Source organism: Hippocampus bargibanti, linkage group LG02 (genome assembly GCF_051943395.1).
Source record: "Hippocampus bargibanti isolate YZ-2025 linkage group LG02, ASM5194339v1, whole genome shotgun sequence".
NCBI lineage: Eukaryota > Metazoa > Chordata > Actinopteri > Syngnathiformes > Syngnathidae > Hippocampus > Hippocampus bargibanti.
The window spans coordinates 28,165,001-28,446,850 of record NC_142735.1 but is presented as its reverse complement, the minus strand read 5'-3'; the positions used below and the strand labels follow the sequence as shown (position 1 = coordinate 28,446,850).

The 281,850-nt window shown below is 43.4% G+C and overlaps 21 protein-coding genes and 1 long non-coding RNA gene across 50 annotated transcripts in view; 12 read left to right on the top strand and 10 right to left on the bottom strand.

The window, feature by feature from the left end:
- Positions 1-20,417, top strand: part of mta2 (metastasis associated 1 family, member 2) — a 22,443-nt gene extending 2,026 nt beyond the window's left edge. Inside the window, exons 2-18 of the mRNA XM_088990747.1 lie at positions 2,843-2,910; positions 5,587-5,680; positions 6,858-6,975; positions 7,107-7,170; positions 14,553-14,670; positions 14,738-14,840; positions 14,961-15,060; positions 15,140-15,328; positions 16,069-16,143; positions 16,263-16,321; positions 16,414-16,514; positions 17,376-17,515; positions 17,592-17,820; positions 17,892-17,981; positions 18,838-18,956; positions 19,029-19,171; positions 19,255-20,417. Coding sequence (XP_088846873.1) covers positions 2,843-2,910; positions 5,587-5,680; positions 6,858-6,975; positions 7,107-7,170; positions 14,553-14,670; positions 14,738-14,840; positions 14,961-15,060; positions 15,140-15,328; positions 16,069-16,143; positions 16,263-16,321; positions 16,414-16,514; positions 17,376-17,515; positions 17,592-17,820; positions 17,892-17,981; positions 18,838-18,956; positions 19,029-19,171; positions 19,255-19,408 — 1,964 coding nt within the window. The 3' untranslated portion in view covers positions 19,409-20,417. The remainder of the gene's footprint in view (positions 1-2,842; positions 2,911-5,586; positions 5,681-6,857; positions 6,976-7,106; positions 7,171-14,552; positions 14,671-14,737; positions 14,841-14,960; positions 15,061-15,139; positions 15,329-16,068; positions 16,144-16,262; positions 16,322-16,413; positions 16,515-17,375; positions 17,516-17,591; positions 17,821-17,891; positions 17,982-18,837; positions 18,957-19,028; positions 19,172-19,254) is intronic.
- A 551-nt stretch (positions 20,418-20,968) lies between these two features.
- Positions 20,969-23,338, top strand: cth1 (cysteine three histidine 1). Its single transcript, XM_089018278.1, has 2 exons — positions 20,969-21,099; positions 22,317-23,338. Exons 1-2 carry the CDS (start codon positions 21,091-21,093, stop codon positions 23,133-23,135), a joined length of 828 nt encoding a protein of 275 aa, XP_088874404.1. The 5' UTR covers positions 20,969-21,090; the 3' UTR covers positions 23,136-23,338.
- Positions 21,819-22,509, bottom strand: LOC148902314 (uncharacterized). Its single transcript, XR_016118010.1, has 2 exons — positions 22,371-22,509; positions 21,819-22,050 (listed from the first exon to the last, which is right to left on the bottom strand). It is a non-coding gene; the product is annotated as an uncharacterized LOC148902314 (long non-coding RNA).
- Positions 23,339-25,442: 2,104 nt separating the features above from the next.
- Positions 25,443-34,393, top strand: taf6l (TAF6-like RNA polymerase II, p300/CBP-associated factor (PCAF)-associated factor). Its single transcript, XM_088990745.1, has 12 exons — positions 25,443-25,573; positions 27,964-28,140; positions 28,251-28,337; positions 28,411-28,561; positions 28,638-28,688; positions 28,753-28,847; positions 28,917-28,991; positions 29,066-29,286; positions 29,797-29,929; positions 30,271-30,399; positions 31,490-31,977; positions 33,243-34,393. The coding sequence occupies exons 2-12, from the start codon at positions 27,994-27,996 to the stop codon at positions 33,580-33,582; spliced, it is 1,917 nt and encodes a 638-aa protein (XP_088846871.1). The 5' UTR covers positions 25,443-25,573; positions 27,964-27,993; the 3' UTR covers positions 33,583-34,393.
- A 1,711-nt stretch (positions 34,394-36,104) lies between these two features.
- On the top strand, positions 36,105-39,022 carry fis1 (fission, mitochondrial 1). Its single transcript, XM_088990746.1, has 5 exons — positions 36,105-36,242; positions 36,728-36,860; positions 36,937-37,013; positions 37,112-37,217; positions 38,638-39,022. Exons 1-5 carry the CDS (start codon positions 36,198-36,200, stop codon positions 38,739-38,741), a joined length of 465 nt encoding a protein of 154 aa, XP_088846872.1. The 5' UTR covers positions 36,105-36,197; the 3' UTR covers positions 38,742-39,022.
- Positions 39,023-42,381: 3,359 nt separating this feature from the next.
- Positions 42,382-46,601, top strand: cldn15a (claudin 15a). Its single transcript, XM_088990744.1, has 5 exons — positions 42,382-42,710; positions 42,783-42,947; positions 45,984-46,065; positions 46,123-46,230; positions 46,307-46,601. The coding sequence occupies exons 1-5, from the start codon at positions 42,494-42,496 to the stop codon at positions 46,401-46,403; spliced, it is 669 nt and encodes a 222-aa protein (XP_088846870.1). The 5' UTR covers positions 42,382-42,493; the 3' UTR covers positions 46,404-46,601.
- A 3,104-nt stretch (positions 46,602-49,705) lies between these two features.
- On the top strand, positions 49,706-57,277 carry dnajc3b (DnaJ heat shock protein family (Hsp40) member C3b). 2 transcript variants are annotated; one of them, XM_088990740.1, is made up of 12 exons: positions 49,714-50,090; positions 50,175-50,285; positions 50,467-50,591; positions 50,665-50,739; positions 50,818-50,961; positions 51,022-51,203; positions 52,284-52,403; positions 52,485-52,590; positions 54,464-54,584; positions 54,680-54,812; positions 55,828-55,976; positions 56,539-57,277. In XM_088990740.1, the coding sequence occupies exons 1-12, from the start codon at positions 50,006-50,008 to the stop codon at positions 56,682-56,684; spliced, it is 1,497 nt and encodes a 498-aa protein (XP_088846866.1). In that variant the 5' UTR covers positions 49,714-50,005; the 3' UTR covers positions 56,685-57,277. The 2 variants fall into 2 exon arrangements, with proteins under 2 accessions (XP_088846865.1, XP_088846866.1); XM_088990739.1 differs by having other exon boundaries at positions 49,706-50,090; positions 50,665-50,961.
- On the bottom strand, positions 56,839-58,325 carry naa38 (N-alpha-acetyltransferase 38, NatC auxiliary subunit). Its single transcript, XM_088990743.1, has 3 exons — positions 58,284-58,325; positions 57,652-57,796; positions 56,839-57,574 (listed from the first exon to the last, which is right to left on the bottom strand). Exons 1-3 carry the CDS (start codon positions 58,317-58,319, stop codon positions 57,450-57,452), a joined length of 306 nt encoding a protein of 101 aa, XP_088846869.1. The 5' UTR covers positions 58,320-58,325; the 3' UTR covers positions 56,839-57,449.
- A 6,734-nt stretch (positions 58,326-65,059) lies between these two features.
- On the top strand, positions 65,060-119,661 carry chd3 (chromodomain helicase DNA binding protein 3). 19 transcript variants are annotated; one of them, XR_016114282.1, is made up of 42 exons: positions 65,060-65,332; positions 67,296-67,420; positions 67,496-67,684; positions 67,840-67,967; positions 68,340-68,587; positions 68,662-69,000; positions 69,059-69,234; positions 72,092-72,361; positions 72,782-73,006; positions 73,121-73,344; positions 74,065-74,196; positions 74,253-74,352; positions 74,451-74,642; positions 76,481-76,681; positions 76,764-76,901; positions 78,014-78,135; positions 78,943-79,116; positions 79,936-80,077; positions 80,163-80,294; positions 80,354-80,471; positions 81,619-81,743; positions 81,818-82,049; positions 82,947-83,131; positions 84,095-84,272; positions 84,356-84,442; positions 86,826-86,911; positions 87,112-87,245; positions 87,315-87,459; positions 87,637-87,799; positions 87,884-88,008; positions 88,339-88,549; positions 88,678-88,779; positions 88,872-89,003; positions 89,463-89,571; positions 89,928-90,060; positions 91,321-91,516; positions 94,841-95,004; positions 95,291-95,417; positions 115,842-116,024; positions 116,720-116,777; positions 116,875-118,018; positions 119,133-119,661. XR_016114282.1 is itself a non-coding variant. In XM_088990729.1 (40 exons), the coding sequence occupies exons 1-40, from the start codon at positions 65,170-65,172 to the stop codon at positions 98,294-98,296; spliced, it is 6,363 nt and encodes a 2,120-aa protein (XP_088846855.1). In that variant the 5' UTR covers positions 65,060-65,169; the 3' UTR covers positions 98,297-104,842. The 19 variants fall into 19 exon arrangements, 13 of the variants coding, with proteins under 13 accessions (XP_088846855.1, XP_088846856.1, XP_088846863.1 ...); XR_016114283.1 differs by having other exon boundaries at positions 116,679-116,777; XR_016114280.1 differs by having other exon boundaries at positions 115,842-116,777.
- Positions 106,079-114,868, bottom strand: tnfsf12 (TNF superfamily member 12). Its single transcript, XM_088990741.1, has 6 exons — positions 114,225-114,868; positions 113,165-113,246; positions 111,349-111,405; positions 111,244-111,267; positions 111,030-111,157; positions 106,079-109,731 (listed from the first exon to the last, which is right to left on the bottom strand). The coding sequence occupies exons 1-6, from the start codon at positions 114,390-114,392 to the stop codon at positions 109,456-109,458; spliced, it is 735 nt and encodes a 244-aa protein (XP_088846867.1). The 5' UTR covers positions 114,393-114,868; the 3' UTR covers positions 106,079-109,455.
- A 2,066-nt stretch (positions 119,662-121,727) lies between the features above and the next one.
- Positions 121,728-125,696, top strand: LOC148902305 (low density lipoprotein receptor adapter protein 1). Its single transcript, XM_088990722.1, has 3 exons — positions 121,728-122,000; positions 123,377-124,043; positions 125,161-125,696. Exons 2-3 carry the CDS (start codon positions 123,464-123,466, stop codon positions 125,244-125,246), a joined length of 666 nt encoding a protein of 221 aa, XP_088846848.1. The 5' UTR covers positions 121,728-122,000; positions 123,377-123,463; the 3' UTR covers positions 125,247-125,696.
- A 162-nt stretch (positions 125,697-125,858) lies between these two features.
- On the bottom strand, positions 125,859-130,771 carry LOC148902304 (uncharacterized). Of its 2 annotated transcripts, XM_088990721.1 has the most exons (9): positions 130,637-130,771; positions 130,050-130,121; positions 129,912-129,983; positions 128,342-128,511; positions 128,216-128,279; positions 126,783-126,948; positions 126,683-126,714; positions 126,517-126,617; positions 125,859-126,445 (listed from the first exon to the last, which is right to left on the bottom strand). In XM_088990721.1, exons 1-9 carry the CDS (start codon positions 130,727-130,729, stop codon positions 126,379-126,381), a joined length of 837 nt encoding a protein of 278 aa, XP_088846847.1. In that variant the 5' UTR covers positions 130,730-130,771; the 3' UTR covers positions 125,859-126,378. The 2 variants fall into 2 exon arrangements, with proteins under 2 accessions (XP_088846847.1, XP_088846846.1); XM_088990720.1 differs by having other exon boundaries at positions 125,865-126,445; positions 126,517-126,714.
- Positions 130,772-130,820: 49 nt separating this feature from the next.
- On the bottom strand, positions 130,821-141,918 carry man2b2 (mannosidase, alpha, class 2B, member 2). Of its 2 annotated transcripts, none has more exons than XM_088990718.1 (19): positions 141,684-141,918; positions 141,464-141,610; positions 140,471-140,576; positions 140,236-140,408; positions 140,035-140,150; positions 139,435-139,612; positions 139,153-139,351; positions 138,873-139,063; positions 137,483-137,648; positions 137,278-137,417; positions 135,004-135,281; positions 134,742-134,933; positions 134,434-134,680; positions 133,601-133,711; positions 133,333-133,525; positions 131,603-131,722; positions 131,417-131,529; positions 131,219-131,336; positions 130,821-131,148 (listed from the first exon to the last, which is right to left on the bottom strand). In XM_088990718.1, exons 1-19 carry the CDS (start codon positions 141,810-141,812, stop codon positions 131,045-131,047), a joined length of 3,021 nt encoding a protein of 1,006 aa, XP_088846844.1. In that variant the 5' UTR covers positions 141,813-141,918; the 3' UTR covers positions 130,821-131,044. The 2 variants fall into 2 exon arrangements, with proteins under 2 accessions (XP_088846844.1, XP_088846845.1); XM_088990719.1 differs by having other exon boundaries at positions 137,278-137,414.
- A 43-nt stretch (positions 141,919-141,961) lies between these two features.
- Positions 141,962-144,256, top strand: smim20 (small integral membrane protein 20). The gene is made up of 4 exons (XM_088990723.1): positions 141,962-142,158; positions 142,297-142,353; positions 142,809-142,871; positions 144,062-144,256. The coding sequence occupies exons 1-3, from the start codon at positions 142,047-142,049 to the stop codon at positions 142,841-142,843; spliced, it is 204 nt and encodes a 67-aa protein (XP_088846849.1). The 5' UTR covers positions 141,962-142,046; the 3' UTR covers positions 142,844-142,871; positions 144,062-144,256.
- Positions 144,257-165,406: 21,150 nt separating this feature from the next.
- LOC148902301 (suppressor of hairless protein homolog) lies at positions 165,407-199,505 on the top strand. 2 transcript variants are annotated; one of them, XR_016114277.1, is made up of 12 exons: positions 165,407-165,656; positions 187,170-187,208; positions 191,226-191,321; positions 192,487-192,652; positions 192,746-192,920; positions 194,515-194,652; positions 194,747-194,859; positions 195,829-195,969; positions 196,044-196,199; positions 196,291-196,394; positions 196,865-198,079; positions 198,323-199,505. XR_016114277.1 is itself a non-coding variant. In XM_088990713.1 (11 exons), exons 1-11 carry the CDS (start codon positions 165,637-165,639, stop codon positions 197,181-197,183), a joined length of 1,467 nt encoding a protein of 488 aa, XP_088846839.1. In that variant the 5' UTR covers positions 165,407-165,636; the 3' UTR covers positions 197,184-199,505. The 2 variants fall into 2 exon arrangements, 1 of the variants encoding a protein (XP_088846839.1); XM_088990713.1 differs by having other exon boundaries at positions 196,865-199,505.
- Positions 199,506-199,692: 187 nt separating this feature from the next.
- On the bottom strand, positions 199,693-203,710 carry LOC148902300 (cholecystokinin receptor type A-like). Of its 2 annotated transcripts, none has more exons than XM_088990707.1 (5): positions 203,105-203,710; positions 202,218-202,472; positions 201,654-201,915; positions 201,455-201,582; positions 199,693-201,126 (listed from the first exon to the last, which is right to left on the bottom strand). In XM_088990707.1, the coding sequence occupies exons 1-5, from the start codon at positions 203,235-203,237 to the stop codon at positions 200,249-200,251; spliced, it is 1,656 nt and encodes a 551-aa protein (XP_088846833.1). In that variant the 5' UTR covers positions 203,238-203,710; the 3' UTR covers positions 199,693-200,248. The 2 variants fall into 2 exon arrangements, with proteins under 2 accessions (XP_088846833.1, XP_088846832.1); XM_088990706.1 differs by having other exon boundaries at positions 202,218-202,469; positions 203,105-203,306.
- A 326-nt stretch (positions 203,711-204,036) lies between these two features.
- On the top strand, positions 204,037-216,630 carry tbc1d19 (TBC1 domain family, member 19). 4 transcript variants are annotated; one of them, XM_088990709.1, is made up of 22 exons: positions 204,037-204,260; positions 204,335-204,407; positions 204,881-204,926; positions 205,438-205,516; positions 205,587-205,661; positions 206,018-206,081; positions 206,727-206,773; positions 206,849-206,959; positions 207,035-207,107; positions 208,572-208,610; positions 208,678-208,790; positions 210,846-210,920; positions 210,984-211,046; positions 211,116-211,200; positions 211,282-211,326; positions 211,468-211,500; positions 211,573-211,682; positions 211,767-211,858; positions 213,360-213,475; positions 213,548-213,618; positions 214,054-214,150; positions 216,494-216,630. In XM_088990709.1, exons 1-21 carry the CDS (start codon positions 204,165-204,167, stop codon positions 214,120-214,122), a joined length of 1,575 nt encoding a protein of 524 aa, XP_088846835.1. In that variant the 5' UTR covers positions 204,037-204,164; the 3' UTR covers positions 214,123-214,150; positions 216,494-216,630. The 4 variants fall into 4 exon arrangements, with proteins under 4 accessions (XP_088846835.1, XP_088846836.1, XP_088846834.1 ...); XM_088990710.1 differs by lacking the exon at positions 216,494-216,630 and adding an exon at positions 214,414-214,455; XM_088990708.1 differs by lacking the exon at positions 216,494-216,630 and having other exon boundaries at positions 214,054-214,193.
- On the bottom strand, positions 214,823-220,275 carry LOC148902298 (palmitoyltransferase ZDHHC3). Of its 3 annotated transcripts, none has more exons than XM_088990717.1 (9): positions 220,141-220,275; positions 219,551-219,639; positions 219,408-219,481; positions 219,221-219,333; positions 218,243-218,304; positions 217,997-218,114; positions 217,856-217,928; positions 217,565-217,774; positions 214,823-215,016 (listed from the first exon to the last, which is right to left on the bottom strand). In XM_088990717.1, exons 1-9 carry the CDS (start codon positions 220,263-220,265, stop codon positions 214,891-214,893), a joined length of 990 nt encoding a protein of 329 aa, XP_088846843.1. In that variant the 5' UTR covers positions 220,266-220,275; the 3' UTR covers positions 214,823-214,890. The 3 variants fall into 3 exon arrangements, with proteins under 3 accessions (XP_088846843.1, XP_088846841.1, XP_088846840.1); XM_088990715.1 differs by having other exon boundaries at positions 214,823-214,982; positions 217,609-217,774; XM_088990714.1 differs by lacking the exon at positions 214,823-215,016 and adding an exon at positions 216,808-216,980 and having other exon boundaries at positions 217,609-217,774.
- Positions 220,276-223,035: 2,760 nt separating this feature from the next.
- LOC148902297 (serine/threonine-protein kinase 26-like) lies at positions 223,036-234,500 on the top strand. The gene is made up of 11 exons (XM_088990704.1): positions 223,036-223,383; positions 227,545-227,613; positions 228,786-228,947; positions 229,036-229,092; positions 229,882-229,990; positions 230,073-230,230; positions 231,391-231,576; positions 232,182-232,324; positions 232,395-232,566; positions 232,639-232,766; positions 233,965-234,500. The coding sequence occupies exons 1-11, from the start codon at positions 223,363-223,365 to the stop codon at positions 233,978-233,980; spliced, it is 1,221 nt and encodes a 406-aa protein (XP_088846830.1). The 5' UTR covers positions 223,036-223,362; the 3' UTR covers positions 233,981-234,500.
- A 117-nt stretch (positions 234,501-234,617) lies between these two features.
- On the bottom strand, positions 234,618-239,390 carry LOC148902296 (FERM domain-containing protein 7-like). Its single transcript, XM_088990705.1, has 11 exons — positions 239,261-239,390; positions 238,960-239,107; positions 238,798-238,876; positions 238,625-238,722; positions 238,428-238,542; positions 237,430-237,577; positions 237,263-237,358; positions 237,017-237,183; positions 236,843-236,911; positions 235,599-235,674; positions 234,618-235,434 (listed from the first exon to the last, which is right to left on the bottom strand). The coding sequence occupies exons 1-11, from the start codon at positions 239,369-239,371 to the stop codon at positions 234,625-234,627; spliced, it is 1,917 nt and encodes a 638-aa protein (XP_088846831.1). The 5' UTR covers positions 239,372-239,390; the 3' UTR covers positions 234,618-234,624.
- A 482-nt stretch (positions 239,391-239,872) lies between these two features.
- Positions 239,873-242,295, bottom strand: LOC148902295 (FERM domain-containing protein 7-like). The gene is made up of 8 exons (XM_088991268.1): positions 242,185-242,295; positions 241,880-242,027; positions 241,718-241,796; positions 241,545-241,642; positions 241,348-241,462; positions 240,305-240,452; positions 240,138-240,233; positions 239,873-240,058 (listed from the first exon to the last, which is right to left on the bottom strand). The coding sequence occupies exons 1-8, from the start codon at positions 242,293-242,295 to the stop codon at positions 239,873-239,875; spliced, it is 981 nt and encodes a 326-aa protein (XP_088847394.1).
- Positions 242,296-244,843: 2,548 nt separating this feature from the next.
- LOC148902294 (mitogen-activated protein kinase kinase kinase 11) lies at positions 244,844-279,779 on the bottom strand. Its single transcript, XM_088990702.1, has 10 exons — positions 277,714-279,779; positions 257,522-257,702; positions 256,210-256,358; positions 253,764-253,939; positions 252,705-252,945; positions 250,515-250,631; positions 249,930-250,101; positions 249,734-249,846; positions 247,917-248,444; positions 244,844-247,733 (listed from the first exon to the last, which is right to left on the bottom strand). The coding sequence occupies exons 1-10, from the start codon at positions 278,471-278,473 to the stop codon at positions 247,138-247,140; spliced, it is 3,033 nt and encodes a 1,010-aa protein (XP_088846828.1). The 5' UTR covers positions 278,474-279,779; the 3' UTR covers positions 244,844-247,137.
- Positions 279,780-281,850: the final 2,071 nt, after the last annotated feature.

Sequence of the window (281,850 nt, the reverse complement as noted above, 5' to 3'; positions counted from 1 at the left end):
AATTAGGTGTAGAAAATTTTCCTTTTCTGGAAATGTTTGGGAAATTTTTAGAATATTAAAAATAATATATTTGATTTTTCAACAGCCCAGAGTAGGAAAGGTACACCATGCTCAGTTAAGATCATTGTTGGTTGACGTTTAATTCATCCGAACATGTCCCTTAACTGGTGGGTTATTTTTAGAACTGATGTGTGGCCTCCTCGTGTCGTCTTGGGGACTTACTAGTACCCACTGCACCCCATTATTTATTTGTTTGTTTGTTTATTTGTTTATGTATTTCTTAGACCATGTGTTCATGTTTCCCTTCCCTTTCTCTTTTCATAAAAACAGTGAGGGGAAAAAAAAGTGCCTGACTCCAATTAACTTCAATGAAGCTGTTTACTCAACTTTGCGAGTTGCCAATCGTATCGGGGCTTATTTGAGTGTTGACTTTATAAAACCACAGGAAAGCGTCAAACCGGTAATCGGGACGACGACAAAGTACATCTAAGATTATACAAGAAAAAATATGCTTGAAGCAAGTCAAATGCTCGTCAACAAAAACTGCCTGCTCATAAGAAGAAATCTCTTGACATGGTAGGAACAAGCATCTTTCTGTCCTGATTTGAGTTTTTCTTTTTTTTTTATTATCTTGATGAATTTTTAGATTATTGGGGCCGGCCTCACATGGATTCTTCGAGGTTGATCCCGGTTTCAATAGATGTCAATAAAATTCTGTCAACCGATCAAGAGCCAGATTAAGTGAGAAAATATGTCGTGCGTAAAAGACTTTATTTTTCACTCTCTTGAAGCAAACAATAATAGATAAAGAACATCCATCCATCCATTTTCCGTACCGCTTATTCCTCATTAGGGTCACGGGGGGTGCTGGAGCTTATCTCAGCTGTCTTCGGGCACAAGGCGGGGGACACCCTGAATTGGTTGCCAGCCAATCGCAGGGCACACAAAGACGCACTACAGTCACACCTAGGGACAATTTGGAGTGGTCAATCTGTCTGCCATGCATGTTTTTGGAGTGTGGGAGGAAACCGGAGGACCCAGAGAAAACCCACGCTGGCCCGGGGAGAACATGCAAACTCCACACAGGGAGGCCGGACCGGGACGCGAACCGGCGACCTCTGCACTGTGAAGCCGGTGTGCTAACCACTCGACTACCGGGCCGCCGATAAAGAACATTTGACTTGAAATAATGTGTCACTTTGCCTTTACCATAAATCTGGGGTACGTCTGTGTAAGCTCTTAGTCGTACAGGAGTGGTCCATCGATGAGAAGGTTTCTTCAGCCGTCATCTGTACTTTTTGAAGGTGTCGGACGTTTCGCCTCCTATCCAAGAGGCTTCATTAGCGAGCTAAAGTGTGACTGGTCGTATCGGCCCTATTTCTTCTTCTTTTCCTTTCGGCTTTTCCCTTCAAGGGGTCGCCACAGCGAATCAGTAATCTCCATTTTCAGAAGTATGATACGCATGTAAATTTCTCCACTGTCAGACTAATAAAGGCAAATCCAATCCAATGTTTGTTTTGGCCCAGCTTTTACGTCGGATACCCTTCCTGGCACAACCCTCTGTATTTATCCGGGCTTGGGACCGGCACAAGAACACTTATGTCCCTTTGTGGCTACAGAACAAGCAACTCTATTACAGAGAAGTTTTCACTACTTTCTTGTTATCGCAAACAGCATATCTATAATAATAATAATAATAATAATTCTCATTCAATAATTCCAAATTGTCTTTCAGCTTCCTTTCATTGCTTTTCCCCTGTTGCGCTGCTTACATATGTGTTTTCATATTGAAGCATTTATATATCCCTAATGTCCAGACATGGCGGCGCCGGCCACAGCTATGATAGGTCCCTACTCTCAGGTTAGGGGGAGCAGAGGACCACTCCCTGTGGCCCCACTGATTGTTCCTACATTCCTGACTAACGACTGGCCTATTTGCCCCACTCCCACCGGTATCACCTTATCAGCATTACGAATGTTGCCTAAACTGTGTTGCTTAAGCAGGCTATTGTATGAACGATCCAAATTGAACCTCAGCCCACCAGACCGGTTTAATGAAGGATTTAGTTGTTTTATGAGAATCGCTTCTTTTACCCCCCTCCCCCCAGAGGACCACTCCACAGGGAGTGGTCCTCTGCTCCCCCTAAACTTGGCCCCCGAGCCTTGACTTTGACACCATTGCCATATATTTCCCATGAAAGAAAGAGTAGCAAAAATGGGATGGTGGTGTTTGTCATCATTGACAAACCTTAATGCAAATTTCAGTCATGTAAGAAACTGTAAATACCCATATTAGTACAGTCACAAGGCTTATTATTTTTAATTTTTTTTACTGTATTTGGTTGTTTATTGTTTTATTGTGAAAGTCATCATTTGTCATTCAGGCGTAATATATGAGGAACTTGTCCAAATCTATCCTTGAGAGTTTTGAAAGGTGCTTAGAAATTAAATGTATTATTATTATTATTATTATTATTATTATTACAAATCTACTTATCGTTTGTGTAAATGTCTGTTAGATATCCATTTTTTATTTTTATTAGGTATGCCAATCTCATGCAAATGAGTGTGTGCGCCTTGTGGGTTTCTCAGAACTGTGGGGGTGGGGACATAATTTTCCCACTGCTTCAGACGTCTCGACACAGCGCCCATCTCAATGAATCTGCCCTTGTCATTATGCAAACACAACGTTGAGCGTGTTGGAAAGCGTCCCACGCCCCCCACCTGGTTTGCGGTGCTGTTGAATATTGTTGCCACTTGCCAGTTCGCCATAGCAATGCCGGCGATATGATTCTTCTGACGCCCGCCGATTTCACCTGGTGGCGACTTTTTCTGCTTCCAGATTACGTGTACTTCGAGAACTCCTCCAGCAACCCGTACCTGATACGCAGAATAGAAGAACTCAACAAGGTGCGGCCTTCTCACCCTTCCCCATCCCGGTTTGACCTTAGGCCGACGCGACCTGCTTTCCCGTGTGCCGTAGTGCGCCGGCGCGGGAGCTTCCTTATGTAACACCCCAGCGGCGGTGGCAGCGACAGATTTTTTATTTTTTTTAGCCAGCCAAAGATGAAGGCGCATCCTTTCTGTAACATTCTTACACGAGAGTGCTAATGGAGGCTGTTAGCATGGCCGGAGTGCAATATTGGTGGCAGGCTGAATGAAACCAAGAAACACGTTTTACACACCGCCAAACAAAACTCACAAAATGTATAAACAGTGAAATAATAACAGTCAATTCACTCACAAATGTACTCGGTGCAAAATGTGGGCCTTTTTTGCCTGTTTTAATGGCACCATCTGGAGGCGCACATTAATTCTTCTTTTTGCCATTGGAAGAAGAATGACTGTCCCGTGTTGTTGGCATAGATCAAGGGTGTCAAACTCATTTTTTGCTGCGAGCCACGTTGTAGTTTCGGTTTCCTCTCGGGGGGCCGTTATGAATTTGGGGAAGCCGTTAGAATGTTTTATCCCCTCCACATATTGCATAAACAGCGCACAACAAATTAATGGATAACTAGTTTTTTAATCTGACGTAAAATATTATGACTATTATTGTGGTTAACATATTTTCGAACTTTAGCAAGCATCATAGCACTTGACATACTAGATTTGTCTGTGTAAGCTCTCAGTCGTACAGGAGTGATCCATCGACATACTAGATTTGCTTTTGCCAGCCGAATAAAATTATGTGGCTGGCCAGATTTGGCCCTGAGCCTTGACTTTGACACCACTGGTAGCATAGATAGGTCAACATGATTTGTTTTAGACATATGTAATTTTTGCTAAAAATACAGCTTTTATGGTGCGTTTTTTTTTTTTTTTTTTTTAACTATCGTATTTTCCGCACTAAAAGCGCACCTAAAACCCTTCCATTTTCTTAAACGCCCACAGCATGCTAATGGGCCTTGTGTAATCGTTATTGCGGTCATATTTCAACTCCGGAAATGGCACACACTAGAGACATGTTGACAACGCAGAGTTTAAATTTAAGGCGGTTACGCCGTTGAAAACGGAAACGGGGTAGTGGCAAGAGAGTTCAACGTTAAGTCGAAGTTATAACTTGCAAAAAAATGTCTTACTGACATCCGATCATTCTGTTAGCATTTTCTGGAGCGTAGCTCCATCTAGTGATTGGATTGGATTAGCCTTTATTAGTCTCACAGTGGAGAAATTTACATTTCACAGCAGCAAAGTGATGAATGAGAGAAAAGGAAGCTATAGAAACAAAATACAGGACCTGCTGGGAGCCACTCTTGCTGCGCCATCTTGAAGCCAAAACAACAACAAAAGCTAAATAACAAACACATGTGTCACAACAAAAAAGACACAGACAGTCATTCAATCTTTAGCGCTTTCTAAACTCTTTGCTGTATGAAGCAGTTCGAGATGAAAGAGGAGATGATCAAAGCATATTTTTCACCAGTGGATAAGGGACATCATGTTGAAATGTGCATTTCTGCTACAAGCTAAATGTTGAAAGCATCACATCTCATGTCCCACGTAAATATGCTTCAATTTCAAGTCGCGACAGTTCCATATACGCATCGGATGCTCCTTCCTTCTCAGTCCGGGTTCCTCAAGCCATGCATCCATCTTTTCGCAGACAGTCCAACAGCACCGACCTTTTCGCTGAACAAAGTGGGGCTGTGAAAATGCGATGACTGTCAAATGGCACCACCGACATTCCTCCCAATCAAAAACAGTGCTGGCCTATTCGTGCTGCCGAAAAGACGCAACCATTCAGCAGAGTCTCCTCCTTGATGGTAGTCGTGACCAAAAATGCTGAAAACATTCTGTATCTCTTCCACACGACGCAGAACAATACAAAGTGACAAAAGAAAACACAAAAACAACGAACAAAAGCAAGGCTCATGAGAGCACTTGCTGACGGCTGCCTACTCGGGCGCCATCTTGGACTTCTTGCAATGTAGATTGCGTCCTATAATGCAGTGCGCCCAATGTTTGAAACAGGTTTTTGTTAAATAGTCCATTCATCGAAGGTGCGCCTCAATAATCCAGTGCACCTTTTAATGTGGAAAATGCGGTCTTGAGCATAAGTACTTGGGGAATGAATGTTCATGTCATTTGAAAATATACATAACGCATCATCTATAATCAGAAGTCAACACGCTTATGAAAAAAAACATTACAAACGGGTCAATATTCAGATTCAATAAACTTCTTTTTAAATCATAGAGGCTCTCATGGCTGAAAAGACTTTTGCAATGTTACTGGTATTCGTTTGTTATGGATACTTTTTATCCATCAACAATGATTAATTTTCTTTAACCGGTTAAACATAAATTAGCAGTTTGTGTAAAGTGCAAAACCTGCTCCTCCACCAGCCCGTCTTCAAAGTTATTTTGCATTCCTGTTAATTCTTGGCCATGATCGCTTTGATATACTCCCGTTACATGAATTACTACTTTCCTATTAGTCACTGCTTATGAAACAACCAAACATAAATATAACGGATTTTATGGAAATTACTTTCTGTAAATAATTTTCCCATGTGTTTGAGTCCCCTTAAAATAAAACATTTTTGTGTGATGGCTGAGAGACAATTTTGTGTGTGTTTTGGTGCAGACAGCCAATGGCAACGTGGAGGCCAAGGTGGTGTGTCTCTTCAGGAGACGAGACATCTCGGGGAACCTCAATACTCTCGCCGACAGCAACGCAAGTAAGTGACACCCATTACTAAGTCCACGTGCTTTGGTCCTCGGACCGAATATACATTTATAACTTCCTATATTAAAATGTAAAACCTTAATTGTACCCCAAACTATGATGCCCCACAAACGTCTTCAAAATAGAGTAAAACAATATAACTCTCTCATTTCGTATACGTCCTCGAGCCTTTTGCCTGTTTTGCTTCTTGCGGTAGCGCTTCTTTTGTCTCATTTTATGACGTGCAGCCCACCGGTGTCCAATGCCATTCATTTATGAGCAAGTACCCCCCCCCCCCTTCTCCTGGATGCGCTACCTCCAACAAAGACATGCCCAACGCCTCTAAAATAGCAGCGTTACAGTTGGCCTGCCATACTGTCGAATCGGTCACGTGAGGACACAATCGGTCTAAAAATTCCAAATTTGGATACTCAGTGACTTCCGTCAAGCTGTTTCTTCCCAATGTGACCCCCCCGAGGCCCCCTTAAACGTACCCACAGTCATATTGGAGAACAAAAGGCCCTTCATGTGTAACTCGGCACTGTGACACTTAATGTGTTAATCGTGGAGAGCGTTTTTTTTTTCTCGTTGTGTTTGTGTTTGTGTCCCCCCAAGATGGACGTATGTGGATCTGCATGTGTGTGTTGCTAATCAGTGGGGGGATGGGCATCTCAGGTTTGGCGCACAGGGTTTCCGACATTGTCTGGCAGGGACTTGCCGGACAGGGGAGGTGGGGGCGGGAGGTGAGAGGTTAACAGAAAAGGGGTGTAGCCCAAGGTTGCGTCCCTCCCCCAATGCGTGCGCGCGGCCTCGCAGGCTCACTTGCCCCTCACTGACAGGGTTTCCTGTGGCAGAGCACAGGGGCAGAGTCCTTCCAGAGATGGAGCGATAATGGTGCCGCCCCATCCGGCTCGCCCGCCGGAAAATTGCGAATGCGCCGAATGAACGTCCCTCGCAAACATCGTTTGTAGACATCGCTCAAAGCAGGGGTGGCAAGCGTACAGAGTACAGACACTTGAGTCAAAAAGATGCAGACAGGTTGCGAGAATTACTGAGTGTATGCCTGCAGCAGTAATAATAAAAAATAGGTGTAGACATGGCGGCATCCCCAAACAGAAATGTATTTTGACAGTCACCGTTACCGGAATTTATTTCACACATTAATTTTGCAGTCCTCTCGAACCTTGCAGGGGAATTCGAGGAGGAGTCCAAGCAGCCGGCAATGCCCGAGCAACAGAAGCATCAACTCAAACACCGAGAACTCTTCCTCTCGAGGCAGTTTGAATCATTGCCCGCCACTCACATAAGGTAACACACGCTTACTGCCTTTTTCGGTGAAATCGCATTTCCGGTGAACCACGCTTGACCCGCAGCCAAACGGCAGAAGTTGGACAATGGCTTCCATGTGTTCAATCGTGCTACTCGCCGTCTCTCTCTAGGGGGAAATGTAATGTCACCCTCCTCAACGAAACAGATGTCTTGGCGGGATACTTGGAGAAAGAGGTAAGAAGTTGTGCTTTCTTGAACGGCGTATTGCACTGTATGTCAGTGTTTTGGTCTCACGCATTAAACTTCCACAAAAACTGCAAAAAATTGATTAACGGTGTCCTGAATTAATATGCCAAAAAAATTATTCAATGGTAAAAAGTAAATTCAATTTCAATGGATTATTCCCATTTTAATGGCTTCCTATGGGAAATTAATGTTTGGAATAATATTTGGTTTTATATACAGTAAAGTCTCGTTATATCGATATCGGATATATCGATAGTCCCGGTTTTATCGATACTATTTCTATGCGCGCACGGAGAAAATTACATGCAAACAGGGTCGGATATATCGATAGTCCCGGTTATATCGATATTTTTTCGGACTCCCTTGAATATCGATATAACGAGACTTTACTATATATATATATATATATATATATATATATATATATATATATATATATATATATATATATATATAGCATACGACCTTAATTTATGTATAATAAATGTGCTATTGCATTGGAATTAAAGAAACGGACAGTACTTTATAATAAAGTCGTTTTTTTTACTTTTGTGATGGTTGTTGATAGCTTGATGGAATGGAATGGGAGGAGGTGGGAGGGAGGGAATTACTGTTTGGAAGGAGAGTCACATTCCATAAGGACTGTAGGAAGTTAGCCTATCTTTCATAGGCTTATGCCCAGGGGCGGACCTCTATTCCTGTGTAATGAAAGTCCGTTTAGGCATCGTTTTCCAGAAAAGGCCGGTTTCATCAGCATTAAACACTTGATGAGAAACGTAGCCTTCTTCTTCCACCATCTTGAGGAATGATTCCTTGTAAGCTTTTATTGCCTCAGACTGTTGCCTAGACCAGTGATTTTTCAACCACTGTGCCGCGGCACACTAGTGTGAGAGATTGTCAGGTGTGACGTGAGAAACTATCCAATGCCCCCTTTTCAAATTTAAAATTTTACAAACATTTATTCATCATTTTCTGCTAATCTTATGTCATTGTCCTGTGTCCGTGCTGAAAAGACTGGGAGGGTATTTTTTTGTAACTTGCATCTTTATTATTTTTATAACATTTACAACCATTTGAAATTGAACATTTGAATACAGAATGCCTTGTGGCCAAATTGTATAACAACATCCTTTTGTAACTGCAAATTATTCAACAATGACAACAACCAATCAACAAAATTAAAACACAGCAATAACAATACAGCAAAAAAAAGTGATCGATAATGACAAGTTTCCCCTATTTTGGATTTATATTCGTGAGCTATCTTGACTGTATGGTTTGTGGTGTCAGTCCATTCATTTGTTTGACTGTTTTTTTATATTCATCCCATTTTTCCCATCTTGTTTTAAACTTCCCCGCTTGGACCCGCAACATGTGTGTGAACCGATCCAACTCAAATATCTCTTCCACTATTCCGATTCATTGGTTCTTTGTTGGTGGGTCAGTTTTAAACCATATTCTTGTTATGGCTTTCTTGCTGGCTATCAGCAACACTTTTGTCAAATACTCATCTCTTGTTTGCACGTTTTCTTGATTTAGGTCAGCTCGATACATCACGTATCAAGTCGGTCTTTGGTATTTCGTAGCCAATTATCTTTTTCAGTTCCCTCCAAACTTCTTCCCAATAAGCTTTCAACTTTTGACATTTCCAAAATAGATGTGCGTGATCTTTCCTGTCCACATAGCCGCCAACACCCGATTTATATTTCCCGGTTGTTGGGGTAATTCGCTATACGAACATCTTTGAACATCGTTTTGCATTGTTTGTTTACGTTTTGGACTTCCTGATACGTCATATCCTGTCTTCCTTTAAATGATGTCACATCCTATTATGTCCGTCTTATAAATGCTCACCCAGCGGTCTTTCCGGCTTCTTACTCCTTCCTCTTGCCTCTTTTCGTTCTGTCCCTCCTCGGCCGACACCCTACGATGCCCCTGCTGTCTACAAGATTAAACTAACTTATTCTGTTCAACACCTGGCTTCCTGCTGATTTAGCCATCCTCTGCTATCAACACCCTGAGCAGCCATGAACCAGGAACGAACGATCACTTTCAACCCATTACCAGTCATCTCCGGGATCGTAAAAAAATCTTATGATATTCTTCCAACCAAATTCTCTCCAAGGTCTCAAAGTGGTTGTTGATTGTTGTATTTCGCACATATTTGACCATTCTACCTCTGTTATGTTGGTTTGAAGGTCCTTTTCCCATTTCTTTTTTATGTATAGAGTTGAGTTCCCTCTGTTCATCAGGAGCCCTTTGTAAAGGGATGAGATTACTTTATTTTTCCCTCCTTTATACGCATCCATCATTATCTGTATTATGTCGTTTCTTTTAGTTGACGTATCCATTTTTATTGCTTTTGTATAGTAATCCCTTACTTGTAGATATCGGAAGTGGTCGCTCCTTTCTAAGTGAAACCTCTGTTTTATTTTTTGGAAGGTCGGTATTTCCCCTTTTTCTATGATCGTACTCATTGCTGTGGTACCTCTCCTTTCCCATCTCTTGAAGCCCACGTTTTTTCCTGGTTGAAATTCCTCGTCATATGATAGCCACCTCAGAATTTCTGTCTCCTTTTCTAGTTTATTTTCTTTTATTATGGAATACCAGATATTCAAGGTGAATTTTGTTGATGGGTCCATCAAGTCCTCCATTTTCCGGAACAGTCGTCTGTCTCCCAGCAGTGTTTGAATTGGGTAACCCTCTTTTGTTTTTTCAATTTATTTCCATTTGGCTTGATACTCGCCATTACACCACCATGTCACTGCTCTGAGCTGTGCTGCCCGGTAGTAGTCTTTAAAATTGTGTAACCCCAATCCACCCTTTTCCTTTGGTAACTAGTGTCGTCAGTCTAATCCTTGGTCGCTTACCTCCCCAGATAAATCTTGTGATCAGTTTGTCCCATTCCACAAATTGTTTTTGTGGTATGGTTATTGGTAGCGACTGGTAGAGGTATAGCAACCTCGGAAGAATATTCATTTTCACTATTTCAATCATGGATCCTAAATCTAGGATGGGTGTTGACCAACTCCCCATGTCTGCTTTGATGGCTTGGTTAATCTTTGTATAGTTTGGTTCAAACAGTTAGTCTATGTGATTTGTGATGTATACGCCGAGATATTTACCCTTTCAGCATCCCACCTTAATTTGTATCTTCCCTTAATTGACTTTGATGGAGTCTAATTTAGTACTAAGATTTGTGTTTTTGTCACATTAAGTCTATATCCTGAGTAATGTTCATATTCCTCTAGTTCAGGGGTCCCCAAACCTTTTCCTGTGAGGGCCACATAACTTTTCCCTTCTGTGATGGGGGGGCGGTGTCAGTTTGTAACACAAAAAGTGTGACGATCGTAGAGAGCTTAAAAAAATTGTATTCCAGAAATCCACACATAACTAAATAACCCTTTCAAGGTTCTTTACAGAAAAAAAGTCAGGAAACATGTAACACTATTAATGAAATAAACAATAACTAAATAACCCTCTCTAAGTTCTTCCCATGAAAAATTAGGAAATAAATAACACTATTATGAAATAAATAATAACTAAATAACTCTCTCTGGGTTCTTCATTGAAAAAAGCCATGGAACATTAACTATCTGTTGTGCCATGAACAATCTTAACAGATAAAAGTTCAGCTCAGTTGTCAGAGAAGAATCTCTTTGACACATATGAGCAGTCTCTTAAAGGACAACCGACGTCTCCGGACAAGGTGTGTCCATAATTTGTAAAATGGCTTCAAATGACTTCTACTGAGTGTATTTTACAAAGATTCCACCGCATATAGCTATATTTTACGTTTTAAGACTCGCGCTGAATGTTCCGGAAGTCTTGTTTTTGAGTTGGTGACGAGTCCGTACGTGACGTCACTGAAGGAACGCCCCTGACCGAAAAAAAAGGACACATTGTAGCAGTCCTTCCATCACGTCAATATATTTTGGTGTACTTGTTTGGTCTGAAAACGTCATGTTGCCCCAAAAAGAGCCAGAAGAAGGCGACCAAGCTCCATGTAAGGAATTTGTCAGCCTGTGGAAACGGGCTGATTAATTCCACACACTTCTTTTTTGGTGATACATTTCCCCCCAATGTTGCCTCAAAATGGCACGGAATAAATTCTGTAATCGATTACAAACATGTATTTAATAATAGTAATAGTAATCGATTATAAACATGTATTTTAGATGCTATAAAACGTTTTTCTGATGTCAGTTAGGAAACAAAAAAGTGATGTCGGTTGTCCTTTAAAGTTCTTGTGTTCCTTCCCTATAATCCTTTTGTAGGTTCCAGTAGGCTTGTAGACACCGCTGTTTGCTCTCTCTCATCAACTTCCCTGTGAAAACCACAAAGGAAGCAGGTTGAGAAAGTGAACTAAGTGATACAGCACCTACACAGCACAATACATTTCACTACCAGTATTGCTGTAAAGATGGATTTTATCCCAGTAGATTTTATTATGATTATATTTGTTTATGCTCAGAATGACACATTCAAGTCAGAAAAGTGAGCTTACCTATGTATGTTCATCAGTGTGAACTGTGGGTCTGCATCTGGCTGGTGAGAAGTTGAATATCAGATTCCATTCTAGTTACAGCCAGTCTCAAGCACTGATGCAAATGTTCATCTGTCAATCTTGATCTCATCTGATATTTCAGCAGTGTCATGCGAGAAAAGCTTTTGCTTTTCTCTTTTACGTGCTGCCAAAAACTGTGGACATTTTGATTGCGTGTTTTTTGATGTTTGGATATGTGTCGTTTGGGAGGGCGGCGTAGAAGTCAATGAGACTGTTGGGCTTGAATGCGTCTTTCAGGCCATCACAGTTCTGTAACTCAGGTCCAACTTCTTCATGGTTTGGTACACTTGATCAAAAATATCCTCTCCCGTGGTAGTCCCTTTGAGACTTTGGAGGGCTGGCAGCTCTTCGCATATCTCAAAGTTTGCGCTAGCTCCAATAAAAATGAGCAGTTGCGCTGTGTGTTGCACGTCTGTGCTCTCATCCCGCGCTAATGAAAAAAAGTCAAATTCTTTTGTCTTCTGCTGCAGCCGGGCATATACATTAATCCCAATTTCTTCACCGCGTCTGATGATTGTACTCGCCGACAGACTTACGCTATATGACTCTTTGTTCTCTGGACACAACTCCTCCGCGACAGCATCCATACATTTCTTAACAAACTCTCCGTCCGTGAATGGCTTACCGCTGCCGTTTTGCAACCCGAAAGCTGGCCCGAATGGATGCCTTCTTCAGTTGAGCTTTGCGTACAAATGTATTCTGCTGAGATAGTAGTCCACTTTTGTCGCTTTGAGAGTTTGTCTGCTCGTATTTGGCCTTGCAAGCTATCGTACTTGTCGATTCATAGTGTCGGCGAAGATTGTATTCTTTGAATGCTGCCACCGCCTCTTGACAGATGAGACAAACAGCCTTTTCTTTGCATTGAACATAAAAATAATCGTTTATTCACTGCAGGTTAAATACCCTGCATTCTGAATCAATTTTTCTCTTACCTAACCTTTTCACCATGATTCCGTTCTCTCTTTGACTGGAAGGTTTAGAAAAAAGAACGGGTCTGGGACCAAATAGAGCGCCAAACTGAGCGCATCTGAATGTACCACCGGACTCCCCTCCACTTCATCACACATCACTTTCTTGTGTCGCTTCGCATTGTGACCGACTCCTTTAGCGTTCTATTGTAGCAGGCGTTTTTGTATTGTTCAATCACGATTATAAACAACATACATTGATTACATTGATTAAAATAGGAACAGATAATGGTCGAAAACCGACCTTTGACTTGTAAAAGGATTTTTTATTGTTCTGGAGGCCAAATAGGAAAAACATCTGATAGCACTTCTGGTATTGTTCAGGGGGCCGGGCGAAATGTGCTGCGGGCCGGATACGGCCAGCGGGCCGTAGTTTGGTGACCGCTGCTCTAGTTGTTGCATCAGTATCGGGAGGCTATCTTCCGGTTGTATCAAATATGCTATCAGATCATCAGCAAACAGGCTGAGTTTATGTTCCGAGTCTCTCATCTCCACGCCCTTGATGTTGTAGTTCTGTCTGATTGCTTGGGCGAGGGGTTCAATGAAGATATTGAATAATGTTGGTGAGAGGCAACATCCTTGTCTTGTCGATCTTTCTAGTATTATTCGGTCTGTCAAGCTGCCATTCTCTTTCACTCTTGTAGTTAGCCTATTATATAGTGTTTGTATATTTCTAATTGAATCCTTGTTAAAGATGAATTTTCCCTTGAATTTATATAGTTGGCCCCAGCGGACACTATCAATTACCTTTTCTGCATCCATGCTCACCAACATTGCACTTCACTTGTTCCCGCCTTATGGATCGCCTCCACTGGGACGGCAATTTAATATTCGTCCGTGTGGCAACACGTCACTGATTGCCTCTTTCCTGCGAGATGGTTCATGGTGTGTCGCAAAAAAATTCCAGTGTAAAAAAACGTGCCCTGGTTCAAAAAAGGTTGAAAAAAAACACTGGCTTAGACAACACGGAAACACCCTTCGCAACACATGCACCTTTAATAGATTCCTTGTTCCGAAGGAACAAGGAACTGGGACGCTAAGTCACACAAACACACACCTTGTTCGTGTTTCTCAATGATCTCCTCCTGCTAGACCGTAATTTTGTTGTCCTCTTCGGCTGAATACTAGCCTGTGGTGGGGTCTTTTTCAGTCCCATAATAGCAAAAGTATCCTTGATAACAAACCACCTATGCCAGGTATGCACTCAGAGAAAGAGTGTGTGTGTAAAAGTATTCTGGCAGCTACCGGGGCGCTCCGTGTGTTTCCCGAAAACTCGTTCGTATGCCAAGATTATATTCTCGTGAATTTAATGTTCGTACGGCGAAAAGTTTGTTAGCTAAAGCGTTCGTAAGCCGAGGTATCACTGTATGTATATACATGAAATTGTTTAACAGTTATAAGTTGACAACGAGGCGACCTACATTTTCCATTGCCCTGATTGGACAAACAATGTCATGTGATCGTGTGCAGCCAATTATGGCCACGTGGGCAGCTCATAACTAATGTGTGTCTTGCCCTCCATGGCAGAAGGTCCGTTAATCGAATCGGTTCAGAACCGCTGAGGTTGAGTGACTTGCTGTCTTTGAAGCGCTCATGGCGACAATTTTGATCAAATTCGCCCAAACAAGTGACGTGTAAACATATCAAATGACGTCGACATGTGAAAATGTAGACTACACATCTTCAGAAACAAGAGAAGAGGATGCACAAAACCGGGATAGATGGAGGACATTGATTCGCTGTGGCGACCCCTGAAGGGAAAAGCCGAAAGGAAAAGAAGACACTTGAAATATGAAACTGACAAAATCACTTAATCCTTTTGTTGTTCTTCATAGGACTGTTTCTTCTATTCATTGGTGTTTGACCCGGTCCAAAAGACCCTGTTGGCTGACCAGGGTGAAATCCGGGTGGGCTCCAAATACCAGGCCGACGTCCCCGACAAGCTCCCAGAGGGTGAGGAGCCAAATGGCTCGAGTCTCCTCTGCCCTCAACTGACAGCGATGCCTCTTTTTTACATCAGGAGACCCGGACTGCCGGATGCAGGAGAAGCTGGAGACCAAGGTGTGGGACCCCGACAACCAGCTCAAGGACCCCCAGATTGACCAGTTCTTGGTGGTAGCAAGGTAACAACCGCCCAGTCCGCTTGTCGCATCCACCAAAATCTCAAGGGCAAGAAAAGCTCAATGAAGTGAGTGATTTACTCCCTTGCATGGAGACTTAGCCTGAGAACATTCTCCTCACAGAGCTGTCGGGACGTTCGCTCGGGCCCTGGACTGCAGCAGCTCCATCCGCCAACCCAGCCTGCACATGAGTGCGGCGGCGGCCTCGCGAGACATCACGCTGGTCAGTTGTGCCCGCGCGCATTCCCGAAAATAACCCAAGCGGATGCTCCCGCTCAATCATGTCCGTCGTCTGTGTGCAGTTTCATGCCATGGACACGCTACAAAAGAACAATTACGACCTGGCCAAAGCCATGTCCACCCTGGTGCCCCAGGGTGGTCCCGTGCTCTGTCGGGATGAGATGGAGGAGTGGAGCGCCTCAGAGGCCATGTTGTTCGAGGAGGCGCTGGAGAAATACGGCAAAGACTTCAATGATATCCGTCAGGACTTTGTAAGCGGTGGGGGGGTTACAGCAGAATAATTTTGAACCAAAAATTGTAATTGTGATTTTTTTTTTCTATTTAATATGCCGTTATATTTTAATTTAGTTACCCAGTTGATTATTATATTTGATTAGAGTGTATTTTATTTTACAGTGACTTAAACTTCCCCACATATTGTCACGTTCTGACTATATTAAAAAAATGTAAAAGTCATGTATAATTTTTCATCTACATCACAATAGTGAACCGCTATGTGTTGGTCTTTCACGTAAAATACAAATAAAATATATTAGTTTATGGTCCAAACGTGACAAATTGTGGGAAAGTTCTAGGGTCTGAATACTTTTTCAAGCCACTGTATTTTATTTTAGTCCAGCCCGGTATTCGAGTGGTTAGCATGTCAACTTCACATTGCAGGGGTACCGGGTTTGATTCCCCCTCCAGGCTTCCTGTGTGGAGTTTGCATGTTCTCCAACAGGCCTGGTGCGTGTTCTCCGGGTTCTCGGGTTTCCTTCCCCACATTCCAAAAACACACATGGCAGGCAAAATTGAACAGACTAAAAAATTGGCCCTGGGTGGGCGGATGAGCACTGATTGTTGTTTGTCTCTGTGTACCCTGCGATTGGCTGGCAATCAATTCAGAGTGTCCCCCGCCTACTGCTAAAGACTGCTGCGATAGACTCTCATGAGGAAAAAGTGGTTCGAAGAAGAATAACTGAATTTCTTATATTTCTCTTGCCATTTGCAGCTTCCATGGAAGTCTTTAGCCAGCGTGGTCCAGTTCTACTACATGTGGAAGACTACGGACCGCTACATCCAGCAGGTCGGCACACTGTCACAATGTTGTCCTCACGTTAAACCCACATGGAGGCCCCCAAGTGTTCATTCCTGTATTTATTTTATCCCGGATGTCACTTTTGGGGCTGATCTCTCTCCTCCCAGAAACGACTCAAGGCGGCAGAAGCCGACAGCAAATTGAAGCAGGTCTACATACCCACCTAGTGAGTATCACAAGACCTTGCACCTTCATCAGAGAACTTCTCTACGTGCTGTAACTTTTGTGCGCCCCCCCACCCCCACTGCCACCTCCCAGCACCAAACCCAACCCCAATCAGATCATGGTTCCGGGCAGCAAGCCCGGCATCAACGGAGCTGCGGGCCTCCAGAAAGGACTCAACTGCGAGAGTTGTCACAGTAAGTAGCTAAGTAAGCGCGTAGCTTTAACCCCCCCACCACCACCATCGCGTCCACTTCTGTCATCCGTGTATTTTTCCCACTTTCATTTGGGAACAGACAAACGGCTTTTACATGTTCAAATATTGACATTCTTCGTTTATGATTTACAATGTGTAATTCTTTGTGTACTATTTATTTTGTTATGTATTTGTTTTCCGAAACAAGTTGTAGGCAAGGTAGGTGGATGAGTGGTGAGCGTGTCGGCCTCACGGTGCAGAGGTACCGCGTTTGATTCCAGCTCCCTGTGTGGCGTTTGCATGTTCTACCCGGACCCGTGTGGGGTTTCTCCGGGTACTCTGGTTTCCTCCCACATTCCAGAAACATGCATTTGAGGCTGATTGAACACTCCAAATTGTCTCGTGTTGAGAGTGTGAGCGTGAATGTTTGCGTCTATGTGCCCTGCGATTGGCTGGCAACCAATTCAGGGTGTCCCCCCGCCTCGTGCCCCAAGACCTTTGGTGACCTTTATGGATAAACCGGATCAGAAAATGGATGGAAATAAGTTGTAAGATGATAATAGCTGTCTTTTCTGACAGCTAATTTCCATGAGAGTTTTGAAAGGTGCTTATAAATAACATTTATTATTGTTGTTGTTGGTATTATTATTATTATTAAGTTCTGTGGCCAATTTTCCATTTTATTTCCAAGCACAAAATTTGTTGGTCCAGTTTTTGGTGCTAGATTAAAAATAATCAGCCCTTTTCTTTCCCCCTTTGAATCTTTTTATGCAAATTTCTCACGGAAACAACAAATGTCACATGGACAAAGTAGGCTTGAATTCTTTGTTTCTGAGTTATTGAGTGTGTGGTCTCATCCCAGCGGCCCAGTCACCTCAGTGGTACGCCTGGGGTCCCCCCAACATGCAATGTCGACTGTGCGCCTCCTGCTGGATCTACTGGAAAAAATATGGCGGCTTGAAGACCCCCACGCAACTTGAAGGCGCTGCGAGAACCGGCTCTGTACGTCCCTTCTTCACGGTTTCTTCCGACGTCAATCCGCAAATCACCCGATTTTCACTGTCCACCTCGATTTCAGGAATCGGGGCCACGCAGTCACATGACCCGCCAGGAGGTCCAGGGCCTGTCGCCGTTCACCCGCAACGAGGGCCGCGCCAAATTGCTCGCCAAGAACCGCCAGACCTTCATCCTGCAGACCACCAAGTTGACTCGCGTGGCTCGGCGGGTCTGCCAGGACATCCTGCAGCCTCGACGGGCGGCGCGCCGGCCCTACGCCTCCATCAACGCCAACGCCGTCAAAGCAGAGTGTATGTCGACTCACCGCAGCCTCTCGTCAATCTTGGGGTGTCTGGCCCACATTTGTCTCCACTCTTCTCAGGTATAATCCGGTTGCCCCGAGTGACAAAAGCTCCTCTGAAGAGCAAGCTGGTCCCGCGACCGTCACTGGCCAACATTGTGAAGGACTTAGGTAAAAGCTCGTAATGTCCTGGAAAATTGGGTAGGATTTCATCAAGTGCTGGTGGTCCTACTTTTTTTCCCCACACAAATCTGATTGTTTAAAAAGTCACCCAACTTTGCCTGTTCATTGTTGTTGGTTCGTGGTTGAGTTTGACTGACGTCCTGTTCCTTTAGCGCACAGGTGTCAAAAAGTGAAGGCCAAATCTGGCTGGCCACATCATTTTATTTGGTCCGCAAAATCAAATCAAACTTGCGAAATTCCATGATGCTTGCTAAAGTCCGAACCGAAATTTCAATTTGTCGTATGTAAACCACAATAACAGTCATTATTTTTGACTTACAAATTGAAAACAACGTATTCATTAATTTGGTGTGTGTTCTGTATGTCATATGTGGAGGAGATTGAACATATCCCAAATTGACAACGGCCACTTGTCAAGCCGCTCGTACACACTTTTTTCCAATAGTGCTTTATTGCAATACAGGCGCTCCCCAACTTACAAACGAGATACGTTCCAAACGGTCGTTCGTAAGGTGAATTTGTTCATAAGTTGCATAAGTTCATAATTTTGTATTGAATGTATGTTTAAGGCTTATATAAGTATGTTTAATTTTTACATAAGTATGTTTAAGGCTTGTATAAGTAACCTGTATTGCTTTGTACTGAAAAATAAACATTTAATAAATTATATGCTCTATAAAGGTATGTACATGTACAACGGGAGAGAATAATACATCCGTTACTACAAAAATGTTTTGTATGTACCGTTGCCAGTGACTTGAATGTTCGTAAGTAGGGGAGTGTCTAGATTGTGTTCATAACCTCCACTGAATCGCCCTCACCTCAACCCCTATGTACTCGTCAGCCATCTCAGCTCCTCTCAAGCTCAAGGCATCCAGGGGACCCCCGACACCCATCAACAGGAACCAGGCCATCCAACCACGGGTGGGCCAAGGCCTCCTGGGAAAGAGGGGCTTTGATAGCGTGAGTGTCCTGATGCCATCGCTTTCCGATGCGGGTTGAATTCCACTGAAATGCTGGTTCGCTTCTGGACAGGCCACGGGAATGCCCTACTCGGCCAACGGCAGGTCGTACACTTCGGGGATGAGGACCACCTCCCAATCTGTCATTAAGCGTCAGAAGGTCAGCCAGGGAGAAGCCCCCAACCCAGTTGTCTTCGTAGCCACAAAGGACACCAGGTATGATGGATCGGTGAAATATTTACACCGCTTCACTTGTTCAAAATTTGATGTGCCATGAATGCTTGACAAAACCCATCCAGGGCTCTACGGAAACATCTGACTCAATCGGAGATGCGCCGGGCAGCTCGCAAACCTCACCTTCCAGTTCGGATCAAGTTGCCACCGCCCCCTCGTCCTCTGGCCATGCCCTTGCTCCCTTCTAGCACCAGCGAGCCCATCGTCCTTGAAGATTGATTGATCGAATGGTTATGGTGGGAGTGTGTATGGGGGAGGGTTCTTTTAACAGAATAGGGGTTTGTGACCATACCTTTATGTCTTTTTATTTCCCAATTTCTCTTTAGTTCCCCCACCAATAATTTCCCCCACCCCACAACATTCATACAACAGCTCAGGCATTGTAGGATTTTATTCCAGGTCCTGAATTATTTTTTAACGTGCCAGTTTTTAAATGTGTAATTTAAGTATGAGATACTTTCTGCCCCCCACTCCCTACCTAAAAACATTTTAGGACACCAAAGCATTGCGCGTGTCAAATGTGTCCGTCGTCGATGGATGTGCCCAAAACGGAGGGGTGAAGCTTTAAAACTTTTAGTCAAATACTACACCTCCATTTTTTATTAGCGTCACAAATGCAAGCAAGCACAAAGCAACTTGCATGCTGTAAAAAAATGATCCTCCATATCTTTCAGTACAAATGTTTCACCCGATAGCCAAATATCCCCAAAGATCCGGACTGCAGAACACCGCTATCTTGTCCAACACCTGCAGCCCCTTTTCACACCTCCTCCACATTGCTACCCCCCTCAAATGGAATTTTTAGCAAAAAAATGGCAACTCAGAATTCTAAAGTTCCGCAGCTCTTTGAATTAAAAAACGAAAATCTAACTAAAAACAGAAGAAGAAATAGGAGTGTTTGTCGCTAATGTGACTCTGTGTGACAACGGAAAGCAAATTGCTGCATTAATGAAAATGGTTTATTTAATTTTTTCCCACAAACTGAAGCGCATCTCTGAGCTATGTTATTATAGCAAATTGGTGGGAGGTGTGATATGGCTATCTTGAAATGGGTTAGGGGAGGTGGGGCTGAACATTCAAAAAAAGTGGAGGCTTTTTCTACGGGGAGCAAATGAAATATGCGACTGTTTTTTTTCTCCCTTTTTTGTTTCATTGTTTTTTCCCCAGCATCTCTGTATCCTATGTCTCTTGATAAGAAAATAAATAAAGTTTTTTTCCTTGTGGTCAAGCAGTCTCTCGTCTGTTCTTGATTTGCCTTGACGTGGCGAATACCCTAAAAATCGTCGTGGATGCCCTTATCTTTTCCTCTCTTTCATTTTTTTTTATTGATTCTGTTTCCTCATTCTTCAACCCATTCTTATTTCGATCCTTGATTCCTTTGGAACAAAACCTGTATCCCTTTCTTTCATTCACGGCTTGAATTAGTTAATTTAAATAGTGGACTGTACGAGTAACCGCTGTTGGCCAGGCTTCGGTATTTTGGAACCATCACGTGACATTCACGCGAGACTTCAATTTGAGTTAGGGGCCTAAGAATTATATTAAAGCGTGACCGTCCATGATTAAATGAAAAAAAAGTGATTTGTGTAGTATGTAGGAGTTATTGGTAAAAACATTAAAATAGAAATAAAAATCGAATCAACAATTAAAAACAACGCATTTGGTTGGTCCACCACCACGTGACCGCTCGCGCACACCAGATCCCAATTCGTACAATGGCGGGACTTCCGCTTTTGTTTTCAAAAACGACCGCACTTAACTTTTCCCCCTCTTCAGTCCGCGTCAATCCACACCATGTAAACTATCCCATTTTGTCCTTTTGTTTTATTTTTTTTTATTCAGGCGCCTCTGTTGAATTTCGAGGTCTCACCAGTCAACACTAACAGCGAATAGCCGCGGCGATGATTGAGGTAAATCAGATCCACCCCCCTCCCCTACACACACACACACATTCATTAACTTGAGATCGATGACACTGCAATATTTTAATAAATTGTATATGTGGATATTACTCAAACGCTCTCGTGAATTTATATTATTGAACCAATAAAGGGGTAATGAGGTCTCCCACTAAATCAAAAACGACGATCGGGCCTAACAAGAAATCAGTTGAGATGTTGAGGCTACACACTTGTTTTTCAATACAAATTAACGTTTGTCACAAGATCGTTGTTTGTAAAATATCATACAATAGGCTTCCATTTTTCTTTAAACTTAAAAAAAAGTTTAATATCAGTTTTTAAATAAGTCTTAAAATAGTTTTGCATTCTTTTGTTTTAATTGAATGATGTGCTCATCTTGTCCACCGGAGTGCACTATAAATCAGTCCTGCAAGATTTCAAAACTCACAATTTGTGTTCAAAGTTTTGTATCTACTGTTAGGTTAGAATATTACAGGCTAATGTTGGCATTAACAGTTAATTTCAGAATTGTCAATACGTATTATGAACGGAATTAAATATTTACCTTATTGTGCAACAATTCGTTGTGAGGGAGATCACCAAAGAAGCCGGTAAGTTACTCACAGATGATTTAGTCCTAATAATTTTATCTAATGCAGAATTCTGGGTCTCAGCTCTTTGCCACAGAAAATATTCGTGTGCCCTCAAAATCAGGTGAGACTGGCAGGTATAGACGGGGTCCCTTTTTAATAGGGTACTACATGCATATTCAAATTTGGCTCAAACAAAGAAATCAGCAGTTGATTGTTTCCCGCTCCTTCACTGGTCGGTGATGTCATCTTCCGCTTTGGCGGGGTAAGCGAATATCTCAAGTTGAGTTCCCATCAAACAGCGTTGGCTTTTGTTGTCGCATTCACCTCCTCCATACATCCTTGGCCATGTTGTATTCCTTTGCTTCCCCTGTGTGATAAGAACCAGGTGACCCCTTGAACCTCTAGCACCTGCAAAAACACAACTCCCAACGAACACTCTGTTCGCTCGTTCATTCATTGAAAACAAAGCACCATTTCTACTGAACAAATCACGACTTTAATGTTGATTCTGCAATGTTTAAAATGGCGAACTAAATGTACTTATTTCCTTCACTACGATATATAATGGCAGTTTTGTTTGGCCATCAATTGCATTTTGCATTTGGTTAGCATGAAACTAGTTTTCTGTCGCAGGCGAGCAGTGACTCGATCCTTCCAGTTTACCACGACGAGGAATTGGTCGCCAACCTGCTCTCCAGCGAAGAGACGAGCGGTGAGGACAGCGCCCTTTCCCTTGTCGATGCCCTCATCCCGGTGTTGGACCCCCCCTTTCCCCAACTCCCGTGGGTGTGCTCCACCCGCTACAAGACAGAGCTGTGCGTCCGCTACGCTTCCACGGGCTCTTGCCAGTATGCCGAGCGCTGCAGTTTTGCCCACGGCCTGCGTGACCTCCACGTACCTTTCCGCCACCCCAAATACAAGACGCAGTTGTGCCGCAGATACCACATGGCGGGCCACTGCTACTACGGCAGCCGCTGCCTCTTCGTCCACGGCGCCGCCGAGCAGCGGCCCGTGCCGCAGCGCCCCCGCCGCAGCGTGCCCTGCCGCACCTACAGCAACTTTGGGATTTGCCCCTATGGCACCCGCTGCAACTTCCTGCACGCGGAGGACGCCAGAAGCAACAAAAGCACGACGAAACTCCCGAAGGCGCGGAAGCCCCGGGAAGCCTTCTGCCACACCTTTAGCACTTTTGGCTTCTGCGTTTACGGCACGCGATGCCACTTCCGACACGTCGTCCCCTGCACAGTGAAAAGTTCTGAGCCCAGTCCGGGCAGCGCGGGCCCGGCGTCACCTGCTTTGGAGTCCTCCTCGCCGTGCTCCTCTCAGCAGACCCAGAACGCCTTCGCCTTCTCCGGGCAGCAACTCGGCGACCTGCTGCTACCTCTGGCTTTGCATCTGCAGCAGATGGAGAACAACAAGCACCGTGACATTTTCAAACAATATCAGTCTTGAACTCACAATGGAATTTTTTTATCATTTTTTTTAGCTGTGTATTTTTTTTATTTTTTTTAAACCTATATACGTTGCTTTCTCTCTTTTTTTTTTTATAAGCAAGGTCGGTCATGTGTTTTTCAACAAATAGTAATTGGACTGTCCGACTGAAACGCAACTGTAATATAAGTTTTAACTGTTGTACATACTGGGAGGAATGACAAACATGGTGTGAATAAAATTATTTTAACTCATTCACTGCCATCCCCAAATGTATTCCGGAAATTAATTTGTCTCTGGTAGAACACGCTGCACTAGTATCATTATTACCCTACATTCACTATCTAGCTTGCTATCTATTAGCTATCTGGCTGGCTAGCTGGTTATCTATTAGCTATCTAGCTGGCTTGCTAGCTAACTATCCCGTGACTGTAAGGTGTCCTTGAGAGTTTTGAAAGGCGCTTATCAATGAAATGTATTATTACTAGCTGGATAGCTCGCTATGTATTGGCTTTTTAGCTGGGTAGCTGGCTAGCTATCAGCAAAATAGCTCGCTTTCTGTCTATTTGAGTAACTTCCGGGTTGAGTGAACGCTGGCGCGTGTGGCTGCCACTGCTCACCCTGAGAGAAAAACTAATCCTGTGATTGTAAAGTGACCATGAGAGTTTTGAAAGGCACTTATAAATGAAATGAATTAATATAAAATATGACATGGAGTGTCATTCCCGAATTTGTTCGAGTATTGTTTTTTCTTGCAGGGGGTGCTGATAAAGCGCTGATCAGACCTATGGTAATGTTTTTACCTTCCACGAGGGGGAGGGCATTTGCCTTTTGTGCAGCCCCCCCCCCCTTGCACCTAATGTTACTCCAGACCCATATTACTATTACTTTTTTTATGAAAATATGAAATAAGAGTCTAAGGTTTCTTACGCTGCATTGAATGTTTAGTCCTATAAACCTCAATATTCTGTGGGTCATGGAATTTGAGTGAGAATGACAAAAACCCTGTCACTGGAGTGGACACATTTTTGCACATTGTCTGGCAGTGTATGAGTAAAAACTATTTTTTCAATGGATAGCTCCCCCCTGCCCTTAAAAGGCTTTAAAAATATTTTCTAAATACTGTATAGTTTTAGAGTATCAAATACAAATGTGGGTCTTGCACAGACTCTTGACTAGAATTTAGCAATGGTGTAGAATTCAGAGCAGAAAGAATCACATAATTTGCAAGAATTTGAAACAAAAATTAAAAAACGGAAAACTTAAAGGACAACTGACGCCTTGTTGTGTCCATAATTTGTAAAATCGCTTCAAGTGACTTCTACTGAGCGTATTTTACAAAGATTCCACCGCATGTAGCTATATTTTACTTCTTAAGACTTGCGTTGAATATTCCGGAAGTCTTGTTTTTGAGTTTGTGACGAGTCCTGACGTCACGTCACGGAAGGAACACCCCAGACCGAGAAAGGACATACTGTGCAGTCCTTTCATCACCTCAATGCATTTTGCGGTACTTTGTTTTGTCTGAAAACTTTGTGTTGATCCGTGTCGATGGTGAAATTAGAAGGAAAACATAACGCGATGGTGAATCGTTGTGTGTTACACCTAACAACTATTCGCTATCCCCTGACAATATGCCAAGGAGAAAAATCAGCCCCTTTCCACAGAGCTTTGTCGCCATCTTGTGGGTGCTACATTTCCCTCCAGATGCCTCAAAATGACACTAAATTAATTCTTTAATCGATTGCAAACATGTATGCTTTCCTCTTCGGAACTATTTGAATCATATTCATAACTGGATGAGTAACAAGAAAGCATTTTCTCCGAATCTGAAGCCATTGTTTTGATTCTCGAGCAAGGCAAGACGTCTTGGCGTGACGCCACGAACAAGGGGGCGGGACCTTCTGAAACTGGCCACTTCTGGGTTCAATTTGAAGTGGTTTTTGGACACTTTTAGTCATTTTTATTGGTGTTTTGCATTTGACTAAAAATATCAGCCTGCGTGTTTTGGGTATTTTAGATGCTATAAAACGTTTTTCTGATGTCAGCTAGGAAACAAAAAAGTGATTGTCCTTTAGGATGCCTAAATGAATGAATAGCTCTTTGTTTTTCTCAACATCGGTTTGTGTGAACTCGCACGGCCTGCAGTTTTGAGGTAACCACATGTTGTGCATTTTACTTTGAGATTGACACAAAACTCTTTCATTCGAATTTTATTTCCACGGGTGTTTTTTTATGGTTTAATCTGGAGGGAAAAAAACGAGTAGAAAAAGTGGAAGAACACAAGACTTCTGTCCCCAACTGTAGAATTGTTGTTTTATATTGAAGCCGAATTATATCTACTTCCTTCCTGTTCAAATGCGATCTTGACAATATGTCGGAGACTATTTTGTTCTCGCAACATTCAAGAAACCATTTCACGTGAAATATTCCGCCCTGATTTGCCTCGGAATTATCAAGTAAGTAGAGATTTGAAGTTGGGACTAATTTCCATTTTCTAAATGTGTGAAAACAGGCGGTTATCGTCTTGTGTTGTCGTTTGTTTTTAAGCTAGCTTTCGGGTATTAGCATAATACAGTCCGCCAAACTTCCTTGGCAAAATGCGACAATTCATTAAAAAAGGATCGTAACGTGAACGCGGTGGAGCAACTGCACGATTTTTAGTTTTAGTCATATCTGATGTGTTTTAGGGTTAATTCTGGGTGGGCTTCGTCACGTTTCCCCCTTTCACAGGTAAACTGTTGGCTTTTAAAATTTATAACCTGACGTGTGTTCATCTCGGGAAGCAGGAGTAAAAAATGATTTCAGTTTTAAAATCAGGCCCTTTAACTCATTGGAATATAAAGTCATTCATTTGGCCTGGCATAAAGAACACTCAAATCATGTACATTAAAGGACAACCGACGTCTCCGGACAAATTGTGTCCATAATTTGTAAAATGGCTTCAAATGATTTCTACTGAGCATATTTTACAAAGATTCCACCGCATATAGCTATATTTTCCGTTTTAAGACTCGCGCTGAATATTGAGGAAGTCTTGTTTTTGAGTTTGTGACGAGACCGTATGTGACGTCACTAAAGGACCGCCCCATGACCATAAAAAAGACGCATAGTAGCGGTCCTTCCATCACGTCAATGTCTTTTGCTGTACTTGTTTGGTCTGGGGACCTCGTGTTGCACCCAAAAGCCGCGAGAAGGCCAGAAGAGGGCGTCCAAGCGCCATATAAGGAATTTATCAGCCTGTGGAAACGGAGGTGGACACAGGAGGTCGCCATTTTGTGCCTCTTTTTCCCCCCAAATCTTGCCTCAAAATGGCACAAATAAATTCTTTAATCGATTGCAAACATGTATGATTTCCTCTTCAGAACTATTTGAATCATATTCATAACTGGATGTGGAACAAGAAAGCATATTCTCCGAATCTGAAGCCATTGTTTTGATTCACTAGCAATGCAAGACGTCTTGGCGTGACGTCACGAACTGGGGGCGGGACTTTCTGAAAATGCCCAATTCGCAGCTCAATTTTTTCCAGATTTTGGACACTTTCAGTGATTTTTATTGGTGTTTTGCATTCGACTAAAAATATCATACTGCGTGTTTTGGGTATTTTAGATGATATAAAACGGTTTTCTGATGTCAGTTTAAAAAACAAAAACGTGACGTCGGTTGTCCTTTAAATCTATTTAAAAAATCACATTGGTGTGAAGTAAATGTAAGTGGTTAGTCTCCACTGAGAAACTCAAATCTTCATATAGTGCAGAAGGATACGTGTTTAGTCAGTTTTGTTAGTGCAAATTCAGAAGAGAACTTTCAGATCATCTGACTGTCTTTTAATTAGAATTATCCTTCAACTATGTATAATGTTATCCACTGAAAAAAACAGAAATGGACCTCGTTCATGCCCACCCTCTGGAAAATATTATGTGTATATTTGTCTTATATACAGAATTACACAAAACATTAATTTGGATTTAAATACATAGTTTTTCCTTGCTAGTTTTGAACCCCCACCCTTTAATCACCTCGCTTAAAGGACAACCGACTCCTCCGGACAAGTTGTGTCCATAATTTGTAAAATGGCTTGAAATGACTTCTACTGAGCGCATTTGACTAAGATTCCACCGCATATAGCTATATTTTACGTTTTATGACTCGCGCTGAATATTCCGGGAGTCTTGTTTTTGAGTTTGTGACGAGTCCTGACGTCACGTCACGGAAGGAACACCCCTGACCGAGAAAGAACATACTGTCGCAGTCCTTTCATCACCTCAATACATTTTGCGGTACTCTGTTTGGTCTGAAAACTTCGTGTTGATCCGTGTTGATGGCGAAATTAGAAGGAAAACACATAAATAACGCGATGGTGAAGTATTTAATATTCGCTGACAAAAATGCCAAGGAGAAAAATCATCCCCTTTCCAGGGAGCTTTGTCGCCATCTTGTGGGTGCTACATTTCTCTCCTGATGCCTCAAAATGACACGAAATAAATTCTTTAATCAATTGCAAACATGTACGCTTTCCTCTTCAGAACTATTTGAATCATATTCATAACGATGAGTAACAAGAAAGCATTTTCTCTGAATCTGAAGCCATTGTTTTGATTCTCGAGCAAGGCAAGACGTCTTGGTGTGACACCACGAACAAGGGGGCGGGACCTTCTGAAACTGGCCACTTCCTGTTTCAAATTGAAGTATTTTTAGACACTTAAAGTCATTTTTATTGGTGTTTTGCATTTGACTAAAAATATCATCCTGCGTGTTTTGGGTATTTTAGACGCTATAAAACGTTTTTTTCTGATGTCAGCTAGGAAACAAAAAAGTGATGTCGGTTGTCCTTTAAATCACTCAGCTGCTGCATGTCAAGCAATAGGTGAAGCAAATGGCGGAGCGAGAGGAGCGACGCTTCGCCGAAGTGTCACGGGAGTCCATCAAGCTCATGGCAGAGAGCACCGGCGTGGAGCTCAATGACGACGTGGCTGCTCTCCTAGCTGAGGATGTCTGCTACCGACTGAGGGAAGCAACACAGGTGACAGTAGACTGTATACATGCGGGTATCTTGTGATGATAATAACAAGAATGATGATGAACATAATAAACATTGGATGCACAATGATGTTTTTTTTTTTAACATAACAGGGCAGCTCTCATTTCATGAGGCATGCCAAGAGAAGGAAGCTGACAGTGGAAGACTTCAACAGAGCTCTGCGCTGGAGCAATGTGGAGGTATGTATACGTTGTGTGTATGTACAATATATGCGTATCAGTCCCATTAACCCTCGAATGAACCTTTCACAAGGTAATTTGTGGTTACGGCTCGCAAGATGCGCTCCCTTTCCGCTCGGTGAAAGAAGGCGAGCTTTTCTTCACAGAGGAGCGTGAGGTCAACCTGGTCGAGTTGGCCTTGGCCACCAACATTCCTAAGGGCTGCGCCGAAACCATGGTTCGAGGTACATTGTTCCCCTATGATTGATTGATTCATTTTGGAAAACCTGTTTTAATGTCTCTTAATATTTACTTTTCCAGTCAGCGTTTCCTACCTGGACGGGAAAGGGAACGTGGAACCCCAAGGAACAGGTAAAGGCTCCTTGTGGATTGAAACGATGGCAGCTCACCGTGACTGACCGGCATCTTTTCAAAGTTCCCTCAGCCGTCCAATCGCTGTCAGAGGACTTGTTGAAGTACTACCAGCAGATCACGCGGGCCATCCTGGGAGACGACCCCCACCTTATGAAGGTGTGAAGCGTGACTTGCTCGAACTTGGTTGCAACCAGCAGCTCCAGCTCACCTCTGAACTTTTTCCAGGTGGCTCTGACGGACCTGCAGTCCAACTCCAAAATTGCTGCCTTGCTTCCATATTTTGTCTATGTCATCAGTGGGGTAAGCGTGCCCAAAAAAACATGCAAACCCTGCTTCTAGTTTAAACCAAGATGGTCTTTTTTGGGTCTTTGGAGGTGAAATCGGTGAGCCATGACCTGGAGCAGCTCAACAGGCTTCTGCACATGGTAAAGAGCCTGGTCCAGAATCGCTACCTGTACCTTGGCTCATACGTGCGCAGCCTGGTGTCCAGCGTCATGTATTGTATCCTGGAGCCTTTGGCAGCCTCCATCAACCCGTTGAACGACCATTGGACCCTGAGGGACTACGCCGCCCTGCTCCTCAGCCACATCCTCTGGTAGGTGAACACCCACAGAGGAGTTGTCGTTTTAAGCACCCCTACTTTGCTCTCAAAGGGTAATACCTGGAAAATAGGTTAGATTGAGTTGAGGAACTTCATCTTGACAAATAATACTGCCATACGATGACTTCCTGATGCCAAGGAACTATGTTGGAGTGATTTGAGGAGCTTCGTTTCGACAAAAGTTGAGCTTTTCTGCCATTTTTGTCCACTTGAAATGATGGAGTTCAGGAGAAAAGCTAAACTTTTGTCAAAATGACGCTTCTCAACTTACTTCAACATAGTTCGTTCATGCAAAAGTAGAGATTTGCTTCCACTTTTTCCTTTTGGCGATAGGAAACTATGTTTATGTGAGTTGAGGAGTTTTGTGAAGACTCTCAGAAGCACTTTTAAATTATCATGAGAATGAAGTTATACATATATGTTTCCCTCTAAACCTCCAGATTTAGGAGCACAGATTTTGTCTAACTGTTGTCAAAACCTGGCGTCACGGTTTCTTGGTTCCAGGACTCATGGAGATCTGGTTAGTGGGCTGTACCACCAAATTCTGCTGTCTCTTCAGAAGGTTCTGTCGGATCCCGTCCGACCGTTGTGCTCCCACTACGGCGCCGTCGTGGGCCTCCACGCGCTCGGATGGAAGGTAAATTAGACCCCGGGTTGCATTTTTAATGCAAGCATTAACAATACAGCATTTGTTTCATTCATTTAACTTTTTCTTGTGAGGCGGGAGGTGTTGTAAAATTGATTCAATAAAATATATTTATTCATTTATGTTGTTAAAGAATGATTTATTGTCAAGAGCAACATAAAAAATCTGTCCATTCATTTCTATCCCATATACCCCAGTCATTGCACTCATTTGTTCACCTTGTCTCTGAATGGGTAAAAATTGGATTTTAAAGAAATGTTTTTATTCTACAAAGTAATTGCTTCATTTACTCCCACTTGAATAAATAAACACCTGATTAACTTTTTCTGCAGGCGGTCGAACGAGTTCTTTTTCCGCATCTTCCTGCCTACTGGGCCAACCTGCAGGCTGTGCTGGACGACTATTCGGTTTCTAACGCTCAGGTCAAAGCAGATGGACACAAAGTCTACGGCGCCATCCTGGTTAGTCCGAAATAATTAACAATCAATTCGAAAATGGCATTTATTTAACACAGTTTTGTGTTGTGTTGTTATTATTTTTATTGTTGTTATTGTTTCTTTTTTTGTTTTTAACTTTAAGGACAACCAACACCACCGGACAAGTTGTGTCCATAATTTGTAAAATGTCTTCAAATGACTTCTACTGAGCGCATTTTACAAAGATTCCAGCGCATATAGCTATATTTTACGTTTTAAGACTCTCACTGAATATTCCGGAAGTCTTGTTTTTGAGTTGGTGACGATCCCCACGTGACGTCACGGAGGGAACGCCCGTGATCGAGAAAGCGACACACAATGCATTTTGGGTACTTTGTTTGGTCTGAAAACATCGTATTGATCCGTGTTGATGGTGAAATTAGATAGAAAACTACATAAATAATGCGATGGTGAATCGTGTGTCGCAGCCAATTGCACGCATAAAGATGTACGTTTACCCAAATTCCCAGCGGTCAAATCAGCCCATTTCCAACGGAGCTTGTGCGGCATCTTGTGCATTTTCTGGGCGCTACATTGGAGTCCAGATGGCTCGAATTGATACGGAAGGACTTCTTTAATCGATTACAAACATTTATGCTTCAGAACTATTGTAATCATATTCATAACTGCATGAGTAACAAGAAAGAATCTTCTCAGAATCTGAACTCCGTGAGCCCATTGTTTTGTTTCTTGAGCAAGGCATTGTGTGGCCAATCGTGACGTCATGTACAAGGGGGCGAGACTTTCTGAATATCCCCAGTTCTGAGCTCATTTTGTGGCAGTTTTGGGACACTTTAACTTATTGCATTTGACTAAAAATATCAGCCTGCGTGTTTTGGGTACTTTAGATGCTATAAAACGTTTTTCTGATGCCAGGAGACAAAAAATTGTGTCGTTTGTCCTTTAAAGATGGCGCTGCGAGAGTGGCTGCCTTTACAGCAGCTCCTATATTTTGTTTTTGCTGCTGTGAAATGTAAATTTCTCCACAAATAAAAGCTAATCTAATCTAATCTAATCGAATAAAGATGTTAAAGTCCAAAAGTGCCACATTTAATGTCACTGTGTTGTCCTGTAGGTGGCAGTAGAGCGCTTGCTGAAGATGAAGGCGCTCTCCCTGTCCCAGCCAGCCGCCGACTCAGGCCCCGGCGGCCATTCGGGGTCGGTGGCGGGCATTTTTGGGTATAGGGTGAGCTCTCCCGGTCTCAGCCCGCCGCCAGAACCTTTGTCCGAGGCCGCCCTGGGCATCGCAAGCCACCTTCAGACGGGCGGCGCCGGCTGCCCGTGGGAGGACTGGACGCCCGTCCCGCTTCCCGCCATGTACTGCGAGCTCTACTCCTTCTTTGGCGACAGCCTGGCCATGCGCTTCAGTACCGGGCCCGGGTTCGGCGGTGACCCGACTCAGCCCGGCGACGCCAGGAAAGACCCCCCGGGGCCGACCTCCAATCACGACACCGCTCGGAAGATGCCCCAGCTCACGGCCAACCTCAACATCAGTCCCAGGCAAGATGGAAGTCCTCGGACCGACCCGCCACCGCCGAGCCTGGCCGCCACTGGATCTGCAAGGTGCAACAAAAAATCCCCAAGAGTGAAGGCGTGGTCATATTTGCGTTTTTGGGGATAACTGGGAGGTCGCTCCATCGTCCTCAGGGAAATTAAGCACGAACCCGCTAGAAAAGAAAGGTGAATTAAAAAAAAATAAAATGAAAGCAACGCAAATCAAAATTTATCACAAAAATGTTTTGTTCAAAAATATGCAATTCAATTCAAAGCTTAATTACAAGAAATATTTACACACATTTGATTAGAAATTTCAATTGTCTGTCTCTTAACTCATTCACTGCCATTTTCACGGGAATTGAAAATATGACGTAGAGTGCCATTCCAGAATTAGGTCGTGTTTTGTTTTTTTATTGCTTGGGTGGCGATAAATTGTTGGCCAGACCTCCAACCAATGTTTTTCCCTTCCGCAAGAGGGCAGCATTTCCATTTTTTCCAGCTTCAGCTGTTGGTAAAGCGCTATATAAACCAATATGTATGTATTGCATTGCATTTTGGACAGCCGCCCTCATTTCAAGCTCATATAACTACAGACCCAAATAATTTAGGAATGAACTTTTTTTTTCCTGATAAAAGAACAGAGTAAGGTTTCTTACGCTGCATTCAATGTTTATGTTGTCCTAAAAGTCAATAACAACAAACCTGGCTCTGGTGTGGACACATTTTTGCACGTCTGGCAGTGAATGAGTTAAAAGAAGTGAATTATGTCCAAAATGTCACATTCGATTTTTTTTTTTTTCAATAGCTCCCATCTTTCTGAATAAAATTAGGAAATCCCCAAAATGCAAATGACAACAATTTTTAATATTACGTTTACCAAATTTTATACTTGATCATCTTAAGATGTGTTTATATTTTCATCAAAAAAAATGAACAATTAAATCGTGTCCACTTTTTTTACATTTAGAATTATGTATTCATCAAAGCATTCCATATTGTGAATCAAATTCTTAAATGTAAAAAAAAAACTGTTTTTCTTTACATTTGTGTTTTAATTTTGTAAATGATATTACAGTTGTTAAAATGTTTTTTTTTTGTCATGTAAAATGTTAAAAGCCATTTTTAGATGTTAAAAAACGTTTGGCTTAATTATATCAATTTTAATGTGATCAGGTATCACACTTGATCAGAATCAGAATCATCTTTATTGCCAAGTATGTAGAACACACAAGGAATTTGTTTAAATAGTTTCAAACAAAAGCTTGGTTTATTTTATTTTTTGGTTGTTGTTTTTGGTGGGGGCTTAATATTCTTTCTCATCCTTCTAATAGGGTCGTGGCGAGGTCCTCCTCTTCCTCCGTCCAGCGGTCGCGGTCGTCCACGTCGCGCCAGAGCCAGCGGCAGGCGGGTCCGTCTCGCGACGTTTTCCCCAAAGCTCGCTTCACGTCGCCACAGGCAGGGGCCCTCGTCTTCTCCTTCCTCATCGGCGGCAGGCAAATGGGCCGCAGTTGCCGGGGCCGCCGCCCCTTCCAGACCACTTTTGCCCTCACGCCAGCCCCGGCCGCTGTCCCCCCTCGCGCCTACGCCCATAAACTGCCCGTTATCGGTCGGGTGGGGAAACCCGTTCGCCGTTGGGCGCCCTCCCACTATTCCCTTCATCTTCCCCTTTAAAGGACAACCGACACCATTTTTTTGTTTCCTAACTGACATCAGAAAAACGCTTTATAGCATCTGAAATACCCAAAACACGCAGGCTGATATTTTTTGTCAAATGCAAAACACCAATAAAAATAACTTAGTGTCCCAAAACTACTTCAAAATGACCTCGGAGATGCCGAGTTTCAGAAGGTCCCGCCCCTTGTTCGTGACGTCACGCCAAGACGTCTTGCCTTGCTCCAGAATCAAAACAATGGCTTCAGATTTGGAGAAGATACTTTCTTGTTACACATGCAGTTATGAATATGATTCAAATAGTTCTGAAGAGCAAAGCATAAATGTTTGCAATCGATTAAAGAAGTCCTTCCGTGTCATTTTGAGGCATCTGGACTGAAAAGTAGCGTCCCAGAAAATGCACAAGATGGCGCCCAAGCTCCGTTGGAAATGGGCTGATTTGTCTGCTGGGAATTTGTGTCAGCGAATATCAAATAGTAGTCTTGGTGCAACACACAACGATTCACCATCGCGTTATTTGTGTGTTTTCCTTTTAATTTCGCCATCAACACGGATCAACACAAAGTTTTCAGACCAAACAAAGTACCCAAAATGCATTGTGTGTCGCTTTCTCGGTCTGGGGCGTTCTCTGACCGAGTCACTTGCTTTCCCAAAGCAGCTCCATTCGTTTTCTTCTATTTGTTTTTTGCAATCTTAATTGTGTCCTTCTTGAGAGAATAGTACATGTTCAATAACACAGATTTTACATACAGTAATTCAAACATAAACGATGTGAGTTTGTGGATGTTTCTAAGATATTTATTGTCATTCCTATTTGGCCTCAGAGTGCAGTTCTTGCTCCGGCCTTCCTTTTTGGAGTTGACATGTTCTCCCTGTACCCGCGTGGCTTTTCTGTGGATACTCCAATTTCCTCTCACATTCCAAAAACATGCAAGGCACACTCTAAATTGTCGCGAGGCGTTCGTGTGAGTGCGATGATTGGTCCTGGGTGACCAGTTCAAGATGTATCGAGGGATAATCACTGGTACACCCGTAACCCTCACAAGGGTTAGATTGGATTGGATTTGCCTTTATTAGTCTCGCAGTGGTTTTTTTCAAAGTTGTGAAAGGAAGGAAGATGAAAGGAGTTAAAAAACATCTGTGTCAGCTCGCAGTCGTACAGGAGTGTTCCATCGATGAAAACAAAATACCGGAGCTGCTGGAAAGGCAAAAATACCGAAGCTGCTGGAAAGGCAGCCACTCTTGTGGCACGATCTTGAAATCAAAATAACAAAAAAACCTAAATAACAATGTTTTTCTACTTTCATTCCTTTCATCTTCCTTACATAACTTTGCTGCTGTGAAATGTAAATTTCTCAACTGCGAGACTAATAAAGGAAAATCCAATCCAATATGCTTTGCTTTCAACATTAAGCTTGTAGAAGACGTGCACATTCCACCATGACGTCCCTGATCCACTGCTGAAAAGAGGGTACAGCAAATGCTGAAGAATGAATGACTCTCTCTCTTTGTTTTTGTGTTGTCATATTATTTGTTATTAGTTTTTTGGTTCTTTTGACTTCAAGATGGCGCCCCGAGAGTTGCTGCTTTTCCAGCAGCTCCTGTATTTTGTTTTTCTACTTTCATTCCTTTCATAACTTTGCTGCGGTGAAATGTAAATTTCTCCACTGCAAGACAAATGAAGGTACATCCAATCCAATAATATGACAAGAAAGACACAGAGAGTCACTCATTCTTAATCACTTTCTGTACATTCTGTTACATGAAGCCGTTTTAGATGAAAGAGGAGAGGATCAAGGCGTCATTTTCACCAGTGGATCACGGACGTCATGGTGAAATGTGCACGTCTCCGACGAGCTAAATGTTGAAAGCAAACACGAAGCTGTAGCATCCATTGACGAAAAGATGATGGTGTAGCCGTTGAGGAAGGTGCACACACGACTGAATGCTTAGACGTGTTTATTTCAACGGCTAACAAGTGGATCTCACTTGAACATATAAAAATACAATAAGATATTATCAACCTAAACACGTCCCGCTGTGCACCTGCTCGGTGCGATGCCTGGTCCTAGTGCCCGCCACCAGGTTGGATTTAATTTATAGACATAATCTGTTTTTGGTCTGATAAAATACAAAAGAATACCCCAAAAATGCATTTATATATATTTTTTTTATTTTCAATTTCTATTTGTTGATATCAAATGCAATTGTATTTCAATATTATTACACTAGACTAGATAGACTTAATAATAGATGTATTTATTTTGTTCAAATTTAACTCTATTTCTAAGAATTGTTTTATATGCCGTTGTTTTGCTAAAGTATACAGTACAAATGTACGCCATCATTTTTCTGTTTTTTATATTTTGCCGTTTCGCATTCGCTTTGATCTCACCGGAAACGTGACAAAGTGATGGGCGTGGTCAAATGTTCCATACAAGCGAACATTGAAGCCGTTGGACCGACATATTTAATTATTCAAGAAATATTAAAATAAATTCGACAATCCTGTAAAAATTAATATTTTTATTTTTTCCTTTGGTTTTCCCATCCTCTGTGACGTCATGATGACGTTTTAAAAGAGAGGCGTATGTTTGCGTCCCACTTCCGCAAACATGGAGGCCGTGTTGAGCGACGTTGTGGCTCCCGAAGACCTTCTAGTGAGTTTCCCTTTTTGTTTTTTAAACACTTTGTCCCACCATGTCGTCGTTTGAAAGCTCGCAATACAATCTGTAGACGTGCCTGGAAGCCCATTTCAACCCAGTCGTGTGTGAATACTTTAAATTCACGGCAAAGCATTTGTCGCGTCATATAAGTAGCTAATGCTAATGTTCCTTTGAAAACTTTGACTGGCATGTTAACGCAATGCCTTTGGAGGACATTTTCACCCGAAGAACTTTATAATTACCTCGATATACATATATGTTTCAAATCGAGTGTCCTCATTTTGCAACACAATCTTTTAAAATGAATGTCTTGGAGATTATTGGATTGCCCTAAAATGACTAAAAATACAAATTACTGCTTTCCTGACTGCATATTTTTTGCTGGCCCATTGTGAGGCAACTGGGGATAGCGTTTTGGTCGTGTGTAAATTAAGCCTGAAACTAGTGTGTCACTCATTCATTTTGTCTTTTATTTTCAGAAATTTGAGAAGAAATACAACAATGAGCTGGCGAAAGGAGCAGTTTCCAAAGAGACAAAATTTGAATATGCCTGGTGTTTGATCAGGAGCAAATACACAGATGACATCAAGAAAGGAATTGCCTTGTTGGAGGGTAAGTGTTGCCAAACACATGTCCTGTGTCGTTTCTGTCGCCTTCTATTCACATTACGTGCATTGTTTTGCTGAAGAACTTGTCCAGAAAGCCTCAAAGGATGACACACGCGACTTCTTCTTCTACCTCGCCGTGGCCAACTACAGACTGAAGGTGAAAACCTCCACTACAACGTCAATGTTCTATTGGACCATGTAAATGCTCAAATAAAGGGAAAAAAAGTCATGGACATTGTGCATCTCTGCGTGTAGGAATACGAAGAAGCCCTGAAATACATCCGCATCCTACTGCAGAATGAGCCCGGCAACAAACAAGCCCTGGAGTTGCAGGCGCTCATCGACAAGGCTTTGAAAAAAGGTGACATTTACATTTTTAAGAGGATTGAGTGTGGTTTTAGGTGAGCAAGAAAGATAGGAACTATGTTCTAACACACAGGTGTCAAAGTCAGAGCCCGGGGGCCAAATCTGGCCCGCAACCGCAAATCAAACATGTCAAGTGCCGTGATGCTTTCTGAAATTGTCCCATGGAAACCACAATAACAGTCATTATTCTTGACTTTAGATTAGAAAACTACTTATTCATCAATTTGTTGTGCACGGTATATATATAATATGTGAAGGGGTTTAAACATTCTAATGGCTTCCCCAAATTCTTAACTGCCCTCGAGAAGAAACTGTAATAATAATACATTTCATTTATAAGTGCCTTTCAAAACTCTCAACGTCACATTACAGTCACAGGATAAAGATTTTCTGTGGGTGAGCAGCGGCAGCCACACGCGCCAGCGTTCACTCAACCCGGAATAACTCTTAGAAAGCTAGCTAACTAGCATTGAACAATACTAAGACGCTTGCTCACAATGAGACGTGACACGAGGAACTGACGTCTAGTCCCTTCCGGAAACCTGTTCAAAAGCCGAAACAGCACTTCCCATTGTAATCGATGTAAAAAATGTTAATCTGTTCCAAGCCTTGATAACAAGTTTTTAAAGCAATTTTTAACTATTTCACAGAACTTTAGAACGTACTCCATTGCAGAAACCTGTTTGAAAACTAATTTGGTTGAAAACCAAAACATTTCCCATTTTAATCAATGTCTGCTTTTTTATTGATATTGAACAATACTAAGACGCCTGCTCACAATGAGACGTGATACGAGGAACTGATGTCTCGTCCCTTCCAGACACCTGTTCAAAAACCGAAACAGCACTTCCCATTATAATCAATGTAAAAAATGTTAATCCGTTCCAAGCGTAATGACAATGTGGCCCTCTATAAAAAATGACTTTGACACCCTTGTTCTCAGAAGACAGAGTATGAAAGTTACTGCGTGTGAGTGAGCATAAAGGTGAATTTTAATGGCTGTGAGTGAGATTGTGACACTGGAAGACAGTATGAGTTGGTGACTGAGTGGGAATGTTTGCGATTTTACATCTGGTGTTCGCTTGACAGTTAGGGTGTGTGAGTTTGAGCAGCTGACGGCGTCTGAATTTTAGGTTGTGTCTGAGTGAGTGTGTGTATGTGAGTTTGAGTAGCATTTGTGTAAGTGCTATACGTGAAGGAAAATGGGGGATTTCTTTGTTTATGTATTATGTCAATTGTTTATTTTTTATTTAGTCGGTCGATTGTTTATTTGTGTATCTATTGTATTGTTTATTTTATTTGTTTATTCGATCAATTGTTGATTTATTTATTTTTATTTTGTGTGTTTGGGGGTAATGTTGGTGTAAACATAAGTCTGTGCACAGCCGCTCGCTGACCCCATCCTGTTTTCCTAGATGGCTTGGTCGGCATGGCGATTGTAGGGGGAATCGGTCTCGGCGTGGCCGGTTTAGCCGGCCTCATCGGCCTCGCTGTAGCCAAGCGAGGGCCCAAGTTTTAAGCGCAACCTTTTGTTGCTCGCCCCCCCAACCCCCTTTTTTAAAATGCTGGACTGCCACTGATTTATGTATTTTCATTTCTATTGATCAACATTGACCATTGATCGGCAACTGCCGCCTGTGTACATAACAAAGCAAACGTCAAACAAACCACGCCTTTTATTTATCACCCCAATTTATTTTACTGCTAATCCACTGAAAAGGGAATGTTCTGTCAAATGTCCTGACTTTAACAAGCTTGTTTTCCCCATATCGTCAATAAAGAGTGGAAAAAAAGGAAAAATGTTGACTTGAGTCACCTGTTCTCATCAAACAATTCCGTCCTTATCGGTAGAGTCGCACGTCGTTCCCACCGAGGACATTGCGATCGTAATGTGCTGCTGTTGACAGCAACGGAAAAAAACATGTCCAAATGAAAAATACAACCAACTTGGCCTACTTGGCTGACCTTGTAATCGTTTTGACTCCAAGATGAAATCAAAGTTGTCAACCTCGTTTTACAACGCGTTTTGTGTGTGTGGTTATCAGCCTTGTGGTGTGTTACTCATTAACTCCGCTGACAGCGACACAGAAACTCCCAACGGACAAACGAATAATTTGCCATCGTAAAAATATTTTGTGTGTGTCTCGTAAATCACACTTGTGAAAATTGATGTGATAAACTTCACAGGGGGGGAAACATATCTGCTGTATTTGACAAGGATTATTTTCCAGGTGATTTAAAGGACAACCGACGCCTCTGGACAAATTGTGTCCATAATTTGTAAAATCACTTCAAATGACTTCTACTGAGCGCATTCCACCGCATATAGCGATATTTTACGTTTTAAGACTCGCGCTGAATATTCAGTGAGTCTTGTTTTTGAGTTGGTGACGATTCCGTACGTGACGTCACTAAAGGAACGCCCCTGACCGAGAAAGGGACAATGCATTTTGGGTACTTTGTTTGGTCTGAAAACTTCATGTTGATCTGTGTTGATGGCAAAACTAGAAGGAAAAACACATTAATAATGCAATGGTGAATTTTCTGGGACGCTACATTTTTGTCCAGATGCCTCAAAATGACACGGAAGGACTTCTTTAATCGATTGAAAACATTTATGCTTTCCTCTTCAGAACTATTTGAATCCTATTCATAACTGGATGAGTAACAAGAATGCATCTCCGAATCTGAAGCCATTGTTTTGATTCGAGAGGCAAGACGTCTTGGCGTGATGTCACGAATAAGGGGGCGGGACCTTCTGAAATTGGCCATTTCCGGTTTCATTTTGAAGTAGTTTTTGGACACTTTAAGTCATTTTTATTGGTGTTTTTCAGTTGACTAAAAATATCAGCCTGCATGTTTTGGGTATTTTAGATGCTATAAAACCTTTTTCTGATGTCAGTTAGGAAACAAAAAAATGGTGTCGGTTGTCCTTTAAAAACATATACAAATGATATTACATTGCGTCTTTGCAGAAGGCACGGTTGGTCATTGGTTTGCATGTTTGCCTCGCTGTACAGAGGTGTTGAGTTCGTTTGCAGGTCCAATTCCAGCTCCCTGTGTGGAGTTTGCATGTTCTCCCCAGGCCTATGTGGGTTTTCTCTGGGTCCTCCGGTTTTCTCCCACGTTCCAAAAACATCCGTAGCAGGCTGATTGAACGCTCTTATATTGTCCCTTTGTGTGATTGGTTAGAACAGATGATTGTTCGTCTCTGTGTGCTCTGCGATTGGTGAGCATGCAGTTTTCTATGTGCACCCCAAACTGCTTGAAGATGGCTGGGATGAGCTCCAGTACGTGTGGCTCAGATAATTAACGGAGGATTTGTTTGGATTTGAGATTTGTGTTACTATTTCCTTTCAAGAGCCACACTGAAGTCTCTTGTTTCATTTTTTTTTTCAAAATTGACCTTTGGTGTGAGTTTCCGCTCCCCTGCACGTTTGCTGAAATTGAGGAGTGGGAAAGAATGCCGTCACAAAGGTCTCCGCTTGCCTCCTGTGTTTGTATGTCACGATTAATGAGCTCTCTGATAGCGTGAGGGAGGCCACCGATAGTTCACTGAGGTGACACCTTTGCAACCAAAGCAAATCATCCAAAAATGACTTGCCGATGCGTCCTGCCCTGTCATAAATATTTATGTACTGAACTGTTTGCAAAGCATGCGCGCGCATATATATATATATATATATATATATATATATATATATATATATATATATATATATATATATATATATATATATAGTAGTCTCGTTATATTGATATCGGTTATATCGATAGTCCTGCTTATTACGATACTATTTCTACCAACGCATGCCGCAGGATCGGATATATCGATATTTTTTCCGACTCCCGAGAATATCGATATAATGAGACTTTACTATGTATGTGTGTGTGTGTATTTATATATATATATATATATATATATATATATATATATATATATATACAGTAGTCTCGTTATATTGATATCGGTTATATCAATAGTCCTGCTTATTACGATACTATTTCTACCAACGCATGCCGCAGGATCGGATATATCGATATTTTTTCGGACTCCCTTGAATATCGATATAATGACACTTTACTATGTATGTGTGTGTGTGTGTGTGTGTGTGTGTATTTATTTATATATATATATATATATACAGTAAAGTCTCGTTATATCGATATTCAAGGGAGTCCGAAAAAATATCGATAGAACCGGGACTATCGATATATCGATATAACGAGACTTTACTGTGTATATGTATATATATATATATATATGTGTGTATGTGTATATATATGTATGTATGTGTGTGTGTGTGTGTGTGTGTGTGTGTGTGTGTGTGTGTGTGTGTGTGTGTGTGTGTGTGTGTGTGTGTGTGTGTGTATATATATATGTATATGTGTGTGTATATATAGGGGGAGAAATGGAGAGGGGGGACAGGGTGGGAGGAAGAAGGAGAGAGTGGGGGGAAAAAGGGGATAAAAAGAGGAAAAAAGGAGAGATGAAAAGAGAGGAGGAAGAAGGGGGGAGGGAGACAGAGGGAGAAATGGAGAGACAGATGGGAGAGTAGGGGAAAGGGGAGCAAGGAGAAGGAGAAAGGGAGAGGGTGGGTGAGATATACAGAGGGGGAAAGGGGGCGAGAGAGAGAGGAATGGGGAGAAGGGGGGAGAGATGGAGATTACATTCCATATAGGTATGTTTTTTTTAATGAAGTCATCGTTTAAAAACTAGCGGTCCATTTTTTATATTTAAATCAATGGAATTGTTTCCCATAAAGTACAAATCAGCGAGACACAATAAATAAATCATTGACATGATACTTATAATTTTTTTTCTCACAATTTTACTAGGCGGATGATTTGTTGTTTTTTTCTCATTATTGTAATAATAATACATCTGATTTCTAAGCGCCTATCAAAACTCTCAAGGACACTTTACAGTCACAGGATATTTCCCATCTGACCCCAGTCCTCTTCCCCCAAAAAAGTGTGTGTGGGGGGGGGGGGGGCATCGTTTATGTTCTCGTTCGTGTGACCATTGGACTCTGTGTAAACTGATAACCACCTGCTTCGTTTCAGGGTGTTAAGTGCTCGCGGATTTGCGTGTGTGCACGTGTGGGGCGTGGGTGGAGAGAGAGCAGCTGATATAAATCCACGTCTCCGGCGAGCGTTCATATTTCTCCTCCGAGCCATCGCAGCCGATGCTCGGATTGGTCCACGTCGGGACGTCGCTCGCTGCTCGTCACTTTTGGGGTTTGAGGGCGGGGCCAGAGGCGTTCAATCATGGATCCCATTGTGGAGGTGGTGGCGTTGTTTTTGGGATTTCTGGGCTGGGTGATGGTCGGGGTGGCGCTCCCTAACCGCTACTGGAAGACATCCACGGTGGACGGCAACGTCATCACCACGTCCACCATCTACGAGAACCTCTGGATGTCCTGCGCCACTGACTCCACCGGCGTCCACAACTGCCGGGAATTCCCCTCGCTGCTCGCTTTGAATGGTCAGTCCAATATTCATCAAATGATTCTTTTTATTTTGCAAAAAATGATGTCACCCCCCTCCCCCCCCCCAGGTTACATCCAGGCATCCCGCGCCCTCATGATTACATCAGTGGTGATGGGTGCCTTCGGCCTGGTGGCGGCGTTGGTGGGCGTGCAGTGCTCCAAGGCGGCGGGCGACAACTACGTGCTCAAGGGTCGCATCGCGGGCGCCGCCGGCGTGCTTTTCCTCCTTCAAGGTGGGGGGAGGTGCCTTTCCAAACGCGCACCAACTACTATCTCAAAATCACCTGCGTTCGATTGTCATGATGCCATGGGAAGTTCGTACGCACTTTTGTTTTTAGCCACTAGAGGGAGTTCACTAACTTCATAATAATGATAATAATAATACATTTGATTTCTAAGCGCCTTTAAAAATTCTCAAGGTCACTTTACAGTCACAGGATAAAGTTTTTCTCAGGGTGAGCAGCGGCAGCCACACGCGCTAGCGTTCACTCAACCCGTAAGAAAACTAGCTAGCTATATAGCTAGTAGATAGCTAGCTAGCCAGCTAGATAGCTAAAACTGTAGATAGTGAGCTAGATATATAACTATATAGCAAATAGATAGCTAGCTAGGTAGCCAGCTAAGTACTTAAATTGCAAATAGATAGCTAGCTAGGTAGCCAGCCTTTCAAAACAAGGTCACTTTACAGTCACAGGATACATTTTTTTCTGTGGGTGAGCAGCGGCAGCGGTCACTCAGCCCGGAAATAACTCAAATAGATTGAAAGCTAACTAGCTACCTAGCTAGCTAAAAGATAGCTAAATATCTTCTTTTTTATGGGCTTTTCCCTTCAAGGGGTCGCCACAGCAAATCAGTGTCCGCCATCTTTTGAGGTTTGATCCGCATGTTTGTTTTGGCCGAGCTTTTACGTAATATAGCTAATATAATTGTAATAATAATAATAATACGTTTCATTTATAAGCGTCATTCAAAACTCTCAAGGTCACTTCACAGTCACAGGATAAGTTTTACTGTGGGTGAGCAGCGGCAGACTCAACACAGAATAACTCAAATCGATAGAAAATCAGCTAGCTAGCTAGCTAATAGTTTGCTAGCTGTACATTTCATTTACAAGTGTCTTTCAAAACTCTCAAGGACACTTAATAAGATCATATTTCCTCAGTGTTGCTGGACCTCTCGTATATATCTCGTATATATTGACATAGCAAAAATATTTTGGGCGGGAATGAGGGTGTATGGAGTACTAGCGAAGGCCGCCCATCCCAGCCATCGATACTTGGGACAAAGAATCTGACATTGAGTCATCCGTGCCAGTAGTTATCGCAACTCTTTGATAATTTGACAATTTCACAAGTTATGTGTCGTTTGCAATTATCTTAACTTGTGTTGAATTACATGTTGGGTATTAAAAGTGCTAGCGCTCTCAGTACTCGAGTAAATACATGTAGAGTACTGGTACTGTACCTATATTCATGACTTGTTGTTTCATTTCTGAACTTTGCTACCAAATATATGCATCTGTTTGCAAGACTGCCGTAATTGACATTTTGGAAACCATTGCCATAAACTCCTGCTGCCATCAACGAACCCAGTTAAAGTGAGTTGATGAGCTTCCTTTAGATGGAACTAATTCTTCGCTGGCATCCATAGACAATTAGTCTTTTTTTTTAAAATAGGTATTTATTTCTAATTTGTTTATTTGCGGGCCAATTGGTGAAATTGGACGCAATGATCCGTGACTGGTTCGAAGGTGTGCGGGTGTGGGGGGGGGAGCATCAGTCGGACACAGCTGCTATAAAGCGCCCGAAGGATAATAAAAGAGGCGCTTTACAACTTATAAAAATCAATTCCTCCTGTCAAACTTTGGACCTGTTTGAGCACCCGCTGCCTCCTTAATGATTAATTTGGGGGGGGAAAAAATTAAATTTGTGCACAGTGAGGTCATTGTCATACTCACTGAAATACTAAAAAGCTGCACTGATATTCGATAAGGTACACTAGTCAACTTCTCTAAACACATTTCAATTGTGTTTAGAATTTTTGCTCGAGTGGCTGCATTCCATCCTTTGGCACAGGGATGTCAAAGTAATTTTTTTGCCGCGGGCCACATTGTCGTTATGGTTTCCTCTCGAGGGCCGTTATGAATTTGGGGAAGCCATTAGAATGTTTAAATCCCTTCAAATATTACATATAGAGCACACAGCAAATTAACGAATAATTCGTTTTCAAATCTGAAGTCAAGAATAATGACTTTTATTGTGGTTGACATCCAAAAATATGACATTTTGGCTCAGATTTTAGCAATCATCATGGAATTTAACAAGTTTGATTTGCTTTCGCGGGCCGAAAAAAAATGATGTGGCGGGCCGGATTTGGCCCGCGGGCCTTGACTTTGACACCGGTGCTTTAGCATGTTTCATTAATTGTATTCTTTTTTTTTAATGGGGAATGGGCTTTTATTAAATTGTTGAATCTGAGGTGACATTTCTTCAAATATGCCATTAACTCATTCACTGCCAGACATGCAAAAATGTGTCCACTGAAGTGCCAGGGTTTTTGTCATCGTCACTCGAATTCCAGGACCCACAGAATATTGAGTTTTAGAACTACATAAACATTCAATGCCGGGTAAGAAACCTTAAACACTCTCTTTCATCAGAAAAAAAGAGTTAACTCCTAAGTTATATGGGTCTGGAGTTATATGAGCTTGAAATGAGGGCGGCTGTATGAAATACAATGCAATACAAACATATTGGTTTATATAACCCTATAACAGCTGAAGCTGGAACAAAGCACTAACATGGAAAAAAAGGGAAAGGCTGCCCCATTGTGGAAGAGAAAAAAAAACCTTGCCAAAGACCATGGCCAGCGCTTTATCGGCACCCAAACAAGAAAAAACAAAAGCCGAACACATTTAGGAATGACACTCATATTTTCAATTCCCATATGAATTTGTGAATGGCAGTGAATGAGTTAACATAAATTCTCTGGAATATTTTTACAGGCGAACATTTTGAATCAGTTGAGAAACATGAAATTTGAGGTACAACTGTAAGTTTTCATGATTAATTGAAATTAATGCTCTTCGTGTCATATCAGTAAGAATTCTGGGACAGTTTGGAACAAATAGCCCCCCAAAACAGGTGTTATTTTTGTACACATTCCATGTCAGGTTGGGACTTTTTCCATCTTAGGTTTCGTCAATAATCATGTACATTGAATATCTTCATGGATTTTTAATATATTGTTATTTATTTAATTTTTAATAGGTTTGTGCACAATGGTGGCAGTGTCCTGGTACGCCTTCAACATCACCCAGGAATTCTTTGACCCCTTTTTCCCCGGTACAAGGTAAGGATGGGGTGACAACGTTATTGAGCACCCTGACTTTATTTTCTGCCGTCGCAGGTACGAAATTGGCGAAGGGCTTTACATCGGGTGGTGCTCAGCCGTTCTCGCCATCGCCGGGGGGGCGTGCCTGACGTGCTCCTGCAAGATGGGCTCGCGAGAAAAATAGTAAGTGATGCCATCCCAGAAACTAATTTGATTTCAACCGGGTGTCTTTAATGTATTTATTTTTTCGATTCCATAGCCCCGTGACTCATCAAAGCAGAGGTACAGTTTATTCTGGCCCGGCCCGGACCAGAAGTGTGGCTGCCAGCACATATGGACGCAATGCCTACGTTTGAATGGAATGTTGTGTTTATATTCATGATTGTGTTTTCTAGTCGAATATATGCATTGTTTTGTCACATTTTGTACTCAATTTTCTGCAAAGTTATTTATGTCAAACGTTACTATGCAATGGATTTCTGTTGATTTGACTCGATTTTTTTGTACATTTTTTTATTTGCTACAATTATGCGCAATAAATGTTTTTCACTGTGGGTTTGGATTTTGAGTCATTTTATCATTTGAGTCATCCAAAAGCAAATCCAAATATATCATCGATAAATGAACACGTCCAAGGGGTTTTTTGTCACGTTGAACATTTTAATCGCATTTGACATTTCTCTGTTGAGTTTACTTTCTGGAAGACAAAAGCTTTTTTCTTGTATATTTTTTTTAACCTTTACCCTGTTGCGCTCGACATTCTGGCAGCAGTCCGGGCGTTTTACACAGTAACCAAGATCGTAGTTTTTCGTAGCGATTGCAAATACTCAAAAGAATAATGATGCACATCCGTGTAAATCATTGGTCTGGGAACTCGACACACATTTATTCTCTTGCTCTTAAAAAGGCTTTACAACTTCCGGGTATCACATGATTAGCTCGTTTCGCAGGGCACATAAAGACAAACAACAGTCACTCTCACACTCACACCTAGGGACAATTTGGAGTCTTCAATCTGCCTGCCATGCATGTTTTTGAAGTGTGGGAGGAAACCGTAGGACCCGGAGAAAACCCACACAGACCCGGGGAGAACATGCAAACTCCACACAGGGAGGCCGGACCGGGACGCGAACCGGCGACCTCTGCACTGTGAAGCTGGTGTGCTAACCACTCGACTACCGGGCCGCCCTAGCTGAAATGTGTTTGGTTAAAATGCTTAAATACGAAAACACATATCCGGATGCGGTGCAACAGGTGAAAAGTAATGAAAGGAAGCTGAAAGACAATTTGGAATTATCTAATAAGAATCCATTTACGGAATATAATTAACATCAGTCCGTGATTCAGATATTTCTAGGCCAGCAGAGATGGCTTTGCAGGCCTTGAAGGTCCGTCACTGCAATTTACTATATCGTAAACCAAGCATGCTTTGTCGAACCTATTGGCAACCTATTGGGGTTGTTGGAGTTGGAATAGCAAGCTGATAGAATGTGTTAATTTTAGCCATAGACATGGCAGGAGTGGTGCACTACCGGGCCGCCCACAAGAAATACATTGTTGTAAAAATAAAAACATCCTACATATTTGCAACACTGCAATCTTCAAAATATTCACATTTCTCCATACAAATCTCTTCAATCTTTCAAGTTTCACTTTTGTCACCGCCTTAGTAAAAACATTTGCAACCATGTTTTCTGTCTGACAATATTTCACAGATATTTTCCCCCCAGTGTGCGCTGACCGTACAAAATGATACTTAATATCGTATTAATATCTACGTGTTTGCGTATTAATATCTACGTGTTTGCTTCTCTCCCTACACGCTGGGTTTTTGGACAAAGCTATTGCCCCCTGATTGTCCTCATATAGTTTTACTGGTACATGACGGTTACTGCTGTCTATCCCTTTTAATAATTGGAAAAGGTACATACTTTCTTGAGTTGTGGCCGCCAGTGCCATCTACTCAGCTTCACAGGTTGATAAGGCCAAATTCAGCATGGAAGAATTTGTGGCCCGCATGCATCCTTGAGAGGGACTTTGAAGGATTTGATCCTCATGACTGTTGTTTTGGACGACATTGTTTCCATTGGACAGAACATGGGACTCAAAGTGGATGCAGGTTGACATCGAGGAGCTTGTTGCAGACCATAATGAGGTCCTCAACACACAGGATTTGATTTGCTCTGACTGTGGCTATGAGAATCATCAACATGATAAATGATAATGTGAGACCTCAGTTTCGTAAGACCTTACGAGTCAGAAAGCAACAGGTGTCAATTAAGAGCCATCAACGACCATCACACATGTCAATAAAGTGACTTTATTATACAGTGCAGTGTATTTCTTTCATTACAATAGCACATTTATTATACATAGAATAACATATATTGTGTGTAGTTTTAAGGCTTGTTTAGTTGAAAATTATATTTTATGGAGACCTGGGAACGGATTATTCTCATTTTAATGGTTTCTTATGAAGAATTATTTTTTGGGATACACACTTTTCGCCTTACACACTGTCTGGGAATCAATTAAGTTCGGAAGCCAAGGCCCCACTGCTTTTCGTTGTGATTGCAAATACAAGAAAATACAGTGAGACCTCAACTTACAAACACCTTATCTTACAAACTTTTCGTCTTACAAATGTCAAATTTATGAAAATTAAACCTTATAATAAGCACTATTTCCATAATACACACCCACCACGGCTGGCGGAGTGATCTTCGGCGGAAGCACACGACCGAACAGCACCAGAGGTTAAGTTACCAACAGTCCTTATGGAAGGTGACTCTCCTTCCATAAGCCATCAACGACCAACAAAAAGGCAAATAAAACTTTATTTTACAGCACAGTTTATTTTTTTAATTACAGTCCTCATGTAATGCGCCTCTCTTTCCAAACAGCAATTCCCTTTGACCTTCGACCTCCAACACCATTGCATCAAGCCATAAATGACCATCACAAATGTAAATAAAGTGACTTTATGATACAATGCAGTGTATTTCTTTCATTACAATACATTAGCACATTTATTATACATAGAATAAGGTATGTTGTGTGTAGTTTTAAGGCTTATTTAGTTGAAAAGTATATTTTATGGAAGCCTGGGAACAGATTATTCCCATTTTAATGGTTTTTTTTTATGGGAAATTTATTTTTGAGATACACACTTTTCGCCTTACACACTCTGTCTGGGAACCAATTAAGTTCGTAAATTGAGGTCTAACTGTAATGATGCACGGCCGTGTCAATCATTGGTCTGGGAACACGGCAAACATTTTATTCTGCGCATGCTCTTAAAAAGGCTTTACAATTTCCGGGTATCACATGATTAGCTCGTTTCGCAGGTGACATCAATCAGTGAAATAACCCCAATCATGTCTTTGCCTCACACACACATATGCACACGCACAGTCAACAACGTCCAAGGGTTTTTTTCTTTGTCACGTTGAACATTTTGATCGCATTTGACATTTCTCTGTTCAGTTTACTTTCTGGAAGAGAGAAGCTTTTTTCTTGTATATATTTTTTTAGCTTTACCCCAACGTCCAATGAGAAGAAGCCGCGTCCCGAACCGGATGCGGATAATCCGGCGCCTGGACCAATCATTTGCGGTTGCGTGGAGTGCGAGGGTCGACAAAATGTCACATGATGAGCGAAATGAAATATTTTTTTCCTGGGATTTATGAGTTATATGAATTATTTGTGAGAGTGAAACATTATTACGAACTGGATGCATTTTTTCGTTTTAATTTTTATCCACAATTGCGTAAAATAGGCTGTTTCTTGGGGGGGCCTATGGAACCCTCGTGGTGTTTTCAGTACGGAATTTAAACATAGACGGACCGTAAATGTACTGTTCTCGGCTTGTTTTCTCATATGAGGAGACGTAGTTTCAACCGCAGAATGACGTCTTAAAAAAATCCACTTCGAGTTTTGTTACTAAACCATCGCCAGTATGGATTGGGGACGTCTGACTGGACTCAGCGGGGTCTTGTGTTCCTTGTCTCTTCTCTCTGTCATCTTGGACCTGCAGTTGGACGGTAAGGGGGCGCAGGTCGCTCTGTAAACTAGTTCGATTGTTTTGTTTTGTCCCGATTTTTAAAGTCGACCTTGTTGGCTTCCAGGCGTCTTTGGGGCAACTCGGGGAGAGATTGAGCATCACTTGGAAATGGGCCGTAAACTTTTGGCAGCTGGTCAGCTGGCCGAAGCCTTGTCCCATTACCACTCTGCTGTGGGTAAGATCAACATAATCACTCATTGAAGTCCAAAGCAAGAGTATTCTAAAACATATATATATATATATATATATATATATATATATATATATATATATATATATATATATATATATATATATATATATATATATATGTTTCAAACGTGAGAGTTGAAGTTGGCTTGTCTTGATGTGTCCAGAGGCGGATTCGAAAAACTACCTGACGTACTACAAACGAGCCGCCGTGTTCTTGGCCATGGGCAAGTCTCGATCTGCCCTCCCCGACCTGACCAAGGCCATCCAACTCAAGCCCGACTTCCTTGCCGTGAGAAATAATGAAGTCCGCTCACCTCATGTCGCACGAATTCCTTCACGATTGTCTTTTTGTGCCTTTCTAGGCCCGGATGCAGAGGGGGAACATCCTCCTGAAACAAGGCAATGCGCAGGAGGCCCACGATGACTTTGAAGCTGTGGTGAGTACAGCACCAGGTTCTTCTATTGGCTTCAATCGAGGCAGCTTTTGTACCTTTGTTGCTTTTGTTGCTCCACAGCTGCATCCATCTTCGGATCACGCCGACGCTCTTGAGCAATTGGCGAAAGCTGAAGACCTGGAGGAGCTGCAAGAGGACGCACGGGCCGCATACCACCATGGCAACTACGGCGGTGCCATTATGGCGTTGGAGCGAGTCATTGAGGTACTGCAAAAACAAGTTTGACCGTTGATTTGTTTAGATAAATTTCAATCTTCTCGCTAGATCTCGCCCTGGGATCCTGAGATGCGGGAGCTCCGCGCAGACTGCTACCTCCGCACCGGAGAACCGCAGAAGGCCATCCAGGACCTGGCGCCTGCCACACGGCTACGTAGCGACAACCGCGCTGCTTTCCTCAAGCTTAGCATGCTGCATTACAAACTGGGGGAGCACCAAGAATCTCTCAAGTGAGCCCTTACACTGTGTTTGTGTTTGGGCCGGATATACTAAAGCATTAAATGTAGTGTGTGCAAACCTCATAGCACAGTAAGAACACTACAACCCAATTTATTAACTGTCTTTCAAATGTGAAAAACAGCCCTTATCAGTGAATACATTTGTCTCAAGGAATATGCAAGAGATGGCATTTACATACTATTTCGCAGATACTGGGAGGAGGAAATGTAAATAGATTAAAATAACATACGCACTGTGATTTATCAAGATTGCGTCTCTTTTTAATAAGTTTCAATCGAAGGTGCAAAGTTAAAGACAGCAACATTTATTGAAAAAATTTAATCACTTTCAACATTCAAAACATATTATTACACAACGAAATACACGTGTATCGTTGCCAAGCACACAGGCATAGGCTACCTGCAGTTGAAATTTGCATATTCGGCACGGCAGCCAATCAGAAGCCTGCTTCGGACTTTCCAGAGCATTATAAGGTCGTGCATTTGCCTATCATTTTCCAAAGTAGATGCACAGAACCTCAGCCCCAGAAGAAAGATGCAAAAGAAGCTAACAAAATCTGTGATGCTACAAAACGTAAACGTACATTATACCGTGACTGTAAAGTGTACTTGAGAGTTATGAAAGGCGCTTAGCATCGTTGAAAGAGGAGTTCTCATGGCTTGTAGAAGCCAGTGCAATGGAGCAAAATCTTCAGCAAGGGATATTTACCATAAATTAAGCAACGCAGCATTTTTGGTAGGTACATCCTTAATAAAAAAAAAGAAAAATAATTGATATCCTTTGTACTTTAACAATGTTTTTTTTGCGATTAGTCGTCTTGTGTTTCAAGTTGTGAAAACTGGGGCAGGCAACTTTTCCAGAGTTGTCTGCCCTGGTGTCCGCTAACTTTTTGTCATGAGTTTCAGACACTGTTTTTCCTATAATTTGGACAATTTCGGCAGGCCGGATTAAAAAGCCTAACCGGCCATATGTGGCCCGCGGGCCGTATTTTGCCCACGCCTGCCTTACACCCACACCGATCTTCGTATCCCATCCACCTCACACGTGCTCATTTTAAAATTTATCCGCAGCCAAGTCCGAGAGTGTCTAAAGCTGGACCAGGACGACAAGGATTGCCTGGGCCATTACAAGCAAGTAAAGAAGCTCAGCAAGCAGTTGGACTCGGCCGAGGTGCTCATCCAGGCGGAAAGGTGGGGGTATAAAAGACTGGGTGCTTCTCCGACACCCCCATCCGAGGCCTTGCTTCATTCGGATCCTGCGCTCACCCTTAGGTACCGGGATGCCATTGAGAAATACGAGGCCGTGATGAAGGCTGAGCCACACGTGACACACTACACCAACCTCGCCAAAGAACGAATCTGCTTCTGTCTCCTCAAGGTGAGACGGCGTCTTGCACTACAGCAGGGGTGTCCAAAAAGGAGGCCAGATTTGGTGTGTTAAAAATGTAGTGGGGGGGGGGGGGGGCCTTGGCGGGCGTTCTCATATAACAGCAATTAATTTAAAGGACAACCGACGCATCAGACAAGTTGTGTCCATAATTTATAAAATCATTTCAAATGACTTCTACTGGGTGTATTTTACAAGGATTCCACCTCATATAGCTGTATTTTAGGTTTTAAGACTTGCGCTGAATATTCAGGAAGTCTTGTTTTTGAGTTGGTGACGATTCCTCACGTGACGTCACTATAGGAACGCCCCTGACCGAGAAAGCGACACACAATGCATTTTGGGTACTTTGTTTGGTCTGAAAACTTCGTGTTGATGGCGAAATTAGAAGGAAAACACCTTGTGTGTTGCACCAAGACAACTATTTGATATTCGCTGACACAAATTCCCAGCAGACAAATCAGCCCTTTTCCAACGGAGCTTGGGCGCCATCTTCTGCATGTTCTGGGTGCTACACCCGTCCTGACGCCTCAAAATGACCCGGAAGAACTTCTTTAATCGATTGCCAACATTTCCTCTTCAGAACTAATTGAATCATATTCATAACTGGATGAGTCACAAGAAAGCATCTTCTCCGAATCTGAAGCCATTGTTTTGATTCTCGAGCAAGGCAAGACGCCTTGGTGTGACGTCACGAACAAGGGGGCGGGACCTACGGAAACTGAAACTTTCTCAGATCATTTTGAAGTAGTTTTGGGAGACTTTAAGTCATTTTTATTGGTGTTTTTCCATTTGACTAAAAATATCAGCCTGCGTGTTTTGGGTATTTTAGATGCTATAAAACGTTTTTCTGATGTCAGTTAGGAAACAAAAAAATGGTGTCGGTTGTCCTTTAAATGAATTTCAGCGAGCCATTCTGTATTTCAGTGAAGAAATCATCCAATTTTCATCCATCCTGTTGATTGTCGCCATTTTAGAAAATTGGAAGTCTCATTCATTTTCTAATTTGCTGTTCCTAATTGAGCCTCTAAATGGCAGCACTTAGCACACACAAGCAACAAACAGCGCGACTGCGCAATGGATTCAATCTACATGCAGGCCAGGCGTGATTGATTTTTATCACAGAGGCTGCGGGCCGGTTCAAAATTGACCACGGGGCGCATTTGGCCCCCGTGCCGGACATTAGATATGATTCACTACAGGGAGGGTCTTTGACGACCCTGCATTTTTTTGCGAGTGCTCCCGCATAGAACGTATGGGGAAGTCCACTTTGAGAAAAAAAAATCCACTTATTTTTTATGAAATTTGTGACTAAGATAATATTTGAGCGCGGCAGATAATAAATGTCAATATTTGGTATGGTCAAAGCTCGCCTGCGGATCTTGACCAGCAGGAACTGTGCCGTGAATGGAATGAACATTTTTTTTTTATTTTATTAGTAGTCGTATTTAATTTGCATTCCTATGATTCTATTTCACATTGATTTTGGGTGAGCTAGTTATGAAATGGCCAAAAATGTTCTGCTGTTATGGACAAGAAAAATCTGAAAATATTTACTGTCCGAGAGCCTTCATTTTAAGTTAGACGTTTTGAAATAATTAGTCCATGATCAAATCAATACATTTCGTGATCAATTTAACAATTACTTGTCCCACCGTTTTATCGAATACGTTGAAAATCCAGTGACTGTAAAGTGTCCTTGAGAGTTTTACAAGGCGCTTAGAAATGAAATGTATTATTATTATTATTGTTAATGTTGTTGTTATTATTAGCAGCGGTGTGGCGGCTCGACAGTATGAAACGAAACCTTTTCACGTTTGACCGATCGCGGAGTGTCATAAATATGCTTCTGGCCATTTTCTAGGACAAATCAGCCACAGAGGCCATCGACGTGTGCTCCGAGGCGCACCAGAGAGACCCCCGAAATGCCAAAATCCTGCGCGACCGCGCCGAGGCCTTCATCCTCAATCAGGACTACGAGAAAGGTCGGGGGCAGCCGCCTACGGCTGACACTGACGCATCGGGGCTGTCTTGGACTTGGATTGTGTTTTTTTTTTCTTCCTCTTCCACATACCCGCAGCTGTGGAGGACTACCAGGAGGCGCAGGAGTTTGACGGTGACAGCAACGACATCCGAGAAGGCCTGGAGCGAGCTCGGAAGTTGCTCAAACTCTCCCGCAAAAGAGACTACTACAAGATCCTTGGAGTGAGACGGTAATGCGTCACATAACCGTTTGTATTGTTTGTATCTCATTTTATTTTATGTTTCTGTCCTCAACATTGCAATTGTAATTTTATTATTTATTATTTTTTTACAAGCCCAAGGAATAATATAATCATTTATTTATTGATGTATTTGTGCGTTTATTTATTTATTTATTCATTTATTTATTTGCAGGCACAGGGGACAATTTAATCATTTATTTCGTTATTTATTTGTTTGGGTTATGTATTTATTTGTTCGATCATTCATTTATTTATGTCTTTATTTGCTCATTCATTTTTATTTATTTACCAGCACAGGGGCCAATTTAATCGTTTCCTTTTTTTACAAGCACAAGGAATAATGTCATAATTTATTTTTTGTGCATTCATTTATTTATCTTTTTTTGTATTTATTTACAGGCACAAGGGATAATGTAATCATTTATTTATTTTTTGGGGATTATGTATTTATTTGTTTGATCATTCATTTATTTGCTCGTTCATTTGTATGCATTTATTTTCAGGCACAGGGGCAAATTTAATCTTTTCCTTTTTTACAAGCACAAGGAATAATGTAATAATTTATTTGGATTATGTGTTTATTTGTTCATTCATTTATTTGTTGTTTATTTCTGTGTTTTTGTAGTTATTTATTTACAGGCACGGGAGATAATTTAATCATTTATTTATTAGGGTTATGTATTTGTTCATTCATTTATTTTTAGTTATTTATTTCCAGGCACAGGATAATTTCATCTTTTCATTTTTTACAAGCACAAGGAATAATGTAATTATTTATTTGGGTTGTGTATTTATTCAACTATTCATTTGTTCATTATTTCTGTCTTTATTTATGTAGTTAATTATTTACAGGCACAGGGAATAATTTAATCTTTTTTTTTTTACAAGCACAAGGAATAATTGAATCAGTCAACGATATCAGATTTATAGCTGCATTTATAATGTTGTGTTGCTCTTTGGCCTCCGGTTGACTTGCTGGGCACTTATTTTTTTTTTTTTTCAGGTCAGCCAACAAGCAGGAGATCATCAAGGCGTACAGGAAACTGGCGCAGCAGTGGCACCCTGACAACTTCCAATCGGAGGTCGAGAAGAAAGAGGCGGAGAAGAAGTTCATCGATATTGCGTCGGCCAAAGAGGTCCTCACCGACCCAGGTCAGGAAACCTCATACGAGGTCACATCCATTTGTTTTTACAAATTATTTCGACTTGTGCACTAATATTGGCCGACTGGTCAAAACGATGCAGCGTAGGTGAGACATTCAGGTACATTCAGTTTCGTGGTTCAATTCAGTTTGACATGAGTAAGAGAAGATCATTTGAGCTCATCATAGTTGACTTGAAGTTAATTTGAGTTGGTTCATTTTGGGTTGAGTTCCTTTAAATTTGGGTTGCATTCTGCATCAGTATAAGTTCATCGGACGGTGGCCGTACAAGTACGAATCTCGAGTGGGAGCGATTTGTTTGCATTCTCAATTATTCTCTGGGTTGTTCCAGGTCACGAGTAATAAATCAGTAGAAGCTAAGTACCATTTTTCAGTGCTGCGCCACCATTTTGTCGCATCACTTTATGGGGACGTGTGAATTCGCATTGTCAATAATTCACGGCAGAGTGCGGTACTGAATATTTAATTGAACGCTTGTCGGATAAGAAGCCGGTCCAGACTTGTTTGGATCAGCAACTTAAATATTCCCCCTTGCCTCCTCACGTTTTTAGAAATGAGGCAAAAGTTTGACGCAGGCGAGGATCCACTGGATCCGGAGAACCAACAGCAGCAGGGCGGCAAACACAACAGCCACACTTGGCCTTTTCCCTTTGACCCCTTCGAGTCAGGAGGCAGCTTCCACTTCAAGTTCCAGTAAAAGACGAGTCCGTGGGTTGCCACGGTGAGGACTTTTTGGTTCAAACAAAAATGGCTGACAGACTTAAAAACGGCAAAGTTCACTCTAGCGTTTTTGTTTTGTAACAAATTTGCTCAAAAGACTGACATCATCAAACGGAGAACCGAATGACAAGTCATTTCAAAATGTGCACTTTTATTTTGAAAAGCACTCTTTTTACCATCAAAGGCCGCGTGATTGCCAACCAATGCCAAGCTCAAAGTGTCTTAGGAATATGACTGACTCTTCAAAGTACAGCGAGAGGTGGGAATGCCGGGTCCGATTTACTTGGAAAACGTCCAAGTTACGGTAGCGCTGTACTTATTTCTTAAAGAACACATTATTTACAATGTAATTTATGAAAGCGAACATAAGTTATTTATTGAGTTTGTTTTTTTGCATTTTCTGTTGCCGATCTCATGCAGGGGTTCAACTGTATGAAAATGATCCTCAAAACAAAAATGTTACTGATGACTGTCGTATGTAAAAAGCAAGTTGGTGCCGATTCCAGGTGGACTGGCCCTGGAATGGTTGCCAACCAATTGAAGTGCAGTATAAAATATTTTTTAATTTCCCCCATGACTCTCTTCCTTCTATCCGGATAACTGCAGTTTTTGACTGCAACAATAAAGTTCCATCTTCTCAAATCCTGCGTTTTCTTCTGAGCTTTGAGACTCCACCGAAAAAACATCATGTATTCTGTTGAATTCAAAAGCACGAGTCCGTTCTTCATAGTGCTTTCATTTCCTAGTGGTTCAGGCCGAAAGCTTGATTGTCATCAAGAATGTCAGTCTCAGCCTCAATGGACACAACATGGTGACCCGGGATCATGGCCAAGCCCAGTACTCGGGGTTCCCCCTGGGACAAAGTGTCTGAAGAGAAGGAAAAGTATGAAAAAAAATCAATCAGCTGCCAGGCAACCTTGCTTTAAGTGTGGCTCCGTGGTCACCTTTGGATTTGAGGAACTCCTGAGCCGACCCGAGGATTATGTTACAGTCCCGGTCCGTGCAGAGGAAAAGGCCCACCAAGGTCCGGCCGTCAGTCATCCGGATCCTCATGTTCTTGTTCAAGAGACGCTGGAGTTTCTCCCGAGCCTGGAATGATGACACATCTCGTTCCAGCGGTAAAGTACAATTTACGTTTTATTTTGCTTGAACATGCGTTTGTTTCTAAAATGTTACAAATGTTTACAAGGGTCATTATGGCGGCACGCCAAGAGTTGATTTATTTAGTTACTTTTAGGTGACACTTGGTTGAAAACATGAGAATCACTCAGGTGTCCACCCACATGATTTTCTGATGAGCTCAAATCCACTTGGTGACAAGTACTCATGTTTAGTTGCTTCTGTTTTATGAAACCACCTTGACAATTGGCTCTTAAAAATGACAATGACGACATACGAACCCTAATGCTAAAATGTTCATTTGTCTTCATTTGAATAACCTGGCCGCAAATACGTGAGCGAGAAAATTGCTGGACGCTTAAGTGTCATTTTTAGGGAAACAGATGGGTTTGAACGCAAAATTATAAACTTAAAAAGAATGACCGTTAAGAGGAGTAAAAAGGCAAAATAAGCATACATGAGTCGACGGACCGTTTTCCTCGATTGTTGCCATTTGCGCATTCTTCTTCTGTGGTTTGTCGCCGGAAGTATTTGTTACAGAGACATTTTCTACGCAATATTTGGTCAACACTGCCCTTTCGTGGTCGTAATAAGTACTGCAAAGCGACTGGAGAATGAATCTGCCTTTCCGAAGCACGCGTGTTATCCTTTTTACCTGCTTTCTTTAAAACCATCTTTCACGATTCCACTCCTTACTTTATCCTTCCCTCTTACACTCATTCTTCCCATCTTTCTTTCAACGCCCACTTTCATATATCCTTGTTGCAATTGTACCTTCTCCATTCTTTCTATTCATTCTTCCGTCCTTTGGATAATGTTGACTGTTATTTCTTTCCATGGTTCTTCTCCTACCCATTCCTTGCCTTAACCCAGGGGTCGGGAACCTTTTTGACTAAGAGAGCCATAGAAGTCAAATATTTAGAAATGTTTTTCAGTGAGAGGCGCACACACACACACACACACGCATGCAAACGCGCACGTGATTCCAACAAAATGTCAGAATGTATTATTTAAAATAACTTTGTGGTAATACTCATCATTAATATGAATAGTTTTCCGTTCCTCAGGATTGGTTAAAAAAATCCAGCCAAACCATCGCAATGAAACGATGAGAAGGTTTCTTCAGCCGTCATCTGTACAAAAGTGAAGGTTTCGGACGTTTCGCCTCCTATCCAAGAGGCTTCGTCAGCGAACTAAAGTCTGACTGGTCGTATCGGCCCCATTTATATATCCCTATAGGAGGCGAAACGTCCGAAACCTTCACTTTTGTACAGATGACGGCTGAAGAAACCTTCTTATCGATGGACCACTCCTGTACGACTGAGAGTTTACACAGACGCATCGCAATGAAAGTCAACTTGCTGGATACATATGCACAGTTACTGCTACCTAGCCTGCACACTTGCTTTCTGCTGTCTCTCACATAAGTATATTGATGCTAAAATTAGCATGGGGCTTGTCAAAGTGCCACTGCTATTCAACTGTTTTATTCATGGTATTGTTTCATTGCAAATTAGAATCACGGCAGAACCTTTTCTCTCCACAAAGGCGAATCCTTTGGTCCATTCAACCTGAAGTGTACTGGTCCTTTTTTTACTCATCAGGCTTATTTAAAAGGAGGTGCTTGCCTGTTTCGACTTCAAAGGCCACCTATGTCAGTATCATCCAATCAAAATTGTTCTTTGAACATCAACGGCCACCTTAGGTGAGTATCATCCAATCAAAATTGCGTTTTCCGCCAACTGCTGCCGAAACAGAAAATGAACAGCAAAAAAAGCACGAATATGTAAAATATTTAGTTTTATCGGCGAGCTATATATATATATATATATACTAAATACTGTACATATTCTCGCTTTTTTTGCTGTTCATTTTTTTTTTTGGGCGGCAGTTGGCGGAAAACGCAATTTTGATTGGATGATACTCACCTAAGGTGGCTGTTGATGTTCACCTAGCCATATATGACTCGCGAGCCATAGGGTCCCCACCCCTGCCTTAATCCATTCATGTTCGACATTACTTATTCTGTGTGTGCGTGGCGTGGGGGGGAATTCTTGTCTATTCCAGCTGACTTTGGGTGAAAGGTGAACAACACTCTGAACTGGATTGCAAGTCAGTCACTGAGAGGTCCCTGAAACTATCCATCCTTCATCTCATCCCTCACAGCTCTCCTTTCTTCTTTCATTATTTCACCCCCCATTACTTCATTACACCATCACCCTCTGACTCCATCCATCCATCCATCCATCCTTCTGTCTTCCTCTTTGAAACATCCTCCACTGTTCTCTTGCTTCCTTCCTTTTTGATCCAATTTAATCATAACATTTTGTTTTTCCCCCCAGCATGATAGATTTGCATCCCTCTTTTCTTTCTTTCCACACAGTTCCTCACACCGGGCTGTTTTCTTCTCAATCAATTGCAGCAGCACGTAATCCAGCACTTTAGCACTTAATCAATTGTCATTTCATCTGACATACTTCCATCCTCACCACAAGCAGTTATTTTTTAAGCAATGTAATCTGGTGTAAATCTGTACGGAGCCCCTAAGGGGACATCGAAGAAAAAAAAAAAAAAACTTTGCGAGATCTCGCAAAACTTTGCGTTCCCTCGCAAAACTTTGCGTTCCCTCGCAAAAGTTTGCGTTCCCTCGCAAAAGTTTGCGTTCCCTCGCAAAACTTTGCGTTCCCTCGCAATACTTTGCGTTCCCTCGCAATACTTTGCATTCTCTCGCAAAGATTGCGAGATCTCGCAATCTTTTTTAAAAAAATGTGCGTTCCTGTACTTCCGGGTCAGCTTGGCTCAGGTAGACGGTCGCGCGCGCTGCTTATTGAGAGAAGGCAACAACTCGGCGCATCATGGAGGAAGACTTGGAACACTTCTTGCAGTCAAGAAACGTCCCTCACGTGGACATTGCACGTATGAAAAGCGACAAGGTGGGCATACAGCTACAAAGTCTGATGTAATAAGCAAAACAAGAGAAACATGGACATTTTTTTTCGAAGTAGTATTGGTAGTAGGTCAATAAAGTGAAAGTGAAGCTAACATTTCTATCTACTCTACCTGTACTGTTAATTCTATTTTAATAATGAGGTTATTAACACAATTTAAAATCGATATTACAGTTAGTAATTGGGCTGCCGCTACCTAATATACTATTCTCGTGTAATACTGAATACAAATAATGATGACTGTAGTGTCCCATCACTCATGTGAATATGTTAAATGTATTAAAAGTTATTGATAATTAAATAAACATGTCAAGTATTTATTCTCACAATTTATCTTTGCAGGTTGACATGGCAGTAATTGCTATGATGACCGAAGAGCAAATGGGCAAATATATCACTTCTTATGGTGATCGAATAGCTGTCCTTTGCTTTTGTCATCAGAAAATGTCCAGTGGTGATAATGAACTGCTCCTACAAAAATTAAGAGGCAAAATAAGATCAAGGAAAAAAGGTGTAATGGCTGAGACTTCGGGAGTACTCCAAAACCATGTTGATGGGATGGCAAGACATAACAATGTTTCTGCAGAAAAGACTCAAAGGAAGATTTATGGCAACGATTACCATCAAGTGAGGACAAGCAAAGGTGGAGGAACAAGGTATGCCATCCTGGAAAAAAACAGCAACTGTCGCTCAAATTTTGGAGCTGGGAAAAGGGCTATTTTTCCCAGGTGGAAGCTCAACCAAAGGACCTGTTGAAGACTTTACTTTTGAGGTCTGTGATTTCAAAAGAAACCACATTGCTTTAGATGAAACAATTGGCAGACTCTATGAAAAAAAAACAAATTGAAACTGTTAAGATTTTACATTGGCACAAAAGAAAATACTCCAACATCTCATTTGGATGAATGCAGTGAAGCTCATTCATCTGTCACCAACATGGTGGGAGAAAGTGCGCAATTGATTGATTGACTCTCTTATGTCTACACACACATGCACACACATCAGTTTAGGAGCATTTCATTATTTGTACTTTGAGATGTAAAACATATGTCATGGTCAACCTTGCGTAGGGCAGTCTACAGTTGTATTTTCCTTTTGTGTCTACAATTGATTTCATGGTTATTATTCATTCATTCAATTTTCCATATCACTTATTCTCCTAATGGTTTCGGATATGGTGCCACTTTCAGTTTGACCTAAAGGTTTGAAGTTGATATGTCATGTAATGTTGCAAATATTTGCACTGTTCAAACAAAAGCAATTATTTTTGTACTTGATATTGTATTCCATTTATATGTTTGTGATTGCTGTTCATACCAATTTGTCAATGTTAATAAAATTTGTTCCAAATAATTCATGTTTTTTTTTTAAACACAAGACACCACCTGCTGACGAAATTGAAGAGTGACAATTATGTTATCATTTACAGGCAAGTGATTGTGTACTGGGGTGCAGGAATACTATTCAGATCCACATTGGTTAAGTATTTGTGGTTAAAATCAGCAACCAAGACAGTATATTTATTGACACCCAGAATGATTTGACAAATGAACATTTCATATTGATCAAATATGCTTTCCTTATACAGTAACAAAAACAGCAGACAAAAAATTATTTAAATTGTGATTGCTATATATTATTCGTCCTCAAATGTATCCCAATAATCCATTTAAAGTGAAGTGATAAAAGAAATGATGAACAAAGGGTTGAAGAAATGGCAATGGTCGTCGGATTCAGCCTTCATTAAATGTTACTTCGAACCAGTTGAGGAGCCATAAAATGGTTTCACCCAAACACACACCAAAAAATATATGGTTATTGCTTTGAGTAATTCATGTTTAAATTTTAATGTAATATAATTCCAGTATGACTGGTATACGGAAACAAAAATGCTTTCACCAAAGGTTAATGTCTCTGACCCCTGAAAACATCATGCTTCTAATTTAGAATTGCAGTAAGGGCCTCTCTGAGGTGCAAGTACAAGTTCACAGCCTGATACGGCTCTTTTGGTGGCATCAGACCAGACTGGGCCATTAAGGAAGCACACAATACAAATACATCCGGATCACAAGGCATAGTTAAACGGAAGACACACTGGCTTTTGCATAGTTGAACTTGTTCATTGTCAACTGTGGAGAGGAAGTCCCTTGTGCCATAAAGTTCAGGTAAAGAATACATCACGTTGGGCCGACCACTGGGGACATTTATGTTCTTTGAGGGCCTGATGAGATGGCTGTTCCAAACACGGGCAGTATCATCCAACTCATCCTGTTGAGAATAATATCAGAATCAGAATCATCTTTTTTTGCCAAGTATGTAGTACACACAAGGAAATTGTCTCCTGTAGCTGCACTAGTCTCATCAAAAAATGGAGGCACTATACAGTTCTATTGGGGTTACTTTTTAGAGAGTTAATTGCTTGAGGGAAGAAGTTGTTTAAATGCCTGCTGGATTTGGTGTGATATACAGACAGATTTAGGAAGAGTTGCACAGTCATAGCAGCTCTTATGAGCAAGAAATTATAGAATTAGACTGCTTTTCTCTCCCTGCTCCCTCCTTTCTACCTTAAACTCGTCACTCATGTTTACTACTCTGCCCATCCCCACTTTTCCTTCATCTTTTCCTTGATCATTTCACCTTCACCCTATGTCCCCACACACACAGACCACTATCTTCTTTCCACTATCCGATTATTTACCTTCTTTTGTGTCCCATCAACACCCTCTCAAATACAAAAATACATATTTCATAAATGGAGCTACAGAATATATGAACTCACCTGAATAAGTCCCATGCAACAAAATTGCAGGATGCTTTTGTCCAGAAATCCACCATCAAAGAAGCCATTGTCTCTGAGGTCTTTGAAGAGTGATAACCAGAATTCCATGCATTGGCTGCGAAGAAACCCCCACCAATATTCAATTCTTTGATTGGCGGTGCTGGCTCCATCCAAGTAACTGTCAAGGGTGCTGCCTGGCGGTATGGGCACCAGGAAACGCTGGAAGCCTTTAACATGACCATTTTCAGTCCCCAAATCAGCTCGAACGATTCGAGGACAACCTCCCAAACGGTGCACAACTTCAATGTAGTAACCTCCAATTAACTTCGGGTCACTACTTGTTGTGTAGGCATTGAGCCACATTATTTTCCTTGAAAAGCCATCAATAGCCCCATTGATGCAAATTCCAAACGGTTTCAGTTTGTCATGAATCCATATGCCAAATAAAATTCGGCCCTTTCGAGAAGTAGTTTCGTCGTCTCAGACGTCTTGCTTGCATTAAAGACACTCCTCTCGGATCCAACTCTTTCAGGACCAGACGAACATCCTCTTCCCTGACAAGAAGCCCATGTTCTCTGCACTTACTGTACATCCACCTGTAACCGTGTAGTTGTCCGGAATTCTGCAACTGGTTGTGAATAAAGTCAACCAAGACGCCCAAGTCATCGAACGTTTTTCGGCGAAATAGTCCACTTTTGTTCACCACTCGCTTCAAATGTCTTTCACTTATTAGTAAGCCGTGTTTAATCTCAAGAACGGATTTTATATCTTTGTATTTCAAGCCAATTTTAAAGTAAAACTGGATTAAAGGAACGAAAGGGTGAAAAGGCTCCATGTTTGTTGTTTTCGGTTACACTGACGATGAACCGGAAGTACATGTACGCGTATTTTTAAAAAAAAGATTGCGAGATCTCGCAAAAGTATTGCGAGGGAACGCAAAGTTTTGCGAGGGAACGCAAAGTTTTGCGAGATCTCGCAAAGTTTTTTTTTTTTTTCTTCGATGTCCCCTTAGGGGCTCCGTAAATCTGAGCATGGCTGCGGCAGATTTTATTTTTGTTTGCCAGGATCCCCCCCCCCCCCCCACTTTTTTCTTTCTTGTTTCCAGCTCGAGCGCACTCACACTCACACATATATATATTTTTTTTTTTCAATCCAATGGTGGGGGCCATGTTTGATAAATTTGCTCTGCAATGCAGAAAGTGACACCACACGTCTGAGGATAAGAGGGGTGCACGGACAGCCTGAGTATGAGAAGGCTGGGGGGAACAAACAAGTAATATCAATATGAGTCGTATGCACAGCCCCCTTTTCTTGTAACAATGTAGAGCATTTCGAAGAGGGGAGGGGGCGCGCGGGTGAAGGGAGGGGGGGTGAAATAATATAGTCAGCCATTTTTTATGTAAGGGGATTTTTTTCTTATTGGGGGGATGTGGTGGGGGGTTGTTAAAAAATAAATATAAGAGGGCGGCCATCTTTGTTGCTCTCTGCCTAGTGTAAAATGCCCCCCCTCACTTTCCCCCCCGATTTGAATATTTAATAAACAGCACGATACATTTTTTTGTTTTTTTTCCTGTTTGTTTTGCCCACACGGACGGGATCCCGATGAGAGGACTATCATGTCCTATCCTCCGCGGGCATGTGAGGAAGACGAGGGCACGGTGCTTCATTCCGAGGGAGGAGATTTTGAGGAAGAAGACGACGGCGACGGTGGAGATTTTTTAGACGCGAGAAGCGACATCAACTCGCCCGCGGCGCTTCGGCAAACTGCAGCCGCCCTAGGTATGTGAAGGCGTCCCGGATGAAAAACAACACTTTGAAAACGACGTTTGGACGCCCGGTCCTGGCAGCTGCATTGCAAATCGTCTCCAGATGGGGTGGAGGAAATACGTTCTCAGCACCGTGATGCGCACTCAAACCGCTCGGGCAGCTTGGGAAGTTTTGTGTCCACGGCCAAAGTGTCATCTTCCTCACCCCCACCCCTACTCCGCGACACGCGTGTCACAGGAATGACAGCATTCCAGGACATATTTCGTGATGCGTTCAAACGCATTCGGGTGAAATCCACACAAATATCTCCCATGACGGAGTTGTCGCCATTTCACCGGTGATTCTCTAACGTGTTTATTTCACTCTTATTTTCCACATTTGTCCCATTCTGACGAGTTCGAGAAGTTTCCAGCGGCCCAAATGAAATGTGTACAAAGTCGCGCCTTTTTAATGTTTATAAACAACAAAAATTCATTCGACTGGGCCAAACTCGAAACAGTCGCCGTGCCAGGGTGATGAATGAGCTCTCAAAGCGAGATCCTTAACCTCCTCGCGACCTCCACGGCCCGAGTTCGATACCCCCTGATGGGTCGCGGTGCTCCACCGGCGGGGCCTACCTATCCCCGAGCTCGAGTGACCCCAGCGGCCGCTCCTCGACGCGCCGTTCTCAATCGGTTATCCGGGGCGCTGGAAGAGGTGGAGGTAGACACAACCAGACGCTAGTTGTCAGACTCGAGTTTATGTTATGTATTAATTTATTTATCATATTTCGCGTCACTACGTTACTACTGTCCCCTTGTAGAAGATTTAAAATTCTTTGTTATAGGCTATCATTTTGCCTCCTTGAAGAATACTTTTCTTATCAAGCATTTTGTCCAGAGGTCACCCAAAAATCGGTATAAAAATCAGTGTAAATCAGTGAAATAATAACAGTACCGAGTCAGACCTAACTGTTGTTCATACTGGGATGTATTCAAATGTGTTTCCTGGTAGCACTGTGAACTTATGACAACCAGTCAGACTTTAGTTCGCTGACGAAGCCTCTTGGATAGGAGGCGAAACGTCAGACACCTTCAAAAAGTACAGATGACGGCTGAAGAAACCTTCTCGTCACTGTGAACTTATGGTTAGCATGTAAGGTGGTTCAGGGTTCGAATTATTGCCACTGGTCTCCTGAGTGGAGCAGATGTTTTCCTCCTGTTTGTGTGAAATTTCTTTTTGTTCACAATCATAAAAAAAAAGATTGAGTTTTTAGTTGACATAAGAAGTTGTATTTTTTAATGCTGCCATCAACAAGCTCTGTGTAGAAACCCACAACATGGAAAAACACTATCCGGTCCTCTTTCTGTTTTGTCCGTGTTCGGCGAAGCAGTTGCGTTTTCGCCGCTGTTTCACATTTGTCCATACCGCTGTCTTGGTTTTTAGCTAAACGTTTTACAGTATCGGGCTTTATTTGGGCTAATCTATTGGTTGTAGTTTGGGTCATGTCGCCACCGAGATTGAAAGACATGCAATAATATTGAACACATTGTATGTTGATATTATTGCAAGACTGATCTGAATTAGTTGGGTTTACCAATTTCTATGAAATAATGAAGACACCCTTAGCATGTTGTGTCTCTCCCAATCAATTTCCTCTTTTAGTATTAGGTTCATTGGCAACTTAAAATTCTCCAAAGATGTCTCCCGCAATAGGCCAGAAACCAGTCTTGGGTGTACCCCATGGCTCACCCCAAAAGCTTGATAGTAAATGGCTGACCATTAAAGATGTTGCTACAAAAATCTGTTTGGATTGGATTGGATTTGCCTTTATTAGTCTCGCAGTGGAGAAATTTACATTTCACAGCAGCAACGTGAGGAAAGGAAGAAGTAGAAAAACAAAATACAGGCGCTGCTGGAAATTGTGGTGACTTATTTATTTCGCGTAGATCCATGATAGTCTGTTACTTTCTCACCAGTGTCTTTTCCCCCTTAGAAGAAGAGGCGGACACGTCCGACAGGGAGGTCCCGTGTAGGAAGAAAGGACGCCCAAAGAAGAAGAAGGACACTAAACAAGATAAAGAGGGGAAACCCGTGAGGGTGAAAAAGCGCAAAAAGATCGTACGTCGGACGCCGCATCCGCTGACTGCTCCGTGATCTTATGAGCCTCTCCTTACGGTTTTATCGTCTGCTCAGGACAGCGATGTAGAGCGGGATTCGGCGCGGGACAGAGACTTCGGTGATCTCTCGGACAGCGTCGCCGGTGGCTATGGCTCTAGCGAGAACAAAAAGAGAAAGAAGCACAAAGAGAAGAAGGAGAAGAAAACCAAGAGGAACAAAAAAAATGACGAGGAACGAGACAGCAGCCAAGAGGCAACCACAAGGGTAATGTCAAAAATAAAAATGGATGCTAACTTTTAGACTATGGAATCCGAACAGGTTCCCAAATTGTGTTACATCACCTTTTCTTTTCAAAGCGTTCAATCCGTGTTTGGGAATTGATTTGGATTGGGTTTGTAATTGTGGTTCTTGCTCTTTAGCAGCCCGTGGAGCAGAAGACCTCAGCCCAGCTTGCAAAGGAATGGGGTCTGGAGGATGTTGATCATACCTTCACAGAGGAAGACTACAGGGAGCTCACCAACTACAAGGCCTTCAGTCAGTATATGAGGTACAACTCTGACTTTCTTTACTCATTCACTGCCAGACGATGTGTAAAAATGTGTCCACTCCAGTGCCAGGGTTTTTGGCATTTTCACTCAAATTGCAGGACCCACAGAATATTGAAGTCTTAGGACTACATCAACATTCAATGCAGCGTAAGAAACCTTAGACTCGCTTGTTTCATTAAAAAAAAGAGTTAATTCCCAAGTCATACCTTTCCGGAGTTATCTGAGCTTGAAATTGGGGCGGCTGTACAAAAGCCAAATGCTGCCCCCTCGTGGGAGGGAAAAACATTGCCAGAGGTCTGACCAGCACATTAGTGAATGAGTTAATTCCTCCGCACCAGTTAGCCAATTCAAATTGTGATTCCCTCTTCCAGGCCCATGATCGCCAAGAAGAACCCCAAGATTCCCATGTCCAAGATGATGACCATCCTGGGGGCCAAGTGGCGGGAATTTAGTTTCAACAACCCCTTCAAAGGCAACGCCGCCGCTGTGGCGGCCGCTGCGGCCGCGGCCGCCATCGCCGTCGCTGAGCAGGTCTCCGCGGCGGCCGCCTCGCCCGCGCCACCCCCTACCCTCCCGCAACCGCCACCCATCCGGAAAGCCAAGACGAAAGAAGGGAAAGGTCAGTATTGGGTCCTGGTTGACGTCGAGAGAAAATCAGCGGGTTTTTTTTTTTTAAGTGTTTGGGTTGTGCAGGGCCAGGTTACAAGAAGCGCGGTAAAAGTTCTCGAGTCTCTGACAAGAAAAAGGCTTTGGCTGCAGCCAAAGCGAAAAAAATGGCACCCGTTCGTCTCAAACTTTCCCCAATGTGCGCCAAGAGGAAGAAGAGCTGCTCCGTGAGTACGGGCACGGCTTTTGCGCGGGTGTCGCTGGCGGTCGGGCTTAACCTGGCGTGTCTCCACCAGAGCGACGACCTTGACGAAGACCAGTCGGAGCAGGAGGACTCCAGCGTCCATAGCTCCTCAGTTCGCTTCGACAGCTCGGCCCGCGTCAAGAAGAACAAGCGCGGGCGACCGGCCAAGAAGAAGAAGAAGAGTAAGCGCGGCCCGCGGGGGCGCACTTGAAACGCCTTTCATTTGCCTCACTTTTCCAGTCGCGGGTGAGGAGGAGGGCGACGGCTACGAGACGGATCACCAGGACTACTGCGAGGTGTGCCAGCAGGGCGGCGAGATCATCCTCTGTGACACGTGCCCGCGAGCGTACCACCTGGTGTGTTTGGAGCCCGAGCTGGAAAAGGCTCCCGAGGGCAAGTGGAGCTGCCCTCACTGCGTGAGTCTCGCGACTTTGCACAAGGACCTGATCCTAGGGGGACAAAAAAAATTGCTGGGAAGCAACGAATTTGTCGGAGCATGCATATTCGGTTCATCAACCTGTGTGCGGCGTACGTGTGTATGTGTATTTGTGTCTTCTTCTTCTTTTCCTTTCGGCTTTTCCCTTCAGAGGTCGCCACAGTGAATCATTGTCCTCCATCTTTCCCGGTTTTGTGCATCCTCTTCTCTCACACCAGCTACCTTCATGTCCTCTTTGACCAAATCCATAAACCTCCTCTTCGGTCTCCTGCCTGGCAGTTCAAGATTCAGCATCCTTCTCCCGATATAGTCACTCTCTCTCCTGTGGACATGTCCAAACCATCTCAGTCTGGCTTCTCTGACATTCTCTCCAAAGCCTCTAATATGAGTTGTCCCTCTAATGTACTCATTCCTGATCCTATCCAACCTGGTCACTCCCAAAAAAAAAAACCCTCAACATCTTCAGCTCTGCTACCTCCAGCTCTGCTTCCTGTCTTTTCTTCAGTGGCACTGTCTCCAGTCCAAACATCATGGCTGGTCCCACCACTGTTTTATACACTTTTCCTTTCATCCTTCACACACATATATTCCGTCTTGCTGCGACTGATCTTCATTCCTTTCCTTTCATATCTCCACATCTCTAGTTTCTCCGCCACCTGTTCCCTGTTCTCGCTACAGATCACAATGTCATCTGCAAACATCATGGTCCAAGGAGATTCTTGTCTAACATCGTCTGTCAGCCTGTCCATCACCATAGCAAATAAGAAGGGGCTCAGAGCTGACCCCTGGTGGAGTCCCACCTCCACCTTGAATTCCTCAGTCACACCGACAGCACACCTCACAACTGTCTTACAGTCATGATACATGTCTTGCACCGCTCTGACATACTTTTCTGCCACCCCAGTCTTCCTCATGCAATACCACAGCTCTTCTTTGGGCACCCTGTCATACGCTTTCTCCAGATCTACAAAGACACAATGCAATTCCTTCTGACCTTCTCTGTACTTCTCTATCAGCATTCTTAAAGTAAACACTGCATCTGTCGTACTCTTTTTTGGCATGAAGCCATACTGCTGCTCACAAATGTTCACTTCTGCTGTTAGTTTAGCTTCAACTACTCTTTCCCAGAGTTTCATTGTATGGCTCATCAACTTGATTCCTCTGTAGTTAGTACAACTCTGCACATCTCCTTTGTTCTTAAAAATGGGCACGAGTACACTTTGTCTCCATTCTTCAGGCATCTGTTCACCATCTACGATCTTGTTGAATAACCCAGTCAGGAACACCACCGCCACCTCTCCAAGACATTTCCATACCTCGATTGGTAAATCATCAGGCCCGAGTGCCTTTCCCCCCTTCATCCTCTTCAGCGCCCTCCTCACTTCATCCTTGCTAATGTTTGCTACGTCTTGGTCCACAACAGTCACATCTTCTACTCTTTGTTCCTTCTCATTTTCCTCATTCATCAATTCTTCAAAGTACTCTTTCCATCTTGCCATCACACTACTGGCACCCCTTAATACATTGCCATCTCTATCCTTAATCCTTAATAAAGATCAGTCTCGCCTTCATTGCTGTCCAGCCGAGCATACAAGTCATCATAGACCTCTTGTTTGGTCTTTGCCACCTTTACTTTTACCGTACGCTGCATCTCCTTGTACTGCTGTCTACTCTCGTCCGTCCTCTCAGTGTCCCACTTCTTCTTTGCTAACCTCTTTCTCTGTATACACTCCTGCACTCCCCATTCCACCACCAAGTCTCCTTATCTACCTTTCTCCCACTCGACACACCAAGTACTTTCCGACCCGTGTCTCTGATTATGTTCGCTGTAGTTCGCCAGTCATCTGGAAGGACCTCTTGCCCACCCAGTGCTTGTCTTACCTCCTTCCTAAATGTCATGCAACACTCTTCCTTTTTCAACTTCCACCATTTTGTCCTCACTTCAGCCTTTGGTTTCTTCATCTTCCTCACTGCCAGCGTCATCCTACACACCACCAACCTATGCTGTCTGGCTACACTCTCACCAACCACTACTTTGCAGTCACTGATTTCCTTTAGATGGCGCCGTTGACACAAAATGTAGTCTACCTGTGTACTTCTGCCTCCATTCTTATAGATCACCCTATGTTCCTGTCTCTTCTGAAAGAAAGTATTCACAATAGCCATTTCCATTCTCTGTCACCATCTGTCCTTCAGCGTTCCTCATCTGGAGTCCAAACCTGCCCATCACCTCCTCATCATCTTTGTTTCCTGCGCCAACATGTCCATTGAAGTCTCCACCAATTACAACCCTCTCACTTCTCGGGATGTTCTGTATGACTTCATCAAAGTCCTACCAAAATTTCTCCTCTCCGCCAGCTCACATCCTCCTTGTGGGGCATACCCACAAACAACATTGAACATCACGCCTTCAATTTCTAGCTTCAGACTCATCGTTCTATCTGATACTCTTTTTATTTCTAAGACATTCCTAACAAACTCCTCTTTTAAGATAACCCCAACTCCATTTCTCTTTCTGTCTTCACTTCATTCCCTGCATTATGTCAACCAGCTCTTTATTTATTTATTTATTTATTTATTTATTTATTTATTTATTTTTACAGTATGTACACGTCTATGTGTGTGTGTGTGTGTGTGTGTGTGTGTGTGTGTGTGTGTGTGTGTGTGTGTGTGTGTGTGTGTGTGTGTGTGTGTGTGTGTGTGTGTGTGTGTGTGTCGATTTAAAAAAAAGAGCTGGTTTTGGAATAAGGTAAATATTGTATGTTGGATGAATCGCCCGCTAATTTTGAGACTTTAATGTTGACCACCTTCTCCTTCTGTCCCCCTTCCCAAAAAAGGAAAAAGAAGGAATCCAGTGGGAAGCAAAAGAGGAATATTTTGAGGACTTTGAGGAGGATGTGGAAGAGAGGACCATGTCGCAGGTCAGGGTGGGGGTCGAGGAGGAGGAGGACGACGACGATGACGACCACATGGAGTTCTGTCGGGTGTGTAAAGACGGAGGTGAACTGTTGTGCTGTGACACCTGCACCTCGTCCTACCACATCCACTGTCTAAACCCTCCACTGCCAGAGATCCCCAACGGAGAATGGTTGTGTCCACGATGCACGGTTAGTTCCTCTGACACGCTGCCCACTTCGCCCGCTTACTGTGATGGCGCCAAAATAACGCCTGGCAGGCATTTGTTACCCTTCCACTTTCAGATAAAACCATTTTTCAGTTTTTACGACTTCTCACAAGCAACATTTTTTGTGTGTGTGTGCTTGACTTTGCAGCCTCTTTCATCGAAATACGTTTTCCCTTTTGTCTTTCTTCTTTTCCGTCCTCCCGCTTGAAATGTCTTAAGTGTCAAAAGATTGCACACCAATTACCTCTACGTCCACATCGGCAAGATGTCTTTTGGACTTCAGGAGCAGAGAAAAACAAATCAAAACAAAAAACATTTAGCATGAAATTCAAATAAATTGTCCCTTCTTGTCTTTTCCGTCTCCACATTTTTCCTTCATCCCCTCTCGTTGTTTCACCTTTAGTGCCCGCCCATTAAAGGACGCGTGCAAAAGATTCTCCACTGGCGGTGGGGCGAGCCTCCTCCTCCGGTTCCCGCCCCACAAACGGACGCGCCGCCCGCTACGGATGTGACGACCGACCAGCCGCCCCCACCGCCACCCCCCATGAAAGGCCGGGCCGAGCGTGAGTTCTTCGTCAAGCTGGTGGGACAGTCCTACTGGCACTGCACTTGGATCACTGAGCTTCAGGTGAAACCCCCCAAAAATAATTACCCGTTGTGATTCTTTTTGCCACAAATCCAAAATCGAGAAACCCCAAAAGCAACACAAAGATTGGCATAAAAAATGTGGCCACCTTTCCAGTTGGAGATTTTCCACTCGGTGATGTACCGGAACTACCAGAGGAAGACGGACATGGACGAGCCGCCCGCTTTGGACTATGGCTCCAGCGGCGAGGACGAGAGCGCGGCCAGTAAAAGTGACAAGCGGCGCGCCAAAGACCCGGAATACGCCCTCATGGAAGACAAGTACTACAAGTACGGCATCAAAGCCGAGTGGATGATGATCCATCGCATCATCAACCACAGGTAAAGTGTATAAAGATATTTTTTTCCATCCTTCCCGCCTTCCCTTGGTCCCATTTCCTTTGTTCCTTTCCTACGTTCTTCCCTTCTTGTTTCTGTGTCCCCCATCCCTCCATTCATTCCTTCCTTCCTTCCTTCCTTCCTTCCTTCCTTCCTTCCTTCCTTCCTTCCTTCCTTCCTTCCTTCCTTCCTTCCTTCCTTCCTTCCTTCCCTACTTACTTACTTACTTACTTACTTACTTCCCTACTTACTTACTTACTGCCTGCCTTCGTTCCTTCCTTCCTCGCTTCCTTTTCTCCTCTTTAACCCACGCCTTCCTTCCTTCATGTTTTCTTTCCTTCCTTGCTCCTTTCCCTACTTTCTTTCTTCTTCTTTTCCTCTTCCAACTCTCCCCTTTTCTCATTTTTGTCTTCTCTTCCCTTCATACATCCGCATTTCACTGCTTCTACTGTCGCGTCTTTCTTTTAGCGATACATCGGTCCTACCGTTTTTCAAAATGAGCACCAGTGTTCAAATATGAGTATTCCCCGAGTCCCAAGAACTGGACTTTGGCTTCAAAAGGTTTCAAGCGGAGTTCATCATCCATTTTGCGGGGCATAATTTGTCGGCTAGGAGTGTTGTCAACCATGTGCATGTCAGGCCGGTAAAATAGTATACATGTTATATAGTATTGTCTCCAAGTTGCGCTTTGCATACCTTATTTTATGTTGCGCTGCGTACCAGTGTGGACAAAAAGGGGATGTACCATTACCTGGTCAAGTGGAGAGACCTGACCTATGATCAGTGCACCTGGGAACAAGACCAAATGGATATCCCCGACTTTGTCATCTACAAGGCCAACTACTGGAGACACAGGTACGCCCTTCGACTCCTTTCGCTAATGCGGTCCAGCTCACGGAAGCATTTTCTAGGGACGCCACCACAAAGGAAGACCCCGATAAACCCCGGCGGATACGAAGCAAGAGTCAGGATGGCGACGACGAGCCTTCTCCCGCTTCACCCGTCACTGACGTGAGCTCGCCGCGCCGTCTCAGTGTGTGTGTGTGTGTGTGGGGGGGGGGGTAACCGTCATTGTGCCTGCTTTTAAAATCTCGTCATCCTTTTCATAGCCGACGATAAAATACGAGGATCAGCCCGACTTTGTGACGTCGACGGGGGGCACGTTGCACTTGTACCAGATGGAGGGTCTCAACTGGCTTCGCTTTTCCTGGGCTCAAGGCACCGACACCATTCTGGCGGACGAGATGGGTCTGGGCAAGACCATCCAGACCATCGTCTTTCTCTACTCGCTCTTTAAAGAGGTACTGGGCTTTTTTATTTTTTTGAGCGTATCAAAATTTAGCCCAGGGCTAGTTGGCCATCGCCAACAAAAAAACAAAAAAAAAAATCCTCATAGAGGGGAAGGGTAACATACCTGTCAACTTATATGTTTTCCCCGTATTTTACAAGTTTTTTTAGCATTCCAAATAATGTGTGGAGTACTACAACTTTTATACGGAAAAAAAAATTGTGAACCGATCTTCCAAAGACAATTTTGGATCAAATCCAGTTGGTCTCAACTGCTGGTCACCAATGACAATACTGCCGCTTATCGCTACTATTGTCACAGCAAACTAGCAAAAGTCATCCTCAATCGTATATATTTTTTATCGCTGCGTACGGTAGGATTGCTTAAAGCATAACGTGCGCATGCGCAGTAAGCTGTCTGCATTTCCTCTTGTCAGTAATGTTTTTTTCATCATTTCAAATAATGTGCGGCATACTACAACTTTTATACGGGAATTGTAATCATTTATAAGGGGCTTTATAATATTAGCCAAGGTTGACTGGTATGGGGTAAGGGTGTGATTGGTGGTGGTGATTAAAGGACAACCGACGTCACTTTTTTGTTTTTTAACTGACATCAGAAAAACGTTTTATAGCATCTAAAATACCCAAAACACGCAGTAGGATATTTTTAGTCAAATGCAAAACACCAATAAAAATGACTTCAAGTGTCCAAAATCTACCCCAAAAAAATTGAGCTGCGAATTGGGCATTTTCAGAAAGTCCCGCCCCCAGTTCGTGACGTCACACCAAGACGTCTTGCATCGCTTGTGAATCAAAACAATGGCTTCAGATTCGGAGAATATGATTTCTTGTTACACATCCAGTTATGAATATGATTCAAATAGTTCTGAAGAGGAAAGCATACATGTTTGCAATCGATTAACGAATTATATGTGCTATTTTGAGGCAACATTGGGGGAAAATCTCTCACCCAAAAAAACAGAGGCACAAAATGGCGACCTCCAGTGGCCACCTCCGCTTCCACAGGCTGATAAATTCCTTATATGGAGCTTGGATGCCCTCTTCTGGCGGCTTTTGGGTGCAACACGGTTCTCAGACCAAACATGTACAGCAAAATACATTGACGTGATGGAAGGACTGCCACAATGTGTCTTTTTTTCGGTCAGGGGGCGGTCCTTTCGTGACGTCACGTACATACTCGTCACCAACTCAAAAACAAGACTTCCTGAATATTCAGAGCGAGCCTTAAAACGTAAAATATAGCTATATGCGGTGGAATCTTTGTAAAATACGCTCAGTCGAAATCATTTGAAGCCATTTTACAAATTATGGACACAACTTGTCCGGAGACGTCAGTTGTCCTTTAAGGGGGTGGTAGGACCAGACCGGAAATACCACCCTGTTCATTTCATTTTTTATTGTTTGTTGTTGCATGGATTATTTTTGCTCCATGTACAGCACAGGTGTCAAAATCAAGGCCCGGAGGCCAAATCTGGCCCGCCACATCATTTTATTCAGCCCGCAACAACAAATAAAACGTGAAATTCCATGTTGCTTGCTGAAGTCCAAACCAAAATTTCAAATTGTCTCAAGTAAAACACAATAACAGTCATTTGTTTGTTGTGCGTTCAGTATGTAACAATGTTCCCCGCAGCAAAAAAATGAATTTGACACCCTTGATGGACAGCATTTTGGTGACACAGGTTGTTCCAAAGTGCTTTCAGGATACAAGACTGACATTTTTCCATGATTATCTTTTTCCATGTGCAAACATTTTAAAATACAAAGTTATCTTTTGTTTCAGAAAAAAATGGAATTATGAAGGTTTTTTTTTCTCTGTATGTTCCAGGGTCACACCAAGGGTCCCTTCCTGGTCAGCGCCCCGCTGTCCACCATCATCAACTGGGAGCGTGAGTTTGAGATGTGGGCGCCCGACTTCTACGTGGTCACGTACACGGGCGACAAGGACAGCCGAGCCATCATCCGCGAAAACGAGTTCTCCTTCGATGACTCGCTCGCCAAGGCTGGGAAGAAGCCTTTTAAGATGAGGGTGAGATGCAGCGTCGCGGATACGCGCCAATCGCATGCGCAAATGTTGATGTTTTTTTGTTTTTGTTTTTTTTCCGGCTCAGAGAGACGCGCCGATAAAGTTCCACGTACTTCTAACCTCTTACGAGCTGGTGACCATCGACCAGACGGCGCTCAAGTCCATCGACTGGGCCTGCCTGGTGGTGGACGAGGCTCACCGCCTTAAAAATAATCAGTCCAAGGTACGCGCGCCCCCGGCAACGCCAATTCTACGTAACCGTCATGTGTCCCTTGTATTTTTGAGGAGAAAAAGAAACGCAGTTGAACTCCATCGTGAATAGAAAATGACCCCACAAGAATAAAAAGGTTTATATTACTAGTGTATGCCACAAGATGACTGCAATTTGAGCTAAATGAAGGCCCTCAACACAACTCGACATAGTTCATTTTTTCCAAGAAGGTGGAAATATTTTTATTTTATTAATTTTTTTATGATTATTGTTTTGGCTTGAAGACTAACCAAATGATGAATTTGCACTCCCCCAAATTAAATGAATAAATAAATAAATAATTCCATCATGACATCATTACAGTATTACATAAATTCATAAATAAATAGATGAATAAATGAATGAATAGATGAATACATGGATAAAAATTGGTAAATAAATAAAGAAACAAATAAAACAAATAAATAAATAAACATGAAAAAAGTTGTAACAGTCCGACTGCTAAGTCCTTTTTTTGACATATTGTGACATTGAAATTGCTTTTTTTTTTTTTGAAGAAAGAAGAAAGAAAAAAAAAAATTCACTTCTATTTTCTGGTAGATTTTTTTCCCCAGATTTTTATGAAAAGTAATATTTATACAAAAATAAAAGTATTTCCCTGTCAGAAACTCACAATATTCATTTGTGATAGAAGTCTGAGAGAAAAAGCTTCAGTCAGATGAAAATGAATTGCTTCTTTGACATCCATTTGTTTTAGGACCATCATTCAGAACAAAAATCAACTGCTACTATGATTTTAATGTAAGGTTTTGGTGGCTAAATTCTGTAATGTTATGCGAATAGTCATATTTTTCCTTCTCAGATAAAACTATTGTATTATGATAATGAAGTCCCAATTCAAAGTGAAAACCCCATAAAAAACAACACCATTTGTTGTTGCAAAAATTGAACTTTCTTTCTGTTGAATATGCCATTAGTTCTTTCAAACAACACGTTCACGATTTATTTGACGATGGTAACCTCACTTTTTGGTGGACGGAGCTGGCGCATCATGATGGTCCTGAGCTCTTCTTGTGCACCCTCCGGTGGCCGAGATTTCTTTAAAAAACGCAATTGTTTTGCAGTTTTTTCGGCGTCTGAACGACTACAAGATTGACCACAAGCTGCTACTGACGGGAACGCCGCTACAGAACAACCTGGAAGAGCTTTTCCATCTGCTCAATTTCCTCACGCCCAACCGCTTCAAGTAGGACGCATGCATGCACACGTACAGAATGACTTGCGTTGTTCTATTTCATGTTGTCTACGTATTGTAGGTTAAGAATAAATCGTTGAGAATAAATGGGATTATTTTGAAAAATAAATCTCACTATTCGAAGAGTAAAATCTCAATTGAGAGTTGAGTTAACTTTTTCTGCAACACTGAGTTAATTTGTATTTTTAGATTTTTTATGTTATCCCGTTAATTTTTTTTCTATAATTTTTATTTTTATTTTTTTGCCCAAAATCCCCCGAGCGTGTTCTGAAAATTAAGTTGTAATTTGCATTTTTGGCGAATACATTGCTATATTTTTACAACATGAGTGAAATGAATTAATAACATAGATTTTTTTCCCCAAAAAATATTAAAATTCTATAAAAAGAATTAAGTGTGAATACTCTGAATTAAAAACAAGTAGTATTATTATGAGGATTTTTTTCAGATAATATTTTGTAGTATTATTTTTAAGTGTTGATACAAAGTTGTCTTATTTTGTTGAAGAAAAAATGAAATGACGTCATAATATTCAGGGAAAATAAACATACACAATATAATATAATAATATATATATAATATAAACATACACACAAACATATATAATTTCTGTATTTATTTTAGAAAAGATCCATTCTGACCAAAATAAGATATTTCACAGAAAAAGTGGCCGTGTATAATGACGAGAATTACATCGGATTTTATCTAGAAATTTGTTTTCCTTGACTCCCAAATTGTATTCCCTTGAGTAAAAATAAGCGATGGACACGTGAATGAAGTCCTCTTCTGTGAATGCAGCAACTTGGACGGCTTCCTGGAGGAGTTTGCCGACATCTCTAAAGAGGATCAGATCAAGAAACTGCACGACCTGCTGGGGCCTCACATGTTGCGGCGCCTCAAGGCTGACGTCTTCAAGAACATGCCCTCCAAGACCGAGCTCATCGTGCGGGTGGAACTCAGCCCCATGCAGAAGTAACAAACTCTTAAGAAATCTCATCTAACCTACCCCCCATCTATATGTTTATTTATTTATGCATGTATTTATGTGTTCTCTCATGTGTTCATTTATTTATTTGTCTGTTGATTTAGTTTCCTATTTATGTTCTTTGTTCATCCATTTTGTTTATTCAGGTTATTTATTTATTTATTTATTTATCTATTTATTTACTTATTTATTTATGTTGTGTTTGTTGAATCGCCAATAACCAATAATCTGATCCAGCATTTAAAAAAATATTCTAATTGCTTTTTTAGAACATAATTCACTCATAACATAATTAAACAACATCAGGAATTGAACAGTTTGTCCGCCATGATGCCGTTCAATAGACATTGTGCTGCTCCTAATTCTCTTGGAGGAGCAAAGTCCAATGCTTGAAGTTGTGTTTTTCCAAAAAGAAAGTCACCGTAAATATGCGTTCACTATTATCCTTTCGAGAATTATTTGCCGTTACCCGTTCCCGAGATAAATGTCTCAAATCTTCGGAAAATGATTTTTTTAGTATGTCAGTACATACTGAGAATTGTTTGTTTGTTTGTTTTCAATTTGTTTGTTATTTATCTATTTGTGTTTATTTATGTATTTACTTGTTTGTTTATTTTTTCTACATTTATTTTGTTTGTTTATTCATTTGTGTGTTTATTTATTTATTTATTTGTTTGTGTGTGTGTGTGTGTGTGTGTGTGTGTGTGTGTGTGTGTGTGTGCGTGTGCGTGCGTGTGTGTGTGTGTGTGTGTGTGTGTGTGTGTGTGTGTGTGTGTGTGTGTGTGTGTGTGTGTGTTCAAACACAGAAAGTACTACAAGCTGATTTTAACCAAGAACTTTGAGGCTCTGAACTCCAAAGGCGGCGGAAATCAAGTCTCCCTGCTGAACATCATGATGGACCTGAAGAAGTGCTGCAATCATCCCTACCTCTTCCCCGTCGCTTCCATGGTGGGAAAAGTCCTCTTGTTTTTGTGACCGCCGCCTAAAAAAAGAAAAAAAAAACATTTAGTGTCAAATGCTCCTTTCATTGCAGGAGGCCCAGAAAACGCCCAATGGCGCTTACGAAGGCTCTGCCCTCGCAAAGGCGTCTGGGAAACTGACCCTGCTGCAAAAGATGCTGCGGAAACTCAAGCAGCAGGGACACCGGGTGCTGGTTTTCTCACAGGTAAATCGTCATGACTCTTTCCATCTGAGGAGGTTTTGGTGACGCTTGCCTCTTTGCAGATGACCAAAATGTTGGACTTGCTGGAAGACTTCCTGGATTACGAAGGTTATAAGTATGAAAGGATCGACGGCGGGATCACCGGAGCGCTTCGGCAAGAAGCCATCGACCGCTTCAACGGTGAGTTTATATTTTTTGTGTTAGGAGAATTCCATGAGGTGTTTTTCTGTCGAATAAAAGCAATTAAAAGAAACATTTAGTTCAATTAAAATCATAGAATGTATTTATTTATTTATATGTCTTTCTTTCTTTATTTTTTTTAATTAATGTATTTATTTTCATTAATTTATCAAACCTCTGAAAATGGGTGACATTGATTCGCTGTGGCAACCCCGAGAAGGGAAAAACCGAAAGGAAAAGAAGATTTTCATGAATGTATTTACAGTAAAGTCTCGTTATATCGATATTCAAGGGAGTCCGAACAAATATCGATATAACCGGGACTATCGATATATCCGACCCTGTTTGCATGTAATTTTCTCCGTGCGCGCACAGAAATAAATATCGATATAACAAGGACTATCGATATATCCGATATCGATATAACGAGACTTTACTGTATTTAGTTTATTTTAAAAAAAATGAAGTCTTATTTTTGTAATATCCTCATGTTTAGGGCCCAAGCCATTCAAAAAAAAAAAAATCGGACAATATTTGACTCATTCAAAATTGATAAAAATCTGCAATTAATAAAAAAAGAATTCCTGTTGAAGTCTTACTGGGAGAAAAAAAAGAGTCAAGTTTTTTTTAAAGATAAAAATCACTGAATAACAGACATTTCTTGGTGTGAAAAATCTTATGAGAGCGAATTTCATTGTTTCCGGATAAAATCGTCATCATACAAAAACTTTTTTTTTTCATACAATCATCAGGTTGGAGATTTTCAACATTATACAACTGTTAATCTCAGTAATAAACAAAAAAAATTGTAGAAAATTCGTTAAAAAAAAAAAGAATAAACTCTTAGTGGCGCCTCTGTTAATTTTACGAGAGTTAAATTGCATTTTTCCCATGAAAAGTAGCCACAAAACGGTGTTTTAGATCTCTAGGAATCTGATGAAAAAAAATGTGTTCTTTCAATAAAACTAAGGTCTAATTGTCCAAGTGTAATTTTACTGGGCTACTTTTCTCTCACCCTTAAAAAAATCCTATTGGATAATTGCTTATTTTTCACAGAATTAAAACCACAATTTTTTTGTCTTTACAAAATATCCTTTTTTTCAGTACATTGCTAATGTTCTTTGGAACTATGCTTTTCTATGGGAAGCTCCCGGCGCTTGTCAGTTTTGTTTCCTGCTCTCCACTCGGGCGGGTGGTTTGGGCATTAACTTGGCCACGGCCGACACCGTTGTCATCTTCGATTCCGACTGGAACCCCCACAATGACATTCAGGTAAGCCGCACCCCTGCAAACCATTCGACAACACCTTCGAGATGATCTCAGAAGCATTTTGCTCCGTCCTTCAGGCCTTCAGTCGGGCTCACCGCATCGGGCAAGCCAACAAGGTGATGATCTACCGCTTTGTGACGCGAGCCAGTGTGGAGGAGCGCATCACCCAAGTGGCCAAGAGGAAGATGATGCTGACCCACCTGGTGGTCCGGCCCGGCCTGGGCTCCAAAGCCGGCTCCATGACCAAGCAGGAACTGGACGACATCCTCAAGTTTGGAACCGAGGAGCTTTTCAAAGATGAAGGAGAAGGTGACCAAACAGAGCATGAGTCAGTGATGTGAGGGTGATTAGGCAGGAGGTCGCAGGTTGACTCACCATGGCTTTTATTTTATTTATTTGTCTTTATTTGTTTCTTTTTATTTATTTATTTGTGTTTTTATTTATTTTCTAAAGCGAAATTGTCAAAATATTACAGAAACTTGCAAAATGTTGCAAAGTTACTTTAACTCTACTATAGGGTACTATATTGTTTTAAGTTAGGATTTCTAGAAAAAATTGCAGTGTTACAAAATTTAATTTGTGAAAAAGGCATTTTATTATTTTATTATTATTATTATTATTATTTTTTATTATTATTATTATCACATTTTTGTTTTGTGTTTTTAAGAGAAATAATAATAATACATTTAATTTCTAAGCGCCTTTCAAAACTCTCAAGGAAACGTTAAATACTCAATTTTCACAGAATGATATTGCAAAAAAAGTAGTCCGAATTTTCGGGAACTAGGTGGGGACACCCTGAATTGGTTGCCAGAAGGGCACACAGAGACAAACAACCCTTCGCTCTCACACTCACACCAAGGGCCAATTTTGAGTGTTCAATCAGCCTGTAATGGATGTTTTGGAATATGGGAGGAAACCAGAAAAAAACTGAGAAACTGGAGAAACCCCATGCGGGCCTGGAGAGAACATGCAAACTCCACAGGGGGAAGCCGGACCGGGTCTAGAACTCACAACCAGCTCCTTGGTCGGCAACCACTCGACTACTGGGCCGCCTTATTTTACCACTATTGAGGTTCATTTCATTTCCAAAATCAAAGATACATTGCAATTCTTTTTTGGGGAAAAGGAAAAAAAGTTTCTGCATCCACAGAATGAAAATGCCCTTATGTGTCGAACTTTGACCCTTTCCCTGGTCCCTGACAGGAATGAAGAATTCCTCGTTGGATAAAACTGAGGACGAGGGCAACGTGATCCACTACGACAGCAGGGCCATTGAGAGGCTGCTTGACCGAAGTCAGGACGCCACAGACGATTCGGATGTCCAGAACATGAATGAGTACCTCAGCTCCTTCAAAGTGGCCCAGTACATGGTCCGAGAGGAGGACAAGGTACAGTTTTTCAGGGGTTCGGGTTTTCTTTCTTTTGTTTGTTCTCTATTTCATTTCCACCTTACCTTTTTTGGACTCCTGCTGGAAAAAAAAGGGGGGGGGGAGATTTGGCAGCTCTGCGACATTCATCTTGGTTTATGCCAAAAAGCAGTGAAATAATGAGTCGAGAGGAGCGAAATAGCGCTGCAGATAACCGCGGCGATAACTCACGTTCCCATTTCTCATTGGAGCTGTATAAATATATTGACGGCCGCTGCTTTCATCCGCTCCTTGTGAGGAAACATCTGTAGTTCAGCATGGAACTTGGACCCATTAGCCAGATGGGGAGGTCAAAAAGCTTGTTAATGGAGCACACATATTCCTTCTGTAGCCTCCTTTGTACTCCCTATAACTGTGGATCTGAAAATGTATTGACCCAAATCACATCATTTTGCAAATAACAAAATACATCAAATCTCACAGTGCCATCCTTCAACAACACACGATATGGAAGAACGCACCTGGTAAGATAACCTCGCTGGAATATATTCTTTATCATCTGCAGAACAGCTATAATGACTGGAGTTGTGAGCATCTCCTTGTGTAGCCATATATGTATTTTATCACCAAAAATTTGACAGTTTTTTTTGTGTATTGCGGTTTATCGATTCTGTCTGTGTGTGTGCGCATGCGAGCATAACATTGTTAACATTTTGTTATTTTGTCGTCTCATCAGTATTTACCTCACAATCCTCATAGTGACCTTTTCCGTTCGACAGATAACTCAAATTTTAAACAAATCCAAAGCTAACATTACAGAACTGAATGAAATCAAAGCAGTTTCAAACATTTCAAACGAAAGGAAAAATTGGTTGCCAGCTGAAAACTTGAGTTTAAAAAACATCAAAAAGTTGAGAACCTAATCAGATCCAATGGAGAATTCCCAACATGCTCTGTAATTTAAACCGACTTTTGGTGCTCCAGATCGACGAGATCGAGCGAGAGATCATCAAGCAGGAGGAGAACGTGGATCCCGACTACTGGGAGAAGCTGTTGCGCCACCACTATGAGCAGCAGCAGGAGGATCTGGCCAGCAAACTGGGCAAAGGCAAGAGGAATCGCAAGCCGGTCAACTACAATGACGCTGCGCAGGAAGATCAAGGTAAGTGCATATTTCTGCTGGGGGGGTGATTACTCGTTTTTTTACATCTCCTGTAGCCTTGCGCATCACATTTGCCATTTCAGAGTGGCATGCCGACATTTCCGACAACCAGTCTGAGTACTCCGTGGGGTCTGAGGAGGAGGACGAGGACTTTGACGACCGTCCGGAAGGCAAGTCACAAATTGACCTACAATTAAAAATTCACTTATGGTATCTTTCAGTCCCATATTTAATATGCTTTAAATGCTTTGAACATAATTCATTCTATTAAAACGCTCATATCATGGGTAGTCCCTACAAATCAAGGTTCAAAGTCATTTGTTTGTCGCGGGCCACCTTGTTACGGTTTCCTCTCAGGGGCCGTTATGAATTTGGGGAAGCCATTCGGATGTTTAATTCACTCCACATATTACACATAGAGTGCACAACAAATTAATGAATAACTAGTTTTCAAATTTGAAGTCAAAAACAAAGACTGTTATTGTGGTTTACATGGGACAATTTGAAATTTTGGTTGGGACTTTAGCAAGCATCATGGAATTTCACAAGGTGGATTTGCTTTCGCGGGCCAAATAAAATGATGCGGTGGGCCAGATTTGGCCCCGGGGCCTTGACTTTGAAACCTGTGCTTTCCCAAATAATATCCAAAGTATGCGTTGTGTATATGTCCAAATTGAATTCAAGTACGATAGCTTAATGCTAGCATAGCTATTGTTGACTGTCTGGGTGGGTTGTATGTTCTTATCATATCAAAATATGAACATTCAAGAGATTAAACATTGAAATTACGCCCATATTTCTCACGCCAACTTCCCACCAATGACAATTATCTTTCGGAGGGGAGGCACCCTTAGACACAAGCAGCCATTGGCGGACAGCAGACAGGCAGGCACACGCATGCACATATGCACAGACGCAAGAAATCCACTTCCACGACAGCGACAGCCATAAAAATCAAGCCATAAAAATAGTGTTTTCTGTGCACATAGACATGACCGTGTTTATATTTCACACACAGGTTTTAATTTCCTCGAGAGAGTGGTCTCAGTGTCCTTTTTTGATCGGCAAGACATGCTAATATATCATGCAAAGGTACACCCATGGGCTAAGTCTTAGCTCATGGATGTACCAGGGGTGTTTTTTAGTGCACACAATTTTTGTTTCACCTGGAGGGTCATTATGAATGAAATTAAATATACATGTCAAGAATAACAGTTAATTCAACTTTCCTTTAAGTTGCTGTAGCAAGGTGTTTGGAAAATGCGAACAATGTCTCTTTTGTTTGATACATACAGTATGTGAATTTGACATTTTTGTAACATATTTTATCAAACATAATTTGAAGTTGCCGTGTTTGATTTGCTTTCGCGGAACACATATAAATGATATAGTGGACCAAATGACTCCCACAGGTTAAAAGAGCATTTCATTTTATCGGATTTATGATTGTAGGAAAAGCTACTGCATCAATGTTGCAAGCTGACCTACCAACTATTCTACATTAATTGAAGCTTAACTCAAGTGAAAACAACCACCAAAAAAGCTAGCTAACAAATAGCAAATTAAACGTTTTTTCCCAAAGGCGTTTTTTGAAAACCTCATTCAGTTAAAACTATTTAATTTTTTTTTGTTTTGTGGATATTTTAATTCTCTCGTATTCCACAAGATGGCATCAAAACCTTGAAAGTAGTTCTGATATCGTGGAAGGCGTCTCGATCGCAATTTGTTCCCTTGACATTGTAAATGTGGTGATGGAACGTGTCTGTTGTGGGAATTGCTGCTATCTCACGAAAATAGGGTGCAGGGGGGATGTTAAGAACATTTTGAATTGGTTTTGTACTTAATGTGACACACATAGTTTAAAATAAATAAAATATTTCAATTCAATCAATCAGTGTTTTTTTTGTTGAGGAGGGGGTGGGCTGTCAATGCACTATTCATGGAGGAGATTGCTCCCTATTGGCTGCAAATAGCTTCACAATATACCAGGTTTTTATTTTGCAGATCAAGTTGCCTGGCACACTTACGCAAATCCCTTTGCCAAAAAACACAAAGCGCGCTCGAGACGGCCATCTCCGAGTGAAAAGGGGGTGGGGGGAGTAAAAAAAATCACATTCTCCTTTCCTTCTCTCGCCAAGGAGCTCAACGTTTTCATCATCGCGTGAAAATCATTTTGAAAGGCGAGCATGCAATACCAGATTGAAACCGTGCCTTTGCGAAGAGTAGTTTTGTTACTGCGGTCTTACGTCTGTGTAAGCTCTCAGTTGTCCAGGAGTGGTCCATCGATGAGAAGGTTTCTTCAGCCGTCATCTGTACTTTTTGAAGGTGTCGGACGTTTCGCCTCCTATCCAAATATCCTATTTATATATCCCTAATAAGGGATAAGGGTTATATAAATAGGGCCGATACGACCAGTCAGACTTTAGTTCGCTGACGAAGGCTCTTGGATAGGAGGTGAAACGTCCGACACCTTCAAAAAGTACAGATGACGGCTGAAGAAACCTTCTCATCGTTACTGCGGTCTTGTTTTTTAACCCCGTCGGTTCCCTGCAGGCCGAAGACATTCCCGTCGCCACTTGAGGAACGAGAAGGACAAACCGCTCCCTCCTCTTCTGGCCAGGGTGGGAGGCAACCTCGAGGTCTGTCCACCTGCTTTGCTTCTAAATGTCTAAAAATACTACCTGAATGTATCATGAGATACAGGTATACGCGCAATCAAATGTGCACAGCCAAAATGAATAAATGATATTTATCAACAGAATGCTTTCTATATTTGTGAACAAAAGCGGCACGAGAAGACACCAGGGTTCACGTGTGGCAATTTTTTTCCTGTGGCTAGGTTCTTGGCTTCAATACACGGCAGCGGAAGGCTTTCCTGAATGCTGTGATGCGCTGGGGGATGCCGTCTCAAGATGCCTTCTCCTCTCAGTGGCTGGTCAGAGACCTCAGAGGCAAGACTGAGAAGGAATTCAAGTAAGTCCAATGAGGGACGCAAAAAAAAGACAGAGACGTCAATGTCAACCTCGGCCTTGTCTCCTCCAGAGCGTACGTGTCGCTCTTCATGCGTCACTTGTGCGAGCCGGTGGCCGACGGTGCGGAGACATTCGCCGACGGCGTCCCCAGGGAGGGCCTTTGTCGCCAGCCGGTTCTCACGCGCATCGGCGTCATGTCGCTCGTCAAGAAGAAGGTGGCTGGCTTTCATGCGCTCGTTCAAGATTTACATTATAATGAATCCAATGGAAATGCTAGTTCCATTAGCCCATCAATGGCATTTCACATTCCATGTTAGCATTAAGCTAACAAATGTTGAGAATCCCCCGATTTTTTTTTTTTTGGACATAACTGTGATGTGTTTTACTATCAGATCCAGGAATTTGAGCACATCAACGGGCGCTGGAGTATCCCGGAACTCAAGCCCGATGTCACCTTGGACAAATCCTCCTCCAGGGCGTCATCCCCTACTCCCAAGACCGCAACGCCCACACCCGATGCCAGCTACAACAACACGCCGTGCACCTCCAAGCCAGGTAAGCGGCATTCATGAATATACACGGACTCTCCAGATGACCAGTGATCTCACGACATTTCGTTACTGTAAAAAAAAAAAAAAGCGACGCCCGCGCCAACAGAGAAGCCCGAAAAGAACAAGAAGGAGGAGGGTGAGCTGGAGAACAAGGAGAATGGCGAAGCCCAGTCTGAGAAGGAGAAAAATGACAGCAAAGAGGGAAACAAAGAGGTGGGCCCTGAAGGAAATTTTAAAGATAAACGGCTTTGACACACTCTTTAAATTGTGTTGAAACTTCTGTAAGGTTTTTTTTGCCTCTTTCATTTTTTATTTTTATTTTTGAAATCCTTTACAGTTTAGTTGTATATCAATTTTAGGTATATTAAATGTGCAGATTTTAATGCATTATTTTATTAATTTCTTTTAAACAACGGATTTTAGTTTAAATTATTTTCCGATGTATTCGTGTGATCTTAATTTTTTATTTTGTTTTACTTGAGTATGATGTCTTACAAGCTGGTCCTTGATTACAAAAGTTCATTAAGGCTTCCATCGTTTCAGCCTCACCTTGCACTGAACATGTCTCCTCCCCGTTTGAAAACGGAGGGAAAAGACGGCGAAGGCAAAGACGCTGATGGCAAAGATGGTGGCAGCAATCGATCGCGTGAGGAGGAGGGGGAGGATGAACCAATCACCCCCTCACCACAGGAGAGGGATTTGCCAGACAAAGTAACAACCAATCAGGATGGACAGATGCAAGAAGAAAAAGAAGGTGTGGCAATATCTCACTTAGTCCAGGTTCATTATCCATGAATTAACCTCTTGGCATTTATTTATTTAGTGGGATGGAACTAATCCCCACTTGTTCACATTTTTGTGCTTCTTCCAAAAAAACTTAAGCTCCTCCTCTCTTGGGTGGTGAAAAATCAGCTGAGGAGCAGCAAAAAGAAACAGAGCAGACAGAAGTAGCAGACTCCAAGGAGGCCGTTGAAACCAAGAAAGGTCAATCAAACATCTGTCAATCAAATCTTCCGGGACAGGGATTTTGCCCTGCCCCCAAACATTACCTGACGTCTACCGGTTGTCATGAACAGAGGAGACGAAAGTTGAAATGGAGCCTGGAAGAGAAGTCCGAGAAGCGAAGGCGGAGCTGCCCAAAGGGAATGGCAAACTGCCCGCTGAGCGGCCTCGCTTCATGTTTAACATTGCTGACGGCGGTTTCACTGGTCAGTCACTGTGTGTTAATTTGAAACAAGAAAAATATATGTGTATATAGAGAGAGGGAGCGAGAGAGAGAGAGATATGGAGAGACAGACGAAGAGACAGACGGAGATAGATGAGAGAGAGACAAACAGAAAGACGGAGAGACAGACAGATAGACAGACAGACAGATACTTTAACAATGTTAGATGGAGACCATGTTTATATTGTCGCCCTAAATAAGATTAATCCTTGTGGTACACCCATTTTTACTTGCTAGCAAAGTTGCAGTACAACTATCTGTTGCAATGCATTAAGTGCATACTCCCACTCGGGTAATTCTTATAAAGGAAAGTTAGCCAGGATGAATCCAAGGAAAGTAGCAAAGGGATTACCTTGGTCGGCAGGCTGGATTTAGATAAAATATAAATAATACATGAACTAAATAAAACAGGAGAGCTGATATATTTCCCTCTCCCCCGCAGAGCTGCACACTCTTTGGCAGAATGAGGAGCGGGCGGCTATCTCCTCCGGGAAGATGAGCGAAATCTGGCACCGACGGCACGATTTCTGGCTGCTGGCGGGAATCGTCATGTATCCTTAACAGTGGAGTGAGCCAGCTCCCATCAAGTCCCCCTCGACCCCCAGCCGTGCTTGTTTTTAACAGCAAAATAAAACATTAAGCACATGTTGTCCTTGCTGTTTTGCGAGTCAGGATTGCATATTCATGACATAAATATTCCCTTTATAACACCGCCCACGCTTGTGTTTCATAAACTCCATTACCCAGAAGCCAGCGATATCCGCCATAAATTTGGCGCATTGGAAAATTCCAGATCGGCACAAAGTGATTTTTGTTTTGTGTGTGTGTGTTTGAAGAAAGAAAAATTTATTTTCTCCATCATTTTTGACTGATCTTTTGAGCAACCGTCCTTGACCTCGACACCAAGCCACGGCTACGCTCGGTGGCAGGACATCCAGAATGATCTGCCGTTCGCCATCATCAACGAGCCCTTCAAGTCGCAGGCTAACAAAGGCAACTTCCTGGAGATGAAGAACAAGTTCCTGGCTCGGCGCTTCAAGGTAAGACAACATCAAATAATTATTCTATAACGGTTCAAAAGCGGGAATCATTTATATTACCGCATTATGACATAATCTACATATTAATAACATAACTATACATGGTGGAAATGTTTTAGAGTAATATTCTCAATGTGTTTCAACTTTAAATATGTTTTAAACTTCAAAGCATTTCTGTTATGAGTGTAACGAACAAAAAAATATGATTGTCCCTAGATATGGTGGATTTCACCTGTAGCGGGCAGGCCTGGAACATATCCACGGCAATAAAACGGGGCTTCGCTGTCTGTAAAATACAAAAAGACAGATCTAGTTCTTGGCAACGCCCTCCACTCCATGCTGAGCACTTTGTCTGTCATCAATCACCTGACAAAATGCCCCAACGCCCACATCTTGGCCCCGGCAGAGTGCTTACTGCAGCATTTCTCATCCTGTTTTTGACTGCCTCACATGTTTCAGATCGTCAAACATCCTCATTTAACCGCAACTATCGCCCATTTACTCATCACTCAAAATAATGCCTGAAAAATAAAAGGTCACATTTTCCAGGATTTTCAGCATATTTCGATCCAAAACATATTCGAGCAATTTCATTTATCTTTAAAAAGCCACACAATTTTCTTCTCTGACAATGTAAATACTAAACCTAGCTTGAGAAAATTTAGACTTCCTTTTTTCGCCCCAAAATATTTTTGATGCCCTTCTGATCAGACGTAATCAGCATTAGAACATGTCTTGGGTTCAACAAAAGCAACAGTTTTGGACCAAAAAGTAGGGAAAACATTCTTTTTCCCCTGCTTTTATTGTATTTTATTTTTGATTATAATTGTTCTTGTTATAATTGGTTTATTTTTATTTTATTAATTATTCATTGTTTATGTTTTTATTGTTTTTGTTTTTATATATTTTATATTTATTTATTTGTTTGCTTATTTGTGTATTGTTTATGTATTTATTTGTTTAGTTATTTTAACAAACACATCAAGCGTCTGTGTAAGCTCACAGTCGTACAGGATTGTTCCATCGATGAAAAGGTTTCTTCAGCCGTCATCTGTACTTCTTTCAAGGTGTCCGACGTTTCGCTTCTTATCCAAGAAACTTGTTCAAGAGTATCAAAGAGTTTGCTGACGAAGTTTCTTGGATAAGAAGCGAAACGTCCGACACCTTCGAAGAAGTACAGGTGACGGCAGAAGAAACCTTTTCATCAAAACACATCAAGCAGAACTTTAGATTTAAAGACTGACACACGTTCACCCCCAGCTGCTGGAGCAGGCTCTGGTCATCGAGGAGCAGCTGCGGCGCGCCGCCTACCTGAATATGACGCAGGACCCCAGCCACCCCGCCATGGCACTTAACGCCCGCTTTGCCGAGGTAGAATGCTTGGCTGAGGCACACCAGCACCTCAGCAAGGAGTCCCTGGCGGGCAACAAGCCGGCTAACGCCGTCCTGCACAAAGGTCAGTGGCTAGGAACTATTAGGAAAGTTCCCTCCCGCAAAAATCAACCCCCCCCCAAAAAAATAATAATAAAAAAATACAATTCTGTCACTTCACTTGGACTGAAAGCGGTACCCTGATATTTTAATAGGTATAGATACTCCCCAACTTAAGAACGAGATGCGTTCCGAACGTGCGTTCGTAAGGTGAATTCGTTCAGTTCTATATTTTGTATGGAATGTATATTTCAGGCTTGTATATATATATATATATATATATATATATATATATATATATATATATATATATATATATATATATATATATATTTAAGTATATTTAAAGGACAACCGACGTCTCCGGACAAGTTGTGTCCATAATTTGTAAAATGGCTTCAAATGACTTCTACTGAGCGTATTTTTATTTAAGATTCCACCGCATATAGCTATATTTTACGTTTTATGACTCGCTCTGAATATTCAGGAAGTCTTGTTTTTGAGTTGGTGACGAGTATGTACGTGACGTTACGAAAGGACCGCCCCCTGACCGAAAAAAAGACACATTGCAGCAGTCCTTCCATCACGTCAATGTATTTTGCTGTGCTTGTTTGGTCTGAAAACCTCATGTTGCACCAAAAAGAGCCAGAAGAGGGCGACCAAGCTCCATATAAGGAATTTATCAGCCTGTGGAGCTTAGTCGCCATTTTCTGCCTCTTTTCTGGGACTCTACATTGCAGTCCAGATGCCTCAAAATGACACGGAAGGACTACTTTAATCAATTGCAAACATGTGTGCTTTACTCTTCAGAACTATTTGAATCATATTCATAACTGGATGGGTAACAAAAAAGCATATTCTCTGAATCTGAAGCCATTGTTTTGATTCTCGAGCAAGGCAAGACGTCTTGGCATGACGTCACGAACTGGGGGCGGGACTTTCTGAAAATGCCCATTTCGCAGCTCAATTTTTTGCAGAACTTGGACATTTTAAGTCATTTTTATTGGTGTTTTGCATTTGACTAAAAATATCATACTGCGTGTTTTGGGTATTTTAGATGCTATAAAACATTTTTCTGATGTCAGTTAGGAAACAAAAAAGTGATGTCGGTTGTCCTTTAAGGATATAAGAACAGTGGGGCCTTGGCTTACGAACTTAAATGGTTCCCAGACAGAGTGTGTATGGCGAAAATCAGAATCAGAATCATCTTTATTGCCAAGTATGTTGAACACACAAGGAATTGCTTTCCGGTCAAACACGCTGCACTAGTATCATCAAGAGGCAGCTGTTTAAAAGTGTGTATCTCAAAAATTAATTTCCCATCGGAAACCATTAAAATGAGAATAATCAGTTCCCAGGCCTCCATAAAATAGAATTTTCAACTAAATAAACCTTAAAACTACACACAATATACCTTATTGTATGTATAATAAATGTGCTATTTTATTGTATTGAAAGAAATACACTTCACTCAATAATAAAGTCACTTTATTTACATGTGTGATGGTCGTTGATGGCTCTTAACTGACACCTGTTGCTTTTTGACTTGTAAGGTCTTACAAAACTGAGGCATCGCATTATCATTCATCATGTTGATGATTCTCATAGCCACAGTCTTTTCTGGATGGAACTGTTCAATAAAAGCCTGCACATCATTCCACTTAGCCAATATTGCCTTGATGCTCACACTTGATGCTGCAGCCATCTTCTCCTCCTCGCCCTCAGATGAGAAATCCTGAATGGCTTGCTTCTGCTTGTCCTCTTGAAGGCAAATCAAATCCTATGTGTTGAGGACCTCATTATGGTCAGCAACAAGCTCCTCGATGTCATCTGCATCCACTTTGAGTCCCATGTTCTGTCCAATGGAAACAATGTCGTCCAAAACAACAGAGTCATGAGGATCAAATCATCAATCAAGTCCCTCTCAAGGATGCATGCGGGCCACAAATCCTTCCATGCTGCTTTCAAGGATTGAATGGTAACATCATGCCAAGCCTTTAGTCACGTGAAAGCATCGAGTAAATAAAGCCTTTGTGAAAGCTTTGTTGTGAAGTATGGTAGCAATGGTGGACTTAGCATATCCGCTAAGCCGCTGAATCAAACAAACGCACAGCTCGTTCGTGTTTCTCAATGATCTCCTTCTTCTTCTCGACTGTAATTTTGTTTTGTGTCTTCTTCGGCTGAACACGAGCCTGTGGTGGGGTCTTTTTCGGTCCGATAACAGCAAAAGTATTGTTGAAGACGATCGACGTGTGCATTCAGATAAAGGGGGTGTGGAAAGGTAGGCCGGCTGGGGCGCTGTTCGGTCGTGTGCTTTGGTGTTCTTCCGCCGTAGATTACTCCGCCAGCCGCGGTGGGGTGGCGCTCCATGTGTATCCCGAAAAGTAGTGGTTATGCCAAGGTTTAATTTTCCTAAAATTAATGTAAACCGAAAATTTCGTAAGGCAAGGTGTTCGTAAACCGAGGCCCCACTGTACTGTATGTTTCAGGCTTGTATAAGTAACCTGTATTGGTTTGTACTGAAAAATAAACATTTAATAAAATATATGCTCTATAAAGATATGTACATGTACAACTGGAGATAATACTACATATGTTACTACAAAAATGTTCATATGTACCGTTGTTCATAACTCGAATGTTCGTAAGTAGGGGAACGTCTGGAACTAAAATAGGAGCTACCTGCGTATGCTAGCTAGAAAACAGTCATTTGTTGCCTGCTCCTGTTAGTGGAAGTTGGTTAGTAGCTGAGTAATATTCACTTGTGCCCTACAGGTATTCAGTTAAGACATTTATATTTCCCCCCTCCCTCCCAGACCTTCTCAAAAAGACGCGAATCACTCCGTATTTGTAGTCTTTGTATCAAATGGTATCATTACACAGCAGGGGTGTCAGTCATTTTTTGCCGCGGGCCACATTTGAGCTCTCAGGGGCCGTTGTGAATTTGGGGAAGCCATTAGAATGTTTCATCCCCTGACGTATTACAAATATAGTGCACAGAAAATTAACGAATAACTATTTTTCAATTTTTCACTCAAAAATAATAACTGTTATTAAGGTTTACATACAACAATTTGAAATTTTGGTTTGGACTTTAACAAGCAAAATGGCACTTCACAAGCTTGATTTGCTTTCACGGGCCGAATAAAATGATGTGGCGAGCCATATTTGGCCCCCGGGCCTTGACTTTGACACATGTTTTCCACAGGATCCAAATATGGTTGAATGGAAAATGATCCAAATTGTATGATTGTAGTCCAAGCAAAACAACAAGCAGATAATCCCTCCGGGAGCTCATCCCACCAGTCAGACGTTAATAGCGGGAGTCACATCTTGTTTTCCTTTGCAGTGCTCAACCAGCTGGAGGAACTGCTGAGCGACATGAAGGCCGACGTGACCCGGCTGCCGGCCACCTTGTCCCGAGTGCCGCCCATCGCCGCCCGGTTGCAGATGTCCGAGAGGAGCATCCTGAGCCGGCTGGCCAGCAAGGGCACCGAGACTCACGCCCCCCCGGTCAGTCTTTTGCATTTTACTCCCGAGAGCAAAACGCTCCAACTCGCGCGAGCTGCCAGTGGAAAAACCGATGGAGGGCGGCCAGTAAAAACACTGAGCCCATCAACCTGCGCTATTTCAATCCGCGAGCCCTTATTCAGCAGATTCTCCTTACCATCTTTAAGCACTTTATAAAGTTCTTCCCATCCCCCCCATTACTGCTGCTGTTTTTCTTTTAACACCCGCCCCCCCTCTTCCATAAATGCCATCTTGCTAACCTAATTCCTCCTTTTCCTTCTCATCGCAGCCCATCCCTCCCGGACCGTACGCCACCCCTCAGAATTACGGCACCCCTTTCACCCCGGCCACCCCTGGTGCACTCCTCATGGGCGGGGCCAACTACAGTCAGATGCCGCCCGGATCTTTCATATCAGGTCAGTGAAGCTTCAGTTCCTTTCCCGAACCGACACCAGCAAATTAAATCCAGAAGAGCTTCGTTCTTCAACTTTCGGACGTGTGGGCGGAATTGCTGTACAGCCAAATATTTGTGCCGGAATTTTCTGAAAACTCTCTCGCATTCCAAATGAAGGCGTCAAAAGACCTTCCAAGGAATAGAAATTAGTCCTAGCCAGCTACCGAACGTGGGTACCTATGTCGTTGCGAAAGGTCAACTTTCCCTACTTTCCGATTAGATACGACATTGGCGCCACCTTGTGGAATCTCTGTGCTACTGCCGGCTTTCCAGGCAGCATTTAATCAATTTTCAAATCATTTCTCAGCCGTTTAGTTTGCGTGTGATTATGCAATTGAAAGTGATATCAAAATATATATTTTTATTGATGTATGATGACAGTTTTCAACTAGGCGCATGGCAGCTTCGGTTTTCGAAGGCCCAAGTGGCTCTCCCAGAGCTTAAGCGAATAGTCAACTTAATTTGTACCTTTTCCATCATTTGCTTGGATCGGCGTTCAGTTGCCATATCTGTGCCAGCTTTGGTGTACCAACAAAAGACTGCCACATCCCAAATACGCTCGGTGATTGATGATTTTCTGGCGAATGCTTTGGTTTATCCGACCATCTGTCGTTGGATTCAAATAGGACAAGTCAAATAAATCCGCCACCGCCGTCTGCGCTTTGCAATCCGCGACCGAGATTGTTGTGGTTATAACAAAAACAAATAAAAGCTCAAAATTAAAATACAAAAACATTTGGTAAAATAAAACAAAGACTGACTTGAAAAAAATTGTTTTTTTGCAAAAACAAACCACAATCACACCAAAAAAATGTATTTCATTCAATTCTGTGGTTGTCGCTTAATTGAATCAATGAGATTTTTATTTATGTCTGGACTACTCGGCGGCAGTTGGATGGTCGTTTGGGAATTGTAATTGGCGTTCCTGTGTTGATTTTATACACACGCACACACACACACAATCATGAAAACTAACAAACCTACCAAAAAAAAAAGAAGACTCAAAATTCACTGCATGCCGAATAACAAAAGACAAAACTAACTTTGAGCAAAGAGCCAAGTCTATTCTGATTCCGTTCTGGACTTGATTAGTCGGCGGTGGCGGCGTTGCGATATTGCGGGCAAAAAGCCATGCGGAGCGAGCGTGGCTCCTATTTAAAGATATCATCTGAAGAATTTCCATCGCTGTTGTTGTGGGAGATGGAAAAAAAATTGAATGCGCTGTCAACGCTGTACTTGAACGTGTTCATCTGAGACCCTCCAAAGTCCACAATGGAGTCTATCTGGGGGGGCTACGAGGGGGTGTTTTGGGTCTCGGGCCAAACGGCCACCTGAAATAGACATTATCCCAAACTGCGCGTCTATATTAAGGTTCTTTTCACGAAACGTCAGACCCTGTCTGACAACTCATTTGGGAGCGGGGAATGTGCACATTGCCTTTTGGCCGCCGCGTCCTCCCCGCTGCCGCCTGCGAATTGATATTCACCGTGGCATGTGCTCGCCAGACGCGCTCTGCGGCTGGCCAAGCGTGCGTGCGTGTGAGAAGATGTTGTGCGAGCGGAGATGTGGCAGAGATAACTGCAAAAACCTGCTCTCTCTTTCCCCAAACGGCTGCTGGTGCGCAGCGCCGGCTGGGGTGTAATCGGAGACCCAAACATCTGTCAAAGGCATTGCACGTTCCATCGGCGAAAATGTCATTATCCCTGAGCCGCGCCAAGAAAACACGCGGGGAGGTATTTTGAGAAAGGGACGCCAACCGCAGAGGCGCTCTGCTCGCGTTAAAGGCGTGACGGAAATAGCCGCGAGTTGCCCTGCCTGATCCTACGTCCCAGTGCACTTTGGTCTACCAGCCCGCATCCCCCCACCCCTGATTGGGGTCCCGACCAAAGTGGGAGAAAACGAGCCCGGCTGGAGATGTGGACAGAGTTAAAAACAACAAAATCCCCAGAAAGTTGGCCACCATCAAGCTCCTATAATAGCCCTGTCCTGAGAGACGTTCCCTAAACTGGATCAAACTCAAATGCGAGGGTCTGCTTTTCATGGGGACGGACGGGGTAGAGCGCCCCTGAACCTCATCAACACCTCACATCCAAGGTCTCATCCAGACTTGGGAGGCCGACAGTTTGGGAGATCCACTCCCCCTTCAAATTGCAGTGAAACCAAAGAATGATCAGGCTGTTCCAGTATATGGAGGAGGATATGGGGAGGGGGAGGAAGAAGAGGAGGGACAGTTGGGACACTGAAAAAAAAGTGCCTCCCACTGAGCATGGTGTCCTCAGAATGGATCCAGAAAGACTGGAAGAGGCACAGAAGCGGCCATCCTTGCCTCGCCGTGACCTCTCACATCATGCCCCCTCTGATTAAATGCCACTCAAAACCCCAAACATTTCCCTTCAGGGCCACCACGTGGCTTCGTTCAAGCACCTGCAAGGAGGACCGAGCCCCTCCCCCACCCGCTCCAGTAGCCGTCTTCTGAGCGACTCAATCCCCCTCGCGGGGGGGGACCCTTAAAGTGTCACATAATCGCGCTCCCCTCTGCGAGCCTCCACTACAGTCTGCCGCTTGTCTGCCCCCACAGAAGCCGCCGGCGGAGCCAATTGGGGAGCCGGCGGGGGGCCAGTCGGCGGCGGCGGCGACGCCGCAGTATGCCAGAAGACCAAGGAACACGATGTGGTGCAGCGGCAGCGGGTGGTGGACCTGTGGAAGGACGGCAAGTCGGAGGGGGCCATCGGCCTTGAGCTGCGGATGCCCAAGTCGACGGTGCACAGCATCATTGTCAAGTATCGGCTCAGTAACACGGTGGAAAACCTGCCACGTAACGGTCGCCCCAAAAAACCCTGACGAGGCCCCGGGATCGCGCCCTGGGGAACACCCAAGCGAGGGATGTCGCAGGTCGGAAAGTGGCACCGATCACGCGCGTGTTGGGAGTGGAAAACAAAATGCGGCCCTCGGGGAAGACTGGATGTGAATGCAATCGCAGGTTGTGAGGAATACATTTCCTGAAGTTTTTAATCCCCCCTTTGAAAAAAAAAGAGTTCCCCTTGGATCAATTCTTCATCCGCTAGCAGACTAAAGGAGTCTTTCTCCTCGCTTTGACCCGCTACTCCCTCATTCCTTCCACTCCTCCGTCTCGACACTCGCGCAGGCGCGGACTGTGCGGGACCCCACATGCAATCCTGCAAAAGACTTGGATGGATGTGCAGACTGCAAGCAGATGAACGCCACTGACCAAAAGTCATCCGGGAACACCAAGCTCCGTGGACACAAAGAGGCTGGGGGATGGTTGGAGCCAAGACTTCAGTGTCTCTCTTCCCAAACAGATTAAATGGTTGAGGGTGGGAGGGGGGGGGGGGGCATCGGTATGGCATTTGGTTTGGATCAGGCATGTGGATGCTTCTGCTTCGACGCTTTATTAAAAGAAAGCAAAGGCGAGGAATGAGCTTACGTCCTGTCGTCGATTAATTCGCGCTAGCTTAAGCTAGCCGTTGCTCCGAGTTGACGTCAAAGTACTTGACCGCTCAATTTTGGACCGGATTCATTGTATGTCGCCGTTTTCTGTCTAACAACCTGGTGCAGGCAATCCAATCCCCTTCCGGTGGTATCCGCTAGCGCTTATCCTTACTCCAAATCACAACGGGGTGCGTACCTGGGCGTTACGAACCCCCCTTCCCTCCCGTCTTGACACACGGTGCATCTCATCACTCGGTTGTGCCGTCCATCCAACCATCCATTTTTCCCCACTTTACCCAATCCCGGTACAAGAACAGCAATCAGGAGGACAGAGAGAGAAGCATTTTTAACTCATTCATTACCAGACAACGTGCAAGTGTGTCCATTCCAGTGCCAGGGTTTTTGTCATTTTCACTCAAAATTGCAGGATATTACAGAATATTGAGTTTTAGGACTACATCAACACTCAATGCAGCGTAAGAAACCTTAGACTCTCTTCTTTGTTCAGACAAAAAGAGATCATTCCTAAATTATATGGGTCTGGAGTTATCAGAGCTTGAAATGGGGGTGGATGTACAAAATACAATGCAATATGTACATACATATTGATTTATATAGCGCTTTCACAACAGCAGAAGCTGTAACAAAGCGCTAACATGGAAAAAAGCAAATGCTGCCCGCTCATGGCAGGTAAAAAAACAGGGGTCTAACCAGCGCTTTATCGGCACCCCCACAAGAAAAATTAAAACCGGAACAAATTCTGCAATGGCACTCAACGTCACACTTTTCAATTCCCGAATACATTGGATAATGGCAGCGAATGAGTTAAGAATGCTACACGTTAGCTACGATAGCGAACATGCTAAAAAAGCATGTCGCAAAACTCAGTGTCAGGTCTCCCTTGCTAAACGTAGGCAAGAAATGATTTTTACCAACTCATCAACTCTTGTGTCTGCTTCATATTTCTTTCGTTCATCACCAGGGCCCGTTATCACCTGTGTAATTTCAGCGCATTTCTCCACAATTTTATTCGAGGCAACTTGTTGATTTCTATTTGGCAAACCCTGCACATGCTACATTTTTAGAGGCAACGTTTTGCATCTGGCCTTTCTGAGTCTTTCTTCCTTCTCTCTCTTTTTTGGGGTGATCCGCTAAAGAAGCAGATTTCCTCATGTGGATTTGGTGCAGAGCAAAAAGCCCGAAAGAATGCTCCTTGCTGCTGCTGTGTCATGGATGTGTGTCAAAGTCACGCTCAGACACCCGTGCAAATCACTTCTAACCTCTTGATTTCCTTTCTCTACCTCTCGATTGAGAAAGTCCAGCGCCGTGTGGATTTATGAAAGCCCAGCTGGAGCGACTCTCCGCTCTGAAGTTACACACACACACACACACACACACACACACACACACACACAGACGTGCGGTCCAAAATAGAACTTTTTGGCACGGCTACATTCGGCCGAGCTGAAACGCTGCCTGGCTGGGCCAAGATGGCAGACTTTTCGTCCCTTTCGATAGCAGGCAGGACCTACCGGGCAGAGTTTTTTTATGGTCTACTGGACCTGACTTGTTTCATCTGGTGCGATGCTAGGTTTTTTCAGAACAATCTCAAACTCGACGGGTGTCAAATTAAAAAAATAAATCATAAACTGCCCGTTACCTGTGGGCCACTTTTGCTTTGGTCATCCAACACTTCCATTTTTCTCCAGGTGAGCTGGAGACTCTCCCAGTTGTCTTTGACCAAAAATTGCCATAAAAGGTCACCCCGAAATATAATCCAAAATTTCCGCGCGCCCTCTAGTGGCCAACTTTTAATCGGCGGCCGACTCGCTTCCTCGTTCACCCAGTCTTCACCTCCATTTGTTTTCCTTCTCATGCGATATTCTCCCACTTCTCCCTTTCCAGTCCCTCCGTTGGCCCCTCGCTGGCAAAGGGCCACGGATCGCGTTAGTCTTGCCTTCTTATCGCAGGGCTGATCTGGAAGCTCTGTTATGACATCGGAGCCCCGGTGCAAGCGCACCCGTCATCTATTCCGAGCTTTTGTTTGGAAAAGGCGCCGTCAACTCGCCGGCGAACTCCCCGAGCACGTTCGACGAACGTGGGAAGCGTCTGCGGCCTTTGTGTCAAATGCATGTCTTGTTTTACGGTGTGCCGCTGGGGTCTATGCCCCGACACCATCGCTTGTGGCGCATCCGGGAATCACTCAGTGGTTAACTCCGACATCTTCTCCCATCTCCAACAACCTTTATCCCCCTGGCCCCCACCTCGCAGTGCTCAACGGCCCCCCCTTGTCGGTGAAGAAAGAGCGGGAAGGAGAACTGCGACGGGAGCAACGCGGCAGTGAGGTCATTTGTATTGACGACTAGGTTAATGCCACCCACACACACATAAAAATATGAATATTCAAGCTGCACTGAAAAGAAACAACATTTATTGTGGTGAAAATCTTTGTTTGACGGCCGTTTTTTTTACTATTGGATTGGATTGGATTAGCCTTTATTAGTCTATCAGTGAGAAAATGTACATTTCACAACAGAAAAGTTACGAAAAGAAGAAAAATGAAAGGAAGTAGAAAAACTAAATACTGCTGTAAAAGGCAGCTACTCTCGCGGCGCCATTGTGAAGTCAAAACAACAATAAATCAGGAAACATTAGCTATCTAGCTAGCAAGCTATCTAACTAGCTAGAGAGCTTGCTAATAGCAATGTAGCTATCTAGCTAGCTAGCTATTTGAGTCAGGAAACATTAGCTATCTAGTTGGCTAGCTATCTAGAATTCCAGTAGCTAGCTAGCTAGCTAGCTTTCTATCTTTTTGAGTTATTCCGGGTTGAGTGAACGCTGGTGTGTGTGGCTGCTGCTTCTCACCCACAGAAAAACTTATCCTGTGACTGTAAAGTGACCTTGAGAGTTTTGAAAGGCGCTTATAAATTAAATGTATTATTATTATTATTAGAGTAGTCTCGTTATATCGATATCGGTTATATCGATAGTACTGCTTATTACGATACTATTTCTATGAACACAAGGAGAAAATTTACATGCGGCAGGATCGGATATATCGATAGTCCGGTTATATCGATATTTTTTCCAACTCCCGAGAATATCGATATAACGAGACTTTACTGTATATTATTATTATTATTATTATTATTATTATTATTATTATAAAACTAAATAACAAAAGACACAGACAGTTATTCAATCTTAAGCACTTTCTGCACCCTCTTTGTTGTATGACACAGTTCTAGATGAAAGAGGAGAGGATCAACGCGTCCTTGTCACCAGTGCATCAGGGACGTCATAGTGAATTGTGCACCTCTGCTACAAACTAAACGTGTAAGGCAAACACAAAGCTGTAAGAAAGGAGATTGTCTCAGATCTCCTGTCCCACGTCAATCCGTTTCAATTCCAAGCCGCGACAGTTCCACGCAGAGCACTGATGCGTATACTGACTTTCATATGGATGAATGTGACTATTCTCTTAAGATTGACTGTCTCTTGAAACATGTTAGAATTGATTCTTGTCAAAGGAAGACTGTCAAACACAACTGGCCTGATGGAAAATTATGACTTGACTTTTTTTTCTTGAAAAACTTTACAACTCAACAAATTTCTTGCGATATTATGAAAAAACACACAATTGTTTAAGATTAACATCGTCAAATAAGTGAAATATTTCTCACAAAAAGACTTCTCCCCCAAAACCATTTTCTTGTAAAAATGATGGCTACAGTACATTGTTTTCTGAAAATAAACTCATACAATTTCAGTACAGTGATACCTCGGTTTACGAACCCCTTGGCTTATGAACTTTTCGGTTTACGAACGTTAAATTTATGAAAAGTTTACCTTGGCATTCAAACTTTTTTCGGGATACACACAGAGCGCCACAATGAATGATGTGTCGTTTGCGAACGAGCCCGTTCTTCTAACAACAAAATGGCAGCCGATTGTTTTGGTCCTCTATTCCCCGCCCCCAGTCGTCGGTTAAAGCCACGTGATTGGTCAAGAATACAGCAGTGAGGGGTTGGGGGTTAGACAGAGAGAGAGAGAGAGAGAGAGAGAGAGAGAGAGAGAGAGAGAGAGCGAGGCCGTTAAAACCTCAAAGAGACAGGCAGACGACAGAGAGAATGAGCAAATGGATAGAAAACAGTGAAATTTGGACTTGTTTCAACTTTGATAGTTCAAAGGCAGAGTGTAGACTGCAAGGTTAAAATATCCCATCAATCAGGCTCCACAAATAACCCACACAAGCCATCTGTACACTTGATGCAAAAATCTATCAACCCACCTAAACAGAACAAAATTGATGAGGAACAAGGTAAAATGATTGCAGAGAAAGCACCTAAAAGGGATCATTCCTCAAGATGGTGAAAGAAGGTTACATTCCTCATCTGGTCTTTAATACTAAGGAAACTGGACACTCCATTCCATCAAGCCATTAACGACCATCACAAAGGTAAATAAAATGACTTTATTGTACAGTACAGTTTATTTCTTTAATCATAATATTATAGCACATTTATTATACATAAAATAAGGTATATTTTGTGTAGTTTTACGGCTTAGAAAATTAGAAAGTAGAAAATTATGTTTTATGGAGACCTTCGAACGGATTATTCTCATTTTAATGGCTTCCTATGGGAAATTAATTTTTGGGATACACACTTTTCGCCTTACACACTGTGTCTAGGAACGAATTAAGTTCGTAAGCCGAGGTATCACTGTATTTTTTTGTTTGTTAAATGAATCCACCTTGAATCTCAAAAAACTGTTCTAAAATGTCTTCATAATTCCAAGACTAACATCAATCAATGAATGATTTTTTTAAATTATATTTCGTCTTAAATGTTGACCTTCAAACAAAGACGGATTATGTCATGACATTCATTCTCATATCATATTTGTTGCTTATTTTCAGTGTGGCCCTAACATGTGCGAACACGCGCACAAACACACACACACACGCACACACACACACACACACACACACACACAGCCTCCCATTCAAAGCTGCATGCAAATTTCTGACGGCTGCGTCAATCATTATGAGTGTACAGTTGGGTAATGCTCTTTTTTCTCTCTCTCTCTCTCTCTCTTGCTTTTTGTTTGTTTTTAACCACAAAGCTCCCTGTGAATGTTTCTGACCGATAACACAAACACACTTTTTAGGGCTTTGTTGCCTTTTTTTTAACGTGTCACGAAGAAGTTTCAGAGTAACTTCAGAAATTGCTTTGTCATTTCTGATGCCTCCATTTTAGATTTTGGGCTAGCAGGTGGTTTAGACACACACAACACACACAACACACACGCACACGTTTCTACAGTAGATGTCAACTGTTGACACAACTCTGTTCAAATGCCAGAGATTTGAGTGCAAAGGTGTCAGGAAAATCCTATTGAACCGCTGAACTTTATTTGGTGTTCATCAGAAACACTTCAAGCGGTGGCAGGAGGGAGCAGATTCATTTATCACGACTTTGAATGTGATGGGTTAATTCTGAAAACAGCCATACAGTCCGTTTTTTTAGGGTGTGCACACTTGTGCAACTTCCCCACACAAAAAAAATTTCAATTGTGTTGTACAGGTTATAGTTTACGTTGCATTAATGATGGGGACTTTTTTAAATCATAATAACCTGGCATTTAAACAGGGGTGTGTAGACTTTTTATATCCACTGTATATGCCAGCCCGAAATATATACCTTTAACTTTAATTGTTTTGTACACTCCATTGTTGAAGAGAACCCACTAAAAAATGCCTTATTGAAACATACAAGCGGACAAAGTAAATAAGGAAAACAAGTTTTTTTCACTTTTTTTCAAGGGAAAAATGATTCCCCCGCCACCCCAAAAAAAGCACTTTGCCTTGTCCCCCTTTTTTATTTTTAAAATAACATATTTTGTTTGTTTGTAATAAAACGGAATGAAATGAGATGTGCATGCTCTCTGAATACTTTTTTGTTCAAGTCAAACTGTGACAGGAAGAGTACAGTTGCCATGTGGCCAAGTATATGGTTGGATGGAGTGCCACAAGGCTCAATGTTAGGGCATCATTTTCTTGCAGTGCATGTGGAAATGTTCACAGCCTTCTTAAAAAAATTACATCTTGAACATTTTAAAGAAGAATATACTGCAAAATATATCCTGTCAAATTTATGAAAAATTAATTGGTACTTTATTTTTCAGAAATGTGTTTTATTTTTATTACAGTGGTACCTTGGCTTACGAACTGAATTGGTTCCCAGAGTGTGTAAGGCGAAAAGTGTGTATCCCAAAAATTAATTTCCCATAGGAAACCATTAAAATGAGAATAATCTGTTCCCAGGTCCCCATAAAACATAATTTTCTACTTTCCAATTTTCTAAGCCTTCAATCTACACAAAATATATCTTATTCTATGTATAATAAATGTGTGATGGTATTATAATTAAAGAAATAAACTGTACTGTATAATAAAGTCGTTTTATTTACCTTTTTGATGGTCGTTGATGGAATGGAGAGGCCGCTTTCATCAGCATTAAACACTTGATGAGTAACGTAACCTTCTTCTTTCACCATCTTGAGGAATGATCCCTTGGAAGTGCTTTCTCTGCGATAATTGTATCTCGTTCCTCATCAATTGTGTTCTGTTTAGCTGGGTTGATAGTTTTTTTGCATCAAGTGTACAGATGGCTTGTGCGGGTTATTTGTGGAGCCTGATTGATGGGAATTTTAACCTTGCAGTCTACACTCTGCCTTTGAACGATCAAAGTTGAAACAAGTCCAAATTTCACTGTTTTCTATCCATTTTGTCACTTCTGTCTGTCTGTCTCTTTAATGTTTAAACCACCTCCCCTCACTGCTGCGTCCTTGACCAATCACGTGGCTTTAACCACCGATGACTGGGGGCGGGGAATAGAGGACCAAGACAAGCCGGCTGCCATTTTCTTTGAGAACGGGCTCGTTTGCGAACGACACACCAATCATTGTGGCAGCTCCGTGTGTATCCCGAAAACTAGTTTGTATGCCAGGGTAAAATTTTCATAAATTTAACGTTCGTAAACCGAGGGGTTCGTAAACCAAGGTATCACTGTATATGAAATACCAATGAATCGCTTTGAATTAAAAAAATGACAAAAATACTTGGTAAAATGTTGGTTAATTAATTTCAGGAAATTAATTACACATAAATTAAGAATAACAAACATATTTTATTCAAATAAAATATTTTACAAACACAGTTTATCTGTTTTCTTTTTGTATGAATGACTTGACATGTATAGCCTGTATACAACATCAGTGTGACTGTTTTTTTCCTTTGACAAAAATGATCAATTCTTACCGCAAAAAACGCAAAGCATCCAGGCTTTTGCATACGCTGCCTCACAAGGCACCGGCACGTCACCTTTGACCTTTATCAAAATAGGAATAAGAGCAAGGCAATGTAGACGTTGCAGCTTCACATTGAGGAAGTGAAAATGGAGATGGCGGGGTTGTGCTGACGGGGGGGAAATATGAGGCGCTGGACCGGGAGGGGGGCTTACTTTCAAATGTCCCAAGGAGGACGGCGAGGAAATGAAAAGAGGATAAAAATGGTGACAGGCTCCTCTGTGCTGTGCAAGGTTTGGGCCGGCACGAAGGCCGAGCGCCCGGGGCAAAGCAATGCGGCGAGCCCACAAAAACGACTTATAAACAAAGGCAAACCGCGGCTGGAAATAACACACTTGTTTGCCTTGCGCAAGACTGCTCGCCTTTCGCTTATTCTCTATTAGCGTACTCGCTCTGCAAAAACATGATTGGAATGTTGCTTTTTTTTGTGAGGGGGGGAGGGGGCATTTCACCGCGTTGCAAATTATTCTGAAAATAGTAAAATGGGTCTTTTCTTATGAGATTGTCTTTTTGACTGAAAAAAAAATACAAATAATGATTTTCATTCGTCATGGCCTAATATTAAAGAAACCTGGCTAAGATTTGCCCCTTTTCTTAACAGAAAAAAATTGGATGTGACCGAAAACAAATCTGACCTATTTTTCTAGACCTGGGCTTAAGTCGAGATACAAGATTGATTTTTCCCCCTTTGTGCTGAGTTGTTTTTCCAAAAGTGAGTTATTTATGCCTCCCCAAAATCTAAACATGTTCTCATAAGTATACTGGTTTCTGAAACAAATAGAGGACAATTTTCTCATCCCCCACCCCGATATCATAAAAATATGTCATAAAAATATGCCTTTGTTTTCCTAAACGGGTTATTTTGTTCCTTCTTTCAAATCGGATACCCCCCTTTTTATTTTATGTCCACTTCCGACTTTTCTCAAGATTAAAAACTACTTTAAAGGACAACCGACACCATTTTTTTGTTTCCTAACTGACATCAGAAAAACGTTTTATAGCATCTAAAATACCCAAAACACGCAGGCCGATATTTTAAGTCAAGTGAAAAACACCAATAAAAATGACTTAAAGTGTCCCAAAACTACTTCAAAATGACCCTGGAAATTGCAAGTTTCCGTAGGTCCCGCCCCCTTGTTCGTGATGTCACGCCAAGACGTCTTGCATTGCTAGTGAATCAAAACAATGGCTTCAGATTCGGAGAAGATGTTTTCTTGTTACTCATCCAGTTATGAATATGATTCAAATAGTTCTGAAGAGGAAAGCATAAATGTTTGCAATCGATTAAAGAAGTCCTCCCGTATCAATTTGAGCCGTCAGGACTCAATGCAGCACCCAGAAAATGCAGAAGATGGCGCCCAAGCTCCGTTGGAAATGGGCTGATTTGTCTGCTGGGAATTTGTGTCAACTAGAATCAAATAGTAGTCTTGGTGCAACACATAACGATTCACCATCATGTTATTTATGTGTTTTCCTTCTAATTTCACCATTAACACGAAGTTTTCAGACCAAACAAAGTACCCAAAATGCATTGTGTGTCGCTTTCTCGGTCAGGGGCGTTCCAGACGTGACGTCACTTAGGGCATCGTCACCAACTCGAAAACAAGACTTCCTGAATATTCACGCGAGTCTTAAAATGTCAAATATGCAATGGAATCTTTGTAAAATATGATCCGTAGAAGTCATTTGAAGTGATTTTACAAATCATGGACACAACTTGTCTGCAGGCGTCGGTTGTCCTTTAATTCATCAATCAAATTTCTCAGTTTTTTTTTTTTTTTTTGCTTTGGAATGAAGGCGGCCTGGTAGTCGACGAGTGGTTATCACACCGGCTTCACAGTGCAGAGGTCGCCGGTTCGTGTCCCGGTCCGGCCTCCCTGTGTGGAGTTTGTATGTTCTCCCCGGACCCGCGTGGGTTTTCTCCGGGTCCACCGGTTTCCTCCCACACTCAAAAAAAAAACATGCATGGCAGGCAGAATGACCACTCCAAATTGTCCCTAGGTGTGAGTTGACTGTTGTTTGTCTTTGTGTGCCCTGCGATTGGCTGGCAACCAATTCAGGGTGTCCCCCGCCTCGTGCCCGAAGACAGCTGAGATAGGCTCCAGCACCCCGCGCGACCCTAATGAGGAATAAGCGGTACGGAAAATGGATGGATGGATGGAATGAAATATGGTTTATTCAAACTTTTTGTTAAAAATCAGCATTTTTTTTCCTTCTTGGTGGGGAAGAAAATTGTACACTCATCAGCCGCAATACTTGTCCAAAATTTCTTTTGACCAATTAACTGACTGGAAATTTTGCGGATTGTGTGATATCCCCCCCCCCCAAAAAAAAAAAATCACTAAATTGTGACTTCATTTCTTGAAAAAAAAAAAAAAAAGAGATCTTACTTATGTGACTGACGACCCCCCCCTCGCACTTCCCATATCAAAATCTGCCTTTCACAAAAGAACGGACAACCTTTTTCATTGCATAATTTGACATCATTCTCATCAGGTTATATTTTTCAATTGAATTCTTCCAAAACTCCCATTTTTTTTTTAAGTCTCAAATCTTTGTGCTCCATAAATGTAATGCTGGGATGTGGGGCGGGGGTTCATTTTAAATTGGACACCCCTGCGGAGGAAAAAAAAAAGAAACATTCCACTCCCATCCCTTGACCTCAACCCTATTGAGAAAGAAAATCACCCAAACGCAGCCTTTCGTGTTCTCGTGACCCACGAGCGCTTTTCAAAATGTCCGTCATCTTGCTCTCCCCCTTTGTTCCATTCGATGATCGAAACAATCTCTCCTCGTTTGATTTTTGAACGATAGGCAAAAATAGCAACAAAAAAGAACAAAGAGAAATGAATGACTGCTCCCGGTAAAAAAAAACAAAATGTCCAGTTTGATGTTGGAAAAACAAAGTTGACATCTCTGATGTGCAAAATGTTCCGAGTTTTGCGCACTGTCCGTCCCCAACAGTGGCAGCTCGGCTCCCCATTCCCATTCGCCCCCTCGCGGGGAGGTGGAGACGAGGCGTCGCTAGCCAAACAGCGTCCAGGTGCCAAAATCCCCCCGAGCCCTCTCTATTACCCCACCCTCCCTTAAATCGAGCGTCCACAGGAAAAGATGGCGCTCAGGGACATCTTGGAGGGACGACCCCCCCCCCCCCCCCCAAACCCCGGGAGGGGGAGACGTCAGTTGACTTTAAAGATGCTGAAGACGTGAGGCGAGGCCGACGGGTTGCCCACCGTGTGCAGGCGGAAGGACGGGCCTGTGATGACGTGCAGCTGGGTTCCCTTGTCCAGGCGCAGGAGACCTGATACCTGGCACGGCTTGAGGAAGTGCGACGGGTGCGGGCCGGCCGACGGGGTGGTCCCGTAGCCCTCCATGCACTGCAGCTTCTGCGGCCTTTGACCCCCCGTCACCACGTCCAGTTTGACGTACTGCGACTCCTGCTCGTTGAACAGGACCTGCCAAGCGGGCCGGGACAGCTTCAGTATCCACTGTGGCGCAACGGGGCACTCTAACCTGCCCCCATCATCGATGCGTCCTTCCCAACTGATACGTCTTTTGAATATCCATCCAAATACTTTATGCGTGGACAAGATTTGTAGGCGTTCCAGAGCCTATCACTGCTTTCAGGGGATGAGATAGCGTACGCCCCAAACTGGTCGCCAGCCAATCGTAGAGACAAACAATCATCCACAATCACACCCAGGGACAATTTGGAGTGCCCCATCAACCTGCCATGCATGTTTTTTGGGGGATGTGGGAGGAAACTGGAATACCGGTAGAAAACCCACTCAGGCACCAGGAGAACATGCAAACTCCACGCAGGGGAGCCTGCGCTGGAATCGAACCCTACACCTCTGCACGGTGCCTCCCTCCTTTGGAATATAATATTGATATTGTATTTTTTAACTCCATCTCACTTTGGACCGCGTCTTACTTTCTATTCGACTCTATTCCCCGTATTCTTGAATTTCTTTAGATGTCAGCGCTACGTCTTAGCTGCATCCGGCACTCTACTGGGGTGTCGTCTGGCTGAGAAAAGACAATACGGTTGACTTCTTCTGACTCTAATCGACTCTCTTCCCTCTAACATGCCTTCTGTACTTCCTGGTTCAATGATCGTTACTTCCTGGTTAGGGCAGTAAGTGCTAGTCTACTCCCTGGTTCAGTGATCAGTACTTCCTGGTAAGGGCATTGGGTGGTAGTGCACTTTCTGGTTTGATGATTGCTACTTCCTAGTTATGGCAGTAGGTGGTAGTGTACTTCCTGGTTCAGGAAGGAAGTGCTGGTCTATTTGCTGGTTCGATGATCGGTACACCCTGGTTCAGGCAGTAAGTGGTAGTCTACTTCCTGGTTCACAGATCGGCGCTTTTGAGTTAGGGCATTAGGTGCTAGTCTACTTCCTGGTTCAAGCATTAAGTTCTACTTGGTTCGATGATCGGTGCTTCCTGGTTAGGGCAGTAAGTGCTACTTCTCGGCTCGATGAGCATTACTTCCAGGCTTGGGCAGTAAGTGATAGTCTACTTCCTGGTTTGATGATCGGAACTTCTTGGTTCGGGTAGTAGGTGCTAGTCTACTTCTTGGTTCAATGTCCGGTCATTAAATCTCCAGATATGAAATGTAAAAAGCAACTGAGACGCATTTGACCTTATCCGATACCCCATTTGACGCCACTGTTCCTGCGCTTGAGTGCGAATCGCCTAATATTTATATATTCGAGGGTCATCGTAAGGTGCGTGGTTTGTTGGGGGCGTACCTGACAGAAGAGGAAGTAGACGCCGGCTTTCTCCACGACAAAGGTGCCTTCGTCCTTGTTGTAGCTCACAGCTTTGCTCATGTTGAGCACGCGCTCTTCCCAGCCTTTGATCACGCCGCCTTGGCCCACTGAAAGTGCACCGAACGTCATGTCAGGTGAGTAACGTGCAGCCATTCCCACACTTTAGCACCACCTTGGCGTACCCCGTTCTTACCTTGCTGTGAGGAGACTTTGGTGACTGTTGGGAAAGAAAAAGCAAAGTCAATTAAGGCTTTTTTTCTGTTCAGACGTGAAACGAGCCATCTGCCAGGCTACTTACTCTCAAAGTGAGACGCAGCTTTCTTGCCGTTTCCGTGCTTCCCGCGCAGGGTCCCCCCTTTTTTTTTGGGGGGGGGGGGGGGGGATACAAAAAAACGTGAGTGTGACAAAGAAAACACACTTCTGCGGTTGCACAATGTGTCTCCCGAGGGCGTGCTCCTTTGCCGCCCATCTTGTCGCCGTTCTTAACACGCTTAGCAGATGGTCAAAAGATTTGCCATCACATGCTTTTCATGCGTTCCCTCAAACTGTTCTTTTCATCATCGGCTGAGTCCCTCCCCCCCAGAAAAAAATGAAGTGGAGAAGACCATACCATCCAATGTAAACGGAATAAGAGAGATAAAGTGGTGGAAAAGTGTGTCCAAAGACGCAAACATTGCCAGGCAATAAATTAACTCGATCTGGTGACAAAAGTTCTCGAATGCTGTACTGCTCTGAAAAACTTGATGGATGGATAGATGGATGTATGGATGGATGGATGTATGGATGGATGGATGGATGGACGGGCGGGCGGATGGATGGATGGATGGATGGGTGATAGATGCAGAGCGAGAGATGGATAGATAGATGGATGTATGGGTGGGTGGATAGATGGAGAGCGATAGATGGATGGATGTATGGACGGATAGATGGATGTATGGATGGATGGATGGACAGATGGATGGATGCAGAGCGATAGATAGATAGATAGATAGATAGATAGATAGATAGATAGATAGATAGATAGATAGATAGATAGATAGATAGATAGATAGATAGATAGATAGATAGATAGATAGATAGATAGATAGATGTATGGATGGATAGATTTGATAGATGGATGGATGGGGAGCGAGAGATGGATGGATGGAGGGGTAGGTAGGCAGGCAGGTAGACAGACGGACGGACGGACGGGCAGACAAACAGGGATTGAAGCTCGATTTCCTGAGTGTATAGCATTAGCTGTCTTCTGCAGTCTTCTATGACTGTCTCTGTTATAATACTGTAGTTTCGGATTTTTCACTGCACTTTGTTTTTACTTTACCTTTTGTTTTCTTTTCTTTTTTTATTTGGTTAGTTTGAATTAGTTTTTTAGGCCATTTTCTGAATATCCATTAACGATTAGTGTTCTCTGGATGCCAGATTTTCAAGTGTTTTTCATTTGTTTTTATTTTGGTCAAGTATGTTTGTTTTTAATCCATTTCGTGATGAAAACGGCCCGCTGGAATGGTTTCTTTGTTAGTTGTCATTAGCTATCATAACTTTGCCAACCACGTATGCTAACATTTCGCTGGTGAAAGTCGCTGTCTGCCATGCGTTCGCATTAAGCTAGTGGGGAGCACTCGTCAGGCCAAGTGGGTTTTTGTTTTCAAAACACAAAAGTATAATTGTCTTTTCTGTTTAGCTTGACAGTAAACATCAACTCTCAGAGGCATTAAGACAGCTCAAAGTTTCTTTTGAGAAAAAAAAATCGCCCACCCCGCACCGCTGTCTCATGGGTTCACTCCCGGACGTATTCTTCCAGCCGCCCGCAAAACGGCCGCTATAAATACCGCAATGATAGGTCATCAAGTATCCCAGCTTTCACAACAAATCATAGCTGTGGGAGTCGCAACTGCCCCCCTAAAAAAGTCAAACTGACAGCCCAAAAGCGTGCAACAAGCCCTCGTTCTTGAGCCAGCTGGTTTTTCTGGACTGCGAGGCCACTACGGTCAGACCTGTAATTTTTTTTTTTTTGCCACAGACGTCCAGCTGCCTACTGCTTCCTGTGTCGACTTTTAGCTGCGGCCCGAGTGGCGTACGGCCCAAAAAGACGTGTGGATTGTGCGTGCGCGTACCGTCTCGCTTCACTCTCTGGCCGACGAGCAGCTCTCGCTTCTCCAGAATGAGTTGCACAATGGCTTTCCTCTGCGTGTTGACCTGCGCACACACACAAATACACACGCGCCATGAACAAGTTTGCATCATTCGCTTCCATATCACCCCACCCCTCTTACCCCCACCCCGTGCACGTTTTTAGTGCTTGGCCCCACTCTCCGCGTCTTTCTGGGAAAGAAAGTCGATTTGCGGCGCCAGCAGACTTTGAAACGCTTGGCGGGGGGCCCCACTGGAGGAGCAGCGTGTGTCTGCGCCTCTTTATGCGCGTGTGCTTGAACGGAAAGATACCGTCGCGAGGCGAGCGACTAATATTCTAAGCATCAGCCCGACATGTGTCCAGAGTGAGGTGATCTGCGGGTTGAAACCCCCAACCCCACCGTTGGCGCCCAACCACAACCAGACTTCGGACACCCCAAGTAACGACCCGTTGGGTGTACTTGTCTTAAAAACAAACATGTTGACACCAATTTTCCTCCTCCCGAGAGATAAACCAGACAAAATTTGGAAAAACTTCCCAAGAAAAAAGTGATCATAGTCATGCTCCAATGTCAATGTCTGGGCACAATCGGAAACATGCTGTATCCCTTCGTATCTTGGGAAGGCATATTCAAGAAAGATTGTATGCATCTGTCACAGAGGCTTCGTATGACTCTTTGATTTTTTTTTTTTTTTTTTTTGTTGACATTTGTCACTGATGCTAAATTCAAATTTAGATTTTTTTTTGCGGAGGGATGGGGGTCAAGAATAACTAGAGACTTTCCGGTAAACTGATATATATTTTTTTTCTTCACAAAAGACAATAAAATTGTGGGTTCGAGAGTGGGAAATGTGCATTTAAAACCCACCACACATCCCCCACGATGATTCCCGTAACCGCATGCACGAGTTAAGTTGCATAACCAATTTTGCGCACAAGCAACCACCCGCGCACACGCACTGAACGCGCGTGCACGCTCACACGCACGCAAAGGTTGCTCATAGTTTAGTTGTTGTTGCTGCTGGTGCTGTTGTGGCCCCGACCTGCTCGAGGCGCTCCTGGAGGATGTGAAAGGACTGGGACAGGTCCCGGGTTTGGCGCCAGGTCCACGCCGTGAAGAGCGCGCTGCAGGCGGCCACGGACAGAGCCAGCAGGGCGAGCGAGGCCCACAGCGTCCGGAGCTTGCGCCGCCGCGGGGCGATTCGATGCATGCTGACTCAGTCGCCGCCGCAGCCGCCGCCGCCACCGCTGTCACCGCCGCCGATCATCCCTCGGTGGTGCGTCTTAGTTCGGAACATCCACGGCGCACTCGAGGTTTCCCCCCTACCCACCACCACCACCCGCCGCCCTCCCCTGGCCCGTCGCGGCTGCTTAATAAACACGCGAGGGCCGCTAATTGGCGCGTCGCATCCCACCAACTGTTGCATCCGTCTCGCGGCGTCTCGGTTCTCCCTTTGGGCTTCTCTCGTCTGGGGGGTCCCCCCTCTCGTCTTTATTAGGACTGCGCGCGCATGAGCACCGGCCGGGGGGGCTCCCGAGTTGAGATCTGACGCCGAGAGCCTCGTCCTCCCCTTCTGTGTGTCTCTGTGCTGCACGTTTTCTTTTTTTCTTGCTTTCCTTTTTTTCTGTAAAATCAATCGCACTCGATGTGGAGGGTTGGGAAGTTCCTGAAGTAGCCACACGAGGGCGAAAGAATATAAGGTTAGAATCTCATTTCGCTTGCCTGACTACCTGTTTAGAGTGATCGCGTTTGTTTTTCTCGTGATATTACAATATTTCTTGAGACGAAATATGTTTTCTCGAAATATTACGAGTTTTTCCATGTGAAAGTACAATTGTTTTTTTCTTGTCATTAAATAAAAAACGAAAAAAGTTTTTGTACTCGCGACTAGTGCATTTTAAAATAATGTGAGCGTTACAAAAGTAAATTACAAGTAAACAAAATCATTAGAACTACATAAAACATAAACATGCGTCCATTGTTTGTTTATACATTTAATTAGTATAAAAATATATTTTGTTTTTTACGGTTTCTTTTGTTTCACCTTACAAATGAACTTATTGTGTCAATAATTGTCACGTTTTGCAAGGTGGTGATGGCGGGTGCGGATCCCAAAAAGCAGGCAGGAGGGAGCAGGAGGTTGTTTGACAAATTGTATTAAAATAAAGGTCAGCAGGAACAAAATGTAAAACATCAAAAACATCTGAATGGAAAAAAATACAAAGTATCAAAAGAAGACCAAAAGTAAAAGTCCGCCAAGGTTAAACAAACACATACACAACGCAAGCAGCAAACAAGCAGCAAACAATGAACCGACACCGGATGGTCGTGCCGGGTGTCCTTTTAAGTGTCAGTGATTCAGAATCAGAATACCTTTATTCGTCCCGCAATGGGGAAATTTGCAAACGACCAGCACCTGCGAGGCTGCAGGCAGGGTTGACGTCCAGTGACGTGCGGTGAGGTTCATGGCTGGTGAGGCACTGACGTCATCAATGACGTCACCGCTCGTCTCTACTTAGTATTTGAACGGTAAATGTGAAAATTCAGCGATTTTGAAAAAAATCCTAAAACGGTGAAGTTAAATGGACAAGAACTTTAAAGTACAAATCACTAAATACATCTGTTTAATTTATTTTTTCATTTGATATTTCCATGACAGCTTTCCATGATGACAGGTGAGGCACTGCCTCACCTGCCTCCACTGACTGCACGTCACTGCTGACGTCGCTACCCGTTGGTCGCCAATCTGATCGGGACGACCAGCACTTGTGCAGGTGCAGGCGGGGCCGACAGCGCCCCCCGTTGGTCGCCAACCAGATCATGACAATAATTGCTTTATAAAGTGAGTATCAGTGACGTGCGGTGAGGTTCATGGCTGGTGAGGCACTGACGTCATCACAGTCAGATTTACAAACATATGAACTCCACAGAGTAGCTTATATACATATATACATATACATACATACATATTGTGTGCTGCTGGTGTAAGAAATATATACACATAGTCCACTTACACACTGCGCTACATCTGCAATTTGAATGGGTTATTTTTTTCACATTTTTGTTGTGGATTGTTCTATATTGTTATAAATTGTTCATTTGAGGTATAAGAAAGGTTGGTAATTGAAATGCAAAAAAAAAACCCATCCAAAAATACTTTTGGCACATTTTTTTTTCCTTTTCTGAAGCTATATACATACAAGTGTAGAAGTGTGAACTGTATTTTTCGTCTTTTTTAAGTACAAGTGTGGTTTTAATGACATTTTCACGATATCCATCCATCATTCTTTTAATCGTATGTCCAATTTCACTTTGTTTTTAAATATTATTCCAATTGTACATGAATACATCGTTACATCGTACTTTAACAACACTTGCGCCTGTTTTAAGGTGCTTTACAGATCAAATTTTCGTCTAGGATTAAGTCTACTTGTTTTTTTTTTATTGTGACTTTATTTTGTGAATACGTACATGTGTTTTTTTGTATTATATTAAGATTTCGTCCATCCTTTCATTTTCAATGCTGCTTATAAGCAGAGTTGTTGGAACTTATCCCAGCTATCTTCGGGCAGAAGAAAAGTGCTCGGGAAAAAAGGTAAAAGCTGATATTTTGACTTTATTTTTTAAAATTGTTTTGTATCATGTTAAAATTTCATGATGTAACTTCTTTTCCTTTCATCTTTTCCCTTCAGGGGTCGCAACGGCGAATCAGTGTCCTCCATCTTCAGAGATTTGATTGGCATGTATGTTTTGATCAAGTTTTTACGTCGGATCCCCTTCCTGACACAACCCTCTGTCACAACCCTCTGTCCCAAGCCCTTTATCCGGGCTTGGGACCGGCACAAGAAGACACTGGCTTGTGTCCCCTTGTGGCGACAGAACAAGCAACTCTATAAACTTAATAAAGATGAAGATGCTTAATAAAAGGCTCCCAAACACACAATGGTCATCGGCACAGCAGCATCCAAATAAAGTAAAACTACACTCACCAATTCATGACAATGCTCTGAAATCAAACATAGATTTGTGGGAAAAAAAAGTCTGAACACAATTTAGTATGCATGCACTCAATATGATATTGTGGCTCGTGTTGTAGCCGGTTGACAGCAGGGTGTCTCCAGAGGCACAAAGCTGTCTTTTTTCAGTTGTAGGTGCTGCCCACCTGGCAGCCCAATGGTGTTCACCTGCTGCCTTTACTATAAGCCAGAAACTGGTCTTCTGGCCTCAGGCAAGAAGGGATGAGGTACCGAAGCTAAAATGGGAATAAATGTAAAGTCTGGGTAAAAACAATGGAGAATGCTGTTGGGACTGGCTGCTTTGCATTGAAGTGGTTGTTAGCTAAACTTCAGCTGCTTCGGTCGTAAGCAAAGACCCTTACAAATCAGGCACAACGCTCTACTTTCATCAGTAGTGCCAACGGGGTGTTTTTTTTTTTTACTGTACATTTCCCATTCATTTGGCTGATAACTGTCATACACACACACACACACACACACACACACACACACACACACACACACACACACACACACACACACACACACACACACACACACACACACACACACACACACACACACACACACACACACACGCACACACACACATAGACACGCACACACACACACGAACACACACACACACACACACACAGGCGTCTAGTATTTTCAACACTCACCTGGTAATATGAATGTACAGTACAGTATGTATCTTCAATGTCCATGTGAAGCCTCGTGTAATTCTCTTTGTCAAGCACTAGAGGACACTGTGGCCATGGAAACGTGAAAGAGGGATCCGACAGGCAAGATGGAGAATTGGAATTGCCGCATGCATGAGGTAGTTTTTATTTGGACAATTTTCTTTTCTTTCTCACGCTTTCTTCTGATCAAGCCTCTTATTCTTTCACCTCCCTCCTTTTCCTCTTACTTACAACTTTTTCGCTCCCTTTTCCCAACTCTTTTTTTTCTCTCATCCTTTTTTGTGGGGTTTCTCTCCCGTTCCCTTGTTTTCTTTCACTCGGTCCTCTCTTTACACTTTACTTCTGTCTGAACCGCTAGCAGTCTCTCTTTTCGCTTTCTCGTTCCTCCCAAATTAGTTCACGCTTTCATCATCCCTTTCCTCAGCTCTTACTTGTGCCTTATGTATGTATGACTGTGAGAAAATTGAACCTTTTTAAAACGACACAAACCACGCAACAGTGCTCGCGATAAATGCATGTGTTCGTCACACTGCGTGTCATTGTGTTCTGTGGTTGGGTGGGGAGGAAATGAGGAATTCTCTAAGGCTGCCTTGAAAAAAGCCCATTCCTGTGTAGGCTCTTACCCGCTTGTTCTATTTATAGCCACCGTATGTCTCCAGGAGGTTGACGTTTTTTTTCCACCTGAAATCTCGCAGATGACGCGCAGACCGACGCACTCGCCGCAGATGTTAGACAGACGAATTGAATTTGATAAGTTCTTCATATACGGGAGCTCAGAACATGTAGTTGGGCCGTGCGAGTTCTCGGGGCGGCGTACAGGAAGTCGACGCCTGTTCTTCCTGTTGAGTCTGGGTTCTGATTACACCCCCCCCCCCCCCCCCCACACACACACACACACACACACACACACACGTTAAACTACCCAAAGTGCACCTGTAACTCTTATCAAACAACGAGAGGTTCTGATCTTATTGAGTGACTTGCTTGGTGGGTTTCTGACGATGTGAAGCCGACTGTAGCATGATGCTTGAGTAAGCCTGCTTCAGTCCCGCGAAGGGGACGCAACCGGAAATTGCATCATCGTGTTTTTTTCTGTCGGCATGTTCGACTTTATGCGCTCGAAAAAAATGTGTGTGTGTGTGTGTGTAGGGGTGGGGGGTGGGAGGGGGACAGACATGCTGTCATTCTATCGACGCCACGTACGCCCTTATTTGGACATGTGGGTTTGTGTTTTTGCTGTCAACTCATGAGTCAAGTGACGTGACGCCATCAAACGAGGAGGAGGAAGAGAAAGCATAAAGGCCGAATATCACGAGAATTACGTGGTAGGTTTTGAAGTTCACTTGCTCAAAGGAGGTGCTTGATTTAAATTTTCACTTCTGCATTCAATTTACCTTGAATGTGGTCTTGAAAAATCTTATTTTCATAAAATGATGCAATCTAGGACAGACATTTGTCCATCCATTCCATGATGTGAACTCGACACGGGAAGGCCTGGAATGGAACCCCAGACCTCTGGACTGCAGGTGGAGACGTGCTAACTGGTCGAGCGTTGTACCAACCCAAAATCTGTCTGTTTTCGCAAATTAAATGTAACTTTTCTGTCCTCTGAAAAAAAAAATCATCATGTAGTGTTTAACAATTCTAACTTCATTGATTTAACATTTGAACCACACACACACACACACACACACACACACACACACACACACACACACACACACACACACACACACACACACACACACACACACACACACACACACACACACACACACACCAGTTTCCCTCTTTCTGAAATTTGCGGAAATTGTTAGAGCCAGATGAACATCACCAATGGGGACATTTGAAATGTGTGTGCCACTTTTTAGTCTCACTGAATGTTCACTTTACAACCTCTGGGAAAGGGGAACTAAAAGATGAAGTGGGCTTGGCAATAACCATTTATAGTTGAGCTGTGTAAACTTTTGTACTTAAGGGCCCGTATTGGAGTTTGAAATCGGACAGCTCATTTATGGATAAGTGTAACGGAGTTGTGCACTTTCAGGGACATCTTCTGAAAAAATAACCACTCCCACAAATGTTTTTGCACCAAATGGTTCTTTACCCATCCCTTCTGCCATACTGTGTTGCCACATCCACGCGTCTCGTCTTCATTAAACGGCAGCATTAAACCCATCTCTTGATTTAAAGCTGATCTAATCAATTGTTGAACAACTTCCTGACAGCTTTGTGAAGACATCGGTTTGATGGTCGTTGGGTGAGCGTGTTGAAAGTAGGACACACCCACAAAACCTGACGGAAGAATTCAACAGCACAGACACAATGAACCCCCCAAAAGAGGTTGCAATCTTCTAATCCAGTCTAAATATATTTATCGAGCAGCAATCAAAACAACACTGTGTGCTGGGAAACACGGATTTAAATCGCAGGAACATGACAGAAACCTGTAAGGCTTTACGAATAGTTAAACTGACACAAAAGCCAAAGAGAATTCAAATAATATTCCACCAAACAATACAATGACTGTCGTCAGATAGCTTAATGCTAAAATGCAATTACATAAAATGGCGTAGGGTATCTAATAGAAATTTGCATATGTCACAATAACTATAAACCTTCAAACAACCGCTATTTTGCACATAAACTGAACAATATCACATAGAACAACAGAAAATTCAAAATGTATCTTTAAACACCAAAATAATCGCCCAAACTTAATCATTTTGTGCTGACGAAAGCCCACTAGCTTCATGCTAGCATAAAAAGGCAAAATGTTACACTCATTTTAAACCTTCAAACGGCTGCTACTTTACACACGCGGAGTGGCAAAACGTACAAGCAGTCATTCTTCCGTGTCTCAAGTAGAAGAAAAAATATTTAGTTAACTTTTAAGTGTGATAGGTATAGGTAAATCATAGAATATTTGGGTCTCACTGGATGCTTGGTTCTACTACGCAACTCTCATTGTTGTGGTACATGGAGATTACAGTATTTGTTGAGGTGGTATTTGTTATGAAACAAAATAGAACAATTGCTGCAAAAATAGGCTCTTAGGTTAGTGTAGAACATTTAAATTCATCCTTTTGGGAGTAGCGTGCAACGACTACGGTGTTGGACTGCCTGTCTGAAACGCTTCCATGACGTTGAAGCTGAGCACTACCAACAAGAATGGCTCCAGTGTGCACCGCTGAGGCACCGTGGCGGGCATGACGTCCAAAGCCCTTAACTGTTTTTGGGCTCAACCCAGGAAGAAAACAGGGACCCGACTGTTTAACCACATCAGTCACTCATTGCACATACAAGTTTATGATTCGGGACTGTTCAAAGGGTAATGCTTATAAAAATGTTTTGCTCGACACTAAAAATAGCTTAGAAAATCTTTTTTCGGTTTTTCCACTTTAGGGTCGTAGGTGAACTACAGCCTTTTCTGTGGGTCAGAAGTGGTGTACATCGTGGACCGGGCGCATATAGAGAAAAACACATTGTATGGGCAATATAGTCTTGCTGACCTCATTATGCGTGCTTTAACTGTTATTATGAGATAAATGCGCGGACATTCATTAACGCATTAATACGTCAGGTTTGAAACGGTCAAAAAGAAAGGGGGTTACTTGTATAAGTGCTAAATAGATACAAACAGACAATAATTATTTCTCAGTTATTTCAACACGAGACTTTTAAACTATTACATTATAAAAACGTTCTGAAGTTTTTTTTTCACCTTGCATCGTGGTCTTAAAGAAAGTGTCATTTGTAGTGCCACAAAACACCCCTTTACCTCGCGCTGAGTTAGTAGCGCCCACCCCAAGTTTCTCGACGTCTCTGACGCAGGTGCGCGTCCACGCATGACTAGCGCGCGCTCACATCGTTCAAAAGCAGACGGCCGCAGATTCGAGTCGACCACAGGAACGTAATCCAGATAGCGTTGCATGAACATCGAAAGGCATAGCGTGCGTGTGTGAAAAGTCAACCCCCAACCCACAAACGATTTTTATAGCCTAAGGTGGCATTTCCTTCTTTTTCTCGTGCGTTTTTTAGCTCGGCGTGCACCACTTCAAGTGACATTTTCACGTGAGGCATTCTCAGACGTCGTTTGGATGAAACTGCTCAGGCCAGGTAAGAGCGACGACCGTAGCGCCTTGAAGAAACTGCACATTTGAATGTTTGCTCGCTTGATTCTCGCACACGCCACGCGCGTCACGCGGGTGACTTTGCACGGTTTCCCCTATCGGTTAAATTGCTAATTCGGCATACATTAAACCTGTAAAAAAGAGCGACATTACGACTATATAACTTTTCCCCCTAAAATCTATATCACTAAATGAACCTGCACATTAATGACAATTGTAAAGCCAACCTTATGCATCACCTTGGTCCTGCGTTAGTCGAGAAATGTAATCTAGATTTTAGACACACAAGTAAACTGCAGGCATTTGACACATCTTTGTGTCAAGGAACTATCTATGTTAAAGTGAGTTGAAGAGCTCCATTTAGGGAAAAAAAGAGCATGATTTGCCACCATCTTGGAACTCTGTAAAAATGAGTTCAGGCGTTCCATGTTGGCAACAAAAATCTCCCAAAAGTATGTTGAGTTTCATATTGGGGATCAGCCCCCCCCCCCCCCCCCCCCCCCCCCAAAAAAAAAAAAAAAAAAAAAAAGACTGCTGCTATCTTGGTGTCAGGGGCTTATCGTGAAATGAGTTGAAGAGTTCGGGTCACAGTGGTAGGTAACCATCATGTTTTTCTGATGTTGGAGGAAATTGTTGCTCTTGTTTTGCAATACATCAGTCCTGTTGTGTCAAAAAGTGTTTGGTAAGTATAATCATGACACACTCGCAGAAGCATGCCATTGTTTGGAGAACACCAGTATTTTTTTGGGGGGGGAGGGGTGGTCTGGGACCTGTTTCCTGCATTCATGTCCACTAACAATGGTCAAACGTTTGAGCCTACGCTCATTTCTGGAGAGGAATGGTAAAAGAATGGTGGGTGAAAACTAAAAAAGGGGCCAAAATGAAAGCGACACAATGCAGAAGGAGCTTGCGAGACAAGGGTGATGTGGGGTGGGGGTCGTCTCAGGAGGCCTTAAAGCAAAAGGTGTCAAAGTCAAGGCCCGGGGGGCAAATCTGTCCCGCCACATTATTTTATTGGGCCCGCGAAAGCAAATCAAGCATATCAAGTGCATGCTTGCTAAAATTCGAACCAAAAATAAAAATTGTAATCGTATGTACACCACAATAACAGTCATTATTTTTACTTCAAAGTTGAAAACGAGTTTTATGTCAATTTGTTGTGCGCTTTTTTATGTAATACGTGGTGGGGATGAAACATTTTAATGGATCCCCCAAATTCATAACGGCCTTCGAAACCGTAACGACAATGTGGCCTGCAACATCAGTTAGCACAGTAGCAAAAATCCATGAGTAATTAAAATCCAGGAGTAATTTAAAAAAAGTCTGATGACTTATTTGAATTTTCATTTCTTTTTTTTCCAGAAAAAAGCAAATCCGTCTGTCGAAAGAAGGTGGAACAGCGGTAGGGGTGGCCCCAGCCCTGGAAAGCGACACTTTGAATTCGTCGTCATGTCCCTCGGCACCTTCCACCTCATGCAGACATTGAAAAACTCTCCGGCGGCGCTCCGCCGCCGTTTCCGCCGCGACCGCACCGAGTCGCTGTCCCACGGCGACCCGCTCTTCAAAGTCCACTACCTGGGCACCGAGAAGATCTTCTCCCTGGACCGAGAACAGGCGCAGGACGCCATCGGTCGCCTGCTGGCGGGCGTGGCCAGCGGCAAGAAGCTGAGTAAAGACCACGCCCTGGTGGTGCGGCCTCGCTACGTGGAGGTCAAGGAGCTGAGCACGGGCCGGCAGCTCACCAAGACCTACCTGCAGGACATCGCGTACTGCGCCGCCGACGCCGACCGCCCCAACGTCTTCTTGTACATCTGCAAGCATCACGGGCAGCAGCTGCAGTGTCGCGTGTTCTGGTGCAACCGGGCCGAGCGGGCGCGGGACATGACCAGCTGCCTGGCGCACTCCTTCCAGCGGGCGCTAAGCGACTGGCAGCGAGAAGGGTCCACCACGCCGCCGTCGCCCAGTGTTGACGCCGATGCCATCGGACCGGCCGCTAAAAGCTCGACGCTACCTGCTAGCTTGGGCAGAGGTGAGCAGTCTGCTTCCTTCCATTCACGTGATTCCAAAGCAGCCTCAATTTGAGTCAAATTGACTTTACTACTATTTTGAGAAGAATATATTTGTAAGACTGGCATAAATATTATTTGTTTTAATTTCATGCGCGTGCTGTACCTCCCGTGGGGCTACAATTTATTACTTTAGCATTAGCATATCGTGGCCACTATTCGGCATTGTGCTCACATTAGCATAACTTTTTTTAATTCCACAGATTAAAAAAATGCTCTCAAAACATTAATACATAAAATTACAGCATAATTCTGAATCGTTTAATGGTAAGTAATTTTTTTGCAGTTATTTGGTCTGAACTCAGGATTCTGTTCATTTTTTTCAGAATCGAATTTTATTCATTTAAAAAATATATAAACCTTAATTACTTAATGGTAATAAGTATTTTTTTGCAGTAATTTGGTCTGAACCCAGCGTTGTCCTCATTATTTCAGAATAATTTTTTTTATAAAAAAAAACTATCATAAATCTGAATTAGTTAATTAGTTTTTTTCTGGTCATTTGGTCTGAACTTGGCTTTCTATTGATTTTTTTTTCAAATTAAAAAAAACATCAGAAATCTGAATAGTTTAATGCTAATAAGCCTTTTTTTGCGGTCATTTGGTCTGAACTCAGCATTCTACTATTTCAGAATTGAATTTAAAGAAATATCTCATAAATCTGAATTATTCAATGATATTTTTTTGCAGTCATTTGGTCTGAACCCAGCGTTGTCTTCATTATTTCAGAATTATTATTTTTTTCATAAAAAAAAACACGATCATAAATCTGAAATTAGTTAATGGTAGTATTTTCTGCGGCTATTTGGTCTGAGCTCAACATTCTATTGTTGATTTCAGAATTGAATTGAAATCGATATTGCAATATTAAATCTAATAACATGCAAATTGCAAGTGTATTTTATTTATTTATGTTTTAATCTCCTAAAAATACCCATCCGCAGGTTTTAGATCGCATATTTGAGTATGACATTAGATGTAAAAAGTTGGGGCCTAGGTTGGTGAGTGACGTGGGTGTCTGCTATTTCGAGTGCCGTGTTGTATCGTCCCTAATTGACCCCTATGTCGTTCCACATCTAGTTCGTTGGAGGAAGAGAGGCTCAATGTCCCGAAGCCCCCTCCGAGCCATCGCCAGACGAGGGTCCGCCTCTGGCAGCTGGACCTGAGCCGCCCCCTGCCCCCCTCCCCACTCGGACTGCAGGAATCAGTGAGGCGTGTGTCTTTTTTACTGATTCAATATTCCAAACACATGCGGGGTTGTTGATCCTGGAATAGAGGGAGCGCGGTCACTTCCTCTCTTCCCATCAGTGAGTGTACAGTTTTGCCCTCCACCCCCCGCCCCTTTCGGGCCTTCCAGGTGACTCAAGCTTTTTTTTTTTTAAATGGGACATTTTTTCAATCCACTCGTGTGGCACGAACGTTATGTTTGGTTATTTTTTTTTATGTGATGTCTTTACAAACAGCACACAAGTGCCTGCTTAAAGGTGTATATATTTTTTTCATTTTTGTTCAAAGTGCTGTTATCATGATGTACATATTTAATGAAATATGTATGAAAAATGTTTTTATACATTTGTGTCACATCACGTGCTCTCGTCGGGTAAATATTAAATGACAAATGAGCTGGTTTCCGCAAGGCCGGCTTCAAATGTTATTTTTGGCTTGCAGTGTGTGTCAAGGGTTGATGCGGAGGGGGTCAAACATGTCCCTAAAAGCGTCTGAGATATTTTTTAATGTCATTTGACAAGTTTCCCATGTTTGTAAATTATCTTGTCCAAGGTTTTGACGGTCGTCTAAAGCTGGGTGATTGAAAAAAAAAACAGATTGCTTTATTGAGCTTTAACTTTTTTTTTACATTTGAAAAAAAAAATCTAATTTCTGATTTTATTTGGTGGCAGTGAATAGTTTCCGATCGACAAATTAAAAACAAGGACGGCTGTGAACTAGTCATGAGGATGGAATCAGAAAATTGCGAAATACAGTAAAGTCTCGTTATATCGATATCGGTTATATCGATAGTCCCGGTTATATACGATACTATTTCTATGCACGCACGGAGAAAATTACATGCAAACAGGGTCGGATATATCGATAGTCCCGGTTATATCGATATTTTTTCGGACTCCCTTGAATCGATTTCACGAGACTTTACTGTATAACCAAACGGCTATTTGTGCTTTCGTCAACCATTAGTTGTGAGACAGGAAGCAGATTCCACCCCAAAAAAAAAACAATCAACGAGAATGAGTTCATGATACACACGTTGCGACGTCTGCGTCCTGCTCCACGTCCATTTTTTTAATCCGCTGTAGCTCCAGTAAAGTTTGGACGTGGAGACGCCGCAGAGGCTTCACCTCCTCCAGGACTGGAGAGCAGACATCTGTTACAATCTCATTCAAAACTCAATTTATACAATTTTTTTGTTTCTAAAAACACCTTTGTCGTAGTGCAACTCGTCGCGGTTCCCGCAGACTGCGTACGTCTCCAGGAAGTTGAGGAGCGCTCCGGTGGCGAGGAAGCGTTCCGGCACAGGAAGGCTTTGGATGTAGCGCATGTCAAGGGCAAACGGGTTGGAGGGGAAGGGCACCGTGCAGAGACTCACCAGCTCGCTCACCACGTCCCACACACGAATAACTACAAAAAAAAAAACAACATATGATGTTCCCAGGAGAACTTTCTCCACTCGGGTTTGGATTCCAGACCTCCAGTCTGCCAGTCGGTGATGGACTTGAGCTTCAGGGGCGTGTCCCTGACCATGGAGTCGGTGCCTCGGATGCTGACCAGGCGCTCGTGGTTGGAGCGAATCCAAGCGTGGGGGCGTCCGTATTTGACGTAGCCCGCCAGGAGAAACAAGGTGCAGTTCACCTCCTGAAGAGTGATTCTCAAGTTCTTCACAACGTTCATCCATGCCGATGAAAATACATTTTTGCTCTACACTAGATGGTAGAAGACACAATTAATCAAGCGATTGTCAACTGGTTGTTCGGCTTTTCTATAAAAAAAGGACTTTCCTGAGCCTCAACAATCAATAGAAATAAAATTGATGTCATGAAAGCAATTTTCTAATTACCAAATTTTCCGGTGCATAAGGCACACCAAAAAGCCTTGATTTTCTTGAAAAGATGACCCTGCGCGTTATCCGCAGGTGCGTCTTATATGTGAAGTCATATTGAGCCACTGACTCCACCCCCTGTAGAGGAAGTAGTGCGTTATCCCATCCTCGACTGGAGCACCATTATATGTGAAAACTGGTAGATTTATATACCGTATTTGGTAAACCTTTTTCATTCATTGCGGGTGCGCCCTATAGTCTATACAGTTTCAATTTGTGGCAAAAATATATGGGAAAGGATGTGAAAAAATAATCATAGTCGTAATAATGAGGAGGAATCTGGCAATTTCACCATTTTTCAAAATTGTTCAGCCCTACAAAAGAGTAAAAAGTATAGATGGTTTTTCTTTTGCTAAAATGAAGAGATCAGTGCTTTTATGTGTAGTTGTGACATGTGACTTGTATACATTTTTGTCATTGTTGCACTCGGCCTGTCAAGCTTCTCTGAGGGGCAAATATACCTTTCGGAATGAGTTTCTTGAACAATACATTTATTGATGTTGACGTGTCCAAATCTGGTCCTCAAGATCCCCCACCCAGCCTATTTTTGATGTCTGGTTTTGCTATCCCTGCTCCAAAAACGTTACCAGTTGATCAAAATGCTGAGCGCAAGGGTGTCAGTCATTTTTTTGCGGCGGGCCACATTGTAGTTACGCTTTCCTCCCAAGTGGGCCATTATGAATTTGGGGAAGCCATTACAATGTTTTATCCCCTTCACATATTACATCCAGAGCGCTCAACAAATTTTTCAAATCTGAAGTCAAGAATTATGACTGTTATTGTGGTTAATATCAGACAATTTAATATTTTGGTTGGGACTTTAGCAAGCATCATGGCACTTGACCTGCTTGATTTGCTTTCGCAGGCCGAATAACATGATCTGGCGGGCCACATTTGGCCCCTGGGCCTTGACTTTGACACCGTGTGGTTTAGCAGTAGCCTGATACCGGTTTTGATCGCATGTGCACCCCTGGTGGAGAGGGACGAGGTATGTTACTTTGATCGGAAAAAGACATCACTTACAGGCACTGCCATCTCTTGCTCGCTGGGGGAGGCTGGCAGGAGATGTTCCTCATTGCTGGGCTGCCTGAGAAGAAAAAAAAGTCATCAAATTGTCATCATTTGAAATGTAAATTCCTCTAATCTCACCTGGCCGTGTGCGTAGTTCGTGTTGGGGTAGCTGGCGCCGGGACCCGGGCCTCCACAGGCGTGGGGGAGCCTGCCTGGCTGGCAAGGCTGGGGGAGCTGCTGCTTGATGAAGAACAGTTGCTGCTGCTGGAGGAGGCTCTGGATACTGCAAAGCCTGGCGAGCGCCAGCCCTGATTGAATAATGAGATTTTTTTTTATATGGCGTCTCTGAGCAGTTTTTTTTATACACCTGTCTATTGGAATGGGGATTTCTCCATTGTAAGACCAATAACATTGGTCATCTTATCTTATTGTAAATCAGTGGTTGTAAAACGCTGTACCAGTACCACGAGATATTGTCAGGTGTGGCGTGGGAAATTATCCAATTTGTATGGTCATGCAGTTTATTCTATGGTGGATGAATGTGTAATACTCTTCCAAACCAGTAGGTGGCAAATCAGCAGGTAGATAATTGCATTGTGTTTCTAAATTATTGGCTAAATCTATGTGCTAGCTAGTGGCCATCTATTTGCTGGCTAATAACTATGTCTTTGCTGGCCATTAGCTAGCTGTTTGCTAGCGAATGGCTATCTATTCGCTAGCTACCTAGCTTGCTATCTATTTGAGTAACTTTCGGGTTGAGTGAACGCTAGTGCGTGTGGCTGCCGCTGCTCACCCACAGAAAAACATATCCGGTGACTGTAAAGTGACCTTGAGAGTTTTGAAAAGCGCTTAGAAATGTATTATTATTATTATTATATACAAGCACAGGTTTCTGGAGATTTGGATTTACTTTTTTTGGAGATGGTATGACACAGACTTCCTTGTCCTTGGTAGAATAATAATAATCATAATACATTTACAAGGACATTGTACAGTCACAGGATAAGATTTTCTGCGGGTGAGCAGCGGCAGGCAGACGCACCAGCGTTCACTCAACCCGAAAGTAACACACACATTTGATGAAAAACTGCCCAACTGCGCTATGGTTCCAAGTAAATTGAATCTTGATTTCCAAACCAACCCCCCTTTATTTCAAAACATCAATGTGGAGCATTTTCTTCACCTGCACGAACACATGGAGAAATGAGAGACGTGCACGAGCCATGAAAGCAAGTCATCATGTCGCTCAATTTGTGGCTAAAAAAAGTTTCACTGGCATTGTAAATGGGACATTTGGACTGTCCATCCAAACCATTTATCAAACTGAGTGAGATTGATGTTTATTTAAACCTGATTCAATGTGTTGTATTTTTTGTGTTATTATTCAAACTTTAAAAAACTCTTACAATAACAACATAATAAACCCTTTAATTGTTAAAACAAGCTAATAGTGTTGCAGGCACTAGGACCATGCATCTCACCCAGCAGGTGTACAGCAGGCAGCGTGTTGATTTATGTTAAGAATATTTTACTGCATTTTTCCATGTTTGAGTCAGATCCACTTGTTAGCAGTTGGAATACACACGTGTCTACAATCAGTCGTGTGTGTACCTTCCTCAACTGCTACAATTTCTCACATTTTTGCTCGTGTTTTTTTTCAATGAACGAAACGTCCCTCGACTGAAAAAGACTGCTGTAGATCACTGACCAGATCTTCATTGACAACAGTCAGCAGAAGCTCCTCTTTCCCCCTTAACCAAGGCTGGAAGTACTTGAAACCCTGGTAGGGGGAGACGAGAGGTCATATGATGTGTAAACAACGTCCCCGTTTTTGATATGATTGCACCTGTAAGGAACCCAGTAGGGCCAGATCAGCTAAAAAGTGCTGCAGCTTCCTCCGCTGCTCCCTCTCTCGTTTCTGCACGCAGAATTGAAACCTTTAATGTTATTTTGGACGTCCAAAAACTGGGGATACACATTTTGTGCGGAGATGAACAATATAAAATTATTAAACACAAAACGTTGGTAGGGGTTTTCAGTAAGTAACAATACACAAAAAATATCTGTGTGGGCTTGCCGAATTAAGTCAACAAATAACCGATATTTTAAATTGGTTAGCTGGCGGCCAAGTGCGCATGCTCAGTAAATCGTTGCTAAAAAGGGACTGGTGCTTTATCACAGTCCGCTTATCTTTATATTCACAAGCCATTGTATGCGTGGAACTGCAAATGAAACAAAACGAATAGCGGCTACAAAATATTTGAAAATAAAGGTGACGTTTAACATCCTCGAACATACTGGCTACGCCCCTTTGCTTGATTCGTTGCATATCGCAGCCAATGATTTATTTCAAAACGCAACAGAACATGCTTCGGATTTATAAATAAATATATTTTTACAACGACCAAAAAAATACACATCAGTGTGACTTACGCTAACGGTGGTCATCACCCTAATGCACGGCAATTGATGGCTGTTTGCAGCTTCCGGTGTTGCTCTCTGGATTGTAGCGCCCCTAGAGGCCATTACGGAAATGCACCGCTTCGACACCACAGTCCAACAATTTCCTCCTGGTCGTTGAAAGTAAAATTGTTTCTCAAAATAATAAACGGTGAGATTAATTAAACACGAATGTATTAATACTATATAACAGTTATTACCATTAACAACAATCTGGTAACAAAGCAATGAAAATAATCATTCTATTCAATGAGTGAGACTGTCATCATAAATCATCATGGGGATGCCCACAAGAACAAATGAAGGCACTTAATACTCTAAAAACACAACAAAATAAAAGTAAACAAAACACAGGAAAAGTTAATCTCCACAGAAGGCAACTTAAAGATCCCTAGAGTTGAATGAAAGAAAGAAGGTTCGGATTTCTTTTGCTGAAATGGTCACTGAGAAAGGATCGTCTCCAAAGCGCCTGGAGCTTGTCTTCCCTGCGAACAAACAGAAGGTACATTTAGGATGTGTGGATCTGAACAGCAAGTGCCAAAATGAAAGTCTTACTTTCCCCTTTGTCATCTACTGTTTTCCACGTCCACCTCCGCAGGCTACCGATATCCCAAGTCCCCGTCAGGGAGCGCTCCTCCATGGCCGACAGATCCCCAATGCCCCGGAGCACATCCTGTTAACACAAGTAAATTCAAAATGTATACCGGTAACTGTTTCAGTGTAATAATTCAACAAGCGCTGTAATGCTGTCACCTTCAAGCTGATGGTGAGCGGCTTTGAAAGCTCTGGGTCTTCTCCTGCCTCAAACAGATGCATGATTCTCAACAGGACCCGGTCATAGTCTGGCTCGGGTTGGGCATTTTCACCTGGATGCACACCAACACAGTTCTCGGCTCCAAGTCTAATCTCGATCGCTGAATGTGACTTTCCGCAGCTGACCTGAGCGGACGCTGTAATTCCAGCCAGGGATGCTGAGGCTGAGCAGGTGCAGGTTGGGCGGCAGCGCCACAGCATGGGCGTGAGGGCTTCTTTTATGCTCATCCTCCTTCCGGAACAGATCTAACATCAAGGTAAATAAATGCACAAAGTAGTGTACATGAGCCTCCACACAATGAATAATGTCTGTTTTAGCGGTGCCGATTTTGGGAAATCTGCATCGCTTGTGTGGTATCAAATTCAGTAACAACACGTGGACCCTTTGAAGCAGCTGACGTTACAGCAAGATGGGCGGTCTAAAGCAAAATGGCCAACTTCCTGTGTCTCTTCAAAGATGGCTTATTATTGTGAATCCAGTGGTGGTAGACATCGCTGTTGAAGATCGCATTGCTAAGTAAAACTGGTCTTTGCAGACATGACGTCTTGAGACCTTTCTGCGCATTTATTCGGGATAAAGCAGGATGCTAAATTTCGTGGTACTCAGTAAAATTGGGCCTGATGGCTATTTTTCTTACATTAAAACAAATTAAAAAGGACCCCTTGAAGTGGACACAATGACCCTAATAGAGACATGTCCAAAGTGTGTTAAGTGATGCCATATAGAGGCTCAATTAGGAACAGCAAATTAGTGCAGGCGTCATTGAAATGAACGAGCCCTCCAATTTTCTGAAGTGGAAATGTTCTCCTTTTTTTTCAATTTGCTAAAATTCAAAGGACCCCTGGAAGTGGACAGAAATACCTTAAAACAGTCCAAAGTCGGGGCCGAGAGCCAAATGCGTCCCGTGGTCAAATTTCATGAGGCCCACAGCCTCCGTCATCAAATCAATAGCTTCTGGCCCACATGTAGAATGAATCCATTGGGCAGTATCACTGTTACCTGCGTGTGCTAAGTGCTGCCACTTAGAGGTTCAATTAGGAACTGCAAATTAGTACACCAGTCATTGACTGAATGAGCACCACAAATTCCTAAAATGGCGATTTTTTTCCAATATTGCTTAATTTTCTAAAATTGCGTTTTTCTTAATGTTTTCAATTTTATAAAATGGCAAAAACCAACATGAGGAGGAAAGTTGACTGTCAATGTCAATTCATTTTGGATATTCATATTTCAAATGAGCCAAAACACATGCGTGAGTCATTTTTATTGGTACAGTAAAGTCGGAAAAAATATCAATATAACCGGACTATCGATATATCCGATCCTGCGGCTTGTAAATTTTCTCCTTGCGTTGATAGAAATAGTATCGTAATAAGCAGTACTATCGATATAACCGATATCGATATAACAAGACTTTACTGTATTTTGCGTTTGACTAAAAATATCAGTTTTAGGTATTTTAGATGCTATAACACGTTTTCCTGATGTCAGTTGGGCACCCAAAAAATTGTGTTGGTTGTCCTTGAAGATAGCTGAAAATTAAACTACAAAAGCAAATGTGAAAGACAGAATGGCTCACTGAAATTTATTTTAATTAAATGCTGTTCAATGTCAAGAATGTCTGCCAATATTGCCCCCTCACATTTTTAACACACCAAATCTGGTTGCAAAAACGTTTGAACCCATTTTGCTGCAAAGCAAAATGGCTGAATGTCTTTTCGAGCTTGTCATCTTGTTGAGTCGACTATCAAGTTTCATGTAGCTAAATTAAACCATCTTTGGTGACTAAGTTGAGTAATTGACATTTGAAACTGCAAACCAAACACAACTTTAAAAAATCGAGTTGGGTTCTCACGTGGCATGCCGACGATCATGACGATGGGTCTGTGCTGTAGCTCTATGGCCTCCCTCTGGTAGATTTTGCCGGCGACGCTTTTGGAGGCTAGCATCAGCCGCAGAGTGGGCCGGACCACCGAGCTATCGTTGAGGGTCAGGTTGTAGCCGAGGTTCCATGGCAGGTTGTTCCACAGACGCCTGTGGAGCATCACCTGGGGGTGGGCGGCGGGGAGCAAAGGACAAATGGAAGGCAAGTGGTGTGTCTTTCCAACATCAATCGTTTCTACCTCCAGTTGTCCGCCGGCTTGGCTGGAGACGCCGTGGGCTTGGTCGCCCACCAGGACCAGTCGGCTGAGGTCGTCCTCGATATAGGCTGTGCGAACCATGGGGAAATAATTCTGTAACATTGATCACAGGTGAATCAGGGGGTGCGTTCCAGATCAACGTGGTGTCGTTGGTCTGGAAAAGTTTTGCTTTGTCGACACCAGCTCGGTGTCGAGGAACTACAGTATGTCGAAGTGATCTGAGGAGTTTCTTTGAGAGAAAATGAGCGCTTTACCGTTATCTATGCGTCAAAGAACTAAGTTGAAGTAAGTTGAAGGATTGCATTGAGACACAAGTATTGCTTTGTAGCCATATGGTGGCATCTCCGTGTTGAGGAACATTGTTGAAATGAGCCGAGGAGTTTGAGCGAAAAATTAGCACTATGCCTTTATCTAGGCGTCAAGGAACTAAGTTGAAGTCAGTTGAGGGGTTGCATTGAGACAAAAGTATTGCTTTGTCGCCATCTGGCGGCATCTCTGTGTCGAGGAACTATACTGAAGTGAACTGAGAAGTTTCCTTGAGAGAAATTGAGTACTTTGCCCTTATATATGCGTCAACGAACTATGCTGAAGTCAGTGTAGGGATTGCCTTGAGACAAAAGTGTTGCTTTGTCACCATTACGTGCTATCTCAGGGTCAAAGAACAATGTTGGAGTGAATTTAAGAGTCAAACCGTCCCAAAAGCTGAATTCTGGAGGTACACCATGACATAAATAAACTTTGTCATCACTGGGGAATTATTAAACATTTTTTTTGGGGGGGGGGGTGGTGGTAAAAAGACCACAAGTAGAACCTACTCGAGCTAAAGTGTTGTTGGCGAACTCTCTATGTGTCCTCTTCATCATCTGGTAGCCGTTGTTGTCCGTGTACAGAGTCCTGTCACTCTTCAAAGACGAGCTGGTCCTGAGGACGACTTCGGTGTTGACGGCGAGTGGCCCCAACGAGTACGTCTGCTCCAGCGCGTGACACCGCCGCACTTTGCTCCCAAAGCATTCTGGGACGCGGGTGACGATGGAGAAGGCGTAGTCCTCGTCACTTTCGTTCCTTGATGGTGCGGTTTAAACGTGAGCGGATGGGAAAACAAAAGGCAATTGCCGATACCCACCTGTAGAAGTATTGCCTGATTTCAGTGATGATGTCACCGGGCACTATTTCCATTTGCACGGCCTCATACGCCCGCACCGCCGAACCATTAGCGCTGAAGATATAGTTGTCTGAGATGGGCCCTACTTTCACATCGCCGTTGGCTCGGTACTCCCAAAAATCTTGAGTCACCTGAACCCGTCTTGGGTCTTGCCTGTTGGAGACACACGTATGCGGGAGACAAAGTGTGTTTTATGTTTTAAATGATGAAGCGGGTGACTTACAGATGTGTGATACTGTGTAGTAAATTGGTGTCCTGATCGAACATGATCTTATAACACTCGCTCAGAACGGGCAGAAGCCTGTGACCCGTTTTCTTCCGGTCCCGGACGCTGCGCGTTTCGAAAGGGACCACTTTGGCTTCGAACGTGCTGCCGCACTTGGACCTCCGTGCGCAAGGCTTCTCTGAGAACTTGATCAAGTACTTTCTCTGTTGAAGACCTTCCAGGTCCGCCAGGATGAACAAGTCATAGGTGACGTTGGATAAGGCAGACCTTTGTATCTGTGAAACACATCAGATTGGACCTTAAAACCAAAACGGCAACCCTCTTGTGTCTATACAGGTATGCCCCCTTAAGTTTTTTTGTAGTGCTCATCATGACACAAATATCCACAAAATATCATCTAGTGAAGTGAAATTGGCTTTGGAGTCTTAATTGTCAAAACAAATCCATAAGGATCCCTAAAAATGTATTTCGCGGGCAAACAATTTTTGTTTGTGGTTCTACTCATTTATGACATGCCTGCAAAACATGTTGCTGTGTTAAACTCGCTTAAAGGACAACCGACGTCTCCGGAAAAAGTTGTGTCCATAATTTGTGAAATGGCTTCAAATGACTTCTACTGGGCGTATTTTAATAAGATTCCACCGCTATATTTTACGTTTTAAGACTCGCGCTGAACATTCAGGAAGGCTTGTTTTTGAGTTGGTGGTTTACCGTAAAAAAGACACATTGTAGCAGTCCTTCCATCACTTCAATGTATTTTGCTGTACTCTTTTTTTAACCTTGTGTTACATCCAAAAGTCGCCAGCAGAGGGAGTCCAAGCTCCATGGAAGGAATGTATCAGCCTGTGGAAACGGGCTGATTCATTCCTCACAGCTCGGTGGCCATTTTCTTGCCTCTTTTTGGGTGAGACATTCCCCCCCACCCGTTTGCCTCAAAATGACATGGAATAAATTCTTTAATCGATTGCAAACATGTATGCTTTTCTTTTCAGGACTATTTGAATCATATTCATAACTGGATGTGTAACAAGAAAGCATATTATCCGAATCTGAAGCCATTGTTTTGATTCTCCAGCAATGCAAGACGTCTTGGCGTGACGTCACGAACTGGGGGCGGGACTTTCTGAAAATGCCCAATTCGCAGCTCAATTTTTTTGCAGATTTTGGACACTTTAAGTCATTTTTATTGGTGTTTTGCATTTGACTAAAAATATCATACTGTGGGTTTGGGGTATTTTAGATGCTATAAAACGTTTTTCTGATGTCAGTTAAAAAACAAAAAAGTAACGTCGGTTGCCCTTTAACTGGGCTAATTTTCCAGTACACCTAAGAATGGTGAAAATGTATTTACACAATAAAAAACAACCTGAGTTATTATTGTATTTTTTGTGGGTCTACTCGTTTATGGCATGCCTGCAAAACATGTTGCTGAGTGAAACTGGCTTCATTGGGTTGAATTTTCCAGTAACCTTGAAAATGGGTAAAATATCTTTTGAATGCCAATCTTGATGTATTTATTTTTTCATTTTTGGTGGGTCTACTCAATGACATGCCCGCTAAATATGTTTTTGAGTGAAGCTTCTTTGGGCTGAATTTTCCAGGAAACCTAAAAATTGGTAGTGTCTTACATTTTTTTGTGTGGGTACACTCATGAATGACATGCCTGTAAAATGTCATGTTTCGAAGTGAAACTGGCTGCATTAATAATAAATAATATTACATTTCATTTATAAGCGCCTTTCAAAATTCTCAACACTTTACAGTCACAGGATATCATTTCTGCAGGTGAGCAGTGGCAACCACATGCGCCAGCGTTCATTCAACCTGGAAGTAATATAAAGTAAAAAAAAAAAAAAAAAAAAACAATATGTACGTATTGCATTGTATTGTGGACAGCCACCCTCATTTCAAGCTCATATAACTCCAGGCCCATATAATTTAGGAATTAACTCCTATTTTCTGATGAAAGAACAGTGTCTAACATTTCTAATGCTGCATTAAATGCTTATGTAGTCATAAAAGTCAATATTCTGTGGGTGACACTTTTTTGCACATTTCTGGCAGTGAATGAGTTAATCTCGAAACCATTGGGCATCTTTCCACTGCGAGACTAATAAAGGCTAATTCAATTTTCCAAACATTCAAAGGTTCCCTGGAAGTGGGGAAAATGACCCACAAATGCCCCCCACCCTAAATCAGACTTTTGTCTTGTCAGTCAATTTGTCCTTTGAGACTTTTTGGTTGAGTTCGCATACAAATTGTGTCATCTACCTGCGCAGGGACGGGTCGTCTCGACTCATCAAAGACACGTGCAAACGGGAACGTCACAGTGACGTTGATGACCGTCGAGATGTTCCACGCCAGGGGGTTGTAAACGATGACGTGTTGCTCCAAATTCTTCCCAGCGCCTGCTTAAAAAATACCAAAATGTCATGAACGCCATTATATTGCAGAACGACAAAGAAATCCACAAAACCTTTTTTGTGGTTGCAAGAGGCATTACGAACGTCGACGCCATGCGGTAGCAACAAGATGGCCGCCAAAAGCTCTTCGACGCCCATCATGGCTTGTGTGAGATGCTGCAGGTACATGTCTGCTACTTTTGGGGACTCTGTGCCAGTGATGCCGTCGTGGTGTTGAACCTACAAATAAAATGTGGACATCGTAAAATCAATGAGTTTAAAAATTGGATTGACGAGGCCGGGGGGAAGGGGTGGTGATGTGACTATTCACAATATTTTGCCATCACAAACTCAAGAGTGGTGGAAACTTTCATTTTTATGTTCTGCTCAAAGCTATAAAATAACGATTTTAGCGTCATCTGGTGGAATGTTAGTGTAAATGAGCCGTGTTCATTTTCAGAGCGTGTTAAAGGACAACCGACACCATTTTTTTTGTTTGTTTCCTAACTGACATCAGAAAACGTTTTACGGCATCTAAAATACCCAAAACAGGCAGGCTGATATTTTTAGTCAAATGCAAAACACCAATAAAAATGACTTAAAAGTGTCCCAAAACTACTTCAAAATGACCTCGGAAATGGAGTTTCAGAAGATTCCCGCCCCCTTGTTCGTGACGTCACGCCAAGATGTCTTGCCTTGCTCTAGAATCCAAACAATGGTTTCAGATTCGAAGATGCTTTCTTGTTACTCATCCAGTTATGAATATGATTCAAATAGTTCTGAAGAGGAAGGCATAAATGTTTGCAATCGATTAAAGAAGTCTTTCCGTATCATTTTGAGGCGTCTGGACAAAAATGTAGTGTCCCAGAAAATGCACAAGATAGCGTCCAAGCTCCGTTGGAAAAGGGCTGATTTGTCTGCTGGGAATTTGTGTCAAATAGTATCAAATAGTAGTCTTGGTGCAACACACAACTATTCACCATCACGTTATTTATGTGTTTTCCTTCTAATTTCGCCATCAACACGATGTTTACAGACCAAACAAAGTATCCAAAATGCATTGTGTGTCGCTTTCTCGGTCAGGGGCATCCCTGATGTGACGTCACGAAGGAATCGTCACCAACTCGAAAACAAGACTTCCTGAATATTCAGCGCGAGTCTTAAAATGTAAAATATGCTATATGCCGTAGAATCTTTGTAAAATACGCTCAGTACGAGTAATTTGAAGTGATTTTACAAATTATGGACACAACTTGTCCGGAGGCGTCGTTTGTCCTTTAAACGCCAAGTTGACGTCAAAAAGTGAGTTGAGGAGTTTCTTTTTGGTAGTGGTTCATCATCTAATATTACAGTCGACCTACTTTGAACTGTCTGATTACTTCAGAAATTTTGTACGCGTCTTAAAATTTCATATCCCTCATTTCGTGTGCGGAATAACAAAACTCCGCGGCGCCAAATTTCCACCTCCGAGACGGCCCAGCGTAGCGCTTTTAGCTTCACAAGCGCCCAGTCTTTTGCGACCGGTCCGTCCGGATAGTTAACCCGGTACAGCGTGAAGAGAGTCTCGGCCGCACGAAGTTTCGCGCTGGCTCGCCTCGCCGCCCCTTTTAGGATGTTCCGAGAGGCATAAAATCCCGTCCAAGCCTGGTGGGACTCTACCAAACAAAAAACAAAAAAACGAGTTATCAGGTCCCGTCATGTCACGTTTTTTTAAAGTGATGTCATGAGTGTTTTATTTTGTTACCGGTAGAATAAGGCAGGAAGTCTTCACTCCCGCGCACCTCCCAGACAAGATCTGCGTCGTGTATGGCTTGGAAGTATTCGCCAACTGTGGCGTAGCGGACCGTGACCCCCAAGTCTTTACTGTTTTTGTTAATGTAGTCCATTAACGGGTCCATGTTGGCGAACTGCACGGACGAATTGTAGAACTGTTTGTCACAACCCTGAAAACGCAATTTGACAAGTCAGTCGGACGTGTGCAAACTTGCTAGCTTCATTGATGCAAAGGTTGGAGAGATTTTGTCACCCATGGCCACAGAACGTGCTTGGTCCGAAACCAGCCGGCCCTCTGCTTGATGTTCTCCACCATGGTGTTGGCGTAAGCGCGCACCGTCTCATGGGTAACGGGTAAACTCATGTTGGGGTACACGCCATCTTTTGGGGGGTCGGGGAATAAGGCCACGCCATTCCAGTAGAAGCCTGAGCTATAAATTCAGACATTATAAAAAAATCGACGAGGCGCTCTAAATCAGGGGTGTCAAACTATTTTTTTCCGCGGGTCACATTGTAGTTGCGGTTTACATTCAAGGTTCATTATGAATTTGAGGAAGCCAATAGAATGTTTCATCTGCTCCACATATTACATCTAGAGCGCACAACAAATGGACGAATAATTAGTTTTCTAATCTGAAGTGGAGAATAACAGGTGTTATTGTGGTTTACATGGGACAATTTGAAATTTTGGTTCGGACTTGAGCAAGCATCATGAAATTTCTCAAGTTTGATTTGCTTTCACAGGCCAAATAAAATGACATGGTGGGCCAGATTTGGCCCCCAGGCCTTGCCCATGACACTGGTGCATTCGACCAAGGGTTGTCAAAGTCATTTTTTGCCAAAAAAAGACTACCTGTTAGAGAACGGCAGGTAAGACGGAGTGCAGTAGCTGAACTGGTCCATGGTGTGAGTGAAGATTTGCTGCCGTTCTTGCAAAGATGCGGAGCCTCTCCAAACAAACTGCAATTTCTGCATTCACAGCACAACAGCAACAAAAAGGGGGTTGGATGAGTCACGAGTCCGGTACGATTCGACACGGCAGTCCGGGCGGCACCTTCGCATTCTGCATGTAGTCTTTCAGATCGTAGTCGATACGCGAGATGAGATGAGCATCGAAACCAGCCATGGCGAAGAGCACGGGCGTGGTGGCGGAAGCCCCGAACGGATCGACGCCCCAAGAGAAACGAGGACGCACACCGAATGTCTCGAAAAGGAAACCGTGGCCCTCTGAAATGGAAAGACCGCAAAGTCAGTCGGCGGCAACGCGGCGGGAAACGAGCCTAAACTACCTGTCATTTGCACCAGCAAATCGTCGAGATCCGTCACAGCTTCGTCGGGCATCACTTGGCCGCCCAGGACGAACTCAAGTCGACCTTCGCTCACTAGTTGGTGAACCTGGACGAGAAGACGAGTCGGCCTGTACTGTCAGTTCGGGAGAATCTTTGCTGCAAGTACTCATGAGTGCTTTTTTTCAATCCGATCAAACAATTGCTAAACAATTTAAGATCTTTAGTGGCTCAGTTTGTAGAATATTAATTGTTTTCAACTTTTATTATGACAGCACTTCTATAGGCAAAACGAACTTCAACATAGTTGTATTAAGTTCATCCTGTCGACTTGATATTTAATTTAAAACAGATTCTTTTCTTGCAGACAGTGTAGTATAGGTGTTCAAATACCTGACATGTTTTGGCGTATACTTCCGCCTTCGTCAGAGTGACGAAGCGGTCTTTTAATGAACTTCAACATAGTTCTTTGAATCAAAAGTGCCATCTGGCGGTCACAAGGCATTACTTTTTGTCAAAATAAAACTCAACAATGCACTTCCACACACTTTATTCACACTAAAATTACAGTACGTGGCAGCACACAGAGTTACTTTTGTCGAAATAAAACTCAACAGCGCCCTTGGATACAGTTTCTTTCCACTAGGATGGCACACAATGGCACCAAAGCACTACTTGGTCTAATGGGAAAACTGTCACAAGATGGAACCAAAACAAAAACTACGTTTGTCCAAATAAAACTCATAGTTGTGTGTCTTTGTGCCGGATCAAAACGGATAATGCATACCAATGACAGTACAAAAACTCACTTACTCCTTACTTTGTGTATTTTACTTTGTGTATTCTTCACTTTATGTTTACTTTTGGTCCATGGGGGTTACCTGTCACTCCATTTTGGATCGATTTATTTGTATGCAATAAATCAACCAAACAAAAAATAAATAGTACAGATAAGTTAAAATGTTGACATTTCGGTGACTTATGCCAGCATCGTACTTGTTTCTTTTGGGAGCCTGACGCCACATTATCCCACCACAGTCGAAAGAATTCCTGCTCGACTGCAATAAACCTGCGATTCTTCTCCTTGGAAAGCTCCTCCGTCACGCTGTTGTACACGTTGGCTGCATAGGCATGCATACTCTCCTGTGGATAACACGGTAGTAGGAGTAGGAACGGAGAGAAAAAAAACAACAACAAAAAACAGCTAAACTTCTACCTGCACTGTATAAACCCAGCCGACGTCCATGTGACTGTGCGGGATTACAAACGTCTGAATTGGTTCGGTTGCATTTGCCAACCCATGCGAGCATGAGAGCAAATAAATTATTGTGAGTAAAAGTCGCATTTCAAAAAAAATAATAAAATTGAATCCAGAAAGAGTGGATAAAAGCGAACACTGGTGCAAAACAAGCCTTGACTTCCGTGTTATGGTCGTGAGGCATCACGAGACAAACTACGGGAAGCCAAGAGGGGGGAAATTCCCATAATTGCCGCTGGATAACCTATTTACCCGGAAGTAATTATTTCAACCACAATGTCCTTTTGGAGGTGAACTTTTCTCTCGCCAAACGATCAAAAAATGATGTCCAAAAACAGGAAAATGGTGTTTATATTTGGAGGGTTTGTAACGGCCGTTGCTGCTGCATTTTACCCCATTTTCTTCTACCCGCTCGCCCACAGAACTGAATACAGTAAGTGGCCAACAATTACCCTTGTGATTTGCCTGTTTTGTTTTACATCACTGTTACATCCAGGAAAAAAACAATGTCCTTTACGCGTAAATTGGACCTGACGTATCCGAATTAACCTATATTTCGCACCCCCTTAAGGAGAAGTTCAGAAGATGAACCGGGCAGGAATCGAGCAGGCCGACGTGCAGCCCGTCGGTAAGAGCTCAGCATAACACAATTATTCCTATTCTTCAAAAATCGACGTAACTTACAGTTTATGATAATCATAATAATACATTTCATTCATAAGCGCCTTTTAAAACTCTCAAGGCCACTTTACAGTCACAGGATAAAGTTTTTCTGTGGGTGAGCAGCGGCAGCCAAATGCGCCAGCGTTCACTCAACCCCGAAGTAACTCAAATAGATAGAAAGCGAGTTAGCTAGCTAATGCATAGCAAATAAATAGCTAATAGATAGCCAGAAAGCCAACAGCTATACAGCTTACACGAACAGCAAAACATTTAAACCATGTTTAAAAGGCCACAATATGGCAAACAAAAACACAAGCTTTGTGATCATAGATGTATAAAAAATGAAATTGATGAACCAAATGAAGTTACTATTAAAACGTTATAAAAATCTGATGGTTATTTTGTTTTCTCCCACCTCAGGGGTGAAAATTTGGTCTGACCCATTCAAGAAGTGACTCCCAATGGACTTATCTGGAGCGGCGTGTGAGTGAACCAAGGATTTCACATTGTCATCATTTTACCAATTCAAAGGGACCCGTGATGAGAAATAGACTTTTTAATGGGGACGGGATGGTGAAGAAGTAATTACCGCGTCTGCCTAGCTATGATATTATTTTAATATTGTCCATTGGTGTGAACGTGAATGGTTGCCAGGGCGAAATGTACATCAACACCGCCCCAATGCCAATCGGTGACATGGCAGCTTGACTGAGCGAATATCCAGAGCCACTTTAAAGCCATTGTGTTGTCTATTGTTTGGACACAAACAACTTGTCCACCCTTCAAGTGTAAAATTAAACAACTACAACTCTTTTTTTCCATATGTGCTTGTTCACCAAATACAGACAGTTGAGTTGACTTATATTGGAAAATGAAATGACAACTAACAAACATTTATTTGAAATACATTGGCATCTAAATGTTAAACACAATTTTACCTTAAAAACATTATAAAACATGCACATTTTTTGTAGTAATTTAAATGGGACTGAACTGCCCCGAGGGCGTCATTCTTTTCTTGACCACAAGAGAGAGCCCGCTCTTCACTCATACGAGGAAGGCTTTTCCCTTTTCGTCCAATTGGAGGAGCCCTTATCATCGAAAAAAATAAAAGCTGCTGCTTGGCATTTTTTTTAAGCGCAGACCTTCACCCCAACCTCAACTCCCTCTCTGGCGAGCAATTGTTAGGAATAATGAAGTCATTTGTTGAAGTAATTATTGTTGAAATAATCGAGCAGTCGGCTTCTGTCAGATGTCAAAAGAGAGAAGAAGTCTTTATGGAGACGCAACTCGAAACAGAGTTTCCCAGTGCGACTAAAAACGAGAGCTTCCAGCGTTCACCCCCCTCCCCCCTTTCCTCCCCTTTTTCTGCTTTTGTGGTTTCCTGACATTGAGCAGCATCCCTCAGAGGAAAGATGGGTCGGAGAGAGATGAAGAAAGAGCTCTAGCATGTGTTTATGTTCCTTTGTGCACTTCCATCTTTCCACATAGCCTGTACTTTGGGACTCTCGGGTCCGCCGCCAGTCCAAGGCGAAGATCCACTCTCCCCCTCCATCGACAAACGGCCCCATTGTTTATTCGAGCGTGTTATTGTTGGGCCGCACTTCGAAACGAGAGAAAACTCCAGAGCCTGGCCTGAAAATTCCTCTCATTCCCCTGCTGGTGTTTTCCAGATTCCTCAAGCGACGGCTCCCGCGAGCCGAGGGGGAAATTGAAGCGAGCGGCGAAGAGGAAGGGAAGCGCATTCTTGAGGCCACGCGTCACCTACACCACACAAACACACACACACACACACACACACACACACACACACACACACACACACACACACACACACACACACACACACACACACACACACACACACACACACACACACACACACACACACACACACTGTGTTGTCTTCTTGGCCTCGCCGGCTGTTGCGGCGCTTCGGCCACTTTGGTAACTACAACTGTTTGATACTCGAGTATTTTAGCAGAAAACTGTGAGGTTACATCAAGGGTTAGATTAGCCTTGTAGTTACGGTTTCCACTCAGGAGGAGGGGGGGGGGCGTTCTGAATTTTGGGATGCCATTAAAATGTTTCATCCCCTACACATATTACATATAGACTGCACAACAAATTAATGAATAACTAGTTTTCACATCTGAAGTCAAGATTAATGACTGTTATTGAGGTTTACGTTGGACAATTTGAAATGTTGGTTCGGACTTTAGCAAGCATCATGGCACTTGACATGCTTGATTTGCTTTCACGGGCCGAATCCAAAGAAATGGTGGTCCAAATTTGGCCCCCGGGCCTTGACTTTAACACATGTGGGTTACATGGTTAAAATTTAGATTTTGTTTGACCCCAGTATCGTGATTTATTATGCGATTATTTTTTTCCAAAGCTATTTTATTGCACGCAGTAAATTCTTCTGTATTCTAATAAACAATATTCTGCATGTTGTACATAAATAATTTGGTCTTAAATTCTAGATGTGGGCAAAAATAAAAGCAAATGAACCATGGCTTAAAATGCCGACTTCAATTAGTTTCCCAACGGTACTCAAGGCGTTGCGGTCTTTTAAACGTCCAACTTAACGAGATTCTACCAAACGATGCGCCGTAAACAAGTCAGTGAGTCATAAATTGGATCACAACAGTCATGCAAACAAATTGGCGGCTCAGTCGCTTCAGCTTTTCATGCAACGATGACATGCAAACCGGTGGGAATTGACTTCTTTTGCCCTGAATTTATTCAATTATGACAAAAATAAACAAACAAATAAATCATGCATCATACATGAAAGACAGTCTGCGAGGCAACTTTCTGGTTTGTGCGTCTTTGCTACCTAAAAAGTCACATCTGCTCAGGAAGTTATAGTACTGTTCGCTTTTCATAGAGGATAAAGAATATACGCACGTGATCGGTGTCTATTTTCACGTGACCTTCGCAGTTGTTGGAGTTTCTGCCACGTAAAGCCGAATACAGTACACCGTAACACCCATGCTAGTTTTGTTAGCTCATCTGTGGTGCCTGCTAGCATTCGGCTAGAAGTCATTTTTTCTTTTTATGTTTGCCCTTTTTCAAGCTGTTTTTCCCCCTCTCTCTTTGACACCACCGACACACAGCCGTCTTTTAATAATCACACCAAGGTCACGTTTTTCACAAGAGTTCAGCTTGTAATTAAGCCTTTGGGACGCCGTCGTCCGTCCTTTGGATTGCCCCGTGACCGTTCATTTCGCGTCTTTGTCAGTCTTTTCATCTGGTTTTTGATGGAAGAAAAAATAAAAACCACATGTCGGAGGGGGTTGCACAGGAGTGCGTGTGGCTGCGGTTGAGCAACCTCCAAATGAGGTGAGCAGGAAATTGCCGAACGCGACGTCGAGGTTGCCAGGATCCTGTCGCACGCGGCCCTGCGGACGCTTTTGGAGCTGCGCAGGAAATGTTTAAGCAATTAGCCCAGGGGTTAAAATGTTGGAAAGAATGTCCATTTTTTTGTGCTGCAGAGGAAAATATTTGTTATGCATGGACCTCATTTTTCCAATCTTGAATTTTTGTCTTCTCGCGGGACGTTCGCTCGTGACGCCGACTGACATGCGGTCCGCTCGCGTGAAACGTTCCTCCGATTGGAGTGACGGAACGTGAGCTGCGGTTGGCAGCGCGGTTCTTTTTGACGTGTTCAAAATGCCGCCGGCGGCATCTTAATTGGAACACGTAAGAGGGAGCACTGTGTTTATACTGTACCCTAAAGAGTCAGTTTTAGGGGTCCTGCGAGGTTTCTCTCAGAGGTTCAGAAGTTGAATTTTCAAGTTTTATTTCTGATGGCGAGCCCAAAATTTGGGATGAATTCCTGGTCCAGATTAGCCCAAGTACCTTACCCGCCTAAAAGTCCCGACACGGCCGAATTTTGGCGCACTCAATTTCCCGACGGAACTTTCCGATGCCGATTCGAGAAACCCAATGTGGCTCTTTGGTTCCGTTCATTGGAACAAAACCGCATAAATTCCCGACGAGGAATCCCGAGGTGACAGCGACCCAGAACGAGTGTCTGCCATTTTATGTCGTCTGCCATTTTATGTCGGAATCATCGGGACGGAGGCCGAGCTATCGCAAAGACGGCGGTTTTGGCTCGTCGGTGGGGTTGAGAAGGAAAACCAAATGTGTACTTGTGGCTTGTGGACTTGTGATGCACTTCACCGTGCGTCTGACTCTCTTCCACTTGCTGGCGTGCAGCTTGGAACATGCGCGAGCCCCTAATTTTTTTTTTAGCCTATTTTTTTATTTGGAAAGTCCGCCATGTTCAGAATTGTTGTCGATGCAATTTTTTTTCTTCTGCTTCTTTTTTGTTGCTTGTGTTTCTTCCTTTGCTTCTTCTTCCTCATTACTTTTTTTGAGCCTTCAGCTTGATGTGCTACATTCGCTTTACCCCGGAGAAAAAAATGTCCATTAGGGTCCACGTTGGATCTTCTGCATTATGGACTTCCTGAGACGCGCAGTATTCGATTTCCAGGTTGGGATGAGGCGCTGTGAGGGACGGCGTAGGTTGCGCAGCATGTTTTTTGGATTGGATTGGATTGGATATGCCTTTATTAGTCTCACAGTGGAGAAATTTACATTTCACAGCAGCAAAGTGATGAAAGGAATGAAAGTAGAAAAACAAAATACATGAGCTGCTGGAAAGGCAGCCACTCTCGGGGTGCCGTCTTGAAGTCAAAAGAACAAAAAAAACTAAATAACAAATAATATGACAGCATAGAGACAATATGACAAAACAAAAACACAGAGAGACATTCATTCTTCAGGACTTGCTGTACCCTCTTTGTGATGACATGAAGCAGTTCTAGATGAAAGAGGAGAGGATCAAAGTTGTTGTTTGTTTGTTTTTGAAGGCCAGAGGTTGGGGTGGGGGGTTCAAGAGAAGCATCTGCCAAAGTCAACTGTAAGCTGGGTTAAGGAAACTGACCTCTGTGTCTGTTATGGAGGGGATAGCTGGTTCTCCCTAAGTCTCTTTTCCTTCCAATTTGAGAAGAAAGGAGAATATGTGTGTACGTGTTATGTGTGTGTATGTGTGTGTGTGTTTGCTTGTGTAAGTCCGCCATGGGGGCAAGTAGTTGGTGCTCACTAGACGACTAAGGTCAGGAAAACAAGTCTCAGGAAACCCGATCTGTACCTCGCTGGCACCAAGGCAGTCATTATCGTTCTTTATTGTATTTATGGGATGCAGAGAGGGAAAATGGTGATTTGGATAAATATGAAGTTTTGGTGATTGGAAAATAGGAGATAATCGATGAGTTTCGCGCTGGAAGAGCTCCAAGTGGGGTTTGTTTGTTTGTTTGTTTGTTTGTTTTAGGTTGCAGGCGTACTTTTTCCTTTTGTCCAGCTTCTTCTGCAGCTCGTTTCTTTTCATTCTTCTCATATCATTTTTCTCTTCTGGGCCATCTTTTTCTGTGGCCTTTTTGTTTGATAGTCCCCCTTCGCCTTAAATTTTGCTTCTGGTTATTTCTCTCCTGCTTTTTTTTTACTTTACTTTGTTTACTCAATTTGTATTTCTTTATTTATCTATTTGTTTATTTGTTATTTCAGTATGTATGTATGTATGTATGTATGTATGTATGTATGTATGTATGTATGTGTGTGTGTGTGTGTGTGTGTGTGTGTGTGTGTGTGTGTGTGTGTGTGTGTGTGTGTGTGTGTGTGTGTGTGTGTGTGTGTGTGTGTGTGTGTGTGTGTGTGTGTGTGTGTGTGTGTGTGTGTGTGTGTCTGCGTGCGTGCGTGTGTGCGTGTGTGTATGTGTTTAGATGTTATTTATTTCTTTGGTTATTCGTTTATTTATTTATTCTAAATTTAAACTCTTATTTATTTAGGTGTTTCTTTGTGTGTTTGTTTAATTATGTATCTATTTTTTCATTCATTTATTTGTTCATTTATAGATTATTTTTTTGTGCTGCTATTCTTTATCTTTTTTCCTGCTCCTGCTCCCCCCCCCCCACCCTCTGTTGAATTTCTTTTTCCCCAAAACCACTTCCCCCAGCCGTCACTGTTACGGTGGCGCCGAAGCACCTGCCAAAAAGAAATCGGGCTCTTTCCTTGTCGCCGCGCTGCTCACTTCCTTCATCTTATCCTTTTTCAAGCCTCCCCGAAGGCCTTGGCAGCCCTCAAACTCCCTCCCCTCGGTCCCCCGCGCTCCTTACACTTTACACCCGTGCGCCTTCCCGCTTCCTCGTCTATCAGTCTCACGGCCGCTCCGTCTCCAACTTATCGCCTCTGGTCTCCTGTCCTCTTTCTCCGGGATGGCCTAGAGTATGTGGATTGGCAGAATGCCCAGGCTACTACCCCCCGCCCCCTGTCGCCAAACAGCAAGTCTGGACCACCGCCCGGAGAGCACAGACAGACATAGGCACGCAAATGTGAGCCCTTAATGTGCTCGCAAACAGATGAAGGTGCAGCGAAGCTCTTACCAATTAGCCGGTTAGCGTGACTCCAGTGTCAAACGTTGCCCCGCCCCCACACCACCAACCACCAGATGAGGGTTACAGAATGAAATGAAATGAAATGTTGCTTTTGCTCCGAAATATTCCATTTTACAGCGAGGGCCCCCCCCCCAAAAAATCTGACCAGAGCCGAAACGAGTCCTCGCTTGTGCAATTCAGGTACAGTGATATCTTGGCTTACAAACCTAATTGGTTCCCAGACAGTGTGTAAGGCAAAAAAAGTGTGTATCCCAAAAAATTATTTCCCATAGGAAACCATTAAAATGAGAATAATCCGTTCCCAGGTCATTTTAATTTTCTTTAAAACTACACAAAATATACCTTATTTTACGTATAATACATGTGCTATTGTATTATAATCAAAGAAATAAACTGTACTGTATAATATAGTTGTTTTATTTACCTTTGTGATGGTCGTTGATGGCTTAATGGAATGGAGTGGCCGGTTTCATCAGCATTAAACACTTGATGAGGAACGTCGCCTTCTTTCACCATCTTGAGGAATGATCCCTTGGAGGTGCTTTCTCTGTGGTAATTTTACCTAGTTCCTCATCAATTGTGTTCTGTTTAGCTGGGGTGATAGCTTTTTGCATCAAGTGTACAAATGGCTTGAGCGGGTTATTTGTGGAGCCTGATTGATGGGAATTCTAACTTTGCAGTCTCCACTCTGCCTTTGAACTATCAAAGTTGAAACAAGTCCAAATTTCACTGTTTTCTATCCATTTTGTCACTTCTGTCTGTTGTCGACCTGTCTCTTTAATGTTTAAACCACCTCCCCTCACTGCTGCGTTATTGACCAATCACGTGACTTTAACCGAAGACTGGGGGCAGGGAATAGAGGACAAAAAAAATGTTGGCAGCCATTTTCTTTTTTGGAGAATGGCTTCACACTCTCTCTGTCTGTAAGCCCCCTCCCCCTCACTGCTACGTTCTTGACCAATCACGTGGCTTTAACCGACGACTGGGGGTGGGGAACAGAAGACCAAAACAAGCCAGCTGCCATTTTCTTGTTAGAACGGGCTCGTTCGCGAACGACACATCACTCATTGTGGCAGCTCCGTGTGTATCCCGAAAAATAGTTTGTATGCCAACGTAAAATTTTCATAAATTTAACATTCGTAAACTGAAAAGTTCGTAAGCCAAGGGGTTAGTAAACCGATGTATCACTGTACCTCGATTCTCAGAAATCCTCGAGGCACTTTTGGTGCCCAGAGTACTCGCTAATTTACACGAATGCTGACAAGAAGTCAAGCAACTGCGGTAATAATTATTCATCCAAATAATGTCAGTAACATGCAGGCAGGCCAACTTAAATAAAATAAAATATTAAAAAAATACCAAATATAATATGGAGATTAATGCCTTGGTACTTGTTTGAAGTTTTTATCGGCAACGTGACTCGTTTGACATCATAAACTGTGGCTACCAACTTCAACAGTCCAACGCCTAACAATAACATTCAATTCCCAATCAAGGGTTCAATCCCGCTCCCCTGCCCCCGACTTCATTATGCTAACACTGTATAAAATAAAGAACAGCAGCACAAATAATAAACAAAAGAAATCAATTAAATGAACAAATAGATAAACACACCAATAAATAAATGAATAAATAACCGAATACACGAATGAATGAATAAATAAATGGATATACAGTGACCTTGAGAGTTTTGAAAGGCGCTTATAAATGAAATGTATTATTATTATATTAATAGGTGAATAAACAAACAAATAAATAAATAAATACATAGATATTGCCTGCCGCCATGGCGTTTCATGGCTGCTCTAGCGCTAGCAAGTGCTAGCACGTGGCCGTTCATACGGATCCGTTTGAACAAGCCGTGCTTACTCAAGCGTCTCTTTTCGTTGGCAATACTCCGCCTGTGGTTCACTACACACAAAATAATACGGAGAGAGATTTGTCTGATGTGTCGTTTGGAATTCTTTTCAGATTAAATCAAAATCACCCCAAGGCCACGTCAGGATAATCGTTGGGAAAATATTTTATTGACATCTTCACTGACTTTAATGGGAAAGCGGAATGCAGGATCACAATCTGATTGTTTTATATATGGATCGATTTCCAATGGTTGACCGTTTTTTTAACGGATCAGGAAGGAAAAAAATCACTCAACACACCCCACATCACAGGATAATCAATGGCTCAAGTTCATCTTTTTCTTGACTTGGAGTAGAAGATGATGGGGGAGGGGGGGTCACATTCACCCCAACTGTCAGCGTGCGTGCATGTGTAGCTGGATCCAATATAAGCGCATATATTATGTGGATTCAGATTACCAAATATGGCTCCTACTACAGTCGTCGTCCCCCCCTTCGTTGGAAGAAGCGAGTGGTGATCGGTGGCATCTCTGTTCCGCAGATGTGCTACCAGCGAGCTCGCTTGCTTTTGTGGTTTCCCTTCAATGAGCTCACCGCCCTCTTAAAAATAACAGCGGTGACATCACTGGTTTTTTGGGCCCTGTCGGCCGCCTGCCGCTGAACGGAAACTAAAAAAAAAAAGAGTGGGAAGATGGTTCTTATTTAAAGGTAATAAGGTTGCTTGCTTACTGGGCACGGCGAGAGGAAGGAGAGGGTGAGGCCGGATAGAGAGCAGACGTATCGGCGTCTAAATAGATATTCCATGGGCGTGTGTCGTCAATGTCAACCAATCGTCGACTTTGATGGCAGTCGATTAGTTTCTCCAGCTGTGGTCAGCTGGCCTGCTTTCAGCCGTCAGTCACTACGAAGCACCGTTATTCAAAAGTTCTTTTTTTCTGGATCCGCCTTAATGTCACACTTGCTCATCTGTCATGACATCGGACACCTCGTCAAAACTTGTTTTCTTTTGAGTCAATTACCGTATTTTCTGCATTATAAGGCATTACTTCAACTCGTCCAGAATTCTTCAGCTCGGATCATTACCAGAACCTCATCCTTTCACCACATCACCCCCGTCCTCCAAGAGCTCCACTGGCTCCCGGTCAAATATAGAATCAACTTTAAAAGTCTTCTTTATACATTTAAAGCTATCCATAACCTTGCCCCCTCATGCCTATTTGAAGTCTTCAAATTTTTATTCCCTTTCGTACCCTCAGATCCTCTTCCTCCTTCCACCTCTGTGTGCCCCCCTGCCCGTCTCAGCACGATGGGTGACAGAGCCTTCAGCTGCTCTGCCCCCAAACTCACTTCCTCTCAACATTCGTAACATTGATTCTCTTCCCACCTTCAAGTCCCATCTTAAAACCCACCTATTTAAAATTACATTTTCTGTGTAGCTCTCTCTTGTTTCTATTTATAATTGTCTTTTATTTATTGCATTGTATTTGTGATTATATTTTATTTATTATAGTACCTATGCTTGTCTGTGACTGTAAAGTGTGCTTGAGAGCTTTGAAAGGCGCTTAAACTGTAATGTACCGTATTTTTCGGATTATAAATCACAGTTTTTTTTCATAGTTTGGTCGGGGGTGCGACTTATAAATCGGAGTGACTTATATATGCTTTTTTTATTACCCTATATCATTTCACATGTTATTTTCACATTAAACCGATGGATCGACAAAGCATGGGCTTCAGTGAAAACCGAAACCATCCTGTCGGGATTCAGAAAGGCTGGAATAATTGGAACTGCAACTGACGATGAGTCTGATGTAAGCGACGTAGAAGAGGAAGTGGCGCCTTGTCTACCTGCCGAGTTGGGGGAGTTATTTAAAAGTGACACCGAGGATGAAGATTTCCTTGGATTTGGTGATTTGGAGTAAAACCTGATATTTTGGTAAACTTGTTAGCATGTTCTTCGTGCTAGAGTTATCTGAATAACTCTTGTAAAAGACTGTTCTGGCTTACCAAAAAGGAGGTGTGTCCATCGGAGTTGCGTAGAGCGAGAGCTGCCGTGTTATGTTATATGTTTATGGAAAAAAAAGAAGTGAAACGGAGCCTGATGTTCTCTATTTTAATTTAATTGCTTTTCAAGATGACATGTATGTTGTTTGGTGTTGGATTTTATCAAATACATTTTCCCCAAAAATGCGACTTATCCTCCAGTGCGACCTATATATGTTTTTTTCTTCTTAATTATGCATTTTTTTGGCTGGTGCGAACTATAATCGGGAGCCACGTATAATCCAAAAAATACGGTATTATTATTATTATTACAAGTTACACCTTCAGCAAATTACATATTTTCAAACTTTTTCCATATATAAGGCGCTTTCTGACAACTCAATTTACTCCTAAAAAGAAGAAACAATTGTTTTTTTTAATTTTATATGAGGTAAATTATTCATATAGTCTTTTACCAACAGCAAGTTATAACATGGTGTAAGGGTGTCAGTCATTTTTTGTGGCGGGCCACAGTGTAGTTATAATTTAGGGAAGCCATTAGAATGTTTCATCCCCTTCACATATTACACAGTAGTCCACAATAGAATAATGAATAAATAGTTTTCAAATATGAAATCAGATATAATAACTGTTATGGTGGTTTAGATGGGACAATTTGACATTTTGGTTTGCGCTTGACCAAGCATCATGGCATTTTACGTACTGGATTGCTTTCGCGGGCCGAGTGAAATTATGTGGCGGCCCAGATTTGGCCCCCACGGCCTGGACTTTTACACCTTTAATCTCGCGCAACATTTATATCACATTGTGGAGGGGAACATTTCCTCCATTTGGTGAAAACGTAAAAAACATTCTCACACTGTGATGGTAAATTAAACGTTAGTGCAATCACAATATCGTCACACTCGTAATAGGGCAAAGCAAAAACGATTATAACGCAAATAACTCTAAAGTGGTTCTTAACTAGGGTGCGAGAATGCTTGCGAATGGTTGCGAGGATACCCTGGGGGAAATGTGCACATTTTCGGGGATTAATGTCGTGTCCCCCAAAAAAGTGAAAAATACTGGAAATCACAGTCATTGTGTTATTTTGCATTAGGCATAATGCTAATTAACTCTTATACCTGGAAAGCAAAACAATTATTGTTATATTAATTACTTAATAAATATAATATATTATGAATGTATTTATTATTTGTGTTTTATGCAGCTCTAATTTATTTTAATATAGATTTTTGTCATCCTGCAATGCATTATTTTGTTGTCAGTTATGTAAATAAAGAATGAAATACATGTTACTTCCACATTAGGATTGTGATATCAATATTGCTTTTTATCAATTCTGGGAAGGGGGTGTGCGAACTGCTTGGTAAATTGAATGGGGTGCCATCAAGGAAAAAGGTTCAGAACCACTGCTCGATAGCATAATAACTCAAAGTTGTTCACGAGTTAATGTCCATATTCAAAATATGCCCAACCTTGTTCAACTGGAAACACACAAAAGAAACACGTCAAGCTCACTGTGTGGAATGTGACACATTTGTCACCGTATTGGACAAATTTTGGGATGCGCTTTGCTCAAACAGGCATGCGTCTTAGTTGAGTATAATTTTATTTGTGGGCGAAAGGGGGGGGGGCAGGTGTTAATCAGATGGTAGGATGACGAGGGGGATCCTATTTGTTTGTTTTGCCCTCCAGACGTGTCCGAGAGCAGATTAAGGGATTTGGCTCAGGGGTTTGGGTTAGGAGGGGTGAGGGTGGTCAGAAGCATACAAAGGGGTGGAGTGGGATGAGGTGAGGGGGTTACACTTGAGAGCTCCTTCGCACGCCTGCTTGACAGTCACGCACAAGAAATAAACCCACGTTGTACTATACCTCTCGCAGCCGTCTGATCTTCTCTTGTTTTAGCACTAATACTGCCCCCCTCCACCACACCCACGTTCCACACACACGCAAATGTAAGCCCCTAGAGAATTAGGGACCCTACAGCAGGCAACTCTTGCACGCGAGGGAATAAAAGAAAAAGAAATGCTTCCTCAACAGCAGCTTTGCGACCATCAGAGGAACCAGAAAGCTGCACCATATACCCTTGCCAAGGCAGGAGGCGTTGGGGGGTTGCAAAGTCTTAAATTAGTTTTCATAACATTACTATGTTGCGATGGATGGATGTGTTGGGTGGATGGATGGATGGATGGATGGATGGATGTCCAAGTGTTTGTCGGGTACTCAAACATCATAGGGTACATGGAGAAAGTCGTTAAGATTGCACAACTGCCCATGTTTTTATGTTCCTGTTGTGTTTATTATTTGGCTTTGTGTTGACTATTATGTAAAGCGCTTTGTTACAGCTGCAGCTGTTGTGAAAGCGCTAAATAAATTAGGATGTATTGTATTTGTGAGTTTGTGTTACTTCCGGTTTGAGTAAACGCTGCCGCGAGTGGCTGCCGCTGCTCACCCGCGGAAAGAAAATGTTTTTATCCCGTGTCTGTAAAGTGTCCTTGAGTGTTTTGAAAGGCGCTTAGAAATAAGATCAAATCTGAATCATGCTCAGTCAAATGCCAAAGAGTAGAAGTGAGTTTTGAGCTGGGATTGAAAGATGGGCAGCGAGGGGGCTTGCAGAATGTTCAGTGGTAGCTCATTCCAGAGAGTACGACCAGCAATGGAAAAGGCTCGATCCCCTTTGAGCCTCTGATTGGTTTTTGGCATATCTAATATATGTCTGGTCAGCAAACTCAAGGCGCTGGGAAAGTGTGTAGAAGTGGATGTGTGGAAGTGGATGAGCTCGGAGAGGTAGGGAGGAGCGAGGCCATTTAAAGATTTGAAAAATAATAATAAGACATTGCAAAGAACTCTGAAATATATAGTGAGTCAGTCAAGTGATGCCAGAGTAGGAGTGATGTGCTCCTTCTTAGGAGTTCCAGTCAAGAGGTGAGCAGCAGCATTCTGGACCAGCTGGAGACGCTTCAAGGAGGATTGGCTGACTCCGAAGTGAAGTACATGACAGTAATCGAGCTGAGATATGACAAAGGAATGGATTACTGCTTCAAGGTGCTCATGAGAAAGGGGAGATTTTATTTTTGTCAGTTGCCTCAGATGAAAGAAGCTGGATTCAACAACAGCACCAATTGGTCGGTTAAGTTAGTCGGTCAGTGTCCAGTTTAAGACCCACGTTTGCGGCTGTTGACTTCAGATAAGAAGCCAGGGGGCCCAAGTCTATACGATCAGATGTACATGGGCCACTGGGACCAAACAATATCACTTCTGTCTTCTTTTCATTAAAGTTCAAGACGTTTTGATTTCCTCCAGGTAGGATAAAAGTGGCCTGAACGAGAAAGTGTCTTCTTTGCTCAGTGGGACAGATCTGACAGTCATCTGAATAGCAGTGGAAAGAAAGACTATGTGTCCTTAGGATGGAACCCAGTGAGAACAACATTGGTCCCAAAATTGAGCCCTGCAGAACACCTCATAAGAGAGGGGCAGTACAAGCAGCCAAGGTTCTGTCAGAAAGGTAGGACCTAAACCAATCAAGAGCAAATAAAAGACAGTTTGGAAAAGGGCCCAAAATTTGACAGTACATCTTGTTCAAGACCAGGTTTCTTGATCAAGGGTTGGACAACTGCATGTTTAAACTGTTGGGGGACAATGTCGGAAGAGAGGCTGCTGTTGATAATGGCTAAGACCAATGTGCCAGCACTCGGGAGAACTTCCTTAAAGAAATGTGGAGGAAGATAGTCACAAAATAATAAAGGCTTCAAGAATATAAATATAATGTACTTCTACATTGTTTGATTTTTGTATCATTTTTTTAATACTTGAACTAGTCATTACTAATGCTGTTATAAAAATAATTCAAACTATTTAGCAGCAACACGCTTTTAAAAATCTATTGGGACTTTTCTCAGTATTTCAACAATAGCTTTAGAAAACATTTTCAAAATGTGTCAACATTTTCCCCATTTGCAATACAATTATTTTTTTTTTCTTTTTACGTATTTTATTGGATATTGGATATTGGATATTGGATATGCCTTTATTAGTCTCACAGTGGAGAAATTTACATTTCACAGCAGCAAAGTGAAGTGTTATGTCTTTATTTTTGCCTGCTCAGCAGTCCTTGGCCGTTCAAATTGAAAGCAACGCCAAGCTCAAATTCAAGTTGCTCAGGCCCCGCCCCTACGTTGGTGTGGCTCTTTTGTGATGCATATCAAATTCGGCGGGGTCTTTTTCATCTGACAGGCTATTGTTTTTTTTTTCAGTTTTTGTCAGGGCGGGGAGGGGTGGCAACCCGGGAAATGCGCGCGGGCCTGACCGGGTGTCTGCCATGCGAGGCTGGAAAGGCAGGGGGGAGACTCGCGTCTTGTGTTCGGGGAGGGGATGGTGTGGGGGATGGCGGAGGGAACTTATGTGATGTGACGCCGACCCCGGCAAACGCCCCTGACCTCGAGCAGATGGTGAAGCAGGCTTTCTCCTCTGAGGCGGAATGAATCGCGTGTGCCGTGTCACTTTATTGTCTGCGAGCATCCCTCACCCCCAAAGCAAATCTCATCGTGCCCCCCCCCCCCCCCCACTAATGTCTCCCACCCACCGAAACAAAATCCCTCTCGTGCTCACCTTCGCTTAGACAAAGAAGAGCCATCATGTATTTGTCCGGGCATTTATCAAGGACCCAATCGATGACCCGTCGACCCTGTCCAAAAAAAGGACTAAGTCAAAAAGCAATCGAGATCCAAGTCGTGAACTAGTTCAAAACACATCAAAGGCTAGTCGAGAACAGTTTTAACAATCGCATATAAAACCAGTTGGGAATCGCTAACAATCAAGGAGCAAGTTAAAAAAAGACACTCACAAATCAAGTCAAAAGCTGTTGAAGAAGAAACACGAACAACAACAACGACGACAACAAAAGAATAAGAATAATATAAGAATTTAAAAAAATTGAAGCGTCTGTTGGTGGTGAAATTCCCAATCCTCCATGAAGCGTCTCCAGCTGGTCCAGAATGCTGCTGTGCACCTCATCACTGGTATTCGTAAGAGGGAGCACATAATTTACAGCAGTGAAGTTACAAAAGAATGAAAGTCGAAGAACAAAAAATAGGAGCTGCTGTAAAGGCAGCCACTCTTGCGCCGCCATCTTGGAGGTAACATAACATAACCGGTAATAAGATTCATAATAACATAAGTTTTGGTGACAAAACCAAGTCTGATCAAGAACTAATCAAGAACCAAGTCTCCCACCCCCAAAAAAACCTTATAAGCGAGTCACGAACCATAAAACCCAACAAACAAATATAACTAAATAACTAAATAAATAAAAAATAAATAAATAATAGGTCATAGGTGAGTCAGAACCTCTTTTTATAAAAATCACTTTGAGACTGAACCAGCATAAAACACAAATGCCTAAATACAAATAAACATAGACACAAACAAATAAATAAACAAACAAATAATTACATAGATAAATATATAGATAAATAAAAACATAAACAAATACATGAGTGGATCAATCGGTCAATCGATCAATCGATTAATAAATAAATTAATTTAAAAAAAATCTTTAGCAAGTCAAAGACCTAGTAGAAAACAGTCAACCTCAATCAGCAGCCAAGTGAAAAACAAGTGAATATCGTGTCTCAAAATTATAATAAGAAAAAAAACCCAAAAGATCTGAAACACCTTTAAAAAAACACTTAATAAACAAATTGGACTTGTTTTTTATTTTATTTAAGTCCGCTACTTGAGTTACTTGTTTGTGTGTCATTGAGTGTCTGCAAGCAGTTTGCTCCATGAGTGTTTTTCATTTTTCTTAATGTGGTTCTCCAGTGTCTTTCAGCGTCTTTCGTTTTGTTTCCCGCCCGGTCTTAACGGTTCCTTGAACACTTTTCTTTTAATTCTTGACAGGTTGTTGAGTTGTTTTTGGAATGTTGTTTCCCCCGACTTTTAATAATAATAATAATAATAATAATAATAATAATAATAATACATTACATTTTAAGCGCCTTTTGCTCTTAATTTGGGATTTGACTTGATTCATAGTCACGCTAGTTTTTTCCAGTTTTTGAAACGGACTTTGATTCTTAACTTTGGTTTCGACCAGTCTCAACTTTGCACCTGGGAGTCACTCGCACTTGCTCAAGGGCCGGTTGGGTCTTTTTTGTGTCTGGATGGCGTTTCACCCCCCCCCCCCCCCCCAACCCCAACCCCACTGGCACATCCAATGGGCTCCTTGCTCACTCAGTCATTCATTCACGTGCTTCCATTCATGTCTCCCTTTTTGCCGCACACACATTCACAGGTTTGCCCACTTGCCGAGGCTTTATCGGGGGACAATTAAGGCACCTGCGTTTCTAAAGCAAGCTCCGGACCCCCTCGCACAGCCCCCCGCCCCGATGAACACCCGCCGCCCCACTTCCTCGCTTTGCTCACTGGTCCTTTTAACCACTTGGCCATGTGCACAAGAGCACCCGCCGCATGTCTTTGCCACACGGAGAAAGATTTTTACAATTTATTTCCATGTCACATTTTTGGGACGGCACAGATTTTGTTTGAAAAATGATGATGATTATTTTTATCCTCCCCTACCCTAGAATCTGTCACATGGATTAGTTGTGAGTACATTTCGGTCAAAATGACTTAAAATATACCCCAGATGCATTGGTTCGAGGGGGAGGGGGGTTAACAATATAAATAGGATGCACCCACCCCACCCCCTGGTGTAGCGCGCGGCAAAAAAATATTTAATTTTAAATCATATTTCATAAACAATTGAGCACAATATAGCAAAAGCCGACTGTCATTTTGAGATTGCTGATTTCAATCAATGTGTCATGCTCGGCCTCCCTCCCTTTCTCCACAAAAGGGTGAGGCTTGGACCCCTCCCCCATTCTAATCATCAACAGTCCTCTTCCTGAGGGACCTCTGTCCACACAGTCCCCGCCCCCTTGCCCCCCCTATGTCTCTCGCTCTCCACCAGACAGACAGCGACGAGGGAGGGGCGAGTTTGCATGGAGGGTCACGGCCTCGGCGGTGCAATCACTTGGCCAGAGACTCTGTGTGTGTGTGTGAATGTGTATGTATGTGTGTGTGTGTGTGTGTGTGTGTGTGTGTGTGTGTGTGTGTGTGTGTGTGTGTGTGTGTGTGTGTGTGTGTGTGTGTGTGTGTGTGTGTGTGTGTGTCCGACACATAGAGCAGTGTATTTTTTATTTCTTTATTTCCTTAGCATTACACAAAAATGAATTGTAATTTTTTTCTGAAATATTTTCATTGACTATTGATACAAATGTGCATTTTATGCAAACCAGGGAAATAGAATGATAAACGTATCATGAAAATAAAATAAGACAAATGTATCACTGTCATATATTCTTTATCCTCTTTCGGGAAAATAAACAAACTACAGTAAAGTCTCGTTATATCGATATCGGATATATCGATAGTCCCGGTTATATCGATACTATTTCTATGCACGCACGGAGAAAATTACATGCAAACAGGGTCGGATATATCGATAGTCCCGGTTATATCGATATTTTTTCGGACTCCCTTGAATATCGATATAACGAGACTTTACTGTACTTTGTTATATGACTGCAAGTCCCTGAAGAGTTGTGTCAGTCCACATTAATGTGTTTGTTTGAATTTTTAAACTGCCCATGAGTGGTCAAAGTAGGCACACCAGGAGTAGCACAATGGCCAGTGAATTGATATGTGTGGCAAAAACATTTTCTTTATTTTAGATTTTTTTTAAATACACCATCTGTCTGTCATTCACGATTTTTTGTCATCATTTACCTCAGATTTGTTATTGCATTTATTTATTTATTTATTTATCTATTTATTTGTTTTTTATTTGGTGTGATTACTTATTTAGTTATTTGTGTTTATTTATCTGTATGAATAACATACATACATGCATGCATGTACAGTGAGACCTCAACTTACGAACTTAATTGGTTCCCAGACAGTGTGTAAGGCGAAAAGTGTGTATCTCAAAAAAAAATTCCCATAGGAAACCATTAAAATGGGAATAATCCGTTCCCGGGTTTCCATAAAATATACTTTTCAACTAAATAAGCCTAAAAAAAACTACAGACAACATACCTTATTCTGTGTATAATAAATGTGCTATTGTATTGTAATGAAAGCAATACACTGCATTGTATCATAAAATCACTTTATTTACATTTGTGATGGTCATTTATGGCTTGATGGAATGGCGTTGGAGGTCGAAGGTCAACGGGAATTGCTGTTTGGAAAGAAAGGCGCATTACATGAGGACTGTAATTAAAGAAATAAACTGTGCTGTAAAATAAAGTTTTATTTCCCTTTTTGATGGTCGTTGATGGCTTATGGAAGGAGAGTCACCTTCCATAAGGACTGTTGGTAACTTAACCTCTGGTGCTGTTCGGTCGTGTGCTTCCGCCGAAGATCACTCTGCCAGCCGGGCTGGGTGTGTATTATGAAAATAGTGCTTATTATAAGGTTTAATTTTCATACATTTGACGTTTGTAAGACGAAAAGTTTGTAAGATAAGGTGTTTGTAAGTTGAGGTCTCACTGTATGTATGTTATTCATATGTGTATATGTGTATTTATTGGTTTGTTTATCTTTGGTCTTTGGTTATTCATTTACTTAATTTCTTAAAGTTTTTGTTTGTTTGTTTTTTTTAAGTAGCAGAAAATGTTGCCGTACCTAATAAGACACTTGCAATGATCACGGTCAACTTTCCTGTTTTTTCAAAAATTAACTACATTATTTTTTTCCATGTTGTCATTATGGTGTGTTTTGTGTCAAATTTTGAGGCCAAAAAAAGTAATAATAATAATCTCCATATTGGATTCAGGCATAAAATAATGTGAAGGATGTGAGGGACAAAACGGCCCCATTCTTCAGGTAGCCGCTGGGATATCAATAATGTGGTTTATTTTCCTTGTCGCAATGCTGCCTGTGGAGTTACTTGAACTCGCCGTGAACCGCGCCGGTGGGAGAAAGGGGAAACGTGTTTTTTTTTCTTCTTCCCCCTCCCCTACAAAGTGTCTGCGCAGTCACGGGGACGTCCTCGCCTCAAATTGGTTCACGCCAAGATGTGCTCCATCCACCGTTGTGACTCATTAGGGGAGGACACTATTGGGCCATTTCTTTCCAATCAAGTTTCTTGATGTTGCTCTTCATCTCAAAGGAGCAACCTCGTTTTGATTAAACCCCCCCCCCCCCCCCAACTGCAATTTGTTCGGGGGAAACGGCAGTAAAACAGACCGAAAGATGCCAGCTGGTAACTTTCAGAACAATATCAGAAAATCTGAATCAGAAAACCTTTATTCGTCCCACAATGTGGAAATTTGCAATTGTTGCAATATTGTTATACTACTTTTTTTTCCTCAGCAAAAAACAGATACATTTTCTTTAGAAATATATATTTTTCATAGATGACTACTTTTGATATTTTCTTTAAAAAAATGTTATTTTTCCCAGAAAAAATGTGGGATTATTCATGTAAGAGTACTACTTTTAAATGTCCCTACCCCTAAAAAAAACACCCTTGAAAGATTGCTCCTACTTTCTCTGAAAAAGCACATCCTTATTAATGTAACAAAAAAAAAGAAAGTCATTAATTCGTCTGTGTACGCTCTCAGTAGTACAGGAGTGGTCCATCAATGAAAAGGTTTCTTCAGCCGTCATCTGTACTTCTTTGAAGGTGTCATGCGTTTTGCTCCTAATCCGAAAAGCTTCGTCAGCAAACAAAAAATTTTGCTGATAGTTTTGGCCCTATATATATATATATATATATATATATATATATATATATATATATATATATATATATATATATATATATATATATATATATACCTTCAAAGAAGTACAGAAAGAAGTATATATATATATATATATATATATATATATATATATATATATATATATATATATATATATATATATATATATATATATATATATATCTCGCCCCACCTAAACTAAACTGTGCAGACATGGCTGTGCCGGACACTGCTATGGTAGGTCCTTGCTGTCAGGTTGGGGGGAGCAGAGGACTATTCCCTGAGGCTACACTGATTACTTCTGTTGTCCTGACTGATTACCTCTATTGTCCTGCACGAATATAGGGTCTACGACTGGCCTGATTGCCCCATTTGCACTGGTATCACCTTATCAGCATAGCTAAGCCAATGTGGTCTAAGAAGTCTGTTGTAATAAGACATTAATTGTTGTGCCATTTGTTTTACTTTTCTGAAAATACTGACGTTTTTGTCATAAAGTTGTGTGATATTTTTTCCTCTAAATAAAACGTTATTCTCTTCAACATGCTCTTTTTTTCCCCTTTAGGAAAAGGCAACTCTATTCTCGTGCTCTCTTTAAATTTTTTTGTTACTTCATTTTTCTTGAAAAAGATTTGCTTATTTTTCCTCAAAAGGACCCAATTTTAGTCTTATAATTTCAATGCTCTCCAAAATTAGACATTTGCTTGTTTTTTTAGCTTTTTGGGGGGGTTAGCTGTATTATGAAAATAATGTCTTTCATAATAAAATTAGCAACATAAAACAAATAGTCAGGTTTCCTACCCCCTGCACCCTGAACAATAATTGCAGTATAATTAACAAGTATTAATAAAGTAGATATATTTTTAAATTGAGCATTCTTAAGAAAGTTGAATATTCATCCAAATAGCAATATTTTGGCATATAATGTTGTTAGCAGGTGAGCCCTTTTTTTCTGTGGCCATCTTTCTATGAGCCGCCATATTCAGCAGTCAATTGGAGGGCTTTATCCACTGGAGGCTTACGGCTTAGTCGGGATCACTCCACTTATCGCAACCAATTGTTTCGCCCTTAATGAGAAGAATGTGACGGGACTCTTGCGAATCCTTCTAAATGAGCGACAGTGGCCATCTTGGAATGTCTGCCAGCCCATTGCAAGGAAGTTATAAACCCGTAATATTTTTCAAGTACCGGTATATTTCTCTATAGGGGGGTAATAAAATCCACTGGATCACAGTTTTCTTTTTTTTTTGGGGTGGCCTCCGCCCCCCGCCGCATAAACCTAGCTGAAAGCGCTGAACAAACGAGAGCATTCACCGGCCACTGGTGTGGTCTCCAAGTATTTACTTTGAAGTCGGGAAGAATCCCTTTCTGAGGGACGGCTACCGCGGGACAAAGATGGCAAAGGGATTGAAATGAGGGCTGATCGAAAGACAACAAATGCAGGGAGAGACAGACCTACATGAAGGTTTACGGCTTCCTGATAAAGCAAAATGAGCCGATGCGTTTATTGCTCACCTCACAGAAGGCCTCTTTGGAACGCTCCTTGGAAGTCAGGGAAGGAGAGCCTCAACATTGAAAGACCCCAACACGCAAATAATAGCCTGCCTTGTACTTTCACTGGGGGTTTCCCTGGTCATGAAACACCCCGATGTGATTGCAAATGCACTAATCTGCTCTGTATAGGTCGTTCACGTGTGCCCGCGCTATTGTTCCCCCGTTTGAAACAGGAAGCGTAATGTTGCCCTGTTGGGGATTTTGGGAGGGGGGAAAAAGAAACAAACACTACTGCTCCTCGCTTGACTCATGCTCTGAGCCCATTGGTCAGTTTTGCTCCAAATCCATTTGGAAATAGCTTGTCGTCATTTTGGCCAATTCCCACCTCAAATGAACAACTCACTGTGAACCAGTGTTTAAAAAGAAAAAAAAGTTATATTCTTCCTCCTTGACTGACAGTCGACCCCCAGGTCAGTTTGTTACATGTTTGTAGGGATTGAAATTCAACTTTAAGGATCAGTGGGGTCATTTCCAGGGGGACTTTTTGAAAACTGAGCCCCTGAAGCCAGTTTGAGCAGAAACAAAGAACACAGGCAATGATATGCTGCTGGTGGGCTTTTATCGAATGTTCATTAGCTGGGGAACAATTCCAAAGTTTCACAAATATCGAGCCGGCCATCACATTCGAGTATGGAGAGTGTCAGCAACAGTATAGTAACATTCATTCTGATTTGACACTGAAGATCTGATTCACCGGAGGCATTTACACGCCCCTCGGTAATTCCCATTAGTGATTTTATGACTAAGGGTCTGTTTTGGAGTACATAGTTCACGGCATTCAGAATGTACACTGAGTCCATTTAAACATCTCAACAGAAAACTTTCTAAAATAACTAGAAGAAAAAAATGTATTTTGAGGACCATAATCCAAAGTGTTGGGTGTTGTGGTGGTGTTGCCGGGGATGCAAAACGTTTTTAACCTGGAATTAAAAGCATTTACACTCAGTTGATTTCACTTTTATTGGCATTGCATTTGCGTACAAGATAACAGATAAATGCTACTTCAATATGTTTACATTGAAACACAATATTTTTTTATCTTCATATTTTTTCTTTAAAGTATGTGACAACTAAATGTAATCTAGTTCCAAGGCGCTGGTAACGAGGAATGTCATTTCGATTCATTTCAGTGGTACAAGTGATTTGATAAAGGTGGTCACGGCGCCGCTGTATTTCCTAACGGATTGCACAAGCGCCTTCCTCTGTTGATTTACTACCGCGGGTACACACGTGGGAATAGCATCGGGGACACGTCTCGCGAGAGCGAGCGAGCCCTTAGCGCTGGCCTATTGTGAGAGTTTTTGCAGTTCTCGCGTGATCTCGGAAGTTTCCCACGCCTGTTGTTGTGGCGTCTGCCCTTTTCGCTCACTCTCGCAGCGCTCCCCCCTCGCAAAAGTGTGGCCTCCCCTTCTCTTGTGTCTACTTACCCACCCCCTTTCTCCCTTCTCCCGAGTCCCGACACCTCCATTCGGCCTCTTGTTGTCTCGACGGATTGCCGGCGCCGCGGGGATAGGCGCAGAAAAAAGAAGAAGACGAAAGGGGGGAAAAAGAATATCGCGAGTATTGGAGTTTTGGTGAGAGTTTGTGGAAGATGGCGCCTGTTGTAACAGGGTGAGTCTGAGATTCGGGGGCTTTCTGTCGGGGAGTTCAAGTGAATCCGAGTGCTTCGGCGTAGCTCCGCGTATTTGTCTGCTTTCGCCCGGCTCCGCGGCCACTTTCTCCTCTGCTGCGTTCAACTCACAACGTCGTTTCTTTGTTCCAATGTGTTAAGCGTCTTTTTTTCTTACTCTCACCCACTGTTTGCTGCGGTTGTTCAGTGGGCTAGCCTCACGCGAGCTGTTAGCATGCGTGCTAGCCAGCTCATGAAAACGACAACAAAATCAAGAACGACGCACGAGAACACGTGCTGGAAAGTGTCCGACTAAAACGGCTTCCCCTCGGATTTGTTTCGCCCAATGTGTTCTCGCAAACTCGCCAGGGAAGGAGCGCTGCCTATGGGCAGTGACTTGTCCGATAATGGACGCCGGCTAGCAAGGTCCGAGTGAATCACGTTGCTGCTTTTGTGAACCTGACGAAAATATTGCCATTTTGTCCCAGGAAATAATCGGACAGATGTGTAAATAATAGCTTTATATATGTGGGAAACTGTAATGATGAACTGTAAAGTCAGATTATTTTGGGGAGGGGCGGGGGCTATCTTGTTAATGAAAATAAAGTAAACAAGAACCAGTCTTATAAAAGTATTGTTTAGGGGGGAAAACTAACAATCTTTAAAAACTAAAGTTGCTTTTTGAGGGAACTAGTCAATGGTTTACAAAATGATTTGAAATAGCACTATATATATTTGAGGAATGGAAAACGCAAACAAAATAGTCCTTTATTTGAAGAGAAAGAATCCAGAGAGAATACAATTGCTTTTCTTCCCTAAAAGGTGTCAGTCATACAAAATTGACCAATTTTCTAGGGTGAAAACTTGCAATTTTATGAAAATTGAGTGATTTACTTATTCAGAAAGAAGTAATTTCAATGTAAATAGACAGCAAAATATCTACATATAGTTTTTTTTCAATTGAATAATTGATATATATGGTTGTATAGTTTTTTTTCAATAGAATATTTTTTTTTCTTTAGCTGCATGATAATGGAAAAAATGTATGATAGGCATTATGGGTGTTAAAACTTTTGCGATCTTTAACATGTACGTAGGGAAATTGCTTTTTCTTTTCCAGTAAAAGAAATATTTTTATTCATGTGGCAACGTAACCAAGGTCATTGTGATTGCTAATTTCTTGGCAATATATTAGCTGGCGAATAGCCATTGTCCAAGATGCCCATATTGTATGGCGCTGCACATTGAAGATTGCATTGAACGTTATGTCATGTTTTTGTGTTATGCATATTGCATGAGCCATTATCACAATGATATTTTGTCTATGGATTGTCCAGCCGCATTTTTATTTATTTATTTTTTTACTTCATGTGGTGCTTGTAATGAAAAATTGACCCGGTGGGCTGCTGTGTCGTGTGCCTTTTAACACCGCTGTTGTCTCGAACAAACATAGTGATAAGTGGAACATGCCATGTATCCTGTGGGAAAAAAACATCCCCCTCTTTATATGCCCTATAAAAAATGACAAATGTGGCACACCCCACTTGCTCACAGTCAATGTGAATTTTGTGCTCAAGGCCTGCTCGCCCAGTGCCACCAGCTAACGCACGCGTGATACTTTCACATATCAACATTGGGCTCCTAATAGGGAAACTTGTACTTGTGATCAATTGGTGGGAAACGTGCAAGCCTTTATCGCCGAGGTGTCACATTTCTCTGGTTTTTGATGTTGCACAGACAAAGATATATTGGACGATAATATGCGAGTTTCAGTGAAGCTATCCATTTGTGTTTATAGACGTTTGTGTGCGTCTCTGTGTGTGTGGGGGTTTTCAGTGGGTTTTCAGTTCAAGGGGGAGGGGCGGCATGTTGGAGGGCACTGGGGTCAGGTCTGGGTGGTGGGCCACCTGTCCGCATGATATGTCTTGCTGTGTTTTTTTGTGTGAGAGAAATGAGCTTCCAAAATGTATTAGGGCCATACAGAAAAGAAAAAGAATTTTGAGAAAAATAGACTCACTCTGAAGAAATTATGGTTTTATTTGAAACAAAAAGATGCAATTTTACGAGGAGTGTTTTTTTTTCTTAAAGAAGTTGCACTGTTATGAGCATCCAGTTCTTGTTTTTTGGGTCATGAAATGAGGCAGCACTACTATCCAAATATTGTATGTTTTCAGAAAACAGTATCAGTCCAATTAATTGTTTTTTAAAGGTTCAATTCTACGAAAATGTTTATTAAACATATATACATATAGTTTTATTATTCTATTATTCTACTTTTGTCTTCCAGCAAATTAAAATCCTGCAGAAGGAACGGTGTGTGTGTGTGTGTGTGTGTGTATATATATATATATATATATATATATATATATATATATATATATATATATATATATATATATATATACACACACACACATACACACATACAGTGAGACAAATATCTTACAAACTTTTCATCTTAAGAACGTCACATTTATGAAAATTAAACCTTATAATAAGCACTATCTTCATAATACACACCCACCACGGCTGGCGGAGTGATCTTCGGCGGAAGCACACGACCGAACAGCGCTCCAGCCGGCGTTACTTTCCACACCCCTTCTCATTGAATGCACACGTCGATCGCCTACTTGGAGCTTTTTGCTGATAATTTTACGATGATGGGACCGAAAAAAAAAACACCACATGCTTGTGTTCAGCCCAAGAAAACACAAAATAAAATCACCGTCGCTGGGAAGGAGATAATTGAGAAACACGAACGAGGTGTGCGTTTGTGTGATTTAGTGGCCGAGCACGGCTATGCTAAGTCAACCATTGCTCCTATTCTGCGGAACAGAGAAGCCATCAAAGGTGCGTCTGTTGCAAAAGGTATTTCCGGAAGTGCTCTCAAAGCGACGGTCTCGGGCAATTGAAGAAGTTGAAAAACTTCTGTTAATTTGGATTCATGAAAAGCAGCTATCCGGCGACAGCGTGAGTAAAGCTATTTTATGCAAGAAAGCACGGCTAATTCACGACGTTATTGCCATGAGCCAACCTGAAACTTCGGCGCTTATTGAGGATTTTAAAGCCAGTAACGGATGGTTCGAGAACATCTGAGGGCGAGGAGGAGAAGGCAATGTTGGCAAAGTGGAATTATGTGCAGGCTTCTACCGAACAGTTCCATCCAGAAAAGACTGGCTATGACAATCATCAACATGATGAACGATAATGTGATGCCTCAGCTTCGTAAGACCTTACAAGTCAGAAAGCAACAGGTGTCAATTAAGAGGTTTTTAATCAGCAAAAATGATGAGGAGTCTCCAAAGGTTAAGTTACCAACAGTTCTTATGGAAGGTGACTCTCCTTCCATAAGCCATTAACGACCATCAAAAAGGTAAATGAAACTTTATTTTACAGCACAGTTTATTTCTTTAATTAGAGTCCTCATGTAATGTGCCTCTCTTTGTGACTTTATGATACAATGCAGTGTATTTCTTTCATTACAGTACAATAGCACATTTATTATACATAGAATAAGGTATGTTGTGTGTAGATTTAAGGCTTATTTAGTTAAAAACTATATTTTATGGAAACCCGGGAACGGATTATTCCCATTTTAATGGTTTCCTATAGGAATTTTTTTTGGAGGTACACACTTTTCGCCTTACACACTCTGTCTGGGAACCAAATAAGTTCGTAAGTTGAGGTCTCACTAAAAAAAAAAAAATCCTCGTCTCACCCCCCATGGGTGGTGTCTGTCCCCCATTTTAGCTCGGGTCCTCTACCAGAGGCCAGGAAGCTTGAGGGTTCTGCGCAGTATCCGTGCTGTTCCCAGCACTGCGCATTTCTGGACCAAGATATCCGATGTTGTTCCCGGGATCTGTTGCAACCACTCGTCGAGTTTGGGGGTCACTGCCCGACCACCACAGGCACGACTGTCACCTTTACCTTCTCGGCTCTCTCCAGCTCCTCTCTGAGCCCTTGGTATTTCTCGATTTTCTCATGTTCCTTCTTTCTGATGTTTCCATCACTTGGGACCGCTAGATCCTGGTTGTGTGGATCAGGGAGTCTATGTCCTTTTCGTTGTTAGCATACAGCTTTATGTCATCCATGTATACGAGGTGACTGATAGTAGCTCCATTTCTGAGGCGGTACATAGCCTGTCTTGCCGATTATTTGGCTATGTAGAACAGCAGTGGTGAGAGTGCATCACCTAGGTATATGCCACATTTGATGGACACTTGAGTTAGTGGCTTGTCATTGGCTTCAAGTGTGGTTTTCCACATCCTCATCGGGTTTGCAACAAAGGCTCTCAGGGTCCTGTTGACCTTATACAACTCCAAGCATTCAGTGATGCACAGGCTATGCACAGGTTGGTATGTCGGGACCTGCAGTCTTGTGCGACTGTTCTGTCAACCAGCAGTGATGAAGCGTATATCAGCTCATTGGTTTCCGTGATCGTTCCAGTTGGGATCGCTCTGTGCTGCATTCACAGTTTCCAGGAGACTTTCAGGTGGTACTTCACATAGCCGTTGTAATCGGTTTCTTGGTTGCCCAGTTTTCATTCTTGCCATGATCTTATCTCTCAGGTCAGTTGCTGCTTTGCTCAGCATTTCATTTATTGGGGCTGCCTTCCCAATCTCATCATTCATTGGGGCTTGCCTCCCAATCTCTGGTCTGACCTCTTCCTCTGATGTGGCAGCCTGGGGCCCTTCACCTCGGAATTTGTGTTGTACCTCATCAATCTCAAGTTGTGATAGCAATTGCCGTTTGTGGATATTGGAACACTGAGCTCCTAGTTCACAGGTGTCAAAGTCAAGGCCCGCGGGCCAAATCCGGCCCGCCACATCATTTTTTTCGGCCCGCGAAAGCAAATCAAACTTGTTAATTTCCATGATGATTGCTAAAATCTGAGCCAAAATTTCATATTTTTGGATGTCAACCACAATAAAAGTCATTATTCTTGACTTCATATTTAAAAACGAGTTATTCATTAATTTGCTGTGTGCTCTATATGTAATATTTGAAGGGATTTAAACATTCTAATGGGTTCCCCAAATTCATAATGGCTCTCGAGAGGAAACCATAACTACAATGTGGCCCGCGGCAAAAATGACTTTGACACCCCTGTCCTAGTTGTTTCGTGGTCAACTGTGACTGTGGGTTTCGAAGTAGCCATTCAGCTCATCAAGGTGCTCTTGACGCAGATCTTGTTTGGCTGGGCGACGTCTGAGCCGGCATGTCATTCGATTTGTTGTCTCTCATAGTGTGAGGTAGGCATTAGCGTGAAGGTATTCTGCTCCAAGCGGGATTCGAACCCTCGTCTCCCATATGCCAAAGCGATGCCTTATCAACTGAGCTATCCAGCCGCTATTCTATATATATACATATATATATATATACATATATATATATATATATAGAGAGAGAGAGTTGTATAATTACATCACACACAGCTCTTTTTTTTATCAAACGAGCATCACATGGCAGTGCAGTTTGGTGGTGGCAGCACCATTTTTAGGACCAATTGTTCAACTGTGACGAACAGTTCCAAATCCTCTATATTGTTAGCGCAAAACCTTGGGGTGTCTGTCTACAAGAAAGCAGAAAATGTCAGGAATAGCCTACTAGAACATTTAAACTTTGGGTGGCGAGTTTGAATGTGATCGGTTCATTCTGACCTTGGTTGATTATGACTTTTTTAAAGCCTTTCCTTCTTTCCTGGCGTGTTTGTGTGCTTCTGCGGTGGATTGGAAAGGCGGGTGTGTGGCGAGTGAATTATGTTTGCGCGAGCGTGCGTCCATTCCCCAAGGGTCATCTCCGCTTGCTGGGTTCCCTTTTTTACAAGAATGGCGAGGTTTAGAGAGAGCAGCAGATGTCGAAGCGCTGACCTTTATGGTGGCGCAGGATCAAAAGCTTCGCAACCGCTACCTTGAGCGCCTTGTCCACCTTGTCCAAAAGGGTCTTGGAAGATGACCGTACAGGAGCACATTTATTACCATTAGCTCACCGGCACAGCGGTCTGCCGATTTATTGACAGCGAATTGTCATTCATCTTGGTATCCATTAGTTAATATGACTGAAATACAGTAAAGTCTTGTTATATCGATATTCTCGGGAGTCGGAAAAAATATCGATATAACCAGACTATTGATATATCCGATCCTGCGCCGAACTGCATTAAAAGTGGGCAATAAATGGGGGATCTCTGAAATGGCATGTAATTTTCTCCTTGAGTTCATGGATTGCGTATCTAGCATGCTTTTGTACTGTAGTGAAGTGAAAAATAAACGTATGCATTAAATTGGATTGGATTGGATTTGCCTTTATTAGTCTCACAGTGGAGAAATTTACATTTCACAGCAGCAAAGTTATGAAAGGAATGAAAGTAGAAAAACAAAATACATGAGCTGCTGGAAAGGCAGCCACTCTCGGGAAAACAAAAAAAAAAAAAAAAAAAAATGAAAACGTCATTTATTATTTTCATAACGCACTCGACATTGTTCTATACACACGAGAGAAACCACGAATGGCAGCATGTACATACTGTATGAAAAATAGTGATTATTGCAAGTGATAAAAATATATCTGAATACAACACAATTAAATACATGTATGGAAAACAAACTGCAACGTTTACATTACTTATTCATTGTAGGTGACCGGCAAACTCTTCACGCCACTGAAGCACCTTGGTTTGTTTGCTTTCCCGATAACAATGAGTTTTAACTTATCGGTACCTGTCATGTTTGTGCACGGCACGGAAGCTGGTCACGTGACCAACGGTTCTAGCTGAAAATCAAACAATGCGCCGTTTACAGATTTCGCTAATGGTGGTATTGAAATCCTTATTGATTATTGATTAATATTGATTCAGCTTTAAGCTGCTTTTGTATCGATATAAACAGACCAAATTGGCTGGCGGGAGATGAAAAGGGCATCATAGTAACCGGATTATTGTAATAACTGGGTATCGTACTAACCGGAACTAATTATATCATCAGACTAGAAATTTTCCGGGAAATGAAAATAGTATCGTAATAAGCAGTACTATCGATATAACTGATATCGATATAACAAGACTCTACTGTACTAAATCCGCCACTGCCTCGGCTGTTATGTTCATATTAACTGAAAGAAAAAAACACCTGTTAGCAATGCAAGGAGTAATCACATAACATTCAAATTCCACACAGGAAGACCCGTCATCAAACCTTCAACCTCTCCTGTCCTGCGAGGCGATATGCTAACCGGTCTAACACCGTTCTGGCCCGCAATTGGCGTATTTTGTGCACTATTAGGCGCACCCCATTATAAAGCGCACCACATTGTAAAGCACACCTTCAATGAATGACATATTTTCAAACTTTTTCCATATGTCACTTTCTGACAACTCCATTCACTCCCAAAATGAACTAAGAACTGTTTTATTATTTTCTCGGAGGTAAAGTATTCATATTTTTGTGAGACTTTAATAACAGCAAGGTATAACGTGTAGTGCATATGTGTCAAAGTCAAGGCCCAGGGGCCAAATCTGGTCTGTCACATCATTGTATTCGTCCCGCGAAAGCAAATAAAACTTTTTTTATTTTTTTATTTTGAAATTCCATGATGCTTGCTAAAGTCCGAACCAAAATTTCAAATTATCCCATGTAAACCACAATAACAGTTATTATTCTTGATTTCTGATTTGAAAGCTCATTATTCTTTATTTTTTTGTGCCTTCCCCAAATTCATAACGCCCCCCTTCGAGGAAACTAACTACAACGTGGCCCGCCGCAGAAAAGTGAGTTTGACGCTGTGCGACATTTATCACATAGTAGAGGGAAACTTTTCCTCCATTCGGGACACATAAAAAACATTCTGATGCTGTAACAGTAAATTAAACATTAGTGCAACCACAATAATGTATAGTCACACTCGTAATGGTTCAAAACACAATAATAACTCAAGCAATAGCATAATAACTCAATGTTGTTGACGCGTTTAATGTCCATATTCACAATATGACCAGCTTTGTTCAACTGTCAACACACAAAAGAAACACACGTTATCACTTCATTGCATATATAAGGCGCACCGGATGATCATAGTGCGAATGGTCAGCTTTTTAAAAAGATTGAAGGCTTTAAGTGCACCTTCTAGTGCGCAAAATACGGTATTCAAAGAAACAAAAATGTATTTCATTTGCATTTGTTTTCTTGACTTGAGCGTGGTTTGAGGTTCCTCCCCCAATCCGATTCTTCAAATGGGATTTCGGCATTTGCCTGCCGCTAAGGGATGGAACATTCAGATGTAAATCTATGCCCGGTGTTGTTTCGCAAAGACACCCGCCGTCATGTTTAATGGAGGCCAAAGTGCTCCTGGCGGTGATGTTGTTGGCTCCGGCACTGTATTACACAACAGAGAATGAGCGCAAAAAATGCCACAGGCTCATCGCTGACGTTCATTTTGGAGCACCTCGGCGTCTCCCCTGAGAGCGTTTCTTCTGGCCCATGTTGTGGAGACGACCTGCCAAGCAACGGTGACTTCTGTGTTGGCAATTATTTGTCCCCTCATGTTCAGGATGCTTCATTCAAAAACCACAAAGTCGTCCTGACCTGTATGCCGAGCGATTCCTGTCATTCAGTTATAGTCAGGAAGTGCTTAGCCATTTTCAACATTTTGGTGGTTTTGAGAGGAATTTGTCCATTTTTATCCAGCGGACAAAATGTTTGTCCTCCGTTTGAGTTTTTCCTCTGCGAACATGATTATTTATGCTGTCCAACCGCAGAGATGAATGATTGGTTGGTTCATGTGGGAAAGAACGACTGTCAACGAGTCTTTGGGAAAGTCAAACTGGCCAATTGATTTCAAATGGAAGGTCATGCAAATTAGCGTTGGGGAGGAAAAATATGTAAAAAAAATCCCAGAAAATGTCCCCATAACAAAGTAAGACATGGATTTATCAGAAGACAGAACATTTTTTCCACTTGCTGCCATCTTGGATGAGGTCTGGTCCAATGAAGCCGCCGGCATTAAGGGCTGAATGGCTTTTGCTTTGCATGGTAAAGTTCGAAGTTGCCCTGAAGATGTCGCGTCCGACTTTATTGACCGACGTTAGTTTTTTAAAGGGTTCCTGAGACCATGTGATGATGTCCATGACGCATGGAGGTTGTTTCGTTGATCTGGTGCCAACCAAGCTAGTCATGAACAGCCCTTGTTGCTTTTCAACTTCACTGCTTCCATGCAGTGCTTTCTAAAAGATTGTCCTGGGATCTTTCATGGTATTGTGAACCGTAGATGAGGACATGCCTAAATACCCTGTAAATGTACGTTGAGAAATATTGCCTATAAATAGTTTGATGACTTTCTCACACAGAGGTTTGCTAAGCGGTGACCTTTTCCCCAGTTTGTGAATCCCAGCTAGCCTAGTTCACCCGCTGGATTTTCTAACATTTCTCAGTCCTTTTTTGTGCTTCCATTCCAAGCTTTTTAAAAACAAATTTTTGGAACAGCCATAAAATTCTAAGTGAATGATTATTTGCTCAAAACAATCAAGTTGATCAATTTGGACATTAACTATCTCGGCTTTGTAAGTATACACATTCAGTTCAGTATTGGGTGAATATGATTTGCATTGAAATTGGGTTTAGAGATGCAAGTATGTACACGTACAAGTCGTCCGAAAAAGGGAAACTAACCCCCCACTCGCCACTGAACTTTTAATGACTAGCTCCTATTTTAAAGTCATGTTATGCTTCATGCGTTGATGTTACCGGTGGACATCCGGGCCGCTCAGCAGCGCATGCTCGCCACCCAAGTGCAATAAAACTCTTTCTACCATGACATGTGGGGAGTGGCGGGTCGGGGTTCCCCCCAATCCCCCTCAAAGGAAACACAGAATCTCCACTGTCGGGAAAACCCCAATCGAGTACACCTCCCACGGCGAGCTGCACTGTTGCAATCGCCATTTTAGATAAGAATGGAATGGCAAGCATTGGTAGCCACCCTGGAACGAGTGTCTTCTCACCTCTCAGGTCCCTAAATGCTAAATACGTGCAGTTTCATTTATTTATTTATTCAATCGTTTATTCATTTGTTCGCTTGTTTGTTTACTTACTTACTTTTTGGTCCTGGCATGATCTGACCAAGGACCATTATTGAAGTGGATTGAAGCATTTCCTTTCAACAAAAACACTGCTATAATCTTGTGGCATCAATTCACAATACATTTTTTAAGGAGGTGGCAGTTAATAGTAGATTTTCACCATCCACAGTTATCATGTTGTGTACGGTATTAAAACAGACAGACCTCATGACAACATACTCACAGAGACTTAATGAATCTGTACATTCTCCCGGTAGTTCTTTGGGAACCATTAACCAATAAAATGGCCGTCAACAACTTTTTCACTCTGTTGGCCTCAAACTCTGCCATGATTTTCTCACCACCGTGATCATTGTCAAAATGATTGACTTTGCCCATTGGGTGTCTTGGCTGAGCTCCGTCTGGGCGACTCCTTTTCCAAAGTGAGAGACATCACTGACAACGGGTTATGCTTCCGTTTTGAAGACATGTTCTAAGACCATATGTATAACAACGTCCGAGTTGTGCAGTAGCATTATTCAGCAATGGTGGCGAGGTCGCTGCTGCATTAAGCTTTTTAATATTATACTAATACTAATTTATACTAATATTTGAACTAAATTGGCAAATGAGAAAAATGAAAACCACTGACAGGAGTGAGCAAAGCTGAGGCTAAAGCAAACACTATCCTCCTTTTGACTGTTTGAGAAGTGCAGGAAAGATGGCCAAGTATGACAAATGGCACTGAAATTGTGGATATTTCGGCTACCTGGTCCAGAACCAAGATAGAAATTGTTGAGTTAGCCAGACTATTTGCCGTAAGCGGTTCCAAAAAACTCATATTGTTGACGCGTCCTAAAAGACACTCTCCCCAAATTTATTTCATCGATCCCTTGAAAGAAACCACAGGCGTAGCTTACTCGCACAGTTATTTATTTATGTTAATCAATTATAGATGTTATGAATGTATATCGGGTTTCGCTGAGTGATACGATTTTGACCGCTGACTAGCCTAATGCGTGCCACGCAAATGTAAAAAGTTGTTGCTCACGCCCGCTGTTTCCTCTTTACTGCTTGTAAATTCATAGCGTGATTTCTGCAAGTCAGCCTGTGGGGACACCACCTCTAACGTTTACCCAGAGTTGACCCCCCACCCGCCCACCTCCACCCCCTCTCCCGGAGCATAACAGGGGACTTCTCAAATGTCAGGAAAATAGTCAAGGAAAAACAGCAACGGGAGAAAGGCGCATTTGGTTTCCAGGAATGGTGCGCTGTTATCGGCAAAATGTTTCTCCGCATTGTTCGGTTGTTTAACTTAACGGCCGCTTGCACCGTTTCACAGAAGAATCCGCCTGGTGGCATTCCTGTGGCCGTTGACGTCAGGAGGTTTCTGGCGCTCCTTTACAATCACAATGAAGTAACGGCCGTGGCTGTCATTTTGCGGGCCACTCCAGCGATTGTGTTAACAAAGAACAATGCACCATGGTTGTCCCAGTCTTGCACATGGCCTTTGGTTATCGCGGAAATGTTAACTTAAGGACATGTCCACGCACCCCCCTGGCCTCCCACACACACACACACACGCCCAAACGTGTTACCTCAAAGTAGCTCGAAACACAGCCACCGATGTCTAAGTTAGTACCATACTTTTTACCCGTAATAGTCTTCTATTTTCTTAAAAGCTCACATCTTAAAAGTTCATTACGATAATATTTCCACTTCCAAAATGGCCCTTCGCTAGCATATAACGCGGAGTTCAAAATTAAGGTGATCGGTTACGCGGTTGAACACGGAAATGGAGTTCAACGATAACAGGTTAATTTTATAACTTGTTGCTTAAGTGGACCGTTTCACTGATTATTTACCATATTTTCCAGTATATAAGGCACACCCAAAAGTTTGAAAAGACACCATTCCTTGGCAGTGCGCTTTATACTCCAGTGCACCTTATACACCGGAAAATACAGTAAAAAAAGTTTGACATCTGATCGTTAAGTTGGCATTTCCTTGAGCAGGGACGCGAACCGGCGACCTCTGCACTGTGAAGCCGGTGTGCTAACCACTCGACTACCGGGCCGCCCTCAGCTCTAATTTGAATTAAAAAAATGGCCATTGTATTTATTTTGTAGTTTTTTTAATGTACATCGCATTACTTTGCTGCTGCAGCACCGTTTCTCGCTCAGCCGCTTGGCCCGGTGAACTTGTTTTCATACCGAGCAAAGTGGCGGTTCAGGAAAGATGGCTTGTTGAAGGGAAACAATTTGCAAGAGCAACAATCCCCCCGCCCCCCCAACTGCAATGCTGAAACCAGACAAGGGTTGAACTTCCGCGCGGGGATCCGCGTGGCGGCCTCTGCCAAAGTGTTTTCGTGAATTGGCCGCCCGCTTTGGTTCCATAGGTTCTTCAGATGTCGGAAATGCCTCAAGTGTATCGTAACCATCTGGCACGGCGTCGTAATTAGCTGGCCGCTTTTGCGGGCGCGAGTGTCTTTGCTCATGAGCTGCTTAGTGTTTGTTTCCTGCCGCCTATGCGAGCGCGACTGCGATAATCCGTGAGCGCTCACATTGTCTGTCACTTTAGCAGTCGGGTTTCACATAACGCAATATTTTTGGACGCGCGCCGGAGAATTTTGAACTCGAAATCTGAATTTAAATAACTGATTGATGCACCTTTTTTTCAGACTACGTTGATCGATAAAAAAAAAAATTTTTTTTTTTACGGTGTTTCTTCAGCACCGAATGTCACGTGGTGGTTGGGAGCCGCTGTGTTACATTACAGGCTCGGCGGCGACATTTGTCGTTGGGAAGCACAATATGTTCGCTGGGGCAAAAATAACTAAGCTTACGTTGTAATTACAGTCCAAACAGTTTTGCAGATGGCGCTTGTGATGTTTCGGCCGAGAGATTCAGCGGCCAAGGCCGGCACACTCACTCATTACGAGGGAAAAGTTCCACTTTGGTCAAGTCCAAAGAGGGACGCATGGTCGTGCACTGCAAACGCATCAAACTGTCCGGAACAAATTTCTGTTCCATTGCCTCTGTGGCTTCAGTTTTGCCACCTGTGACGCTGAGTCACAAAGAGCAGCCACTCATTCACTTTGTAGAAAGCCGCCATACATTTTTACAGCATGGCAAATAACATCTTGTTTTTTTTCCCTAAAACTCCGTGGATCATCACACATCTTATGATGGAGAACGAAATGTCACCGTTCATTATTTAGGTCAAAGTCCTTCCATTTTTTTCTTTGAAGAACTGGTTCGTCACTGTCAGATACGATTCTGTGGGGCAGTCGCAAATATTTTTTTCTCTCCATTTTTTCCATTTCTCTTTTGTGATCAACCGCTTATTGGACAGATCGACGATCGTGGCTGATATTTGGGAATTTTGGCGAAATTAAAAGCTGTTTCATTTTGGCTTGTTTTAATAAAACAAGCCAAATCATTCGTATCAATCACCACCAGAATTGTTTCCTCCCTACTCCAAGAGTGTGCGTTCTACCAGCTTCGCCATGCTTTTACCAACTTGCATATATATATGTATACAGTAAAGTCTCGTTATATCGATATTCAAGGGAATCCGAAAAAATATCGATATAACTATCGACTATCGATATATCTGACCCTGTTTGCATGTAATTTTCTCCGTGCGTGCATAGAAATAGTATCGATATAACCGGGCCTATCGATATATCCGATATTGATATAACGAGACTTTACTGTGTGTGTGTGTGTGTGTGTGTGTGTGTGTGTGTGTGTGTGTGTGTGTGTGTGTGTGTGTGTGTGTGTGTGTGTGTGTATATATATATATATATATATATATATATATATATATATATATATATATATATATATATATATATATATATATATATATATATATATATTAATCCGCGTCTCACCCACCATGGGTGGTGTCTGTCCCCCATTTTAGCTCGGGTCCTCTACCAGAGGCCAGGAAGCTTGAGGGTTCTGCGCAGTATCCGTGCTGTTCCCAGCACTGCGCTTTTCTGGACAGAGATATTCGATGTTGTTCCCGGGATCTGTTGCAACCACTTGTCGAGTTTGGGGGTCACTGCCCCGAGTGCTCCGACCACCACAGGCACGACTGTCACCTTTACCTTCCAGGCTCTCTCCAGCTCCTCTCTGAGCCTTTGGTATTTCTCGATTTTCTCATGTTCCTTCTTTCTGATGTTTCCATCACTCGGGACCGCTACATCCACGACAACGGCTTTCTTTTCCCCTTTATCAATGACCACGATATCTGGTTGGTTGGCCATTACCATCTTGTCGGTCTGTATCTGGAAGTCCCACAGGATCTTTGCTCGGTCATTCTCCACCACCTCGGGGGGTGTTTCCCATTTTGACCTTGGGGTTTCCAGTCCATACTCCGCACAGATGTTTCGGTAGACTATGCCAGCCACCTGGTTATGGCGCTCCATGTAGGCTTTCCCTGCCAGCATCTTACAGCATCTCAGTGGAACCTCCAAGCGGCTGGATAGCTCAGTTGATAAGGCATCAGTTTGGCATATGGGAGACGAGGGTTCGAATCCCACTTGTGGCAGAGAAAATGAGCACAAAAACATCATCCAGTGTGGGTCCTTGGGCAAGACCCTTCACGCTAATGCCTACCTCATAAGAATGATGAGAGACAATAAATGGAATGACATGCCGGCTCAGACGTCGCCCAGCCAAACAAGGTCTGTGGGGGAACCAGAGCACTCTGATGAAAAATGGGCTACTGGAACAAAGCGGAGATGGACGAGATGTGGTATATATATATATATATATATATACAGTGAGACCTCAACTTACAAACTTTTTGTCTTACAAACGTCAAATTTATGAAAATTAAACCTTATAATAAGCACTATTTTCATAATACACACCCACCATGGCTGGCGGAGTGATCTTCAGCGGAAGCACAGGACCGAACAGCACCAGAGGTTAAGTTACCAACAGTCCTTATGGAAGGTGACTCTCCTTCCATAAGCCATCAACGACCATCAAAAAGGCAAATAAAACTTTATTTTACAGCACAGTTTATTTCCTTAATTACAGTCGTCATGTAATGCGCCTCTCTTTCTAAACAGCAATTCCCTTTGACCTTCGACCTCCAACGCCATTCCATCAAGCCATCTCATCTCATCTCATTTTCCGTACCACTTATTCCTCATTAGGGTCGCGGGGGTTGCTGGAGCCTATCTCAGCTGTCTTCGGGCACGAGGCGGGGGACACCCCGAATTGGTTGCCAGCCAATCGCAGGGCACACAAAGACATACAACAGTCACTCTCACACTCACACCTAGGGACAATTTGGAGTGGTCAATCCGCCTGCCATGCATGTTTTTGGAGTGTGGGAGGAAACCGGAGGACCCGGAGAAAACCCATGCGGGTCCGGTGAGAACATGCAAACTCTACACAGGGAGGCCGGACCGGGACGCGAACCGGCGACCTCTGCACTGTGAAGCCGGTGTGCTAACCACTCGGCTGCCCCTTCCATCAAGCCATAAATCCCAAATATAAATAAAGTGACTTTATGATACAATGCAGTGTATTTCTTTCATTACAATACAATAGCACATTTATTATACATAGAATAAGGTATGTTGTGTGTAGTTTTAAGGCTTATTTAGTTGAAAAGTATATTTTATGGAAACCCGGGAAAGGATTATTCCCACTTTAATGGTTTCCTATGGGAATTTTTTTTTGAGATACACACTTTTTGTCTTACACACTCTGTCTGGGAACCAATTAAGTTCGTAAGTTGAGGTCTCACTGTATGTGTATATATATATATATATATATATATATATATATATATATATATATATATATATATATATATATATATATATATATATACATCGTTTTGTACCACAACGCACGACACAAACCAATGCATTGTTCGTTTCAGAGGTAACCTGATCTCGTGTGTGTGCATGTGTCAAAATACTTTAAATATTTATTTCTTTTAATTCACAGAAGACAATTTCAAAAAGTTTTTGACTAAACGTAAAGGGAGTCCCTGACTTCTTATTCATTCAGGCTGTCAGATCAGGACCAACTGGTGTCTTGCTCACGGGGACTTTGATGTAGGGAGACGACCACCCCATCACCACTGAGTCGTGCTCTCACCACTTTTTATAGTGGGTGGCATTTTTGTTTCGAAGAGACAAGTATTCAGTGGAAATTAAACGGAGTGAGATTACCCCAGCTGGCAAAAAGCGCCTCGTTGCTTCTGCCTTTTGACATAGTCATGCCTCTCAACAAGAAATACTCCGCTGTCGTATATTCTGATGCATTTGAATGCTTCGCAGTTGAGCCCCGAGCCCGAGGCTACTTGCTCCCCCTCTCCCCCCTGTCCTTTTTTACAAACAAGGCAGTCAATGTTTAATGGAGTACAATGAGAATATAGATTCTTGAAAATATTTGACTGTGCCTGATAATGCATCAATAATTGATGGCGACCTTCCCAGATGATCGACTGAGATTTCTTGGAATGTCGTTATTTCTGCACTTTGAAGTAAGCTGTGATCCTTATAGCGGCTTCGTGGTCTCGTGGAATCTTTTCCTGGTGCCAAAATACGAGCGTACTGGCGTTGCTGCGGTCGTTTTCCCCCCCCCTCTCGGCGAGGTCCCCCCCCCCCCCCCCCCCCCCCCCCCGCCATCCCCCCTCGGTGCTCTCTGGCTCCAGCGGTGAGTCACCACCTCAGCCGTGAGTGCGAAGCGGGAAAAGTCAGGTTCATTCAGGGTTCAAGTACTCTGCGCTTCAACCCCCCTTTGCTGTTTCTGGACACCCCCACCTTCTCCCAGCCAGCCACCGAGCACATGACCCATCTCAACCCTTAAAACCCTAATGTCTCTTTGTGGCCTCATATTTTCCCGATTTACCTGATCACCGTGTTCAATTTGTCTCTTACCGGCTCGGAATGTAGTCGGTGGTCTGAGCTAAAATTTTAAGCTCCCCCACATTTGTTGAGGCCCCCTGGAGCAATCCAACATTCTTCCGCTATCACGTGCTTAATCGACCGCGGCCCTTTAGAGATCCAAACGACATTGCATAAAATCGGCCTTTTATCTCGAGTGTTTCCCCCCCGATTTACTTTTCAGATATTTATCGAATGCCAAAGCAGTCAATCATTGTTCGGGTGGAAAAGAAATGCCAAGAAGTGGGACAGGTTTCGGCACCTCGCTCTTGACCGCAACATGTTTCACGATCGTTCGGAGTGTGATCGTGGATGAGCAGCGTGCTTTTAAAAAAAAGCCACGGATTGTCAATTTGAGCCGTGTGGTGGGTCAGCATCACTTCGTTTGCCGAGTATATTTGGTGGTTTCAAACTCGAGGCTCGGGTGCCAGATCTGGCCCGCCACAGCATTTTATATGGCCTGCAAATGCAAATCAAACACTGTTTCTTGTGAGCAATTTCTTGTTTTATGTTACTGTAATGAGGTGTTGGATACAATTGTTGAATCAACTGCTATTCCATAAATGAGCATTGAAATATTGTGGCTTTTCCCTGACAACAAGGGTGTCCACTTCATTTTTTGCCCCGGGCAACATTGTAGTTTGGTTTCCTCTGGGGGGGGGGGCATTATGAGTTTGGGAAAGCCATTGGAATGTTTCATCCCCTCCATATTTTACTAACTGAGTTAATGAATGAGTTAACTGGCGTCACTGCAATAACAATAATAATAATAATAATAATAATAATAATAATAATAATAATAATAATAATAATAATACATTTCATTTTATAAGCGCCTTTCAAAACTCTCAAGGACATGTTACAGTCACAGGATATTTTTTCTAGTTTACTGTTTCAACGTCTCCTCCCCCCAAAAACTGTCCTCAGTCCCATAGCTGCAAAATATTCTGTCTTAGTATTTTGTTGGTCATATAAGCTACTTTCTTCATGCTTCTGATTGGTTAAATCAACCTCCTACCTCTCTCTGGTTTATATATTTCCCCCACCACACCCCCCATTTTCTTTTTCTATAACTTCTTCGGTTGGAGCTTTTGTGACTGCTCAGACGTAGCCAGGTGATGCCAAGTGTGCGCTTGGATGAATCCAGATGCCGCTTCCCCAAAAGTGTCGTGCTGTTAATGTGTCCAGTTTGGTGTCGCATTGACCGCACGCCAGACCAAGAGGAGTTCTTCAGAAGTGTGTCCGGAGACCATATGGAGATTGCGGTCAAGAGGGAGAGCGTTTGGAAGTGAAGGAAAACGAGGGGGAGCGATGGGGGGGAGGCCTTTCTTTGGATTTTCTGCCTCTGTCATTAAGGTCTCCCATGTCAAAGCCAGATGGAGCTGGTGCATTATGTGCAAGTGTAAGTGCAGGCTGCGACCCACCCAATGGCACGCTCGCACGCACACACACAAGCGGAGTCCCCTGCCTTTGCTCTTAGCCGCCAAGCGGGGCATCTCAGACCTCGGCCATCTGCACTCCGTTGGCCAGAAGGGTCTGGCGGCCCATCAGCAGTCATCGAATGTAGTCGGCTAAGCGCGTCTGCTTGCTTGACACTTCATTTCCACATTTGGAGCATCATGAAAGCTCGTCGTTGTCTGATGTCATCATCTCCTTTCTCCGCTGCTGTCTTTTTTTTGCGGCCTCATTTGCAGAGCTTGTAAAATTGAATGGAAAGCACTTCTGGTGATTCATGTCAGTGCTTTCTAAGGATGAAAAAAAATGGAATTAAAATCCACATCGCAGTGTAGGAGAATGCAATTTAGTGGTCATAGTGGGGTGGTGGTCAATAAAAAACTTATTTAATTTTTGCCAGTCGGCAGTGATGATTTGCGAAATGTTTATTTGTGCTGTAACTTATTTATTTTATGAATCAAGTTAATCCCAGTGGCCCGATAGTCAAGTGGTTAGCACATCCACTTCACAGTCCAGAGGTACTGGGTTCAAGTTTAGCTTTGCCCTCCGTGAGTGGAGCTCGCTCTCTCTCGGCCTGGGTGACTTTTCTGCGGGTCCTGTGGTTTCCTCCCACATTCCAAAAACATGGATCGTGGGATGATTGAACACTCCAGATTGACCCTAGGTGTGCGAGTACCACGCACGCAGAAATGTCATGTGTCGATTGGAAATTACAGTAAAGTCTCGTTATATCGATATTCAAGGGAGTCCGAAAAAATATCGATATAACCGGGACTATCGATATATCCGACCCTGTTTGCATGTAATTTTCTCAGTGCGTGCATAGAAATAGTATCGATATAACCGGGACTATCGATATATCCGATATCGATATAACGAGACTTTACTGTACTTAACGTCATTAAAGTGCTTGATGTTAGTGTAACAAATTGCTTGTAGGATGCCCTTCTCACTTGGAGCAGTTTTGGCTAACTAGCATCATTTAGTTATTGTACCATTACACAGCAGTTGTTCTGGTGCTGTATGGAAGTGGAAGGGAGTAGCGATTTTTGACGATTGGTGTTCCCGTGTTAGCTCGTAAAGTTTTACGGCATGATTTGTTTTAGTAGCATGTAGTTGTTAAGTTTGTGAGTCTGCTGCAGAATCGTTTATTTGTTTTAAATGCCCTAATTGCATGTTATGCAACCCATGCAACAACATTACGCAGGTAATTCCTCAACCCGTCGCTCACGGGCTGGAATTTCCCAAGATTATTGAACATTTTATGTTGCGAGACTTGTTTTTCCACCCTTGCCTGCGCTTGATGGACAACCTCCATCCCTTTGCTTTCACGTCCTGTTCCGGTTTGCCCGGATGATTTTGACCGACATCATCAAAAATTGTGGCTGCACCAGCCAGATTAAAATCGGGCCTTTTCGTTAGATTTTGCAGATGTGGTTGGTGTCACGGAATTGTCCCGCGGTGATCACGGGATGGGAGTGGCATGGTGATGATGAGGTGTGCTGCCACTACGAGGATCTGCTACCAACCCTCGGGCAAGGAAACCAAACACTTTCTTTTAAGCCGCAGCCTCCCCAGCACTGTGTGTCACGACGGGCTCTCAGTTCAAAACGTCAGTTTGTAGTCCAGATCTTGCCAGTTCCCCGTGCCACCGCTTTTGTTAAATGCTTTATTTTTACCTCATTAAACCTCTTATCCATGCTCCTTTTTCCACATTGTCGTAAAATCAACAATGTACACTGAAAATCCTCGGGCAAACATTCCAAACACACCGCCGGTCGGTGAAAATTCAGGATACAAAGACAAACACAATGAAAACAAACAAATTGAATATAAAACATGAGACCATTAAGCATTTTAATTCTAAAACAAATAAATCACTAAAACAAGGGAGGGCTCAAGTCTCGTGCCGAGTCGAATGCCAGGAAATAAAACTTGGCTTTTGAACAATGAAGCTTGTCAAATGTGCATCGGTCCGGTCCATACAGTAGTTTGAAACCGGACCCAAAAAAGTAACCATAATAATCTTGATCAATTGAGACGATTCACAGAATTTATGAACAACCCGGAGAAAATCGGGTATAGGTCATACCTCGAATGACTGCATTTTGCAGCACCTTTGCAACTCTTCCCATTTTGGTTTCCTGTGTTGGATCCTCTTAAGCACATTACGCAGACACCCGGAACCTGTTTTCAGTTGTTGTGCTCTTTGCGAAATGCTGTCACGCTACGACATGCTGCCAAAACGCTGTCTCAATAGGAAAGTAGTACAATACAACAATTGGAGTCAAGGAAGTGTGTGTTGAAGCTAGACAAGTGAAGACAACCGTTGCATGTCAAAGAGGAATTTCACGCTTTAAACTAATAATATGAGTATTTGGTGCAAGGGAGTTGTCAGTTTTGGAGAGGGGGGTGTGAGCTGTGGGGGGTTCTCAGCAGGGTTTTGATGCTTGCTCTCGATCACTTTGGGAGTGCCTGTGTGAAGTCATAACGTTGATCGGAGATGTTTTGCTGCCTGTGATGAAAAGACAGGTTGAATGATTCCCGCATCCGCCTCACCTTGCGGGTTCCCAGCAGTATCCCCTTCCTCCCACCCCCACCCCGGAATCCATTAGCTTCCAAAGGCATCCGCGCTCTGCTGTGGGAACCTTATCGATCGACCTCGTTTTATAGTGATTCCAACCAATTGCGGCTTTCTCGTCTTTCCACCGAGTCTTACTCTGATTTTTCCTGCCAAGATTCCTAACCACCACTGGAGGGGTTTGGGGCGTTTCAAGGGGGATAGGGTGTCCACTATGCTCTGTTTCAGAGCATGTACCTCTATTGGAATGAGTCCGCATTTGTGCACGTTAACATTCCTACATTGACAACGTTGTGAGTCAGGCGCTTGAGGCATAGTTGTCATACTAAAAAGACAAACATATTCATATCACGACCACATATTATGTGATTTTTGTCATGCATGTGTTGGTGTGTTTTTCTGTCACACTGCACGTTCGTGAGGTATGAGGCAACAATGCTCCGCAGTCAGCAAAATGTTTAATCGCAGCCGACCCATTCATTGTCTTTTTGGTTTTCTCGCTTCAGGAAGTTCGGCGAGCGCCCTCAGCCACAACGCCTCACCAGGTAAGGCACACACGCATGTTTCATTTACATTGCTTTCAGGCTTAGTTTTTAAAATGATGTTTACTAATTTCCGTGTGTGTTTGTAGGGGGGAGACGGTAAGAGTTTGTGTATTTGAAAGAGACTGTGTGCACGTGCGTGGGTGTGTGTGTACAAGTGCACATCTTCGGGTGCTCGTGTGAGTGAGAGAAACTCCAAGGTGTGCAAGAGACAGGCAGACTATCAAGTGTGTATATGCATGCACATGTATGTAAGATAACAACAAACACGTTCCACAAGGTTTGTGCCTTTTCAAGGCTTGAAGGTGTGTGTGCGTGTGCGTTTGTGTGTGAAAAAGAATTGAGTGAGAAAAAAAGTGTCAGGTGAGTGAGACAGACATTAAGGTTGTACATGTGTGTAGCAAAAAGAGAGACTGAAGTGTGTTTTGTGTGTGTGTGTGTGTGTGTGCGCACGCGTATTCAAGTGTGCGTGCAGGCTCACTGGCAGTACAAATGTCGGTCATTGTGTTTTCACTCCTGACAGGGCTTCCCCTAAAAAGGCCCCAAAGGACTCAGATTTTTAGATGCCCATGCAGCCGCCGGACTGAAAATAAAACAGCAGAAATGTGCTATCCAATGACTGTGAGACAATACATACACATCGAGCTGTATCTCACTGTGTCCTGTAATGCCGTTTTGATCGCACCCGGCACGTTTTTGAGTTGCCGCAAATTTTTGTTTTCCACCGGCGATTTGATGAAAACTCTGTGGCCCACTCTGAGCAGCACTTGGCCACTTATAAAGATGACAGGGGCGCCTCATGGCGGCATATACGGTTTCCCATGATTGCTGCCGCATGCGAGGCTTCGAAACCATTAAATTTTTTTCACAGAATGCAGCGAGGTGGGTCTCGGCGCTAAAAATTGTTTGCCGTATGTGAGTGAAAGCTTAATTGCGTTATAGAGATGGCCGTGCTTTTACGTCTGCAAGGGGCCGCCAGAGTTGGCCCTGACCTAACTGCCTTATTTCAATAAAATGAAGGTGGGCCAAATTCTTGTGGATCTTAATGGCCATTACTGGAATCACTTTATATGTGGTCGATATTTAACTGTGTAAAGAAATCCGATGAACTCGTAATAACAATATTAAACATTCAGTGGCATTTGGAAAATGTCACCATGGGGATGATCCGGGTGGTTAATCCATTTTATCGATTCATTTTATTTGTCGGGATAATTTGTTTTTTGGCTCCTGTACTTACACCCCTGCTGCTTATACGTAAAAACATTGTTGCGTCCAGGCAGAACACGAATGAAAGATAAGAGGGCGACAAATACAAGCACTTGAGCTGGGAAGTATATTATTACTCCCCTTCCTGGATTAAACATCTGTCGGGAATTTTTGAAAGCACAGCAACAGGGATGCATCTGGGCTGCGCCCTTGCGGCGTTCGCGCATTTTGACAGCCACTGGTGCAACTTTGTAACTCCACCGCCAGCACCGGCGCAAGTCTATTACGATGGGTGCATATTGCTACATGAGCCGCGCCACTTTTGTGAAAATAGCTAACCAAAAAAAATTGTTAAACAGGAATTGGAAATTGTTCGTTTTCCTTCAGAGGTTTTAACTTTAGTTGTCAGTCTAGCGATATCGAGCCATAATCACCTTGCATTTGTTTTGCTGCAGTCCATAGTGATCTGCCGGAAACTGCCGAAAGACGTAATCAAATAGGCATTTGCTCATATTGCATTATCAGTGTTTACATCGGACATGGCGGATGGCTACAATATGTAGCGTGAGAACAGGAGTGTCTCCTCTTCTTTTCCTTTCGGCTTTTCCCTTCAGGGGTCGCCACAGCGAATCAGTGTCCTCATCTAATCCGGTTTTGTGCATCCTCTTCTCTCACACCAGCTACCTTCATGTCCTCTTTGACAACATCCATAAACCTCCTCTTCGGTCTTCCTCTCGGTCTCCTGCCTGGCACTTCAAGACTCAGCATCCTTCTCCCGATATAGTCGCTCTCTCCTCTGGACATGTCCAAACCATCTCAGTCTGGCCTCTCTGACTTTCTCTCCAAAGCGTCTAATATGAGTTGTCCCTCTGATACACTAATTCCTGATCCAACCCAACCTGGTCATAGACGTTAAAAAGATGCAGCAAACAAGCATATTCGCGTTTTTAAGAAATAATCTAACATGTCTGCGGAGGGTAGTGACAATTTGTTGCAGCTAACTGCTGTTCATGATTCGAATTTAGTGGCTAAAGGGAATGATTTCAGTTGCTGCATCACATTGGAAATCTTCAAAGCAAAGACATTTAAGTAGACACTAATAAGAAATATTGTGCTAAGTCTTGTCTGTACAATATCAAAATACCACGGGATTGATGGTGCAGTAACTAAAGAAAATTAAAAATGTTTGTTTATTTTATGTATGAATAAATTATTTGACTTGAATTAAAATTGTTTGTTGATATATTAAAAAATAGATTTTAGTTCAATCATGGTTTTTCATTTGCAATTTAGAAATATCCTCCAATGAATGTATTTTGGTTTATTTCAATCAGTTATCTATACTTGGGCAATCTAATTAAATCGGTCCCATCCATTTTAGAATTTGGCCCCCTTTCAGACACAAGGGGGCCTTGTGCTGTCTCAGATGCACCCCTGCAGCAACTTTCAACAAACAGTACCGAAACATCTATCAGCTTTATTTGGATCTGTAAAGTGTGTCAAAAGAACCACAAGCTGCTTGAATATTTCGGAAGTAAGAAAATAAAATTGGCCTGCGTAGCTCGTAACTCTGCCAGCTCGGTTTGTGGTATCAATGTTTTAGTGATGGAGCAGGGCTGTCCAAACATTATGCAAAGAGACTCGATTTGGTGTTAAAAATGTTGGGGGGTGGGGGGGCAACATTGGCGGACGTTCTTTACCTATATCTGCAATTAAATTAAATAAATTTCAGCATGCCATTCTGTGTTTGACATTTCCTTTATTTTAATTTCAGCTTCCTTATGCATGTGTTTTGGTTCCTTTGAAACCTGAATCTCAAAATTGAAGTCACTTAACTTCACTTTTTTAACACTAACTTTTTTTGTAACCGTTGGAAAGAAGAACATTTTCTTTTGTTGATTGTCGCCATTTTAGAAAATAGGGGAAAAAAATCGAAAATCGTCATTTTTTAGAAAATTGGAGGGCTCATTCAGTCAAATTATTCATATACTAATTTGCGGTTCCTACTTCAGCCTCTAGATGGCGGCATTTAGCACACACAGGTAACATGACTACTGCCCAATGTATTAATTCTACATTCTGACCAGACGTTATTGATTTTTTGACTGAAGCTGCGGACGGGATGAAAATTGACCACAGGCTGCATTTGGCCCCCGGGCCAGAATTTGGACACGTCTGAGCTCGAGTATGAACGAAAATACATGCGCAATTCAATTGCCTCGTTTCCCTACTCTAAATTTCCCAATTTATTTTCAACCAGACTAACCCGCGTTAATCTCCATCAGCCCGCCTCCCACCCCTGTTCTAAACGGCCCCTCCCACACACATGCACGCACCATGAAGGGGCCCCTCCGTTACCATAACAAAGGCCCCGTCTAACCCGAGCGTGTGGCCTGGAGTTGCGAGGCAGAGTGGGAAGCGTGAGCGTGTCAGGTGTCACTGACATCTGCGCCTGAGCGAGGGGCGCGTTGACGGCCGCGTGCACGCCCGCCGCTGGCGTCAGCTCCTAACCTTTCCCCTTCCCAGCCGGTCGTCAACGGTTCATCTCAACCAAGCCCCCCCCCCCCCCCCCCCCCCTTCTCGCGTCTCCATCCTCGAATGGACCCAGCTGGAGGGAACGAGCTTTTTTTGGCTGCGGAGGCGTTAAAGGGGGGTTAGTGTGAGTGTATGTGCACGCGTGTTGCTCTAGAAAGCAAATCTTCACATGGGTTACTGCTGCAAATCGTCAGACAAAACATCCTGTATGGCAAGTTTAATTTTCAAACATGCCCGCACATCCCCTGCCCCTTTTTACCTGTGTTGTCATTCCAGAGAAGCCATGAGGAATTACCTAAAGGAGCGAGGGGACCAAACCGTCATGATCCTGCACGCAAAGGTTGCACAAAAATCATATGGCAACGAGAAAAGGTGAATGCAGTCACCTTCTTTTTTTTCTTTCTTGCATCCGTCCTGTGCTCGTCTGTTTGCATCAGTACTGTGATGAGTGTTTGCCTTGGCTCCCCAAGTCAGCCGCGGAGACGGGATCGTGAGAGTCCGGGCTTCAGCTTCTGAAAGATGATTTATGACCAATGAAGCACGCAGCTGATGAAACATGACAAGTGTTTGAAAAAGAACTAGTCAAAATATTTCAAGATCCAAAGTCCTGGATTGGAAGTGTCGTTTTGGTTTCTCCTCACTGTCGGTGCGTGGACGCCCTCTGCTGGAGGCAAAGGCTGCAGTTCGCTCTGGTCACCGAGCTCCAAGTGGTTTTCTTTGCAGTTTTGATTGGCCCCATAGGGCCGCAGAGAACGGTGGTACCAGACAGTCATCGGGGGAATTAAAAAAAAAAAAACTTTTATTAAAACTTGTATATGTATGTATGCCAGTGGCACACATATATATATATGCCTGTATTCTTTCATTGATTACATTTCTGTCCTGCACCCCCACGCACAAAAGATATATATATATATATATATATATATATATATATATATATATATATATATATATATATATATATATATATATATATATATATATATATATATATATATATATATATATATATATAAAAAATATGTGTGTGTGTGCGCGCGCCAGTGTGCCATCACACTGTGGATTGCTGTGCGAGGTTGAGATGCTGCCTGGCTGGCCAACATTTTCGTACGCGTTGCCGGGTAGCTTGATGCGTTGCGGTGCCAGGTGTAGAATTGAAATGACAAAAATAGGGTCTGGTGGTCGTAAGTCGCACCGGTCGTAAGTCGGATGTTACCTGTAATTAGGGCGGACATATGAAGCCATCGCTGATTAAAACATGTGAATATGCTAACAAATCGTGGCTTTATCAGATGTAAATAAAAAATAATACGTGTGTGAAATTTGTACTGCACTCAACCTATCTAGACATGATCAATCAAATACACATGGATGTTAAAAAAAACGATTGAAATTGTTGTCTGGCCAACAGCACCACCTCACTGATCCTCCTTCCCCAAACCGCACTGTTTGGAGTCCTCCGACGTTTGATAACTCGTTCACCCCCCGCCATTGCCTTCGTGTTTCAATTGTGGACCTGTCTTTTCTGCCGCAGGTTCTTCTGCCCTCCACCGTGTGTGTACCTGATGGGCAGCGGCTGGAAAAAAAAGAAGGAGCAGATGGAACGGGACGGCTGCTCCGAACAGGAGTCGCAGCCGTGCGCCTTCATCGGCATCGGCAACAGTGACCAGGAAATGCAGCAGCTAAACCTAGAGGGGAAGGTACCAACTCAAAATCCCGACTTCCGAGACACCAACTCACGGGTCCCTGTGTGGGTTTCTCATCTTGCGTTCTGCCGTGTCCCCGGTCCACAGAACTATTGCACAGCCAAAACCTTGTACATATCGGACTCGGACAAGAGAAAGCACTTCATGTTGTCTGTCAAGATGTTCTACGGCAACAGCGCCGACATCGGTGTCTTCCTCAGCAAGAGGATCAAGGTCATCTCCAAGCCCTCCAAAAAGAAACAGTCCCTGAAAAACGCCGACTGTAAGTAGCCCGGTGGCCCCCCAGTGCGTTTATGTCACAGGCGAGGCACTTGCAGTCTTCGCATCCTCGAGGGGGTTATTTTTTTCCCCGGACTTGTCTTACTGTTAACACAACTGCTGCTCTGTAGAGCAAGGCGGTGGGGTGGGGTTGAGGGGTGTTCTGCTTGGCTCAGGTGGAACGCCGGGGTGGGCAACCTTTTTTTTTTTTTGTGAAGGTGCGGTGGACATTTCAACATTTGATGATGATGATAATTTGGTATTTCAGGAGTAGAATCCAAGTAGAACACATTTACGTATGAAATGGGACACATGCCTGCAATGAGTCAATCGATATACGTCGCACAATAGTTTACTCCAAATCGTGTTTGTTTCATCATAAAATGATTCCGTTGTTTTTTTTTTTTTGTTGATTGCGGTTTTTATACTCTAATCACTTACAATGAATTAACTCCAACAGTGTACACAAAGTTTTTTTTTATTATTTAAACGATTTTTGTTCTTATTTTTATTTAATTACTCAGCATTTAAAATAATGTCCCATACTTCTTTTCCTTTCGGCTTTTCCCTTCATGGGTCGCCATAGCGAATCAGTGTCCTCCATCTAACCCTGTTTTGTGTATCCTGCCAGTCTCCTGCCAGGCATTTTAAGGCTCAGCATCCTTCTCCCGATATAATAATAATAATCCATTTAATTTCCAAGCGCCTTTCAAAACTCTCAAGGTCGCTTTACAGTCACTTGGATATTGGTCACTCTCTCTCCTCTGGACATGTCCAAACCATCTCAGTCTGGCCTCTGACTTTCTCCAAAGCCTCTAATATGAGTTGTCCCTCTAATGTACTCATTCCTGATCCTATCCAATGTGGTCACTCCCAAAGAAAACCTCAACATCTTCAGCTCTGCTACCTCCAGCTCTGCTTCCTGTCTTTTCTTCAGTGGCACTGTCTCCAGTCCAAACATTATGGTCTGGTCTCACCACTGGTCTCACCACTGTTTTATACACCTTTCCTTTCATCCTAGCTGAAACCCTTCTATCACAATACAATACAATACAATACAATACAATACAATGCAATGGTAAAAAATAATCTCTAAACAATAAAAAATATACAATACAATGGTAAAAATAAACTTGTTTTATTAATTCTAATCTACTTGGTAATTCATGAGTAAAACCTACAAAACAGGTTGAATTTAAACACAATCTTTCAAATATATTTTTGATAATGATTCAACATTTGATAAAATTCAACAATAGAAAGTTTTCTTGAAAAAAATGTTTAATTTTGATTTGTAGATGATCATTTAAGAAAAATAGAACAGTTTTGTGTTGATGAATAATGATGAAGACATTTTAATGACTAAACGTGCACAATCATTTCTTACAGAAGAAACCAGGATTCACTGTTCAAATTGTTTCATTTAAAACAAAGAACTGGAGATTAAATTGGAATTCCAAATATTTTCATAATGAGCTATGTTTATACTCATGTTTCAAATTTCTAAACTGACAAACAACACACATAAGAGTTTGTGGTTGACTAACAAATTCAGGAAATAGAACAAGACTGACGTTTGCTCACTTTTTTTCCTACAGTGTGCATCGCCTCGGGCACCAAAGTGGCGCTCTTCAATCGTCTCCGCTCCCAAACAGTCAGCACACGCTACCTCCACGTCGAGGGGGGCAATTTCCACGCCAGCTCGCAGCAGTGGGGAGCCTTTTACATCCACCTGCGTAAGACTTCCTCAACCCCGTAATCCAACTACCCACTGAATTCTCATGTGCACCGTTGCGCGTTAGAAATCAAACGCTCGCTTTTGTTTTCCAGTGGACGACGAGGAGTCGGAGGGGGAAGAGTTCACCGTGAGAGACGGTTACATCCACTACGGCCAGACAGTCAAGCTGGTGTGTTCGGTCACCGGCATGGCGCTGCCCAGACTGGTAGGCAAATAAATACATACAAACGATAAATAAATACATAAATAAATATAGGAATGGAGGCATGGAAGGGGGAAGGGACAGAGGGGGAGGGACGAAGAAAGGAAGGAAGGAATAGATGAATGAATAAATAAATAGAACAAACAGAATAAATAAATAATGGCAAAAATAAATGAGCAGAATAAATAAATACCGTAATTTCCGGACTACAGAGCGCACCTGACTATAAGACTCACTCAGTACATTTTAAAGGAAAACACATTTTGTACATACATAAACCGCACCTGTCTATAAGCCGCACATTTTTAAAGAAAGACGGGACACAGAAAACGTTTTCAAAGTTTTAATAATAAACCTTAAAGGACAACCGACGTCCACGGACAAGTTGTGTCCATCATTTGTAAAATGGCTTCAAATGACTTCTACTGAGCGTATTTTACAAAGATTCCACCGCATATAGCTATATTTTACGTTTTAAGACTCGCGCTGAATATTCCGGAAGTCTTGTTTTTGAGTTGGTGACGAGTCCTCACCCTACGTCAGTGAAGGAACGCCCCTGACAACAAAAAAGACACATTGTAGCAGTCCTTCCATCAGGTCAATGCATTTTGCTGTACTTGTTTGGTCTGAAAACTTCATGTTGCACCAAAAAGAGGCAGAAGAGGGCGACAAAGCTCCATGTAAGGAATTAATCAGCCTGTGGAAACGGGCTGATTAATTCCTAACACGGAGCTTTGTCGCCATTTTCTGCCTCTTTTTTAGTGCTACATCGCCCCCCCCCCCTATTGCCTCAAAATTGCACAGAATAAATTCTTTAATCGATTGCAAACATGTAACTATTTGAATCATAAAAAGTCGCAGATTATAGTCCGGAAATCACGGTAAATAAATAGACAAACAACTAAATGGGTGAGCCACGCTCTTCGCCGTCTCAGTTCCTTCGCTACCGTAACACTGCACCTCTCCTTCCAGATTATCCGCAAGGTGGACAAGCAGACGGCTCTGCTTGATGCCGACGACCCCGTGTCGCAGCTGCACAAGTGTGCTTTCTACCTGAAGGACACCGAGCGCATGTATCTGTGCCTCTCGCAAGAAAGGATCATTCAGTTCCAAGTGGGTGCTGACGCCAAACTGCCAGTTGCATTTGTCTTTTTTTTCTCAACACCCCCCCCCCCCCTCTCTCCCAGGCCACGCCGTGCCCAAAAGAACCAAACAAAGAAATGATCAACGACGGCGCCTCCTGGACAATCATCAGCACGGACAAGGCAGAGTACACCTTCTACGAGGGCATGGGCCCCGTACAGTCGCCTGTCACCCCTGTGCCTGTGGTTGAGAGCCTACAGGTGCTTTTTACTGCAGCGCCACCTCACCAACATGACGGATGCATTCGGTTTTTCACTTCGACCACTCACAAAAGTCCATGTTGCTCGGCAGCTCAACGGAGGCGGAGACGTTGCCATGCTGGAGCTGACGGGACAGAACTTCACCCCGAATCTGCGAGTGTGGTTCGGAGACGTTGAGGCTGAGACAATGTACAGGTATGTCTTTGCCGCATCCTTCCATTCGGTTTTTGAACGCGTTTCATGCACACACACAAGAAATATTTGGGATATCGCGACCATGTTAACAAAATTTAAAGAAGTGCGGCAGCATGACTCTCTCCACTGCTTAAGATAAGGTAACCTTTATTAAGATAAGACAGCCATTATTTGACCAGACCAGCTCCATGTGCTCCAAATCTATGATTATATTGTACTGACCCCAAGTGGCCCAACATAGACACGCCCGGAGAAATGAGCATAATGTTTGAAGGAAACAGTTGGCTGAATAAAAAAATAAAATAAATAAAACACCGTATCATGGAGCGCATTATCAGATTGGGGCGTGTGCAATGGTTTGATGGCATTTGTGATTCATTTAAAACAAGAAAAGATGATTTGGAATGTGAAAAGTGGTATTGATTCAATCCCTGACTTTTTTCCGGGTGCGGGGGTTTTATTATCTGCAGGTGTGCAGAGAGCATGCTATGCGTAGTGCCAGACATTTCTGCCTTCCGCGAGGGCTGGCGCTGGGTGCGGCAGCCCGTCCAGGTCCCTGTCACGCTGGTGAGGGAGGACGGCCTCATCTACTCCACCTCACTGACCTTCACCTACACGCCGGAACCCGGGCCACGGCCGCACTGCAACGCCGCCGGCGCCATCCTGCGCGCCAGCAACTCGGGCCTGCTGAGTAACAGCGGCGGACCGGAAGCGGGTGGCGGTGTCTACGGCCCCGCAACGGGCGTCACGTCCTCCTCGGGCGCCACTGCCGCTGCTGTGGTTTCTTAACGCTCGCTCCTCGAGTGAAGATCCCACGAGGTAGAGAACGCTTTGGAATAGTTCAACAAAACACACACACACCCAAAAGTTCTGCGTTTCAATTAAGGGTAAAAGGTGACATGAAAAAAAAAGAAGAAACGCTGGACGGAAATCCTGAAGGAGTGATGTCACAAAGTCGCCCGGTGACGGGACGGAGCGGAACGTCCTCCACCTCCCCTCGTTCACCGCCTGCTTTGGCTCCGGTCCTGGTGGTTCGGGAAAGTTGGTGTTCCCGTTCCCCCCCTTGTTCCCATTTTGCACTGCCCTCCAAATGCTACCCACTCCCAAGTACTCTCGTTGGGGACATAGGTTGTCGGAGGCGGCGCCAGGACGCAAAGGGACACGCAAATGTGACGTGGACGTAGTTTTAATGGACCAAGGAATTTGTATAAGCTTTAGCAAAGGTACACTTTTCCCCATACCTTTATTCAACATATTGTACACTTTTGTTACCAAATAGTTTGTATTCCTGCTATAATCTTGCCCCTCCCTAACTCCTGCCCTTATTTTGCCCTCTTTTGTTTGAGGAGGAGAATATAAAAGTGGATATGTGTGTGCGTGTCAGGGGAAACACCTCGGAGGGCCTATTTTTTAAATCTCATTGGTTTTTATGAAGTCTTTAAAAAGAAAAGCTTTAAGCAACGCCTCTGCCTTGCCTGCAATACGTGCGCCTGTGTCTCCTTTTTGGAATGTCACTCATCACTGGAGCATTTTTTTTTTGTTTCTTCCCACAGACGAAAAAAAAAGACCGAATTGTGAACCGATTCGGGGGAAAGAGGAGAGCCTTAGTACTGTGCAACAGAACTGTGCATGTATACAGTCCATATCATGTGCGGACGTGGATCACGTGGACGCACGTCTTCCAAGTGAGCGTGACAACAACAAAAAAGACACGTTTTTTCAATTCAATGTGGCCTTACTGATGAGTTCAGTGACAAAAAAAATGCTTCCGCTCGGCATCCTGTTGCAATTTCTCCGCCGGTACTGTCACACCAAGAGCCTTCTATATTTTTAAAAGCCCATCAAGTGGTTGCACTCACGGAGCATATCAAAAAGCAAGGCCTTCTCCGTGTCTTATTCAACCTTTTTCTTTTTTCTTTCCCTAACAGCAATATTGTACAGATCATGAGCACTACGAGTTCACCAGCCCAGTATATCACGCGACATGCCCGCGCCTCGTCGAAAAAGGAAAACAAAATCGAGTCAGGAGTCACTCCATTAATGTTCCAAAAGGAAGAGAAAGCAGGCCATACGTCTGTGTGACCTTTACAGTTCAACTGTAACCTTGAATGTGTGCTGAATCGAGCGCACCAGTAAGTAGGAAGAAAAATAAAATAAAAAAAGAGATGACCCCAAATTAAGTTATGCCACCGCCATCTGCCTGTTTTGTCATGAAATGTTGTATATTTTAATATTTTAAATTATTGGTACAAAGTTTCCCCCTTTTCATCATATGTCAGAAAAGTGCATTATCGCCTGTGCTGCCTGGGTGGGCCTGGGGGTTTAATTGCTTTTTATCCATAAAATGCTATGTGTATGGATTTTATTTTGGAGTATTGCGACACAAATACCCTTTAGCGCCCAGGTCCGGCCCCCCCTGTGCCCCTCCTATTCCTCCGTGATGTTTTCTTTTGGGCTTTGTTTACATGTTGACCCTCATCTTCCTCCTCGTCGCCTTGAGGACAAACGGCCTCCGGGTGTGAGACTTTCTTTGCATAAAGGGACTTCGCCGAGGGCTACAAAAAACGTGTTACATGCATTTTTATCATTACCCGCCCCTCTCCCTATTCTTCTGGAAGCAGCTGTGTGGTTTTTTTAACAGTTATAATGAGCGCCGAACAATGTATGTCAGCTCTGTAAAATGCCAAATGTCTGATCGTGTAGGTTTCTTTGTTTTTTTTATCCATGCACTGCACAGTGAGAGGCAGCTTTAAACATAACATTAAATAAAGGTAGCTCTCAGCCTTACTTAAGACTATTTTGGAGCGCTAACTTTTTTTCCCTTTCTCTCACTATTTACAACCCCTTATTTAATGTCACTGTCACTATTCTTTCGCTCACTCACTCTGTGTGTTCTTCTCAAACTGGTCATTGTGGTAGTATACTCAGTGCTCAAAGGGTAGAAAACCTGCACTGTTTTTAACATTTAGCAATAGCATCAAAGACAAGGGGATGCATTTTTTTGTTATGTTTTGGAATAGAATAGTTTTTGTACATATCGCAGCTCTGGTTCATGTTCAAATCTGTATGTCATTTTAAAAAAAACACAGGAAAATGGCATAAAATGAAAATTAAAAAAAGTGACATAAAGTCTACTTTTGTGTGTTTTCTTTGAATTGTCAACACAAGCATAATAAAAAAAATATTCCATCCTGAGAATGTCTCTTCAGGCTCCAGGAATTTTCTAGCGGTCTACATAAAATGATCTAAAAGGTAAAATCAAAAGAAAAAAAAAGGTCCACACATTATCAATAAATGTTCGTTAGCTGAGATGACCTCATTCTCACTGTTTGTTTACAGATTGAGTCTGTGGAAGTGTGCCGGTTAATACTTGGAATCAAAACTTTCCACGGAGCAGGTGTTCCGCATCCCACTCGCATCCGAGATAAGACCGACACCTGATCGTAAACACCCACAAATTTGTAAGTCCGTTTCATCCCCATTACACGTCCTGGTAAATCGCCCACATTTGCTTTTTGGGCTTCAGTTTGAAACAAGGCTATTTGTATCAGAATGTGTCTCTGTGTCCCTTCAAGGGCGTTTCGTCCTGTGACAATTGCTGTTGATCCCATGTGGCAGTAAACATGTACCCTGACGGACTACATGCTGGAGAATCGTGTCTTCTGTGGAGTTTTGAAAGGTACCGTACTTTGGAATGTCGCACAAAGTTTTTGGGGCAACTCGTACCACGTTGTCCACATTGGATGAAGGAACCATTTCCCCTCATAGTTGAGGATCCAAACACTTTGACAAATGAGGCTGCCCGTCATTGAGCTAGCCCCCGAGTTTTGACAACATGCCAACCGAAAACCACTTCAGACCAATTCCGGTGGCAGCAGCGAGCGAATGCTAGTGAAGCTGATGTACCTGGTGAGGCCGCCCAGAACACCTTGACCATTTTGCTCGGCGTTCGGGTCCGGCATCTGCACTGCATTCTGTTCGGGTTCCGGATCAATGTACAGCTCCACGAATGTTTCGCCGATCTGGTCGGTAGATGGGTCAGTATTCAGTTCAGGAAGTTGCTGGAGGGCGTCGTCAGGACGCTCTCCGAGGATCTGCTCGGGTATCGGTTGGGAGGCCTCCTGGACCATCTCCGTGACGAGAGGCCTTGCGGACGTCCCGCCGTGTCGCGCCAGTCTCCGCTGGTCTTTCATCTGACGCTTTTCCAACCGCTTTTGTTGCCGCTTTTGCTTCCGCCTCTCCTGGCGTTTGTGCAGGGCGCTCTCCTCGGGCCCCTCGTACCATTTCGCCTCGATAATTTGAGTCCAAATGTCTATGATGCGCGCTTTGAGCTGTAAGGATGAGAAGGTGGTCACCATGCCCTGACGGAAACGCTTGTTCATGAAGCAGTAGACAATGGGGTTGACGCAAGTCGACGTGTAGGACAGGAGGTGGATGAATGAAATGGGAGCGCCTGTCAGACGGGAGACCAACCGCGAGTCGAAAGCTTTCCACGCGTTGACCACAAAGATCGGGGTCCAGCACACAAAGAACAGGATGACAATGACCAGGAGCATGCGAACCACTCGCTTCTTGGCCAGCAGGTTGGCTGTGTTGCTTCGGAGGCCCACACGGCCCACCGCGGCGAAAGTGCCGGCGTTGCCAATACCATGCGGCCCAATTTTCTTTTTGAAATGAAGGTAGCAGCCGTCGCCGTCGCTTGCTCGAAGGCTGCTGAAGCTGGCCGGTCTGTCTGCAAAGGGATGACAATGGTAGAAAACGGCGATACCAGATGCAGCAAACAGTTGCACGTGGTTGTCAACGGCACGACCAGTTCTCTGCCTAAATGGGTTGCGACTAGCGTTCGGGTCTTCAGCAGTCACAGATAACGGTATCAGCTACCCAAATGGGTCACATACTAGGGGGTAAGGGTTCCCCGTTTGAAAGGATCAGACTAACATCAAGTAGTCCAACAGTTTGTTGCCCAAATGGCAGACTAGTTTCTGGTCTTAAACCAGTTTATTGACTTCCAGACAGCAGTGTTTGAGCGTGCCGCCTCAACGCGTCGCGGACCACTTTACCTCTGGCTGATGTCCTATTGGACAGCTCAAATCGGATCCCCTTGTAGAGTTCCACGGAGATGAGTCCATAAGCGGTCAGCATCACTGCGCCAGGTAGCAAGAATAGCAGCAGCAACAGGGACACGTACCTGTGAAAGACAAAAGCCTGAAATTGAGTTTGCGTCCACGCCGCTTGTCATCGGCCTTGTTTCGAGCGTACCAATATGTCAGGAGGTCTCCGTTACTCCACGTCATGCGGCACATGAAGCCGCCGGTGTTGTTCCGGCGACTGAATGGCATCAGGGTGCTAGAATAGGCGTAGGGCAGCATGAGTGACAACGACGTCAGCCATGTGGCACTGATGACCTTCAGGGCGTGCGATTTGGTTTGCCACGTCCTGGAGGTCAGCGGTCTGCAGATAGCGCTGTAGCGTTCCAGCGCGATGGCCACCAGGCTGTAGGTGGAAACACTCACAGAGACCCCTGGCAGAAAAAAAGAAATTTAGAATCCGGGGGTTCTGATGCTCAGCCGATAAACGGCGGGACAATTGTGCTTGGAGATGCGTAACCTATTTGCTGCCTAAATGGGTTGCGTATCATAGCATTTGAGACTTGGTCCCTTGCAGCACATTTAGGCGGCAAACTGGTACTGCTGCCATGCGCAACCCACGAAGGCCCGTAAGACCTTTCGCGCTGCACTTGGTAGTCTTGGCGTGCACCTCCGGGGCAATGCGCAAGGACGACGGCGTCCTCGGTGCGAGCGGTCTAAGCCAGCCACATCATACCCATGAAGTACATGACCATCTTGCACGTGATGTCGCTGAAGACGAACGTCCGCATGAGGTTGGGGATGAGCGTGAAGGGGATGCAAACCAGGGAGACCATCAGGTCGCTCACAGCCAAGGAGAGCAGGAACAGGTTGGTCACGGTGCGCATGCGCTGGTTCCGGGAAAGAACCGTGATGATGAGGCTGTTCCCCACCACGCTGATGAGAAAGATGACGCAATACAGGAAGACCCGGATGGCATCGTTGAAATCTACTGGAGTGAGAGAATGCAGGTTGTTCTCTATTCGCACCCTGTGACTGGCGACCAGTTCGAGTTGGAGTGAAGTTAACGTGGGTAGAGTTGTCCACATAAAATTTGGTCAAGACGGATGCCTGTCAAATGACAGGTGACCATATAATGTCCTGTTTGGATATTAACAAAACACTCAACGTCCATAAAATCTCAAATATTGGAACGATCGTTCTCATATTTTCTGACATTGAGGTGGACAAGAGTGGAGATTGGATTGGATTGGATATGCCTTTATTAGTCTCGCAGTGGAGGAATTTACATTTCACAGCAACAAAGTGATGAAAGGAATGAAAGTAGGAAAACAAAATACACGAGCTGCTGGAAAGGCAGCCACTCTTGCGGCGCCTTCTTGAAGTCAAAAGAACAAAAAAAGATGAATTAGATGGAGGGTTTCCGACAACAAACATGACAGGTTTTTTTTAAACTTGAAGCGTTTTAGACTAGTCACGAATGTGCAAAGGGACGCGAGTGAGCAGTTTTCTTGAGTGGGAGGGAGAGAGTAGCCGCGCGTAATGCGTAATTACGCACTGGTTGCTTCCGTTCCAAATGGAAAAAGCGACAATTAGAAGATGTAGAGTGAATAATGTACTAACCTTTCACCCCGCTGTCCGGTGCCGACACCCTCGAAAACTTAGCACAACCAGAGATGTTGGTGACGCCCCATTTGCACAAAAGCGCGCTCATTTCCGTCGAATTGAGCATTTCGTCCATAGTGAGGGCGTCCATGTTGCGCAGAAGAGGGGGAGAGTTTTCAAAACAAGAACAAAAAACGCCGCGATGCGTTGAATTTTTCCGGCCCTTCCCCACTGGCGTACTGGCTGGTGGGGTTTGCGCTCCGACCGCACTGGTCTCTTCTGGCTTCAACTGGCCGCCTCAGAGCTCTGTGCGTGTTACCATTCGGCTTTCTGACGTCATCACTTAGTAACAGTGGGGTATCACAGCTGGCGGGGGCACGGAGGGTAGGGGGCTCCGCGTCGTCATTCAGGGAGCGTGACATCACAGGTCAATGCAATCAACTTTTCAGAGTGGGACCAAAGTAGGTCATACTTTGTTTTTTAAGTATATTTTACATGTGTTTGTTACAGTTACATTGATTAAATTTAATATCAATCATTCCCGTCATTCTTGCATTTTGCAGTTGCTAAGGGCTGCTCCAATTTTTCTAGCATGGGGGGCTTTGTGTCAATCGCAAACTGTTTCGTGGGGTGTTTTCTGTGTTACACCCAAAATAGTTTCCAGTTCGTATCAGTATCGATTGAGTAAATAATTTGTTATCCATTTCAGCGCTGTCCCTTCAATGCCATTTTTTCCACTTCTTACTCTTGAGCTTTTTCATGGCGGTGGTTTATTTCGTCCAATCCAGACATTGCTTCTTTTAATCTTTATTTTTGTAATCTTCACTAACTTCTTCTATTTCACTTACTAACACTAGAACTGTTTCATTTAACAGAAGCCTTAGTCATAGTAGTCACTGTATATTATAAATACTGTGTTTGTTGCCTCTCAAATATTCATACATCTGGCAACCTCGCACTTCGCGCTGACATGTAGTTTGTTCCAGCGGTTCTGCCGTAGCAGTACCACAAATTTTCAATTCCGGGTTCGCGCCGTCTTTTTCGTTCTCCAAACGGGACGCGGCTTCTTCGAGGAAAAATGGACGAATGTGTCGAATTATCACGTACCATTGCTCAGCTCGTCCGTCGCCTGAAGGGGACACATTTACACGCTCAAATGGAACGAGAAGCTAGAGTGAGTATGCTTGCATAACGCCCTAAACCAAACACACGTCCGACAATCAGCGTTTGTTTTCAAACCGATTGCAGGAGTGTTTACATCTACCGGAGATTCAGCTGGACTCTCTAAAGGACGACGTGCGGCGTTTCCTCAGAATATCAGGTGCCCCAGACTAACAGGCCCGGTAAAAAAAACGTGGACATACTGACTGTCCTGCGTTATTATTACACGAAATATACTAAAAGATAAATAACCGGCATATTCTTTTACTATGTCCACCCATTATTCAAAATGTGGAACCACACGTAATTATGCGTTCCTGCACGTCACCAATTAGGTGGCACTGCCTCTTTTAAATTGTGCTCACGCCTTCTCTGGACTATCCCCTTTCCTAATGGGGAGGCTAATAATAATACATTTTATTTATAAGCGTCTTTTTTCATTCACAAGTTGAAATACTTTAATACACCGCGGTGCCATTTAATTTGTGTATGTTGAACCACCATTATTGACGATAGGACATTGTTTAATGCTGTTGCCGTCAGGCTTTGTGATTGAGACGGTTATGCGCAACCAATATCGTTATTTCTGAAATGCAACAGAATGTTTTGCACTTAATTTGTTGTTGTTGACAGGTTGGGAAAGAAAGCTCCAGAATGCAGTGCATCGAGAATTACACGTGTAAGTGAAAACCAAGCTAGTAACCTCGCTAGCAGTGTTTAGGTCCCAATAGAAAAAGAACAAGTTTTCCGTTGACGTTTTGTGGTTCGGAATCTTGCCGGGAGGCGTGGAGGGTGAGGGTGGAACGTGCGCTATGGTGGATTGTACAAATGTCTCCAAACGCTATTTTTAACATTTTCTTTTGTCTCAAGCCGTATAAAAGTGTGTTGTAGCTTTGCAAGGATGAAGTGACAGAGGCTGGAGACAAAACAAGTGGTTCTGAACATTTGTCCAGTTGAGAACACTCATCCCCCCCCCCCCCCCCACACACACACACACACACCTTATCCTCAGCACTCCATCACTCACAAACACCCCCCATGCTCTTATACGTAGTTGCTCTGTTGAGCTTCATTGGTTTTATTTAGCCCTGAGAACCCATCGACCATGACCACCCACCTGCTTGGAAAGAAAAGTGTGATGCCTGTCTTTTTTAAACTGTTAAAATAAACTCTTGCACGTTTGTTTTCAGCGGGCGGCTGGCCCCAAGCCTCCCGACAGTGCCCCCAGAGCACCTCAAAGAGCCTTTGGCATACATGCGCAAGGCCCAGGTCAGCGTCTCCCTGCACTATTACCGCTTTACTGCTGCTAATAATAACGATGTGTTTGCGTGTGTCACAGGCCAGCTGGGAGCGGCGCATCGTGAAAAGTCTGAACAGCATGAGTACAGAACTGGGACTGCCTCTGGCTCGAATGGTAAAAATATCCACAATTGGGCAGGGGAGGGTCAAGATGACAACTTGGCCAGCTACCTGAAGCTTAATATCATGGGGGCCCTACCCAAAATGTTTTGTTTTTTTAGGCCCACTGATTAATTGTACAATAATTTAATATCAAATCACATCTTGTTTTTTCAGAGTTTTTTTCTTCAAAAACGACGTACAAAAATGTATAAGCAATCATGATCTGACATTTATAGAACAACTATTTTTTGGGAGTTCAACTGAAAGGAATTGAATTGTAATGACATGATTGAAATGGTCTGATGACTGTCGGGCTTTCGCCGACCTGTGCTTTGCGCTTGTGTGACTTTGTCACGTTTTACCCCGCAGAGGCCTGCTACCGAGCAGCAGGAGTTAAGTAACAAATGGAGCGAGATGGGCACGGATGAACCAGGTATTTTAAAAACCGTCTCTTATCATGCTATGTTTTATCGCTTTTTTAAACGTTTTTGTAATATACACACACACACATATCGTAACTCTTCCATGAGCGTGCACTTGGGACTACTATCCAGCACCGCTTTGTATAATAACATTTCGGACTTGGAGATGTAAACACGGTAGATATAGAAGCTGTCCAGAACCCGTCGAGCCGCTTCCTTCAGCTCGGGTGCTGACGCCAGTCTTCCGAGGACGACGGGGCACTTGAATATGCCGGCCGGCTGCAATGTTGGACGCAAGGTCCCAATATTCTGCTGGTTAGCAGAAAAGTGCCATTTCAATGAGTTTCTTCCTCACCATTATGATCAAGAATTTTGCCTGAGAGTTTTTATTTATTATTTAATTTTTTAAATAAAGAAAAGCACTCAATAATAATGCGCTTAACCCACACAACCCACCTATTTAAAATTACATTTTCTGTAGAGCTTTATCTCTTGTTTCTATTTATAATTGTATTTTATTTATTATTGTATCTATGCTTGTCTGTGACTAAAGTGTCCTTGAGAGCTTTGAAAGGCGCTTGAAATTTATTATTATTATTATCATCATTATTATTATCATTTGGTACTCCACCAAATTCCATCTTGTATGCTTGCAGACTTGAGTCGCTTCAGGCCGGTGTACGCCCCCAAAGACTTCTTGGAGGTGAGCACAGGTTGCATCACGGCACAGCCGCCACTCCTTGAGTCCGGCGCACTTTATGACGTGACTTTCGTGCAGGTGGTGGTCGCCCTGCGCAGCCCCAACCTCAATAGTGGTGAGGATGCCGGATCCAGGAGCCACTGGGGCCTCGTACAAGTTCCCCTGGGTGTCAAGGACATCGCACAGCTGGTACGCTTGCTCCGTGTTCACACTTGTCTTCGGCATGTTTGATTTTCACGCTTTTCATGACTTGTTTTTTCTTAGCGAGAAGCTTACGCGGAGCTGAGCCTAGCCACCGGGCAGCTGGGGATAGACGATAAGGCGCACATCCATCCAGGCACCGACTTCCTGTTTTTTCCCCTTTCTATTTGACCTAAATTACCATATTTATAACAATAATACATTTCATTTATAAGCGCCTTTCAAAACTCTCAAGGTCACTTTACATTCACAGGATAAGTTTTTCTGTGGGTGAGCAGCGGCAGCCACTTGCGCCAGCGTTCACTCAACCCGAAATAACTCAAATAGATAGAAAGCTACCTAGCTAATAGATAGCTAGCTAGCTAAATAGATATGTTTCCTGACTCAAATAGCTTGTTATCTCGCTAACAGCTAGCCACCTAGCTATCTAGATAGCTAATAGACAGCTAGCTAGCCAGGAATCTTGACTATATACTATTTTGACGATAGATTAGTTTTTATTGGTAAACATAATTTTCATTGATTTTTTTTTTTTTTCATTATTTTACGGTGTATTAGGCGCACCCCCAATGAATGGTTTGTTTTCGATCTTTTTCCATATAAAAGAATAAGACAAAAGTTTACCAAATATAATATATAAATGGATCAAAGTTTTCCAAATCTAAGGCACACTCATTTTAAGGTGCAATAGTAGAGGCAGGCGTTACTCACTCCTACGGGGGGGAGGATGGAGTTGTGGCTGCTGACAGTCATTGCAAGAGTTGTTGTGGCTCAATATTACTTCACATATAAGGCCCACCTGTGGATAAGGCGCAGAGTCATCTTGAAGAAAATGAGGGCCATTAAGATTAAAAACCTGTTTTCGGGGGAGCAAACAACAAATATAAAATGAGTGACAATTTGAACACATAATTTTGCCCTTAGCTTCACGCCCAAAATTTGCATCAGGTGCACAAGTCAGTCAAATAAATGGCAAATAAGAGGGGACCCAAATAGAATCCTAGGGAACCCCCATATTTTAATACACTAGGACCGATTGCCGTGGTAATTTGGCGAGCAGCTCCAAGGTTATATGCGTGATTTCTTACATTGTAACTTTGGACTTGATTACACGTGATTATCTTATTGTGAAACGACAATATGAATATACATGTCATGAAAATAAAATGTGATCTTTATTCCCCCCCCAAAAACAACCGCAAAAATGTATTTGAGGGAGGTTGGAACAGAGTAGTGAGATTAAATTTATCTCAACGGGAAATTTTACTTGGTCATTTAAATTACATGACGTATTGCCGCCACGGCCCAAAAAAAACAAAGTTGGTTGTCACCTTCTATCAGGATCAATTTCACGCTGTATCACAAGAACTGGCATGTTTGAACTTGGTGAATGCTATAAAGTGACAATTTAGAATTTCCACATTCGGCTAAACAGTCAAAATAGATTCCTTTTTCACATCTAATAAATCGGTTACTTTGGTGCTTAGGAGCTACATTGAAATGAAATGAGGAGCTTCATGTCGTATTTGGCTGCCATTTTATGGCACCGCTATCTATTTTCAGCTAAATACTAACGAGCGCTTTCTCCCCCTCCCCGCAGACGTCTTTGAAAACGACTACGTTGACATCGGAAAAAAAGGTAAAGGAAGAGCTCGTCGGGTCTGCCGTCCCGCTTTTCGCCGTCTCATCCTCTCGTGTCGCCACAGTGCTCGCCGAGCAGGACGGCGCGGCGGCGCAACAGTACAGCCGGCGGGGCTGCCCAACGGGACTGCGGGCCGATCTCTGGGCTCTCATCCTTAATTCCGTCAACCAGACGCAGGTTGGAAACCCGCCACCGCCGTCTGTTTATCTTCAAGCAGCTGCGCTGATTCTCAAAACGCTTCTATTTTTATCCCTTTTTTGGGCCATCTGGTCCCATAAACGCAGCATTGAACCCGCCGCCTTCATTTGGTACACGGCGATCCTCCAGCTGTGTGCCGTTTGGAAGTTTACACGTGTCCGATCCATGGGGACGCTGTCAATCAAAGCGCGATAAACCCAAACAGAACATGAAGCCTCCCACACGGCAAAATAATTCTACAAAAGGCAGGCCGTCAAACCGCCGGCGGGAGAGTCTGGAACTCGTCGATCTCCCATCCTATTTATCGAAATAGATGACATTCCTGTCTCGCGTTCCCCCTACAAAACTTCCACTGAGCCAACTTCCGCTGTCGCTATTTGTCACGCCGCACGTCCAAGCGGACACATTTCAGAGTGGTGAGGGGGGGGGGGGGGGACTTGTCGGAAACGCCATCCATCTCATCTGGGGGGGGGGGTTTGCAACATTCAGATAACATCGTCCGAAAAAAGACTCGTTTCTCTCCCCATAGTCCAGGGGTCGGGAACCTTTTTGACTAAGAGAGCCATAAAAGTAAAATGTTTAGAAATGTTTTTCAGCGAGAGCCACACGCACGCGCACATACAAACGCTCGCGTGCGCGCGCGGACACTTTTCAACAAAATATCAGAATGCATTATTTAAAATAACTTTGTGATAGTACTCACCGTTAACATGGATGGTTTTCCGTTCCTCGTGTTTGGTAAAAATCCAGGAAAACGATCGGAATGAAATTCAATTTGCCGGTCCAGAGGCGAAGTTACTGCTAGCTAGCCTGCACACGGCTCATAAGCTTCCACACTTGCTATCTACAATCTACTACGTTAACATGGGGCTTGTTAAAATGTCACTGACATTCGACTGTTTCATCGATGGTATTGTTTCATTGCAAATTAGAATCAGAACATTTTCTCTCCTCTAATGCTCCGGTGCATTCAGGCTGAAGTGCACAAGTTGGGCTCATTTAAAGGGGCGTTTACCTGTTTCAACATGACGGCCACTATCATCCAATCAACATGGCGCTTTCTGCCATTCTAGGTCAGTGTCCTCCAATCAAAATGGTGCTTTCCGCCAACTGCAGCCCCAACGGGAAATGAACGACGAAAAAAAGGACAATATGTATTATAATATGTAATATTTATCGGCGAGCCATATGCAATCATCAAAAGAGCCATATATGGCTCGCGAGCCATAGGTTCCCGACCCCTGCCATAGTCGGATCACCGCAGGCCCCGCCCACTGATTTAGTGTGAAATACAACAAACAGTGCTACAGAAAATTCAATATTACAATAAACAATTTCAGAATAATTGTAATTAATATTTTGCTGTCGTCGTTTAGGCTAAAATACAATCAAAGCAAAGGAGCCATGAGTTCATTTGAAAGAATTAGACTGGTTGATTTGCTAAATCTTCTAAAATCGTGAAAGGCTTTTTTCTCCGCGGGGCCTGATTATAAACAGCCAATGAGGCAATAAGAGATATTGAGAGCTGATATTTATTTCTGGTAAAAGGAAACAGACATTTTTTTTTGAGACTTTTGAGCATCCATTTGTTCAACAGCATTTCAAATTACTAATTTGTTTCGTTGTTTTTTTCCATCTTTGATAATAGGCATTTTTGTTTTAAAATTCAAACAGAAACAGCTCAGCAACACGTCGCGGAAAGTGAAATGAATACTCCTGCAAATAAGTTTAGTTTTCCCAGAGTACATCAACATTTTCCAAGTTTCAGTTTTACACATTTTTATAAGTAAAAAGTGTCATCATAATCTCTCATCATTTTAAATTTATCTCTTTTTGTCTGTCAGAATTTTAAAAAAATAATTCAAGATGCCAAATATCATTTCGCGGCCTACTTTTAACCTTTTGCTACGCTGACTTAACCAAATTCTACCAAAAAAGTGTCAGCATGTGACAAAAAAGGCCAACAAATCTTCCATACGATACATCAGTCACCATTTTCGTTAATGGAGCCACGTTTTTTTCCCTCCTTTTTAGGATGTTCTGCATTTTGAGCAACTGAAGGCGGGAGTCCTTCAACATGACCTGCTGGTGGACAACCTCATCTACAAGGTAAGCAAACCTGCTCGCGAGCCCAGCCAGCGGATTGACATGATGTCCCTCCTCCTCCCACAGGATGTAAAGCTGACCGCCAGTAACGACGACTACTACTTTGTCTTTGAAGACTTCCTCTACCAGGTATTTTCATCTCAACTTCTTCCTCCTCCTCCTCGCAGGCGTCGATTTCAACCCCAAATTCCTCTTCAGGTCTTGCTGTGTTTCTCACGGGACGCTGCCATCTTGGAACACTTCAAGTACAACAGCGCCACGCCGCCCAAGGCGTACATCCAAGGTGAGCAAAAATGAGTCAAACGCACGTCGTGAAGCAAGCGCCATCCCATGCAATCGCGTCCTTGCTGTCTGGCCCGCATAGGCAAAGAAGGGAATGAGGGCTACGCCGTGTTCTATCCCCCCAATGGTGAGCGGCCATTTTGAATTTCCAAATGCCTTACTCAAGGTCAATTTTATTTTCTAATAATCTTATTTACTCACATGTTTGATGGAATTTTATGGGAGCCATTTTGGCAACTGTTGTACGTATCCCCTGGTTTTACAACAGGGGTCATCCCGTTCCACGGCTTCTCAATGTACGGTGAGTCAAACGTCCGTCTCTCCCTTTGAAGAGACGCAGAAGCTCCGTCAACGACGCTGACACATCTTCCAGTGGCGCCGCTGTGCTTCCTGTATAACGAACCGTCCAAGCTGTACAGCGTCTTCAGGGAGATGTACACTCGCTACTTTTTCCAACTGCACTCTGTGTCCTCGGCGTGCTCGGTAAGGACGCACCGAAGGGGGCGTCGTGGACGCCATGCCCGATGCGTCGCGCTCGCTCTGCCGTGACGTCTGTCCGTCCCGCAGGGTATCGTTTCTCTGTGTCTCCTTTTTGAGCGGCTCCTGCAAACGCACCTGCCGCAACTCTTCTACCACCTTCGACAAATCGGAGCGCAGCCGTAAGTTGTTCATCCATCACTTAAAGGACAACCGACACCATTTTTTTGTTTCCTAACGGACATCAGAAAAACGTTTTATAGCATCTAAAATACCCAAAACACGCAGGCTGATATTTTTAGTCAACTGAAAAACACCAATAAAACTGACTTAAAGTGTCCCAAAACTACTTCAAAATGACCTCGGAAATGGCGAGTTTCAGGAGGTACCGCCCCCTTGTTCGTGACGTCACGCCAGGACGTCTTGCCTTGCTCTCGAATCAAAACAATAGCTTCAGATTCGGAGAAGATGCTCTCTTGTTACTCATCTAGTTATGAATAGGATTCAAATAGTTCTGAAGAGGAAAGCATAAATCGATTTTGAAGCAAAGTAGCTCCCCGAAAATGCACAAGATGGCGCCCAAGCTCTGTTGGAAATGGGCTGATTTGTCTGCTGGGAATTTGTGTCAACTAGTATCTAATAAAGGCATATCCAATCCAATCAAATAGTAGTCTTGGTGCAACACACAACGATTCACCATCGTGTTATTTATGTGTTTTCATTCTAATTTTGCCATCAACACGGATCAACACGATGTTTTCAGACCAAACAAAATGCATTGTGTGTCGCTTTCTCGGTCAGGGGCGTTCCTGATGTGACGTGACGTCAGGAATCCTCACCAACTCAAAAACAAGACTTCCTGAATATTCAGTGCGAGTCTTAAAACGTAAAATATAGCTATATGCGGTAGAATCTTTGTAAAATACGCTCAGTACAAGTCATTTAAAGTGATTTTTCCAAATTATGGACACAACTTGTCCGGAGGCGTCGGTTGTCCTTTAAGGTCAGATAAGATAATAAGTTAGCAAATTGTGAAGTATAAAATAAATATCAACACTTGTGTTCACTTTTGTGTATTTTTTTTTGTCAATATTTTTTTTGCCACGACTGGCATTTTTTTTATGGTTTATTTGAAAATATTTAATGCTTTATTTTGATGAAATCATGATGCACACATTTTTTGATGTGATTTACTGTAGTTTCATTGAAAAGTGAAAAAGATTTGGAACTTTTTTAACAATTAAAAAAACATCTGCCAAACAACATATTTATTTAATCACTTTAATCGTTTTGAAGTGTTCTATTTTACATGTTTTACTATAAACTATTTTTTTCTTTTGTTGATTTTTTTTAAATTAGGCATTTTAAAGTCACGTTGCTTTGATCAAACTTTGCACAAATGTTTTAAGAACATCATGCTATTTTATTTGCAATATTAATTCCAATCACTCAGTTAAACAAAACGTTTACAGTCGTACTTTAAATTAGCACTTAATTTGTTAACGTTATAATAAGTAAATATAAACGAATTTAACGCCATGAGAGCAAATGTTTAAATTCAACTCGTGCTTCAAGCTGCTGTGTTGTACTCTGATCTTCTGCTCCCACCTTGTGGTTGATTGTCTCATTACAAAATCATGACATTGCATTCCGCCATTTTTTAATGTTTTTGTTTGTCACCAGGTTACGCATTGCCTTTAAATGGCTGGTCCGAGCCTTTTCGGGTTATCTTTGCACCGACCAGCTACTTTTCCTTTGGGACCGAATCCTGGGGTACGACTCCCTCGAGCCGGTGGCAGGTAACGTTCGTAAAGTTCGTCTGGGGCCCCGCTTTCTTTATGCTAGTTATCATATGAATGAACGTCTTGCAGTCCTGGCAGCCGCCATCTTCGCCTTCCGGGCCGACAACTTGATGGAAGTGACGTCGCTGGCATCGGCTGAGGTACGCGCCACATATTCTGACATCAAAAATATGTTTAAAAATAATATATTTTGTTAACGTTATAATAAGTTAATAAACGAATTTAACGCCATGAGAGCAAATGTTTAAATTCTTGGTGTTCCACTAGGGTTACGACTAAATCAATTTGATTCTCATTTGATTTTCATGGTGCTCCAATAAACAGCAACAGGGTAATGGCGGGAGTTTTGGCTAGCTGTGTTAGCTGCTTTGTAAGGTCACTAAATTTCAGAACTGAATAACAATTCATTATGGCTGAAAAAACAAGGAAGCTTCATTTTAATTTAAACTAATATTTCTACTGTTTTTTTTTTGTGGTGCACGTGGCCATTTGAACTAGTGTTTCTGAATCATTTTTGCCTCTGCTGCTGTAATTGTGCTTCCAATTCTCCCATTTGCTCATCTGGTCCACTGCAGGCTGTCCTTGCAGATCTTTCAACCCTCAAAGTCATGCCACTCATCCAGATCTTCCTGTTTGCCGTCTAAGCCGAGCATCCAACGCGCGAGGAAGCAGGTCAATCCTTTGTGATGACATCACCAAAATTGTTGGCTTTGTATCTTCTTGTCGCGATTCTCAAGAAGTGAGATTTCATGGACCTACAATTTCAATGTTCAGTTGCCACATGAAATTTATTTGCATTCACCTTTCAAGTGCAATCTGTTTGCATGTCACATATTACAACTGTTTACATTCATCGAAGTAGAATGCATTTAACTTATTAAGCAATCGCTGTTTATTTAAGCGCACTTCATCATTTTCTTTTTTTGTTTTTACAGCTTTGTGGCCAAAAGTCAATAAATAAATAACACAAGTCATACACGCACACTCAATTCAATGATGTCAATATATTCAACATTCCACAAATAATAACTTAACTTAAAAAATGTACACATCATAAATGCACTCAAGATGGAAAGTCGCATGCCATGTAACGGTCATTTTTAAAATGTAGAAAATGTCCAATTACAAATATGGAAAATGCCTTATCAGTATAAAAACAAGGCCACCACGATCCTTTCCAAAGGTAAGAACTGAAGAATTAAACAGATAAAAAAAGAAAAGGTTTACACAACCTTGCGTGCAACACAGTTCAAGAAAAACCAACAAATAAATACTGCCCCCAAACACAAAAGACAAAGAATCTGGGCAGGCGTTTTTTTTTTCAGTGCGAGATGGCGTCAGTACGACGGCTCAGTAAACGGACGTTGCAAAGAAACCGGTGAATCGGGAGCGGCTAACCAGAACTCTCAAGGTCAGACGTCGTAGTTGGGCAGGGCCGAGTAGGCGATGCCTCCAACCGACGGGGCGCCAGAGTACAGTGGGAGGAGCCAGCACAACACGGAACCTGATTGGAGGAGAGGGACAGCGCAAATTAACAACTACCCCCACTAATCGGCCATGAGAAATGAGGGTCAAATAGTCTCTGGATTTAGGACTGTTTAACTGCCAGATGATGTGCAAAAATGTCCACTCCTGTGCCAGAGTTTTTGTCATTTTCACTCAAATTGCAGGACCCACAGAATATTGACGTTTAGGATTACATAAACATTCAATTCAGCGTGAGAAACCTCAGACTCTCATCAGAAAAAGTAATTCCTAAATTATATTGGTCTGGAGTTATCTGCGCTTGAAATGGGGGCGGCTATACAAAATACAATAGAAATTGATTTATATACCGCTTAAAGGACAACCTTTACACTATGGACAAGTTGTGTCCATAATTTGTAAAATGGCTTCAAATGACTTCTACTGAGCGTATTTTAATAAGATTCCACCGCATATAGCTATATTTTACGTTTTAAGACTAGCTCTGAATATTCAGGAAGTCTTGTTTTCGAGTTGGTGACGAGTCGTCACGTCACGTAGGAACGCCCCTGAGCGAGAAAGGACATACCTTGCATCACCTCAATGCATTTGGCTGTACTTTGTTTGGTCTGAAAACTTTGTGTTGATGGCGAAATTAGAAGGAAAACACATGAATAATGCCATGGTGAATCATTGTGTGTTGCACCAAGACAACTATTAGATATCTGCTGACAAAAATTCCAAGGTGAAAAATAAACCAATTTCCAACAGAGCTCTGGCGCCATCTTCTGCATTTTCTGTGACTCTACGCATCAGTCTTGATTCCTCAAAATGACCCGGAAGACCTTCTTTAATCGATTGCAAACATTTATACTTGAGATTATCATACATGAAGAGCATTGTCATCAAATGGTAAGTATAGTTTTTGCATTTGTGAATGTTGCTGTGCTGATGACCTTTTTGTGTTTGGGAGCCTTTTACTGAGTGAGTTGCTTGTTCTGTAGCCACAAAGGGACATAAGTCTTCTTGTGCCGGTCCCAAGCCCGGATAAATAGAGGGTTGTGTCAGGTAGCAAACCTCTGAAGATGGAGGACACTGATTCGCTGTGGCGACCCCTTGAAGGGAAAAGCCGAATGGAGAAGATACCTTCCTCTTCAGAACTATTTGAATCATATTCATAAGTGGATAAGTAAGAAGAAAGCATCTTCTCCAAATCTGAAGCCATTGTTTTGATTCGCCAGCAAGGCAAGACGTCTTGGTGTGATGTCATGAACTGGGGGCGGGACTTTCTGAAAACGCCCAATTCGCAGCTCATTGTTTTGCAGAGTTTGGATTGGATTTGCCTTAATTAGTCTCGCAGTGGAGAAATTTACATTTCACAGCAGCAAAGTTATGAAAGAAATGAAAGTAGAAAAGCAAAACACAGGAGCTGCTGGAAAGGCAGCCACTCTCGCGGCGCCGTCTTGAAGTCAAAAGAACAAAAAAAAACCTAAATAACAAATAACATGACAACACAAACATTCATTCTTAAGCACTTTCTGTACCCTCCAGATGAAAGAGGAGAGGATCAAAGCGTCTCTTCACCAGTGGATCAGGGACATCATGGTGGAATGTGCACGTTGACTACAAGCTAAATGTTGAAAGCAAACACGCAGCTGTAGCATCCATTGACGAAAAGAGATTGTCTCCCATCTCCTGTCCCACGTAAATCCGCTTCGATAACAAGCCGTGACAGTTCCACATACTCATCGGCGCTCTGCACTGACGCTCCTTTCTTCTTATCGCAGGCTCCTCAAGCCATGCATCCATCCAACCGCAGACTGTCCAACAGCACCAACCTTCCACTGAACAAAGCGGGGCTGTGAAGATGCTGCCCATTACAGGCGCAAAAAAGCACAATGGCCCCTTTGGTGTCCAGCGATGGCAGTCGAATGGCACCGACATTCCTCCCATTCAAAAACAGTACTGGCATATTTATGCTGCCAAAAAGGCAACCGCTCAGCACAGTCTCCTCTGATGAATGTCGTGGTCAAAAATGCTGAAAAACAATCCGTATCCGTTCCACATGACGCACAACAACACAAAGTGACAAAAGAAAACACAAAAACAAAAAAAAAGCAAGGCTCATGAGAGCACTTGCTGACGGCTGCCTACTCGGGCGCCATCTTGGACTCCTTTTTAGTTTGGAAACCAAGTCATTTTTATTGGTGTTTTGCATTTGACTAAAAATATCAGCGTGCGTGTTTTGGGTACTTTAGATGCTATAAAACGTTTTTCTGGTGTCATTTAAAAAACAAAAAAGTGACGTTGGTTGTCCTTTAAACACCAGCTGAAGCTGTAACAGCGCTAACATGGACAACATGCAAATACTGCCCCCTTGTGGAAGGGACAAACAGTACCAGAGTTCTGACCAGCGCTTTATCTGCAACCCCGCAAAAAAACAAACCCCAAACAAATTCGGGAATGGTGCTCCACGTCACACTTTTCAATACCCGATTTTGGAATTTGGAAATGGCAGCAAATGAGTTAAGAAGAGCACTCCCGACGACCCCCCAAAAAACATCGGAAGACTCAGAAAAAGTAATCGCAACACTGAGTGGAGAATGAATTTTTTTGAATCGCAACTAGATTCTCGTTTTCCAATTTGATCGCTAACGTTATCTCACCTCGTCCGAAAACCTCCCGCAGCAGCGCCATTTTGGGCTTTCGCGTGACGTGGTGAGGCGTCAGCGGCAAGGGCGATGACGATAACGACGAGCCTCGTTCCTTCATCAGCAGCAGCCTGTTCCTCATTTGCTCGATGGGCGTCTCATCGGCGATGATGGATGCCAACTAGCGGTGGGGGGGGGGCAAAAAAAAGTTTTAGACCCCAATCAAATCGATTCGCCATCCTATCTCCGACAGCTCAGGTACCTGATCGTAAAAGATGACCAGGACGAAGATCCCGAAGAGCACCGACTCCACTAGCAGGATGATGTAATGCGCGCTGGAGAGCACAAACACATCAGGAACGCAGCCGCCGCCAGTTAGTTTGCCACTTGAAACGGACCGTACACGATCAAATGCTTGCCGGGCGCGTCCTCAGCCTCGCTGGCGCCGCCGTCCCTCTCGCTACGGATGCGCCACACCCAGGCCGACACCACCAGCAGTGTGGCGTACACGCTAGCCACGCCTGCAGATACAATGAGTCACACCATTTGCAGCCCCACCGGCTCCAGTGACCTTTGTGTTTGTCTGTGTGTGTGTGTGTGTGTGTGTGTGTGTGTGTGTGTGTGTGTGTGTGTGCGCGCGCGCGCTCACCTGTATAGAAGAGGAACTGGATGAAATACTTCTGGTTCAGTTCTCCCACGCAGTTATTGATCCTTTTGAAAGAAGAAAACTCACTGCATAATTCTTTTAGAATAAAACTACAGTCTAAGAAAGACGAATGAACAGTGAGCTAAAACAAAATGATTGGATTGAATCATTGGATTTGTTCACTTTCTCCACATTATGACCGCTCACGACAATAAATTCACAAAATTCGGCCAAAAAAGTGAGGCGGAAATTTAAATCAAGAAAGGAAGGTTGTGAAGATAAATTTTGGGGGTGAGGAGGGATCGAAAATGCTTTTACCAAATGAAAACTAACCAAAAGTGCCTCTTTGGCTACTAAAATTAACAACAATGACAGTTTCCTTCATTTTTGGCTTAATATAAGAGCTTTTTTGGGCAAATATTTTGTGTTTGAAAAAAAACAACTCTACTGAAATTCTAAATTGGGGTCAAAGCCATAAAATTCAAAGATTTAGTAAAACAGTATCAATTTGAATGTATGTATGACATATCAATTTAAATATAGGTTGACCATGATTTGAAAATCTTCAACCTGTTTTCTTGTGATTTGTCCTCCCACCTTCCTTGAAATTGAGTTGGTAATTCAAAATTAAGAAAAGTATTTTCTAAGTAATAAAATTAACTTCATTGAGCATAATCACCCCAAAAAAATCTCACTGGCTCAATGTGTCAAATTGCCACGATACAGTGCCACCTACTGTCAACGAGGAGTTATGTAATGTCAATTGCTTTTGTTTTGTTTTTCCGTACAGTATCTGAAACCAGTGCTGACACTGATACCCGCTATCCGTAACCACTCGTCTTAATTACATTGCTCTAAAAAGGTCATTAAAATCAAACGAATTTAATGACCAAAGTCATCAAAATAACTACAACGAAAACCCCGAAATGTATGACCCTGATGCCTAATCACATTACAACTAAAACAACAAAAACAACAAACCACGGGCAGTGATGGTCCATGCGGCGGATGCATCTTTGGCATACGCGGCAGTGATGCGCCCGGGGAGGTCTGTAAGTTTCACAGCGGCTGCACACTGTCCAGCCCTCGCAGCCCTGCACGGTCGCACCACATGTGCGTCAGAACGGACGAAAAGTCAAGATGGCATCAATCAAAAGCTGACAGGTACCCTGTCGCTCATCCGTGAAGACTGCGAGCGGAGGTCGGAGAAGTCGAGCGCCGTGTCCGGTAGCGGCACCACACCTGTGAACGGATAGGAGGCATGCTGAGTGGGTTGGTGTGCTCGTTGCATAGCGTTGTGAGCTCACCGACCTGGGTCCGAGAAGACCGCCTTGGAGTGGCAAGCAAGTTGGAGCAGCAGGATGACGTTGAAAGCGGAGCCGTGCAGGCTGCACCAAATACTATCGGAAAGTCACCACATTCAAACAAAATAATACTTTACTTAAATACAGAGAACTGAAAATTCTGAGTACAGTATCTTTTTCTTTTTCTTTCGGCTTTCCCCTTCAGGGGTCGCCACAGCGAATCGGTCCTGCATCTTCAGAGGTTTGATTCGCATGTTTGTTTTTGGACGAGCTTTTACGTCGGATCCGGCACGATAAGACACTGGCTCGTGTCCCCTTGTGGCTACAGAACAAGCAACTCTATGAACTTAATAAAGATGAAAATGCTCAATCAAGGGCTCCCAAACACAAAATGATAATCGGCACAGCAGCATTCAAATAAAGGAAAACTATACTCACCAATTGATGACAATGCTCTGATCTTACCGTGAAATGGGCATCTATTCAAAATTACGAGTATAATAATCATAACTACACGCGCAAATCATCGTGACGGTTTCCCTTGACGTCACCGACGCCTCCGCCCCGAACCGAGCCCAAACTGAGTCCACCACCCACCTGCCCGAATACACGGGAATGAGGACGTACTGCACCACCACGTAGTCCGCGTAGAAGACGCTAAAGTACGTCAAAATCAGACAGACTACGCCGCATGGGTCCCGCCGGCAGCGGAGCGACGCCATCTTCGGAAAGCCCCGCCCCTGTGTGGTTGCATTCATTGTGACGTCATGCACGGTAATTAGACGCTGTCTTCGAGAAAGCTCGGTCCGCTTCAGCGTGACGTCAGTCAACGAATCTCGAATAGGATTAAAAAAACTGAGTTCTAAAAATCGATTCAATCAATGCTTAAGAGTTTCCGTCCACATTTCAAAAATATGCATGTCAGGTTAATGGCGCATTTATGCGTCTCTAATTGGGACTGACACCGATTGTCACTACCAGTAACAATCACATCAATGTTTACCCCGGAATTGGCTCGCATCCAGTTCAAGGTGCCTCGTTCTCCGAAGAGAGCTGGGACAGTCTCCAGTACACGCGACCCCATGCAAATTAAAAAAGATCGATTCTTGACAGTTCAGTTGTTCATTTATATCTGAGCAAATATTGTAGTGTTGAATAAATTACTAGATTACTGAAAAATAACCATAATCAATACATATACAGCAATGATTACAATGGCGTCATGGGTGCTTTTGTCCGTGATCAAATTACGGTACGTACATGAATTGTGACTCGTCAAACCGTACTTGTCTTTGTCGTTTGCCTCCTAAATGAACACAAACTGTGAGTACTGAATGTGTTTATTTTTCTTGGGTGACTGTGTCATTTGGATTTACTATTACGAGTCTAATTGTTGTGGTGATCAGCATGAAAACAGAATTTTATCCAATAAAGTTTTTGGGGTAAAAGGCATTTTGTGACGTCACAGCAGTTTTATGTATAAATACTCTGCTCCATCGCCATTCCTTTGCGGAGTGTAAACTAACCCTAACCCTGTAGGCCTTCCATACTTTACGATTGCAGTTTTCGGTCTCGGGATTTTTAGCAATCTATGGAAGGTTACCCCCGGACGGATATGAAGGATAGAAGGGCGGCAAAAAGTCCTGAGAAGCACACTCCGTCGAGTTCAGGTCCCCGTGGGTAAAGCACTGCGGATGTGGTCAGCTCGGCTGCCGCGAAGAGTTCGTCTCTGTTTCTGTGGTGGCTTCCCAAAGGGGAGGAACGATGGCCACTGAACAGATTAACTTGAGTGGAGGCAGTACCGCCGAACCCTTAAATGGTCCGGTTGTGGAGCCTAAGCTCAAACATTACAACTGCAAAAAATATCAACATGGTAACTGAGGCCTCCGCGGCGTTTGCGCTAACTAGCTTAGCGTCGCTATTAGCAATCCTACAGCTGAAAGAGCACATGGGCCGGTCATTCGATGACACTTTGACGAATTGTAGCAATTCACAAACTCCGCTTTTTAGTTTTTTTTTTTACAATAAATAACAACGCTTGTCTAAAATGCGGCAAATTCGTCGAATTTTATTCACCGGAAAATGTTGGATACCACGTTTTCCACGTATTTAACCACAGCAATCAGCATGTTTTCCCATCCTTAATTATGCATCACAAATGCAGCATCGTGTTATTTCTGCCCCAAACAGTATTTCACTCAATGCAATATCATATTTCATTATATGTTAACTGCCGCAGAATACAATGCTGCCTTAATTAAGAGCCATTCGTTTTGGCTCACAAGTTTATGTTAATGCAATCTAATTGTTTCATTGTTTTGTAGTTGCTCCATGTACAGCTCTTTGTATGTCGCGTTGGCTGTTTGAAAGTGGTCTATAAATACAGATGAGTTGAGGACAAGAACAGTGTGTTTCATTTACTGTGTTAGTTTTCATTTACTTGCACATTCGCCATATTGGTATTTCAGTATATAGATGCGAAAGAAGGTTTCTTCAGTCGTCATCTGTACAAAAGTGAAGGTTTCGGACGTTTCGCCTCCTATCCAAGAGGCTTCGTCAGCGAACTAAAGTCTGACTGGTCGTATCGGCCCCATTTATATATCCCTAATGTCCAGACCTGGTGGCGCCGGACACAGCTATGATAGGTCCCTACTCTCAGGTTGGGGGGGGCGCGGGACCCCCCCCTGTGGCCCCACTGATTGTTCCTACATTCCTGACTAACGATTGGCCTATTACACCCACTCCCCCCGGTATCACCTCATCAGCATAACGACCCTCATCAGCATTGCGAAAGTTGCCTAACCTGTTTTGCCTGAGCAGGCTATTGTATGAACGATCCAAATTGAACCTCACACCACCAGACCGGTTTAATGAAGGATTTTGTTGTTTTATAAGAATCGCCTCTTTTACCCCCCTTTCAAACCATCTATGTTCTTTCGCTAAGATTTTAACCTCATTGTCGTCAAATGAGTGGTTAGTAGCTTTTGAGGTGATACCGGGGGGAGTGGGTGTAATAGGCCAATCGTTAGTCAGGAATGTAGGAACAATCAGTGGGGCCACAGGGGGGGGTCCCGCGCCCCCCCCAACCTGAGAGTAGGGACCTATCATAGCTGTGTCCGGCGCCACCAGGTCTGGACATTAGGGATATATAAATGGGGCCGATACGACCAGTCAGACTTTAGTTCGCTGACGAAGCCTCTTGGATAGGAGGCGAAACGTCCGAAACCTTCACTTTTGTACAGATGACGACTGAAGAAACCTTCTCATCGATGGACCACTCCTGTACGACTGAGAGTTTACACAGACATAGATGCGAAAGGGAGATTGGGCAGGGTGTCCACATTCAATATGGCAGATCGACTGACGCATTGTAGTTACGAGAAAAAAAGCTGGCGGCGACTTTACACTTCCGGGTAGCGTCAGTGGCGGAAGAAACAGGAACCACAAAAACGGAATAAATAGCGCTAAAACGTTCATAAAAGTTGCAACAAACACAATGCACGTAATCATAAACCTGTTTTGAGCACTTGTGATTTTCGAATGTTGAAAAAAAAGCCTTTGGTGTTTTACTCCTCCTCCTTCCGCCCACTGAGCAACAAGCTTTCTCCTCGGTAGTTTGCTGAACTTTCTCTAACAGGACGCTCGCTGCGCCTGTCACGGTCATACGCCGGCGTTTTACTCTTTTTCCGTCGGCTTGAAGTCACTCTTTTCGCCGGTTGAGTTTTTGTTTTGCCTTGCGTCGAGCTCCTGAGGGACAATTCAAGGGCAAAACCCGTCCGGAGGAGCTGGAGGGCTTTCTCGCTTCAAGAAAAGTCAACCATGGAAGTTCCCGGCATGCAGGTAAGCACGAAGGTGTATCTTCCTCGCTCAAGGAAACTAAACCAGTTTATCAAGCGACGAACTGGCATTGTGCAGTAGCAGGCCACTTTTTAAATGTCGATACAGTAAACCGTAAGTATCCAAGAATAGCACAGACGTATCCAAGAATAGTCAAATGAAATCTGCGACGTCCACACGTCACGCAAAAAAACGTTAAAATTCACCAGGCTCCAATATGGAACCTTGAGGTGCCTTTTGGCGGCTATTGTGATGACAACTGGGCGTTAGTTGGTATACTTACAAGAAGTTGGGCAAGTAGTTTTCTTAATATCATATTCAAATACATTCTCTCAACCTACAATCAGCAATTGAACCACTTATTTTGTACATCTATTGTGCATATTGACAGTTTCATACACGATTGCTGTGTCACATTTCATCATCACTATTTGTCATCCGTAATGAACCGCTTCAATTGTTTAAATTTCTCACATTTCTAGTTGCTAAAAGGTCTCTTATGACTCACAATGTTTTTGTTGACTGTATGTTGGGAGGCTTCCAGGTGTGTCGACCTGTGTAACCTGCCTGGGTGCACACACCGCCTGATCTTTAATGCAACGCTGAGTGCGACAGATGATGTTTTTGAATTTAGAGGAGTAGAAATTATTGACAGTTCCACGCTCAAGCTAACTGTAAAGGACAACCAACACCATTTTTTTGTTTCCTAACTGACATCAGAACATTTATAGCATCTAAAATACCCAAAACACGCTGGCTGATATTTTTAGTCAAATGAAAAACACCAATAAAAATGACTTAGTCTCCCAAAACTACTTCAAAATGATCTGAGAAAGTTTAAGTTTCAGAAGGTCCCGCCCCCTTGTTCGTGACGTCACACCAAGACGTCTTGCCTTGCTCGAGAATCAAAACAATGGCTTCAGATTCAGAGAAGATGCTTTCTTGTTACTCATCCAGTTATGAATATGATTCAAATAGTTATGAAGAGAAAAGAGTAAATGTTTGCAATCCATTAAAGAAGTAATTCTGTGTCATTTTGTGGCATCTGGATGAAATGTAGCGTCCCAGAAAATGCACAAGATGGCGCCAAAGCTCAGTTGGAAATGGGCTTATTTGTCTGCTGGGAATTTGTGTCAACTAGAATCAAGTTGTAGTCTTGGTGCAACACACAACGATTGACCATCGCGTTATTTGTGTTTTCCTTCTAATTTCGCCATCAACACAAAGTTTTCTGTCCAAAGTACCCAAAATGCATTGTGTGTTGCTTTCTCGGTCAGGGGCGTTCCCTCCGTGACGTCAGGAATCGTCACCTACTCAAAAACAGGACTTCCTGAATATTCAGCGCGAGTCTTAAACCGTAAAATATAGCTATATGCGGTGGAATCTTTGTTAAATAAGCTCAGTAGAAGTCATTTGAAGTGATTTTACAAATTATGAACACAACTTGTCCGTAGGCGTCGGTTGTCCTTGAATGTTTAAGGTCCTCATACTCAATCAAATAGGTGAACGTTTGGCGTTGGTTCTCAGGCTGGGCGACACGTCCACACCGTGAGCGCAACATGTTTGCAGTGGCTTGTCATTTTGAATCATTGTGCTCTCATAATGTTTTAAATCATTGCCTGATTCAATAGTTTGAATTGATGTCAGAAGGAAGATCGTACTAAAAAACAAAATTAAAACAATACTAGCGCCAATGTGTCTGATGCTCTGTTAGTAGAAGGCATGCACATGAGCGGAGACAAAGGTTACAGTCAATGAAAAGTTCTGCCAGTTCAATCGCTTTATTGAACCAACCAGTCCACTCTCGCATTTGCTGCCACCCACATCACTCACCAGGCCATGCCCACCGTTTAAAGCCATACACACTTAAAGGACAACCGACGTCTCCGGTCAAGTTGTGTCTATAATTTGTAAAATGGCTTCAAATGACTTCTACTGAGCGTATTTTACAAAGATTCCACCGCATATAGCTATATTTTACGTTTTAAGACTCGCTCTGAATATTCAGCAAGTCTTGTTTTTGAGTTGGTGACGAGTCCGTACGTGACGTCACTAAAGGACCGCCCCCTGACCGAAAAAAGACACATTGTAGCAGTCCTTCCATCACGTCAATGTATTTTGCTGTACATGTTTGGTCTAAAAACCGTGTTGCACCCAAAATCCGCCAGAAGAGGGAATCCAAGCTCCATATACGGAATTTATCAGCCTGTGGAAACGGAGGTGGCCACAGGAGGTGGCCATTTTGTGCCTCTTTTTTTTGGGTGAAAGATTTTCCCCCAATGTTGCCTCAAAATGGCACATATAATTCTTTAATCGATTGTCAAAATGTATGCTTTCCTCTTCAGAACTATTTGAATCATATTCATAACTGGATGTGTAACAACAAAGCATATTCTCCGAATCTGAAGCCATTGTTTTTATTCACAAGCAATGCAAGACGTCTTGGCGTGACGTCACGAACTGGGGGCGGGACTTTCTGAAAATGCCCAATTCGCAGCTCAATTTTTTGCAGATTTTGGACACTTTAAGTGATTTTTATTGGTGTTTTGTATTTGACTAAAAATATCATACTGCGTGTTTTCGGTATTTTAGATGCTATAAAACGTTTTTCCGTTGTCAGTTAAAAAACAAAAAAGTGACGTCGGTTGTCCTTTAAAGTCACAGTTAAATGTGAGGATTATATCCCCATGTGGACAATATTAATATCTCCATCTAGCATCCATGTTATTGAGTGTGATTAGATTAGATTAGCTCAAGGGTGTCAAAATCATGTTTTGCCACAGACCACATTGTAGTGACGTTTGCTCTCTAGGGACATTATGAATTTGTGGAAAACATTACAGGTAACATCCGATTCACGACCTGGCGCGATTTACGACTTCCCGTACTTACAACCACGACCACCAGACCCTATTTTTTAATTTAAATTTGACGCCTGTCACCGCAATGCACTAGCAGCCCGGCAACGCATATGACAATTTTGGCCAGCCAGCCAGCATTACACTCTCGCACAGCAATCGACCGTGTGATGGCACTGGAGGGGGAAGTGTCCACCGATGCCTCTTTTAGACAGTCCTGCGTCGGGGCGAGGTGGCGGGCCGCACGTCGGCGTGGAGGGCGGTGACGGCAGAGGGCAACCGGTAGAACACTGGCAACCCAGAAGTTTTCAGACCAAACAAGTACAGCAAAATGCATTGACATGATTGAAGGACTGCTACAATGTGTCCTTTTTTCGGTCAGGGGCGTTCCTTCAGTGACGTAACGTGAGGACTCGTCACCAACTCAAAAACAAGACTTCCGGAATATTCAGCGCGAGTTTTACAACGTAAAATATAGCTATATGCGGTGGAATTTTTGTAAAATATGCTCAGTAGAAGTCATTTGAAGCCATTTTACAAATTATGGACACAACTTGTCCGGACACGTCGGTTGTCCTTTAAGTGTCATTGTGTCACTCATGTCAATATCATGATTTTTTAATATCAATAAAAGAGCAAAGAGCTAATATCAGCTGACGAAATGGACTACTAGATGAATGGGTCGAGCCCTATTGGACGCCCACTGAGAAAAAAAAACAATGGAAAAGGTGCCAACCAAGTGACAAGAAAACAAATAATTGAAGCCACTATTTCGGAGTGAGTATAAATTGAGGCCTTTGATCACGAGTGTTGAACTACTCATTTCAGAATTCCAGTGGCGGTGTTGCCACTGAAAGCGTGCAATAAAAATGGCCGTCGTGTCTTCCAGCCCGGCGGCGTGCGGTCACGGTGGCGGCGGCAGGGAGGGAGCGGCACCGCGGCTGCTGCTGCGTGTTGTTCCATTTCCTTTTTTTAGGCGTCTGGAAAGTCGAGCGTGGCCACAGAGGCTCCTTGCCACTTGCTTCCTGACGGGCTGCCAGCTTGTGCAAAATGCCAACACTCACTGTGTTTACATGTGCTGTACAAAAAAAGAACAGCCAGCCTTTCCTATTCATTTCTGTTTCACTGATCTTTATTTTAGACCAAAACATTTCAGAACTATATTTTAACATTGTTTTTCTTGATACAGATTTGTTTGGAAGAAAATAATGTTGGAAACTAATCATATAATTAATCACGTTAAGAGGGGCTGGAAAATGTATGTTTCTACATATTTGAATCCTCTTTCTCGGTTTACCTCTGTTAGAGTTCTCAGATCGATCCAGAAGAATTATTCACCAAACTGGACCGCATCGGCAAAGGATCCTTTGGCGAGGTGAGTGAGCTCCTTCTTTGGTGCTTGTATTCCACGTCAGCTGGCCACGTTTCCAATTTGATTTGGAAATTGGTTTGATCAAATCTGGAATTCCTCCAAAAAGCCTTTATTCATTTATTTGTTCACTTATTTATTTATATGGGGACGGGACAATAATCATTTATCTATTTAATATTTTTTTTCTCGCTTATACAGTGATAGCTCACGAACTTAATTGGTTCCCAGAAAGTGTGTGTAAGGCAAAACGTTTGTCTGCCGAACATTTATTTCCCATAAGAAACCATTAAAAATTAGATTCATCCATTCCAGGTCCCCCTAAAACATAATTCTCTACTAAATAAGCCTTAAAACTACATTTTATATATAATAAATGTGCTATTGTATTTTAATTAAAGAAATAAACCGTACTGTATAATTAAGTCGTTTTATTTCCCTTTGTGATGGTCGATGTAGTTTTTCTTGATGTTATCGGAGTGAAATTGCTGTACTTTCTCGGCGATAATACCCTCACACACACAGTGTCCCCTGCTTGCTGCTTTTCGTGAATCCAAAGTTTTTCAACCTCTTCTATTGCCTGAGACCGTTGCTCACACAACACGGAAACACCCTTAGCCACTCGTAGCAATGGTCGACTTAGCATACTGTTACTGGGACGCTAAGTCAAACAAACGCACACCTCGTTCGTGTTTTTCGATGATCTCCTTCTGCTCGACGGTCATTTTCTATTGTGTCCTCTTCGGCTTAACACTAGCCTGTGGTGGGGGTCTTTTTCGGTCCCATAATAGCAAAAGTACTCCATTCGATAACAAACCATGTCTGCACTCAAAGAAAGTGGGTGTGGAAAACTAGGCCGCCAGCTCTTCCACTGTATTTTTTTTTCATTTATTTGTGAGGTCACTTAAAAAATGGATAGTCATCTACAATATCATTTTGTGAAATCTTGGTTTAGACAAATTGTATATTTTTTGTTTATTGTTCTTTATTTATTGAAGATTGTTTCCATGGAAAATGTGGATTGTTTTCAGAATAGAACAAGGAATCTTGAATTTTTTGGTGTACATTTCTCTAAAAAAAATAAATTTTTGAAGCGGAAGTCAATTTTCATTTCTTTTTTTTTTCCCTTTGAATATCAAGATATACTTTGGTGATTGTTAATTGTGGCTCACCGTCAGGTGTTCAAAGGCATCGACAACCGCTCGCTCAGCGTGGTGGCCATCAAGATCATCGACCTGGAGGAGGCCGAGGACGAAATCGAGGACATCCAGCAGGAGATCACCGTGCTGAGCCAGTGCGACAGTCCCTACATCACCAAGTATTACGGCTCCTACCTCAAGGTGGGAACGCGGCGCGCTCGCTGTCGGTTTGGCAACGAACGCTTCTCAATTGTGGGGCGGGGCCTCATCGCTGCACTCTGTCTTCCAGGGAAGCAAATTGTGGATCATCATGGAGTACCTCGGTGGGGGTTCTGCGCTCGATTTGGTAGGGACACTCGTGGTATTTCATGTTTATTTTTTCAGGCACAGATTTTTTTAATGTTTTTATTTTAAGACAATTTTTTTAGAACTCAGCCAAAATGTTTTTTTTTTTTTTTTAGGTTTCATTTTTTTTGCAGGCACTGAGTGTTTTAATATTTTTTTTATTGTTTTTATTTTAAGACAAAATCTTAAAAAATAACTGTCCGCTACAATCATTTTTCTAGGTTTCGTGTTCATTTTTTGCAGACACCGATATTTAATTATTTTTATTTTTTTTTATTTAAGTATGTTTTTTAAACTCAGCTAAAATCGTTTTTTTTTTTCGTTTCATGTTTATTTTTGTAGGCACTGATGTTTTTAATTTGTTTTTAACACAAAAAGTTTTAATAAAAACCTGTCAACTAAAATCTTTTTTTAGGCTTCATGTTTTTTTGCAGGCACTGCTTTTTGTATTTTTTTTTTTAAACAAAAATGTATTAAATACTTGTAATAAAAAAAACATAAAATCTGTTTTTAAACGTTTTTTAGTAACTTCAATAATAGTTGCACAAACTATTATCCTCCTCTCATAATAATTTCAGAATTATTTCCACATCGTTTTTAAATACACACATCACACGCATGCGCATACAGCATACACACACACACACACACACACACACACACACACACACACACACACACACACACACACACACACACACACGCACACACCAATAGGTTTACAAATAGCAGAATGAGTTTTGTTGTTGTTTTTTTTTTTTTTTTTGTGATCATCTTTGACGTCACACAGCTTCGCGCTGGTCCCTTTGATGAGTCCCAAATCGCCACCATGCTGAAGGAGATCCTGAAGGGTCTGGACTACCTCCACTCTGAGAAGAAGATCCACAGAGACATCAAAGGTTTTGGCGTTCACCTCGCATCTTCAAAAGGGAAATATGGCGTAGAGCCCACACTCGCATCAACTGGTCCGTCCGTCCACAGCCGCCAACGTGCTCTTGTCGGAGCACGGCCAGGTCAAGCTGGCCGACTTCGGGGTGGCCGGTCAGCTGACGGACACGCAGATCAAGCGCGAGACCTTCGTGGGGACGCCCTTCTGGATGGCGCCGGAGGTCATCCAGCAGTCTGCGTACGACTTCAAGGTCACATTGCCTTTTGATCTTCTTGTTTGTTTTGGTAGACCGCGTTGCGTAAGCCAAAGTTCAAGTCAAACCTTGGTTTTCAGCCATAATCCGTTCCAGAAACCTGTCTGAAAACCGATTTGGTGGAAAACCGAAACATTTCCCATTGTAATCAATGTCTGCTTTTTTAAATCGATATTGAACAATACAAAGACGCATGCTCACAATGGAACGCGACACGAGGACAATGTGTCAATTACAATGAAACGCGACATGAGGTAGTGACATACAGTGATACCTTGGCTTATGAACACTTTAACTAACGAACTTTTCGCCTTCCGATCATTAAATTCGCGAGCATATAGTCTTGGCATTCAAACTAGTTTTTAGCAAACGAACCAAACCGTACAGCGCCACGGTGGCTGGTGACTAGTTTTCCTCACCCCCTTTGAGTGCAGACGTGGTTTGCTATCGAGTGGAATACTTTTGCTATGATGGGACTGAAAAAGACCCCACCACAGGCTAGTGTTCAGCCAAAAAGGACACAAAACAAAATTACAGTCGATCATAAGAAGATCATCAAAAAACACGAACAAGGTGTGCGTTTGTGTGACTTAGCTGTCCCAGTACCATTACGCTAAGTCGACCATTGCTACCATCCATCGACAACGACCATCACAAAGGTAAATAAAACGACTTCATTATACAGTACAGTTTATTTCTTTAATTACAATACTATAGCACATTTATTATACATAATATAAGGTATATTTTGTGTAGTTTTGAGGCGTATTTAGTAGAAAAGTATGTTTTATGGGGACCTGGGAACGGATTATTCTCATTTTTAATTGTTTCTATGGAAAATAAATGTTTGGCAGACGAAGTTTTCGCCTTACACACACTGAACCAATTAAGTTCGTAAGCTTAGGTATCACTGTATTAGGAAGTGGAGGGGAGTCGAGTGGTGCATTCAGATGTGCTCAGTTTGGTTGACAACACATTTTCAGCTGTAAACCCAGGCATATATATTTTTTTAATCGAAAACCAAATTGGTCGAGAACCAACGTTGGAAAAGCCAAGTTTGACTGTATTTCATTTTTTGCATCTTGTCGGTTACCGCCCTCTCACAAATCCATCTTGGTCAGACCCTCGTTGATGGTGTCAATCTCAACCCCCACCAGGCGGACATTTGGTCGCTGGGCATCACGGCCATCGAGCTGGCCAAGGGGGAACCGCCCAATTCGGAGATGCACCCCATGCGGGTTCTCTTCCTCATCCCCAAGTCGCCTCCCCCGACGCTGACAGGCGATTTCTCCAAGAGCTTCAAAGAGTTCACCGAGGCCTGCCTCAACAAGGACCCCGCCTTTGTAAGAAACTCGCCGTCAACTGCACAAATGTCACGATGAGCTCCCCACGGCCGTCCAACGTACCCCAAGAATTTTTGGGGGGTGTATGTATGTGGCTTGTAATTTACTGCCTACTACTCACCTGCGACAGATGGGGACAGGTGCCTTAAACGGTCAGATTGCGAGTAAATATTTTTCTTTGTTTTTAACTCATTCACTGCCATTCCCGAATGTATTCGGGAATTGAAAAGCTAAATGGTAAATTGAGATATATGTGATGTTTTTATTTGTCCTCTTTTCCCAAGTTATCAAAATGAGATTTGGATGTAATTGACTTTTTTAAATGCATTCTTATGGAATTTAGCCAATGTAATAGTTTTTCACAAATCGATGTTATTAGTTAAATAAACGTATCCGATCATTTTTATAATCATCGATCGAGTAGTCAAAAGTGTTGAAAATCGATTGCAGTCTTTTACGATGCAACAAATGGATGAATTGTTTTGTTTTGTAAATCAAGACGCATTGTATTGTATATTTTATTTTGCCGTTGAACAAAATGGCCACCGGAAGGATGCTTGTGTGTTGACGTCCTGCTCGTGACTCTCTTGTATTTCCTCCTTCAGCGCCCCACCGCCAAGGAGTTGCTCAAGCACAAGTTTATCGTCAAACACTGTAAGAAGACGTCCTACCTAAGCGAGTTGATCGACAGATACCAAAGGTGGCGGGAGCAAGGGCACAGCGACAGCAGCCCCGACGACTCTGACGGGTAATTAAAACAACATTTAAATCAGTCGGCGTACACGACGACGTTGCTTGACTTGCGTTGCCGTGTTCAGTGAGTCCAGCGACAAAAAAGATGGCGAGTCCCCCGAATGGAGCTTCACGACGGTGCGCAAGCGCAAGACGGACGAACGTCCGCACATCAACGGCCAGCTGAGGAGAGAAGGACCAACGGCTACCAGCGCATCCTCCAGTCTCACCGCCGTCATCTCGCCCGTCTTCAACGAGGTTTGAGCACACGTGCACATTGTCGCCCACGTCTGGAACAACGCTGCAGCAGCGCCTTGCCTTTTTACGCAGTTGAAACAGCAGCACAAGGAACGATCTGAAAAGCGGTTGGCCATCGAAGAGCTGGAACATAACATCCGGCTGACTGAGGACGCTTGTCCCGGCATCACCGATCGGATGGTGACGCACGTCGTTGCCAGGTACGCCATTTATTTCCTCTATCTTGTGACTCAATATCAGCCCCCCGGAAAGAAAAAAAGTAACCCTGGTGATCACTTTGACTGATCAACGGGATATTTCAGACCCACAAATACTGTCATTTCCTTGAATTACTCCGCACTGCCCCCCACTGAACATTTTCTACTGCACACATCTGCCCATTTATCAATACTAGAGTGGAAATAAATATAATTCATATTTCTTTGGCAAGTTATTTGACGGCTCGTGCCCCAAAATCTTTGACTTGGGCCCCGAAAATTCCAGGTTCGGCGCCCAGGGTCCTCCAGTGGGGGAATGTGGGGGGTCTGCCTTGCCTGTTGGATCGCTGACCTCTTTTACTGAAATGATTGAATGAACAGCAGCATTTTAAGACAGTACAAAGCCGCCATCTGGTGGTGTAAAAAAAGACACTTAACGACGGTCCGAAAAGCCGAGGTCCATTTAATCTAAATTCCACATCTTCCTAATTTAACATATACAAAGCGAAAAAAACGTCATAGGTGACTCTGCTGTATGCTAATAGCCAACAACCAACAAGGAATGCTTTGAATTACTCGTGGCAAATGCTAGCGGGCTAATGTGGCTAACGCGCCTAACCATGTGTGTGCGCGCGTGCGTGTATGTCTGTTAAAAAACGCATAGTCAATATGGAAAACGATGCTTGAAGCTGAGCAAAAAGTCTGCCATTTGGATTGATGTTGTTTTGAGTTTCCAAAGCGAATTTTTAAAAATGGCTGTCGAATTAAAGAGAAAATAAACACAAAAAGCTTTAGTAATCACCATGAAATTGAGTGGATGCGACTTTCATACGACACATCAGTCCATAGGACTTGTCATGAAAGTGAGCAGGAAGTCAGTCATTTTGGTTTGAAACTAAACAGGAAGTCAGCCATTTTGGTTTGAAACAGTCATTTTGGGGCCAAATTACCCCCCCCCCCCCAAAAAAAAAGAGGCTTGAGAATTTTTTTGGGGTGTGGGGGAGACCCCGACATTGGTTTCACTACTCTGCATATTTCACAAGTATCAATCATCCATTAAAATTCAACAGGATGTACAAAACGAGCTCCAGTTGGAGCTTGTTTTGTTCTTTCTGGATGGATGTTATTTTTTTGCGGGGGTCCTGTGGCAGGCCGTTTCACATTGACCGCATTTGCTTTTTTTTTTCCATTCTTCCCTTAGGTTCAAGGCCAACTGAGGACAAACAGGAAGTGGACGCGGGGCGACAAGAGACTGTGTCTCAACACGGCTTGCAAAATGGAGTGCTTGCTGTGCAATGTCTCCACACGCACACACACGCTCCACTGCCGCTGGACAAAGAACTCTCTCCGCTTGTTCTCATCCTGCAACGTGGCTTCAACCCTTTCTTGTTTTGTCGACATAAAAATGTTCACGGTAGCACTTGTCAAAGATGATATGCCAATCTTATTTTTGTCGTCAGTCAATACTTTGATCCCAATCACGTCCTTCATGACAAACCAAACTGGAATCAATGTTGAGAAGAAACACTTATCAAGTGTTGCAGACGGTTTGAACCAAAGACGATCCGAACTTTGCTCATTCTATGTATATATATTTTTTTGATATGTATATCATAAGGGATCTTACTTAGCGGAAACCATCTACAAGTTTTTGGAGGAATGTTTTCCTATTTAGCGGGACGTAGAGGTTTATGAATAAATATTTAAGCTTGATTAAAAATGCTGTATTTGCCCAGATTGACACTTCTTTATTATATATTCTTTAAACATTTGGCCTCGAGGGAAGAAGTTATTCATGTAATATTTATGTTTGTGTCTATTTATTTATTTAGAGGGGCCAACTCCTAATGTTTCATTTTTTTCACAGGGTAACCTTGGTGGTGCCTTTGGTGTCCTTTTTTTTCACCACCACCACCTCCTCTTCTTCCTCCTCCTCCAGCTGGAGGCTCCCGGAGGAGAACCTCATGCGAGCCGCTCCGCCGGGCCGCAGACGACTTCCGGGTGGAGGCGGCGCCCGGTAATACGGATAGAAAACTTCAGGCTCTGACTCGCTGTGGCTCCCCACGGAGCGTTCGGGCAGCGGCGAGGCGTTGAGCGGGAGGTAGGTGGGCCTGGCTGGGCGCGTCAGGTGGGGGTAGTAGCCAAGCGGGCGGAATTCGGACGGCGGGAGGTGAAATTTGACTTCGGGTTGGCGAGGGAGACCCGGCAGAAAGTTGCAGTCGTCACTGTAATGCCCCGCCTCCGTGCGCCCAACGAACCCCGACCCGTCGTGGTAGGCCGCGGCTCGCCCGCCCCAGTCCAGCGGGTAGAAAGGCGGCGGCGGCGTTCGTCCGTCCCTTCGCCGCCGAGGCGGCGGCAAACACTCCAGTGAGGCAGCGCAGTCGGAGAAATACGGTCGCGGGAATGTCGGAAGCACCGGATGGTACTGGTAAGCCGGAGTGTTGGGGTAGAGTAAAACCAGCTGCTGCGGCGCATCCGGGCGGTGGGCGGGCCGACGCCGTAAGCGGTTGCCGTAGCTACCGGCGGGCCTGAACGCTCGCTCCCTCGTCGCCGACGCCGGTCGAGCCTGCGGCAGGAGGGGTGTAACCCGGGCCAGGCTACGACATCTCGGGCTAGCGTATGGCTGGTTGTGCGTCGAGGCACAAGTTGAGCGGGAGAAGGCGTCCTCGTACTGCCAGGCAAGTATGTTGCGCACACACACACACACACACACACACACACACACACACACACACACACACACGCACACAAAATTTTGTGATTTTTTTTTTTTTTTTTTTTTTTTTTTTTTTTTTTTTTTTTTTTTTTTTTTTAAGTTGACTTTGGCATGCGTACTTGTTTCGAGACGTCACTGAGGAGATCGGGAGAAGATCGGCACTGCCGCGACTCGTCGTCTGCCCGGCAGGAAGTGCTGCATCAAGGAGACACCCATTGAGAATAATTGAGTCAAGGCAAAAACAACAAACATCGACAACAATAATTTAATTTGGGCAATTCAAGTTTTGCCGTGTTCAAAATTGATTAGCCACCACATTGCAGTAAATCTGGTTCTAGAGTTTCCCATCCTAAATTAACCGCTCCCCCCCCCCCCAAAAAAAAATGTTTTTGGGTTGAATGCATATTGTGACCACACTTCCCTAAAAATCATCTCTGCCCAAAGTATACAAAAGCCCCAACGACCACAGTGCTATGGATTGCATATAATTCATCAAATAATAATTGACTGAACAAAATGAAGCGGGTTTCTCAAAATGCCTTCCTTTGATTTCAAAAGTGCATTGCAATATCGTGGTGACATAATTTTCAATTGATTAGAAAAAAAAATGAAAAAAGGTTTGAGCACCCATTATTGTGACAGCACGTGTCTCCTCAGCATTGCATGGCGCAGTTAAGCTAACTGGACTTAAAATGAACACAGCGTACAGCAGGAGACCGAAGTCTGGGCTGAGGGGCCAAAATACAGCCCGTGGTCAATTTTCATCCGGCCCGCGGTCTCCCGTCATAAAAACATCTGGACCACAAGTAGAATGAATACATTGGACAGTAGCAAAATGTTACTTGTAGGTGCTAAGTGCTGCCACCCTAAGGCTCAAGTAGGAACAGCAGATTACTGTATGAGTCATTGACTAAAGCCACCAAATTTTCTAAAATGGAGATTTTCAAAACTTGAGGAAAAAAAATCGAAATTGTGATTTTCTCCATTAAAAAAACAAAATGGCAAGAATAAACAAAAGAACAATGATGTACTTCTTTTTGACTGTGACAAAAGTGAAGTGAATCTTCAACTTCAGTTATCAATGCCAATTCAATTTTGATCTGCATGTTTCAAATGAGCCAAAACACATGCTTACGATAGCTGAAATTAAAAGCAAATATGACACACTGAATGGTTCGCTGAAATTGATTTTAATGAATTGCCGTTACTATATGTCAAGAACGACCACCAAGGTCGCCCCCCCCCCCCTACACGCCAAACCTGGCCCCCTTTGCAAAAACCGCTGGCGTACAGTAAATCATAGTCATTCTGCTTTCTGGTGCGTCTGACCCCGCCCCACTGAATTGGATTTGATCAATCCCACCTGTTGTCGTCCGAAGGCTTCTTCTCGCTTGGCCCCAAACATTCCAGCAGCTGCCTCTGCGTGCGCCCACTGTCCACAAACGTTAACATCAGAGGTTTACACCGTTGTTATTTTTGGGGGGGTTGTCAACAACAAACGTGCAAAATGATGATTTTGCGTGCATAAAGGCGTCACCTGTAGCGAAAGCTGGAACCTTTGGTCGAGAGCAGCGTGGTCTTGGGCGCCGCCTGGGGCTCCTCGGCCAACCGGAAGAAGGCGTGGTACTCCACGCAGGTTTTCCAGAAGGCCTTGCACACGTCCCGATTGGCCATGCAGAATTCCAACGTGTCCTTCCGGGAGGGCTGTTGAAACGGACTGAGTTAGCGCGGCCCCCGTTGCCCCTCGCCCAAAAAACAAACTGTCTAAGAAGTGGAATCGGACCCCGACGGTGGCATGCAGCTTGATGAGGAAATGTTTGCGCTTGAAGCTCAGTTTGCGAATCTTGGCCCAGTTGAAGGAGTTGATCTTGGTGTTTCCCTGAGCAGGCATCCAGAGTCTGAGTGTCGCGCCGCCAAGTCCCGGCCAGCCGATGGCGAGCGCGCGCGTACCTGGAAGACCAGCAAACCCGAGTGCGTGACGGCCAGATTGATGCGCGCCCCCTCGCCGTCGCTGGACGACTGCGGCCGGATGCCGTACATGTCCAGTTTCCTGGCCAGCTCCAGCAGGTGGACGTCCGACTCGGCCGCAGACAAACCTCTGTAGGAAAAGACATTGCTATGCCACCATCCTGTGGCATTATGATGTCAAAAATGGATGTTAAAATGCGTTTGGGAGGTTTTTTGTGTGTGTCTGCAGTTCGCCATCTTGTGGTATCAAGAAAGAATGTTGAAAGGAGTTGAAGAATTAATTTGGATCAAAGTAGTGCTTTGCCGCCCACGTGCAGTCTCTTGTCCAGAAACTATGTTGAAGTGAATTTAAAAACAACAGACAAAAATAGTGCTTTGTCACCATTTTGAGGCTTGTTGGTGTCAAGCAATTACGTTTTCACATCAAACGACAATTTGCTATTATTTTGTGGCAGCGGAGAATCAAGAAACTGATGAACTGTGCGGAAGTTTCATTTTGGTAAACATAGACACACGTGCGCAAACACGCACACACACACGAACACGCATACTGACAGACAGACACGCCTACTGTCCATGCACACAAATATATACATATGACAGGCAGACAGACACATACATACAGGCAGACAAACAGAGACATGCAAACGCACACACGAAAACAGATTGACACACACCAAGACATTCACACGCACACACAGGCAGACAAAGAGACAGACACACGCGCACACACACATTTATATTACCATTTGTGCCATAAAAAAACTATTGGCCTGCATTAAAAATGTTTATTTGACAAAAATAGTGACCCCCGCCAGATTTGTGACATCTTGGTATCATGGATCAATTATTATTGAGAAGTGTCATTTAATTGAGCTTTGTTGCCATCTTGTGGCGTTTCAAGGCAATTGGCATTTTTTTCGGTGCAATGTCAGCGCTTTTCAATTGCGTTGCTCGTTTTTGACCATGTTCAACTCCACCTGTGTTTCTTGTGGAAGCGGAGGATCTTGTGGTCCAGGTACTCCTGGTTGGGGACGTAGTGCTTCATCTCCAGGTGCTGACAATCCAGCTCCTCGTTGTAGTCACCAAGTTCTGCTGTCAGTTTCAATTGGACGCTTCGATCACGAGAATAAAACGATATGGTACTCCAGTCGCTCGAATGTTGTCTGTTCCTTACATTGCAAAATGTGAGAGACCAGCAGGGCGGCGCTGTTATCGTTACAGGTCAAACTGCCATTGGACAGGTCCTGCTTGACCTGCAAGGCGAAGAGGTACCTGAGCGCAAAACAAATGACGTCATCAATTACGAACATCACGTAGTGCTGTCGAGTTTAAGAAAAAGCGCCTCACCGAGTCAGGCTCCTCTTTAGTTGTCCGGGGTCCGGTGGGAAGAATTTAACCATAAACCTGAAGAAAATATCGCCGGGGTCTCAAAGAAATAAAAAAATGATCATTAAAAAAGAGATAAAGGCTATGTGCCGTTTCCTTTTGTAATTGTAAAGAAACACTTACATTTAATCTGCTTGGCGAGTGGCTTGAGCAGCTCGAGCCACACGTAGTTGCCGCAGTGGTGTCGGTACTCAAGGCCAAAGTATTCTTTTTCCAAAAGCTTCAGGTGACCGCACACTTTATTGAAGAAGTCCCCGCCCAAAACGTTTTGCTAGTATGTATTAAAAACAGTATCGCGGTCGATAAAAAGTATCATTGTTATATTATTATCTCATTTTATGTTTGAACATTATATTCTATCGTTTTGATATTATTAGCGGTGCAATTACGAGACGGGTGTTTCAATGTAGAAAAACGAACTCACCTCAACCTCGAAGGTGCGTTCACTGTCATCTAGGAAAACAACGCGCAATCGAAACGGAGTCTCCTTGCACACTTTACGGCGTGTCCATGTGCGCGTCGGACGCTCGTCCATCTCATGCCATAAGAAGAAATAAACGAGGTCTGTGATGGTGAGTTATGGCCTGTTTTCTCTGAAAACAGACAGACACACACAGAGTGTGTAGTGCGTGCGTGTGTAATGTTGGAATAATCGACATTTCACGGTGGATGGACGCTTTGATAGAAGTGACCTGTCTTTGAGTAAAGTAGGCTAGTAGTGAAAAAGGATTCTGTCGCCTCGGGCGTATACGCGTGTGTATGTGTGTGTGTGCGCGCGCGTGTGTTATCTGTGTGTGTGTGTGTGTGTGTGTGTGTGTGTGTGTGTGTGTGTGTGTGTGTGTGAGAGAGTGTGCGTGTGTGCGTGCGTGCGTGCGTGTGTGCGCGCGCGCGCGCGTGTGTGTGTGTAGGGGGGTAATCTTTATGGATAGAATTTCAAGACACAACTGAGGCGTTGAGGGGGTCCAGTTCAGTGACCTCAATATTGCATCCTGGCTTTTATTTGCTGTCATCATTTTCAAGCCTAGATCTCCAATTCTTACTGGAGCCGTTTGTAAACCAGAAGGGATGTGGAACCTTTGGTCGAGAGCAGCGTGGTCTTGGGCGCCGCCTGGGGCTCCTCGGCCAACCGGAAGAAGGCGTGGTACTCCACGCAGGTTTTCCAGAAGGCCTTGCACACGTCCCGATTGGCCATGCAGAATTCCAACGTGTCCTTCCGGGAGGGCTGTTGAAACGGACTGAGTTAGCGCGGCCCCCGTTGCCCCTCGCCCAAAAAACAAACTGTCTAAGAAGTGGAATCGGACCCCGACGGTGGCATGCAGCTTGATGAGGAAATGTTTGCGCTTGAAGCTCAGTTTGCGAATCTTGGCCCAGTTGAAGGAGTTGATCTTGGTGTTTCCCTGAGCAGGCATCCAGAGTCTGAGTGTCGCGCCGCCAAGTCCCGGCCAGCCGATGGCGAGCGCGCGCGTACCTGGAAGACCAGCAAACCCGAGTGCGTGACGGCCAGATTGATGCGCGCCCCCTCGCCGTCGCTGGACGACTGCGGCCGGATGCCGTACATGTCCAGTTTCCTGGCCAGCTCCAGCAGGTGGACGTCCGACTCGGCCGCAGACAAACCTCTGTAGGAAAAGACATTGCTATGCCACCATCCTGTGGCATTATGATGTCAAAAATGGATGTTAAAATGCGTTTGGGAGGTTTTTTGTGTGTGTCTGCAGTTCGCCATCTTGTGGTATCAAGAAAGAATGTTGAAAGGAGTTGAAGAATTAATTTGGATCAAAGTGGTGCTTTGCCGCCCACGTGCAGTCTCTTGTCCAGAAACTATGTTGAAGTGAATTTAAAAACAACAGACAAAAATAGTGCTTTGTCACCATTTTGAGGCTTGTTGGTGTCAAGCAATTACGTTTTCACATCAAACGACAATTTGCTATTATTTTGTGGCAGCGGGGAATCAAGAAATTGTTGAACTATGCGGAAGTTTCATTTTGGTAAACATAGACACACGTGCACAAACACGCACACACACACACGAACACGCATACTGACAGACAGACACGCCTACTGGCCACGTACGGACAGACAGACACGCCTACTGTCCATGCACACAAATATATACATATGACAGGCAGACAGACACATACATACAGGCAGACAAACAGAGACATGCAAACGCACACACGAAAACAGTTTGACACACACCAAGACATTCACACGCACACGCACACACAGGCAGACAAAGAGACAGACACACGCGCACACACACATTTATGTTACCATTTGTGCCATAAAAAACTATTGGCCTGCATTAAAAATGTTTATTTGACAAAAATAGTGACCCCCGCCAGATTTGTGACATCTTGGTATCATGGATCAATTATCCTCTATTGACTTGAGGTGTCATTTAATTGAGCTTTGTTGCCATCTTGTGGCGTTTCAAGGCAATTGGCATTTTTTTCGGTGCAATGTCAGCGCTTTTCAATTGCGTTGCTCGTTTTTGACCATGTTCAACTCCACCTGTGTTTCTTGTGGAAGCGGAGGATCTTGTGGTCCAGGTACTCCTGGTTGGGGACGTAGTGCTTCATCTCCAGGTGCTGACAATCCAGCTCCTCGTTGTAGTCACCAAGTTCTGCTGTCAGTTTCAATTGGACGCTTCGATCACGAGAATAAAACGATATGGTACTCCAGTCGCTCGAATGTTGTCTGTTCCTTACATTGCAAAATGTGAGAGACCAGCAGGGCGGCGCTGTTATCGTTACAGGTCAAACTGCCATTGGACAGGTCCTGCTTGACCTGCAAGGCGAAGAGGTACCTGAGCGCAAAACAAATGACGTCATCAATTACGAACATCACGTAGTGCTATCGAGTTTAAGAAAAAGCGCCTCACCGAGTGAGGCTCCTCTTTAGTTGTCCGGGGTCCGGTGGGAAGAATTTAACCATAAACCTGAAGAAAATATCGCCGGGGTCTCAAAGAAATAAAAACATGACCATTAAAAAAGAGATAAAGGCTATGTGCTGTTTCCTTTTGTAATTGTAAAGAAACACTTACATTTAATCTGCTTGGCGAGTGGCTTGACCAGCTCAAGCCACACGTAGTTGCCGCAGTGGTGTCGGTACTCCAGGCCAAAGTATTCTTTTTCCAAAAGCTTCAGGTGACCGCACACTTTATTGAAGAAGTCGCCGCCCAAAACGTTTTGCTAGTATGTATTAAAAACAGTATCGCGGTCGATAAAAAGTATCATTGTTATATTATTAATTATCCCATTTTATGTTTGAACATTATATTCTATCGTTTTGATATTATTAGCGGTGCAATTACGAGACGGGTGTTTCAATGTAGAAAAACGAACTCACCTCAACCTCGAAGGTGCGTTCACTGTCATCTAGGAAAACAACACGCAATCGAAACGGAGTCTCCTTGCACACTTTACGGCGTGTCCATGTGCGCGTCGGACGCTCGTCCATCTCATGCCATAAGAAGAAATAAACGAGGTCTGTGATGGTGAGTTATGGCCTGTTTTCTCTGAAAACAGACAGACACACACAGAGTGTGTAGTGCGTGCGTGTGTAATGTTGGAATAATCGACATTTCACGGTGGATGGACGCTTTGATAGAAGTGACCTGTCTTTGAGTAAAGTAGGCTAGTAGTGAAAAAGGATTCTGTCGCCTCGGGCGTATACGCGTGTGTCTGTGTGTGTGTTCGCGCGCGTGTGTTATCTGTGTGTGTGTGTGTGTGTGTGTGTGTGTGTGTGTGTGTGTGTGTGTGTGTGTGTGTGTGTGTGCGTGTGTGCGTGTGTGCGTGCAGGCGTGCGTGTGTGTGTAGGGGGGGGTAATCTTTATGGATAGAATTTCAAGGCACAACTGAGGCGTTGAGGGGGTCCAGTTCAGTGACCTCAATATTGCATCCTGGCTTTTATTTGCTGTCATCATTTTCAAGCCTAGATCTCCAATTCTTACTGGAGCCGTTTGTAAACCAGAAGGGATGAAAAGCAGGACCTCCTAATTAGACTGTAGTCGCATCCCCTCATCCGGGACATGCTGGAGAGACGACGTCTCCCGCCTGGCCTTGGGGAAGCAGCGTGATCCCCTGGGAGCAGCTGGAACAAGTAGCCGACTACAACTTTTATAGGGTAATTGTAATCATTTATAAGGGCAGCTAGTAGCCAAGATTGACAGGTATGCAAAGCTAATGCTCCATTTTGCCAAATCTTCAAGAATTCAATAGTTACTCTGCACACACCGGTTAAAGCACAACCGACACCATTTTTGTGTTTCCTAACTGACAGCAGAAAAACTTTTATAGCATCTACAATACCCAAAACACGCAGGCTGATATTTTTCAAATGCAAAACACCAATAAAAATGACTTAAAGTTGCCCAAAACTGCCACGAATGAGCTCAAAACTGGAGAGATTCAGAAAGTCCCGCCCCCAGTTCGTGACGTCTTGTCAGGAAACTCCTTCACAAACTGCCTTGCACCAGAATCAAAATGGCTTCAGAGTTCTGATTCGGAAAAAAATCCTTTCTTGTTCCTCATGCAGTTATGAATATGATTGAAATAGTTCTGAAGAGAAAACCATAAGTGTGTGCGATCGATTAAAGAAGTCCTTCCGTATCAATTCGAGCCATGTATGACGAAACTGGTGAAGGACACAACATATGAACTATATATGAATCTATGTGAATTAGCAATATAAAATCAACTTGGGTGATATGTGGCCTATACGGAAATGAATCACAAATAATAAGCTACAAGATGTCAACATCCTTGCAGAATGTTTAATAGTTGTGCATGCAAAAAGTTGTTTAAACTTTCAAGATGAAAAGTTATGAACCTGCGTATGAATGGCCTTCTATACAATGGAGTTGATAATAAGAAAATCATAGTGAATCGCAATTCACATCAAATTGTGAATTTAATCCCGGGGTCAAGAAAAGCATTTGTGTTCGATTCAAAGAAAAGACTGACTGTCGAAATGATACATACCAGGTTTGACTGTCATCGAAGCGTCCTTTTGGCTTCACGAAAGAGCTTGGTCCCCGTTCTGAAGAATGTAATCATCTTTGGCTTGGAAGAGCTCCATTTTACTTATATACTTTCAACAAAATAATTTACGAGCTGGATGATTAGCCTTGAGAGGAGCAGAAACAACACGAGGATGACAGCGGTTTTCCATCGCTAACTCGTAGTTGTCCTTCGGCTGGTGCTCGATGGCTACGAGCTAACAGCAGCTAGATGTTTGTCCAATCGGTTTTCTCCACTATTATGGCGATTGCTCTCTTTCACCACTGGAAGCAAAAGGCTGAAAGGATGACAGCAGTTCTCCAAGCGCCAAATTGCTAACTCCGGTTAGCTTCCTCGTTCGCCTCCGCTGGTTCTCTACTGCTCTGGTCCGTTGGAAATGGCTGGCTTGTCCGCTGGGAATTTGTGTAAATTTACACCTTCTTTATGCGTGTTACCGCAATTGGCTGCCACATAACGATTCACCATCGTGTTATTTATGTAGTTTTCCTTATAATTTCACGATCAACACAGTGTTTTCAGACGAAACAAAGTACCCAAAATGCACCGTGTATCGCTTTGTCGGTCAGGGGCGTTCTTAATGTGACGTCACTTCTGGTATCGACATTAACTCAAAAAGAAGACTTCCAGAATATTCAGCACGAGTCTTAAAACATAAAAGATAGCAATATGCGGTGGAATCTTTGTAAAATGCGCTCAGTAGAAGTCATTTGAAATCTTCTTTTCCTTTCGGCTTTTCCCCTCAGGGGTCGCCACAGCGAATCAATGCCCTCCATCTATCCCGGTTTTGTGCATCCTCAGAAGTCATTTGAAATAATTTTACAAATTATGGACGCAACTTGTCCGAAGGTGTCGGTTATCCTTTAAAAAGTATCGTAATACACGAGAAATAATAAAAACATGTTCACACACAAAAATCCTCTTGGGATACGAAAACTATGAGATTTCTACAAATTCTCACAAGCTGAAATGAACATAAAACCGGCAGGTCACACAACAATGGAATTATTATTAAAAAAAACATGAATGACACCAATTGCATGATGGAAAAGAAAAATACAATAAAAGTAGACTTAAAGATGAGCACGTCAACTATGTTCAGCCTTTGATTTAAGACAAAAATTGCCCCCCAGCACAACCATCCCACAAAAAAAAAATCATACCAATATTCATCAATGGATCGATTGTCACAGAGAAGCAAACATTTTGAGCACCCGAACAAAAATGTATAAATAGTCCAGTGGAACTCGTCGTCGACTGTGTCCGAACATTTTCATCCAGTGTGTGACATAGAAAGCCATTTATAAATTATCCCCCATACTCCCTCCCCATCCCAATATATGAATTTCGACGCCTATACAGCATCTTGCATAGCGCGCACTATTGCTGAATTTGTAACATGCAAAACTAACATTCTTTTCAAGCACCTGAAAGAGATCTGCTACCGAACACTTTTGACATTTTCACATTGCTTTAAATGACCGCCCTTAAAAGAAAAATAAAAAATAATCCCTTTCCGCTGTGGGGAAAAAAAAAAAAGAAAATCGCATCGCCCCCAATTCTCCCATGCGGGACTTATTTGAACCGACAAGTATGGCGCGAGTGCCCCGAACTGCGATGTGAAACGCTCCTCTTTTGACACATTCAAACTAAAAATCTTTCATTTGTCCCTACCCATTTGGTAAAATCTGCCTCAGATGCTGCAACTCCATTTCAGGTGTTCTAGTAGGCTTTTCAGTGACATCAAATCAGAAGAATTTTCAAGGGGTAGAAATTCATCAAAGTAATTAAAAGAGAAGAGAAACGCTCAGTCAGGGTTTGAAGACAGTGACCATGCGTAAAAGTGGAAGAAAAAATGTCAGGAAAAGCCTAACAGAGCAGCTGAAGTTTATTCGGTGCGTACCGGAGGTACTTTATATCGTGGCAGGTGCGCCCACTCCCATTCCACGCTAGATTAAACGCGATCAATGACGGCGCAAATGTGTCTGTCAAAACCATGGTTGTCCCTCTGACATCACATTGCAATCAAGTCGGCCATTGTGGTCCAATGACGCTGATTTTTGGCCTTCAAAGCGTTCAATGACTCTCTTTCAGTTGCTTGACGCACACCTGTTATGTTAGTAGACACTGGGGTGTTTGGGGGAGGGACCAAATTATATGTTACATATGTTTAGAATGCTGATTGGGACTCGTTGGTCACGTGACAGCCATTTTAGACATCATTTGGACCCTCAGTTGAAATGGAATCAAGTTGGAATGGTGGCGAATAATTGTAGGATCCAATTGGACATTTGTTATATTGTCACAGTGGCCCTCTTTGGCATGTTGGTTTGGTGGGGGGAGGCAGGGAGAATTAATCCCCGACATTGTGCTGCAATGTTATCTCCTTCCAGAGTGGAATGCATGGCTCATGCTTTTTTTTCTGCTGGACACATAACACAACAAGTTGTGTTGAGCCCAATTGACAAATCAAAGCACTCCAGAATGTCCATGGTCCTTTTTTTTTTCAGTCCGCACAGAGGTAGAGGGAGATGACACAGAGAAACGCAATATCGAAATGGGTTCTCGGGGTTGCAAATTGTTGGAGATCCGACAAGACATGACACGAGGTGTGGGGGCAAAAAAAAACTATTATTGACTCAGTTTAGCATACCAAATGTTGTAAATAGTGAAGGTGCGCTTCATTTGCTTACCCTTACATTCGAGTTGTTCGGGGAATGTCAGTAAAGCCCCTGAAAATATATTTCTACTTTTTTGGCCACAAGCTAGCATTTCAGATGCCCAATCTAAATTAGGTCACTCATTTTTTATTACTATCATTTTATGTACTGTATGGTCTGAATGAAATGAAAAATCCTGTGGTGAGAAATGTTTCAAGTGGAGATATTGCTACAATATTTTCAGGATGAGCATTTTCTCGTGCAAAATGTTTTTTTTTCTTCACTTTGGTTCTGAGCCTGAAAGTGATTCATTGAATGTTTTTGTTCGTGAAGATAAAAAGATGAAAATTGTGGATATGCTTCAGGAGGGATGGACTTTTGCGATCGTTTTAATACGATTAAATCTCTGGGAGGGGGAAAAATATAAAAAAAAAATGCTTACTTTATATCACACGTTTTCATCCTCATTGCCGTTTAGTGATGGGGATTTACTGGATTATGTTTTTTTTAATATTAACCCCGACCCCCCCCCCGTCATGTCACGTGTTGGGCTCCATTAAAAACGTAGGACCAGGAGAAATTGAAGGGCAACTCTTGGGAAACCAAAGCGGTCTTTGCGGACTTCAGAAGCGGTCATCTCTGAGTTGCGTTGGGGACTTGAAGGGTTTGAGTCCCAGAGTCCGTCCAGGATGGACTCTCTCTTTGGTTCCGTCCAGGGTCTTCCCGCACACGGCCCAGCCCAAATCGACGAGGGACGAGTCGGCCGGGTTCAGCGGCGCGATGCGAAACGACGGCAGCGTCGGCGAGCCGTTGGCGGAGCACGGCGCCGAACGCGAGGTGGCGAAAGGCGGCGAGAAGGGGTCGAAAGGCGACACTTTATCCAAAGCGCACGACGGGTCGGCCCTGAGGGCGAAAGGGTCGCTGGCGGGGGAAGGGAAGGGCTCGTAATTGGCAAAGGGGTTCGTGGGGGAGGGCCGGAACTCCCCGGGGACGCTGTCCGAGCGCCTCGAAGTACGGCCCGGGGTGCCCCCCCCGGCGGAGATGAAGCTCCAAGCGTCGATGCGGGGCCGTATGGGCGACGGGCGGGGGCGAGGGATGACGCTGACCTCAAGGCGGCGGGTTTTGGGACTCCACAGGGCGGCGTTGGGGTGAAGCGATCCGGGGGCGGGGGGCTTTTCGTCCGAGTCCTGCGTGTCTTGGCAGAGGGGGAGGTCCAGAACTAGAAAGGACGCAAAGAATTTATTCAGATTAAAAATTCCCGATTTATAGCAGCAAAATGTTGAAAGGGGCTAAATGAATGATGACGAGGTGGGGAGGGGGGGGCATTTCTGAGAAATTTGGGTTGCCACGTGCATCTTTTCAAACATCATTGGGGAAATTCTTGTTAGCTTTGTTTACCCACCGAGCTGGGAGCCACGCAAGCCCGGACCGGACCTCCTCCTCCTGTCGCCCCGCTGCCCCCCCGAGCTCTCGGAACCCGCATCCCCATTGGCGGGGTGCGAGCCCGGGGGGTGCGTCCCGTGATCCTGTCCCGCCATGGGCGGCGCCTTCAGTTCTTGGCAGCGCAGGGCCAAATTCAAAAGCGGCTTGGGAAGCGGTTCGGAAGGGGAGAAGGTGATGAGGTCGTCCACGACGGGGGGGTCCCGAACGGGGGGCTTGGCGCAAGAGCCGTCCAAAAAGCAGGCGGCGCGCTCCTCGAGGGACGGGGGATGAGTTCGCGGGGGCACTTTCGGGGAGACGTCCAAGCAACGACCCAAGCCGATGGAGGCCAAGAGGGAGCCGCTGGCCAGCAGAGCGCCGTGGCTGCTCTTGATCGGGTTGAGGGGTCCCCTGTCGGGCCTGGGGGAGCCCGCCGGAGAACAGCCTCCTTCTTCGCTCCCCGATTCGCCGTGGTGGAGGAGAAGCCGTGGGGTGTCCTTCGACGGGGGGCCTGTGATAAACAACTCGGAGTCTTCAATCATTTGGAGATGGACACGTGCTGGAAAAACCATTTGCACTCAGACAGAAACAGCTAAAGAAACGGTTGCCAAATTGCATTTATTCATTCATCTCTCTATTCATTTATTCATGTATTTATTTCTTTTTTTTCCCGACCCACCCTTGCCAAAAAATGAATGACTGCAACATTCTATTTGAAATATTTTTTTAAATGGAAAAAGTTACATGTACTCAACATTTGAAATGAAACAATTTTGTTCCATTTTTGTAATTGTGCAAAAGCTTCATATTTCATTTTAGTACAGTGCTCGCTTTCAGGCCCTTTCAAAAACATTGCAACATTCTACTTGAAATCATTTTCAAATAAAAAATATTGATCATTTGAAATGAAAATACAATTTTGTAATTTTGCCAAATCTTTCACCATTTTCACTTTTTCTTAAAAAATTGATATACAAGTTATATTACATTGTATTACAGCGTTGCACTAGTTTTCAGTCCCCCCCAACAAAAAGAAACAAAATGGGTCTTTTGAATAAATCGAAGCTTCTAAGAATGTGATATACAGTGAGACCTCAACTTACGAACTTAATTGGTTCCCAGACAGAGTGTGTAAGGCGAAAAGTGTGTACCTCCAAAAAAAATTCCCATAGGAAACCATTAAAATGGGAATAATCCGTTCCCGGGTTTCCATAAAATATAGTTTTTAACTAAATAAGCCTTAAATCTACACACAACATATCTTATTCTATGTATAATAAATGTGCTATTGTATTGTAATGAAAGAAATACACTGCATTGTATCATAAAGTCACAAAGAGAGGCACATTACATGAGGACTGTCATTAAAGAAATAAACTGTGCTGTAAAATAAAGTTTTATTTACCTTTTTGTTGGTCGTTGATGGCTTATGGAAGGAGAGTCACCTTCCATAAGGACTGTTGGTAACTTAACCTCTGGTGCTGTTCGGTTGTGTGCTTCCGCCGAAGATCACTCCGCCAGCCGTGGTGGGTGTGTATTATGAAAATAGTGCTTATTATAAGGTTTATTTTCAGAAATTTGACGTTTGTAAGATGAAAAGTTTGTAAGATAAGGTGTTTGTAAGTTGAGGTCTCACTGTACCACCAATTAATTTTCAGAAAACCGTTTGTAAAATCAATGAAATGATTAAAAAGTCATTTTATGTTACGTTGCCTAAACAGTTCCTGAACCTTTTTGAAAATGTAGAAAAATCCACAGTCAATACTTTGTCTAGGAAGCAATGAATTGCAATTGAGTTACCGTTGTGAGCCAAGGGGGGCGTCGGCGTGGATGGCCTGTACTCCTCAAAGTCATCGTCGGCGTCCCCGTTCTCGCTGCAGTGGGACACCAACAGCTTGGCTCTCATCGACAAGCTGGTCATGTGACAGGAAGAAAAAAGGATTTGGGGCAATAAAAGTTGCAAACGGTTCTCGCTTTTCCAAAATGTGCGACACACCTGCTCTCCTGAGGACTAAGGCGCAGGACTTTGGGGCTCTTGGGGCTTTTCGGGCTCTGGGGCCTCCAGTGGGGGCCCAACTTTGGCTCTCCGTTGGCCTGCTTGTGGGACTGGACCTCCAGGGGCCACATTGGGCTCAGACCAAAGGTTCTGCTGCTCTCACCGGGACTGACTGCGAACAAACGGGAGCGTCGGGCTGAACGGAACAACGTGCGACTCAACGACTCCCTCAGCTGGAGCAGCCAAGTAAGTGCATGTAGAGGGAGGAAATGTCACAACAGGAAACGTGAAAAGCGACGAAGGGTGGGGTGGGGGGGCGCTGATCCTCACAGGAAGCCACAGAATATTTGCTTTGAAGCGGACTTTGGACAAAGAGCTTGGGTGAGAGGAAGCGGAAGGACATTGGGGAAGGCAGGTGGGACATTTGGGGAAAAGTGAAATAAAAATATGATGATGATGATGATGATGATTATGATTATTATTAAAGGAGGAAATGACGAGCGGGTGGTCACGCCACAGGCGGCAGGCAATGGACAGAACCCTCCGACGCTCTGAGAACAGGAATTGAAAGGAGAACCCACTCACGCTGGATGGCCCGGAAACGTGGGCCGAACGATGGCGAGGAGCCAGAGCCCAAATCGGGGGAGGTCCGCCTCTTCTCCAGGCCGGGGGACGCCTGCACTGTGATCTTGTGGATGAAATCTGAATAAATAACATAAAAAACACTCATAAGTAATTTGAGTTCAAATGTTTATTTTCTTTCCATCCTTTCTCAAGCTTGAGGGTCAGAATAATAACAAAAGAAAGGGCCTCAATCATTTCCACGCCTGGTACCTTGACACAATGATTTACTTTTTCTGATGCTGGAGTGTACTGGGCCCATGACAAAGGAAAACGGAGAGAGGAAATTCAAGAAGAAAGGCTGTCGGTGCAGATATGCCGGGAGGGAGTAAAAAAGGGAAAGGAGTGGGAGAGGGATACCTATAGAAAAAGCCAATGCATCCACCGACAGGAAGTGGCGAGGCGCGGTCGGCTCACACGCGGGATTTAAAAAAAACAATCTCTCATGGCCAAGCAAAACAAAAAGGACCGAATGCATCCGGTTGTTGGGTGTCGCTCTAGTGAGCAAAACGGAAGCCGCAAAGATGTTTACAACCGCTTTTAATGACCCATCAAATTGTAAATAAAGCATTTGTTTTCTAAGCTCCTTTCAAAACTCTCAAGGACACTTTACAGTCACTGGATCAGTTTTTCTGTGGGTGAGCAGCGGCAGCCACTCGTGCCAGCATTCACTCAACCCGGAAGTAACTCAAATAGATAGAAAGCTAGCTAGCTAATAATAACAAATTTGATTTATAAGTGCCTTTCAAAACTCTCAAGGACACTTTACAGTCACTGGATCAGTTTTTCTGTGGGTGAGCAGCGGCAGCCACACGTCTTAAGGACACTTTACAGTCACAGGATAATAGATGGCTAATAGCTAGCTAGATAGATAGCAAATAGAGAGCTAGCTAGCAGCTAGCAAAGACGATTGGTACTACTTTTTAAAAGTAGCGTGTTAGTTTCAAAGGTTTTGAAAGCATGAAACCGCACGTGCAATCACCTATTGAACACTTTCTGGGGCTGTGCATTCATCGTCTTGAGGGGAAAGCTGCCCCGATCAAGATGCACATTGACATGGTTTTTAGCCTTCTCTTGTTTCCCAGAAGGTTTGTAGGTGCAGGACATGAAAAGGGTGACTGCCCCGACCAATATGGTCACTATATTGACAAGCTTTTAAGCGTGCTTTTGTCTAGGATAAAGTTTGTTTATCCGGGACATGAAAACTACAACTGCCCCTCCCAAAATGCCTGCTATATTGACACATTTTTGTGCCTGCTCTTGTCTAATGCAAAGTTTGTTTTCCGAAAACATAAAAACAGCAACTGCCCGGACCAAGATGGCCACCATACTGACGCACTATTTAGCCTGCTCAATGTACGCTAAAATGTGTTTATCCGGGACATGAAAGCAGCGCAATTCGGAAACACATGACGAATTTGTGGACGGGACACTATTTTCTGTTTTGAATTGTCCATTACAATTATTAATATTATTGGTTTTTTTGTTCTTTTTTTAAAATTATTATTGTTCTTTACTTTGACATTTTTTTCCATTCAGAATTAATTTTTAGAGCTGGTTTCTTATTGCTTGATTTGGGTTGAAATTTTGGGCTACAGGTCACAAAAACTGACCAAATATTAGACCCCCATCATGCCTGGTGAAAAATATGATATTTTGAATACAGTAAAATCTCGTTATATCGATATCGGATATATCGATAGTCCCGGTTATATCGATACTATTTCTATGCACGCACGGAGAAAATTACATGCAAACAGGGTCGGATATATCGATAGTCCCGGTTATATCGATATTTTTTCGGACTCCCTTGAATATCGATATAACGAGACTTTACTGTATTTGAATATTTTGGCATGAAATGGGAGCCATACCCGTGAGGAATTTTTTAGAATATTTTGCATATTTGTCGAGTGAAACATAAAAACAAAGATCACCAAGTCATGTGGAATTAAGTAAACTACAATTCCACGAAAATGATCATAATGTATTTTGGAAAAAAAATTGTGTTTGATGATGTTTGTCATTATTATGTTTTTGTTCTGGATAACAACTTGGATGCAGTCAATCAAATTTCCAGTTTTTTTGTGTGTTTTTTTGGGGGGTATCTCAAAGCTGGACGACGCATAGTGCATAGAGTGAGCACAGGCAAACCTTGGGGCATGCTGATCTTTTCTCCGTTCTTGCTCTTGAGCTTGTGCTTCTTGAAGGTGCCTTTGCGCTTTTTGACGTTGGGCTTTTCTTGGTTCTGGTGCAGGATGAGGAGACTGAGCTCGCGCTCAAACACGTCCTGCTCCCACTGGGCCAACTGCTGCTCACGTTGACGCAGAAACTCCTCGTGGGACTTTTGCTCCAACGCCGCGCGCTTCAGTTCCTCCTCGCGACATCGCAGCTCCTGAAGGGGGAACAAGCGGGGAGGTTGGCCAGTTTCAGGATAGAGTGCGCAAAATAAATTGTAATTTATTTTGAAATAAAGTTTTGAGAACCACTGGTATTTTATTTAGGGCTTTTGTGAAGATCTATCCATCCTTCCATTTTTCGGACCACATTATCAACCTCTGTGTTGCAACGGGTACGGGAGTCTATCACAGCAGTCTTTGAAGACTGGTTGCTCACCAATCGCAGGGCACACAGAGATGAACAACCTGTGGGAGGAAAGCAGTCCCCCAGAAAACCCATCCGGGAACGAGGGGAAATTCCATACAGGAAGGCTAGATCTAGGATCAAACCTGGTACTTCTGTTCACTAAAGTCAAGAAGCTAACCAGTTCTCCAGCAGGCCGCCGATTACGAAGATGCAACACTGAATTCAATTCAACATGAAGCTAATTCTGATTTGAAATGAAAAGGTGTTTGGTCCACTTTAAAGGGCTCAAGGGTGGCCTCAAACGGCTTTTTACGTGCGTGTGAATACACACAAAGGTACACCAAACAACCAGGGAGAGAGTCACTTGTTGGAGGTGGTCATTGGTACGCTTAGCTACAGGTCAATTTACAAAAACCTGTCTGTCTGGACCAAATCCAGGATTAATGAAACGTTTAGGCCTTTAGGGGCCACCTTAGCCGTGGGAACTATTAGCCCGAACTTGATCCCAAATTAATTTTAACCCCCAGTAGAACGTCTCGAAATGGCAACGACAAGATCTGGCAGAGATCTGGCAACGTGAAAACGGATCGGGGATGCTTGATGTGATCCCAATTCGAGTGTCCGTGCCTTTTCCTTAGCGCGAAGCTCATCAAACATGTCCTGGATCTCCAGCTTCCAGTCCTCCTGCAGCGAGTGGAACGAGTCCTGCGGCATCTCCTCCATCACCTGCTGCTCCAGAGCCGTCAGCTGAGCCAGGATGGAACCAAAGTTGGGTCTGCGATGGGGGTCCTGGTCCCAGCACTCTGCGTCGCAAAGCAAAACTGATGTGAAAAGAAATCCCCCTACCCTGCACCGGTTTCACTTCTTTTGTTTTCAAGCTGCGATTTCGATGCTTGAATGCCTGAATGAGGAAGTGGTGATGTGATTCATCCACGGACAGAAAAATGTGATTTGTGCACTCGTGGCGGTTAAGTGCAAACGTTTGAAGCCACTCATTCGCCAATATATTTTGTTGTCTTGACGACGCTGATCGATTGGTGACGTTGTTCAATCCAGATTCTTTCATCTGAGGCTGAATGACCATCATGTACGTTATTTTGGAGCCAGCCAATACTCCATGAAGCGTCTCCAGTTGGTCCACAATGCCGCCGCTCACCGCTTGACAGGTACTCGTAAGAGGGAGCATTTCATTCTCAAATCTGGAATCCCTCCACCGACTCTCTCTACATTTTTAGAGATCTTTTGAAGATCCAACTAGTGTATTTTCCAGACTATAAGGCACACCTTAAAGGACAACCGACGTCACTTTTTTGTTTTTTAACTGACACCAGAAAAACGGTTTATAGCATCTGAAATACCCAAAACACGCAGTATGATATTTTTAGTCAAATGCAAAACAACAATAAAAATGACTTAAAGTGTCCAAAATCTGCAAAAAATTGAGCATTTTCAGAAAGTCCCGCCCCCAGTTTGTGACGTCACGCCAAGACGTCTTGCATTGCTAGTGAATCAAAACAATGGCTTCAGATTCGGAGAATATGCTTTCTTGTTCCACATCCAGTGATGAATATGATTCAAATAGTTCTGAAGAGGAAAGTAATACATGTTTGCAATCGATTAAAGAATTTATTTGTGCCATTTTGAGGCAACATTGGGGGAAAATCTCTCACCCAAAAAAAGAGGCACAAAATGGCGACCTCCTGTGGCCACCTCTGTTTCCACAGGCTGATAAATTCCTTATATGGCGGTTGGACGCCCTATTCTGTACACTGTACCTCTCTGAGCTCCTTTGCACTCGCCTAGTGCAGGGGTCGGGAACATATGGCTCGCGAGCCTTATATGGCTCTTTTGATGATTGCATATGGCTCGCCGATAAAACTAAAATATGTATTTACTTTTTCGTTTTGTCGTTTTTTTTTCGCCGTTCATTTCCCGTTGGCGCTGCAGTTGGCAGAAAGTGCAATATTGATTGGATGACACTGACCTAGAATGGCCGAAAGCGCCATGTGGATTGGATGATAGTGGCCGTCATGTTGAAACAGGTAAACGCCCCTTTAAATGAGCCCTACGAGTGCACTTCAGCGTGAATGCACCGGTGTGTGAGCGCGGGCGTCTGCGGAAGTCTTCAAGCCGGCTTTTCGATCACCGAATGCGGGCGTGCACGGGGGAATCTCGGCCTGTGCCTTTTGAAATATTTTCAAAGTGTTTGAGCTCCAGCAAGACGGCGAGGAGAGAAAATGTTCTGATTCTAATTTGCAATGAAACAATACCATCGATGAAACAGTCGAACGTCAGTGACATTTTAACAACCCCCATGTTAACGTTAGCATCGATATACTTCTGCGAGAAGTAGATTGCAGATAGCAAGTGTGGAAGCTTATGAGCCGTGTGCAGGCTAACTAGCAGTAACTTCGCCTCTGGACCGGCAAACTGAATTTCATTCCGATCGTTTTCCTGGATTTTTACCAAACACGAGGAACGGAAAACCATTCATGTTAACGGTGAGTACTATCACAAAGTTATTTTAAATAATGCATTCTGATATTTTGTTGAAAAGTGTCCGCGTGCGCACGCGAGCGTTTGTATGTGCGCGCGCGTACGCGAGCGTTTGTATGTGCGCGTGCGTGTGGCTCTCGCTGAAAAACATTTCTAAATATTTTACTTTTATGGCTCTCTTAGTCAAAAAGGTTCCCGACCCCTGGCCTAGTGACTCAGGGATGCGGACCAGATATTATTAACAGTATCAAGAACTAAGGAGGGCCGAGGGTTTTACAATGCCGGTCCCTCTCTTTCGGAATCACCGCATTCGGCAAGCCCCCATCTTCAAAACTCGCCCCAAAACGAATTTCTATTCTTTGGCTTTTGACTCAGCATGACTCCAACACGGCTGTTTTTGTGCTTTCTACGTTCTTTGTTCTTAATTTATTGTTGGAAAGATAATATTTGCTCCACGTACAGCTTTTGTGATTGTTTTAAAGCGCTCGAGAAATTGTGATACTTCATGAAGTTCCTGTGAGGGTTGTGCCATCGAAAGCATTCCAAACAAATTAAAGACGCAATAGACGGGACCCACCTGACATCAGCTGAGCAAAGGGTTCCGGACACGTGGAAGGGATGGGCAATGTCAGCTTGTTGACGGCCACGCCGTAAGCTACGGCCAGTCCGTCGATGCCTTTGTAGGGCGCCTCTCCCGTCAGGAGCTCCCACAAAAGAACGCCATAACTGCGCGAGGAACACGACAATTTGTTATTGGGGAAATTGTGCAGCTATTCGGGTCTTGTTTATTGAGGGCAGATTAGATTGACATGGCAACGCACCGAGGCTCGAATTGGGATGGATAAAAATTTTTGGATTTTTGGGTGAATCTTTGATGAACCCAAACAATAACATAAAAGAATGTCATAAAATAAAAAAAACGAACTAATTAACACATTAAACTGTTAATTAACAAAATATCAAATTAATTTACCAACTAATTAACCAACTAACCAGCTAAATAGCTAACTAACTAAATCAATAAACTAATAAATGAAAAATAAATACAGAAACAACTACATAAAAAATTAATGCGCTTTAATCAGTATCTTTCCTCGTCTTTTTTTTTCTTTTATATTGGCTGCGCACAGTGCTGTCGTCATCAGCAAAGCACACACAGCAACGTTGAATGGAAGAGCCTCACAACTTGGATGTCACACACTGTCAATTATCTTTTGTCCAAGCACTGCGGAGATGGAACTAAATGCAGAGTGTACAAACTCTAACCCTTTTTTTGTTTTTCTCCCCCTTCTTATTTTGTGCTCTAATTACAACTTGTGTGGCACGCCGGCACGCAGAGAGGCAACTCGGCGGCTCGGCCCTTTTTTTTGGGGGGGGCGCTAGTCCGCCATGTGAGAAGAAACAGCAGAGCAACCATGACTCTTTCATTATAGGAGGTGGCTGTTTTGACCGAGGGAGCGCAAATGGTTCGCAGACGTGTGGAATTTGGTTTAGATGCTCTCATTTTCAATGTGTTTCAACAAAAGCTAAAATTAGCATATTATTGTTCGCGTTGCGAGTACTTGTGATAGTCAGGGGCACGACAACCGCATCGCAGGTCAGACTTTGGACACCCCTGCGCTAAGCGAACGCATGATTTGCATGCTTGCACTAATTCGATTGTCACGCACAAGCACACGATGCATCGATTCGGAGACAAAGGGCACTACTTTCTGGGTCAATACGAGAGACAATGGCACACACGGCCCACAACAAAGCGCGACGCCGCTCTCTGAAAAGACGTCCAGCCATCATCATCCTCCATCCGTCGGCAAATTGCTCTTCCAATCGGGTCCACGAATCACAAACGCGCTCAGGTGGACGTTGATGAAGAAAAAAATCAAACACACCTCCAAACGTCACTGCCCTTGGAGAACGTGGATGACTTGATAACCTCAGGGGCCATCCAGGCGTAGGTGCCGGCCGTGCTCATCTTGGTGGTCTTGTGCCACTCCCTGGCCAGGCCAAAGTCGGTGATTTTGAGCGTCAGAGCCTCCATGCATTCGTTCTCAATGGGCTGAGCCAGAAGAACTGCGGCGGAGAAACAAGACGTTAACGACACGCGGCCGAAACCTTGCACAACTCGAAAGTAACACACCCATAAATGACGGTCAATGGATGAATACCATGCTAATTTTAAATGTATTTATTTATGTTTTTTTATTTATCCATTTATTAATTTAGATATTTGTTTATTTAGTTAGTTAATTTTTTCCATTTATTTCTTCATGTATTTTACCATTTGTTTAGTTAGTTATGCTTATTTGTTCATTTATTTATATGTAAATATGCATTGTATGTACTATATTGTATTTAGCAATTTATTCATTTATTTTTTCATTCACTAATCCATCTATTTATTAATTAATTCAGCTATTTAATTTGTTTAGTAAAAATCTCTCTCTTTCTATCTTTCTCTCTGTGTATATATATATATATATATATATATATATATATATATATATATATATATATATATATATATATATATATATAAAAATCCTCGTCTCACCCACCATGGGTGGTGTCTGTCCCCATTTCAGCTCGGGTCCTCTACCAGAGGCCAGGAAGCTTGAGGGTTCTGCGCAGTATCCGTGCTGTTCCCAGCACTGCGCTTTTCTGGACCGAGATATCCGATGTTGTTCCCGGGATCTGTTGCAACCACTCGTCGAGTTTGGGGGTCACTGCCCCAAGTGCTCCGACCACCACAGGCACGACTGTCACCTTTACCTTCCAGGCTCTCTCCAGCTCCTCTCTGAGCCCTTGGTATTTCTCGATTTTCTCATGTTCCTTCTTTCTGATGTTCCCATCACTCGGGACCGCTACATCCACGACAACGGCTTTCCTTTCCCCTTTATCTATGACCACGATATCTGGTTGGTTGGCCATTACCATCTTGTCAGTCTGTATCTGGAAGTCCCACAGGATTTTTGCTCGGTCATTCTCCACCACTTTGGGAGGTGTTTCCCATTTTGACCTTGGGGTTTCCAGTCCATACTGCGCACAGATGTTTCGGTAGACTATGCCAGCCACCTGGTTATGGCGCTCCATGTAGGCTTTCCCTGCCAGCATCTTACACCCTGCAGTTACGTGTTGGATTGTCTCAGGTGCCTCTTTGCACAACCTCTATGGCTCTGGTGTTCAGGGCCTGCTCTTGGGCAGCCAGGATGAGTGCCTCTGTGCTGTCCTTTAGGCCAGCCCTCTCTAGCCACTGATAGGACTTCTTGAGATCAGCCACTTCTGCTATGGTTCGGTGGTACATCCCGTGTAGGGGCTTTTCCTCCCATGATTGTCCCTCTTCCAGCACCTCATCCTCTGTTCCCCATTGACTGAGACATTCTCTGAGTACATCATCCGTTGGAGCCTTCTCTTTGATGTATTCATGGAGCTTGGATGTTTCATCCTGGACAGTGGCTCTCACACTCACTAGTCCCCGGCCTCCTTCCTTACGGCTTGTGTACAGTCTCTGGGTGCTGGACTTGGGATGGAACCCTCCGTGCATGGTGAGGAGTTTTCGGGTCTTAACATCCGTGGTCTGAATCTCTTCCTTTGGCCACCTTATTATTCCTGCAGGGTATCTGATCACTGGCAGGGCATAGCTGTTTATTGCCCGGGTCTTGTTCTTGCCATTGAGCTGGCTTCTGAGGACTTGCCTCACCCGCTGGAGGTATTTGGTCGTAGCCGCTTTCCTTGTTGCTAATTCGAGGTTGCCATTGGCCTGTGGTATACCGAGGTACTTGTAGCTGTTTTCAATGTCTGCTATTGTTCCTTCAGGGAGTGAGACCCCTTCAGTGTGAACTACCTTGCCCCTCTTAGTCACCATCCGACTACATTTCTCCAGCCCGAATGACATTCCGATATCACTGCTGTAGATCCTGGTTGTGTGGATCAGGGAGTCTATGTCCCTTTCGCTCTTAGCATACAGCTTGATGTCATCCATGTAGAGGAGGTGACTGATCGTAGCTCCATTTCTGAGGCGGTATCCATAGCCTGTCTTGGCGATTATCTGGCTGAGGGGGTTCAGTCCTATGCAGAACAGCAGTGGGGAGAGTGCATCACCTTGGTATATGCCACATTTGATGGACACTTGCGTTAGTGGCTTGCCATTGGCTTCAAGTGTGGTTTTCCACATCCTCATCGAGTTTGCAACGAAGGCTCTCAGGGTCCTGTTGACCTTATACAACTCCAAGCATTCATTGATCCATGTGTGTGGTATCGAGTCATATGCTTTCTTGTAATCAATCCAGGCTGTGCACAGGTTGGTATGTCGGGACCTGCAGTCTTGAGCGACTGTTCTGTCAACCAGCAGCTGATGTTTGGCACCTCTAGTATTTCTACTAATGCCTTTCTGTGCTTTGCTCATGTATTGATCCATGTGTCCACTTATCTTAGCCGCAATGATGCCTGACATGAGCTTCCATGTTGTGGAGAGACAGGTTATTGGCCGATAGTTGGAAGGAACTGCCCCCTTTGAGGAATCCTTCATGATCAGGATTGTTCGCCCTTCGGTTAGCCATCCTGGGTGAGTCCCATCCATCATCAGCTGGTTCATTTGTGCTGCTAGGCGCTCGTGGAGAGCTGTGAGTTTCTTTAGCCAGTAGGTGTGGACCATATCCGGGCCTGGTGCCGTCCAGTTTTTCATACCTGAGACTCTTCCTTGTATATCTGCCGCTGTGATGGTAACTGGGTTCTGTTCAGGGAGGTTGCTGTGCTCCTCTTTCAGAGTCACCAGCCATTGTGCACTGCTGTTATGTGCGACCTCCTTCTCCCATATGCCTTTCCAGTATCTTTCAGTTTCCAGCCTTGGAGGGTCTGCTCTGCTGTTAGAACCCTGCCACTGAGCGTACACTTTCGCAGGTTGTGTTGCGAACAGCCTGTTTATTCTTCTGGCCTCATTCTCTTTCGTGTACCTCTTTAGGCGACTGGCCAAGGCCTGGAGCCTTTGTTTGGCAGTTTCGAGTGCTTCAGGTATGGTTATCTGCATGTACCTCTTGGGTATTGGCCTTTTATTCACACCTCTCTGGGTCTCCGTCAATTGACTCACATCTTTCCGAGCCGCCTTGATCTTGGCCTCCAACCGTCTTTTCCATGGTGGGTAATGAATCTCGTGGCTCTTGTAGCCAAGCATGTCTAGGATCACTGATGCTGAGGTGTATATCAGCTCATTGGTTTCCGTGATCGTTCCGGTCGGGATCGTTCTCAGTGCTGCATTCACAGTTTCCATGAGACTTTCAGGTGGTACTTCACATAGCCGTTGTAATCGGTGCCTTCGTTGCCCAGTTTTCATTCTTGCCATGATCTTATCTCTCAGGTCATTTGCTGCCTCGCTCAGCATTTCATTTATTGGGGCTGGCTTCCCAATCTCATTATTCATTGGGGCTTGCCTCCCAATCTCTGGTTGAACCTCTTCCTGTGATGTGGCAGCCTGGGGCCCTTCACCTCGGAATTTGTGTTGTACCTCATCAATCTCAAGTTGTGATAGCAATTGCCGTTTGTGGATATTGGAACACTGAGCTACTAGTTGTTTCGTGGTCAACCGTGACTGTGGGTTTCGAAGTAACCATTCAGCCCCCATTCTCCGCATGTAACCCCTCTGACTAGGGTTGCTTGAGTAGTAGCATTCCAACAGAGCCATGTTATCGCATCTCGTCCATCTCCGCTTTGTTCCAGTAGCCCATTTTTCATCAGGGTGCTCTGGTTCCCCAGCACCTGACGCAGACCTTGTTTGGCCGGGCGACGTCTGAGCCGGCATGTCATTCCATTTATTGTCTCTCATCATTGTATGAGGTAGGCATTAGCGTGAAGGGTCTTGCCCAAGGACCCACACTGGATGATGTCATTGTGCTCATTTTCTCTGCCACAAGTGGGATTCGAACCCTCGTCTCCCATATGCCAAACGGATGCATTATCAACTGAGCTATCCAGCCGCTATATATATATATATATATATATATATATAATTTATTTATTTATGCATTTTCCAAATTTGTTTGTTTGGTTGGTTAGTTGTTTAATTTGTTCGTTTATTTATTTAACAATTCATTTGTTTAATTATTTATTTTTTATGTATTTCTTAATCTATCTGGTTGGTTAGTTAGTTAGTTAATTAGTTAAGGCCATCTCCAATGTAAAGTATAAGAAACTATCACACACTGATGCAAAAAGATCCACTCCATGAGAACTCTGCATGCCAGCCCAGAGATGAATAAAAACAAGTTGAAGCGATAAAGCCACAACCCCAATTTCTTTTTTCACGTTCAGATTTCCTACAGCTTTGGCGCCATCGTGTGGCACGATAATATGCAAAATGCCACAAAGTGTTGACTTTTAGAAGTGGACCCCATTTTTTTGTGTGATTTTCTGATGCACTGGCTGACATCCGGCGTTACTGGTGCTCGCTTTGCGCAGAGGCCCAATTTTTGACGTCACAAAAAAATGCATTACAAGAGGTTTTTTTGTCCGCTCTGGGTGTGTGTGCGCCTGCATGTGTGTGTGTGTGTGTGTGTGTGTGACTGTTGCAGGGTGGGAGCGATGCAGACTTGCAAACACAGGCACGCCACCGGACAACAAAATGACATTCAGCAACCTCAGCACACATTCTTCTTCTGCTTCCTGAGTCAGGGCGGGGAGGGTGGGGGGGATAACCCGTGGGTCAGCGTTTAGTCACTGCGGGAAAATTGAATTCATATCAAATGGAGACCCTGCGACAGTTTCGTGCCTATTTTTGACTCATACGACTCCAGGGTGTGCATAGCGGCAGAGGAGAACGGCCCCTAATCGCCCCCCCAACCACAACCTGACGCATCTTGCCCGGACAGCACACCCGATGGCGCGATAAAGGAGCCGAAACAACAATGTCGTCTACTCAAACGACCGATCGCCATGGTGACAGGAGTGCGTTTGTTATTGTTTTTCGCAGGAGCGACGGCGTGTCGGTTCTCAGACGGACTCGACAGGCCATATGAGGCAGCCTCTGGCGATCCAATTCTCGAGATTTGGTGACACAAGCAAGTCTGTGATTCATGATGGGATACTTACAGGGAACTCAGACGTCAATTCCAGCGTCATGCCTTTTGGCGGAAGTTGAGTACAAAGCCTACAGCGGTGGCTCTTGGTTGTCGTTTTCTTTCCTGTTCAAATTTTGCTTTCAACGCACGTTTCAAATGCTTTTCCAAGCCTTTACACATGCCTCTTTCGGTTCTCGTTTGGTGCCAATCTGGCCTTCCAATTTCTTAGTAATTTTTTTGTGGAGGTCTGTTGTTGCAAATACTTTTGCTCCCATAAAAAGTGGGAGGCCTCAAACAAAAGGTTCTATGTTCCGAGTCGTTGAACACACCTTAATGTAAACGCCAGGAAATAAAAACCGGGCCGCAGAGTTGTTGTCTAAAATTCATCTTTTGATCCGAACCCTGAATGCTATTAGGAGACCAAAAACAAAAATAAAAACTAACAAACAAGAAATGTAATAGACTTTGCCATTCCAATATACAGTGATACCTTGGCTTACGAACTTAATTGGTTCACAGACAGAGTGTGTAAGTCGAAAAGTGCCGCAGATGGGGGGAAGAACCCAAAGACCGGTCGATATAAGAAAAATGCCATTGTCAGCACTGCCGGTAGATGTTCAGATTATTCAAATGATCTTAAATACCGTGCAATCGTTTTGGCTCAAAGTCATTCCAGAGGACACGGAGGACTCTTTACCCCCCACGTCACATACTGGCCATCCCGTCAGCTCTTAAAGACCCCTCTCTCGTCTCGCCTTTCCCCTCCCTGCTTCGCCTCGCAATCGTAGGCGAGTGAAGCATTCCGACCAGGGCAGGGGTTTTCCCCGGGAAGAACTGGAGCTTTGTCCCCCGCCCCAGAGTGACGAGGCCGAGGGCTGACAGACAGCCCGGCAACCTCTGACCAAGCCGAGTGACGAGGCGGAGCCAAATTTGTTCGAGTAGACAAGACGGACCCTTGCAGGTGTGGAGTATTCACTTGAGTAGTCACTGATACGGACACTAGGTACAGATACCCCGACAACACGGATGTCAGTCATTTTTTGCCACGGGCCATATTGTCATTACGGATTCCTCGTTCTCCTTTATGAAATTGGGGAACCCATTACAATGTTTAATCCCTTCCACATATTACAATCTGAACGCATGATAGAGAATAGAATAAAAGTTATCATGTTTAAAAGTTTCATGCTGTTGCATGCTTAGTTGGCCGAACACAAGGCCCACGATGGAAGCACAGAAAATCTGGGGTCTATCTGAGGCGAACAGACACAGACTGTTAAACTGTCATCCTCAGGTAGGAGATCTGGTCTTGGGCGGAATTTAGGATTTAAACTCCTTCACAGGAAGAGCTTATTTGTCAGGTTACAAATCTATCAGTTCATGGAAATACAACCCAGTAAAATGTTTATGTTCTGTTGGTTTATGGGTGTTGGTGCTTGTACGATGGGACATCCAGGGGTGTGGTATTCAAATCAAGAAGACTGTGTTTTACTAACGTATCACTTAAATTGTCATATACTCCCAACAAATAGCTTGGCAGAGGGCTGCAGAGGTTGGACATCGGTATAAGAAGTGCACACAAAGTGGCTTTATGAAAACTGCCGGCAGGAAAAGACAATCTTCCTGTGTTTGAGCCTTTGTTTACCGTATCCGAACAAACATCTCTGACAACGCACAACAAATGAATGAATAACTAGTTTTCAAATCTGAAGTGAAGAATAATGACGGTTATTGTGGTTTACATGGAACAATTTGAAAATTTGGTTCGGACTTTAGCAAGCATCATGGAGTTCGATTTGATTTTGCGGGCCAAATAAAATGATGTGGCGGGCCTTGACTTTGACACCGGTGCCCTACTCGTTCTGATACAATAAGAATAGAACATTTTGAACCAAAATTTCATTTTGACGCTCATGATGTGCCAAACATTTTTTTAGTTTGTAGTATCAGCATCCTTCGATACCTTGGTATCAGCCCGATACCATCGGCACTCGCCCCGCCCTAGATGCGTGGCCAACCATGACCATCAAGAAACGCACGCACGCACACGCAAAATCGTATGGATGAAGTAAACTGGAGAGCTTTGTCCCGTGAGGAAGGCCACTCAAATTCCCGAGGAATGCACCCATCAATGATTCTCTGGGCAAAGTATCTCGGCCAGGGGGTGCCCTAAAAAACGGTCACTTATTAACAAACGTGTGTGTGGAGACACAACCTTTGCTCAGCACTTGGCCGAGGAGGTGACTCTCCCCCCCTCCGCCGTGCCACCGTTCCAATCCAAGATGGCAAAGTGTTCTAAACAACAAGACAAAGCGAAAAACAGGAAAGTCCCTTTTTAAAGCAATCGCGTTTGCGTTCGTGCCACATCTGGAGAGGCGAAATGACACATGCGTGCAATATGGCGCTCCGCGACTGCTCCTCAGTTGTTTACGGTCATATAATTGTGACCTTGTCGGGAAGCGACGGCACTATCTCTCCGGCAGGAAAGGAAAGCGCCGTGGAACTGAGGATTAGGAAGAAGTCAAAAGGTGAGAAGGACACTGAGCCTCGAGCAGAAAAGGCTCCTATTGCCCCCCCATCCTTCACCCTTGTTTGTGATCTTGTGATCGGCACTGTGCAGAAAATAGCCAAGGCAAATTTGCAGATGGGCAAAGTATTGTTTTCAAAGAGTGAAGATTGGGATATATTTGTTTACATATATTTGCCAATGTTGCCTTTCCAACATATCGTGAATATTGAACAACACAAAATTAATTTATTCTATTTAGAAATGTATTTTAATATAGAAAAGGACTACACTTTCCTCCATCGCGGGTTCATAGTCTTTGTATTTTCCAGGGTTTTAATAACCTAACGTTCACATTGGGTCTACTGCAATTCTATAGCAAACCAGCGGAAAAATAGTGGCACGCTTGAACGCAGGAAATGGGCTCATTTGACAAAAAGGACGTAACAGGAAGCATGTCGACAAAGTTCACTGGATGTCGAAAATGATCCTCTTTAATAACCTAACGTTCACCTAACCTAACGTGCTGAATGACTTCTTCGCCCGCTTTGAGGCAGACAACAGCTCTCCAGCACAGAAGACCCCACCACCTCCCGGCGAACAGGTGCTGACACTGTCCGATTACAGCATGAGGCGATCCCTCAGAGGGACCAACGCACGCAAAGCCGCAGGTCCCGACGGCATTCCTGGCCGTGTTCTGAGAGACTGCGCTGAGGAGCTCACAGATGTCTTCACGGACATCTTCAACACCTCTCTGAGCCAGGCTGTTGTGCCCACGTGCCTCAAAGCCACCACCATCTTCCCGGTCCCTAAGAAGTCGTCCCCCACCTGCCACAATGACTACCGCCCAGTCGCACTCACTCCCATCCTCATGAAGCGCTTCGAGCGGCTAGTTATGAACCACATCAAGGCTGCCCTCCCCCCCAACCATGACCCTTTCCAGTTTGCATATCGGCCCAACCGCTCGACCGACGATGCCCTCTCCACTGCTCTCCACACAGCGCTCACCCATCTGGAGACCAGAGACTCCTACGCCAGAATGCTGTTCATCGACTTCAGCTCAGCATTCAACACAATTATCCTCCAACAGCTCACCGACAAACTGAGCAAACTGGGGATCAGCACCTCCCTGTGCAACTGGCTGCTGGACTTCCGGACGGGGAGACCACAGGCAGTCAGAGTTGGAAACAACACTTCCAGCACCATCACGCTGAACACAGGGGCCCCCCAGGGGTGTGTGCTGAGCCCCCTCCTCTTCACTCTGCTCACACATGACTGCTCACCATCATCACCCAGCTCCACCCTCTTCATAAAGTTTGCGGATGACACGACTGTGGTGGGCCTCATCAACAACGATGAGGAGACAGCCTACAGGGACTAGGTCAGCCGCCTGGCCACGTGGTGCAAAGACAATAATCTCCGTCTGAATGTGGAGAAGACGAAGGAGATTGTTGTGGACTTCAGGAGAGTGCGCCCCCAGCATGCTCCACTCACCATCGACGGTGCTGCAGTGGAGAGTGAGCAGCACCAAGGTCCTGGGAGTGCACATATCCGAAGACCTGTCCTGGAGCCACAACACGGCAACACTGGCCAAGAGATCCCACCAGCGCCTGTGCTTCCTCCGCAAGCTCAAAAGTGTTGGAGCCCCGACCCCCATCACGACCTCCTTCTACCGCAGTACCATCGAGAGCATCCTGACCAGCTATACCACCGTGTTGTACGGTGCCCGCACCGTGTCCTGCCGTAAGACTCTGCAGCGCATCGTGAGGACAGCTGAGAAGATCATCGGTGTCTCTCTCCCCCCCTTCAGGACATCTACAACACCCGCCTCACCCGCAGAGCCATCAGGATCGCTGGCGATCCAACCCACCCCTCCCACAGCCTCTTCAACCTGCTGCCATCGGGTAGGAGACTGCGGAGTCTCCGAGCCAAGACCAGCAGGCTCAAGGACAGTTTCTGCCACCAGGCAGTCTGGAGACTCAACTCCCTCCCAGCCCTGCCCACCCTGCCCCTTCCCACTGCCACACTCACCGAACTCTGAGTACACGCTACATGCTTTACTATCATCCAGAACTGTATTTATTTGTTCTTTCTCATTTTTTCTGCAAGACCTCACTTCAACCCTTTCTTGTTTGTTTTTGCATACGTCACTTCCTCACTTTACATAGGTCACTACCTCACTTTCCAGACTACACTACCTCACTTTACATTCAGAAATTACATGTATTGTCTGTTGTCAATTGTATGTCTTTTTAGCCACGTTACAAGTGCCTTGCATGCCTTGCACGCTGTGTCCGAGAGGACATTAATTTCATCTGTGCTGTATGTCATGCATATTAGCATATTTGACAATAAAGCTGATTTTGACTTTAATCCTGCTTTTTAAACCGACAATCAAATAAACGGTGGCTGTAGGTTCTTTTTATTCACGGGAAGCTTTGCGCATGACTAATGACGAGTATTGTGAGGGTTTGGTAGTTATTTATTTCATGGGAATATATAGAAAACCACGGGCTGAGGACCGGTAGTGGTCCGTGGGTTATTTGATACTGGGCCGCACAGAAAGAATAACTTACATTACTTCTGTTTTATTTAAATTGGAATCTGAAATATATTTTATTTTGAAATTATACCGGATTGTCTGTTATTTCTGTGACAGATGCGGGTCAAGGCGCAGTTTGATCACGTTGATAGGTTGCCAGTAAAATGAAATCCGGGAGGTAGCGAAATGAATCAAAAACAAGCGTTTTTGGATTTTTTTCTTTTGAGGTCCTCAGCCAGGAGACACAACAGGAGTTTAGAATTTTAAGAAAAAGGAGGCGACATTTAATCGATGGTATTGATGTCTTACTTCAAATATGGATTTATCTCAATGAGATTTCCACACACTAAACCCACTGTAAAATATGTGGTGATGGTGAGTCGTATTGCATGCATTTTGTATCTTATTTTGAAGGTAAGTTTCATCGTTACCATGGTGACCATCATATTATCTTTGCAGCGAACACCATTTTTTTGTGTACGTGTGTTATCCGTTGCACTTGCTCTTTATTTTTTCTATCCTTTCACCCCCACCCCATCCCTTTTCAATTGCTGCTGTGGACTGCAAATTTCCCCATTGTGGGACGAATAAAGGTATTCTGATTCTGATATTCTATGCATACAATAATAATAATAATAATAATACATTTCATTTATGGCTCGCGATGCCCAAAACCTTAAAAATTTAACTGCAAGCCTCCACGTTTTGCATCAGGTGAATTTCCAAAGTAAAATGTCACCAAGACACCAATGGCGCCGGATACACAGCCACTGCGATGTAGCCAAACGGCGCGGGATAAAGCTGAGAAACATCGCTTGGCTGACATTTCAGCCATCTTGCGTCGGTCGTGAGCCAACAACGTAAAAACACACAACAACAAAGCCAATGTGAATTTTAACTCGTGATCAGGCACGAAAAGGAACGTGCCAAAGTCACAAAATCGCGAGGAAAATGGCCTCTGGAGAACACCAGTCAATGTGCTTAAACATTAACCACACATGCATGCAAACACTGCAAAGGCAACACACACGCATTCTTAAGAGAGGGATGTTTGTAGTGTGCATCTGGTGAATGAAAACATGCTGGTAGAGGCACAGCTCACACACGCCTGTCCCATCGCGGAACAAGAAAAAAAAACTGTTGATCCCAAAAAGCTGTCAAAAAGAAAAAAAGGTCAGCGAGTACCAAGTGCTTAAGGCAAGGGTGTCAAACAATTATTATTATTTTTGCCGCGATCCACATGATGTGCCAAACATTTTTTTAGTTTGTAGTATCAGCATCCTTCGATACCTTGGTATCAGCCCGATACCATCGGCACTCGCCCCGCCCTAGATGCGTGGCCAACCATGACCATCAAGAAACGCACGCACGCACACGCAAAATCGTATGGATGAAGTAAACTGGAGAGCTTTGTCCCGTGAGGAAGGCCACTCAAATTCCCGAGGAATGCACCCATCAATGATTCTCTGGGCAAAGTATCTCGGCCAGGGGGTGCCCTAAAAAACGGTCACTTATTAACAAACGTGTGTGTGGAGACACAACCTTTGCTCAGCACTTGGCCGAGGAGGTGACTCTCCCCCCCTCCGCCGTGCCACCGTTCCAATCCAAGATGGCAAAGTGTTCTAAACAACAAGACAAAGCGAAAAACAGGAAAGTCCCTTTTTAAAGCAATCGCGTTTGCGTTCGTGCCACATCTGGAGAGGCGAAATGACACATGCGTGCAATATGGCGCTCCGCGACTGCTCCTCAGTTGTTTACGGTCATATAATTGTGACCTTGTCGGGAAGCGACGGCACTATCTCTCCGGCAGGAAAGGAAAGCGCCGTGGAACTGAGGATTAGGAAGAAGTCAAAAGGTGAGAAGGACACTGAGCCTCGAGCAGAAAAGGCTCCTATTGCCCCCCCATCCTTCACCCTTGTTTGTGATCTTGTGATCGGCACTGTGCAGAAAATAGCCAAGGCAAATTTGCAGATGGGCAAAGTATTGTTTTCAAAGAGTGAAGATTGGGATATATTTGTTTACATATATTTGCCAATGTTGCCTTTCCAACATATCGTGAATATTGAACAACACAAAATTAATTTATTCTATTTAGAAATGTATTTTAATATAGAAAAGGACTACACTTTCCTCCATCGCGGGTTCATAGTCTTTGTATTTTCCAGGGTTTTAATAACCTAACGTTCACATTGGGTCTACTGCAATTCTATAGCAAACCAGCGGAAAAATAGTGGCACGCTTGAACGCAGGAAATGGGCTCATTTGACAAAAAGGACGTAACAGGAAGCATGTCGACAAAGTTCACTGGATGTCGAAAATGATCCTCTTTAATAACCTAACGTTCACCTAACCTAACGTGCTGAATGACTTCTTCGCCCGCTTTGAGGCAGACAACAGCTCTCCAGCACAGAAGACCCCACCACCTCCCGGCGAACAGGTGCTGACACTGTCCGATTACAGCATGAGGCGATCCCTCAGAGGGACCAACGCACGCAAAGCCGCAGGTCCCGACGGCATTCCTGGCCGTGTTCTGAGAGACTGCGCTGAGGAGCTCACAGATGTCTTCACGGACATCTTCAACACCTCTCTGAGCCAGGCTGTTGTGCCCACGTGCCTCAAAGCCACCACCATCTTCCCGGTCCCTAAGAAGTCGTCCCCCACCTGCCACAATGACTACCGCCCAGTCGCACTCACTCCCATCCTCATGAAGCGCTTCGAGCGGCTAGTTATGAACCACATCAAGGCTGCCCTCCCCCCCAACCATGACCCTTTCCAGTTTGCATATCGGCCCAACCGCTCGACCGACGATGCCCTCTCCACTGCTCTCCACACAGCGCTCACCCATCTGGAGACCAGAGACTCCTACGCCAGAATGCTGTTCATCGACTTCAGCTCAGCATTCAACACAATTATCCTCCAACAGCTCACCGACAAACTGAGCAAACTGGGGATCAGCACCTCCCTGTGCAACTGGCTGCTGGACTTCCGGACGGGGAGACCACAGGCAGTCAGAGTTGGAAACAACACTTCCAGCACCATCACGCTGAACACAGGGGCCCCCCAGGGGTGTGTGCTGAGCCCCCTCCTCTTCACTCTGCTCACACATGACTGCTCACCATCATCACCCAGCTCCACCCTCTTCATAAAGTTTGCGGATGACACGACTGTGGTGGGCCTCATCAACAACGATGAGGAGACAGCCTACAGGGACTAGGTCAGCCGCCTGGCCACGTGGTGCAAAGACAATAATCTCCGTCTGAATGTGGAGAAGACGAAGGAGATTGTTGTGGACTTCAGGAGAGTGCGCCCCCAGCATGCTCCACTCACCATCGACGGTGCTGCAGTGGAGAGTGAGCAGCACCAAGGTCCTGGGAGTGCACATATCCGAAGACCTGTCCTGGAGCCACAACACGGCAACACTGGCCAAGAGATCCCACCAGCGCCTGTGCTTCCTCCGCAAGCTCAAAAGTGTTGGAGCCCCGACCCCCATCACGACCTCCTTCTACCGCAGTACCATCGAGAGCATCCTGACCAGCTATACCACCGTGTTGTACGGTGCCCGCACCGTGTCCTGCCGTAAGACTCTGCAGCGCATCGTGAGGACAGCTGAGAAGATCATCGGTGTCTCTCTCCCCCCCTTCAGGACATCTACAACACCCGCCTCACCCGCAGAGCCATCAGGATCGCTGGCGATCCAACCCACCCCTCCCACAGCCTCTTCAACCTGCTGCCATCGGGTAGGAGACTGCGGAGTCTCCGAGCCAAGACCAGCAGGCTCAAGGACAGTTTCTGCCACCAGGCAGTCTGGAGACTCAACTCCCTCCCAGCCCTGCCCACCCTGCCCCTTCCCACTGCCACACTCACCGAACTCTGAGTACACGCTACATGCTTTACTATCATCCAGAACTGTATTTATTTGTTCTTTCTCATTTTTTCTGCAAGACCTCACTTCAACCCTTTCTTGTTTGTTTTTGCATACGTCACTTCCTCACTTTACATAGGTCACTACCTCACTTTCCAGACTACACTACCTCACTTTACATTCAGAAATTACATGTATTGTCTGTTGTCAATTGTATGTCTTTTTAGCCACGTTACAAGTGCCTTGCATGCCTTGCACGCTGTGTCCGAGAGGACATTAATTTCATCTGTGCTGTATGTCATGCATATTAGCATATTTGACAATAAAGCTGATTTTGACTTTAATCCTGCTTTTTAAACCGACAATCAAATAAACGGTGGCTGTAGGTTCTTTTTATTCACGGGAAGCTTTGCGCATGACTAATGACGAGTATTGTGAGGGTTTGGTAGTTATTTATTTCATGGGAATATATAGAAAACCACGGGCTGAGGACCGGTAGTGGTCCGTGGGTTATTTGATACTGGGCCGCACAGAAAGAATAACTTACATTACTTCTGTTTTATTTAAATTGGAATCTGAAATATATTTTATTTTGAAATTATACCGGATTGTCTGTTATTTCTGTGACAGATGCGGGTCAAGGCGCAGTTTGATCACGTTGATAGGTTGCCAGTAAAATGAAATCCGGGAGGTAGCGAAATGAATCAAAAACAAGCGTTTTTGGATTTTTTTCTTTTGAGGTCAGGAGACACAACAGGAGTTTACGAATTTTAAGAAAAAGGAGGCGACATTTAATCGATGGTATTGATGTCTTACTTCAAATACGGATTTATCTCAATGAGATTTCCACACACTAAACCCACTGTAAAATATGTGGTGATGGTGAGTCGTATTGCATGCATTTTGTATCTTATTTTGAAGGTAAGTTTCATCGTTACCATGGTGACCATCATATTATCTTTGCAGCGAACACCATTTTTTTGTGTACGTGTGTTATCCGTTGCACTTGCTCTTTATTTTTTCTATCCTTTCACCCCCACTCCTACCCCATCCCTTTTCAATTGCTGCTGTGGACTGCAAATTTTCCCATTGTGGGACGAATAAAGGTATTCTGATTCTGATATTCTATGCATACAATAATAATAATAATAATACATTTCATTTATGGCTCGCGTTGCCCAAAACCTTAAAAATTTAACTGCAAGCCTCCACGTTTTGCATCAGGTGAATTTCCAAAGTAAAATGTCACCAAGACACCAATGGCGCCGGATACACAGCCACTGCGATGTAGCCAAATGGCGCGGGATAAAGCTGAGAAACATCGCTTGGCTGACATTTCAGCCATCTTGCGTCGGTCGTGAGCCAACAACGTAAAAACACACAACAACAAAGCCAATGTGAATTTTAACTCGTGATCAGGCACGGAAAGGAACGTGCCAAAGTCACAAAATCGCGAGGAAAATGGCCCCTGCTTAAACATTAACCACACATGCATGCAAACACTGCAAAGGCAACACACACGCATTCTTAAGAGAGGGATGTTTGTAGTGTGCATCTGGTGAATGAAAACATGCTGGTAGAGGCACAGCTCACACACGCCTGTCCCATCGCGGAACAAGAAAAAAAAACTGTTGATCCCAAAAAGCTGTCAAAAAGAAAAAAAGGTCAGCGAGTACCAAGTGCTTAAGGCAAGGGTGTCAAACAATTATTATTATTTTTGCCGCGATCCACATTGTAGTTAGAATTTCCTCTAGGGGGCCGTTATGAATTTGGGGAAGCCATTAAAATGTTTCATCGCCCCACATGTCATATAGCGCACGCAACAAATGAATGAATAACTAGTTTTCACATCTGAAGAAATTTGGACTTTCGCAAGCATCGTGGAATTTCACAAGTTTGATTTGTTTTCGCTGGCCAAATCAAATGATGTGGCGGGCCAGATTTGGCCCACGGGCCTTGACTTTGACACAGGTGCCTTAGTGTGTCGTATTTACCGCCGGACGTTTAGAGTATGTCGCACCAAGTTACTTTGAGGGTTAAAGAGTGTCGGGTTCCCGGCGCCTGTCGAAGTCAACACGTGTTATACAAGTTCAAGAAATGCGCCGCGTTGACACTTGCACTTTGCGCAGGTTTGGAAGCGGCCTCCTCGGTTAAAAAAAACAACAACAACAAAAATGGATGTTTGAAGCTACGAAGAGAAACCAAGTCATGAAATATTCGTAGTGTAGGTCAATTTTGAGATTTCATAGATTCCTCAACTCCCTGTTTTGTCCACACCGGGCGGGCAAATAACATGTTATTTAGAAAGCAGAGCGGCCGGTGTTGGAAACAAACATGCAATTTTATTTAAGTCAAGCTTAAAATAACATTTTACAGTTTTTCTCTGACGTGCGCTTTGAAAGTCAGATAACAAAACACAGAAGAAGAAGCGAGATGGGGTGTTCGTTGTAAAGAAGCCACATTTGCTCAAGGTTCACCTCAAAAGACACCCCACTCCCCATTAAAAAAATGCTACATACAGTATGTCATTTTATAAAATGATCAATGAGCCCAAAATATGCAATGGGAAAATTCCAGGTAGCGCTTGATTCGCTCACCTAAACATTCCCGCTCAAAGTCCCAGTAGACAAAAGACGCTGGGGGCAGAAGACCTCTTACATAAATGCCCCTATTCAATCGTTCATTTGACGAAAGCGACTGTAAGATTCGGTTTCAAAAGCTTTTGTCGCGCGGTCGCCCATGAGGGTCCGCTCGGGGGCTAAAAAATGGCAACAGTAAAAAAGAAACTGGTGGCGCAATCGGCGACATTCAGCCCAGCTTGTGCCTATTTTTTTGTATTCCCTTTTGTTCGATTTGGGTTCATCCACGCGTCTCGCTCAACGGTCAGTCTTGGGAAAGCCTTCCGCCAGCGACACGACAACAGGATATTGCTCGGTGTCGTAACAGGACGGTCGCCACTCAGACTTGTCTGGGCAGGCCAGCGACGACGGGTGGGGGGGAACATACAAAAAAAACCACAACAACAACAGGGACACGATATGATCTGGTGGGCGCACAGAAATGCTGTGTTTGTGCCTACGCCACTCAACGTCGCTATTTTTGGTTTTGGAGGCTCAAACCCCCCGCTCCCACCCGCTTCAACCCCAAGAGGTCTACCTGTACCCGACTCAGGGGCAAGTAAGATAAGTCTTGACAGAAAGCGGAGAGTGCGTGGGGTCATTTGGGATCATGTCACAGAGCGCTAGCGCGTGTATGAAACCTAGAGGGAATGATCGGAACAGGGGAGCGCTTGTTGTCAAAGTCAGGTGCCTCGTTGTAACGGGACAAGATGCTTTTCTGAGTGATCCATCTGTCGCTTTGTTGACAAGGTCCTATTCAGCAATCGAGTTGCAGGCCCATCGGGGATTCTTGAACTGGCGCCTGGCTCACGAATCGGTTTAACATCAGATCAAATTTTTATGGACTGGTCCTTTAAAGGCTGAAGAAATACAACAAAATAATGTGATATGACCCGCATGAAAACTGTTGTATTTTCAAAACATGATAATAAACACGAATGAATACACGAGGAGCGTCCTATCTGGCCGTCAAAATAAAATAAAGCGCAAATACAAAGTGCATGAAAAATACACCTGACCATCACCGCGTACTATGCAGAGTGGACTCGGTGCATGTGAATCTCAACTTTAGATAAATCCGTATTTAATAATAATAATAATAATAATAATAATAATAATAATACATTTCATTTATAAGCGCCTTTCAAAACAGCGGCAGCCACACACGCCAGTGTTCACTCGATCCGAGACGGTCTGATAAATGTCGTATTCTTTTTCTCGAAAGTCACCTTTTCTCCTTCCCATAGAAACTTTCCAAGGAATGTATTTTTTTAACTCATTTAGCTAGCTCCCAGGTTTCATTTTAGCATTAACCTATCCCATGACTGGGAACCGTTCCCTTCACAGTGTCAAGAGTGACATTGTAGACCACATGTGTTGCTATCCACTCTGCAGATCTCTCGCACACCCCCATACTGGATGTAACCCCAAACCATGATTTTTCCTGATTTTTCTGATGAATCGTCCATTGAACTGCATCCCAATCGCCGCAAATACTGCAGAAGACCTATTGTTACATCCAGTAACATCAACAGCCTGAAGTATTGAGAAATTCTTTCTGTCTATTACATCCCAAACCGCAAGAGAGGGCAAATTCTGCTGTAGGATGGTGCTCCTTCTCATACTTCAGCCTCCACATCAAAGTTCCTGAAAGCAAAGAAGGTCAAGGCGCTCCAGGATTGGCCAGCCCAGTCACCAGACGTGAACGTTATTGAACATGTCTGGGGACAGATGAAGAAGGAGGCTTGGAAGATGAAACCGAAGAATCTTGATGAACTCTGGGAGTTCTGCAAGACTTCTTTCTTTGCCATTACAGATGACTTCATCAATAAGTTCATTGAGTCATTGCCAGGACGTATGGATGCAGTCCTCCAAGATCACGGGAGCCAAACACAATATTAATTATTTTTCTAAGGCATCATGACTTTATGTTCTGACGTTATTGGAGCATATTTGTGTCTTCAAAATGAAATATATGTATCATTTCTACATTATTTTTGTATGCGACAAGACATTTGTCCAAGCAAAATCTGACCTTTCTGTCCTAATTAAATGATAAAACTCAATGAATGATACTAAACTTTATTTTGGTATACTAAGCATTATCTAGAGGGCTTCACCTTTCATATAAGTAATTTCTGATTCCAATAGATCAACTACAAGTCAAGTTATTATTTGTTGTTCCTACAACTTGGATAAGCGACAAGATCTTTGTCAGGGACTGTATTCTTGATTGTGTTTTTTTCGATGTACAGAGAACCCTTGTTTATCGCGGGAGATACGTTCCAAAAATAGTCCACGATAGGTGTAATCCGCAAAGTACAATGTAGTCAGCTTTTTTTTTTTATTTTACAATGCAAAACTGTACATACTGCAGAATGAAACAAAAAATAAAACCTCTTTTTTAATAGTTTAAAGAACAGTGTTGTAAAACAATATTTTGCTGCTGTGCCTATTCGTCCTGACTTTGCTGCGCTGTAGCGTCTTTTTCTACTGAAGGAGTCTTTCTCCGAAAGAAGAACATTGTTATCGGTAGTTATTGGCACTCTCTGTTTTTTGGCTTTCTTTTTGTGAGAATAGAGAACAGCTCATGGAGCAAAGCCAGTGTGTTTAATTTTATTCTGCTTTGTTTGCAGTGTTGTTTGCAGTGTTGTTTCTTTTACTGTGTTTGCACATTTGCAAGCCATTAATAAAAAATAAAAATACAAATGTTTTTTACCCTGAAAAAAAATCTGCGATGCACTGAAGCCCCGATAAGTGAACCGCGAAGTAGCGAGGGATCACTGTATTGTTTCGAGTTTTGTCTGTTTGTGAAGTGGAAATAAAAATTTGGAGTCTCGAGCATGAAATCTTTGAGCGATTGTTCACCGGCCTGGCAGTCAGATTGGAAACGCAACCCCAAAACCACATGGTGATACTGACCTGTAACCAATGAATAGGAGCAAAACACAATTGAGTTGACAACCCAAACTAAGAATGGAATGATGCAAAATAATTACTTTTGTCGCCTGGATTCGAAAATTCCGCGACAACAGTGGCAAAATTTGCCAAACGTGCTCAGTCTAGTTGTCAATTTTTGCCTGTTGGAGAATTTGATTGTATTTAACTTGATCCAAATGAGACGCACGCAGACTCGCAGAGACCCGCCCAGCGTCGGACGGAGTTCACAGCACGACTTGCTCGACTCCACGCCACGATCAAGCTCTGGGATACATCTGTGTGTCACTTGCCTGGGAGATCTGACAACGAACCTACTTAAGATTAAAGAGAAACATCAAACTCTTTAAGTCCACCTGTTGCCCAACCCAAAAAAGTTTTTTTCCAAGCACGTAATTTTAAAAATATTTATGTTCATTATTTGATTACAGCTTTGACCGCTAAAAACTCAAAGCAAGTCCACCAATTGCACAACGAAAAAATTGACTTGATAAATTTGCCTTATGTTTGAGAACCAAACTTTGATGAAGCATCTCTGGCAGTGAATGGGAGGGTGGGGTGGTCACTTACTGTTGTTGGACTTGAGGTCTCGGTGGATGACGGGGACGATGGCCTCGCTGTGAAGGTAGAGCATCCCACGAGCAATCTGCACAGCCCAGTTGACCAGAACGTGAGGCGGGATGCGGCGTCCGGCCAGCGCCCGGCTGAGCGCCCCCCCCGAGGCGTACTCCATGATGAGGCAGAGGTTGGGCTCCTGCAGGCAAACGCCTTTCAAGGCGATGATGTTGGGGTGGGTGAGCATGGCGAAGAGGCGCGCCTCCTGCCTGACGTTCTGCGCCGTCACGCTGATGTCCTCGTCCGGGTCCTGGCGGGCGGCCTTGACCGCTACCAGCGCGCCGCGCCAGGTGCCGCGGTACACCTTGCCAAAGCCCCCCACCCCGATCACCTCCTGGAGGCTGAGCTCTCGGAAGTTCACCACGGCGGGTTCAAAGTCGCCCACAATGGCCACCGGGTCCAGTTGGCTGACCACGGCGCCGCCCGGTAGCTTCCCGTAGCCGCCGGGCTTGAAGGATCCATAGTTGGAGGGGAAGATGCCCACCTTGTTGTTGACCTTCCCCGCCCACCAACCTTCGTCGCCCGAGATCTCAGAGTCTAGTGAGAGGACCTCCACCAGGTCGCCCTTGCGCAGGGTCAGCTCATCTTTGCAGGACGCCTCATAGTCAAATAAGGCCGTCCACACCGGGTTGGTGAAGTTGCCTTTTTGCGACTGCTCCAAGTTCTTCCAGTTGGACAACGGGCTTCGGCTGAATATGTTCTTCAGCGGCTCCATCGAACCGCCAACACTCCTTTTGGCTGGGTTGGACTCTGCACCCCCAGGGTTTGAAAATAAAGTACAATGGAGTACTTTATCGCGCCTCGCTCCCTTTCCCGTCTGTCTCGTTGGTTCATTGGGGATGAGTGAAATGTTCAAAAGCCACAATCGACTCGTTCACAAATAATTCGACCGCACGGGAAATAAACGCAGGCTGCTGCATCTTAGGCGACCGGGTTTGGATGGTGGGAATTAAAAATTTGATGCCGAGTGGCGTCAAGTCATGCGCTGTGCTGTCTCCCAACACATGGTTGGAGCGCAATCTAATGTCTCGGAATCACTGGCCTGTATTTTACACCCTCATAAAGAGGAGAGCATTCGTTCCTTCCTTCGCTTGACACCAGCTGAATTGCTGCTTTTTTTTATAAACTCACAGAGGCGAGATGCTGGCTTCGGTGCATCAACATTTTCTTAGCTTGTTATGTACTTTTAGCCATTCATTTAGAATGTAAGACTTCCTGACTGGACTTTGTGAGGTCCTCGGTCAAGACTAAAATGACAAAGAAAAATGGAGAAGATCCACCAAAGGCTTCCAGTTTGGACTCTAAGGTTATTTTTCTTTACCAGATTTTTTGCCAGGAGCCGGAGTTGTAAATTGCTTTTAGGGGATTAAACTAAGAATTAACCAAAAGCCATGAAGCTCAGACTAAAGTTCTCAAAGGATTTCTGAATGGATTCTCAGAAATATTTGTCAGTATTTTTAGCCTTTTAGTGAAGTGAAACGACGCTATGGAACGACTCGAAAGACAGAAAAGACAAGAAGCTGACAAAAGTTCACCCGGGCTTCCTGACTGGACTCTGAGCTCTGTTTTGAAATATTTTTAGCCAGTAAATCGAGTGGAGCCAACGCAAGCAGGAAGCGCAGAGGAGTGGAGAGAAGAATAGCAGGAAAGGGAGCATTCAAGCCCAGCCGGGTCAGTGTTTTACGACAACTTTCGGGGGTGACCGCCACGCATCCCCGCAGGGAAAAAATGGTCAAATCGTGAAGGAAAATTCCACAGGAGGCATAACGAAACTCTTCCAAAACAACATGCCGGCCCTTATCTTTCCAAAGTGGACCTCGTCGACCTTATCCTCCTCATCCTCGCGGTGGTGGTTCTTGAACGGGGTTAAGCTGCACCACTCCGACGGACATAGAGGAAGTTTGTCGTGTTGAAAAATATCATAATCCCATCTCGTCGTGTTATTACATTCCGTTTCCGAGCTCCGTGGAACGCGAACTAACTTTTACGTCCGCGCGACAAGAGAGGGTGGGGATTCAACTTTTTTCCCGTCTCCGACCGGAAGTCAGGTGACAGGACACCAGTAAAGCTACAACCCCTTAACTACTCACGCTTCTGGCGGAGCCTTACAAAATAAGAGGGCTTTGCGATTGAATCTGAGCGACGCAAACATGAGTTTAAAAAACTTACGAACTTAATTGGTTCCCAGACAGTGTGTAAGGAGAAAAGTGTGTATCCCAAAAAAAATTCCCACAGGAAACCATTAAAATGAGAATAATCCGTTCCCAGGTCTCCATAAAATATAATTTTCAACTAAATAAGCCTTAAAACTTCACACAACATACCTTATTCTATGTATAATAAATGTGCTATTATAATGTAATGAAAGAAATACACTGCACTGTATAATAAGTCACTTTATTTACATTTGTGATGGTCGTTGATGGCTCTTAATTGATCCCTGTTGCTTTCTGACTTGTAAGATCTTACGAAACTGAGGCATCACATTATCATTCATCATGTTGATGATTCTCATAGCCTTTTCTGGATGGAACTGTTCAATAAAAGCCTGCACATCAACTCGTGAATGGCCTGCTTCTGCTTGTCCTCTTGTAGGCAAATCAAATCCTCTGTGTTGAGGACTTCATTATGGTCAGCAACAAGGTCCTCGATGTCATCTGCATCCACTTCGAGTCCCGTAGGTGCTGGCAGAGATTTTATTACAACAAAAGGCGCGAGTCCGATGATTCAATGGGCGCGGAATAAAATGCAACAAAAGAAGGCGGGCGGGGCGAACCGTCCTGCACATTCGCGATCCCGGAAAGCACCAAAATTACGCCATCGCTGCTAACAATCACCTCGACAAAGCAAACTCTTGAACTTGCCAGCACAAGACACAGCGAGACGTCGTAATCATGTCACTAGTGAGGTGACAGCGACTCGTTGAAATGTCCCGGTGATGGGGGATCAACACGCACACCACGCACATTCGCGATCCCGGAAAGCACCAAACTTACGCCATCTCTGCTAACAATCACCTCCGGCAAAGCAAACTCTTGAACTTGCCAGCACAAGACACAGCGAGGCACGGTGCGTCATAATCATGTCACTGCTGAGCAGTGACGTGCGGTGAGGTTCATGGCTGGTGAGGCACTGACGTCATCACAGTCAGATTTACAAACACATGAACTCCACAGAGTAGCTTATTCACCATTTGATTGGCAACAATTAACGTTTTGTTTAAAATGTCATGTCAGCATTCTTTATATATACTGTATACAAACTATAGCATAGAAAAAAAGATTTAAAAAAACGTTATAATCGCCTTACCTTTACTTATAAATGAAGTCCACGTCTCTCTGTCTCAATGGAGATCACTACCAGTGAAGAAAGTCGTCCTTCATCAGTCCTGTTCCGACTGTATGTTTTCAGTCTTTTGTGCTGAGAATGACCGCTCCACTGATGCTGTAGTAGCTGGAACAGTGAGCACGAGCTGAAGCAACTTTGTTGCTTCAGGAATAGTTTCAATGAGATCCTTCTTGGCCAAAAAGATGAGAAGCTGTCCAGGAGATTTACATTCATCCCTCACCGTTTCTGAGCTATACAGTCCGGTGTTGGTCTTCCTTTAATTATTATCTCCTGCTTCGATTGAAAGTCCAGTTTAGAAAATTCTTTCAATTTAGATATGTAATCCAACATTCTGAAAATAAGGCCAAGCAACACGAAAAAAATGACTGGATGGTTGCACTTAACTTGCTAACTGTTAACTGTAGCTTGCTGTCACTAATTCTATTATTCTGCAGCCGAGGAGGCGCAAGAAGAATCTGTAATTACCAGCGCCCCCTGTCATGAGGCAGAAAAACTGTGTGCCTCACCTATGCACAGAGTTTTGAGAAAAATAAAATAAAATAAACACTGTAGTACAGTGTTTATAATGTACAGTGACTGTACATTATATAAACCAGCTAAACTATAGACATTTACTTCATATACTAAAAGGTTTTGAACACTTTAATAGCGATATGCAGAAGAACAGCAATGCGGTCTCACTGCAGAGCAAGCCAGCACAGTTAGCATAGTGATTGCGCAATCCATTGGAAAAGAACGTTAAAG

Coding starts and splice junctions, on each gene's coding strand:
- taf6l (XM_088990745.1), top strand. CDS start 27,994: ATGGCGGAGCGAGAGGAGCGACGCTTCGCCGAAGTGTCACGGGAGTCC. Junction 28,141..28,250: donor GACTGAGGGAAGCAACACAG/GTGACAGTAGAC, acceptor TTAACATAACAG/GGCAGCTCTCATTTCATGAG. Junction 28,562..28,637: donor CGCCGAAACCATGGTTCGAG/GTACATTGTTCC, acceptor TTACTTTTCCAG/TCAGCGTTTCCTACCTGGAC.
- fis1 (XM_088990746.1), top strand. CDS start 36,198: ATGGAGGCCGTGTTGAGCGACGTTGTGGCTCCCGAAGACCTTCTA. Junction 37,014..37,111: donor TGGCCAACTACAGACTGAAG/GTGAAAACCTCC, acceptor CTCTGCGTGTAG/GAATACGAAGAAGCCCTGAA. Junction 37,218..38,637: donor CGACAAGGCTTTGAAAAAAG/GTGACATTTACA, acceptor CTGTTTTCCTAG/ATGGCTTGGTCGGCATGGCG.
- cldn15a (XM_088990744.1), top strand. CDS start 42,494: ATGGATCCCATTGTGGAGGTGGTGGCGTTGTTTTTGGGATTTCTGGGC. Junction 42,711..42,782: donor CTCGCTGCTCGCTTTGAATG/GTCAGTCCAATA, acceptor CCCCCCCCCCAG/GTTACATCCAGGCATCCCGC. Junction 42,948..45,983: donor CGTGCTTTTCCTCCTTCAAG/GTGGGGGGAGGT, acceptor AATTTTTAATAG/GTTTGTGCACAATGGTGGCA.
- dnajc3b (XM_088990739.1), top strand. CDS start 50,006: ATGGATTGGGGACGTCTGACTGGACTCAGCGGGGTCTTGTGTTCCTTG. Junction 50,592..50,664: donor TCAAGCCCGACTTCCTTGCC/GTGAGAAATAAT, acceptor GTGCCTTTCTAG/GCCCGGATGCAGAGGGGGAA. Junction 51,204..52,283: donor GAGCACCAAGAATCTCTCAA/GTGAGCCCTTAC, acceptor ATTTATCCGCAG/CCAAGTCCGAGAGTGTCTAA.
- naa38 (XM_088990743.1), bottom strand. CDS start 58,319: ATGGCAACAATCGAGGAAAACGGTCCGTCGACTCAT. Junction 57,797..58,283: donor AAAACGGTCCGTCGACTCAT/GTATGCTTATTT, acceptor TCATCATTCCAG/GCTCGGGAGAAACTCCAGCG. Junction 57,575..57,651: donor GGAGTTCCTCAAATCCAAAG/GTGACCACGGAG, acceptor CCTTCTCTTCAG/ACACTTTGTCCCAGGGGGAA.
- chd3 (XM_088990724.1), top strand. CDS start 65,170: ATGTCCTATCCTCCGCGGGCATGTGAGGAAGACGAGGGCACGGTGCTT. Junction 80,078..80,162: donor TCTTCCCCGTCGCTTCCATG/GTGGGAAAAGTC, acceptor CTTTCATTGCAG/GAGGCCCAGAAAACGCCCAA. Junction 83,132..84,094: donor TGGTCCGAGAGGAGGACAAG/GTACAGTTTTTC, acceptor TTGGTGCTCCAG/ATCGACGAGATCGAGCGAGA.
- tnfsf12 (XM_088990741.1), bottom strand. CDS start 114,392: ATGCATCGAATCGCCCCGCGGCGGCGCAAGCTCCGGACGCTGTGGGCC. Junction 113,247..114,224: donor TCCAGGAGCGCCTCGAGCAG/GTCGGGGCCACA, acceptor GTGTGTGCGCAG/GTCAACACGCAGAGGAAAGC. Junction 109,732..111,029: donor TCTACTTCCTCTTCTGTCAG/GTACGCCCCCAA, acceptor CCCGCTTGGCAG/GTCCTGTTCAACGAGCAGGA.
- LOC148902305 (XM_088990722.1), top strand. CDS start 123,464: ATGTCCCTCGGCACCTTCCACCTCATGCAGACATTGAAAAACTCTCCG. Junction 124,044..125,160: donor ACCTGCTAGCTTGGGCAGAG/GTGAGCAGTCTG, acceptor TTCCACATCTAG/TTCGTTGGAGGAAGAGAGGC.
- LOC148902304 (XM_088990720.1), bottom strand. CDS start 130,729: ATGGCCTCTAGGGGCGCTACAATCCAGAGAGCAACACCGGAAGCTGCA. Junction 126,949..128,215: donor AGCAAGAGATGGCAGTGCCT/GTAAGTGATGTC, acceptor ATCACTCTTCAG/GAGGTGAACTGCACCTTGTT. Junction 126,715..126,782: donor CACCGACTGGCAGACTGGAG/GTCTGGAATCCA, acceptor TTTTTTTTGTAG/TTATTCGTGTGTGGGACGTG.
- man2b2 (XM_088990718.1), bottom strand. CDS start 141,812: ATGCGACTTTTACTCACAATAATTTATTTGCTCTCATGCTCGCATGGG. Junction 140,409..140,470: donor TTTGCTGGTGCAAATGACAG/GTAGTTTAGGCT, acceptor TTTCCATTTCAG/AGGGCCACGGTTTCCTTTTC. Junction 135,282..137,277: donor GACGACCCGTCCCTGCGCAG/GTAGATGACACA, acceptor TGTGTTTCACAG/ATACAAAGGTCTGCCTTATC.
- smim20 (XM_088990723.1), top strand. CDS start 142,047: ATGATGTCCAAAAACAGGAAAATGGTGTTTATATTTGGAGGGTTTGTA. Junction 142,159..142,296: donor CGCCCACAGAACTGAATACA/GTAAGTGGCCAA, acceptor CACCCCCTTAAG/GAGAAGTTCAGAAGATGAAC. Junction 142,354..142,808: donor GGCCGACGTGCAGCCCGTCG/GTAAGAGCTCAG, acceptor CTCCCACCTCAG/GGGTGAAAATTTGGTCTGAC.
- LOC148902301 (XM_088990713.1), top strand. CDS start 165,637: ATGGCGCCTGTTGTAACAGG. Junction 191,322..192,486: donor TCATATGGCAACGAGAAAAG/GTGAATGCAGTC, acceptor TTTCTGCCGCAG/GTTCTTCTGCCCTCCACCGT. Junction 194,653..194,746: donor AGCCTTTTACATCCACCTGC/GTAAGACTTCCT, acceptor TTTGTTTTCCAG/TGGACGACGAGGAGTCGGAG.
- LOC148902300 (XM_088990707.1), bottom strand. CDS start 203,237: ATGGACGCCCTCACTATGGACGAAATGCTCAATTCGACGGAAATGAGC. Junction 201,583..201,653: donor GGAGACCTCCTGACATATTG/GTACGCTCGAAA, acceptor TGTCTTTCACAG/GTACGTGTCCCTGTTGCTGC. Junction 201,127..201,454: donor CAATAGGACATCAGCCAGAG/GTAAAGTGGTCC, acceptor ATCCCTTTGCAG/ACAGACCGGCCAGCTTCAGC.
- tbc1d19 (XM_088990709.1), top strand. CDS start 204,165: ATGGACGAATGTGTCGAATTATCACGTACCATTGCTCAGCTCGTCCGT. Junction 206,082..206,726: donor GATGGGCACGGATGAACCAG/GTATTTTAAAAA, acceptor GTATGCTTGCAG/ACTTGAGTCGCTTCAGGCCG. Junction 211,047..211,115: donor TTGAAGACTTCCTCTACCAG/GTATTTTCATCT, acceptor ATTCCTCTTCAG/GTCTTGCTGTGTTTCTCACG.
- LOC148902298 (XM_088990717.1), bottom strand. CDS start 220,265: ATGGCGTCGCTCCGCTGCCGGCGGGACCCATGCGGCGTAGTCTGTCTG. Junction 218,305..219,220: donor ATGGACCATCACTGCCCGTG/GTTTGTTGTTTT, acceptor TTCTTTCAAAAG/GATCAATAACTGCGTGGGAG. Junction 217,929..217,996: donor CCCGGCAAGCATTTGATCGT/GTACGGTCCGTT, acceptor TGTGCTCTCCAG/CGCGCATTACATCATCCTGC.
- LOC148902297 (XM_088990704.1), top strand. CDS start 223,363: ATGGAAGTTCCCGGCATGCAG. Junction 227,614..228,785: donor GCAAAGGATCCTTTGGCGAG/GTGAGTGAGCTC, acceptor GCTCACCGTCAG/GTGTTCAAAGGCATCGACAA. Junction 229,093..229,881: donor GGGGTTCTGCGCTCGATTTG/GTAGGGACACTC, acceptor GACGTCACACAG/CTTCGCGCTGGTCCCTTTGA.
- LOC148902296 (XM_088990705.1), bottom strand. CDS start 239,371: ATGGACGAGCGTCCGACGCGCACATGGACACGCCGTAAAGTGTGCAAG. Junction 238,723..238,797: donor CTAAAGAGGAGCCTGACTCG/GTGAGGCGCTTT, acceptor TTTTGCGCTCAG/GTACCTCTTCGCCTTGCAGG. Junction 237,578..238,427: donor CGCTTCCACAAGAAACACAG/GTGGAGTTGAAC, acceptor CTTTTCCTACAG/AGGTTTGTCTGCGGCCGAGT.
- LOC148902295 (XM_088991268.1), bottom strand. CDS start 242,295: ATGGACGAGCGTCCGACGCGCACATGGACACGCCGTAAAGTGTGCAAG. Junction 242,028..242,184: donor AACGCACCTTCGAGGTTGAG/GTGAGTTCGTTT, acceptor AATACATACTAG/CAAAACGTTTTGGGCGGCGA. Junction 241,463..241,544: donor GGTCTCTCACATTTTGCAAT/GTAAGGAACAGA, acceptor TGAAACTGACAG/CAGAACTTGGTGACTACAAC.
- LOC148902294 (XM_088990702.1), bottom strand. CDS start 278,473: ATGGAGCCGCTGAAGAACATATTCAGCCGAAGCCCGTTGTCCAACTGG. Junction 249,847..249,929: donor CTTAGTCCTCAGGAGAGCAG/GTGTGTCGCACA, acceptor TCACATGACCAG/CTTGTCGATGAGAGCCAAGC. Junction 247,734..247,916: donor CTTGCGTGGCTCCCAGCTCG/GTGGGTAAACAA, acceptor CGTCCTTTCTAG/TTCTGGACCTCCCCCTCTGC.